This window comes from Strigops habroptila, chromosome 1 (genome assembly GCF_004027225.2).
Source record: "Strigops habroptila isolate Jane chromosome 1, bStrHab1.2.pri, whole genome shotgun sequence".
NCBI classification, from domain to species: domain Eukaryota; kingdom Metazoa; phylum Chordata; class Aves; order Psittaciformes; family Psittacidae; genus Strigops; species Strigops habroptila.
Window position 1 is genome coordinate 33,933,819 of NC_044277.2, and position 288,358 is coordinate 34,222,176.

The 288,358-nt window shown below is 40.3% G+C and overlaps 2 protein-coding genes and 1 long non-coding RNA gene across 7 annotated transcripts; 1 reads left to right on the forward strand and 2 right to left on the reverse strand.

Annotated features, from left to right (window-relative positions):
- The first annotated feature begins 12,774 nt into the window (after positions 1–12,774).
- On the forward strand, positions 12,775–91,406 carry SLCO5A1 (solute carrier organic anion transporter family member 5A1). 2 transcript variants are annotated; one of them, XM_030501283.1, is made up of 10 exons: positions 12,775–12,883; positions 13,663–14,964; positions 44,189–44,321; positions 50,211–50,437; positions 58,411–58,575; positions 63,377–63,575; positions 77,489–77,648; positions 81,296–81,537; positions 83,032–83,096; positions 84,308–91,406. In XM_030501283.1, the coding sequence occupies exons 2-10, from the start codon at positions 14,049–14,051 to the stop codon at positions 84,751–84,753; spliced, it is 2,553 nt and encodes an 850-aa protein (XP_030357143.1). In that variant the 5' UTR covers positions 12,775–12,883; positions 13,663–14,048; the 3' UTR covers positions 84,754–91,406. The 2 variants fall into 2 exon arrangements, with proteins under 2 accessions (XP_030357143.1, XP_030357151.1); XM_030501291.1 differs by lacking the exon at positions 58,411–58,575.
- Positions 91,407–97,234: 5,828 nt separating this feature from the next.
- On the reverse strand, positions 97,235–198,993 carry SULF1 (sulfatase 1). 4 transcript variants are annotated; one of them, XM_030505181.1, is made up of 22 exons: positions 198,953–198,993; positions 196,561–196,658; positions 161,990–162,049; positions 161,433–161,667; positions 155,676–155,915; positions 143,713–143,864; positions 141,499–141,668; positions 129,495–129,645; positions 128,314–128,489; positions 127,620–127,748; positions 127,296–127,352; positions 126,163–126,292; positions 112,604–112,820; positions 109,363–109,609; positions 107,514–107,610; positions 107,334–107,428; positions 106,868–106,933; positions 106,291–106,463; positions 106,028–106,170; positions 105,793–105,916; positions 104,856–104,889; positions 97,235–99,626 (listed from the first exon to the last, which is right to left on the reverse strand). In XM_030505181.1, the coding sequence occupies exons 4-22, from the start codon at positions 161,602–161,604 to the stop codon at positions 99,596–99,598; spliced, it is 2,604 nt and encodes an 867-aa protein (XP_030361041.1). In that variant the 5' UTR covers positions 161,605–161,667; positions 161,990–162,049; positions 196,561–196,658; positions 198,953–198,993; the 3' UTR covers positions 97,235–99,595. The 4 variants fall into 4 exon arrangements, with proteins under 4 accessions (XP_030361041.1, XP_030361022.1, XP_030361032.1 ...); XM_030505191.1 differs by lacking the exon at positions 97,235–99,626 and adding an exon at positions 100,147–101,454; XM_030505162.1 differs by lacking the exon at positions 104,856–104,889.
- Positions 198,994–220,297: 21,304 nt separating this feature from the next.
- Positions 220,298–221,837, reverse strand: LOC115616195. Its single transcript, XR_003994227.1, has 2 exons — positions 221,682–221,837; positions 220,298–220,390 (listed from the first exon to the last, which is right to left on the reverse strand). It is a non-coding gene; the product is annotated as an uncharacterized LOC115616195 (long non-coding RNA).
- Between the last annotated feature and the right edge of the window lie 66,521 nt (positions 221,838–288,358).

Sequence of the window (288,358 nt, forward strand, 5' to 3'; positions counted from 1 at the left end):
CCTTTGACAAAGGCCTGAGGGCCATTGTGTCCCATGTTTATGCTCCTCTATAAATTGTTTTCCCCACTGTAAATGTGAAATTACATAAACCTCTGCCAGTGATGACTGATTGCACCTACTTTGGGAATGCTTTTAAGGGTACATCCAGTTTTCCAAAGTTACCTATAATGAGTGATACTTGGAAAGGAAAAGAATAGTTTCTTACATCAGCTACTGCAAATGACTGCCCTGAGATGTTACCTCCTAATTCACTCTTCTCCTTCCCTCCCCAAAAGAGTCCCAAATCATTTAAACTGCTGTGCTGGTGACTGATCCATTTGGACTACTACTTCATCTGTTTCATTCTTCTGCCTTAGCAAGCAGTGTCAATATCTGGATTTAAGCCTATGTTCCTTAAATGGATGAAGCTCTGCACACTCAGCAACAGGCAAAAATGCATTTATAAATGGGTTAATCTCTTTGCCAGCTGAGTTTATTTTCAGGGAGTCTCAGCCCTTTCCCCTCTCTGGATTTCAAGATACACAAGCCCATGTAAAGCTAGTGATATAAATCAGGTCAGCTCTGAGATTAGAGGTGTGGGAACAAGGCAGAGAGAATATAATCAGTGCCTGCATGCTGCTATGGTGCTAATGACATGGTTACAAGGGGTGATTTTAATCCCAAATGCCTTATGTGTTCTGCAAAAACGTGTCAAGCCAACCTGCCAGGATTTAAAATAAATCCACTGAAATGAAGTGAACCATGGCCTTTGCCTTTTTTTCTTTTTTTTAAAATGGCAGATGTGAGTTTAAAAACCCAAGCAAACAAAAAACAAACACAAAACCCCCCAAATCAAAAACTTATTCAAATGCAGAGATTTAAAAATAGAAGCTAAACTACGTTTTGGCAAGGTGGCGGATAGTCTGGCTATAAAAAATAATAATTAAAAACCCCCCAACCTATGGCCAGAATATGTTTTAGGAAAAAAAAAAAGGTTTCATTTTATCAGTGAAGAAGGAAAGCTAGCGGAAACCCATCATATTTCTGCAGCATGATCAGCACCACACAGCTTCTGGCCTTAACTGCCTGCAACTACTTTAATTCAGCATATGCAAAGCTGTGAGCTGGCTAGTTGTGCAGTTCCATGCTGTAAATATTACCAGCATGAATAATTAATATTTGGGGAGAGTATTCTTGGTAAAAAGGCCTTTTTAAAATTCTTTCCCAAGGTGCTTTTTTAGGTAAGTGCATGAATCCCAGATTGGTACTTCTAATTAAATCAGAGTTTTCTTCCAAGTTGAGCACGTTGGATAACAGGGACAGAAAGCAGAGTGGCTAAGCACACGAATCTCTGAGCTTATTTTTAACTTCTTCATCATACTTGGTCCATCTTTCCTGAAATAGATCAGCTACTAATAGTAACAGTAAGATATTTTTGTGGGATCAGTTTGGATCAGACTGTCAGCCAGTTTATATGGGGAGGCCAAGTTTTTAACATTGATGGGGGATTTGGCTTGAAAATGACAGCCACAGCTACAGGACCAGGATTTAATCAAATACAGCCGACAACATAGCACAAGTAACAAGCTCCCACTAGGTATTTCAACCTTACTGGATAGTACCAATGTTTGGGTCCTGTTAGCTCCATCTTTCACCAGGTGCTTCTGTTCTTTTACACTTCAGTTGATATAGTGTATTTATGGGTTTTATTAACAGTGTTTTACTGATTTAAAATAGACATGTAGTGCAAAATTGTACTGATGGTTGTTCTCAAGCTTGGGGATTTCATGGCTTTGGATAATAAAATCTAAGAACCTGATACTTCCTTAAAACAGGTAAATTAAAAAGAAAATTATTTCTTAATGGGAGAAAAAAAACAGACAACCAGGATGCCTCTGGGAAGGAAGATTGCATGACAAGAAAACATTTAAAGAATTCATTCCTTTTATTTAGCAGCAGATTTTAGGACAAGATCCAGAGTGTACACAACTGCTTGGGTCCTGCCTGCCTCAGGCTATAGTGCTCTACCAAATGGGTACAAAACAGCTCAGGAGCACTGGAGGACTGCTCTGCTGCTGCAACGTGAGAGCTGTGCTTTTGGGTCAAGACCCTGTTGCCGTTGGGGCAGTGGTTGTGGTGGTCCTAGCTGGGAGGAAGGCAGTAGGGAGTGGGGCCAGGATGCACCTCTGGGGTGAGGAGGGATCACGACCTGTAGGGAGAAGGTGAGTTGTGTGTCAGACCCCAGAACCACAGTGGCTTCTTGCATAGCTGGCAGAGGAATGGGACAGAGCATTCTGGAAGGCTGGATAAAGCAGAGGATGGGAATGGATAGGAGGAATGGAGAATGTAAGCAAGCCTGACACTAATTTTCTTTAACATTTCTGACTAAATAAGAATAGGAAAATACATAGGTGTACAAATTTTGTGGGTTTTTTTACTATAATTATCAGAGATAAAATGGAAATTTTCCTCTATGTACTTACATTTTCTGTCTTCTACAGCTGCAAAAAGAGTAACTAGCAAATGAGAAAAATACCACAGGTTGATGTTACATGAAAGATCATAGCTTCAGCTGAAGACAGTCCACTGATAGATATGTTTCAGGAAAAAGAAGGAAAGGAATGGAAAGGAAAGGGAAGGAAAGGAAAGGAAAGGAAAGGAAAGGACAAATTTAAATAATGACTTTGCTCAACACTTGATTATATTTTATATTCTGCTTAAAATTCAGCTGTAAATGTGTCCATTTAATGATATAAATGGTCTTCTCGCTATTCAGTGGCTGCTCCAATTTCTCTAAATCAGTGGAGCTACATCTCTGTAATCTCATTTTGGTGACAAAACACGGTGTTTATGCCAGTACTGAAGGCCTTAATATGGAAATCTTCTGTCTTTCAGTATCCACAGTTTTAATTTTGCATTTTGAGGTTTTAAAATTCATTAAACTTTTCCTTGCCTTATTCATTTGAGTCATTCTTCAACCTCTTCCAGCATTCTGTTTCTGATTAATAGTTATTAAGTAGTAACAGCAATGATGGGAAAATGACTATTTTGTCCTAAAAAATTCAGCAGTTCTAATAACTGTTAGTATTTCCACAGTTGAATGGGAACATACAGAATACAATCTGAAGCAATGCTCACCTTTAAAAATCTCTCTCTAAAGAATATTGTGTTTCTTTTGTATTTTCATTATGGCTGTGAGCTACTATGTTTTCTCAATAGTTTATTTTAATAAAGCTGATATTTCTTTGTGTGTAGTAAACAATAAAGCTGATCTTTCTGCTGCAGAAGCAATCTATGCTGTAGAAATAATTAAAGCTATAATTGCACAATATGCCAAAAAGAAGGGTAAATTGGATAATCCAAACATCTGGTTTTGTTCACAAATGCAATGTAGAGATCCATAAACCCATTCAGGGCAAATACAGACTGCTTTGTATTTAAATTCAAATTTACAGAAGAGGATGGCTATTTTTTTGTTAGAATGGTTGGGTTTCAAGGTTCTTAACAATGAGGCTCAGTACATATTTCAGGTGAAACCATGGAAACAGCAGGAGCCATTTTACTCAAAATAGAAATACCACAAATGACCTTGACATTTACAAGCTGATGCTGCACATTGTCATTTAGACTGTGAACGATGGGCATATTATCATGTCCTCTTTTCCAGAAATGTCTTCCAGAGAGTATTTGAAAGCTGGGGACTTCTCTTATCCTCCCTTTTTATGAGTGCAATGTAGGAAAGTAGGGAATATGTAGGAAGACATGACAAATCGCAAATGATGGCAGTGGAGCTTGAGAGAGTGGCAGTTGGAGGAAATCATTTGCACCTGAAGATTGTCATTTGAATTCCGTCTGAAGACCCAAAACGCAAAACTTCTCCCCTCAGGTAGCTGCGTGTGAATGGCTTTTTGCTGTCTATGTGCACAGAGACAGAAATTTTCTACTTTACATATCTGAACAGTACTAAACATTCAAAAATACTGCTGAATTTAAGGAGAATTTAAGGAATACTGCTGTTCAAGGAGTACTGGACAATGTGATTTCTTAGTCCACAACCCCTGCACAAAACCCAAACTTCTACCATCTTTAAACAGTTGAAAACTGCAAAGGTATTTTGGCTTTTTGCTGTCATCCTTCTGGGAACCATATTTCTCTTCCTGTTTGAATTACATGCTTGTTGCTGAAACATAACTGCTGACCCAAGGCCAGCAGTGGGACAGGGGTGTCAAACTTCTCAGCACAGGGCCTCTCTTAACAGGGTCCTACTGGAAAACATATCTTCTAAGAGGGGCTGTCCACCCATACCACTTGTCCTTCTTGTAGGACCCGCTGCCAGGAATAGGCACCTCAAATGGTGGTCAGCACACATGCTCTGGCACCTGCATCCTGTGACCTGGCTCTTGCCAGTGGGGAAGAGTGAGGTAACACTGTGTTTGAGCAGGGTTGATGTTTTGAGACCACTGGCACTTTGAGTTCTTTGCTGGCACTAGCTTCTTCAGAGGCACTAGCTGGAGGTCATATTTGGGAAAAAGGGACTGGCCCTCCCAGTTCTCTAGCCTGCTCTCCTTTGAGAAGGCTGGACCATATATTTTTCCCCAGGTATTCAGGATCCCACAGATATAGAGTCAAAGACATTCCTAAAGAGGTTTCAGATGCATGTAGGTTTTTTGTTTCTCAGAAGACAGTAAGGGGCTTGAAGGAGGCAATAACCTGGAGAGTACTCTTTGGGTACTCTCTTGGACAGCATTTCATCTCTTGGGTGTAGCTAACACTTAAAAAAATCCCCTTATTGAATTCACCACTTCCCCCATCTGCTAATTCGCAGAACACAAACAAACACGTGTCAGTGGTAATTTCTGCTTACACAATGAGCAGTAAAGGAGCTAGCATTGGGGACCTTATAAGGAGAGAATTGAAATGTCTTCTGCAGCTTGGATTGCCTTCTCAAGTGGTTTTATATGGCTCCATTGAATTCACACCCTTTCTTTCAGTCTTCAGTTAAACTCTTTCCTTTTATTTATTACTAGTATGAGTGCAGTCTCCATGTCCATGTGCCTGTGTGCACACGTGTGCATATGTTTTTAATGTTCTTCTCTTTCACTTTGTTGAGCAATATTTCTACTTCTAAGTAAGAGTTTTAATACTTAAAGAAGCCTGCTAATACCGCCTTTGAAGCTTTACTTCATCTTGTCCTCATGCTGAGAACAACTCTTCCTTTAGATGACAGAAAGGAAGCCCATTTTCTGACATTTCAGACCCATCAATAATAGCTGCAGCCGCAACAATGTCAGACTAAAAACATCTGAGTGAAAATCTGCTTTATAAGCATCATTTTAAGCAGGATTTCCCTTTAAAACTATTTAGGATTAATTTTACATAGTCATTTTATATGTAAAATAATTTAATTCCATTCACCACAGGTAATGTCGCATATTGAAAGTGAACACACTGCAGCATTTCTTATATAAACACAAGCTCTGTCCTTGCAGACCAGAAAGGTTTCTGAGGAGCAGTAAATGCAATAAGAAACTCCATGTTTGCTCCTGCTGACATTGGGAGCCACAGTCCCGGCAATGTCCTAAATGAACTTCAAGCCCACCCTGGGAGCCTTGAGGTGACACTCTTCAGAGTGTCCTTGAGCACTGCACAACACCCAGGACTTCATGGTCCCTATAGACATTGTTGTCTGGGTGACAAGAGGGCCATAGTGTCTGGCTTTGGCTGGGTGGATTCATGCTCCAGAGCATACTTGGGTCAACGGCCTTCCCACACTGCTCTGCCCCTAACTTTTCTGCAAGTTGTATTATTGATCGCAGATACAACAGACAAAATAGCATGTACTTAGTATGCAGGCTATGACCATGTTGCCAACCAGGGTGAGCGGAGGAAGGGAGCAGATAGCTTCCTCTGTCCACAGCAGAGTGGAAACTGCATTTGCAGAAGAGGGAACTTCAGTCCCTCAGCCCCTCTCGCAATTTCACTTCTGGCAATGCCTAGCTCTATTCTAGCCAGTATTTCTAATGAAAATTTCCCATCTTCCTGCTATGATTTTACCTGTTAACTAAAGCTAAGATGACAACAGGCCTTCCTTAATATGTCATGACAATAAGTGTCTTACCAGTATCTGTGACCGTAAGCTGAAGAGCTGCACAGGGTGGTGACCTAGCTTAGGTGATAGAGAAAATTATAATTTAAAGAAGCACTGCAGCAGTCACCTTCCTCTTATTGACAGCAGCAAGGCAGCTGGCTCACATCTGAAGGCACCAGTAGAGCCTGCAGTAGGAGACTGAGGGAGAAAAAATGGTGCTAGCTTGCTTTTCCCCCTTTGAGAAGGTGTCTTCTCAGCCTGATGTACCTCCACCTGTCTCTGATGACACTTAGGAAACCCTAGAAACACCAATCCTGCTGTGTACAGAACCCACCAGGTCAATGGTCACCACATCTCCACTCTGCTGCCCCTGCCTTGATAATGGATACTGGATAAGAGTCAGTGTTCATCCTTGGTGGCAGATCAATTCTATGGGTAGAACAAACTCAACAGTGTTTTCCTAAACCCAGGTGTCCTATAACTTATGAGAATTTGGGCCATCGAGATTATTGCAAAGGGCAATAGTAGGGTGGTCTTAAACATGGAATGGGAGGCTGAAATTTATCAGTGGATTTTGTATATAAGCCTCTATGACTGCCATGCCTGAAAGCTTCCTTGGGTCAGCAGCTGCAGAGGCTACTGGTTGCTGAAATAAGCTTTCACAGTGCCCATATTAAAAACATGTTTTTAAGGATAAAAGGTGCATAATATTACAGCATATGGTTTCTCTTAGAGCATTTCCTTTGGTTCTTTTTTCATCCTTGTAAAAATAAATACATAACTTCAGGATAATTTTGCATGCATTCCTCTAAGACATCTGCTAGCTTTATTTCTATAGGGACCCTAAGGCTGTAAAATATGCCTTGATGGGCAAAATATTTATTCCTAAAAACCAACAAAACCCTGCCCTCATATCTGGTGTAAATCTGTTTTGAACATTGGTGCATATTTACCAGCTGCTTTCCTGGCTACTTTTTTGTATCTCTGCTTTTTACAGTGTATTGCTTCAGACCAGACAATTGTGAATAGCTCACTACATTCCTTTCTGGTTTTCATATTCTAGGTAAAGAATTTGGTTTAAGTGCTGGAGATGTACAGTAGCCCCAGGGCTTTGAAATGGCTTTACCACTCCAGATATGGGAGTAGGAGTCTTACGGATTTATCTCAGAGTATAGTTCTCCTCATCTCAGCAGTCTTCTCCTTTTTCAGGCCTACTGAAACAGAAGGAAGCTAGTCTCTGTACTCACAATTGAAGAATATTTTTAATATTCTCAGATTTACTGAATCAAATACATTAAGTCACATTTTAGATGGCAATGTGTTTCATGAGAGTCTATTCTCATCACTCCTTCTTGTGTTACTCTTATTTTGTGCTATCTTTCTCTATATTCATCAAGGTTCGATTACTTTATTGCCACTTACCAATTATCGGTTCTGAATTACATGCCCTTTTACTGGACAAATGCTCTTTCCTTTTCTGTGAAGGCACAAGCACTGATTGCAGGTGGCACATTGCTGAATCCCATCTGAGGTGACTGGCTGAGGTGACATCTTGGAGCACCAATTCAAAGACATTGGCACAGTCCAGAAAGGTATATTTTAATGTGTCTACTTCTGGACATACAGTGATTTACTCAGAAGCTTGCAATGAGATTGATTTTTTTCTTGTACTCTGTTTAATGGTGCATTATAGATTTTGTGGGGTTTTTTGTGGATTGTATTAAACCCCCTACATTTTGCAGTTAGTGCTTGTGGTCAGGGCACACTGCGGTATACAGTAGAGTAAAAGTCTATGGTGTCACAATAACTGGGAGAGGGGGATGATGACCCAGGAGTGCCCAGACATTTTTATGTTCCTGAGTACCGACTTTTGGAGAGGATATTTTCACTTGGTGGCATTTTTCCATGTTTCTTCTATTGTGGCACTGATATTTTGTGATTCTGCCAGTGTGTTTCCCCTGAGAGAAACTAATGATCAGGTGGGGGGAAAAGCAATGAGCAAATGTTCTATTTTAATTTGGAATTTTGAATTTGTATATGGGCAAGGAATTCAAACAGATTCAAACTGTTATTTCAAAGCATTTTGACTTTGTCACTTAACATTTAAAACTAGCACACTTAAAGGCATATAAGTGTAGAGAGGAGAATAATGTTTAAGGATGGTTAAGGTCATAATGCATATATCAACCAAATATAAATGCATTAGCTTATACATGAATACAGAATTCTTGCCAAAAGGCCACTGAAAGGTGACATTGAAATAAAGCAGCAGATGCTGAGAAATGAGATCTCTATGAAGGAAAGTGAGAGGGAAATCTGGTTTAGTCTTTATTCATGGCTTTGATCCTGGGTTCAAACATGCTTCCACAGTTTCAGATGAATGCTTCTATCGTTTTAAAAGTAGGGTGTGGTAGAGGAACTGGGACTTTTGAGGAAAAAATGTGAACATAAAGAATGAAATGGCATAGAAAGGCACAGTACAAGTCCCTTCCTCCTGTCCCACATACATCGTGTGAGTATCTCATGTCTCCTTAATGCCTGATACTGCTGTGGCAGTAGGGGAAAAAAAAAAAAAAAGACTTAAAACTAGAGGCATAGATCTTAGGAAACAATTATAGGCACTAAAAGTGCCTTTGCTTTCAAGGCATATACCATATCTCATCTTACTGCAGGGCTATGACAGCCCTGTATACATTCCTAACAAAATATCCTGGTGTTTAATAATCTGGTATATCTTCTTTGTAAATAACTTGGGAAAAAAAGATATCTTTGATGATTAGCTGGTGGATTATCTGCCTTTAGATATTCCTTGCTTGGGGCTAGAGGGTAGCACTTAGAGCACTGCGCTGCAGGATAAGCTGTGGCTAAAAGCTGCCCAGAGCCTCAGCACCCTGAGGCGCTTGACTGAGGGGCTCCAGCCCTGCTCCAGAGTGGACGAAAGGGCCTCCTCCTCTCCTCAGCACAGAGACAGAGAGAGCCCTTACGGCTCTCCTCGGACCTGAGAGACTGCCCATACAGAGGTCCTGTGCTGGCTCTGAAAGCTTCCTGCATCCTCCCCCTTCCCTCTACCCTACTAGACAAATTCCTAGCACAGTCTGACATGTTGCAGGAGAAGGAATTAGTTTGCCTCCTAGTTTGTCACTTAGCATTTATCAATATGATCTCCAGAGGTTAATGGCATGTAGCAAAAGAAAACATGCTTTAGTTTCTCCTTGTTTCTTCTATGCTCTCTCTTCTATTTTTTTCTTTTTAATTTTATTTTATTCTTTATACTCCTTATGTATATAAACAACTGAGACTTTTTACACTTAAATTTATTTTTCAAAATAAGAGTTTTTCTGTGTGTACTTGCATAGGAGATAGACATAAATAATCGCAAGTCAGACCCATTTTTAAGATGCTCAACTAGCTTTTTCCGACAAACACACTTAAACATTGGGCTTTTGCTTACACACTTGTTAAAAATATCTCAAGTAGATTCCCTGTAACTTACCTCTTGAGACTTGGCATCTTCTAAAAGAAAACAGTGAGCCTCTGAGAAACATCACTATAACTAATATAGCTGGCATGGCCTTTATCCTGCTACCCCTTGCTCCCACCACCCTGGCCCCACTGTAGATAATGAGGCTGCTCCCTGGATGGGAGGGCATGGCACAGGGCAGCCTATAATGTAGAATAATGACTTCAGTGAGAAAAGGTAGCCCTTTCTTCTCTGATATGTACAGTTTCAATGCTGACAGCTGTCACCCTTAAGTCTAACCATTACTTCTGAGATTATCTTTTTGTTTTCTTCCTTTCCCCTATTGCTTTGCACCTCCCTGACATTCATGGTTTCTTTATTTCATTCATGAAACTGTAGCTAGCTCTTCTCTGGAGACCAACAAACGTTAAGGTGAATTTATCTGAACAGATAACTGTGGTTAACCTCATTTCTTGTACCAAATGAGCTCTTTAGTTTAGAATCTGCTGTTATGAGTGCTCTCTCTGACATCCCAAATAAAAATAATGAGCTACTCTCTCCCAGCAGTGCCCTTGGGAGTTCATTAGGACGCTAGGTTGGTGAGGGTCCCTGAGGAGTGAAGTTACTTGTCCTTTCACTTCATGCTTCCCAATGCTCATGCTCCAGGAGGACATAAAGCCCATTAAACTGCTAATGCACACCCTGTTTTGCTTATTGCTTTATTAATATTGGGCTGGGAATGAAGAGCAGATGTTGCCCAAAAATGGCAGCAGTGTTAGGCAAAAGGGGAAAGAAGACAAGTGTGATTTATTGCATCTGTGGCATAGCATCGAGTGGAAAACCTGGCTGGAAATGCAAAATACTGAAGGAAAAACAGAGCCATCAACTCACACCACCCTTCAGCTGAGTTCTTCCCTCTCTTCATGGCCTGGAATAGACCAGGCTGAGACACCTTGTTGGGTGTCAACAGCTCCCTGGATTAGCAAGGACATTTAAAGCCCCAAATCCATCACAACTAAAGTGTGCCCTTAAAATATGGTGCCTTTGTAGTTGTTTCCTTCTCTTCTGAAACTGGCACAGCTCATGAGACCAAGACAGCCTGAATTAAAGAACTGCTCTTCCCCTCTGCTGATGGTTACCATCCCTCTGACGAGAGTTCATGTCCCTCAAAAACCAGCAGCTGAGAGTGCTGTACAAGTGCTCACCACTGCAGCAGGGGCAGCCCACATGGGTGGGAAGGAGGTTGTCAGCTGGGAACTTAGGAACTGTTAAGATGAAGGGCCTGTCTTCCACTAGTCCTGACTTAATAATGTCTTCCGCTAACATAGATAAACCAAAAGTAGGATGTCAGCCTTCATCTAGCAAAAAGGGAACTATGTTCTTTTGCAGTTGTAGCCATAAACAGACCATTCTGCAATACCAATTGATTACTTTGTACTTGAGTGATACCATATATTTTGAATTCACTATGATGAAACTTTAAAAGTAGAAAGTTTGCATAAGTCTTATACATTTGTATTTTATTGTGAACTTGGGTACCATAATTGCACCTTGTGTAACCAGCCTGTCAAGTGAAGAGAGTAATGATTCCCCATTCATCACTTTGCACTGGATGCTCATGCCCACTGCAGACTACAAATACTCTCTTTGTTGAGCTAACCTGTTGTTTAAGTATTCAGAGCCAAAAGTAAGCAGGGAAGCCAGGCATTTTGGCACCCGTAGTCAGATGGAGTAAATTCCTGAGACAAACAACTTCACCTAGTCTTAAGGACAATTTTATCTCTTGATAGGTTTGCCACTGTGGAAAGAATTGAAATTGTACCTGTTTGCAGGCTGTAGTGTTTGCAACTGTTATGTTATTGCATGATAAGATCTTCCCCGAGCCTCCTTTTCTGCAGGCTAAGCAATTCCAACTCCCTCAGCTGCTCCTCATAAGACTTGTTCTCTAGACCCTTCACCAGCTTCACTGCCCTGCTTTGGATGCACTCCAGCACCTTGATGTCTCTCTTGGAGTGCAGGGCCCAGAACTGAACACAGTATTCAAAGTGCAGCCTCACCAGGGCCAAGTACAGGGGGATGATCACTGCCCTGGCCCTGCTGGCTACACTATTTCTGATACAAGCCAGGATACTGTTGGCCGCCTTGGTTACCTGGGCATACTGACAGTTCATATTCAACCTAGGAAAAACAAGGTATTGTTTTGGCTGTGTTGAGTTCAGCTGTTTGAGTGCTGAGCAAGCACAAAGGGGTATCAAGCAGAAGCTTGATAAAAATTGAAAATAGTATCCTATGAAACTATCATCCATCAAGATTATAAATAAGTAAACAAATGTGGTGAGTCATTCATAAACACTTTTTTTTTTTTTTTTGTTAAAGGAGGGGAAACAAATCAAGAGTAAATCCTCAATCCTGCCAGAAAAGCATGAGCTATTCAGAAATGTGTAGGATATTATACTTCTTTGGTGTATTCCTTGGCACTATTTTATGGTAAAACTTAGAGCAAAAAGAGGAATACCTCATCAGCTCACCCTGTATCAAACCACAAAAAATATCATTTGCAGGAATATCTAGGCTTAGTACTAAATCTTTAAAAACAGAGTTGGGAGGAAAACAAATCAGTGCAATTTACAACACTACACAAACTGAGGAGTAGGAAGAAACTCTTTGAGGACTAAACACCAAATTTATCCTGCACAAGCACTTGCTTTTCCAAGGTTTGTGCATGTTTCCCACTTCTGGAGATAGTTTACGTTGGAGATAGGACCCTGGACAAAATGGATCATCAGGTGGCCTGGCTTTCTATTCTCCTGAATCATTAAATAAATAAAATGATCCCTGTGTCTTTTCTTCCCAATTTGCAGCAGACGCTGTAACTGAGGTCTCGTCTCCTGAACACTGCATGAACTTTTACACACGGTGGAGCACCCCGAATGCCGCCTGGGGCTGACCACCGTGCCTATATTTCTCGGGCCGCTCCGCTGACTTTCTCAGCCACGGTCGCGAAGCTGCGGCGCTCGCCAGCCCCGCCGCCGGGCTCACCCTCCCGCAGGAGTCTCCCGCAGGGGCTCCGCAGGCTCTTGCCGGGGGGTGTAATTCGGGCTGCGCTCTGCCCTGCCGGTGCAGGTCGCGGAGATCCCGGGGCCTCTTCCTTGTCGGCCGTGAGGGGAGATTGGAAGGGAGGCAACTGCCAGGCGGCATCGCCCAGCCTGGCCCGGCCCGGCGGCGGCCGCGGGCGCGCCTGCGCTCCACCGCACCGCCCGGGGAGGCGGAGGTGGCCGAGGGGGACCTGGCGTTGGGTGACGGGCGCGGGGCCCCGCTGATTGCCGGGCTCAGCCGCCCCCCGCGCTGCAGGCACGGTGAGTAGCCCCGTCTTTCTTCCCCGCCGCAGGCGGGAGGAGGGAGCCCGGTGCGCCCCGCCGGCTCCCTCCCCACCCCCAGCCCGCTGACGACCCCGGGGGTTGGGGGAGAGCAGCCGCTGGGGCCCGGTTGTCCGGTCTGCCGCTACCTCCTCCGCCCGCCCTTCCCCGCGGCCGCACCGAGGAGAAAGCGGCGGGGAGACAAAAGCGGACAAAGGAGGCAAAACGCGTGTTTCGCAGCCGGGGTAGGCAGGGCTGCGCATCACTGGTCGCTCGGCGGTCCCGCGTCTCCGCGGGCTCGGGGGGCACCCCGGGAAAGCTGGGGCGGCGAGGTCAGCCCCGGAGTGCCGGCTCCTGGGGTGCCCGCCTACAGTGGCCGGTATCGGCTTTGTTCCCCTCTCCTCCGCCCGCTGCCGCTCTCCGGGCCGCCGAGTTGTAGCGGAGTATTTATTTCAGCGTGTTTATTTTTAGGCTGGGAAATAAAAGGCTTGGCACGGCGACCTTTGGCTGTCGCATCCGGCGCCAAATAAAAGGGTCGCAGTCTGGTCGAGGCCCACGGACGTGTATGTCCACGCCTGTTCTTATGTAAATCCATGTGCTGAACCCAAAGACGCGGTCCCCGGGGCACTCCCGCGACCGTCCTCCCAGCGTGGGCAGTGGGCGCTCCCCGGATCTCAACGCAGACCCTGGGGTCCGGTCGGCAGAGACGGGGGCTGCGGTGGGGGGTAAGGGGCGGTGGGGCCGGCGCCGCTGACCCGTGCTTGCTCTCCGCTCCGCAGATCAGCAGCACTCTCCGCAGATCGGAACTCTGACACCGGTGTCGGCGGCGCGGAGAGAGGAGGATGCGGGCGGCAGAGCGGCAGCAGCAGCGGCGGGCGGCACTCCCCCGCGGCGGACGGGCTGCCCGCGGTGCCCCGGCGGGCGGCTGCTGAGCGCGGCGCCGCGGGCATGCTGCGGCGGGGAGCAGGAGCCGACGGCAGTGGAGCGAGAATGAAGGAGGATGGAGCCACAAAGGACTTTGGCTGACACGTGCGGCTAGGGCCACCCCTTCCCCTCCCTCCTCCCCTCCCCGCTATGCTGCGCTCCCGCCGGGCCCCTCAGCGCGCTCGACGCACGGCGGCGATGGAGCCGGCCGGGCTCCTCTGAGGCCGCGGCCGGACCCAGCATGGCCTCTGTGGGGACCCCGGCGCAGCGGCGCCCTGGGGCGGAGCGGCCGGCGGTGGCGGCGGGGGGCCGGGCGGAGGCGCCGCGGGGCCGCAGCCTGCCCGGGTCCGGCGGGGCGGCGGCGCTGGGCCGCGGGGCCGCGCTCGGCTACCCCCTGGCGGCCGGGGGGGGCGGCGGCGGGACCCAGCTGAACCCCGCCGCGGGACCGGCTCCCGAGGACGAACGGGGCGGGAGCGCCGGCGGGAGCTTCCCCTGGAGGACGGAGCGCGGCCGGCCGGCGGTGCCCGGGCGCAGGGTGTCCCCGAGGCCCCCGCTGCCGCCGCCACCGGTGCTGCTGGCGGGCCCTCCGGGCAGAGCGTGCCTGCGGGCTGTGCTAGCGGACTCACGCTTCTTCCTGGTGTGCATGTGCTTCCTGACCTTCATCCAGTCCCTCATGGTCTCCGGCTACCTGAGCAGTGTCATCACCACCATCGAGCGGAGATACAGCCTCAAGAGCTCGGAGTCGGGGCTGCTGGTCAGCTGCTTTGACATTGGGAGCCTGGTGGTGGTGGTCTTCATCAGCTACTTTGGGGGGCGCGGACGGAGGCCACTCTGGCTGGCTGTAGGGGGGTTTTTCATTGCCCTTGGGGCTGCACTCTTCTCCTTACCTCATTTCATCTCCCCGCCGTACCAGATCCAGGAATTGAACTCCTCTGTCAGTAACGAGGGCTTGTGTGTGACTGGCAATGGCACCGCCAAAGAGCAATGGGACTCGCCGGCCTGCGTCAAGGACTCCGGTGGAAACGACCACTCTCTCTATGTAGCTTTATTCATTTGTGCCCAAATCCTCATTGGCATGGGCTCCACACCCATCTATACCTTGGGACCAACCTACTTAGATGACAATGTCAAGAAAGAAAACGCCTCGCTTTACCTAGGTAAGACATCTAAGAACCAGGGTGCTTTGAAGGCTGAGCCCCCAATCTCTCTGAGGGGCCAGTTACAGGTACTGCTGCCCTGTGCCTTCTGAACAACATCCCTGCTAAGCGTCCTTTCCACAGTGAACTTCTGAAGTAAAATTGCCATGCTTTCCTGTTTTTAAAATGTTTTGTGGAGTGGTGAACCACAGTGACAGGTGGAGCTAACATGGTGGGTGTAGAGGCTGCTGCGCTCTCACCCTCCTGCACGGGGAACAGGACGCCAGAGAAGGTTGGCTTCCCTGACACTTTTCAGCACTTGGCATTAGCAGGTGACGTGTTCAGAAAGCAGTGTTAAAGTTTGCCATGCCCCTTCAGGTTTCTTTTTGCTAATACAGAAGTTATATATTCCTAAATTTTGGTCGGCATGCCTCTAGCCTGGAGTCTCTATGTATGATGTTAATGTTTTATAAGCACTTTGAGAGATTTTGGCATGCTTTGTTTTACTTTTCCAGTATTCGTTTAGCTAGCAGTGAATTTCGGCTGGCATTGATAAATCATCTGGCAACTCTGGAAGAATTAAAAAAACGTTGATAAAACAGCCAGTAAAACCTTTAGGGTTAAGAGCTCAGTTACGAGAGCTCAAGGGACACAACAAATTGAGAGTCTGACCTGGCACCTGGCTTTTGACAGGTACAGACAGGTCTCCCTGATAGTTGTGTTTTTACCACAGGAGAAGGGGGTTTCTCAGACAACTGGATACTAAACTTTTTTGGAGTTTCAACATGATAATGAATACTACATTTTTTATAGCTTGTGTAACATGTAAGAAGATTGGCTGTTCTCTGACTTTGCATTTGTATCTTGCAGGATTCTGTAAGAAATGAACCTCACATACTCCTTCAAATTCTTTTCAATTAAGGAGAGGCACTTAGGGGGCTGAGAGAGCTGCCAAGGGCTTTTGGATGCTCAGCATTACCGTCTCCAGTTCAGTTTACTTCAGCTTTATGATAAGCATGGAGATAATCATTCCATGTAAAATAGACATGCATGAAAGGAATACACTCAGGAGTGTGTGTGTAATTACTTTATTAAGCAAAAGTAGTGATCCAGATGAGTATTTTTATTCCTTTTGACCTGTTGTTCAGCATTTTGTCTGTTCCCTGAACCGTTTTAAAGCCATGCATGGTCTATGTGCGGTGTCTTGAGAGAGCCTGAGGCACTTTTGGTTTTCACAAGGAGAGAGAGGTATTAATCTGTGTTTTTTAACGCTGTTTTCACAGCATTTCTAATCTGCCCAGTGAAATACTTGACAAAGAGTTTTTCCTCTCTTCCCTCTCAGAAAGGTTAAGTGGTATGGAAATATAGATTAACCTAGAATGAACTTTATTAGCAGTATGAAAAAGCAAAGCATCTCATTGCTGAGGTTAGTAATTGTAGTTTAGAGCAGCAGAGAGGAGGCTGAAACTTTTGCAAACAGGTGATTTCATACCATCCTCAAACATATGGGGGAAAAGGAGATGGAATGCCGTAGGTGAGGAATGAAGGTTAAAAGTGATGAACGGTGGAGAGCAGGAGGAAGTCTTTACCAAAGGGGGCAGCAAGGTCAGTGGTCAGAAATCCTCACTGTGCAGAAGAAATGATACTGGCTGCTGAAGGGCTTCTAGCACAAGAAATCATAATAAAGTGACTCAGGTAACTTTTAATTGCAGCAAAGATCAGCCTTAAAGTTAACAAAGGTGAAAGACACCAGCAGCTGTTGGAAGACTATATGTGACCCTGTACCCGCCGGGCACTGAAGGCAGCTTTGATCTATACTGAGAGTCCCCTTGTGGAGTTGAAGTTTGTATGTCATGATTCAGAAAAGTAAAGATGGGGTACCCATCTACAGTATACATGAAAAATTGATGCTGGATTGTAACCACAGGGAGAATTAAAATAAACACAAGGCATGTTTAAACATTGAGTAAAATGTACCATCACATCCGTTCAGTCTTTAAGCTACTCAGGGCTAGAAGTGATGTTGCTTCCCATTGGAAATCTTTTTAAAATAGTGTGAAATTCTAAGTAAACTTATAACTTGTTCAGATTTGAATATTTGCTTTACTTTAGACTTAGGCCAATGGCTGAGGGGCAGGAGTAAAGTCTGAGTTCCATAGGAAAAAAAAAAAGAGCATTGTTTGGCATGTCGATGTGAGCAAACATGTTTTTTTGGAGCTTCTCAGTGGTTTGGAATGTTTCCTGTCCTCGAGGAGAGGGATTTGTGGGCGGCTGGCAGCCCAGCTGGGCACAGGGATAGGGTAGAGGTGGCTAGGGCATGGCTCTGCAGGCCAGCTACCATGGTATGATTTTATTACTGGGGCAAGCTATGCAAATGTTGTCAAAGTGTATGCATGTATGCATGCGTGTAGGTGTGAGCTAACAAGAAGTCTTGGAGTGGGCCATGGGAGCTGAAGTTTTGAAAACGGAAGAAACCCTGTTGGAACAGATCCCAGTCACACTGATACACGTGCCTGAGTGAGGACAGTTCGTTAAAAAAAAGTAACCTCTGATAGAAAGTGGAAGGTCACTAACGTTTGTTTGTGATCATGCTGGCATTGCATTCTATGACTTTCTTATTTCAAAGAAAAGTAGCATATATAAACATGTGTTCAGATGAGAAACATTTGTTTACAAGCATGCATATGATGAAAGTTCCACCGAGCTGCAGAACTGAAGAGCTCTTCAATCCCACAAGTGTGCCCACTGATAGTAGGTTGGTAAAGCCCCCCTGAGTATCACTAATCCTGGTTCTACAAAAACTCACCTTATGTGGCTGTGGAAGCTATCTTATTTATTTTCCAAGTTAATCCAGCTCAGGGCTTGAGTGGCAATAGCATATCCTCTTAAGTGTAGGCATGCAAGCTCCATGTGGACAGCTGTTTTAACATTCCTGGCTGGAAGTCCTGCTCTCAAAAAACATATTTGATGCTTATACATAGTCTCTTGGCTGCCTGCGCTTAAGTCCATCTGTCAGGGTGGCACAGGGCCAATTTACAAGGTGGTATGTCATTTTTAGTAGGACAAAGGTGCCAAGCAGGGATGTGTATTTGGGCTGCCTGCATAGCAATGTGCAAGCTCACTCTTCTGTGGGATGTTTCTTCCTTGTGAAGGCAGTGCCACCTCCAGGTCCTCCTGTCCCTTAAACCTGGCAGTACTTTGATGCTCCGATGCTAACTTTGAGAAAATATATGACATCAGGCTTGGAAACAAGTGGTGATTGTAACAGGTGGCTAGGAAATACAAGAGCCGGTTCCCTTAATCACAAATAATCCAAAATGGAAGTTACACACTTTCTCTAAAAATTGGGCAATCACCGAGTTGTCCTTGTCCTTTCGTAAGGTCTCTCCCTTCTGTGCTCAGCTGTACCATAGCATGTCTGTTGTCAGGTGCCTGATTTGTGCAAGTTCTCTTTTTAATTAATTAAATTAATTGCAATTTAATTTGGAGTTGAATTGGACTTCACAAGACCTGGTGTTTCTGCTACTTGTCAAATTCTAGCGCTTAAAACACAGCATGTTTTTCCTGAAAACTGGGTTTTTTTTGTTGGGAGCCAGTAGTTTGCCTTGAAGGTGAGTTTACCTTGTGATTGTATCATGAATTTTAAAAGCAGTTCCTTAAAATTAACTGTAGCACTTGGAAAGGGAAGTTTTATTAGTGGCGTTACAGTGCGAGCATAATTTTTAGGTATTTTGCTTCTTTTGCAAGTGGGTATTCTAAAAAAGGTATTTACTGTGAGAATTCATGCATAGAAAGGCAATATTAGGTTTTGCAGAAATATTTTAGCATTCAGGAGTGGCTTTCACCAGTACCCCCAAAAATTACTAGTGGATAAATTAGTCATTGTGCTAAGGATGTTTTATTTCAGTTTCCAGAAAATTGTAGGTTAGGATATGATACGAGAAAAGTGTCTAAGTCAGTTTAATTTCATGCAGACTCTCCATAGTTTTGGGAACAAACTGTAATTACAAAATGCAAAGATAAAGCTTTTATGGGATCAGAGCTGGAAAATTGCATAAACCTGTGTAAGTGGGCTTGCTACAGATAATGGCTTGAGAGCCAGGGAGGTAAAATCCTTTCCTAACCTGGAAAAAGAATAAATATTTAGACTAGCTCCAAAAATATTTTGGACTCTGACTTTGTTTTCATGAGGATCATTTGTGGGTTGCTGTTTATAGCATTAGGTAAACCATTTCACTGTGACTATATTCTGCTTGGAAATCATCTTCTTACCAGTGTTTTTCAGCCGGGTGCTCTGTGTACCCCTCACATCTTTTACAGACTTACACATAGCCTGTATATATGCGTATATGTATGTTGATTGTATTTATTGTATTTCTAGTTAAATCTACCCTTATATCCATGTCCCACCTAGAAGGAGAGGGCAGGAGGAGTAGCTTCACATACTCCATAAGAAACCCACGATCTCTGCCTGCTGGGTCCCAGAGCAGAGTCCAGCTGTTAAAGAGCTGGGCCATAACATGCCGTTGTCTGCATGTTGGCACAGGAAGCACTGGATATTTGTTTCACTTTGATTCGTTTTGGTCTGGCCACTTCTAGGGTTACGAATGCCACTGGAGGACAGGAGTTGGAACCTGCTGGGGGCATCAGGTCCTCTGTATGGATGCTGGAATATCACTGAGGATTTCCAAGGCAAGATCAACTTTCTGACTGAGCAGAAGGGACTGCCTGGAAGCAGTGAAATGGCTGACCAGCATTTCATTTTATTCTCACTATTCAGCCTATGACCACGTGTGGTTTACATTGCATATGCTTTCTGCTACCTGATACCCAAAAAGGCTAGTTTCCTACAGGGAATCAGCATTGATCTCTATAATTGGTAAACCATACAGACAGAGTACATTTATTTTTACAGCATGCCTGTGAGGAGGCAGGAATTTATGAATCAAAAATTGAAGCAAAAGGGCGTGTTATATTGTTTGCTGTGTTTCCCTTGTAAAAGAGCAGTGTGCTGAGCTTATTCCTCAAATACAGGATCTTAGTTTATTTGGGTGAAAGCCACACCTTGGTGTGTCTATAGGCTAACACTAAGACTTGGTCCATCAGCAGTCTTTTTTGTACAAACACATGCTTTCTTTGTTTGCCCATTCAGCTGGGCAGAGGTGGTTGCAGGCTGAGCGCACTGTGCTCTTGCCTGGGCATAGATTGCATCTTGACATGCAGGTGAAGTGACTGCAGGTCTGTTTGTGCATACAGGTTATACCGTTTTCCCACACAAGATGATTTAGCACTCAGAGGGTTCAGTATTGTGCTTCTCTGGCATTTCTGTAACATCTTTTTTGTTAAAATACTGGTCAGGCACCAGGCATGGTTCCTAATAATTATTTGAAGTAGCACTATGCAGTTTTGTTGCCCTTTCCTATAGCTGAGGAAATAGATAAATTTTACTTCTCCTCTTTAGTCTCCTCCTCCATAGGTGGACTCACACTTTTTTTTTTTTTCATAGTATAATCCTAGATAACATTTTCTTAAGCATTTAGAGAAGGTGGGGTTCTGTGTCTCTGTTAGCAGTGTGTGCATACAATGAATTCAGTGAAAGGTTGGGCCAGCCTTTCCTCTGGTTTTCTGCCTGCGGGATTTAGTGTCATGAGTGATACACCTTCACTTGCCCTGCCAGTGTCACGTCCCTTAGGGATGCTTTCTGCATCTCTTGCATTGTGACCTTACCAGGAGCTATGTCATTGTTCACAAGCAGCTGTATTGACAAAACATTGCTTGAAGCGACTAGCAAAATGTGCTTTGCCCTTCATAGGAGCAGGAAGAGACTTATGCACATTCTTCCCTGATAGTCCCTTTCCTTTTATGTTGAAGGACTAAAACTGAGTTGGATCCAGGGGTCTGAAACTCACTGAAGTCCCAGGCTCAGTTGTTTTCCTTGCTTAGTACTTGCCAAAATGCTTCACATTTTGTTTCTGAAGCCGACAATACCTTGAACTTGGGAATGGTGTTTTCTTGGAGAGCAGTTTATTTCTTCTTTGGTGTGCTCTGCAGTGGGGCTGGTTTGGGCAGACAAGCATCTGAACCTGCTGTGGTCCCCAGAGAAGCTTGGAAACTTAGATGTGAAAGTGGCCTTTAAGTAACAGCTTGTTTGTACCTTCTCCCAGGAACTGAAGGCTTGGGATCTAGTGTCTGATTACCCTAAGGCTGGAAACTCTAGCTGTCTGGTGGATACACTGACTATTTTGTAAAGGGTCACTGTAACTACTCCTGTTGCAAGTGGATTAGAGATGCTTTGTGTTTCATGTATTTTCCCTTAACTTTCATTCAGTGACTGCCTCACCTGGGAGGACTTAATTGCTGTGAAAGTGCTTATGCAGTCAAAAGAGAGGAGACTGGATTTCTCTCTATCTACCGTCATTCAAAGGTACGTAGGTTTCTATCGTGGCTGTGCAGGGAACACAGGCCATTATATAAATGAGGTTTGACCTGCTGTTTCATCCTGAAGGCCAGCAGCTAAAAATTCCAGTTTTAAAAATAGGTAAATGGATTTCATCCATGGATTTAGAAGAGAAGTAAACAACTATGTTAGACTCTTGAGTCTCACGCTGTCTTTTTAATCCTATTTTAAGTCTTTTTCACCCTGATAGCACTTTCAAAACCCCTTGTTACTTGGGAAGCATGAGCTCAGTTTTCATTTTTTATTGTTTTTACATGCCTTTCCTATTTCTTTTGAAAAGAGTTGAGAAGTTACCATGCAAAAATGGCACATACTTGTACTGCTCCCCTCTGGCAGTTATTACCTATGGTGACTGTAGGAGTCAAAGTAAGTGTTATCTCTGTCTGGCACTGCTGATGGATGTGGTGGTGCCAGATGGACTCTGAGGAAAGGGCAAACCATCGCCTGCCTTCCTGTGAATCCTTGCCAGAGCTGTCAATTTCATCTCCAAGTCCAAGGGTGCCTCTGCAACGCCCCATAGCAGCTACAGGGGATGCTGGGAGTCATTAGAGCTGTAATCTGAAGGTGCTGAAGCGGCACAGTCAGAAGAGGGAAATGTTTTCCCCAGGGAACCTCTAGGAGGGAGGGCTCCGCACATGGAGCAAACATCTGAGTCCTGGTGTCCGTGCTTTTAACACAGCTCACTTGGACTATCATGGATTGGAGCTAGCAAAATTATGGCAACAGACAACTCTGCAGTGTGCATGCAAGCTGATTTTACTTGAGTCAGCCAGATCCATACCCCAAGTCCTTCCAAGTGCCAAGAAAATAATGGGACATTTTCCATGATGGGAAAGAATATGTCAGCATCTGGCAGCATGGAGAAGTATGGGCTGTGTCCTGCTTTGCTGCTGAAGAGTTGGGAGTTTGGGCATCTGTTGTGCTGTCACAAGGCCAGAAATTCATTCACACTGCATGGCATTAACAGGAGAGCTAAAGAACGCATGTCTGTCCTCTTCCCTTCTCTTCTGCCACAGGCAGTTTGTTCTTACCTGAGGAATTGGGAAGTGTGAACACAGAAACTCGAGTGCTATTTTATGCTGCCATTACACCCAGCAGTCTAATCTGAAAGTACTAATTCTCATGTAGGTAAACAGCTTACTTGGCAGCAAACACAAATTACACCAGTAAAAACCATCATACTCTGGTATGAATTGCATTTTATGGTGAATTTGGAGGAGATGCAGTCAGAAACATGTTTATTTTTACTTCTGATTTGAACAAGTGGATATGAAAATTATTCAAAGAAAATAAACTAACTGTATCATGTGAAGTATTTGCAAAGCAGTACTGCATGTCTACTAATGATATACTCCTGGGCTGTTCCTGTTTGATTCTTTTCTCCATTTTCAACACAGGTTCGTTTTCAGCAGCTTGCTTTCTTTTTGTTAGCTTGCTGGGGTATTATTTGGGTGCTCCTGTTTTTTTCCTTGCATATATCGATGTTGAAACGTTCTTTGCATTGCGCCATGCACAATAGGACCTGAATCTGTTGGTTACCTGCTGTGCCTTTTATCATTGATGCTTACAGGATTAGAATGAAAGCCTCAAGAGTATGTCAGCATTGATTTTCTTAATATCAGTGCTCCACTGAAACCAGCTACCAGCTCTTCAGTTCTTTGAATTTAGTAAGCTTTTGGAAATTAGCAACTACTTGCTGTATTTATCAGTCTGTTTTGAATCAGCTTCTTCTAAGTAATAACAAGTAGATACTGGATAGATTCTCCTGTGATTGTATCCTTTCCTTCTGGATTAATTAACATATCCTCTAGAGTCAGAATATTTCAGATAATCCATATCTTAGGTGAGTGGATCTGCTGATACCTTCTGATCTGTTTGATACTCAAGTTGTAGTTTACACTGGTGTTTGTCACAGATTTGTTCGCAGCAGTTGACTTCAGGTGTCATGTAGGCACTCCTGAAGTCAAGTATTCTCAGTCACACCGTGGTTCCCACTTACCTTTTTTTTTCCATCCCTCATTAGATGAAAGTCTGAATACCTGACCTCTGCAGAAGTAATTTTAAGTAATGTGTTTTTGTAGACAAACCAAAGTAGACAGGGAAATAGTTGTGAGCACACTGTGGTGGCTGCTAACCTGTAATTACTCAATCAGAATGTGTCAAGCAAGTCTCATTTGTGTCTAAGAATATCTAAAGGAAATACTCTATAAGGTATTATCTGATGTTGCTATGTGTTAAGCTTTCCCTGTACTTAAAGAGATATTGCTGTATGCAGGTGAGCTGTTGGATCAGTAGATTTTGCTATGTGTAAGACAACTGAAAACACTACCTTTTCCATTAAACGTCCCCAAGAAATCAGCTCATAGGCTCAGAGGTCAAAACCACATGAAATTCATGAGCAGAATACTCTGAGGATGCTGGTTAGGTGGGATTTTTCAGCTGAGGAAAAACAAGGAAAGGTGAAGGGGAAGGGGAGGTTTAGTGCCTATGGTGTGGGACCAGCAGTGCCTCTGTGGTGTGGTCCAAGGTGGTGGGGGACAGAGCCAGAAGGGGCTCAGGGCCATGGACATCTGCTGGGGCCACTTCCAGTTGTAGTCCATGGGAAGGGCTGAAGATGCTGCTGTAGGTGTCTGTGAAGTCCAGGAAAGCCCCTGGCAAGGCTGGGAAGTTTTGGAGAGAACAGAGGAACTTTGCTTTTGCCTATGCTTTTTTCCTCCCCTGCCCAGCATTTCCTGCTATTGCCCAACATGCCTCTCCATGCTGTTCGTCAATCCCTGCCATTTCAGTAGCTGGAGTTTAAAAACAATAATAAAACAGTTTGCCACTTTGTGATTCTTTAATCTGAATTTACATTCCTGTTTGTAGCTTCATCCCAGTGAATGAAAAAGAGGTTTAATAGAGAGTGTAACCTTCTGGAGTGCAAATAGCTTCAATAATAACCCTTCCATTTAAATGAAATAAAAAATTTGCAGAAGACCAATACATAATATTAGAGTCTGTAATTTCTGTAAACAGGATGAGCAATTTATATCAACTTGATTTAATACAGCTGTCATGACAGAAAGAGAGGGTATCCCTAAGGAAATTTTATAGTCGTGGGGGAATTTAGATGACACATGAGCTTTTAAGTCTGCAGTATAGTAGTGCTGATGTGCACAAATTCAGGCATTTATTTGGTAAGTTATATAATTGGCCTGAAATAGGAATTTCAAAAAACAATGTTTCTTCTGCTAATAGCATGACTGAGGGAAGTTTTTGGGTTGTCTGAAAAAAGTAGGTGTTAGTTTGTTACTATACCTGCATTGTGGTGTTGGAGGAATATAAGTCCTGTTACACAAGGAGAGTAAAAAGGCCCAGAACTCAGCACTGCATCACTGTAATGTGATGCCATACTGTAAATAATTTTTCAAAAATATGGCTGAGGATTGAATTGATGATTGAAGAGCAGTACTTTAAGTTATAGTTCCTAAGTAGCAGTTACACTTTTTTGATACGTGGAAACTCTGTATATTGATTGACCTGAGTGACTTAAAATTTTAATGGCAAAGATATAGCTGGCTGGTGTGAATTCCTTTGGCTGCAGAAGCAAAGTAGGCAGTAGCATCTGTATATTTACTCCCATGGCTTCTCCAGATGCTCTGGGAGAAGGAACATGAGCACTTCTAAAAGAGTACCTTCTGCATTTAGGACTATCTCTGCAACTGAGCCTATGAAGAAGTGTAAAAAAAGACATTTCCTCATTAGCTTTTGCTCCTTGCCTTACGTGATATTTGTTAGCAATTGATTTTTGCTTAGATGTGGACATTTATTATGCTTACTGAGTTTATGGATAATTGCACTGGCTTTGGGCACTCAGAAGTAAGCAGGACACAGACAGCAAGTAGGGAGGCATTTTACCTTGAAAGGCAAAATAAAACAAGTGGGTAAGGCTACCACATCCATGCATTTGTGATAATTAAAAGAATATCAGCCTGTTATAAGAAATGAGGTTAAACTGATTGACTAGTGTTTGCCAAGTCAGCTAATGGGAAAGGAGGTGAAAAAAAGCTTTTAAACCTGGAAAGTCAGAAGCCTTGGGTGCATATGTGCCTTCTCAGCCTACAATAAGGATAAGAGGTTCAATTTACCAGAGAAAAATAGAGGAATGTATGAACTAATGTAATTTTGAGAGTTCCTACACTGTTGTCATTAAGGCAGCCATTACTCCTTTGGGTAAGTAGTCACATTTTAAGTATTTGGAAAAGTAAAAGCAAGCTGTTTACAATCAGAAAGATCTGTTAACTTTCCTTCAACCTTATTCCCCTCTTCATTCTCCCCTGCATCCCCACACTCCAAATTTAAATCCTACAAAAAGAAGAGCTTACCATGGGTCTGATGCAGTGCAGTGCTTTCAAGAAAACTCCATGTTTTAATTCTCAGACTTGTACTGTGTATTTATACCTATTCTGAGTCTTATAAACACTGAAGAAGGGATTTATCATATGTCACAGTTTCAGGGTGTGTGAGAAATGATATCTCATTGTTCACCCAAGTTGGCATACTGAAATCTTGTACTAACTATTGGGTCAAGATTGACCACTTTCCTGTAGGAGGAGAAGATGTTACTGGTCCAGACGGTGAGAGGACTGCTGAATGGTCATGGTAGAAGAGTTTGATAGCCATGAGGTTTGTATTAGCAGATAGGCATCCTACACTATGAGCCAGCTGCTTTTTGTTTGAATTGTGCCTGACAGGAAAAAAATGGTGCAGTGTGTAAGGAATGTAGTGATTTTCCTTTGTCTAGTTTAATAAGATGCTCAGAACAGTTATTTTGTGGTCTGAGCATTAGGATTTCTCCAAAGTATAACTGCTGGGCTAAGGAACTCTTCTAGTTTAGTGCTGAGTTAATCCCAGTTTGCATGGCCTGTACAGAGATATTAGAAGAATTAGTTGCATAGCATTAGAGTAGATTGTAGTGTAACTAACCCTTGTGTCAGAGAGGAGTCCCTGCATGCACTTAGGGCTGTTGCCTGCTGCTTCTCTACTGAATCGGGATGTGGAGTGTGTGGAGCAGCATGGTGCTTATTTTTGTATAGAGTACTGCCCTTAATTTAGGCTGTGTTGCACTCCTGTTATATTAAAAGCAAAAGACTTCTTGACTTTGTTTGCTTCCCCTTCCCCCCATTTTCTTGAGTTACAAAAGGGCATGGAGCTCAGGGAACTGGCAGCTGGTGCTTTTCTGATGTGGGAGATTTGAGTTGAATATGTGTGGGTGTGATGATACGAGGCAGCCTCCTGGTACAACCCCTTGGTGATGTGCTGTATAGTCTTGTTATACATAGTGCCAAAATAGACAGTAATCCTCTTACGTGGGATTGTGAAGCGAGTAATAATAGAGCACCAGTCAGTGCCATCAGTTCAGAGCTGCTTTTTTGGTAAACGTTATCTGTCACTTGTATCTCCTTGATTCTTTAGTACTTCTTAAACTTTACATTAAGTAAGTAAGTCCTTCTCTCCAGCTGCATATGTTAATGCTTCACAATAGTAATGTCAGCTGCAATTGAGATCTTTCTATTCATCTTTCTAATTGACGCACTTGCGTAAAAAGGGCCACAGAGATTTTGAGTTTTATAATTCAAGTCATTTCCTCATATAAAAAATTCAGATGAGGAAATATTGTGAGATTAGTCTGCATAAAACGTGTCAATTGTCTTATGAGGCACCCTGAAAGCAATCAGAGTTACTATCTGCAGGCGGTTCATCCCATTTAGAGAACATGAAGTTGGCTGCTGTGAAGCAGGGCAGACACGACAAGCGTGTGCCAGAGGAGAGAAGCAATTAGCTCTGCAGCAAGCACAGTTAGAGCAGAAAGGAAGGTCTGGAGGCGTTTAATTAATACTAATGCTTTTGTGCTGATGAGGGCCAGAGTCATGGTAGGTTACTGCTGCCTTGGTTCTTATGGTTCTCAGGTCTGGCTTCTAACGAACATTAGATTTAGAAAAGCTTTCCAGAAAAGTTAAAAAGTCACACTAACTATGGCACATTCCCAGGCTCCCTGAAGGTAAGGAGGTGCACCTAGTATGGGATGGGAGCGGGACCCTATCTGTAAAGCTTTTTCACTTTTAAACAGATAATAAGTCCTCTTGGGATTTTTGTACCAAATTTATTTAAGTAACCTGAAAGAATGAAAATGCATGTTGTTTATTAAACATTTCTCAAGTCACCAATCCAATTAGGGAAAAATAAAACAGGGTTTCTTTGCAGTTCTGAGAACAGTTTGGGAACAGGTATCATTTTCATTGATCTGAGTTTGATGGCAAAAGTACTTCCAGTGGAAAAATGTTTAGCCATCAGTGTATACTTATTTGCATAATTTGACATTTTGAGATGCATTTTTTCTCTTTAATTCTAATTTTTTACTATTTATTTCAACTTTCATTCATTCTTGAGTGGAAAGTACTAGTAATGTCCCATTTGGTTTGAAGACTGCTCCCTGTGCAACTCCTCTTTCATCTAGTACATCATTCGAGACATATTTAGACTCCAGTAGGCTGGAGAGGATGAATTTTTCCATTTGGTTTCACTGAGAATACCAGCTCTGTGGCTTCAGGCTTACCCTATTTGACATTTTGTAAATGTTTTCCTGATGAGTTTCAGTAATGTGTGTTAATAAAAGGATGATCTCTGTGGTGATTTCCTCTTTGTGCAGGGGCACTAATATAATCCAGTTTCAGTTGTAATCACAGACAATTTGGATGACTCCAAGGGGCCATCCACAAACTTTTCAGTTTTGTTTAGAGATTGCCTGTGTTTAGGTAACCCCATGTCACCTCTTCTACCAATGGTTATCTGTACAAACAGCTTTATTGTTCCAGTTTGGGAGCAAACTTCCATATCACATTGATGCTAATATATTGTTGTATTGTGCTGATCACCTGTTACTACATATGTTTGTATTTTGTGGGCATTGTGTGATTAAAGTATTCTTACCATCATTACTGTATGGTCCAAGAGTTACATATCAAGGTATTTAGTCTATACTTTCTACAAGGAATAAATCAAAAGTACTGGATTGGAAGTCACAAGAAAAAAGCTGAACATAAACATTTTGATTTTCCTGTTTTGATGGATTTTTAAATGTATAGCACTTAATTTCCTTAGTCATCTGGGATTCCCCAGCCGAATGTTGTTAGTACAGTGGTAATAGCTTACAGGCCTGGTAAATGAACATAACAAGTTGAATTCTGAATTACAGGTGTCTGAATCCCCTTAATAGCATCGATATGCTGTTAATATAAAGCAAAAAAAGGAGCTGGTGTTAACTTGAATCTGGAAGCCGTTTTCTTTGAAGGCTGTCCTTTAGTTTCTGTCTGTCAGTAGGTGTGCTTGTGCCTCAGCGTGGCTCAGAAGGTCTTCTACTGCACCGCTCTTTTCCTTCTGCTGTGGGTGTATAATGCTGCTGCTGCTCTGGTGCTGGGTTCAAGGATTCTGTCACTACAGTGTGGATCAGACCTCCTGCTGCTCTGACATAGAACTCCCTCACCACCACAGGCAGGGCCAGGTTCACTCTGGATCTGCTCTCTCAGCTTGCAGGCCTTTGTGGGAAGGAGTGGGACAGCTGGGGCAGCCAGAGAGCAGCGCATATAGCTCATGTATTTTTCGTGTTTTGAAAGAGAGGATTTTTCTTTAATATCATATTTGGAATGATGACTTCCTCAGTGGACATCTGTCAGTGCAATATTTTCTCTGCACGTTTTTTCCCTTCTATTGTTGAATATGTTTGAAGCTCACACACTGTAGTTAACAGTACGTTAGCCATGGATACTCTTCTTACACACTTGTAAATACAAATTTTCAGGGTAATATTGTCATTAATAGTAATACATTATTCATTAATGTACTTATTTAGAATAGCAGCCAAATATAAAACCTAGTTGGTTTTGTGCAATACTGGATAGTGAAAAATGTTAAATAAAAGAAAAATGATAGGAATTGATCATTCCTGTAAGAGACATGCTTCATTTCTTTCCCCTCTAGTAGGATTTTTTCTCCCAGCATCTTGCACAGGCAAGCATATATCTCCCAAGGATGCTGCCAGACTCACCTTGTGCTCCCTACCTGAAACATTTCATTTTCATTTCTGAAAACCAGGAGAAATTAAACTCATGCTGACGTCTACATATTGTAATCTGCTTTCAGATGCTGTGATGATGAATCTGATCTAAAAAAAAAAAAATAGTGTAGAGTAACCTTTGGGATTAAAGTGCTGCCCTTTCACTGAGTAGCACATAGGGAGATGGATGTTACAGCCAAATAAGGTGCTTGATTCAGAATATATTATTCTTACAATGAAAGGTCAAAGATTTTTAATTTAAAATTAATAAAAGAGGAAGATAAAGGAAATGCAGTAACATTTTTTTGTTGTTTTAAAAATGGCAGTAAATGGAAGCAGGTGGTTTTGCAGAAGTGTTAGCTGGTAAAGTTGTGCGAAGTCACAAGGCAGGACACCACCACACACAGGTGCCAAAGGGAACCTCCATTGAACTCCACCAGTGGGGAAGGGCTTATTTTCAAGCCTGACTTCTTGTTCCCCAAATCAGTGTTCCCGTTTTCCACCCAAAGGTCTTCAGGATGTTCCTGAAACTGGGCAATAAGGGGAAAAAAAATGTTTCATGATTTTGTTTCTTCCTGCAACAACCTGCAGATATTTCATTGACTTCTGTGGACTTTTTTCCCGTGTATCCCATCAACGTAAAGGAGAACGTAGTGTGATCTAAGCTTTTTACTTTTTTGGTTTCCTTTTTAGTCCTATGCAGATAGTTTATTTTTTACTTTATCTCCTGAGCCAGTTCTGCTATGATAGAAACATTATATATTTTCTGTGATTATATAAAAACTAAAAAATAATAAAATACTCTGTTAAATAAAAGATTTTCTTTCTGGACACTTGTAAAGGTACAGCTGAAATGAAGGGATAGATTCATAAAAATGGCTATGGAAGGCAGTGTCCATCAGTCATGTGCTGAGTATCCCAAAGATAAAAATCTGGGGAGGTAACTCTGAATTATTCCTTCTCCGGAAAAGGAGTTGTGTGCTGTTAATAGTTTTCTACACATTGTTTCACATGTGTGAAACCAAGAAGTAACATTTTAGTTTGGTTACTCCATTATATTTGCTAAGAACAAGTGTCGGGTTCTGCTGCTGTATCTCTGCTGGTTTGTCACTGCAGTGTTTTGATCTTTTAGTTGCTAGTTTATTCCCAACATTTTTAGTACTTGAAAAGCATAATACTGTGTTATTGTCATTTGTCTGTTTTGAAAGAAACATTTGCCTGCGTGTTTTATTATATGAGTTAGCAGATGGTGATTTAACTGCACTTAATCCAGCAAGAATCCTGGTTCTGTAAGTGTGTTTCCGGCTCAGAAAATCTCTGCAAAGCACTTAGAAAGCAGTGAGCAAAGTTTGGGAGTACAAATGGAACAGCCGTGATGTGTTTGACAAGGGTTTGCACAGTTTTGTGGGTTATAATCAGCCTCTAGACAAGGATGTGTCACTCCAGTATAACATTTGGTGACTTCAGTGGTTCAATGGGTGAGCTGCTTGATTTAGGAGAGGAGGAAATTATGGCAAGAGGTATCTCAAACTGAATCTACTGTGCAGTGTTTGATTCCTGTATTCTGTATATGAGTGTTACCATGACACATGTTACAAAACAGCTGAAGAACTTCATCTATATAGAAGGTTACAGTAGATGAAGATCTGTATTTCTCAGAAGGTCTGTATTTCTTTCTCCAAAGACCCTTTTTTAACCTGTTCTGTTTTGTCTGAGCTGCTTGTGGTCTGAGTGTAGTGTCAGCACTGACTGCAGAAGTAGACTTTATGAGTATGACCCTGAAAATGTAATTAAGGGTCCAGCAGTGTGTGAAGACATCTCTCTTCTACCACTCCCTTACAGTGGAAAGATGCCAGATTGATTTTCATTAGACCTGAACAGCTCTGACAACAGCAGAGACCACTGGTAACGCTTGCAATCACAATTATTCCAGGTAACTCTAGTATTATTCTGACAGGACCTCCCTGTCAATCTCTTTCTCTGTGAAAAGAACTTAATAACTGAGATTAAGATTTCCCAAGGAGCCTAAGGAAGTCAGGGAGTCTGACTTTCAATGAATTTCAGTGGGATTTAAGGCTCAAATTTAATTTTCTTTGCAAACATAAGCTTAAAGTTTCAACAGATAACTTGCTTGTGGTAAACTGGTTGAAAGCTGTGATAGTTTGCAGATTATATACGTAAGTGTAATCTTCCAACTGAATTTTCCTAATGTAAGTAACAAAACCCATGTTTCCTATGAGAAGGGATGCAAATGGACGAAGACACTAGAAAAAAAAGTCACTGAATTGCTTGAGAAAACAATATCTATTATGAAATATATTTTATTTTCGTAGGTACTTAATACTTTTTCCTAACCCTGGCTGAGCAGTTTCTGTGTGTTCAGGCATCAGTACCAGCTCCTGTTTTTCTGGGGTGTTCTTGCTCCTTGGTCAGCCTAGCAGAGATGCCTCATGGTGGCTCAGAACAGCCTGGAGGTCCCCCACCTGCCACAGTCTGTATCAAGGCCACCTGTTCTGGGTCTCTCTCTCTCTGCTAAATGCTCAACTGATACACCAGTGAAATATGAAAAGGGCATGGGGCCAGCTCTGGTCCTTCTCTTATCTGGGTAAAGACTTTGGAGATGTCTCGAGGCAGCATGGACAAGAAAGAAAGGTGAAGAGGTTTCTTGTCTCTTGGCATCCTTCTTTGCAAAGGATGATGACTTTTTGCAAGATCTACCATGTTAGAGATGAAAAGAGAATTTATGGGATAATTTCATGCTTTATTGGGCCAGAAAGGACTGTTATGTTCATTTACTCTGACATCTCTGTTGAATCAGATTTCATGAGAGCGTTGTCCCTATGCAAAGCTCTATTTATATAAAACCGTTTAGCTTAAAATGAACCACTTACAATTAACAGAAAGTCTGCCACATTCATAGGAATATAATATAGTTAATTATCCTGTAAAAAATTACTGCTATGAAGGTGTGCCTAAAGTTGGCGAAAAGTCATTTGCATGTAGCCTCTAGACACCATGTCTGTCTGCTAAATGCGAAAGCATCTTTTTGGATCTTATTGGAGAATAACAGTATGCTTAATAATCTGCTAAACTAAGTAGTTGAGAGACAAAGCTGTCATGTCTAATTCTACTCATGGAAGACAGAAAGAAACAGGAATAAACACTTATTATTTAAAAAAATCGCAGACTAAATAAAAGAATATTGGCCAATTTTCTGCAAAACATGTCAGCTGAGTAATTAAGTTACCTAATTAGTGTAAGTAACTATATCTGATTTTGAATTTTTCAGGTTTTGTAAATCAACCATGCATGGTGTTTGGAAATGTCTTTTTGAACATCAGGAAGAATCCCTGTAGTATAAATACTTTTCTCTTGGAAATGCTAACACTGCAAGTTAGTAATACTTACATATTTTATTAACATATTAACATAACTTACTGTGACTAGGAATAAGCTGCAAATGGAGCCCTAAATCACAGTGACAATTTATATCTTAAAAAAGAAGACAAATGTAATTATGATATTACCATTAACGAGAACCTTTTATAAGAGTAATTAATTTTTCAATGCTACACTTGGTGTTTAAACTGTGCCATTTACTAGCACTGATAAAGATGTTCTGATGGTTTTGCTCTGGCAAATTATGATTCAGTTAAATATTGATTTTGGGAATATATTGATTTAGTATTTTTACTTGTGTAGATTTATTTTTTATATTTGTATTTAACTTACATTGCATTATTTTGACCTTAATGTAGGAATACAGGTTAGTATTTAGAAAAAATCAAGTTATTTTTACTTGACATAGGCAAAACCAAACCAAATGAAACTAAACAAAACTTCACATCCCTTGATCTGTGGGGTTTAGCAGGGCCTTTTCAGGGATCAACAGCAGCAGCTCTGTGCTTCTGTATTCTATTTAATTGACTGTGTCTAGAGTGCCAGGGTCATTTGTGAACTATTTTTTTCTTCATGGGGCATCCATTAGCTCCTTAACTATGGGGAAGGAGGTGCTGGCGCATTTCTTGCTGTCATTTCTCCACTGTCTGGGATAGCTACACAAAAGTGAAGATAACCCTTTCCCTAATTCAGGGTTATTTCTTCTTTAATTCAAGGTATTAAATCCCAGGAGTCTTTTAGTTCAGTGAATCCAAGACAGGGCCTAGAAGCTCACAGTGGTCCTGGTATGTGGTGTTGCCACAGGGATATACAGAACTTTCTTTTGCTTTGCTGATGCTAAGGCCATGTGGTCTGTGGTTAGACTCGTCATGGCCTGGGTTCCCTGCAAAACCCGCTTTTTAGATAGTACCAATCTAAGATCCAGATATTTAAACTTGACTATTGAAGATCTGGCTAAGCACTGTTTCCTTCTAGGTGGTTTTAGTTGTTCTGCCCTAATTCTATTAGAAGTTGTGATTAGAGTCGTTAAGGACATTTTGCTGTTGCATCAAAACCAAAAGCTTTTTTGTAGTGGGCAGTGATGGAGAAGAAAGGGGAAGCCTTTTATTTCCATCATCCATCTGTGGTTGATAAGGAGACTGTGCTTGAATTGTGAAGAAATTAATGTTGGTGCTGCAGAAAAATCTTTGCTGTCTCCAAGCAGAACATGAAGTTGGACGATCTCTCATGTCTGTCTTATGATCCCTCTACAGAGACACAGAGAAGGAGAGACCCCTTACCCAGTACGCAAAGCTCAAGTTTTTTCCTAGGAAAAACCCACCATTTCAGCCTAATTCCAATATTGTGAAAATGCCCAAATGATGTTTGTTCCTCTGAGAGTAAAGAGCAAATTTTGAAACTTTGGAGGTTTTCATAAAATGGTGATGTTGTCCTATAGCCAAAATAAATAGCCTCTGCTATTTATAACTGTTACACGTAAATGGAAATGTTTGTCAGACTCTTTGACCTGTAATAATATTTTCAATATGGTTTCAAATATGGCTATATGGCTCTTCATTTCACTTCGCCAATTTTTATTTGATTTTTTTTAATTGAGTCTGTTGCAGCGTTCAGCCTTTTTGAATGTAGAAGAATAACTTCTTAAGCAACACAATAAATGTTAATAAAATTAACAAGGTTATCTGCAAATTACTGGAATAATGTGCTTTTGCTTACAGGCAGATTCTCAGTCAGATACGAGTAATGAACTGTAATTCCTGTTGTTTCAGTTGAAAGATGAAAATGTAAGTGCAATTTGCAAAAAAAAACAAGAAGAAATGCTATTTGGCTTGCTCTTCTTTGCAATCTATTAGCAAGAGGTAGTCAAGGGAAAAACGACCACCAACATTTTCAATAATTAATCTGTGCCTCCTAGGCAGAAACCAATTTTTGAAAGGAAATTAATTCTGAGAACATGATTGAAGTAATTTCCCCCTTTACTTCTTTCTTCCGTTGTCTTGCTGGTGGGACAAAGGAAAAGTCAATATATATAGAAACTCTTCGACTATCGCACCTAACCTTCCCTTTCAGTAGATATTTGGTCTATCTCCATTTCTTCCTCACAGTTTCTTTCCTAGGCACAAAAAGTCTGGTTTTGGATAATGATGAAGTATGCAAAATGTGTATCAAACCTGCCTCTGAAAATCAGATATTTATCTGTGCCGTTATATGGTTTGTGGACAATAGCCAGTAAAGCCCAGATACATAGACATTAGGTATGTAATGTACATAGTTTTGCTAAGGAATTGGTACTTACTCCTGGTTCTTCCTGTGGGGCATGGTGGCATACTCTAACATCTGGTCCTGTGCGTGGTAAATCTCACCAGGCTCTTCCCTGCTTTTCCTCCAGGAGTGTGTGCGTTCTCCCAGCTCAAAGATATGAGAGGACATAAATTGTATATTCCTTTCTGCTTATGCTGTTAGACTGCCTGAATGTGATATAAACCTAGGACAGATGCAAATTTTCTGAAATACTCTTCCGAGTTAGATTCTGCTGGTCTTGTAGCTATGGACCTGGGCTTTCTCACTGCAATTTTAAATTCACAGGATTTAAGAAAACTTCAATATCTTTCTTTCATTTGCTTATTCATGATCTATGTGATCAGATCTTGATATATTTCAGTTATGACAACCTAAAGAAAAAGGGGTTAGATATAAATGAACAATCCAGCCTCACTCCAGTTTAATTAGAAGTAAAGAAATGAAAACTAGTTTTAAGAAGTTGAGATCAACAGATTCCATAAACACGTGCCTGAGGATAGTCCCTAATGAAAATTAAGTGTAAATGTGGTCTCAACTGCCAAATCATTAAAAAAAAAAAAGCCAAGCAATTAAAAGGCAGAAATTGAGATATTCCCATTTGACATGACTTAACGGAAAGAATGACTGTGAGTCAACGGGCTGCTTCGGTATCTCTTAAAGACAGCCAACAGCTTCATAGAATCATAGAATGGCTTGGGTTGGAAGGGACCTTAAAGACCATCCAGTTCCAACCACCCTGCCGTTGGCAGGGACACCTTCCACTAGACCAGGTTGCTCAAAGCCCTGTCCAACCTGGCCTTGAACACTGCCAGGGATGGGGCAGCCACAGCTTCTCGGGGGCCACCTGTTCCAGTGTCTCAACCACCCCCACAGTAAAGAACTTCTTCCTAATATCTGCTCTAAATCTAACCTCTTGTAGTTTAAAGCCCTTCCCCCTTTTCCTATACCTACATGCCCTTGTAAAAAGTCGCTCTCCAGATTTCTTGTCAGCACCCTTTAGGCACTGGAAGCTCTATAAGGTCTCTCCAGAGCCTTCTCCAGGATGAAAAACCCCAACTTTCTCAGCCTGTCTTCATAGGAGAGGTGCTCCAGCCCTCTGGTTATCTTCGTGGCCTCCTCTGGACTCGCTCCAACAGGTCCATGTCCTTCTTCTGTTGGGGACCCCAGAGCTGGATGCAGTACCACAGGTGGGGTCTCATGAGAGCAGAATAGAGGGGGAGAATCACCTCCCTCGACCTGCTGGTCATGCTCCTTTTGATGCAGCCCAGTATACGGTTGGCTTTCTGGGCTGCAGGCACACATTGCTGGGTCATGTTGAGCTTCTTGTCAACCAACACTCCACGTCTTTCTCCTCAGGACTGCTCTCAATCCATTCTCTGCCCAGCCTGTGTTTCTGCTTGGGATTGCCTAGACCTATTTGCAGGACATTGCACTTGACCTTGTTGAATTTAATGAGGTTTGCCTGGGCATAAAAAAGCTTTCTTCACCTGATCTCTGGCTGCTTGGGCAGTTTCTCCGTATTCCTCCCAGTCTACCCGTCCTTGCTTCCACCCTCTGTAAGCTTTCTTTTTGTGATGGAGTTTGTCCAGGAGCTCCTTGTTCATCCACACAGGCCTCCTGGCAATTTTGCACTGGAGTAGTTTTTCTTGGGGGCAATCTTTCCTTATTGCAAGTATCTCTAAGGCTGAAGTAACACGCTACAAGTACAAACCTTTCTTCTTTGTTATATTTAGTGTTTTCAGATTTTGGATTGGATGCACAGGCCTGTTGAGAGTGTAACTTAACGACAAGTGCTGACTCTGTGAAATTTTAATTGGAGATAAATTGCTGTATAGGCACTATGGCTCCACAGGATAGCAAGTGGCTTGGAGCAGCATTGCAGTGACAGTGGGTATGAGTGGTACACTTTGGGACAGGCAGCCTATTTTAGCTTGCTTGTTTGGGCTTATTTTCCTGTGTTTTTTTGTGATATTAGAATTGGATCCTGTGAAAATGATTGTAATGTTTTAGAATATGACCACAAATGGAGAATACAAAGCATAAAGCAGCTTAGCTGTTTAAGCCAGGGAGTGATCCAAATGATGCCTTCGTAATAAATCTGTAAGAGAAAAGTGAAAATGTAATGCTTTTCATCTGGCATTGGCAAGTCACTGGACATATTTGGATTTCAGCATTTTTTAATGGAGTGGTAATACAGATCATTCATTTTAGGTATTCATTCATGGTAGGTATGTAAAATTATGCTTTGGTTGTGCTCCTCTAATGTCTCCTAGATCTGTGGAATCTGCTTGTGAAAATAGTGAAAACTATATTCTATACAAAGATCAAGGGAGGCTACTGGGGTAGTTTTGTTGCTCTGTTTATTGTTTTGAGTGGAGTGCTGGATCTAAGAGACTTTTAAAGTCATGGTAACACTAATACATTTTGAAAGGAAGTGATTTAGAGATTTGAGCTGTACATTATTATCTGAACTACAATAATGCTCAAAGCATTGTTATTTCCTGAGCAAATAACCACATTAAAGAAGAAAATCCTGAAGCATGTATAGATAGGCTTGGTTGTGTGCTCTTGAAGAAAAGCAGGAAGTAAACTGATTTCCTGACTTAAAACCTTTTGAGGAGTCTGCCTGACTTCTGCTCGCAATTCCTCTCTGTTTTGTGTCCTCAGGCTCAAAAGAGTGGTTAAACCTTATGGTTTTTGAGTAGCTTCTGTTTGAGTGAATTTAGACACGATGAGGTAAATATGCTGTTATGAATGAGATCAGTGTTTCTTGGAAAGCTGCTTTATGCTTGTTCTTTGCTATCCCATCACGGTGCTGGGACATGAGAGGAACAGGGGAGAGCTGAGACGTTCCCCATTGAAACCTCTTCCTGTCATCTTTGTTCTGTGGGGAAATTAAAAACTGCTTTATACCCTAAAGAAAACATCCTGCTGCTTATTCTCCATTGACAGCATAGCTCGGCTTTCCAAGGAAATGTGCTGCTAGTAGGACTAGAGAATATGTTATGGTACCATAGCATGGTGATGTTTCTTTTGCTTGCAAAATCCTGCAGTAACCCCAGGTAGCTATAAACATGGGGCTTTTCATGTGAATTCATATGAATGTTTTCTTTTTTTGTTGTTTTTATTCTCCCTTGTGCTGTTTCTTTCAGGATGAGTGTAGGACACTGAGTTATGGCTTTGATGAAGTAAATTATTCTCCTGGACTTCCCGCTCTATGACTATGGGAGATTGATTTTATCTTTTGTATCTCTGTTTCCCAGTCAAGACCCTCATGCTAATGACAGTTAAGTTTTTGGAGGAAAAATTTTAAATCTGCAGATATAGAAGGATTATACTTCTATGTCACTGCAAAATCTACTAAAATTGCCATACTACTCTGACAGGAAAAAACATGCATATCTGTCTGTCTGTCTATCTCTCTCTATCTATCCATCTCTCCATCTATCTGTGTATATAGATATAAACTCCTTCAGAATGCACACTGTAGCTTTTGCAGGATTTTACAAATTCTGAACTTCCATTGAAAATAGAATAAAGGTCAAATTCTGCTTGCCTTACACATGTATGAAATGAGCAGTTGTACTGCAGTGGTGTGCTGCCAAGATTTGAACAATGAGATCTTTCAGAAATGTTCCTCCTCATCCAGTGATAAACTCCATGTGGTGACATGTATGTGCACACAGAGGAGATGAGAGGGGCCGAGCAATTAGTGTCTTTGTTTTTACTTTTTACACTAAAGCAGACTTTTTAGAACCCAGAAGCCAGACAGCCTGTTGTAGCGCACTAATGTTGTGTATGTTCTGTTCATCTAGGCACAATATGATGCTTGTGACTGTTTGGTTCTAGCTAATCTAGCTAATCTAAAAAGGCACAGTCAGAGGCTTAACATTGTATGCACTTGAGGATGCCATAGGGACATATGTTATATATTGCCATATGCAAAATATATTGCAGTTGTCATCTGGTGTGATTAGAGGAGGAAGAGGACATTCAAAGTATTTTTATGACCCCTGTCTCTGTATTTTTGTAGTGTGGGTAGATTAGATTAAAAAAAAAATAAAATCTTTGGCAACAAAGTTATTTCATGCATGTGATGTGAACTCAGGGATTTTCAGACTTGTAGAGTGTTTGGCCTGTCTTATTGTAGTTGTAGAGACCTTGCTGCAATAGCCTTCACATAAAGCTTTCATCTGTTGAAGAAGAATCTCCTATGAACAGAAGCAATTGACAATATTATAATTTTGTCAAATGTTGTCAGAATGACAGCATTCATTGCAACATGTCCCAGGATAAACTTTTCAGTGGAGAAGAATGACATTGCTTAATCTTATTTTGCTTTGGTAGGTAAATTCCATGTGTAATTTGATTACTGTTGCTTTGACTCCTTTTCTCTCTCTCATCCAACATGTTCACTGTGATGGATGTTTGTGGCTAAGCCTGGCTAGCCATAGCCAGCTGCAGTTTCGAAACTGAACAGCCTTGCTGGTATGGTGTTGTGCCTGATGTAGTATGTCATGCTGAGGGCACGCGTACTCAATGAGGCATAGAAGCTCCTCAGGAATTAAACTAACCAAACTTCAGAGGAATTAAAATAGCCATGGCTGGATATCATGGGGCAAATGGGCACTTAACTAACTGTATCTGAACTGGGATATTTTTACTTACCTACAGTCTGCGTCAGAGATAGAACTAGGGTCTGAAAGACCAGGTTTGGGAGGACTGGGAAAGACTATCCCTTGTCAGTGAAGAGAAGGTGCACCCAGAGGAAGCTTGCTAATGCAAACTCCTTCCCACAATGTTGAGTTCTTCAGAGAAAAGGGAAACTTTAAAGAATCTGCAAGGTCTTTGGTCTTTGAAATTGTCTTACTTAAATACCAGAAAAATTTTAGTAGACTAACCTGTGCTTTGGTTTGAAGACTTAAGATCCTACATCACAACAGCAGCACGCTATGACAGTCTTCTGGGGAAAAACTTCTGCAGGGTCCAGTCCGAGCTGGTTTTGTTGAATGTCATGAATAGTTCTCAGATGGCTCAGGTTCAGCTAGGAGTGGCTGACCTGTGGATATTCTTTCCTGGAGAAGTGTACTCAGTGACTTGCCAGCCTTAAAAATGCATGGCTAGTGCAGTAACTCTGAGGGGTACAATTTTTCATTTCAGTGAAGACTAATCAGAGGAGAATCAGGTGCATGTTGTAGCCCATATGTCTGTATTAACAATAGTTTCCTAATTTAATCTTTTGAAGATGACTTATTGTTTGGACTAGAGCTGTAATGTGTAGAGTGTACATAACTTCTATTTTATCATGGGAAAGGGGATATTACTACTATTTTATAGCATATTTTTTGATGACTTAAGAAATTTGAAGGCAACTTGAAATCTAAGCACCAGTCAAGGTTATGGCTAAGAGGTTAAAAGACAAATCCTGGGTTTCCTTAATTGCATTTTAAAAAATCATCTAGATACTGTGTGACCTGCCTCTGAATCACAGAACTCCAGCATGTCCCCTGGTAAAAATGTTTGTTACTTCTGTTGTTGAAACTTCTCAGCTGCTGAGTCAGTGCAACTGCCTAGATCAAGATTGCAGATCATGGCCCAGAGAGAGTGAACCAAAAAGAGCTAGCTGAAATGCCAGGCAGGGGGCTGAAGGGAAAGCGCTCCTACATCATCTACATGTTTCAGAACCTTTTTCATCCAGAAGCTGGAGACCTCCTAGTGACTGGAGTGGAAAAATTATGCAACAGTTCTCCATAGAATTTTTCATTTGTGAAGTGGGTTCAGTTTTGATGATGCCCTGATTGAACCTTTGCATATTGAACCTTTCTGTATCATCTAATAATCTTGGTGGCCTGTTTGGGAATCAGGAACCTCTTTATCCCTAGACATTGGGGTGCATAGCTGTGAGGGCTGTGACCAGAATTTCAAGGGTCCAGGAGCCTGGAGCAGCCTGCCAGGGTGACTCTTGTAGATGGTTCTCCCTTCATTTCTAGCAAGGTTTGGAGGTTTGGGGCAGATTTTTCAAGTACATAATTTTGAAATATTTATCTTTAGTTCTATTTAGAAGTCCAAATCAGTTTATTGCACTTGTCTGGGTTCTGATAGTGGCCAATCCTAGGTGCTGGGGAAGATGCTGTAAAGTGTCTTAAAATGCTAGCAGTGGAATTCATCTGCTCACAGGTTTCCTCCTGCCCTGGACCAGGCACATGGGGGCTATCAGTTTTCTGAAAGAACCAGAAAGTTACATGTTGTCTGTTAGTTTATTTAAAAAATTCCTGAAGCCTGAACAGCATGTATTTTAAAATGCTTTTGAAATTGTTGACAGCATTCCCTCATCTAATGGAGCACAGTGAACACTGTAATTTTTATATTTACTGTACAGTATTTCTGCTAACGAAGAAAACCCTCTGAAGTTACCAGGTGTACAAAATACACTGGGTAATGCTTCTAAACCTAAGCAGTTGCTGCATTTTGCCTGTTTCAGTGGTGGAACTGAAGCTGAATAAATGCAGCACAAGTATTTTTTCTGAATACTGAAATGAAGGGATTAGGTCACTCTTTTACTCTCTTTGTGTTTCGTCTGTAAACTTTGGAGATCTGAGTTTGCTGTAGTTGTTTGAATCAATTTTCCAAGCAAAATTTGTAGAACAAAATTTATTATAGTGGATAGAGGTTGTTTATTTTCTTTTTTTTTTTTTTCTTTTTGCCCTCCTTATGATGTGGATTTTGCAAATAAAGTTACTGTGGGGTTTATCTAACCACTTACTGCTAAGGAGCAGTGTTACAATGCCTGATGGAGCATTTTAGGCATACACAGAATTGTTTACAATCAATCCAGAAGGGAACATGGCTGGAATAAATTTAAATAGTGAACATGGTTCTGGAAACCGTTATGTAAAAAAGGACTTCAGCAAAATCTAATTATTTGAAATGGCAGTTTCATGAAAACTGAAAGTGTTCTTTATAAAGGACTAACTTAAAAGTTGTAAATATGTTTAATTGATTTGTAGTCTGGAAGCATTTTTTACTATAGGCAGTTTACTTTTTGTGGCAGCTTTTGTGATTTTTTTCCTTTGCAATACAGCTATCAGATAGCAGCCCCCTTTTTACTCATGGGAATATGCTTTTTCTCCTTTATCTTATTTCAAAGTGTAAGATGAAAATGTATTAGTTCTTTTGATTTAATCATACAAATTTAGTGAATTCTTTTTGCTTATTTTGTCTGTGAGATGTAATTTACTATAACTGGTAATGCAGAAACTCAAACTCTGACAAGTCAGTTGTGCTTTCTCAGGTGCTGCAATCCAGGATGCAGCATGTCTGATTGAGGATGGGACCAAAAAGGATGGAAGTTGCATACTACCATGGAGGATGACTGGTCCACAGAAACCATGTGGAGATAAAGAGATTTTGTGGTGACGACTTTCCCTTCATTGCCCTTTTTCGTAGATCGGAATAACATTGGTTAGCTTCCAGTCATCAGGGACCTCCTCAGACTCCCAAGACCTTCAGTAGATGATCAAGAGATGTCCTGCTATAACATCTGCTATCTTTTTTAGTACTCTGGGATGAATCCCATCAGGATTGTGAACTTGTGAACATTCAGCTGATACAGCTGATTCCTTACAATAGAACAATCTTTGCAAGATGACTGTGGTCATGATTTTGCGTTCAAGATCATATGGATCTTGTAAAAGGTGTCTGAATTTTAAGATTGTGATAACTGACCTTGGCTTAGTTAAAAAGTTGATTTGGGATTTGCAGATGTACAAGAGGAAAAGAGTAGAACTGGCAAGACTTAAGGGCATGGCTAATGGTGACAGCCTTTAAGTTTTCTGCCTTTCAAAACCTGGAAATTAGAGTGGGATTCCTATTTCTCAGCACTCAGTTCTTGTCAGTGAACAGACCAGATGTTTTTACCTGCTCCTGCTGGTGTCTTACAACTATGCCTCTACTGGGAGATGCAGAAAAGTTTCCTGTATCCCAGCTACAGTCTTGTCTTGGCCGCATTCTAAGATTCTTTCCCTGCCTTTGTCTCTCCCTTGCTCCTGCCGGCACTGGCATGCAAGCCAAAGGGGAGCTGCGATGTTTTCTCACACATGCCCTGGTGTGGATGGCTGAAGGACCAGGGCTGGCGACTGCACTCTGAAGGGTATCTTGTAGAAGACATAGCAGATAAGAGACTTCTATTTGTATCTCCTACTCTGTTATTCCAGGTTGTTATTCCAAGCTGCTATTCCAAGATTTTGCTGTTGTGCAATGTTCAGACCATGATGATGTTGTAAAATGTGTGTCTGTATGGTTGCACATGAGAAACTTATTTTCATTTTACTTGCTTTTAAAATTAGGACATCTCCTTTAAAGTAGCATCAAGATTTTAAATTCAAAAGATCGGATGTTCTAAATAAGGCAGGCATCTTGCAGGAAATATGGGATATATGGTCCTGTGGTATCAGTATGTGAAACAGTGGCAAGTCTGTGGCTGCACAGATAAAAACATAGTTCTGTCAATCTCCGAAATAGGAATATTTGATTTTGTAATTTGGATTGTTCTTTTAAACCCAATATTAGTCTGATGGTAACTAAGTTGGATTGTCTTACTTTGTTCTTTGGTGTCTTACACAATTTTTATCCTTTGCTTTTCTGTTTGCTTACCATTAATTACATTTTTTCTATTCATGTATTAAATTTTGTTTTGATTCAAAGGAAATGTTACCAAATATGAAAAATGTTAAGTCGAGTATGCTTTCCATCCAAAATGCCTAAGTAATGTATACTTCCATCCATAATATGACTGAAAATGCACATAAAAATTTCTGATCGATATGCTACTTACACAGAAGATGTTTACCTTGAAGGCTGCAAAAAAGGGCTCTGAAGATTTTAGGGTGCAAAACTTTCTGCTTGAAGAAGCATCTTTTATTTTTGGATTTTACATGTAAATTACTAATGAAACATTCATTTTACTGATGCATGACCATGACCTTTTATTTCCACAGCCATCATGTACGTAATGGGAGCACTTGGTCCTGCAGCTGGATACTTGCTAGGAGGACTTCTTATTGGTTTCTATGTTGATCCTAGGACAACTGTTTATATTGACCAGAATGATCCCCGATTCATTGGAAACTGGTAAGGATCAAACATTTTCCAAAACTAATCTCTAAACGGACAGTAGGGAATTGAGATAGGTTGGGAAATCATATCTCTTGAGGGCTTGTTTAAGGCTGTAGAAGGAGGCCAAGGAAGAGGAGGTTTCTGTTGGTTACTACACACTAGCCTCTGACGGAGAGGAAATGTTTGCCGCAGAAGGTCGTGGGCTCATTGCGTGGAAAACCTCCTACTTCTGGCTGCTTCAGGACTGTCTCTGACCACTGTGGGGGCTGACTGATGGCACTCAGCACAGGGATGGCAGGACAGGATATTGGTATTGTGGAATGCTATCAAGGATCACTGTTGACCAGGGCTGAGCCCTTCCTGCTGGAAGGTGGATTAATCCCGTATTTGATATTCCATAGCAGACAGCATGAAACACTGAGCTCTGCTGCCCAGATAAGAAACAGTAGACTTCATTTACCCTGCTCTAGAAGAAGGAGATAGGATGGCACCAGAGCATGGCCTTTCCAGTCTTGTTTCTCAAGGTGATGGCTTGTGTTTAGGCAGCAGATGATGTAAACCATCACATTATTTTCTAGTAAATAGTAGGCTTCCAACAGCACTGAGATGTAACAGATGTAATTGTTGGCTGATGTCTTTGGGCAGCTTTTGAGATGTGACCTCCTTTGAAATGTTTCTTTGAAGAAGCAGGTCTTAAGGAGGCTTTAACTGTCTTTTCTCAGATAATTCATAAATCTACCTTGAAGTTTTCATGCAAGCCCAGGAAAGATTTAAGTTCATTATCGCAGGGGGAGACCTCTGGTTTGTGGGTGTGGGGTGCAGTGTTCGTTCTCGTGCACTGGGTTAGTGTTTGTCACTGAGCCATTGCAGTCAGACCATATCCATTTCTATTTATCCTGCAGTGATCTCCTGACAGTTTGATGTGAAACATTCTCTCTTTGGAGTATTCTTAAAGATATTTGAAGATTTAGTCCTGCTTTATTTGTCTTACTTAGTCCAAGAGCATTGCTGCACAGGACTGCCTAGCCAAATTTTCAGGGAGAGAAAGGCAAACCTGATGCTCAGTTAACCTGTCACCTTGGGGTTAACAGCTCTATGCTCTCATGTATGTACTGACTTACCTCACAGAAAAGATTTGTCCCGTGAATGTTCCGTAGTGTCAAAAATGTTCTTTAACTGTTCTTGAATAAAAGATTTGAAATAAAAGCAAAATATGATACATTCTTTGTAAAACTCTAATGTTTCATATAAAACTCTGATGTTTCAAGTATTTTTAAGGACATGTCAGAACTGGTGATCAGCATCTGCTCTTTACTTTTCAACAGAAACTGTGAACAGGCCCATAAATGTATTTGTTAATTGAAATCACTGAGTCTGTACAAACATGGAGTAAGCTTTGACTTTATCTGTAATGCTGCCAGTGATGTAACTGCCTTATCATGTGGGCATACCTGTGCGAGTTTTAGCTTAAACAGCTCCAGTTAAGGTAAAATAACCAAAGCAGCATGGACACATCAGTTTGACACTTCTTGGGCCGTTTGCACCAGGCTCTGTGGGTGGCCAATGCTGGTTGTTTAAACCTAGCTTTGATATATATGCAATGTTGTCATAGCCAAATGTGTAGGAGAGATTGGTCAAAAAAATGCCTGTCCTTGCTCATGAATTACAAGTTTAACTACTCTCCCTCAAAAGGAGTGAGTGGCAGGGATGAATGCCCAGAGCCAGGGATGGATCCCCAGCATCCTATGGGAATACTGTAACTTCTGAGCTGCGTGTCAAAAGTGATGAGAAGTCACCTGTTATAACCATTTCTGTAGGAAGGCTTTAAGAACATCTACTGTACAAGGCCTTTGCAAGCAAAATAGGGAAAAGAGCCTAGTTTGCGCATTCAGACTTTATGCCAAATTGCTAAATAGATTTTATATATCTCCAAGGTTTAATGTCACCTGAATGAGTATGTTGCTGATTTCAACTTTGCTCAGGGTGCCAGCAGAAGTGATGCAAATATGATTGAAGCAAGGGCAGGAAATCAGCTGTCATAGGCTTTCAACAGGCAAATTGTATTCTAGCCAATATAGAAAAGTAAAAGTCATTCAAAGTTTCCTTTTTCCATCATGTTGGTTAAATCTATAGAGTCTGGCTTTCCCTGAAGGGTGTTTCAGGTGCTTGTATTACTCTCTCATTTTTCGCTATCTCAATTTTTCTTGTTAAATTTCTAAAGAGTATCCCCTGCTCAGATCTCTGGCAATTTGTTTCACAGTCTGTGGTGGCCTCTCATGAAAGTTTGGTGGTGTTCATACCATCTGCGCCTCATTCTCTTTTCTCTTTCTAAAGCTTTGTCTACCCATTGAAATGAAGACCGTCATGGTGTGAGGATTGATCCTTTGTCCCTTAACCACTCACTGCCCACTTGCAGAGAACTCTGGAAGTAGAGACTTACCTATTTTTCAGCAGTAAATAGATTTCCACTAAAATCTATTTTCAGGGACCATGACATTTTCTATTTTTATTTATGTAATCTAACAATTTGAAATATAAGAGTAGCCTAGCACTTACTTTAGATGACACACTTTTAAAAAGTAGAGTGCAATTGAGATAAGTTGATGGGCAGTCATATTTGAGATTTCTAATCCTTGTCTCCTATGAAGTGAATTAGTGTCTTTTGTTCCCATCTTTTCTGTATTACAGCTGTAAGATTTCTAATGTAACTTATTGCAGGGACGCCGTAAAAAAACCCCCCACATTATTAAAGGAGGTAATGATGACAGGCAAAATAGTGAGTACAGCAGCTATGATATATGGCACCAAAAATTGCAGTAAAGCCTATTTTTGACGTAAGTTGGTCCTTTCTAAGAGGTCTATTGCATATATGCAGGACAGGTAACTTGGTTCATCTCTTGTGAAACTTCATAAATAAAGTAAGTAGTTATTTCTCAGGGTTATTTCTGATCTGATTGTTCCTTGGTTTTCAGAGAACTTGGGCTTGTGCTCCTGGGTTTTACACACCTCGGCTTCCTGTAGGTGCTGTGGGCTTTTAAATTTCAGGCCAGCTGTCTATGCCAGCCCATCAAATGTTTAAAACTGCTTTTATTCAAATGTGGTGACTGTAGGGATATCTGTTAGAAATCATCCATCACAAGGCCAAGTGCAAGTTGTCTTTGAGAACTGTTAATATGTTATATAGGGATCTCATTAGTTGTGGAGTAGCCCTTGGCGGTCTGTCATGTGCTTTGAATCAAATTTTCTTTTGCTGACACTTGTCTGAGCATTTGTCTGATTCTGAATCTGTTTAATACTTGGATCTTCCCATATAGTCTTTCATCAGCATTCCACACAAGAAGTTTAAAGGAATTCCTCCAGCACTATCTAGTCCTTCCTTAGGTTTAATTGCTTTTATTTGAGGTCCTAGGGTTTGTGCATATTGAGGTATGTGCCTTTGAGGTATTCTGCATATTTTCTTTGACTTCAGAAGACAGAAAATCAAGGGCTTTTTAAATTAATACAGATCCTGTTCTGACCTCTCATTTCCCATTGTAGGTGTCCTTATTATAGAATCATAGAATAGTTTGGGTTGGAAGGGACCTTCAAAGGTCGTATTATTTTTGATATTGTCTTTTGTCTGTTTTCCAATTCTTTGATATTTCTCCAGGAAGATGTGAAGTGTAGACAGTGCAGGTAATTTCATCCAGTGCTGCATTTGTGACATCTCCAGCACTTGGTATGCTACCATAACAGTCCCTCTGAATTTAAATTTCATCTCGTGCTATATCAACCCTGTCTCCTTTGCTGTTTCTTCCTGAGTGGGTGGTTCCAGATTTCTGTGTGTTATTGCCACAGTTTGTTTCTTTGATCAGTGCCATTTCAGCTTCTGACTTCGAGTTCCTAAAAGGGATGTTAGTTCAGTTTTATACAGTCTAGTGATTTATTCCCTATCTGATAGTGCTGACTAATCCTCCTAAAAGTCTGCTTTCAAATCTATGTATGTTATCAGCTAAAATGAATGGAGGATTTTCTGTTTACATAATATCAAAACTACTAAAAACTTTCAGTCACTTAGATTTGCCTTGCAGAAGCTTCCCTTTCAATCTTTCTGACAAAAATGGCAATACACATGGCTGTTTGTTTGGTGTTTGTCTTTGCATTTTTTTTTGCTGTTTACCACACAAACCATTATACATGCATATGAATTTCATGGAGCAGATTCTCCTGGAAACCATGCTAGGGCACATGAAAAACAACAAGGTGGTTGGTGACAGCCAGCATGGCTTCACTAAGGGCAAATCATACCTCACCAATTTGGTGGCCTATCGTGGGCCTACAGAACTGATGGATAGGGGCAAAGCAGTTGACGTCATCTACCTGGCTTTGTGCAAAGTGTTTGACGCTGTCCCACATGACATCCTTGTCTCTAAACTGGAAAGACATCAATTTGATGGATGGACCACTTGGTGGGTAAAGAATTGGCTGGATGGCCACATGCAGAGAGTAGCAGTCAACAGCTCAGTGTCCGCTGGAGACTGGTAATGAGTGGTGTCCCCCAGGGGTCGGTGTTGGGACCTGGCTTGTTCAACACCTTTGTCGGTGACATGGACAGTGGGACTGAGGCACCCTCAGCAAGTTTGCCGATGACACTAAGCTGTGTGATTTGGTTGATATGCTGGAGGGAAGGGATGCCATCCAGAGAGACCTTGACACGCTTGTGAGGTGGCCAATGCCAACCTCATGAAGTTTAACCAAGCCAAGTGCAAGGTCCTACACCTGGATCGGGGCAATCCCAGGCACAGCTACAGGTTGGGCGGAGAAGTTATTAAGAAGAGCCCTGTGGAGAAGGACTTGGGGCTGTTGGTAGAAGAGAAACTGAACATGAGCCGGCAGTGTGTGCTTGCAGCCCAGAAAGCCAACCGTATCCTGGGCTGCATCAAAAGGAGCGTGACCAGCAGATCAAAGAGGGTGATCCTGCCCCTCTACTCTGCTCTCCTGAGACCTCACTTGGAGTACTGCATCCAGCTCTGGGGCCGCCAACAGAAGGAGAATGTCGACATGTTGGAGCGAGTCCAGAGGAGGGCCACGAAGATGATCTGAAGGCTGGAGCACCTCTGCTACGGAGACAAGCTGGCATAGTTGGGCTTGTTAAGCCTGGAGAAGAGAAGGCTCTGGAGAGACTTTATAGAAGCCTTCCAGTGCATAAAGAGGGCCAACAGGAAATCTGGAGAGGGACTTTTTACAAGGTCATGTAGTGATAGGACAAGGGAGAATGACTAAACTGACAGAGGGTAGATTTAGATTAGATATTAGGAAGAAGTTCTTTACTGTGAGGGTGGTGAGACACTGGAACAGGTAGCCCAGAGAAGCTGTGGCTGCCCCATCCCTCACAGTGTTCAAGGCCAGGTTGAATGGGGCATTGAGCAACCTGGTCTAATAGAAGGTGTCCCTGCCCATGGCAGGGGTGTTGGAACTAGATGATCTTTAAGGTCCCTTCCAACCCAAAGCATTCTATAATCTGTAACTCTAGAATTCTCCATTCTCTAGATAACACAGTATCACTTTACTGGAAATTACCCAAGAAAGGCAAAGTAAAAGTGAGTATCTACTTCTCAGCACTCGGTACTGTATAATTACCAAAAGTGAAAAATTACGGGAACTCAGAGCTGACACTGTTTCATAACATTTAGTGGGTTCTGGATTAATACCTTTATGAGTAGACAAGCCAACAGAAACATCTTCTAATTAAGGGTTTTAGTGCAGTGAAGGCTCTCACCCACTCCAATCCTTTACTCTTAATGTCAGTGTTCCGTATTTTGCAAATATGTCTTTCCAGCCAGTACAGCCTGTAAGAATCACTTTGTTTTTTTCATTTCTTGTAATGCATTAGCTTTCATTTCTGTTCCTGTCTCCTGGCATTAGGTGGAGTGGATTTCTCCTTTGTGCCATTGCAATGCTCCTTGTGATATTTCCCATGTTTACCTTTCCGAAAAAGCTCCCTCCTCGACATAAAAAGAGGAAAAAGAAAAAGAAGATGAACTCTGATGATGTTTCAAGTGATGATGAAGTGATGAAAGAGAAAACAAATAGCAAAATACAAGCAGACAGTGCAGTTCCTGCCTCTATGGGATTTGGAAAGAATGTTAAAGGTGAAGTTTGTTTTCAATTTTTAAATACTTTACATTTTGTATACAGGGTTATTTAGGATTGTATGAGTGATTGAAGGCAGAGTTTTGACATCCTGTATTTAATAGTATGTCTCGCTCTTGAGATTTTAATAGGTGGTCATCGTCTAAAGCTACAAATTGCAGTGATGAGTGTAAGACATCCATTTACTTAAAGTATTGAAGTGTTTAATGTGCACCTGTAACAAACAAGTAGCCTATTTCCTATAGTTATAGGACCTCTTTTACCAGACATATTATTGCACCTTACAGTTTATAACTGTCATACTTGCATTAAGTTGCCCTTCATAGAATAAAGTGAAACAAGTAAAAAGAACTCTAGTATGTGAGTTCAATTGCATTCACACATTTGGGTAAGCTAATTAAGAAAGATTATTTGTTTCATACACCTTTCCTGGCTATTTTGCACTGCAGATTATTTATTTGCAGAAGGTTAGGACAGATGAAACCTGTGTGAATTTTGGAACATGAACAGACCAAAAGATTGACAAGTAATAGATATTTTTATTTTACTCAAGAAGTAAACCGTTAATGTGAAATCTAAGAGGAAGTAGTAAAAATTGATAAAATGCTGCGGGAGGAAGGGCAGTGTTGTTAAAAATTAATTAGTGTGAAGCATATAGATTTGGAGTTGACAATATAGGCTTAACAGTGTCATAATATTGAATAGCATAGGACAAGAATGCATATGCCTGAATGCTGTTGTGTTGCCAATGCTGCTGTGTCCTCCTTGGGTTCCATGACGCAAATGCTGCTTGTGCCATTTTGTAGTAGCCTGATGAATGCAATGGGACTAAGAAAAAACATGAAATGTCATTTGTACCATTAGATGTAATTTGAACTCAAAACTTCTAAGTGTTTGTTTGTTGACACGAACGCTGGTGTAACTTTCTCGTTAGGTATCAGTCCAGGTTATAGTCGTTGGCAGATTTTTTAGTGATGCATTTATGATCACTCTTTATATCGAGTAGGCAAGGCTTAGCAAAACCAAAGACTAAGACTAATACTAAAACCAGTGTAATTCTGAGTAATGTTCACCCACATGCATATTGATTTGCTCTACATTGCATTTATATCTGTACTCTCAAGGTACCTAAAGTTAGTGTTAAAGTTAATTCATATTGAAGTAAATTAAAAACAAGAGACTAGAATTTTCTTATTTATTAGCTTATAGAACAGCGTCTTAATCAAGGCACAGAGCAAGCAAGGTAAACCTGCAATACTGGATCTTTCAGAACTGTGTTCTCCCTTTGTTTGCAAAGTAGCTAAAAAAGTGGTGGAGAAGGAAGACGAGCATTTTGTCAGCTTCCTTCTTTAAGGCTCTCTGTTCTCCATATTTTTGAGTCCCTGTACATGATGCTTTCTCCTAAATCCATAAACCTAGTTGTGGTTTGGTTTTTTTTTTTTGCCTTCAAACCTACTGGCCTCTGATTAGCAGAAGTAGTTCAGGGCTGCTCTGTCAAGGTTTTCTCGCTAACTTGGGGAAGTGGGGAGTTCAGTCTTTGCTGGGCTCCTTGCTAGTCGTTGCAGGCAAAGTCACAGCAGAGGGGCTGCTTCATCCTGTAGGTATGCCTGGAAAACATACAGGTATTCTGCATCTGAATGAGTTTACTGGTGCTGGTTCTCTGTTTCTGTACATAATTTCACGTTCCAGGTTGTGTTGTCAGTACAGGCACAGCAGATGATACACAGAAAACAAGTATTCTTTTAGGAGAATACTTTCCCAGTACTTTTTTTCACAGAAATCAAAACTTCTGTATATCTCATTTTAGAGGTTTCTTGGATAGATATCTGCCTAAATGTGTACCATACCTTCTACAAAATCCTATACTAATATATTAAAGGATCTACCAAATCAGAGCTTTTCATATACAAAACTTTTAATTTTCTCTAGCGGAGACACTTCAACAGTGAAGCAGCCTTGTAGTCCACATGTCAGAAAGATACTAAACCAGTCAAGATAATGCAGACAAAAGTATTTTGCTGTAAGCTGATAATAGCTTTCCCATTAGGTGTCATTTACCTTAGCAAAGGGGGCCTGCAGCAGGAATGCACTATCATTTAATTATTTTTCAAGTTTAAGTGGGCTTTATGGCATGAGATCATGCCTCAGGCTTCTCAGTTGAGGTAATTTCATTTATAATGGGAAGGAAAAAAGGATCGCATGTGTCTTAAATCATTTAGCATTGCTTATTCTGAGATGCAATGCACATTTTATACTTCCCATTGAATTTCAGGGCTTCATCTTTTTATAGCACGATGGGCAGAAACTTCACTTAGGCAGTAGCTGGGAGACTGATGATTTAGTAGGTCATGTCTTCTGTTCTGTATTAATAAGTATCAGTGATGTTGTGGTCTGCCATGACAGAGGTCAGTGCCATGACAGAGGTCACTGAAAATCCATGCAGCTTTGGTAAGGTAAGTCTCAGGGAAGAAACTGTTTTGATCTTCTGATATGATGTTGTCTTACCTGGGAAGCCTGGCAAAATGATTCGTGGCTTGCTGTAACTTGTGCTAATTTCACATGGGTTAGTTCTCTAGATGAATGAAAAGAAATCAAAAAAGCATGACAGGAGGGGGATGGGGTCTTCTTTCCTGCAATGGCTGCCAGTACAGGCTGAAGAAATAAACCAAAACTGGTTCCATCTGCAAGTAGCCTCCAACTTCAGCGACCTGAGCTTTATTTTGGCCCACAGTAGAGCTGGGATCAGATAAAAATACAGATACATCTTTGCTTTTTTTATATTTTGAGATGTAAGGGTTTGGAATCTAGTCTTTTCTTATCTATGTTGCAAGTAAAAAATGTGAGAAGGAGAATGCTTCTGAGACATGTATCAAATGTATTAAATAAAACATTAAATAGGTCACAGGAGGAAGAAAACTTGATGTAGTTTAGTGGGAGAAATAAAGGCAGCTTAGATAATACGCACTAGAGGAGATTTCTAATGAAGCCACGGTTCAATCCCATGCATGCAGATAAATCATGAACCTGATCAGACAAAACCACTGTTTTCATTTATTACATTGACCCCCTTAGGGTTTTGTACCATGGAAATTGTATCTGCAGTCCCTTTTACTTGCCACTGTAATGAAACTTACTCCACAATGAATAAAGGAGCAGTGTAAAGAAAGCACATGTATGTATTACCTAAAATGTACTCATCTAATCTGAAGGGTATTAATTAATTACATGTATTTTGTAGTCTGTGGGGTTTTTTGTTTTTTTTTTTTTTTAAGTATTTTGAGTTTTGTCCTTATGTACAGCCCTTACTTAAATGTGGAATATGGAATGTGCAATATGTCTGTCTTTTCATGTCTACCAGCTGTCACATGCCCTTCCCAGTCAGTCCCTGCCAGGGACAGAGACGGGTTAGTAACGCTTGTCAGGGCATCAGCAAAGGTAAAAGAAACTCCTGAAGGGCTGGTGGCTGTAGGATAAGCCCACTGCAATGCTTCCCCAAGGATCTGGATTGGAGTTTCTACAGTACCTGGACACTAGTTGGGTCAGAATAGGAGGAGGGGACAGTGGTCTGTGTGCGGGGTGCTTGGTGAACGCTGTAAATGTCAGGGAGTTCAGCAATCTGTGGGCTGGAGATCCTGCTGTGCCACTGACCTTGTGCAAGGCCCCCCTCACCCTTCCTTAGGCCATCTTGAAGAGCTCAAAATAGAAAAGGCTGGCATGACTCCCTGCAGTGATGAGCAGTGTTAGCTGGAGCCTTGAGGAGCTGCTCTAAATCAAGTTAACAGAAGTAACAATCAGATCAAACTTGCTCTGAAACTCCCTACTCTTGATGGGATATTAGAGGCTGTTCAGCGATCTGGCCACCACCCAGGTACCTAAGGCATGTCCTGAAAATGCTTGAGGAATCGAGTTGAATGATGTTGTTTAAATGGTATGTCTGTAGATAATGAAATTAAATACACAGGAAAATATGATTCTAGATTTCAGTGATTAGCTCCATGCAGGATCTGTTTGAAGTAGCTGTGTGTGACTAAAAAATGCTCATTTCCATTCTGATAAACAAACCAGAAATTGTGTCTCACATCTTGGCTCTGCTTTGTACTGCAAGAGAGTAGAAGCTGGCCCTGAGACCTTGGTGCAGGGGCAGCCTCCTTCAAAGGCTGCGGACATGAATAGTATTGTCCAGGCTTGGGTCACCAGCAGAAGGGAGGTCCTTTAGCTAATATCTGTGTCACCCTTACAAGGGCCTTCATTGATGGACAACAAGAGGACAGTGCTATAGACTGGGATGGTTTATTCCTCTGGTTGTATTCATTGCATCACCTTGGGCTAGATGCACAAGAACAGGGATAAAAGAAAACATATTAAATGATGAAAAAGGAGGTGAAGTCAGAATTACTTCAGCTTTTATTGAAATTCTGTTTATAGTGCTTTAAAAGTTTTGTTTAGAGCAGTATTTATGAATATTTGTATTGCTTACAGATTTTTCTTATGCTTTTCCCTTAATCAAGCAGTGGTCCAGCACATAAGTGAAAGAAAATGAATACTGACTAGAGAAAAAATGTTGTCAAAGACCATGAAAGGAAGAAAATTGCCAGCGGACTGGCAAACCAGGCCATCAAGGCAGGTTTTAATTTACTCTTAGTTACGTATTTGGTTAAAAAAGAAAAAGAAAGAAGATGAGGATGTTTTAAGATTGGAATTGCTACACAGAAGTGTAGAGATGTTTGCAGCCTTACTAAATGATAATTTCAGTTTTAGGAATGTAGTCAGTAGAGATTTGTTTGTTCAAATGACAAAATGAGGGAAACTGCAAGTTCTCATAGGTTTGTTTCTGATGCACGCTTGCAAAAAAGAGATTTTTTTTTAAGACCTAAAAACCAGAACCTGATAGGTTTAATAATGGCCTTGAAATAAAAACCTAGGCCTATGTCTAGTCACACAAAGATAATATGACATTGAAATGTTTTAAGTCCATGATTATGTACAGATCCTGAGTTTTTAGTATTCTTGGGTTTTACTAGAAGTAGTGTGGTTGGAAGATATGAGATACTTATAGCACCTTTTCCTTACAGGTTTTTGAATTCAGAAGTGTAATACAGATTCTGTCACACAGGATTTGACTGTAATCATAGGAGGAAAGCAAGGAAAACCTAATTCTGAGTAATTGTTTTTTATTTGAGAATTTCTTACTATATAGGATCTTTTCCATGTGTGCCAGACAGTTGCTGTTGATAAATCACAAAGAGCTTCAAGTCTCAACTGTTTCAGGTGGTGTCTATTAGTGCAGCATGCACGAATAATCTGTGTTTCATTTCATGCCAAAAATGACAGTAATCAGCAGAGCTGTTCCCTGAAGAATCCTTCACACAGGTGTAAGAGAACTTGTGCTTATTCTAAGACACTAAGTTTTATCCATTTATCAGTAGAAATCCAATTTCAAAATACTAATTAGTTTTGAAATGAATAATGATCTTTAGACTGTGTGCTCAGATAAGATACAAGTAGGAGTCAACAGAAAGTACAGCTCTACATCCAATCACCAGAGCAAAATGTTTGTTAGCTTTGCAGTTCATAACCTTATTAGTTCTTCGGTATCTTTATATCAAAAATACTAAACCAGACATTTTCCTGAAGCTCACTTTTACCAGGTAGAGCCAAACTTTACCAGGTATTATGATATTTGGACCATGCCCTTTAAATGCATTGATTTAGCAAAGATCTTGAATTCACCCCTTGGCCAAGAACTTCCAGTTCATTTCTACAAAGAGCACTTAATTCATCATCCTAGTAAAATGATAGTTCTCTTTCCAGTCTTCTGAAAGTTACTATCTTACTAATTTTCTTCCACATGTTTTCAGCACAGGTAAGCAGCAGCCACCAAATAGCTCAGTTTCAGTCCTAGCATCCCCTCTTTGTGCTTCCTGACTCCTTTCTTGCAGCAGCAGCAGCAGCAGTAGCAGTATGGTCATAAGCGCTTGCTTCTGCTACAGGGGGAGAAGCACTCAATCCTGCACCTTGTCCCTGGGGAAATCCTGCTACAGCTGTCCTGCCGCAGCCCTGTGGCAGCTGTTCTCTTAAACTGCATCATGTAGCCCCATTAGAGGCTTTGCAAAAGCTGGGTTAGAGCATCTTGGCTGTTACCCTTTGGTTTCTTCTTCCATCTAAGTCCCCATTAGCTAACCTAACCCAAACCAACCCCAAAATAGTCACAAAGCTGAAGCTGATGAGATTTGAGGGCTGACATCTGATGGTATTTTAGATCTTTCTTTTTTTTCTCTCTCTTTCATTTGCTTTTGAACAATGAGAAATTTTGAGCAGCTATATTTTAAACATGCATCATATTTGCCAATAATTACTGACACTATTTTATCCGTGTACTTGCTACTCTAATGTAGTTTCTGAAGGTGTACAGTTGCATTACAGTTTCCATATATTCATGTTGACTATATTGTCTCATTCTCCTGTTATCTTGTTTCTTTCTGTTTTTCTACTGCAAGCAGACACATTTTTTTGTAAAAAAAGCTGTAGGTGGTAAAATCCATTAATATTCAAATATATGAATGCTTCTTAATGATTTATTCATTACTTATTTCCAGCAAATTTTGTATTTAACATTTAATACATTTCTTCATAGAGGCAGCAAGGGAGCATTTACATTAAAATTATAAACCCTGTACTCATAATGAACTCAGCATAAATCTGACAACTAGCATAAGCTAAGACTGAATGCAGTAAGACAACTTAGGCGCTAGTTTGCAGCCTGACAAGTTTTGGCATGACAAGAGTCTAAATTCTGTTTGCTTTAATACAGATAACCTACTGGAGTCAATGTAGAAAGTAAGACAGATTTTTGACTTGACAACTTTTAACATCAATGAAATTCTCACTCAGGAGCTGTTACTCAATGTGTTATATTTCTAATGGGTGCTCCTGTCATTGAATTCAATGGGCGTTGATTCAAGCAGTGTTCAGTTTTTGTACAAAGTGAAAAGCAAATAAAAAACCACAAACCATAGTAGGTTACATATAATACTTGAAAAGAAGATCTAATCTTGGTAGAAGCTCAAGGAAAAAAAGTTTAAAATCACACTGTCTAATCTGAAAAAAGTAAGTCTTGAACAGAGATATCATCTTGTGATGATAATTTGACATCACTGTAAGACTAACTTAGAATTATTTAAGTGTTTCTTTTAACTACAGTGCTGAATTTCATGGGGTTTTGATATTTGATTTGAGAATAATTGCAACATCTGTGAATACTTCTTCAATTTAAGTTAATGATATATTCTCATTTTTAATTGTTTTATCCCTTCTGAGAATATTAAATGAGTTGTCTGTAAGGTATGTTGAGATTCGTTGTTATCACTGACATAATTTTTTCAGTATGCTTTGTCTGCATCTACTGTAGATACTTTTAAATCATATAGGAAAATGTTTTATTAAAAATCTTTTTGTTTGCTTTTAAAATTCTGGTTTTATTATCTCAGCTTTCCAAGCATGGTCTTTGAAGCAGAGTTACAGGGGGGGAGTATGTGATCTGTTTTCCTCCTGTGGAGTGCAAAACTCAGTGCTGTTGGTTTACGAGTGTGACATGTTATCGCATAGAAAATTTCAAACTGAGACATCAGAATAACTCCAAAATTGCTAAATTTTATTGCTGTTTTTCTTTCCTTTAGAGTGTTACTATGTAGACCCTGTTTCTTCAGATGGTTTTGTTAAAACAGACCTCAGTTATGTTTGTGAAAAGTAGGACTGCAGCCCTGGGGCGATGCAGTGAGAAAGGGTAAGAGCAGACAGCGAAGACTGCAATCCCAAATATGCAGTCTCCCTTCCGTTTAGCAAATGTAGCCAGATGCTAGCAAGCCATTATTGCCAGTCCATCTCAGAGAAAATGAAGCTGGTTTGTTTCAGTTTGCTTTTGTTTCTCACTCATTGTTTATAACATTTGTTTGTAATTTTTGTCATTTTATAGAACTTCCAAGAGCAGCTATCAGGATCTTAAGCAACATGACATTCCTTTTTGTGAGTTTGTCATACACAGCTGAGAGTGCCATTGTCACAGCTTTTATTACCTTCATTCCCAAGTTCATCGAGTCACAGTTTGGCATCCCAGCTTCCAATGCCAGCATCTACACTGGTAAGGCATTGCCACATAGTATAACCTTGCAAGGGTTGGTTTTCTTCGACTAATGAAATGAATAAATGTAGGAATGAACCAAAAATGTGCTTGTTGGAACAGGTGATTGGATACAGCTTTGTGTATTTGGTTAGATATTCAGGCCATTTTTTGATGTTTGTTATATGTGTTTAGTAAAACGTGAACCCATTTGTACTGTTAAAGGGCTAGGGGTTTTTACATAAGCCTAGACAGACATTTTCTAATATATTAATGATCTTCAAGGTGGGGGGAAAGCAACAAACAAAAGTTAGAAACCCCACAGGCGTTACTGCAATTTGTGTGCCTTCAAGATTTTTTAAGGCTGTTCTTATTTTCTGTGAATTTTACTTCCTCTTTGATCTTTAAAATATCCTAATCTTTCTTTTTTCCCCAGTGATGAGTTAAAATTTATCTGTCCCACCCTTCAGTTATCTCTTCCCCTCCAGGCTGGTGGTTTTCTCCTTATTTACTTTTTCACAGAGCGCCTAACAATCCAGTCTAGCCCAGAGAGCTCCCCAAATCCTTTCCCACCTGTCTTTCCAGGTCTTTTGCAGGTGTAGCTCTTTCCCTGCTGCTGCAGCAATGTACAGCCAAGCCCAACTTCAAACAGAGCTACGAACTACTAAATTTTAAGCTTCGTATTGCTCTGGAGGAGGGCAAGATGCGAACTTCCCTAGGGAAAGGGGCCAAAATGTTGTGCAGAACTGGGGCCTGTGTCATGCAGGTCATGTCCCTTCTCTTCTAGCTGCATCAGACACTTATCTTTATAAGCATCTTTCTGACTTCTCCATAGTACTTCCGATATAGATATAGAATAGCTGCTAATGCAAAGCATGTTAGTTCTTTGCTTCACCATGCTTCCAGATACCGGGAGTGAGAAGGAGTGATGGAGTGGAGAGTGAGTTGTGGGAACAGGGGTGAAGTATGGGGTGAAGCTGCCCAGGGGCATCAGTCAAGGAAAAGACAAAAAGTAGCAGAAGAAAGAGAGAGGACACACCGACCTCGTGTGGGAATCGTGTCATCTGCAGTGGCTGGAAGAAATGTGAACCTTTCTAGACTGCAGAGGGTAAACATCGGAAAAGCACCATGTAGTGACTTCTGTTTGAGAGCTTGCTGAGATGAGATTTTCTTCAGGGCATGAAATCCCTGTGTTCTGCCTACGGGGAGGAAACATTGATTGATGGGACCCTGATTCTATCAGAAGTTTAGGGTAGCTACACACGCAAAGGGGTTTTACTGTAATGAGTCTTGATGGGCTTGCTCCGTAAGTTGCTTCGTTTTCAGGATAAACCAAAAACATTGTTGCTAGACAGAATGTTCAACAGCCAGTACATTAAAAGAGAAAAAAGTGATGTGACCCTGTTCAGAGTGTGAATCTCTGTTGTTTTCCCTGTTATAAATTACTTGATAAAGACTATTATAATGAACCAGAAGAAGATGAAATAGTTTAGGCTGGATGTGCAACGCAGAAAAGTGAGCACTGCTTCCACAGCCCTAACTCCTAAACTTAGCATTGAAGTCAACAGTTGTTATTAGTTTTATAAATTCTCTTTTAGCTACTGGCTAATCAGTTAAAGACATGTCCAGTTTACAAACTTCTGGTTAATAAAAGGAGGACTTAACATGTTGTTTGCATTACTACATCTGTACTTGCATGTATACTGCCAGCTGAGTAAAGTGTGTTTGCTGAATGTCTTCATGTGACTGATGTGAAGTTTTTATTGGTCATTTTCTGTCTCAGTTCATGAGCAGCAGTTCTTTCATTGTCTCAATTTCTTTCTGTTTTTTAAACAAACCTGGCATTAGTCATCAGCAAAAATGCCATGTGCCAAACTTTATGTCTTGAACTTGTGCAGCTTGTGCTCCAGTCTTGTCTTGCTTGGAGTTTTGTTTATTGTGTGTAGAGAAGGTGGCATTTAGCCTTCAGGCTTTCTTAAGTCCAAAAAAAAAACCAACTTTGACTTTAGAGTACAGGTAGATCTTAGACAAATCCAGGTTAAAATTTCAGGTGCTTTGTTAATAGATTTACATGTGAAAAAGAGAGTTACAATTCAAATAATTTGTAATTGGAAGAGCTGCACACTGAATGTCATAAAGCACTGTTCTGGTAACATCTGCTAAAATGGTTACAAATGCATTGGATCTACCTTTAGCTTTAGAAAAAGTATAATATGTACCCCAGACAGAATTAGTTTGAAAATGTCTACGGTATTCCCTTTGGAAGTGTAGCCTGCTTAACAGATATTGCCGTTTTCTGTTGCCAGACTATTAGTAGCTGTTAAGATCATCTCTTGCTGCTGTGGCAAGCCTCAAGTGCTGCAGTATCCTGACAACAGCAAAAAGGACAAAGCTTGAAAATTGCTGACTGAAAGCCGATATTGCCTTGGAGCTCTGTATCCAGGAGTGTATTTAGCACACGCACGATTCCTGTAAGCCAAGCTGTCATTATAAAATGAAGGAGAGTGCAGTGCAACAGCTTAGTATTGGATCTTAAGCTTTATTCCTCTAAATGCCTTTGAAAAAGAAGAATGCGTGTCCTGATTAGATGTACATGCTTTGCTTTGCCCTGGAAATTCGCCTGGAAATGCACTTTGACAGTACATCACTTCTGATTTCACATTCTCTGTGGAAAGAGAGGGGCATAAGGATGAAGAGTTTGTACTTGGGGCAAAAGAACCTGTCAGGCTTCCTGACAGGAAGGGAATGAGTGCTTCTCTCTACTGCCTTCACCACAAATAGCAAAATCTGCTCTTGCCCTTCTACTTTCTCCCAGAGAGAGAGCTCCATCACCAGCTCCACTTTGCATGGAGGATTGGTCTTTATGCATCTTGTGTGTAGGCTTTCATCCTACCTTTCCATCCTCCTGAATGAGAGTGAGCCTTGGCAGGCAATTTGCTCATGTTCTTCTCATTTTTAGTGTTCTGATCTTCATGGTGTGGTAGAAGATGGATGAAAACAGCAGTGCAGGGTAACTCACTAATGGAAGAACCACTAACCTAATGCCTAGCAAAGTATTTACATGCTCAGTTTTTACAAGATACTAGACACAGACACACAGAGTCTCAGTTCTAGTGAAAGGCTTTTCCATGCCTTCGAGAAAATAAGAAAGAAGAGTAAATTCAGGTCCAAAAGAGGTTAATCACTCAAACCTAAGCTACAAGGTGGAAGGAAGAAGAATAAAATACTGAGGTTAATTTGTTGTCAATAAGCTCTTACTTTGGGCTAGATCGTAAGTTCATATAACTGCTATAGCCGTGAATTTGGTCCACGGAATTTGGTTCACCTAACAGAGGTGTTTTAGAAGGCATTGCAAGTGATCCTGGTCTGCGTTTGGTATGAATGTCAGCTTCTCTGACATCAGAGAAGCTGCTCTCTTTCACAGAGCAGGGCATGCCTGCTAGGCTCAGATGGCTGAGTTGAAATTTTTGCTCAGAGAGAACATTCTCAGTGCAAGTGAAAGGATTTGCATTATTTCTTTTCCTTGTTCATATTCAGTCATTGAAAGTGAGAGATACAACAGCTCAAGAGAGATAACAGCTTTGAACTTTGTAAAAATCATTTAATTCTCCTAGGAGGTCTTGAACATTTAATTTCTGCTGTTATGAGAAAGACTGGTTTTGATTCTGTGGAGGGTTATTATTAAGAATCTTCGTCATGAAATGACATTTTATTTTATAATGCCGTTGGTGATGGCAGTATAATTAAAGCAGCAACTATTTTTACCTCTTATTTTTATTTTCACGATCTCAACATTTTGATAAATATTATGTCCCCCTCAACTTTAGACAAATTGTCAGAGAATGAGCATACTTTGCAATAATATTAAGGATATTTGCAAGTGATAGTCCTGCTGGCTTCTTTAAAAAGATCAACATCTTTGGGAATTTGGATTATAAAGTTTAGCTCCTTCCCAGTAGATGAAGCTGCCAAAAGTTGTTCAAATTCCATATTTATGGGGAATGCATCTTTATTAGCAAAGACCTAATTTAAAGACCTTCTCACATGTCAGTGAGAAGCAAAAGCCAAGAGATGTGAAGATGTGCAAGACATTTGCTGATTTAATGCCTCCTTAGGCCCTGACAAATGAGGACAGCCTGGTGATGTGTTGCTGAACTGCTAACTTATAACTACAGCAGCAGAGCAACAGAAATTTCATAGGCACATCTTTTGTGTCTTAAACTTACCCAAATACTAATTCTGGTATCTTAATTTCTCTAATTGTGTTTGATCAGTTTATACTCCATGTGGCTGTGCCAAGATGAATGAGGGTGCTGATGTATGAAAGTGCTGTTCAGCTTAAGTAAAGTATTTAGAAGGCAGAATTAGCAGCCTGGCTCACGTGCGCACTCCCAGGTGGGCGGACTTCTGGGGTCTGGCCTGAGGTTGGCACTTGTGTTTCACTGACATTAATCATAAGAGTAGGGAGAAGAAGATTCGTGTCCAAATCTGGATTTCTTCAAGTTTTCAGTACTTAAACTGGAGCAATATGTAGCCCTTCTCCCCATTCTAAAATAAATACAAAGCAATGTTTCTGCTTCTCAGTACAATAGTTCTCTTATAGTGCTTTGCCTGCTGGTAATATCATAAGGAGGCTTTTATTAATTCTTTGACAACACTCCAGAGGTTTGAAAATCTGACTCAGTTTGCTAACAGAGATTTAGACAATGGAGATCTTAGTGCAGCATTTGCAGTCATCTAATTAGGGAATGAAACCAATATTTATGTTTTATACCATTTCTATAGGTTGTGTTTTAATGTCACTCGAATTTCTTCCTGGCAGGTGTGATTATTGTCCCGAGTGCTGGTGTTGGTATTGTCCTTGGTGGCTACATTATAAAAAAACTGAAACTTGGTGCGAGAGAGTCTGCGAAGTTGGCTATGATCTGCAGTGGTGTATCTCTGCTGTGCTTTTCAACTCTCTTCATTGTTGGATGTGAAAGCATTAATCTAGGGGGAATAAATATACCTTACACTACTGGGTAAGTATCTTGGAATCATCTGTGGCAAACCCAGCATTTTTCAATAAAGAAAATGGTAAAGAAATATAAAAAATGCTGATGGCTGGTGTACTGAAGAAGCCACATGTTCAAATGAGAATTTGGTGAGTATCGTGGTATAAACACACACTGTTACTGTGTGGTCCTTTTTTTTGTTACATCTGGTTTATAATGAAGGTTATGTAATGACTCACCTTTTTGAGGCATGGGAAAATGCATCGGAATGGGCTTCAGTGATTTTTACAGGAAAGTAGGAATAGTGTCCTCTGTAGAGTGCTCAGGCTTTAGCTGGTGTTTCAGAATGTTTTCTGCCCATGCAAGTTGTGAAAATACTGAAGGGATTATAAAGATTATTTCTGAATAGGTTTGTTTATTATCACCATAATAGTGTCTTAGGTCTACAGTCCCTGTTTGAGAGGAAACACTTGGGCATGTGCTGTCAGTGGTGTGAGCTGCTTCTGAACCACTTACTAGTTGTATGAATGCCCTCCAGCACTTGCTGGGTCATCATCAAGACAGCCACTAGATCAGAACCCTTAAAGATATATTGAGAAGGAAGAAGGCTATAATGCAAAAGAAGGCGTGAAGGGAGGAAGGTGTTTGGTGTGAGGGATTTAAGCTGAGACATTAAGAAATGCGTGGAAGGGCATTTAAAAAAAATGAGGGATTTTTGGAAGGAAGACAGTGTGATAGAAGTTGTAAGAGGGTGTTTTGCTGGAAGGTAATTCCTCAGCAGCCTGATCATGATCTTTTATTTTCTTGCTTATTTTGTTCATTACCTTTTCCCCAAAACTGCTGCCTTCATGCAGCTTAAACACTAGAACAGAGTAAGCATTTGAAGAGCACGAACTTACATGAAGCAATCTATCCGTTTGCTTTTAGATCTGGGACAACATCTGCCTTTTATTTATGGCTAGGTGCCAGGTATCAGATCCATCTGAATATCTTGCTTTTAAGGGCCAGCCCTGGATTCCTAACATTTTGAGGTTTGGAGGAGAGTGTAGAAGTGCGAAGCAGGAAAAGATATGATCAAATGGGGAAAAAAAGAACTACAGTGGGGCACTGAGCAACCCAAGTGAAAAACAGAGACAAAATGGGAAGCAAGAGCGGAAGAAATAGGCAGTGTTTACACAGAGAATATTTCGCATTGCATGTTGCTGGATGTTACTACATTGCTGTCAAACCTTAATCCTAGGGCAAGGAAAAACAGCAACTGAAAGTCATGAGCTGATGGAAAGCTGATTTATTCATTTGTGTTCTTAATAACCTAGAGTTAAAGCTTGGTGCTGAGAGGCTGACTGTAGAGGGGAGTAGCATAGTGATATATTCTTGCCTGAGCATAGTGGGCTTAAGAGGGAGAGAACAAAGATGGGAAGGGGGTGGAATGCCTTGATTGTCCACCTGCTATTGATGTTGGTGACAGCCTGTGGGTATAGATGTAGAAATGAAAATTATTAGGAATTAAAACATAATTTCAGATAGCAGTTAACTGAACCGTGTGGTAAGTCAGAATGTCCCTGCCTGGCTAATGAGAAGGCTGTAGTCTTCTGTTTGTGAAAAAGTGCTATGTAATTTAAATCTATTTCTAAATTGAAGACAATGCAAACTATTGCTATGTAACACATACCCTTCATACTGGAATTGTAAGAGTACCTATTTTTTTTTTTTCCAGTAAGTAATAACATTTACAGTAAATACATAGTATGAATTGAATTTAGCACTTAATTCACAGCTGTTCTGAAATTCCGCAGTAGCATTACTTCTTTACCACCTTCATCTAATTGTTCTTAGTGAGAAAAGAGGTGAGACATGATAATGGCAAAATTCTCAAAGGTGTTGAGGTATATCAATTCTTTCAAATCAGTATAAAAATCAGTATGCAGAGTGTAATGCCATCAGAAACTGAGAAATACCAGGATGTTATATAGCATGGTTCAGGAGTTTGCAGCCCCAGCCCTGTATGATTTTTTTAATGCAGGATCAAATCCAAATTTATTATCAAAATGATAATAAAGAAGTAGCACTACACATAAATTCAGCCTGAATATCTGACATGATAAACATTCTCTAAATCCTCATGGTCAATCATTTGATAGCTTCAAATCATTTACTTGGTAGGCAACTCTTTAACTCAGACATCAAAGAATGGTATTGTTCACGTAACAAAAAAGCATGCTTTCATTTTGAGGTTTAATAAAACACATGCTTCATTCTCTAGTTCCAGTGCAGTGCAGTGTATGCACATCAGAGCCGGTTCAACAGGCTAGATTGGATAGGAGAAGCAGTACAGCTCTTTGTTCAGAGCAAATGCCTTGCATAATGCTCTACCTTAACATGGCTATGCCAGTCTGATCTGAACTACCTGTGCAGACAGCAGCCCAGAGATGTCAGCTGTATTGGGCAGTGTAGACATAGCCTGCAGGAGAATCTTCTCTGGACAAACACGTTCACTTCTACTGTTCTTTTCTTTTACATTCAGAAAGTAGGGTTTGTTTTTTTCCTTAGGTGAACTGAGCCATAAACCAGTACAGAGGAGAAGGATAAGCTGGGGTTTGGTTAACATAAAAGTATGTACATACTGGTACTCAGCAAAGTAGGCAATGATATTTCATAATTCAGTATGTTTCATAACTCAGTATTTTTCTAACTGGGCTGAAGTGGATGGGACCTGGAGGCATGCACATATTAGAATATATTTGCAAGGATTTTCTGCTGGTATATATTAGACACAAGCAGTTTTGCTGTTGTTGGTGTGTCATCAGCAGTTCTGTTATCAGGAAGGTCAAGGGCATCTCTGTATTATACATCTCAACACTTTAGAACCTGTTTAGAGGATTGTCTCTGAAGGTGTGTTTGGTATTTGAACACAGTGTGAGGAGCCTTACAAACCACAATACAGCATCCCTTCTCTTGTACCATAATCATCTGAATGGGAATTCCTGAATCAGTGAATTGTCTTCTTGTCTTTTGAGTATCTCTGAAGAGGGTAGCTCCACAGCCTCTCTGGACAACCTGTGCTGCTCACGTCTCAGTCACCTTCACAGTGAAAAAGTGTTTCCTATTCAGAGGGAACCTCCTGTGTTGCAGATTGTGCCCATTGCCTCTGGTCCTGTCACTGGCCACCACTGGAAAGAGCCCAACTCTGTCCTCTTTGCACCCTCCCTTCAGGTATTTAAATACATTGATGAGATCCCCGAACCTTCTCTTCTTCAGGCCAGATAGTCCCAGCTCTCCCTGCTTTTCCTGAGAGGGTGGATGCTCCAGTTCCTTCAGCACCTTAGTGGCCCTTTGCTGTATTCTCTCCAGTACATCCATGTTTCTCTTTTATTGGGGAGCCCAGAACTGGACCCTGCACTGCAGGTGTGGCCTCACCAGTGCTGGATAAAGAGGAAATAGCAGAGATCAGCTGCTTTGGTTGTTTATAGATCAAAGAATGCTTTGGGTGGGAAGGGACCTTAAAGATCCTCTAGTTCCAACACCCCTTCCATGGGTAGGGACACCTTCCACTAGACCAGGTTGCTGAATGCCCCGTTCAACCTGGCCATGAACACTGCTAGGGATGGGACATCCACAACTTCTCTGGGCAACCTGTTCCAGTGTCTCACCACCCTCGCAGTAAAGACCTGCCTCTTCTATGTTTTGTGATATAAGGCAACTAAAACAGGCTTTGTTGGGAGCTCACTCATAGTGACAGATTACTGGATTCAATAATCTGAAACAGTTTCATTTCTCATGTTTCTGGTATGTGACAAATCAAATCAGACCCTTTTTGATTGCTTTCTGTTGTTTTGGTGCAATTAAGGTTTAATTAAAGCATACAATTGACTTACTGAGGTACTTCACATAAAAAAAAGTAATTCCGTTCTTCCTCTTGTACCACCCGTCTGGGTTTCTGTTATTCTTGTATCTCTTTCAGTTCAATCAGACAGTTGGATCCCCTAACTGGAAAGCAGTGACTAATTAGATCAGAACAATAACAACAAAGGAGTCCAACTAGCACAGTGAGAGGGTCCCTTGTTTGACAGCTACACAAAAATTGCATCATTGCTGCAATTCCAGCTGCTTGCCAAGAAGCAGACTGCAAATCTCTGTCATCAGAATGTCCTTCAATATCAATCCAAAAATATTGCTATCAAATTAAGATAATACTGTTCATCATATAGCCCAATATTGTTACAGAAATTCTGTGGTGAGGGCTTGTCTCCTTTCTTTTTTATTTCCTTGGTCCTGTAGGTTATTACAGTGATCTAAATAAATATGAATAAAACCAATTTATGTGTGCAAACCAATTCTTTGTTTAGCTGTTACGAAAATATAGTCAGTCACTATTGGTTTTTGGTTTTTTCCTAAACTCCGTTTCATTTAGATTGTAGCCTAATGGGAAGAGAGTCTACTTTTTTGTTTCCCAATATGTGTACATTGACTGCCAGCACAATGAGGTTTCAGTCCAAGCCTGGGTATCTGAAGTAACGGGTCACAGATCTAAAAACTCCAGGCAATAAATCGTACCCGATACTTTTCCTTTTCTTGTTTTACTCCTATACCACAAGCCTTCCACAGAGTAACAGTTGAAGAGGAAAACAGGATTTAGAAAACAAAATGTTAGGAACTAGAGGCACTTTTATTGTTAGTCACATCTAATAAAGATCTCCTCTTTATTAGCTTTACTGGCATCATGTCGTGGAGACAAAGAACAGTCTCCCTGAGAAGTGAACAAATGCAATTTGTCAGATGGGATTCTGTGTTTTGTCCCAGCACACGTTTAGCAAACTTTGAGTTGAACCTTGTTAATGAAAGGAGCTGTGTCATTGTAATTGAAAGAATAGTTCAGGAAATGCTGTTGTTTGGGCCTGGTTTCTGTTAGTGTGCTCATGCATGACGGATGTCCTTGGCAGTTCAGGTGCAGCAGCACTGCAAGTTGGCAAGTTGGCTGTACCCTCTGAAACAAGCGGGGCAGCTGTTTCTCAGACATTCTGTGTGTCTAGAGCAGCACATGCATTGAAACTGAGCTGGTTTTCCTACAGGCTGCAGCTCGCAAGCAGGACTTACTAGCTTGGGGGCAATTTCTGTAAGATCCTGCTCTTTCTGACCAATATGGGTAAATCTGAGATGTGCTGTGAAGTAATTCAGGTGTCAAAGCTCTGGTTTTCTTTGTGGAGAGTAGGCAGCCTCCCAGTGTCAGAAGGCAGGATTAGTAGAGTACTCTGGTTCAGTTTACTGCTGGAAAAATACATACCTTCCAGAAAAAATGATGCCCTCCTGGGAGAAGCGTTCATAGAAATCTGTTATAATAAGTGCTAAATGTTAGATCACATGTGATGAAAATGGGGTTTCACGGATATGTGTAAGTAAAGATTTCATGTTCCCAGCATCTGAATTCCTTCATTAGTTTCCCATCATTGACAAAGGAGCGAACAAGGAGTGAACAGTGAAGGTAATAAAGATAAAAGCATGAACTTTTACAACTGTCTGATAACGAGCTTTTGGAAACAGAGTTAATAGGTGATTTTTTGTACCATGTGTTCTTGAAAGGATGACAAAAGTATCTCTTTGCATGCAAGGCATTTGCTGTAAACAACAAAAAAATCCCACCAATAAACCTTACAGTGATGTGCAGAGGTACAAAAAGTGATGAAAGCTGGAGAGACACAGCTTGCAGTAGCTTGTTAGTAATTTGAGCATATTTGCTTTGCGTATCGTAAACGTAAGGCTTCTTCTGGGACAAACAAAAAAATGCCCCAGAGATTAAGTTATCACAGTGGCCTCATTTCAGTTTCCAGTTTCAGGCTGCTCATTTCTTGCATGCCTGATTTCATTCACCTTTATTTAAGCTGATTTACTAAGCTCTGTGTCATGGTAATGTTCAGCAATGCAGCTGAAGCGAGTTAGCTACATAAGTGGAGTGAGCCGGGGAGTTCTCTTTCCTGCCTGTGGAACAGCACAACCCATCTGTGTCTGAGAAGGGTTTTGGGTAGTGGTGAAATAAGAGGTCAGAAGAATGTGTTTCACAGGTGTCGTGGTTTGAGCCCAGCCGATAACTCGGAACCACGCAGCTGCTCGCTCACTCACCCCACTTCTTCCTCCCCCGCTCCCAGAGGGATGGGGAGGAGAATCGGAAGAATGTAACTCCCATGGGTTGAGATAAGAGCAGTCCCGTAACTGAGGTATAATACAAAACCACTACTGCTACCACCAATGGTAATAATAATAAGGGAAATAACAAGGGGAGAGGATACAATTGCTCACCACCCACCAATCGATATCCAGCCCGACCCGAGCAGCAATCTGCCCCTTCTGGGTAACTCCCCCCAGTTTATATACTGGGCATGATGTGCCATGGTATGGAATACCCCTTTGGCCAGTTTGGGTCAGGTGTCCTGTCTCTCCTTCCTCCCGCCTTCCCCTCCTCCCTGGCAAAGCATGAGACTGAGAAAATCCTTGGTCAGAGTAAACATTACTTAGCAACAACTAAAAACATCGGTGTTACCAGCGTTATTCCCAGGCTGAAAGTTAAAAAACACAGCACTGCGCCAGCTACTAAGGAAGAGAAAAATGATTGCTAAAGCTGAACCCAGGGCAACAGGTGGGAGACGCTGGGGAGGGGAACGCAAGCTGTGCCTTTCCTGACAGCCTGGGTTGTCCCTGGACTTGTCTACGTACAGGGTGGCAGAGCTCTGCTGGCAGCCAGGATGTGGGCATGAGGGTCTCTCAGCCAGGCTGGGGAGTCCCTGCTTACCCCAAGTATCCAGGCATCTGGGACATCCAGCTCAGCAGGCTGCTGAGAAGCGTCTGAAACTCCAAAAATGCTGCCTCTCCTGTTGGCATGAAAAACTTCTGTCACTGTGCTGCTGAAATCAGTATGTTCCCGAGGAATGTTTTGATGATGTGATGTTTTCCGTTGGAGAAAAGGTTCTGTTGAGAGATTGCTGCAAGAGTCTGCCTGTTGCTATATGACGTGTGCTGCTTATTGCTTTCTGGAATCCAGTGTGATATAATAAGACAAGTTTCAGCTGATAGCTGAGAAGGCAACAGAACCAATATCAATCCTGGATATTTAATTTCCTGCTCAAGCTGCAACTTGTTTCTAAAACTGTGCCTTGTTTATTTATGGCACAAGAAAGAAAACACTCAGAAAGGCTTTGGTTAACATCCAACTAGATCATAAAGTGTAAAGTAGATCCAAGAGCTAAATCTGTGAACCTGATTTGTGTGATCAGTAGACGGTCAATCAATATTTAAGAGCTACTTAGTAATACTTGATCGACTGCAGAAGTGCCCAACTGGAAAGACAAGCATATTCAGCAAAAGCAAATAGTGATGTATAAATACTTTAAAAACGAGTCAAGCGGAAGCCGCTAAGCAGCGGTTGTACTTCTTAGTGTCACTAATGACAGGAGGTGATGTGACGGACGACGGGGGTGACAGTCGTGTGTAGAGTGGCTCCCAAGCCAAGTATCTGGTCTACTAGGGTGTAAAAGAATATCCCTTGTGGTCCATGGGATAGTTGGGGTGCAGCACGTCTGATGCTAGCTGTTTATCCTTACAGTGGTCCTGCTCACACATTACAGATGTGAAGGCAAGCAAATGGCAACCCTCGTGGGGCTCCCCAGCCATGACAGTCTGAGCATATGTACAGGATTTTGAGGATGCAGCCACCAACCCAATCCAGATTCCAGTTCAGCTCCTGCATGGCTGAGAAGGTGCTAAAATTCTCTGAATCTCTACTGATGTGCTTAGAGCAGAGATACTTGATGTAGTTTTAAACAGCAGTGGTCATTGAGCAACACTGAGAGCAGGACAAACAAGCCAGCACAGTTAGTTCAGTATTACATGGAGAGGTTGTGCATACCAACATAATTCCCAAGGCAAGATTTTTGCTTATGATGCATGTGCAAATGCTCATGCCCCAGCAGAGTGCAGTACGTAGCTCTGTCTGATTTTGCAGATTCTGCAGGGGTCATATGGCATTTGTTCTCAGAAATTCAGGTCTTCTGGACTGGACTGCGCATGAACCACAGGCAGGAATAGGGTGGAGCTTGCAGCTTGGCTTACCGCTCTGGTGTGAGAAGACAAAGGTCAGTCTTTTGGAGTTGGAGATTTTTCTGGTCTCTGGAAAAGGCCTTTAAATTTTGCTCCTGCAACCTCTTCTCTATCACATTCAATCTTGAATGGATTGTTTCAATATTTTTTGGAACTGGATTTTCATACCTAGTCAGTGGACTACTGGATAAACTGGATTCAATGAAAGATACTTTTTGCTTCCATTTGTGAAAAAACAAGAAGAGGAAGGAGGGACAGCCTTGTGTGGACCTATGTAAATCCAACCTTGTGGGAGAGGATCCAGAAGCTGTGCCCCTCTGTGGATTGAGGCCAGAGTGACTGTAGCCATAAGCTGCAGCATCTTGGAATCTGTGAAACACTGGTGAAAGATGGCATATGCAGTATGCAAAGTAATCTTTCAAGCTAAGCTAATGACGCACCAATGAGTTCTAGTATCACTATAATAAAACCTTCAAGAAAAAAAATGTACCCAAAACTGCATTCTCAAAGCACCACCTTTCTTTGTGGTTCAGCTAGCACCTGATCAGGACCTGGATCCTCAGTGCTCCCACCTCAGGGAACTGCAGAGCAGATCAAAAAGAGGAAGCTTCCTCCTCCACTTCAGAAGAGATCTGTTATAAATCCATGAAGGACTTAGAGAGGTCTCTGGAGAAGGCTATCAGCACAAAGGGACGGCTTTTCGCTCCGTGTGTAGGAACTCACTGAGCTGTCTGTGGCAGGTACTGGTATTCCTGTATAGTGTCAGGGTGCAGAGTGTGTCTCGCCCGCTTCTAGCAGCTTCGTCAGTTGAGTTAAGGAGTTCAGTTGGCTGAGTCCAGAGTCAGCTCCATCACTGCTAAAGGCTGTAATGAAAAAAGCTGGAGGTGAGGGCCTACCTCTCCTTTCTCTTGGACTTGCTGCACAATCACTGGACTGACCCTGGCTGTGATCATAGAATGGTTTGGGTTGGAAGAGACCTTAGAGATCACCTAGTTCCAACCCCCTGCCATGGGCAGGGACACCTTCCACTAGACCAGGTTGCTCAAAGCCCCATCCAACCTGGCCTTGAACACTGCCAGGGATCGGGCAGCCACAGCTTCTCTGGGCACCCTGTGCCAGTGCCTCACCACCCTCACAGTGAAGAATTTCTTCCTAATATCTAATCTAAGTCTACCTTCTGTCAGCTTGAAGCCATTCCCCCTTGTGGGTGGGTGCCTTATGTCAACAGTTGTCATGCAGAGTTGCAAGCATAGCATAACCTATCCATTTCTATTCTATTCTATTCTATTCTATTCTATTCTATTCTATTCTACTCTACTCTACTCTACTCTACTCTACTCTACTCTACTCTAGTGTAGTCCTTTTCCTTTCCTTTCCTTTCCTTTCCTTTCCTTTCCTTTCCTTTCCTTTCCTTTCCTTTCCTTTCCTTTCCTTTCCTTTCCTTTCCTTTCCTTTCCTTTCCTTTCCTTTCCTTTCCTTTCCTTTCCTCTCCTCTCCTCTTTCCTTTCCTTTCCTTTCCTTTCCTTTCCTTTCCTTTCCTTTCCTTTCCTTTCCTTTCCTTTCCTTTCCTTTCCTTTCCTTTCCTTTCCTTTCCTTTCCTTTCCTTTCCTTTCCTTTCCTTTATTTTCCTTTCCTTTCCTTCTTTCCTTACCTTTCCCCATTCCATTCCTTTCCCATCCTTTCCGTTTCTTTTCATTCCCTTTCATTCCCTATGCTCACCCTGAGCTGAATAACAATGAGACTTATTTCCCTGCAATGCCAGGGGTTTTCAGCTCCAAAAACACTTTCAAGGACACAAATCACAAAGCTTACAAGTGGAAATAGGATTTTATTTTATTATCCCATTTGATTTTGGTTTTCTTATTTTTAATTTTATGTTATTTTGTGTTAATTTTTGGGGGGGGGGGGGGGTGGTTGCTTTCTAAACTCTGTTTCAGAGCTGATGCTCACAAGCATCAACACAATACACATGTGTAGCCAGGAGCAGGCTGGTGCATTCTTCAGCTTAGCTTGAAAAAACATCCTTTGCAGTCTGGGAAAGCAAAGCCACAGAGCCACGGAAAGCAGCAACAGGAAGACAGGCCAAGCAGCCCCTGTCTCCTGAAGAGTGAGAACGTGAAGAATGAGCATCGGGATCGACCACACACAAATGTGGAAGAAGGAGAAGGTGTGTGGTACCATGGGGTATTTCCCAAAGCATGACACCTACCAATGACAAGCACACTATTGACTTCCAACACTTGCTCAGCTGCTGCACTTCCTGGTCAGGAATAAATGAAAAGTGCTCTTGTGCCTGCTCGGCACTGGTGTTCCATGCAGGGAGAGCTGGAAAGTGGCAGCCACTGGTGGGGCAGCAGGGATGAAGCCCTTCCAGGCTGCTGTGCACAAGCAAGAACCCCCGGGGAAATGGAGCCAAGGGAAGAGCAGAGCTTGCTCCCACTCCGAGCTTGCGCTGGGCAACGAAGCCAGAGAGAGCCAGAGCACGAGTGGTGCCTTGGAGGTGCGAGAGCAGCGGACAAGAACAGAGCCCAAAGGGGAGCCCTGACAAGGGGATGTGCTCAATGTGACAGAGGATAAGCAGCAAGTCCTGAGGCCATGCTGGGGCCACCCTGGGAGTCCAGAAGGCTTCCTCCCCCTGGATGCGGGGCATGAGGGCCACCTGCATGGAGCAGGAGCAGCAGCCTTTGAGCCACAGTAGCCCAAAGGAGCCCAGTCAAGGGCCTGTGCTCGGCTGCAGAGGGAGGCAAAAAACCCCGAGGACACCCACAGGCCCTCATGGGGGAAAAAAAGCCTTCCCCCCCCAGCTGCAGGACACGAGGGGCCACCTTTGTGGTGCATGAGCAGCAGGCAGTAACGCAGCCAGGGTGGAGCAGAGGAGCCCTGACAAGTGGTCATGCCCGATGCTCAGAGGAAGACAAAAAACCCCCAGGACCAGTGCCAATCTGCCTGGGAGAAAATTCCTTCCTGACCCCAGTGCTGGCGACCGCCTATCCCTGAGCATGTGAGCAAGACCTGCTCCTCATCCACAGGCTGGTTACGCCTTCCAAGAGATGCCCAAGCCCTATTCTTCCTTAACTTGGAGCCACCTCAGGGGCTTCCGAGGGTGGCCAAAGGCCCTCAGCCTGATTGACCCTGGAGGCAATAATCCTTCCTATGCCTAGCAGGGTACCAGTGGCTGTTCCAAAGCACCTGGAAAAATCTCTGCATCCCATTGCTTATGAATGCTGTCCCTGGCTCCATGGGGCATGAGGACGGTGAGCTCTGCAGTGCTCCTCAAGAAGGCATTCCTATGGTCTGGCCACGGCTATCCACCTGAAAAGGTTTGCTATCCCCCCGATGAGCTAAGAAACAGGTCCCTCCAGGAGCTGGCCTTGCAATGGAGAACCTCCAGCAGCCTCAACCAGGCACTGGTGGTCTTCCCTCAGCCTCTGTAAGTAACTCCAGCAGCTCCTCAAGGACTTCCTCTCAGATGTCCTTGGCTGCCCCGGGCCACCTCTGCCGGGAACACAGGAGACTGCTCCCTTTTATCCTGTCCTGGGGCATTGTGGCAGTTGCAGTGGTGGTGTGAAATGGAGAGGCATAGAATGGAATGGAATAGAATAGAAATGGAATGGAACGGAATGCAATGCAATGCAATGGAATGCAATGCAATGCAACGGAATAAATGGAATGAAATATGAATCACTGGGAATGATGGGCTCTTACTGAACAGGATGTTTAAACAAAGAGTGAGCATGTCTAGAATGTGAAAGCAATATAGACTGGAGACTCAGAAAGAATGATAGGTCTGTGGAAGAGTGAGTGAAAAGTCTGTCTGGAGTGATGACTATTTTCCAGCATATACGTACAAGCTTTCAATAAATGTCCTCTAAAGTGATACAGAAAGTGCAGAGATAATACTTTTACTTATCACTGTGAGAATGTTTGCCAACGTCTGTCAAGCATTTTGAACAAGGGCATATTCATATGCAGTAATAATTTTACATTTAGCTGCTAGGCAACTATGAAAGAATGTAAGGTTCTTCCTCCAGACTACCACCACAACTTCAGTTCTTCTTGACACCCCATATTTCTTCCTATGTACTTGGGAATTATGGACACCTATGTTTTGGTTCCACATTTTTTAATTTCTGTACTAGAACTAGTTCTTTGTCAGAAAAATATGATATGGTCATCATCTACTCCCTCATTAATGAGGACCTTCTAGATAATAGAGATTGACACCTTACATCCTCTTATATTAGCTCTCTCTATATAATGTATATATACTCCTAACTGGGTCCAGTTATGCCAGTCTGTTTTTAATTTGAGAACAAACTAGTATCCATTTTCTCTTTAACTCTGTTTCTCTGTAACCAAAATTTGCGTCTACTGTTACGTAGGGTTTTTTAACTAGTCTTTTCTTTCAGTGAGGTTGTGTTTGTGCCTGCTAATGCTTTTCCTCCTTTGGTACTCAAGCCCTTACCCAACCTAGGAATGTTAAAAGCCCAGCATCACCATCCGCTTTCCTTCAGCACAGGGAGTAGCTGGGTGTCTCCTCCATGATTTGTGCCTGAGAGTGTTTTGGGCAGGTCTGAAGTGGTATTGTATGTAAGACAGGAGTTGGTTAATTTGGTGACTGTGTGACTTAGCCAACCTGAATCAAAACCTATGATTGTGACAGCCAGCGATCAGTTGTAACCAGAGTTGATTTCTTCTTACTGGTAGCAAAAAGCACCATTTTGTGGGGGGAGCAAAACTGCTTCCAAATGACCTGCTCTCTGTAGAGACGGCCAAGATGTGCCGGCCATGCAGAGGTCTTAGCTGGAGGAGACGGTGAGTCAGAAGGGATTTGTAGCTGTCCCAGTGCAGTGCTTCATTTGGGCCTTGTTGCATGATCCACTGAGCTCAGATGAGTGCCATGAACTGCTTCCTTGGTGGCATCCCTTTGCACCTTAATCCTGTGGTGAGGACATTCCCAGGCTGGCATGGCATTTGCCAGTGAAGAGTTGGTACAGTTCTCTGCTGTGGCAGGTGAGATCTGTCCAACTACCTGTTTGGAGCAAGTGATAGATAGTCAAGGCCAGGTTGGATGGGGCTTTGAGCAATCTGGACTAGTGGAAGGTGTCCCTGCCCATGGCAGGGAGGTTGAAACTAGATGGTCTTTAAGATCTCTTCCAACCCAAACCATTCTGTGATTTTGTGATAGTGAAGAGCCTGCTTTTTGGCATGTATGTGTCCTTCAGCTTTGAAATTCCCTTTAGTTTCTTCTGAGAATACTGCCAAACCCTTCTGGGGAGGACAAAGAAAGTTGGGCTTTGCAAGATATTTGGGAATTGTCTAGGAAAGTGGAGTAGTGGTTCTCTTACAGACATTCAGTAAAAGCACAGCATTCCTCCAGATCTAGAGAGCTTCCCATAGGTTTTGTATGAGTAATACAAGCATTAAGTTTTCTGAGCAGTTGTTGGTATGTGGGCAGAGATGCCTATTAGTTCACATAATGCTTACATCTTGTCAGTGAGCCTTTCACTAGTAATCAACAACAAATTTCTGCAGCTCAGGATAGATATATAAAATAACTCCTAAAGGGGAAAAACAAAAAAGGAAAAATTCAACTATCAGCTAGGCAAATAAGGTACAAGTTTTAAACTTTGGTATTATTTTTTGTATTATGTTTTTAGTTGATGGCAAGAATGCCTTGGTGGTTCTTCTGTATAGTTTAAATCATGTATACAACCTAGAGTTAATGCAATCTTTCTGTGATAATAACTTCTCAGTTCCAGAGTTAATGAGTAGGATGTTTTCTGCCTCTGAACAGGAGGCTTTCTGTGAAATCTGTGCTTTCTCTACTAGCATGTTCTTTTTCCTTTCTTCAGCCCCACTCTTGCCATGGCCCACAGGAATCTGACTGGGAGCTGTAATGTTAACTGTGGATGTAAGATTCATGAGTACGAGCCTGTCTGTGGATCAGATGGAATAACATATTTTAATCCTTGCCTAGCTGGCTGCATCAGTGGTGGAAACCATAGCACAGGGGTAAGTGCTTCACCCACCCAGACACCCACAACCTGCAAGTAGTCCCTTGGGACTGATGCAGATCAAAGACTGCTCTGTTTCTGGCTCAAACATCCCCCTTCTAAGCTTCAGAGAAGTTGCTCTACAACTGACTCGTCCATGAGTATTTCCATGTTCTGAAAGGCTGGTAATGCTACTGTTGCATGCTCTTCCCCGTCTTCTTTTTAGTTATGTACAAATTTGAGGCACAAGTTCATTTGTACCAAGTAAATCCTCCAGCCAAGTGAGTGTGAAGTGCCACAGTGTAGGGAAGGTTGGTGTTTCTAGTATAGACTCAGAAGTCCGTGATGGCAGTGGCCTGCGTGTCTGCTGTTCCTGCAGAAACAGGACTTGGAGAGGCTTGTTCCTGCAGGGCTGGGAGCAGGGGCCTTGAGTCAATGTCATCTAATTCAGCTTTCTGCTAGGTAAAGGCAGCCATGACACACTACCTTTCTGCAAGCTCATCAGTGTTACTCTTAAGAGCTGTTTTGGGTGTTTTTGGCTCCCTCTCTGAATGGAAGGAAGAATTTAACGCTTCACGTAGTTAGAAGTGTTTAAAACTCCCATTTAAATTGAGTTATGGGCTGTAAAGTCATTGGTGTTCATGATAGCCTTGTCATTTTGCATGCGTAGCTGTTGCACCTTCAACAGTGTATTGATAGGTCTTTTGTTTGCATGACCAGGTAAAGACTGCCTGTGTATTCTGCTCTGTTGAAATAGTTTGGCCATTCTCATAACCTTTCCTTAAACCTCTTCCAGGCTAAATGAAGTGATTGTCATTGAACTCAAGTAACCAGAACATAAAGGATTTTAATAATCCACTTTCTTTCTTGGAAATACATTGCCTGTTACAGCCCAGTCTTCCAGTTATGCTGGACTGGAGAAGGACATCCTGCTGGTAAAATCACACCATGGAAATTCAGCAGTTTCCAGGACTGGGCACAAGAAAACAGCTGAAATGTAGAATCTGACCTAAATATCAACAGGGCATTTTATTTGTACGAACCCCAAACTTTTAAATTCTGTTACAGAACCATCCTTTAAAAAAGAATAATTAAGACAGGAAGTAACGTAAATACTGGTTTTCTCAGGACTTGATCGTGCTTTCCAGAAAGCTTATTTATAACGTATCAGTACGCTGATTTGCAGTCTTGAGCCAGCCTGTGAAGCAGAAGGATGTTAGGTCCAGTGCTCTGCTTTCTCAAGTTGACTAAATAATGGTCTGAAATTGCAGGTTCATACATAGATGCCACAGAACAGATTATTTTCCTTTTTATTTTTGTTTGTTAAAAGTATCTTGCTGGTTTTTAGCAATTTAGAAAATTGCTTTGGCCCAATTGGGAAAGCCTGTGATATGAGCCTGTGGTTAACTTTCAGTGTCTATATAAATCTTATTTGTACTTTACTGGATTGAGACATAGGTTTAATCTTTGCTACATTTCACCTGATATGAAACTGGCACTATTAATACATTTACTAGGGAGGTACTTTGGGAGTGCTTTTCACTACAGATTTTGAAACATACTATCTCCCCTTACAACTTAAGAAAAAATGCTTCATGGCCTGAAGTTTTAACTTGGTAGTTAACGATGAATAAAATAGGGCTGACACTGGTAGGAAAATACATATCTTCATTAAATAATGATTTATGTATGTAGAGTATTTTTAAAAACAACAAATTTAAACTTGTGCCACTGTATAACACACAAAATGTTGCTAACCTGTAACATGTGGATTTAAATTTATAACGTACAGTGTTTTCAGAATTAACCATTTAAAAATTAGAAATGGGAGAAAAAGATGCCAGTGTACAGTTCTTACCTGGGTTTTATATATATTCCTCTACTGTATTGTTTCTGTTGTGCCATGTCTTTTTCATTTAGTACACGGACTTGGTTTCTCTGGCGATAAACCCAGATTGTGTAGTAAAGATGACTATTTTCTGTATGATGCCTATTTGGCATTTGCATTTGGAAGCAATAAGATTAGAGTGAGGGACTGTAGGGAGGAAGCAGGTACTCACTTGGTATTAGAGAGTGCTGCCTTTGGAAACTGGGTTCTGTCATTGCCTTCGTTGCTAAGCCATGCTGGGCAAGTCACTTAAACGAAACATTTCCCAGTTGGTCATTAATCTTGTATTTTTCATATTCCAGAATGAGGGACATGAGCAATAACCAGAAGTGCCATTTGTAGAAGCACTGGCTGCCTAAATTGTATGTGAAGATATGAAAAGTTATGTTTAGAATATAGTAAGTTGTATATAATGGAAAATGTTCTGCAAAAAAATGATCCCAATTGTCTCAAATTAGTCACCCACATTTATGAAACTTTTGATCTGTTTCAGTTACTTAGCTACAAAATAGAGATAACAACATCAGTGCCTCATCTCATAACTGTTTTGAAGATAAGTTACTCCTTTTTGAAAAAGTTAAGCTATAATGGTGAGTGTGGTAGAAAAATACATATGAAAAATGAGTCATTCTGTCTTTATAGAGGAATATGTTTAGTGTGAGGAGAAAAATACCTGGAGCCACAGTTTGAAAGTGGGAGGTAAAATTGATAAATTGTTATGCTAAATCCCATGGGAAAAAAATGTGAGGCTATGTCAGAGCATGAACAAATACAAAGGTATACATTAAAGTTGACAAGCAACCATAATTTGGGTATTTCCTCATGTCCAAGTGCTTAAATTTGCAACCTTAAGATGGTATCATAATGCAGCTTCTGTGCACGTGTGGTCTTAGGTTTTATGGTTGAAAACATTGAAAGGAAAATCTCCTTCCTGTAGCATCACATGACCTGTTTCTTCTCTAGTGCTAGAGTATTCTGATCTGCTTCACACCCCTTTGCCATTAGATTTGTTGGAAACAGTAGTAAAATAAGTGTGACAGGAGGCTATCACTGATCTAGCTCTTCGTCGTGGTTTAATCCCACTCTTTCTCACCTTGCTTAAATCACGATCCCCTTTGCCTGTGAAATGCCACTTCTTTATTCAGTCTCTTTATCTTAATTTCAGCCTCTCTGTTCATTCGGGAATGCTTCCTGTCCTCCTGTCTCACTGTTGAAGTCTCTGCTTTCCCCTTATTCTCTGGTTTTGTTCCTGTGCACATCCCGTCCGCATCCACACCCACATCCAGCTGAAAGGTCCTGAGCTCCAAGTGTGAAGTGGAGCTTGTTGCTCTTTAGCTGAATCTGGGTGGACTTCCACTGAGATGGCAGAAGACACTTCCTGAATATGAAAGTCAACAGCCTGCCAAGTTCCAGAAAATGGCATTGTTAGTGCTGCTTAAAGAGTGTTTCCTCACAGTTTTTGTAATACAGTGGAAACACTCGTTTCCTCCAGCCTCCCCGTCAGAAGTGATTGAATTGTTTTGGCAGAATTTTCCAAAACTATTCCAGATTTATTTTTTTTAAACTCTGCCTAAATGAAGTAATGGAAATGCACTCTCATTATGGAGAATCCTGTCTAGCTTTAAAAGTTCTTGGAATGGTATATTCGCCTGTACTTGGAGTAATGATGCTAGAAACTGAAGATTGAGATGTACCATGGGACTGTCATATCATGTCTCTGCGCAGTGTCTTTCTTGCATGGGTTTTTCACGTGGAGATGTTCTTTTTGCTCTCCCCAGGTAAGAAATTACACAGAATGTGCCTGTGTCCAGAGTCGCCAGGTGATCACTCCACCGACGGTGGGCCAGCGCAGTCAGCTCCGGCTGGTTATTGTCAAAACCTACCTGAATGAGAACGGCTATGCTGTTTCTGGGAAGTGTGATCGAACCTGCAACACGCTTATCCCATTCCTGATATTTCTCTTCATTGTTACCCTCATAACAGCATGTGCCCAGCCATCAGCAATCATAGTGACACTCAGGTGAGAACTCAGTTATGGGTTTTAAAGTGTTTTTGCTGTGCCTGCTATTGCCAGTGTCTGTGTCAGAATAGGCTGGAGCAATGCAGCCAAACTCTTCAAGCTTATGTATCCTTAAAAAGAGAATAGAATAGGGCTGACAAGCATAGGGTGGAACTTGATTGTATTTAGAATATATAACATGATAATCCACTTTAGAAAACATGCAGTGCCCAGCAAATTCCAGGCACTATAAAGAGACAACAAGTAAAAACATCATGTAAGAAAAGGATTACTCCTGAAGAAATTTTCAACCTTCTTAAAGCAATGTTTTGTATTCTCAAATGCAAATGAAAAAAGTTTTTAAAATTATCGGGAGTGGGCACATCAGACTTCCAGTTGCTCATGCAGCCTTAGCTCCATTACTGTGTGCACAGCACTGTCATAATTCAGAGACTTCTGACGTTATTCCTTCTGTGTCTGGGTTTTCCACCTTTACAATAACAATTAAAAAGCCATTGTTATTGCATTGTGAATACGCAAAAGTAAACTACAGTCAGTGAACATTAATATTGCATTGAGTCTCACAATAGTGAGGTGCATAAGGGACATATCCAGTAGGATTTTGTAATGTTCAGAGAAAAAAAGGGTGCCCCACACACATGAACAGTGACACCCACTGTCTCAAACCACATATTGTACACAGTGTATCCGTCCAAGATCTGCGGCACAAGTTGGTTCTTCAATTTCTCAATTTCCGAGTGAGTGCTTGACTTCAAAACCCTGATTTTACAGCTGCACCTCCTTGTGTGTTTTTCTCTTACATTTCAATGTAATTAGAAGCTGTCTAACTTGATTTCAGACCTTTAGGTTAAGATTTAGAAGTATTTTTTAATCAAGAAAATTTGTGATTTACTCAAGTTGTAATTGCATTGTGCAATATCATTACTTTGTATCTGGGCTTTTGAAAGGTTGACATTTTCCCTTGGAAACCAATGGAAGAAAACTTATATTACTTACATTGAAAAGGAACAGTGTTCAAAGAGTCTGTTTGGATGTTTCTACCAATATTTTTCCCAAAGTAGCTCTGAAGTACTTAATGCTGCACAGAGATCTGTTACATTCAGAAGCTGAGTCCAGCTTTTAGCAACTTAATTCTCCATTAAATCTAATTTATCTAAAAAAGATTAAGGAAGTAAAGCAAGGCATTGTATGAAATAATAGGAAATTATAATGAGAAGCCATAAATATTTTGGATAGATTCTCTAAATTTCCTTAATGGGTTTGAATCAAATTCTTCAGGCCTCACACAAATAAAGAAAGGTTAAAAAATGTGTTTGAGATTTTGATTAAACAGGGACAGGAGCAGTTGGCAACAATTTTTCCTAGCAATAAGAGTTAACAATATTAAAAGCTAAATGGAAGAAATTTAAACAAAGATCTTTTTATAGCTCAGAAAAAACACAGGACATCCCACAATGATTATCTGCTATGACTGTTTCTTCTTTTGCCTGCTAGGTCTGTAGAAGATGGGGAGCGGCCCTTTGCACTAGGAATGCAGTTTGTTTTATTACGAACTCTTGGTAAGTTTTACAGTTACTCAGCATTTCAATAAAGGCTCCCCATATTCAGCTTAAATGTACCAGAAAAATACTAAAATTCCATAAATCTGCAATTGTCTGACTAACTGTATTAGGAACTTAAAATTACTAGCTTCTGAAAATGTTGTAACTGATAATGTATTTAATTTTCTTTTTTAATCCATTACTGACTTTCTAGAACAACATTTTTGTCCCAGAAAGAGATGTTTTTACAGTTTCAAATTTTATTTAAAAATTAAAAGAGTTACTAAATTTTATAAGGATTTTTTTAGAAACTGATTTTTATTGCTTTTAGCAAGAACAATAGCTTTTTGCATTTTTGAAATAAGCATCAATTATTACTTAATGTCTAATTTCAAATGTTTCAAAGCAAAAAGGGCACATGTTAAAAGTCTTTATTCCACTTGAGTAGTTTCTTTCAAGCTCTTGAACTTCTAAATTCCTGCCTGTAAAGAGCACTCCAGGTTCATCTACTACAAAGCATACAACTAGAGCAAGCAAGGACTATTCTAAGAGAACAAGAGGAGAAGCCTGTATAACTGCATCTGGAAATTTCCTTTGGGGAAGGATGTTTTGGGCTTGTCTTAAAGGTGGTGTTTTTCTGGAGAAGGCAGGAGCCTTCAGTGAGCTGGCTGCATTTTTAACGGTCTTAGAAAAGTCTGTTTCTGCAGAAGATTGATTTGAAAAAAAATTTATAATTTTAGTGGTCTTACCGCTGCCATCCTTCTTCAGTAAGACCAACATTTTGTGGTCTTTGGGGCTTTTTCCCCTAACCTAAAGCGGCAACCCCCACCCTTTCGTAGCTCGTGGTGAATGGATGTTCAGCAAGGAATGCTCTGAAGACAATGTTGTATTTTGTTCCTCTCCTGTATTTTATTTCCTGAGAGCAACATTGGATTTTCTCTGGGGGACATGTAGCTCAAGAAGAGATTTATGTGGACAGCAGATTGGCTGTAAGGTGCTGCTGAATTGCTTGAATTCTTTCCCATTTGTGGTACATTTCATGTGTGGGATATGTATTGTCGGTGGGAAGATTGGCTGACCAGTTTTCCATGTCCTACACTTCATGTGAGAACAGTGGTATAGAAATCTCAAAAATTATTAACCTACACTGTTCGGCTAAGGCAAATAGTTTCTTTAGAAGTCCTCCACTGTATGTTAACACATTATTTCTGTTGCTATTTTTTTTTCAGCTTACATTCCCACTCCAATTTATTTTGGGGCTGTTATTGACACCACGTGCATGCTTTGGCAACAGGATTGCGGCGTACAAGGATCTTGTTGGGAATACGATGTCACCTCATTTCGTTTTGTCTACTTTGGGTTGGCAGCTGCTCTCAAGTTCGTGGGATTCTTTTTTATTTTCCTGGCCTGGTATTCCATTAAGTGTAAAGAAGAGCAACTGCAGAGACAGAGATGGAGGGCTTCGCCGGTGAACACTGTGAGTGAGATGGTTGGCCAAGCTGGACCCCAGCAAAACTATGCACGGACTAGATCCTGCCCTACCTTCAGCTCCCGCAGGGACATCAGTGTGGCACAAGGAATGAACTGCGTAGCACAGACATACCCCGGCGCTTTTTCAGAAGCAATAAATTCCTCATATGAAAATGCATTGGAGGAAGTCACTGCTGAGATATAGACCCCTGGCTTGGTAATGTAGTATTTAGTTTTGTTGGTTGACTTAATTATGGCGCCTTGTAAAACACCTGTGCCTTCTATTTTTAATCTAGATGTAACATGATAAAACCAACAAAGCTTAATGCAAACAACCATATTATATTCCTGAGGGCTGGATACCTCATACCAACCCAAGCTCTTATTTCTCCCCTCCCAACAATGGAGTTTTAAAAATTGTGTTTGTAATTATTTCAGATGTGTCCATTAAATGTCCATGCTCTGATCTAATATCAATGTAAGGGTGAGGTACTATGGACAGCAGAAGTCAGTGGAAGAGTGACAAAAACTCATATCATTGATGTCTAGACGTCACAAGAATGCTTAAATGTATCGTCAACTTCATATCCACAAATTGTATTTTTAAGAGATGAGTAATTACTGTGAGTTCTGCTACAAAGCACAACTGAACTTGTTTAAACTATGCAACTTATTTGGATAATTGTATGTGCAGCAAATTAAGTTTAAAGTTTGCTTTTAAAGACATTACTGCAACTGAACTTAAAAGGGGCTACTTTCAGACATAAGCATTAAATTTTAAAAGAACATAAGGTTTAAAGTACTGTTACTAACATGTTAAGCCATACAGAGGTTATGCATCAGGTAATGTTTGCAAAAGTTGAGTCATAATATTTTTATCCTGTCAAAATGTGCATTAATTTTCATTTGATGGGATGTAGTCATTCTTCACAAAGTACACAGGCTAGGAAAGTATAATGCTTGGAGTAAAAAACTTCAGTATTACTTTAAAATAACATTATGATTTGGGAATCACACACGCATACCAGAGTGGATATGTGCATATTTCTGTCATGTTACTTGGGTAGCTGTTAATAGCACCAGATCCATACTTTTCCTGAAGAAGAAAATAGCCAGTTATAGCTTGATAGGAAGAACTTGGCTGTCCTTCAGAAACACGTGCCAGTCTACTCCAGCTTCAGTGAACAAATCTTGAGGAGAGCTAAGGGCCTCATTTCATGTTTGAGTGGCCACCTGGGACCCAGCGGGCCCCTTGCAGCCAGCGACGGCATGGGTTTCGGGCTGGCACCGCTTGCTGCCTGCTGTGGGAGTGAGCAGAGACCCTTCAAGTGGGCTTCGAGCAGCCTGCCCACCTCCGTGCCTGGTATGAGCTTTCCCCTCCACTCCTGGTGGGACAGGCCTGGAGGTCCTAGTTGAATGGTTTGTCCAACGAGTGGCCACCTTTCCTTTTCCCAGCTTCATTGAAAGCTTCTGTGAAGGCAAGGGTGAGTCATCTCTCCTTTGGCCTTTCAGGGGAAGAGCTAACAATAGAAATTGTCTGCCAGCAGGGACCCACCGAATGTGGTGTGGCCTTTGCATATTCAAAATTACCGTAGTGTGTTTTCTCCTCAGGAGGTGCTGAGACTTTCGAATCAAATGTACTTGGCATTTCATTTCTTGCCCTGGAGGCTTTGTAGTGCCATGCACATGATGTACTGATGATGTCTCAAAGGGCAGAGAATGATTTCAGGTGGACGGTAGGAAGTCAAAGTTGTAATTTGCCCTGCAGGGAAAGTCTTAGAAGTTCAGGAAGTTAAAAGCGCTCTTTCAAGAAGACTCATTGATAGTCAGGTTTGGATTTTGCCATGTAGAGAGCTTGCATGAAAATAAATAGGAAAGAGCAGAACTTCTACATATTTTTAAACAGAGTTATTCCTGGTTTAATTTTTAATTGTAAGTCTATCAAATGTTACATGGAACCAAGTCTTTGAAATTAAAGGCAGTACTCTCCTTGGCATCCATTGGGTTGTCCTGGGAAGAGCAGATTTCCCTCTCCTCCTTTGCTGGCTGCCTTTCCTTGTCTGCTGGCTCTTTTTGACTGACACATGGGACTACCTATGGGGCTGTTTTCCCTGCTTGAAATGGTCACTGCTTATTTCACTGAGAGTATCTCAGTCCATTTATGTGGCTTGCAATGATTTCCACTCTGTCTGTCTGCAAACTCAGGTGCTTCTACCCCAAACTACAACATAGAGGAATATCATTTTAATCACGTCCTCCTATTAAGTACATATTAGTAGCTTTCTGGGATCAAGCCTGAGGTTTTTTTTCTCTTGTGCAGCCACTAGATGCAATATGTCCTCAGTCAGCATGTGCCACCTGAAATGTTAGCTTCTACACTTCTCATCCTGAGAAATAAATTTTCTTAGCTCAAAGGTATTTAGTATATTTCTTTTTGCCATAGGAAGTCAGAAGAGATGATAAAAATGTTCCCTTTTGCTCTGGTCTCAAATGCTTCTTGCACCAGGAATTTCTTGTCACTGCAAAAATTGAGACAAAGTAGTAGGACAAAATGTAATTGCAGCCCATCACCTATCCATTTTAATCACTTGCCCATTTTAATCATCATGGGGTGAGGTGAAGAATGACAATCTATCTTCTCGAATACCTCAGAAACAGCATTTAGGGAATTGTAAAAGGCTGGAGATGAATCATCTATCCTGATCTATTCTATTTCATGTGCTTCTCTTCCATGTGAATAACAAAGGAGAGAAGATTAGGCTTGTAGGATTGTCAGGATGTCAGGAGCTGACACTGATGGCAAAGAATGAGAGCGATAGAAGTGACACATCTGCAACTGCTGCTGCTTCTGAGCTGACTTCAGGAGAATTCAGAGCTTGTTGGAATGGTGGCCACCTGTTTTTTAGGAAATCCTGACATTTCAGCTTCTAAAAACATTAATTTTTTTGAAATGTTTGAGAAACTGAAATGTAGAAGGAAAGATGTTCGATTTGGAAATACCAGAAAAGCCTTGTTTACATACATTCAATAGCCTTCTAATTCTCCTTTCAAAATCATATGCAAAACAAAAAGTAATTTGTTACTTTTCAAACAATTTTGTTAGTATTTTTGGAGATGATAGATGGTTTTGACCATATGAATATATTTCTATGAAATCACTTAATTAAATCAGTATCCTCTGAAAGAAAGAAAACCCAAACTCTGGCCAGTTTTTGATTGATTCCTGAAAGAGGTTTTATTGTGACTAAGTTGTAACAGTCTAAAGTAAGCCAATAAAGGAACACAGGGGAAACACATTAACTTCTTAGAGAACTCAATTCCAACATTTTCAGCATTGACCAAAATGTGGGCTGTGACCTGCTGAACAAAGACTATTTTCTGAGATTGTCATTGCTGAAGGAAGCAGAGTTGCTAGAGAAATTGTGTGCATCCCTAGCAGTAGTCTTGATCTATGTGTGGTAATAAACCGACTCACAAGAAGAAAGGAACTTTATTTGTCACCTAGTGAAAGTGGCCATGCTGTCTTCCTGCTGGGAAATCCTGACCACAGAATATAAAATTCTATTAACTTGTAATTTCTGCCACCTTCCCTCTCTACCCCCAAACACTAAAGGCTGCATAGTAGCGAGTACAAGAAAAGGTAGTACAGGTGTCCTGAACACTCACAGGCTGCTATTGGTAGCAAACCCAAGTCATCTACCTGTAGTTAACCAGCCAGGGATAGTATGGAGCAATTATATTGTCGTCATTAACTGCAAGTCCACAAAGTGCTGTCATGCCAAGGACATGGCGCAAGGACAGACTAATTTCCTTTTACACCACTTATTCCTGATCTAGGATGAGGGACATGAGAGGAGAAGAGCGCCTTGGACTACTTCTAGGGGGAGGTACTTAGAGGAACGTAGCCCCCTATGGGCTTGACTGAACAGGTCCCTGCTTGGCTTCCCATTCATCTTTGTTTCCTCAAAAAGAGGAAAATGTTCAGAAGGGACATAGCCATTGCCTGGGGTGCTTATGAGTGCAGCACCCTCAGGAGATGGTTCACAGATCTTTTGGAGGTTGGAGTACCTGGAGAGTGGGACTCTTTGTATTTGCAGATCTAGGCAAAAGCCCTGTGGTTTTGTTCTCTGTTCTTCCACATAAGCATACTGGATATAATATGGTATAATTTGTAACTGGTGGCATTTTATATCCTTTCAGTACAGCGTGAGCAGCTGCAAGAAACACATTGAATATTATGGTGCAATTTATATTTAATTGGAAACATTTAGTTCTTTAACCAGTCATAATATCTTTAAAAGTGCATGTAGTAACATGAAGTTCTTCAGAACTTGCTGTTCTGTAAGTGAAGCAGGGGTACAAATCTCCTCCTAGGTATTAGAATTATAAGTTTGAAAGGCCCTGGCTTAGTTACAAACACCTGAGTGTAGTGTTTTCAAAAATATGTTTTCTTCTTTTTGAAAAAAATATAGCTTGTTAATTCTTAGCAGTAACTATCCATGCATTATGGCTCTGATCCAGCAGAACACTCAAATATGTGTGTAAGTTTATATACTTATTAAGTAATGCACTTACTTAAAAATAATGCATGTACATAAGTATTGGACTGAATCCCATTTTCATTCAAAAAGGAGTTTCTGTACCCAAAGAGTAATTTCCATGCTGAGCTTTTTTCACCGCGGATTCAGTGATCATTGTAACCAGAACAGCACAAAGTAGCACTCGAGTACTCCCCTGGGGCATTCACATGTGGATACTTTTCTATCTGGCAATGGAGAAAAGTCTTCATTTTCAAATAGAATTCAAATTTAAAATATTTCGTGGACATGCTCAAAGATACATTCTAGCTTTTCCTGCCATTCACTTATTTTCTCAATTTCTTGCTGAAAATGTGTGTTATGTGAGGAGATAGATTAAATAAGGGCATCTTTCTGACCTTAAAGCCAATGAAATTGCTTCAAGTAATGCTTTAGATTGTGCCCTTTCACAGAATTTGGACCTAAAGGTTCAGATGACAAATTTTCAGTAACCCGCACAAACACAGCGGAGCACTACCTGCTCTGTGTAACTGAGACAGAATGGCTGGGAGAGGGTTCAGCAGCTCCTGTACTGTTCTTGCGGGTTTTCCCCCCAAATGCCTGAATTATTGCTGCCTTACTACACTTCCTGTGTGTAATACCACAACTCTTCATGGTGTTATATTGACCTAAAACTGATGATAAATAGTCCAAAGTGTCTTACTTCTATTTTGGAGCCAGATTCTCAGCCCCATCAGTGCGACAATGAGGCTGAAGAATTGGGCCAGTACCTTGGGTTGGGCATTACCAAGCTGGTGCTTTAGCAAGTGTGTGTGGAGCTAAGACATATCAAGTGCTTGTTTAGCATTTATACTCTGTTCACTGGTGGTTACTACTCTGTTATTAGTTGTTAGATCAAAGACTAAATATTTCCTAAATAAGTTTATCTTTTTCTGCTTTCTCAATAATACATATTTTATAGCAGCATAAGAGATGTTATTCTGCATGCTGCAGTATCTGGCTTCTCTTAGCTGAAGCCATCAGCTGAAGCTGTGGTTTCCTTCCAGGGGCTTAAAACACCTGGTAACAGATTTACCTGGACTGCAATCTGAATCAGCATTGCTTTGGGCAGAGTGTTTGCCCCGTGTAGATTAAACCTGTATCAAAACATTTCAGGTTCTTCACATATCGGACTTGATTTTACAGACATTTTTATCCCTCAGAGTGCTTAGAAGATGGACAGTCAACATGACATCATGGTAGTAGATTCTTTGGTATAGAATTATGGCTTTTTTTCTTAGAACATTTTGGTTTATGAATAACAATTCAAAAAGTTTACATATAAACATTGTCACAGAGTAGAGATGTGTAGCCTTCAGTGTGGGCACTAGGTATGGCCAGGGTTCACATGATTTGTCTTCTTTACAATGAATATCACAAATACATGTTGTTATGTGGCCAAAAGTTTGAAAGCCTACCTGATCATCAGGAAGGAAATTTTTCTTACCCTTTCCACAGAATATATTACATAAATTAAGGAGGACAGCTAACACTATCTATAGCTATATCCATTACGTTAACTACGGTAGATAATTGTACTTTTTAACAATCCCCCTTTCCAGTCCTTCAGATAAGTTCTTTCATTTGACTTTTAATTTGTCTTCATTTGACAGATAGCTCTGCAAATTCAAAGCAGCTACAAACATTTCTTGGTTTCAAGTGTTATGAAACAGATGGTTATTTATTCAGGTTCCATTCTACTCTTCTGACATTATCTTCTGCATATTGTTCTATTTACATTATCTGTTGTGTGTACTGTATTGTCTTAACAAACCAGTTGTCACAATGTTATCCCGTAACAACATTTTGTTCATGGTATAGAAGAAGTGAAAAGCTGTGGAATTCATGAAGGGCTACGAAAAGCATCCAAAACATTGTTCACCTCAAGGAAGGGTGAGACAGCTTGATAATCTTTGGACAAATGACTAAACAACGCTGTGGTGCTAATAAGTATACTGAAGTATTTTACGATGTATTCACTATGACTTAAATGACATATTCAAGGCATGTCAATGATGCAACTGCATGTGTTTTTGTTCTTAAAGTCTGTACTGCTCCAGCAAAGACAGTGTTTGTAATTCCTGGTGGGCCAATTCCTGCCTAGCTCTTCTGTGGGAAAGTCATTTCAGGAGGCTGTGTAGGATTTGGCCCAGCGCTAACAGCTAAGGTAAAAGCTGACCACAGAAATCTCATGTAGGATGTATTCATGCTGCTGTAGCATGTTACTTCATGTAGTGGCTTTGCTTAAGCAAATGCTGAAAATAAATTCTATAGTAATGACAAGAAACATCAGGCTAAATTCTGGGACCCATTAACCAAGCGACGTTAGTAAGCAATTCTTTTTTGTTAGTAAGCATTGAACTGAGGATTCAGATCTGAAATATTAATATTCTTCCATGGAATACCAGAAAGAGAGGGGTAGAATAAGAGCAAATTCTACCTCTAGCAACTGAAAAAGGTCAAATCTGGTCAACTTTGAAGTGAGCTATGATTTAAAAAAAGTTTCTTTCCCATTTTGAATTCTAAAAGGTAATTATTTTGTGTTACAGTGCCTGGACTGCTCATGCAGAGGAGGCATCTCTATCCTAAATAGCACTAAGAGGTACACCTCTAACTGACAGGTCAGAAATTTTACCTTTGTAGCAAACTCCGTATTTGAAAACATGGAGGGTAATTTCAAAACAAAACTAAAAAAGTTTACAAAATCATCTGAAACTGAGTTTCAGTATAAAAAAAAAAGAGTTAATTTGGAGTCAGTGAAATCCATGGTTGAGTGAAGGGTTTTCTTAAAGAAGAAACCGCTCTTTTTCCCAGTTGAGCAAACAGGAGTTTTGCCCTTGACTGCAGTGCGTACTTCTACCAAATGATTTAAGCAGAACAGCAACGGTCTGAGTAGTATGTTAGGAGCATGGAGTGGGCACACTGCCTGTAACTGTTTAGTTTTTAAAAAACTCATTATTAAGCAAATGTGTAGAGTATTAAGGAAATTTGTAGAGTATGTCTGACCGTATGAGTGTGTGGGTGCTGTGCTGTGGTAAAAAGAGACTAATTGGTTTATGCGGTTTGTTTTGCATACTTTAGGCTCCTGTATGGGATTTTTTAATTGGTATTTATTTCTCGGCAGAGCTTAGAATAATTTTAAAGCTGTGTAACACATCATTTAATGAAATCTGTTGTCAGCAGCTGTTGTAAACGTGTTTACAAAACAAACTCTTGAATACTTGATATTTGGAAATAAAAAATAGCATATAATGTGTGTTTTATTTCTGGCAAAAGAAAAAGAAAGCAGCAAAAAAGGTACATTGGTAGCAGTGCAGTCATTCTAGATCAGGTGAGGAAGTATTTGGTCTTTTAGTGCATAGTCAGACAGAAACAAATCTTTCCACTGAATTCAGTGACCATTGAATCCCAACTAAGAACTGGTCGTGCAGAAATAAACTGTAAAATTCCACCATTTCCTCTTTCCTGTAGCACTAAATTTGATTGATACTAGTTATATGCTAAAAAGTACAAATTTGTTTGAAATAAATATTGACAGTTGGAAAAAATACATAGGGTACAAGTCCATGTGCATCTATGCTGCTCAATAAAAGAAGGCCAGGGCATGATCCCAAGGACTGAACTCTGGGTGTCCACACTGCTAAGTGTTTAGTTCACTCCTTGGCTCTGATTTGGACCACACCAACAAACTACCTCCATGTGGTTTGTGGGGAAGTGTTATACCTAGGTTTCCTGCTCTCTGGACTCACTTTAATTTGAAAGTATAGCTGTACCCATGGATGGAAATTCTGTCCCAAGGCAGCCTTGTCTTTCATGATCAAAAGAACAGCAGGTTGAATTTGAAAGTGTTTTTCTAGACATGTTTCATTATTGAGCCTTTATACTCAAAGTGTTTTGACCTGTTATGCATGTTTCATGACTGGATGAGCTGTGGCTTGTTTCTATGAAACTTTCTCATTTCTTGGTGTACTGCGAATATTATGAGCCCCCACACTCCATAAATGACCAAACAAAACTTTGCTGCCACAGGGCTGCTGAATCTGCATTGATTCAGGACATGGCTTGCCTTTTGGAGGTATCTAAGTGCATTTGGTTTTAGAATATAGGCAAAAACTGTGGTGGTGTGCACAGCACCTACGAGAATCAAGCCCTGAGCCAGCAGCACAGCTTCAACTGGTGTATCTGATGAGGGAGGAGCTAGTGTTTTCATGGATGAGAGAGAAATCTATGGGATCCTTTCCGACTTCTAAGTTCAAAGTAAGTCTTAACAGTTTTAATTTCCAATACATGCAAGCACGCAAAAAAGCATCTTGCACATCCCCCTGAGTGTCACTAGTGTCCAAGACTAGAACTGTTAAACCAAGGAATGTGCTGTAGATGAAATTATCATCAGTATATTTCTAGCACATCAAGGCTATCCTTGTTAGTTGAAAACTGAATAAATGAGCTACCTTGGCAGGGGTTGGAAGCACAGCAGGGTGGTGCAAGGGTCAAGGAGAGGCACTGTTGTGTGGCTGTGCACTGACATCTACTGCCTGAGCAGGAGTAAAATTACTCCCGGCAGCTCCGAGGGGGGTCAGGCTGTGATTGTGTCCCTTCAGTCAGGACATTAGGTTTTTGAAATGACTCTCTATCTTGTACCCCACTTAGTGCACTGAAAAGTCATGTCAAAGCACACAAACTGTATTGGTTTTTGCTGAAAACAAAAAGGAACATTATGTTTTTGAAATGACTCTCTGTCTTGTACCCCACTTAGGGCACTGAAAAGTCATGTCAAAGCACACAAACTGTATTGGTTTTTGCTGAAACCAAAAAGGGACATTTTATTACAGCATCACACCTATTGGGCACCAGCCACCCATGGGTGCTCAGGCCTGAAGACTATTCCTGAGCAGATCCTCCCTGAACAGAGTTGCTGCAGCTCTTGCCTTCTCAGCCCTGATCCTCTCCCACTGTGCTTGCAAGACTTCCAATGTAGACAGCTGCAGGAATCTAAAGGAATTTTGGGGGGGACAGTGGAGGTGGTCTATGCTCAGACCTGCACTCTGAAAAAACCTTCACTTGACTGTCACATAAACCTAGAGGTGGCTGAACTCAGAATGATGCTTTCTGTTTGTGTGCATTAACACCTCAGGAACAACAAGACTTACCTACCCATAAGACCACTAAGTCGTGTTTGAAGTTCTGGAAAGGAAACATTGCCCATCTTTGAGGGTTTTTCTTGAGGGCTTTCAGTTGGTTGTGAGACAGAAAGTGTCACACCGTACACAGTACACGGTATACGGTACACAGAAGGTGTAAAGACAATACTTGCTGCCTTCTTTTAAATCCTAAAAGAAACACCACTCAAAGATGTGCAAGCCTTAAAGTTACTCCATTCCAGCTCCAGGCCCTCTTTAGAGAGTAACTTGATAAATGAGAGTAATTTGATAGATGGACCACTCAGTGGATAAAGAACTGGCTGGATGGCCACACACAAAGAGTTGTGGTAAACGGGTCGATGTCCAGTTGGAAAACTGTAATGAGTGGTGTCCCTCAGGGATCGGTGTTGGGACCGGTCCTGTTCAACATCTTTGTTGGCAACATGGACAGTGGGATGGAGTGCGCCCTCAGCAAGTTTGCCGACGACACCAAGCTGTGTGGTTCGGTTGATACGTGGAGGGAAGGGATGCCATCCAGAGGGACCTTGACACGCTTGTGAGGTGGGTCAATGCCAACCTTATGAAGTTTAACCAAGCCAAGTGTAAGGTCCTACACCTGGGTCGGGGCAACCCCAGGCACAGCTACAGGTTGGGCAGAGAAGAGATTCAGAGCAGCCCTGCAGAGAAGGACTTGGAGGTGTTGGTTGATGAGAAGCTTAACATGAGCCGGCAGTGTGCGCTTGCAGCCCAGAAAGCCAACCGTATCCTGGGCTGCATCAGAAGAAGCGTGACCAGCAGGTCAAAAGAGGTGATCCTGCCCCTCTACTCTGCTCTCTGAGACCTCACTTGGAGTACTGCATACAGTTCTGGTGTCCTCAACATAAAAAGGACATGGAGCTGTTGGAGCAAGTCCAGAGGAAGGCCATGAGGATGATAAGAGGGCTGGAGCACCTCCCATATGAAGACAGGCTGAGAAAGTTGGGGCTGTTCAGCCTGGAGAAGAGAAGGCTGCGTGGAGACCTCAGAGCAGCCTTCCAGTATCTGAAGGGGGCCTACAAGGATGCTGGGGAGGGACTCTTCCTTAGGGACTGTAGTGGTAGGACAAGGGGTAATGGCTTCAAACTTAAACAGTGGAAGTTTAGATTAGATATAAGGAAGAAGTTCTTTACAGTGAGGGTGGTGAGTCACTGGAATGGGTTGCCCGGGGAGGTTGTGGATGCTCCACCCCTGGCGGTGTTCAAGGCCAGGTTGGACAGAGCCTTGGACCACATGGTTTAGGGCAAGGTGTCCCTGCCCATGGCAGGGGGGTTGGAACTAGATGATCGTAAGGTCCTTTCCAACCCTTACTATTCTATGATTCTATGATTCTAAATAACTATGTACTGCTTTGCAAAATAGACACACCTGCCACTATTCTGCAGATCAGAAGAAGCCAGGAAGATTCTGCTCCCCACTCTCCACTTGCTTCCTGTGACGAGCATTTGCCTATAAAGTCAGATTTAGGCATTTGTTTTCTTCCTGAGCCTGCAGCTGCCTAATGCCTGGAAGAGCCTGATAGTCACAGCATATGCTGCACATAGACTCAAATGCCTTAGCTATAGGACAAGAAGTCCTGTACAGAAAAAAATGCAAAATGTATTGGGATAGCAACTCACTGCTTAGGACACACAAGGATATGACAGCTTTTGGCTTCTTTCATTTGGTTGGGTTTTATATGTGGTGGATGTTTCCAGAGAACAAGGATCAGAGCTCACTGCTCCCTGTACCTTTTAGCTGCAGAATGAGTCTCTTTTATGTTTTTCCCCCTCCACGTTCCTGTAAGAGAGCTGTAAAAAAGGCTCCCACCTAGTTTAGAAGATAGGATACTAAGCTTCTGATCATCTAGAAGACTGGGCACTGTCCTGGAAGAAAGAAGGTTGACCATTTTCAAGGTGAATGATGAAGATGTGATCTCCCATTTCCTGAGCTAGTACTTTAAGCTCTCATGTAAGGAGGAAGGGCAAGTAAGATGAATGGGTGGGCCACACTATTGCACAGTTCCCTTCTCTATATCTACCCAAGTATTAAGAGAGAAGAAAACATCTTGCTTTCAAAGTGTACTTTCAAAGAATGGAGGGCACATGGCTGGTGCTGGATAATTCCCTGCACAAAGATATGAGAGGGACCTTGCTTCAACTTGCCTTTGTCGCTAAAGTCCTCCCAAACTTGCTGGCTCAGCCTGCTCTGCATACTGTTTTGAAATGCATCCTGCGTTTGCCAGTGTGCTTTCCAGGGGTAGGCATCTCTCAGGGGTCTATCTGACATTGCAACAAGTGCTTTTGAACACTTAGGTTGATCCCCTTTCCTGATTCCCACAAACATCACCTGTAAACTCATGCCTGCAGGAGCATCAGTGTCCACTGTGACTGTGTAGAAGAAAGAAGAGTTCAAGAAGCATAGCTTCAGAGGCTGATTTTAGCTATTAAGCTAATCTTACTCATAAGCCACTGAGCAAATAGTGCAAGTAAGAGACAGTTTACCTTGAAACCTAAATTCCCTTTTGTTATGACTCTTGTACAAGGAGACACTCTTCCTTATTAGAGATCTGTGATCCGCTCTTGTTAAACCCTGCAAGTCTGGTCTGCTGTGCTTTGCTGTCACAGGAGAGCACTGTAGGGAGGACAGAAAGGTGGCACTGTGTAACTTTTCTTCTGGGAACTGCTGTTTGTGCAGCTCGGTGCATTGACTTCAAGGAAGAAAGGACTGGGTGAACTGGGGATTAAAAAAAAATCACAGCATGTCTTACACAAAAAGTATGTATTATTCACATCCTCAGGAATAATTTATAACTAATAGAATATAGCGTGTTATTTCGTTACCTGTTGATTTAAATGTGGATGGATTCTTAAAACTGAAACTGAACATATTTTAAAAATAAATCTCAAGTAGGAGGAAAACTGGATCACCTGGACTGCTCTGAAGCAGTTAGAGTAAAACACTTTTTATTTCAAGAAATATTGCTTCTAGACTTTCCTGAAGCCAGAATTGTACTATAAAAGTATCACAGAAATATTATACAAGATTTAAAAACACAGTCTGTATCCTAGTAACTTAAAACCTATGTACAAATAGCATCATTCATGACCATAAATACGTTTTTCTATCAATCAGCCCGTGACACATACATCAGACAAAGAGCTAGTAATTTTAACATATTTACAGAGTCCATCAAAAAGACTGCTTCTTAAAATTATTAAAATCCTACTAAAAGAATCTCCTTTGTAAAAAGTTTCAACTTAAAATACAATGCAATGAATGTAAATTTAATCTGCAGTGCTTGCAATAGCCAAAAAATACTCACTACACTAAATAACATGTAACAGATAGGAAACACACCCGTGAATCTGACACTATGGAATTACATCTGTTTGAGGTAATTCTCTTTTGTTGTTGTGCTAATTATTTAGAAATTCATAAGAAGCAAGGGAAGATACTAAGTTTTGAGTAATACAGATTTTCAGTCATTTTTGTATCATACTTTATAAAATTTAATGTTTGGTAAAGTTCAAGAAAAAATTTAGAATACAACAACAAAAATTACCTAAACTACTATTTTCTCATGTGCTTTTTGTATCTAAAATAATGTAAATCTAATATGATTTTATCATTCCCTTTAATGCCTGTTGAAAACAAAAAGAATTTAAGCCTCAAAATGATAATAATGCTTTCAAGATATTGTTCAGGATAATAAAAATCAAATGTGGTGACAAAAGCATATATGTATTGATGTAAATCTTTTTACCAGTATCAGAAAAAAAAAAAGTCAACAAAACCTCGTGGATTTTTAATACTGACAATATCAACATATAGGGAAACAATCCAATTTAAACAAATCCTTCTACAGTTAACAATCATTAGCCATACCTTTCTGAGAGTAAATTTAATTAAAGTAACAAAAACATGCAATATTTTTGCTAAAGTAATATTCAAAGCATCTGTTTCCTCAATCCATGCTGTTTACCTCCTTCCTGTCAATCTGTTTATTGGTTTCACAATTACATGAGACAATGAGCAAACTAACAACATGTAAGGTATTAGATTCATAAATGGTATGGCATACACATTTTAAAAGTGCATTTTACTTAAAAGCATGACATTAGAAATTTCCAGTGGTTAAAATAATTTATGAAAAAGAGATTGTGCAGAGAGATTGGGTGGACTGAAACACTCATTTCTGGTAGGATCATTTGGAAATAAAGTAGCTTGAACATCCTCTTCAAAGAAATAACTTTTAGCTTTTGGAGAATGCTACTGCCTTTGAAAGTTAATACTGTTTCTTTTAATAAAAACTGGAAATCTTGCTTCCCAGTGGGGAGAATTACTGTGAAAGTATGTGTGTGTTGAATAAAAATAAATGCACACAGACAAATACTGAACTGGGCTCAATTTAGCTGCAAAACGTATCTACAATAAACTTGGAATGTCAGTTGTCATGATTACCTTTATTAGTTTGCTAATAAGAAAAAGGAGAACTTATTTAATGGTTTACAACTTGATCTAATCCAAGGAGAGTGGAGCTGAGGCACTGCCTTCTACATTTAGGATTTGTGAAGTTTCCCCTGCAAGACTCTGTTCTGGTTTTTTTAAGGAAGTTCCTGTTTTCTGGGTACCGACAGATGAATCCCTAACGGATACATTTACAGCCTGATGAACAAGGGGTTCATCTGACCTTATGGGGAGATATATTTGATCTTCAAATATATCTTCCACAGCGTCACTGTCCTGATGAGTGTCTTTTTGAGGAATGCTGATGGGTTGTAGCATGAAGCTATGCCGGGACTCCAACTCTATCAAACCATTTCCACTGAAGTCCATATCAAAATGGTCTGATTCTTTATCCTCCATCCATTTTTCAGCTTGATGATTATTTCTCCAGTGTGCGTCATTCAAACGACTTTTCTCAGGAATATCATTGTTTAATTCAAGTTTCCTCTCCTGACTTAAATCCACCGTGCTCAAAGTGAGGGCTGCAAAGTCTGTTGGCGCAATAAGCTGCAACTCTTCTGCAGGCAGGCCGCTTGATTCTTCAGCATAAGTCATTTCCACTGAGGTAAATGGAGTGGATGATTCATCGCCGTCCCCATCGGTTCGAGCGGTCTTAGCCTTGTCTGTTTTATTTTGCTGGTAGTAACTGTTCAGCAGTGCAAACATTCTATCTACATCCTTCAAGTAATTAGTCCAGTCAGCCAGACTAAGTCTATAGTTGTATCTGTATTCATATACACTTTCATTCACACTGTACAAGTCTTCCAGTCCTTGCCAGTCGATGTCGCCAGTGAAACTGGGCAGGTTAGCCTTCCCATCCATCCCATAACTGTCCTCTGTTGAAAGAAAGAATAAAGCCTAATGGTGAACACCAGCTTAAAAGTACAAGCAAAACTTCCACATGTTTCAACTCCAATTTGCTTGAAAGTGCCACAATTCATAACGTAAGTAGCTCAAAATGTAAGATGCTCCATGTCTTCTGCCATCAGATTAACGGTTCTGGCCTCAGGTGTGTTCGTAGCTCCTGCTAAGCACACAGCAAGAAACTCCCTGTCTTCTGCTGCATCTTTGGACTGAGTAACAAAGAACAAAACGTGGTCTAATGGGGCTGCGTGATGACATTCAGAGACAAGTACTCTGATATTTCAAGGCAGGAAAGTTTCTTCAATACAGGAATAATCCATTCGCCTTTCCTGAACACTCCAACAAAATGTGCAATAACTGAACAATGGTTAAGTATGAAAGGCGGGACTAACTCTGAAAGCCATTAGTAACCTGAACTTCAACAATGTCCACAGGAATCTGGTTTCTGGGTAGCTTGAAACATATGTCTACAAACCAACCAGCCACATTTTATTTAATAAATGATAGCCAAAGGTAGGCTTTTATTTACTTTGTAAACATTAATTTTAATTTACATCAAGCAATTAGGAGAAATAAAAGCTGTAAGAACTTGGTGTGAATTAATTTTTAGCACTGCATCACTCTGTAAAATAGTGTTAAAATATACACAGATATAGAATCTTCTAAAGGTTTTGCTTGTTTGTTTGTTTGTTTTAAAAAAAGCTTTCGAAGAAAATATCTAACAGCTTTATCAAATAATAAGTCTGAATAAAGGGCACAGATATGAGCCTCTAAGTATCAATGAAGCTGCATTTTATAGTGATCACAGCCAGAAAAAGCAAAGACATGAAGGAAATCCATTTCCAAAAGATTTTTAAAGTCACTACAGTGACTACAGTGACTCCAGTGACTCAGCTTATCAGCTGTAGCGTGAAGCCCATTTTATCTTGACAAGTAACACTGAACACCACTACTTCATTTAAATCACTGCGCAGACTGTGTGCAGTCCAAAGATTTTATCAACAAAGTGGACTACAAGGAAAAAGTAATCAGGTAATGCAAAAGCCTGTCAGGGGAAGCGGCCAACTTGTCCTTACAAAAGATGCTGCAGGCCATATTTACTAATTAGTCCACTGAGATGAGTTACTCTCTTTCTGGAAATTGTACAAACAGGTAGGCTGGTAGCAATTACCTTGGAAGTTGACGTTCCTGTATTCCAACAGCCTGAACTGAGCACAAATATTTATCTATATTGAGTCCTCCATCCTTACAGTGGCATCTCTATTAATTTGTTTATATTTTAACTTGCCCTTTCTCATTATTCAAGTAAAATACATAGCTTATATTCTTTGCTTCTTTACTAGCTTGGGATTTCACAGTGGAAAGAATTTCTCCACTATTAGTCCATCATATGGGAAGTCAGAAAAATACCATTATGGTCATAAAAAACTTGAGATTTTCTTATGTTAAGGGGCCTTATTCTGCTCCCACCAAAGGGAGACCACTGTTCTTACTTGGAAACACCTGAATCTTTGGTCTTAATTGATATTTTTTCACTTAATACAACAGCTGTAAATACTTTACAACATAAAATTTAAATATCTTATTTTTTTAAAGCAAGTTCTAGAAATATTTTTTTTTTTTTTCAAACACTTGGCAACCTTCCTGTTACAGGAAGCAATGCAAGCTTTTTGGATTCGGTAGGACAGCTATGACAGAGCATCTTCTTTCTTTCTTTTCCTGAAGTAGACAAGAGAAATGAGATCATGACGTGGTCACATGAGAGCCATCTTTTAAGTTGAATTATAGATAATTTCTTTCCTGAAATAAAAAAGAAGTAAATAGTGCAGAGGTTTCAAGAAAGAAGTCTCAATATTCCAGTGCTTAGAGGCATAAAGGGAAGGGATGCATTTTTGAGAAACTGAGCCACCAAACCCTGCAAGAGATTAACCACACCACAAATGTCACAATGTTTAAATTTTGCACAGTTACTATTGGTACTGGTGGTTTCATTTTTTTTTTTTTTTTCCAAAATCAGAGCCTGCATAGGCTCTGCTGTAGGAACAGTCGGTGGCCAAAGTGGTTTAGCATGTGATGGCAGAAACTGCAAGAGGAGTGCTGCCATTTGACCAGTTATATGTTTGGGGATGGACCAAGGCAGTGGGGGGCAAAGCAGGAGCTAGAAAGGTGCCTTTGGGCCCAGAGGAACCTCTGCTGCCTGCCCAGGCAATGGCACAGAGGATTGAGTGAGCAAGCCCGGGTGGCAGGGTGGGCAGCAGGGAAGTCTGGGGAGCAGCAAAGAAGAGCAGGGTTTCTCAGCAGCCTCAGCAGATGGGCAATGGGGCTGTGCTACAGAGAAATAAGATCAGCAAGGAGTTTGTTGAATTCCTACAAAATAGCTCAAAGACTCAGTCAGAGCTACATGGTCGTTCATGCTGGATCTATTTTTTACTCTCTAATTCTGGCACTGTTTCTGCACTCTTAAGGGACTTCACAGCTGGGGAAGCACTGGGAATTATTTCCGTGATCTTCATGTCAAGAAGAAGAAAATAACTTTTTAAACACATGGGACAGAAGTAACTTGTATTCATACATGTTAAAAAAATAGGAAAACAAAATCTTAAGGTTCTAGTCCTGATTGTAAATTGGTTGGGTCAGCAAGTCACCTCACAGCTTAATTCCACAATTTAGCAGTAAGCATGAAAAGATTCCCACTGAAATTGAAGTATACTGGGGGAAGGAGAGAGGAAAGAAAAGGTTTTCCCCTGTAAGAAATCTCATTACAAATAGGTGTGAAACAGGAAAGTGCAGATGAGTGCATGTGAGTAACAGCATGGCAATTGCTTCCTTGATCAGTATTTTGGAATTCCTTAGTTAGACCCAAAAGAGAAAAATTGTTGCTATCTGTTCACAGCAAAACTTAAAATCAAGCAGTACCTAAGCTTCACTCTCCAGTTATCATACTCCGGAGTCCCATGATGCCATACGTGACTGTGTTGTCTCAAAACTAGTAAGAGATTTGGATATATCTCCACTGAGACTAAAGACAAGTAGACACAATTATCTCCTCGGTAGTTTTGAAAAACCTCAGACTAGCAGGAAAGGAGGGAGGAGCGTGCAATTCCCACATCCTGTTACCAGCCATCTCTGGAGAGACATCTTCTGTCCCTCAAAGGGCACAGGTGACACCAGTTCTTCCCTGCTGAAGCCTTCTCCCTATGTGTTAAGCCAAAAGCACTATACTGGGTGTTTCCATACGGGCCTGTTGTCCCAATATTGTACTTGCAACACAGTTTGTGCTGTACTAATGCAGGGCATTCTGAATGGAAACAGGTCTGAATGGAGAAACCACATGATCTGAAGGAAGCCTAAGGGTAGTACAGATGACTTAGCAGCATAGGGCTTTTTCTTTCTTATTCCACTGGTTTCTCTGCAGGAATCAAGAAAAGGATCCTCTAAGAGATCGTTTTAATGATTGCTCATAAATCGTTTCTGTTCATTTAATTTTCTGTTTCTTTTAGAAAAGAAAACCAATTTCCACAAAGATGGGGCTTGAACCAAAATGTTGAACCCAGGCATCCGTGTACATTGAGAAACTGGGTGTATATTGCAATAGCACAGAGCAATATCACTTGTGTTATACTATGCCTGCTAATTATCCCAGTAGCGCAATATTTATTGACTTGGTATCAGAAGTTGAAATGTTTTCATTGCTAAACATTGTAGCAAGATACAATTTAAAGATTAATCGTAGGTGCTCTACTATTTCATGCAATCCTACAATTCAAAAACGCCATTTCTATTAGATCCATAGTTAAAATGAGGAATACTTACAAGGACATCTTCTAATGAAAGACTTAAAAGCATAATTACAGGGATTACTTTCTATCATTGTAGTAACCAGTCCCCATCAGGCTGCAACGACCAATGCAAACAACTGGGATATATCCAAACAAAAACTCATCATTTTCCTAGATCCTAAAACTACTAAAGTGAGAAAATACAAAATTGGCTGCAAGGAAAAATTAGCTGTTTAAATTAGAGATCTATAAAACTTTGAAATACATTATCTTAATCGTCCACTGGCTGCTGAGAGTTAATGACAAGGTTCTATTCAGAAGACCCTGTGAAAAAAAGGTTTATGCAGACTTGTATACTCCCTGGAGCCAGTTTACTTCTCAGGTAAACAGTGTATATCAGGAGCTACTCCACCAAAGTGAATAGAAATGAAAATGTATAAACCTGATATACTGCGAAAAGGTATCAAGTCTAAATATGACACGACAAACTTTAATCTGTTTTTCACCCTGAGCACAGGTGTTGCTCAATGAACAGCAAGTGCAATCCTGTTAAAACCTAAGGTTTTTCAGTCTCTTCAGGCTTTTGCTTTATGATTGACTGGTTCCTCCACCAGGAGAAACTGGGCTCTGCATGATAAACATGTAGGTACGATTTAGCCGCAAATAGATAAATATACTTGCAAACAGCATTCTTTCATGTATTCCTCAGGTTCAAGCACTAGGTATAAAAATACCTCACCTGGTGCCCTTCCTCAGTTCAAATATTACAACCTTTAAACAAAATTTTGTTTCATGTTTGTGTGATCTGGTCTGAAAGTAACACCCCCGGCCCAAAGGAACCTCTTCTTTCTGCTGCACTTATATTGGATGGTCTCCTGCTGGTTTCTAAGCACATGCTGCTCATATTGAGCATTGCTTTTGCTTAAAAGAGCATCTGCATACATTTCCTAAAGCCAGTGGGAAGATTTTACTTTACTTCCATAGGTCTCACTAGGCTGTTTGGATACATATACCTCAGAAAGCTTTTTAAGCACATTTGGTTTATGTTCAAAAAACAGCTGTACAGACGTCCTAAATAAAACCAGAAAAAAACCCCAACCCATCCAAAATCAACCCAATAACAGGAAAACAACCCAAAAGAGGTGATACTTTTCGTGTCATTTTCCCCAGGTAAACATCTAAGGAATACAGGCATGAAGTATGAGCTGTATGAAGTCTTGCTATGACAATGAGCTACGTTAAATGCAGAATGGTAGAGCTAAAAAATAAATGGCCAGGTTCGGTGTAAAGTAGTTAGAAAATGCATGCATCAAAAGCTATGCTGTGTGCAACATGGCAGGGTATAGACATTAGTTGAAATGAACTGGATTCATGCAATTATTTGGAAAGAAGCTGCTGAGGAGAATAAAAAAGTGTGGATACCTGTGTGGATCATAGCTTCCTCCATCTTTATTTCCTGATATAGGAAAATACAAGAGTAACTTTTGTTAGTGTTTAGAACTTGTAAAACCATTCACAATGTAGTTTTCCATGCACAGCATCTAATTCCTAAAAAGAAATGTACTGTGTTAAATAAAGACAGAGCTGTAGTCCAACAAAGATTTCCTGGAAGTTTGTATAAAAGAACTGAAAACACACACTTTTTCAAAAATAATAAAACCCCCAAACAATTAGATATTGTAAAAAAGAGAAACATTTGTAGCTGAAGAAAGAGATACAAAGGTGTAACACCATAAATGATGTAGAAGGGAATATTCCTGTAGAAAAAAAACTACAATAGTCAATTAACCAAACTTAAGTGCAATGAATTTCAGAGTTATGAAGTATAATACCAGCTATTTTTGTATTCAGAGTCTGTTGTAAAGAAATATTGCTTTCCTTGAAAATGGAGCAGACTACTGCTGTTGAGAAGTTTGCAATGTTAAATCTCAGTTGTGGTGTAGAGCCTCCTGAAGTTGTTCATATAGGCAGACAGCAATTGGAATAAACACAGGATTTAGTACCTCACCTGCTACGGGGATGCAAAACCTAACCAAATAAACCTTGCAACAGAGAAAAATTATGATTGTGAAGACCTGCATATGCTTATTAACAATTAGCTCAAATAACATGATCACCCTTCTGCAGCATTTCTGTCAAATTTTGTTTGCCATCAATACCTGTCTAGAATAACCTGTGCCAACTTGCAAAGGAGCTTCCTGGTCATGCAGTTGTGCAGGATGTTGTATGTGGATCATCCCAAACTATTCAGAGTAACACTTAGGAGAGTGACACTTCATGGATTTAATTAGTATTTAAGCAGATACCTCCCCCTCCCCCCCGAATAAAATTGAAATAAACACTTCTATTCTTCTTGTACCTGTTTCAAGTCCCTTTGGCCTTGGATTGCACTGCTTATAACCTTGACAACTTCGCAGTTCCATTAGCTGTATGTGTAACTGATTCAAAATGCCTCTTTCCACTGTGTGTACTGTATTCGTCAGCTGAGAAGAAGAGAAATGGAAAGAAAAAAATACTTGTTAACAGAAACAAAAAAACCCAACCCATAGAGGAGTCTGGTGAAGCAACATTTTGTAACAGGGAAAGGGGTTTACCTGATACGGATCAGTGTTCATATCAAAATACTCCAAGAAGCCAGTCGCAAACTCACAAAATAGAAAGTTGTGGGTGTCATTAACTGTTCGCAGACACCAATAAGTGTTGTTGTTTGAGCTTGTGCAAGCACAGAAAGAGCCCACTGTAATTAAAGAAACAAGTTATTAATTTTCAGTGAAAAATGCTCTGATACATGAAGCGGAAACACATTACATAGCAGAGGATAACCTAGATCACGTCTGCATACGGACATCAGACTTACAGTTCCAGAATGGTGCTGTTTGCCAGTGGTTGTTGTCGTGGGTAAAACACGTCAGTCCAGGAAGGCTACACTCATCTCCTTTCTTCTGGCGCCTTTTCCCCTTCCTTTCTTTCTTCCTTCTTCGGTTCTCTTTGAACAGCTGCAGTTTGCCATCCACTTCCTGCGCTGCTTCTCTGTTTAGAGAGAAAGTTGGGCATGGCTGACAGAGAACAGTCTCTGTTTAGCTAACAACAACACCAGCAGTTTTTACATCTTTCTGGCTTTTTTAAAGGTGAGATGATGAGAATACACTCCCCTTCTAGCTCAGCTTCCACCCCAACTGTTATGACAAGGCATTCTCTTCAGTAAGCATGAGAAATGATGCATAAATACTATTCATAAACTTTCATAACTCTGTCCAAAACAGATGAGGGTTTCTTGTGAGTCCTTACTATATGTAACCTTTTCTTTCCCTCCCCTCCTCTCTTCTCTTCCCCTACCCACAAAAAAAAAAACAAACCACCCCTCCCCCCCCAAATATACTTCTTCAGTCACCAAAAGGCCAGACGAGAGAGTGAGAGGTTAATAACAAGCTTACTTGAAGGGATGAAGATGGCTCTTGAGTTTCTCTTGGGCCTTTACTCCTTTCTCTTTGTTGTAATAACTACATGGAAAATTATTAGGAATTATCAAGTCATGAAACTATTTTCAACATAAAAACAAACCAGAAACATTCCATCTATAACATTGTCTTAAGGAAATACACAGAATGATTTTCACTTCATTTAAAGAACATGTGAGTGATTGTATGGTAGATTATAGCAAAACTACAGCTGGATTCAAATACGTTAATAGAAGACAAACATATTTAATCTGAAACATTTGTTTTCTTTTAATTCACAGCAACTTCTACTCTTAAAAGAGATCTAACTAAAATAAGTACCTATAGTGGTTATAAATATTGATAAAGCTTATGTTCTTTCTTTTTCATCTCAAAAAACTTGGAAAATGTGTAAGCCTTACCAATCAGTGTAGCTTTCAGTGTTGAAAGCCATCTCTCTTACCTCTGTTTACTACAATCACATTCATCTGGTTTTCTTCTCTTTAAGTGTCCTCTAACTTCCCTCAAATTCTTAATTTTGTCTTGGAGAGCTTCAATCTGAAGAGAATATTTCTGAGTCAGAATTATTCTTTGGAAAGGTAACAGTGCAAAGACTTCACTCAAATTTTAAAATACCTCTTACCTCCTTATCGATGTAAGCCTTGTGGTCTTTCCAGGCTCTGGCGGATTGGTACAGCTCCCTCTCACAGTGAATAGTGTCATTTGGAAGAATAAAACATCTGTAGCCATGAGTTTAACAAATAGGAAAAAGAAGGTCAGTGCTTTTCCAGTTGCCTACCCATTTCTTTTTTCTGCCAACATTCCTAACCAATTCCTTGTTATATTCTGTTAAGAAATACATAAACTCCACAAGGTCTTCTCCTGTTGACTTAATAATATTAATAATTGCTTCAATCTGTTTTCTCTGCAAATTAAGAATTAAAAAAAAAAAATCCTCAACCATGACAGATACTCTGTGTCTGCTAAGCAAAAATGCAACGGCAATGCCATCTTGGAGATTCTTAATCCAATCAGAAATTAAATTGAAACTGACATAAAACCTGTCCAGAAGTTAAAGCCTCTTATTAACCAAATGTGTCATTGCTTATTTAATCACCAGCTTCTGAGAAATATACTTCTCTTGCCACATGAATGTGACCCATCCTCCAAATATGCAAAATAGTCAAGAAAAGAACATACAGTCAAGGGGCTGGAGATCAATATAATCAATAAAGATTAATAAAAATCAAAGTTAGTGCAAAGAGTTCAAACAAATGGTTAAAAAAACCCAACAGAACACTCAAGTTAAAAAGTGTTCAGAAACATTCATATGTGTGTTTGAAAACAACAGCTCTACCAAGAGGAAAACATACACATGGAACACCAAGGAGATGGACTGAGATGGCAAATCCAACAGACTGCAGGCTGAGGTTCCAAACTTATGCTGACAAACAGAAATTCCTTCACTATGGAAATATTCCAATTTTATAGACACAGGTCTTTCTCAGGTCTTGCTTCATCAGAACCCTTCTTTTAATTTTTGAGAAGAATAGCAGAAAGGAAGATGCAGATGCTTATCTCTTTGCATGTTATCCCATTATGGTTTTTTCTTCACTCAAAGAATTCTGAAAGCAATACTATATTCAGTAAAAGTCAAAACACTTTATGGGGAAATAATAAATAGAAAACTATTTATTAATGCCATGGTTGGAAATTATCAATGTAAAAAAGAGTATTTTTTATTTATTCAAAACTAACTTTCATATTTTCATTTATGTTAAAAATAAGGAGAAATGCTATTTCTATTTAAAACACAATAAAAAGGGTAAAAGAGAAGATTTTTGCTGCCTACATCTGCCTGACTTTTCAGATCAATCGTATTGGCTTTTTTAAACTAAAACATATTTTGAGATTTTTGTCTACTCATTCAGATTTACTGTAGGTCTAAAAATTGAAATCTAAGCGTCTTCCAGGGTGGAAAAATCATTGTGTGTCTCTTCAGCGATAAATAGGTCTAATGTACCTTAGCTAGTGTTAATGGCTGCAAACAACTAAGCATCAACAAATTTGATATAACTGATCTAATCTTTCCTCGTGTACAGTGGGATTTCAGTCATCTCAAATTTAGGCCTCTCTGCTAAGCTGGTAGCCTAGACTTTATAAAGAACAGCAGGAGTGTCAGCTTCACAGAGTGATTAATCCATCATAAGATGCATATTTCGATATGGAGGATGAATCCCCTTCTGCAGATGCCTACTCCTCTTCAGAAATAAAACCCAAATTAGATGCTTCCCTTTAAAATACACATGCTGAAGTTAAACAATTCCACCTACTAACAAATACAACCCAGGTTTATCTAAAATCTACAATGATGGTTTTAAGTTCTTAAATATAGTAACTATAAAATCATTAAAAATGGAGAGAAAACAAATAGAAAATTACAATTATTTCATTTTAAAAAAAGTGAAAACAACACAGAAAAGCAATCGTACTTGTGCGTCACTCTGACAGAGTTGGGTTGACCTATAGCATCAGCACCATCAGCGATCATTGTGTCACCAGCAGCATCATCAGTTTCCTCTGCTCCTCCCTCATTTTCAGCATTGTGACGCTTGCTGATACTTTTGGTCTTTAACACCTGCAGTTCTTCCTCTTCCAGATTTATGTCATAGATTTCACCTTCAAATTCCACCGACAAGGACCGGGTTTGGCGAGTGTGAACAAATCGGGGTTTGTATTCTGAAGCAGAAGAAAGAAACATTCCCATATGTTGCATATACATATCTACATGACCCATGCCATGAACACAAAACATATTCCAAAGAGCAAGAATGCTGCACAGTAAAAACAGTGGCGGGGGGTGCATTTGTGTTTTTACAGAAACTTATTTAATGATTTTTCTATACACCAGAGTCCACGCTTTCATGAGTAGCATGAAATTTTGATTCCTTCAAGGTTTGCATTTCATGCTAGTTTGACCTTATGCCACTGTTAGCATCTATATCTCCAAATGCAATCAGTATCTCCGAAATCAGATGTCTAGAAAGAAACTCAGAAAATCAGAGACCACAGGATTAGAAACCACTTTAGCAAATGAAACTATTCAGTACTGTGAAACAAGGTCACCATCTGTAAATTGGCATGTGACATGTTTGACATGCTTTAGAATAAAAATGAGTTTTTAAAAGGATAACATTTTTTCTTTTTAAAGATAGGCATTAAAAGGGCAAGAACCCATCATATGTCAGTGTGTATATATACATGTACATATACTTTGACACACACATCGTCCATATTTATGTGCACAAGTCACAGACCACCACAAACTTGCTGCACTGTAGAGCTACAATGAGATTTATTGTGTCATTTTTACCCATTGAAAGGTCTGAGCTTAGCAGGGTTAGTTACTCTAACCGTACTCTTTAGTAGCTCTTTTAGTTACTATGCATGTGAGTCAGATTAACTAAGACAATTAACTCTGAGGGGTTTTTAATGTTGTATACAAGAATACCTGTGTCTGGGCTCAGCCTGGAAGACCTTACACTTTTTACTTCTTTTGCTAAATGTACTTGTTGCAAATCACTCTGATAAACTTCACAGTCAATACCACACCAAATCATGCTCTGTCTAGCGAAAACACACACACAGACCCCTAGAAATACATCTCAGCTTGTAAAAATCAGTTGTAGGGCATTTGCATTGTTACGTCTATGCTGAGTACACCTTTGTCACCTAACAGTAATAATTCATGCAGCAGAATAAAATGGAAACTGTAAGAAAGTACTGCCTTTGGCCAGTAGTGCCAGTTCTTCTTTAGTTTTTATGTTAGTGCCTTTGAGAGGTTCACACAGAGCCTTTCCTGCAAGAATCTTTCAGAAGTGCAAATAGTGATCCTCATCCAATTCTTCATTCAAACCACCCTGCCCTAAACTATTTCAGTGGTTGCCTGCTGTCAGGTGAGAAAAAGGTTTCCCAGTCAGGACATTCATCTTCCTAAAGAGAAACCCCCTCATTTCAAAGCATCTTTCTCATCCAACCTCTTTAATAAAATAATGTAGAAAGATTCATAGGATCAGATGGGACAATTTCTGGCATTTTAACAGCCTCTGATGATAGTACTTATTAATCAATAGAAAGAGTGGAAAATATAAGCAACTTATATAAGTATAATCTAAAAACTGAGGCCTGAACTCATCATTCCCTTAACAATGTCTCATCGTCATGAGTCTTTCCCTGCTCTACTAAGAGAAGTGCTAAGGTGGATTTGGAGGAGGAGACGGGAAGAGGTGTAAGAATGCTGTAAAGGAGAGAAGTATGACAATTGGACTTTTTCTGGTGCATCCTTCAGATATTTGCTATCCTTTGCCTACCTTCTCTCCCTAAGTCACTTTTCCCAGTTGCAATCCTCATTCAGCCCTTGCTGGTGCCCTGGCAACACCTCTTTCCAAGATGTCTTTCCAAGGTACACGCCAAGTACTTTGAAAATGTCACTTAGGGGAACATTCCCCTAAGCAGCCTGTGACATGCAGACTTTTCAGCAGAGGTCTGCCTGCACATGCTGTGAGGTTCCTTAGATCATACTAAACAAATGGAAAAAATTATAGCAAGGCAGCATTTAGTCTGAACAATGAGACAACTCAAGACAGACAATATTGTGGTTGAACATACAAAGAATACCAGGAATTCTTGTTCACATCCAGAGTGGGGGAGGCTTTAAATCAGGAAATATTTGGAATTATACTGGCATTATTTTCTTATTTCACAGACATCTGTGCAGCATCTTTTAAATTTTGCATTTCTCATACGACTTCACTATCTTCCTGATTTAAAGACCTGTCTTTATTTCGTTCCCCATCTAGTATTCTATATAGAGAGCAGGAGAATACAGGCTGCTCTTGAACAATAAGTCTGAAATCCGGCTCTGCTTGTATTGCTGTAGCTGCAGAACTTCATCACTGGGCAGAGAGAAGAAAATACTTGTTCCATTTAAAATAACGGCTTTTTAAAATAGGCTTCTTTTGTAGAAATCGTTAGAAATAAATCCTGTCCTAAAAGCTGCTTGTACATTCCGTTCAGCTCACGCTCCACTAGAGGACACTGCTACCTCACTCGTGTCCCCGCCGGATTGTTGCAGCTGAGCAGTATTTCAGTGAGAGGGCAGCCGCAGCACTGCAGTGCTTCATGTAAAAGATGTCTCTGGGGTATCACCAAGCAGAGTGTGAATTCAGTGTTAACGATGCAAAAAACCCTTGCACTGGCCATCTTGACGTGTAACGGTACCGATTCACCCGCAGGTGCCACCGGGTTGTCATGCCCGAGCAGCGCGATAGGTGGCACCAGAGCAACATCATCATCATCATCATCACCATCATCGCTGCCACCACCACTGCCATCACTGCCACTACCGCCACCACTACTGGCATCATTACCACCATCACTGCCACCACCATCACTACCGCCACCACCACCATTGTTGCCATCACCACCTCCATCATCACCACTACTTCCACCACCACAACCACCACCACCAGCCTAAACACTATTCACTGTGATCCAAAGAACAAATATTATTATTACTACTATTATTATTGTTATTACCGAGGCAATTATGTAGAACCTGACAGCCAACTACAGATGTATTCATTAGACACAGAGGTGAAAGCAAGGGTATACCGACAAGCCACCTCCCCCTGCTCTTTGCCTCACAGTCCAAGAGAGCAGATTAACACTTACTTTGCGCATTAGGATTTCTCAAGAACTGTCTCTGATTTTTTCTTTGGGTCCTGCTGTTCCGGTAATCAGTGTCTCCACAGTTGCAGTCTTTGTCTTTACTGCTGTATCCCCGGGACTGTATGCTGCGGGTCCTTTTTCTGATGGCAAGCATGTCGCTAGATACCTTACACTTGTGAATTCGAAGTTTGCCAGAAGCATCCTCTGTGCACTGCCACTTCTGTGAGAGAGAGAAACAAAGATGATTTCCCAGCAGCCTTCCAAACCCCTGCTACTTTCAGGTGGATTATAAAACAAGACTGGCAAATTTCTTTAAAAATTAAGCAGTCCCTTAAATAACAAGCTGAGAAGAGAAGCATTTTAAGGACTAAATTCACTCACACTCTTCTCAACATCTCTCTCATGCTAGGCAAACATAAGCTTGAATGAAATCACTGCAAATCTGCATAAGAAAATACAACCGAGCCAAAAAAGATATATAAATCAAGAGTATCTAGACTAAACACATCCCTGAAAGGAGCAAGTAAAAAGTCTTAATTTACTGAGCCAGGGAGTACAGCTGTCAGGGCTGTTTTCACCAACTCTTTTATTTCTTTGAAAAAACAAACTTTTTCTCTTTGTTCTGTGAGTTGGAATTTCTAACATGGTTCAGGGGAAAATTAAAAACCCCCACAGATGAAGAAGAACTGGTTTAATTGTAGAGTTCCTTGGAAAGCGAAGAACAAATTGTGGGTGTGATTTGTAGAAAAATACATAAACCACTAGCAACACGTAATTTATTACCTTTCCAGTGGCCAGAATTAGGACTTGCACCCTAAGACATGCCCCTGCAAACCATGCCACTCAGACTTGCAAACATTGCTGGCTCTTTATATTTTACATGAGAAGGGAAAAGCCTGAGAGCACGATACCCCTAGCCAGCCTCCCTATGCCCAGCAGGCACAAGCAAGGGGAAGAACCTTAGGGACAGCAAACAAATAAATTAGCTTGAATAAACTCCTTTGGATACCAAAGTCTTGAGATTTGTTTCAGACTTGGGAGGGAAAGGTGCAGTCTGGAAGGAGTACCTGCAAAAGGCATTGGACAGATGCTGAATATCAGAGCAACTGTGGAAGAATGAGATGAAACAGAGCTTTTTTCAGCTTGTCTGCACAGTATCTGTCTGACTTGATTATCAATACCACTGAACCAGATGGAAGATTCCAGGTGGATTTTTCCAGTGGATCCCACTGTCTTCACATTTCAAATTAAAAAGCAACTGGGACTTTCATTTCCTTCCCATACTGAACTGCCTTAAAAAAGCCGAATATAATTTTTTTTTAAACATGGCTAGGTGCTGCCAGACCAGAGCTCCTTTGCCTGTGCCCAGAGCTTGCCATATACAGCACTCATAACACCCTACACAAGCTAAGAAGCCTGTGAAGTTTTTAAGTCAGTTGTAGCCTGAATAATGAAACAGAGAACTAGAAATAGCTATGCTTACTTATAATTTTAATACAACTGTAGACGACTATTACCCAGTGAGTTTTGTTCACTTTTGTTCACATCTTTAGCCCAAATGACCAGAGTCTGTATACAAAGCACTTAAATTTGGCTGGATAGTGTAGAGAACAAAACTTGTTAATGTTACTGATAACTGGAAACTTCTAGTTGCAGTTTCAGCTCTTTCCCTATAATGTGTCATTTTTTGGTTCCCATGACTGAATATCGTAGCTTTCTCATGCCTCATTAATAATAGCAAGACAGCTAGATGCTGGCCCTAATGGAGTCCCCAACTTAATTTTTGAAATTGATGCTAATATCGGAGCATACTAAGGGCTGCTCTGGACTGTTTTCAGGGTGCTGTCAAGCTGCCTGAAAAAGGAAGAAAGAAAACTAAGCCGCAGGTATATTTGCTGACCTGATAACCCAAGGAGTGAGCTGATGTGGCTCTGAACTGCAGCACTGTGAGAGCACTCTCTGTCCTAACATGTGGGCTGAGTTAAAAGACGGATCAAGTGCTGCCCGTGGATTGGCATGATTGATCCCAGAACAGTAAACCATGTGTAAAAGGCCATAGACTTGCACAAGTCTGATGGCTGCCTGGGAAATCACATTCATGCCTGGACTTCCAGTGTAAACATACACCTACAAGTGACAGGGTGACTTTCTACAAGTAAGGGTGCCTGAGAGCTATAACACTTTGCAGGATTTCATTCTGCAACAGCATGTGCACTCTTCCTACCACAGCAAGAGAAGATTGTTACAGGATAAGAACTGACTGCACCACTATATTTCCTGTGCTTATTAGGTACATGTTACATTTATAAACATATGCCACTAGTTTTTAATGAGGCTCAAAAGCACCATTTTAAAGTAAAATAAGTATTGTCTTTGTCTAACACTAATTATAGCAAGTGGTTCCAGGAGTGGCTTCAGTAGCCATTTAGATCATTTTCAACAGTATAATGACTAACACTGAAACAAGACTCTGTGTGTCTAGTACAAGCCAATAATAGTTCTCTATTTAAAACAGGGATTAAATGTGATTCAGTGATTTAGTTACTTTTTCTTTTTTTTTTTTTTTTTAATTTTACTTTAAAAGATGTCATTATAAAGGTGCTTCAGAGTTCTAAGATGGAATTTTTAGACTAACTTTCCTGAATCTTTGCCCATGTCAGTGTAATCGGGCACTGAGCATGCATTATGCAGTAAGTCATAATGGTGCTTCTGCACATCTTTAGACCTATAAAATGCATTAATGCACATAAAAGAAGGTTCTGGCTGATGCACTGCCCCTTCCTCTTCTCTGTTTTCTACCTTCTCTCCAGCTATGAATACCAAAATATTGTTTAAAGTCCAGGACTCAAATAAAAATTTAGGTTTGATTATTGGGTCCCCATTTCTCCATCAATTAAAAAAAACATTGGCACATACACAAATTGAATATGTCTTCATTAAATTTTAATTTGTATATGTTTTCTTATTTTCCCCATGTTTATCTTCCTTCTTCACAAGATACCTAAGCCCATCTAACAATTCACTGTTGCCATAGGAATATGGGATAGTTCTTGCTTCTGGCTGCATGTTGACTGCACTGATTTAGTCTCTCCTCAGTAAGAGAAAAGGGGACTAACTCAGAAATAAAAAAACCCCAAAATGAACAGTAGAGAAAAAGCAGGACCCTGCCATTTGGCTGCAAAAAGCTGTTATATCATTTCAGTCATGTTGTGAAACTTAACCTGTGTCTGCCTTTTTCCTGTCATTGACTCATCATCTCCTTCTTTCGCCTCATTTCATCACCTACCCTCCAGCAACTATTTCCCTCTCACCTCAGTTCCTCACCTTCATTTTTCCTTCTGCCTCAATTTAACTTCATAGGGCAAGCAAAATGTGGAAGAGGATACCCCTCTTCCTCCTTGCCCCAGCAGCAAACTGCAGAGGCAGCTCAGGAGATGTTAATGTGTAAAAGGACTAAGCATCTGCGAGGAGTGGCCGAAGACTTTGGGTTTGTCTAGTTTGAGAAAAAGAGGCTAAGCGGCAACCTCATTGCTCTCTACAGCTTCCTGAGGAGAGGAAGTGGAGAGGGAGGTGCAGATCTCTTCTCCCTGGAATCCAGTGATAGGACATGGGAATGGTTAAAAGCTGCACTAAGGGAAGTTTAGACTGGACATTAGGAAGCATTCTTTATTAAGAGAGTGGTCAAACACTGGAACAGGCTTCCCAGAGAGGTGATCAATGCCGCATGCCCCAAGCCTGCCAGTGTTTAAGAGGCATTTGGACAGTGCCCTTAATAACAGACTTTAACTTCTGGTCAGCCCTGAAGCGGTCAGGCAGTTGGACTAGATGACTGTTGTATGTCCCTTCCAACTGAACTTTCTGCTCTACTCTGCTCTGCTCCTATCCTATCCTGTCCTGTCCTGTCCTGTCCTATCCTGTCCTATTCTGTCATTCAGAAGCTTGGGACGCTTTAATCTCTGTCAAGCCTGAAGCTCAAACATGTAAGTACATGTGCCTACCCCTCGCTGGGGAGGCAAGCACCAGACTGCAGCAGGACTGCAGCAGGAGCTTTTCCTTGGACAATGTCATCTGCATGACGCATTTTCTTCTGTGGTTTGCCCTTATAAAGTCATTTCAAAGGCAAAGAGGAACAAATGGGCTCGTTAAAATGGTATTGTTTGTACTTGGTTGCTTTGCATTGCTATTGGCATGCTTCCAGTTGCGACTTACTGCTACATGAGCAAGACAACAGCAAATGACTTCATAACTACCTTGGGTCTTGATTTCCTGGTATTAATCAGTTTGTGTCACAGCCTTAAAATTTAGTAAGTCTATTTCATTACTGAATATAATTAAGACATAAAATATACATTTGGCATGGATCATTGTGATGTGCTACTTAAGCAGGATTTCAAATCAACTTTGTTTAGTTAATAGGTTGTGACAGCTTTGAGAGAGTTGCTGCCCCCTTATATACAGCGAAGTTAATTAGACAGTTCATGAAAGGTGTCTTAACAGTAGGCAAGCTAAGGGTTTCTATGAAATGCAATTACTGGGTATTTGCAGTAGACACTTCAGTGTTAAACATCTTGTCAGATTTTATCACAAAGCTATGAAACCCTGAAAAACATGCAACCGGAAATATAACACAGCCACAATATTTTTACAGGTGCTTTTTCATTTTGGTAATGTATGACTGACTTTGAGTATTATTGCTCAGCCTAGCGACTGTTAAGATAAGGCATGAAAAGGAAGACTTCATGAATTTAAACATGTCCTCAATATCTCATTTCCCTTTTTTCCTGTTTTGAAAGGTATGATCTAAATTGTAAAACAGTTTAGATGAAAATACCATTGTGGGTTGTGTATGTTTGTATCATTTTCCTCTATTAGCAGTAACCAGATCTGGGTGAATGTCAGGGGACCTGATGAGATAATACTGGTAAGGGAGTCTGGTTTAGGGCTGTGCTACTGCAATAAGAACCAAATCCTGGTTTTGCTTTCTCTGTGCCATTCAAAGAGGCCATGTCACACAGCACATTGAAAAGTGCCCTATAATTATTTGGCTATGGTAAATAGTTCAGAGTAGCAGCAGTTTATTTCTGCTGACCTGAATACTGAGAAATGTTTACGGGCTAAGGCCATGTCCTCTACACATTCCCGCAGAGCAGTCATGAATCCTGATCCTCACTGAGGCTCCTAAATGCTTCTGCAAATATTAATTTGTGTTGTTACATCTCAGCAGCATTTGAACATTGCACGAGAGTGCAGCTGTTTAACACGGATGGTGTGCCAGGTTTGCTCAGCGAATCTGGAATTGCTGCATTTTTGTGGAACAAAAATCTCCTTCTTCATTTTAGAACTGGGTTGACACTGCCCATAAGGGCAGATCCCAATTTTTGCACCACTCCCTCATGACTGCACCAGCGTCTACTGAATTGTGCACAGTTCTAGAGTCTACTGACATGAATATATTCAAAGATGGCTATTTATATACAGCCTTACTTCTTGAGAAAGTGTTTCTGAAAAGTGCAATGGTCGAAGGTTCAACAGATAAGAAAGCAATTTGTCCTGTAAGAACTGATGTAATATAAGGGGAAAAGTATGACAGTCATTAGAAATACATTCAGTTAAATCCACAGTTACATGACGGAACTGGAGGAAAAAAAGAATGAAGAAAATAATCACTGTATAACAGAAATAACTATGAAAATTGCCAATTTTGAGCTACAATGTTTAAGAAATAGAAGAAAGAGAAAATAGCCTAGGAAGTTTATAGACTACACAATTTTGCATTCTTGATTCATAGACAAGATTTATTTTAAGTGTCACAGTTATAGCAGTTCTATAGCTATAAAAAATGCACAGGCTGCATTGTCAGCTCTAAAAGTGTAGGCACTTAAGCCAAGGCATCAAATATTTCACCTCCGTAGCATTCTCTACCAAATCTGTCAGCTTGTCTGAAGTTACAACTCAACATCAACAGACTTCAATTATCATCCAATAAATGTCCATTCTCAGGTGCAAACAAATAGGAGCCAATGCAAAGGATAAATTTAGCCTTTCAGTTATAAATAGCAATACCAATAATAATCCATTACTATTTGGTTATATATATTTAATTTACAGAGGACTTAGTTTATATTATATTTCACTGGATACTTTAAAACAGAAAACATGTAAGAAAAGAAACTCAAATGAGTACTACAGAAGTGCTTAAAATGATTCTTGTGTAACCTATGTTTTCTGTCTAAACATTTCTGGTACATAAAATTGCTTTTAAAAGTGCCATTCTACCATTTCTGTTAAAGAACGTTGATAAGATAGTGGTAAAAATGTGAACACAGTTGCGCATCCAATGAAACTAGTGATCTTCCTAGACTGTAATACTTCTGGATTTTATCCAGAATGGAGCTGGTATTTCAGATTAAGAATTGCTTAAATATGAAGAATTGTCAAATCCGGAAAGAGCTGCCTTCTGTTTAATAGGAAATTTAAATATTTAGGCTGAAATGTGAAATATTTAGGCTGAAATATGAAATGCCATGCTTTGAAGGATTATTTTTAGAGATAAAGGACCTTATCTTCGTATTTGGTTTTAAGTCATAAACAGAGTGGTATTTTAAAAAGGGATATCATAATTCTGGCAATTCCTATGAATTCTTGAGCAACTAAGTTGCAGGCATGTTTCTGTCAACTATGAGGGATGACTCTGCAGCGCCTCAAGTGAGCAATAGCTGCAAGAGCTGTTCATGAAAGCACTGAAGTATGTACTTAGTTTTAAGCATGACTGGTCCCAAACACATACGCTTCCAGTTAAGCCTCTGTGTAGATGGTCTGCTAAATTATGACTAAGAAAACGTGGTATCAATGAGCAGACGGCAAAGAAGAGCCAGCTTTGAATCGATGTTCTGGTAAAACAGGTTGGCCACCAGTGCCTTTTGACTCCTGCAAGCATCAGGAGGTTGTTCTGAAACTGGGAGGATCTATGAGTGATGTTTATAAGCTATATCACAACTTTAGCTGGGTTTTAGTGGGTGCTTGGGGTCTGGCTGTCAGTGGCTGGCCTGCCATCTGACACTTCTGGCCAGCTATTACCGGCTTATGTGTTTTTATTCATACTCCACAGCTGGTCATAAAGCTGACCTTTACAAATGTATGGTCTGGGATATTTATTTTATGAAAACATAGATACTTGAGCCAAACCAGACTACACCTAATAAGCCTCATTCTAATTTCCTTTACAATATTATCTGTAAGCTGATTGATGGCAAGTGTTCTTTTAACATTACAAATAGACATGCTTTCAACTGAATGCTGATATGATAATGTGATAAATATGAATATGAACAATAAAATTAAATCCTTATGCTAGATTTTTAAATGGCGAAGGATATGTGAGAAAAAAGAGGTATGTACAGATGACATAACATGCTCTTTGGATCAGAGCCAGAAGAACCTTGCACATTTGCCACAGAGCTGATGCTTGGATTCAGCAACATGTCTCCAGTGACTACCTGTAAAGCCTTAAATCACTGTAAAATACATTGAGACTTAATTCACTAAAATCCCACTGTGCTGTTTTCAGGCATATTCTCCAAACGGAACATTATTTCTTTAGGGAGTTTTGGGGATACACTTCCACAGGAGGAAACACAATATTCTGCATTTCTAAAGCTGAAGTGTGTGAAAAAAGAGCATGAGGAAGGTTAGCAGCTACAGCATTATACCTGTCTAGTTCAGTTTGAGTTCATGGGTATGCATGTCATACAAACACAGGCAGCATGACACATTTTTCCATTCTGCCCACTGTCAGTGCACGTTGGAGCTGGCAGCAGACCACAGATCTTTACAAGTTTCAGACCTTTGCTGTTCAGAAACTGGCAGGTAGTGCTCAGCAGATGGTAGGAGATGTATGCCCATAAAATAAATAGACCTGCGTCTGGGTTTGGTTTCTGAGTCATCCAACCTAAGAGCTGAAATGTTAAACACAAAGCTTCACAGTCCTCATTTTGGGCGGGTTGCTTTTTTTCCCCCTATTGGGAAAATTTTAAAATAAAGTTGTAGGTTGTGTAGTTTTTGCAAGAGGATAAAAATGCATGTTTGGCTACGGATTTGAAACTGATTATAAATAATGGATAGAACAGTACACTGGAGGCACCCGGCCTATCGGTCACAAGACTGTGAAAGGTAACTGCTATCTGGGAAACAGCGTTAAGTCCCAGAAGTAAAAATTATGCCTCAGGAAAATTTTTTATGACTCAGACTGGTGGAGAGAAGGAGAATAGATACTTAGGAATCAACTGATTAATTACATGTTTAGGTAAGAGAAGGAGAAATAGAAAGTATAAATGAAAACACAGTTAACATGCTTTTGTTTGATATTTGCTAATTATCCAGGAGAATTTCATGGGTGAGAAGATGGAGTGAGTTCAACAAAAATAACTGCCAGAAGATTTAAGAGCAGCTTCCCTCTAAACCTCCTGAACTAACATATATTCTCATCTCAGGTTATTTCAGTGGGAATCTAAGAGGAGATTTGTGTTACGATAAGGTTGCATTAATCCAGAGAAACATTTGTTCACATGCTATTATTTCTGCTGTATCGGAAAATTAAAGAAGTTTTAGTTAAAACAGCATCAATTGTTTCCCATTTTAAAACAACAGCGAGGGAAGCAATGTTACAGATGAGTAGATACTTCTGTACTGTGTAGCTTATTACAGTAAAGCTTAGAGGGGAAAAATGTACCACTGAAACATAAAAAAAACTCCTGCAAACAATTTAATGTTAAACCCCATCAACAGTCACTACTAAACCAACAGGGTTCAATCAGGTGACCTCAGTAAGTTACACCACATAAACCGGTGACAAATTTGGCATATAAACTATGAAGGAAAACTCCCGTTCCCATCATAATTTCTAGAGCACTCTGCAATGTGAAGGAGGGACCGCAAAGGAAACTTCTACCCTGCCCCATGCCCCAAAGCTGAGCAGAGAGCCCACCCTGCTGCTGTTCCCTTCGCAGGGGGAGTGAACCTGGACTGGGTGGGATGGGACTGGCTGTACTGTGGGTGAGTGCAGGTCAACAGCTGGGTCAGGGCGGGAGCTGAAGTCTAGTCTGTAAGCAAATACAGCATGGGCAGGTGACCCATAACTCACAAGATGGACAAGACTAATAGCACTTCCCAAGTTATGAAGCAGAGGAGGAAGGAAAAACTGTGAAATCCTCAAGCCCAGGTATTAAGCAAGCAAAAATTAAGAGCATGTGCAATTGCTCGAAGGAACATCTGGAGGTCATTTAGACCAACTCCTCCTCAAAGAAGGAACAACATTATTAGGTTTGAAAATATCCCTGGATGGACATTCCACAGCCTCTTTGGGCTCCAGTGCCTAATCACTCTTACAGTAACATTTTTTTTCCACACACCTAGTCAGACTTTCCCTTGCTGCTACTTGTCTGTTGCTGATACACGTTTTGCTGAGCACCTTCCAGAAGTGCTTGGCTCTGTCTTCTCTCTAATTAGCCATTAGTTGAAGAAAGCAACTAGATTCCCCTTTTGCCTTCCGTTCTGCTGGCTAAACAAAGCTCTGCCTCTCCTCAGTACTTCCTCACCACCTCTGAGGTCCTCCACTGGACTTGCTCCAGCTTACCAAAGTCCCTCTGCTAACAGAGGTCCCAGCCTGAATGCAGCACTCCAGCTGCAGCCCACAAGGACCAAGGAGAGGCAAGTGCTCACTTCCCATGACCTGTTAGCTGTTGTCTTGCTAATGCAGTTCAGCAGGCACAGTCCTCACCTCCACGAGGGCTCACTTCTGACCCAAGTTAATGACTGCTTAAACATAACTCAAAAGTGAACATATCCATGCAGTTGTACCCATCTCATTTCTGATATGTTCTCATGGAGGGGAGTGAACTTTGGGAAACTGTCCTCCTGTAAAGGGGATGATGAAAAAATAGCTAGCGGAGAGTGCTCTGCAATGGAAGTGATGCAATCTGTCAACAGTGCTAAAAAAAGTACATAAAAAAAAAATCACAGTGAAAATAGTTTAACTCAGTTTTGCATATGCATTTTATACCTATTTTTTCTTAATGAAACAAAATTTTATTTATTTAGTTATTCTGGTCACTCCAAAGCCTGGCTGATTTGCAGCTAAATGTAATCCGTAATCTAAATTTCCTGTATCTTTTTGGCAAACAGTCATTTAGAACTTGGAATAATGATAGCAATTATACAGAGGTTTAATATTTCCTTTTTTTCCACTTTTTATGTTTACCTACTTTCAGATAGACACTGAACATAGAAAAAAATTAAATTTCAAAACCTTTAATTTAAAAATGTCTTTACTACGCTAGCGGGGTTTTTTTCTTCCTTTTTTTTTTTTTATTTATTTAGAAGTTACTTATTAAATAGAAAATAAGCTGAAGCAATTATGAGTACCACATCCCTGGAGATTTTAAAACTAGTAGGTCTCAGGATCACATCTCATTTTAATACAGGAAAAACAAATTTTCTTGTTTTTCAACTTCCACTTGTGTTCTCCATTTCAAATGTACTCGACATTGACTAAAGTAAATTAAATTGCAGATCAAGCTCTAAATGTACTAGACAGTACGTTGGTGTATTAATTCCCCAAATGCTTAATTTAGTTCCATACCTTTAGCAGCTACTTCCCACAGACCAGTAATTTCACTATTTAAAAATCTGTCAGCAATCACTCATTCTGTGAAGGTAATTTTAATTTAAGTGATGTTAACTGCAACTGGTTAGAGTAAATGTAGGCAGTATTATAAACCACCATAATTAAAATGAAGATTTTTTTATATATATTTTCACCTATGTAATTGAAATTAAAGAAACTAATCTCATAAGACAAAATGAAGTTAAAAGACCCACCTAACGATATTTCCTCTTTCTCTTTTCCAAGAAGTGCAAAATGACTAAGGGAAATGTGCTGGAGGAACATCATAGTAAACTATGATGCCTCATACTACACACTGGAAATCATCTGGGCTAAAGTAAAATTATTTGGCTTATTAACTTCTAATTTTCTTTAAGAACTTTTTTACATGGAAAAAATCCTGTGGACACTTCTTTCACACTGCAGTGCCTCACTGAAGTTCATGTTATTCCAATGTTGCTTTTTAAATTCACACCCTTCCTATTCATAGAATCACAGAATCATAGTATGGTTTGGGTTGGAAGGGACCTTAAAGCTCATCTAGTTCCAATCCCCCTGCCATGGGCGGGGACACCTTCCACTAGGCCAGGTTGCTCAAAGTCCCATCCAACCTGACCTATTCTACTTTGACTTCCCTGTGAGCACCTCATGTAGTCCATCCTTGACAAAGAAACTACCCTTGCTTCTCAAGGCTGCTGCAGGAGCAAACAGGGCAGGAGAAGTGGCTCCATTCATCATGGGTTGAACAAATCCAGAGGATGCTTTATCACCCCTCATGATGCTCTGTCTCTGATGGGACATTCCTGTAGACATGTTTAACTTCAGCGTCCCCACAGGAATCCTTCAGGATATTAGAAGTATCGGGGCAACTTTGATCTCTTTGCTTAAGAAAATAATTTGTGTACACCAATGGCTGGGTCTGAAAATTGGTCTTAAAGAGATCAGTTCAGCCCTGTCCTTCATTCAACTGTGAGGAACAGCTGCTGGGATCTACGCAGCCAATACATCTTCTGCACTTAAAGGACCTCAATGAGAGTTTGTAGGTGCATGAGCCACTACCAAACTCCATGGCTCTCATACGCTCCTTGCTGGCTCAAGGCCTTCTCCTTCCTTTGATCAAACAGGATTCACCAATACGGGATGGAAAGACAAGTCTACCACAGTGGGCTGGGAACAGGGCTGTGAGCAGTGTTTCCTACTGCTTCAGGTGTGATATCTGGTCAGGACACTTAACTTCTTCTATTCACATGTGGAAAAATAAAGTCATTCAAAACCTGGGTTTTGGCATAAGAGGTAATAAATATAAGAAATAATTGCAAAGAAAATATTTTGGTATTTTAAAACTAAACATTTTAGCATCTAACAGTCTAAATGGACTCCATTGATCTCCTTTAGTTTTATAAAATATGCAGTTTTTCAAATTTAATCTCTGTTTACAATGGCAGTGTTTAAACTCCTGAAAACTTTGCCCTTGGGTGAGACTGTGATATTGTGTATACCCCTCCAAAAGTGGCCGCGTTTAAGGAGCATGTGTGAGCTGAGAGCCGTGGCAGAGGACCTGACTGAGGATATGCCAGCCAAAACATATTCCAGTCCAATCTGGGATTAACTGAGATTCACTGTAACACTACACTCCAACGAACAAGAAGGGGAAAGGTAGGGACAGAGTATTTCTCTAAGTGAGCGAGCTATCCCCAGCACCATCAGGTTTGCTGTGAAGAGATCTACCTGCTCTGGGCGAAGCACTATGGGTGGCTGCAGATGGAAGTGGAGCACAGTAAATGCTTTATGCCCCCGTTCAAAACAGTTTACCAATATTTCAGTGCCAGGCTTACAGCTGGCTGCAGTGATCTGAGCAAACATCTGAGGGAAAGGCACAAGCGCCTGCCTGGGAGAAATCAGCTCACACTCCAGTGGGGAGGTGTGCGGGGATGGGGACGGAGGGGGAGGATGGCAGGGCAGGCACGAGCCGCTGCCTGGGGCCCCCAGCATGTGCTTGGTTGTAGGTAGTGTCAGTGGGAAGGCATACACAGCTCCATTACACATCCCCCCAGTAAATTCATCTTCATATGTTAACATAGATATAGCATTAATTCAGAACGGATTGAAGAGAATTGGAGACCGACTCACTTTTTCTTAATCTAGCTCCCTCCCTGTATATGCATTACAGAGCTGCAGGTGTAAGCATAGCAGTCAGGGGTGCAGTAACTTCTGGTTTTATGAGCAGGCAACTAGACTTCTGCATCAGAGTCAGGCGTTATACTGAAATCGTTAAGGCTACAAGAAGAAAAAGTGAGGCTTCGGTATGGATATCACTGTAATATCACAGTATATCCTTACTGTGATATTACAGGATATCACAGTAATCCTTACTGTGACCTTATACTGCAAGTGTATCTGAGCAAGGGGGCCTTCTATTAAAGGTGTTTCAATAAGTAATAAGGTATGATGATTACCAAGTGAGTTGTCCACTCTACCCAGCAAATGAAATCATGTGTAACCATAGAACTAACCAGTTTGCTTCAGCAATTCTGAATTAGCTCAATGAGTACAAGCTTTCACTACTCAAAAATTATATTATTTATAATTATCACTGAATTATCTTGCATATTGAGTTATACACTGAATGAAATTAAAATCAGTCATCTCATGTTATATTTGAGCATGGGAATTTTACCATAAGCCCTGTACTGAGACAGCAAACTATGGACCAGCCCTCCAACACCTCAAATTGGACCACTGTTAGAACAATTTGTATCTGGTTTTCTTTGCTCTGACGGTATTGAGAAGAAGAGTCTTTTAGCTACCCTCCAAATGCATATTCTTTGAATTCTTTTGACAAATAGTGAAAAATATGTATTTCTCTGTGGCACCAAGAAGACTGCAGTTGCTTGTGGCTTACCTGTCCTGGTTGTTCACAGGCTGTCTGGTATCTTGCTTGTTGGCATAATTCTTTTACTCTCTCATATTTTGGCAGCTGATTAGACTGCTGTGTGTTTTTGTTGGATTCTTCCTTTTTGCGTAGAAATTTGCTTTAAAAAAAATGAAGTTGAATATTTTAGATACATTCTTCTAAACTCTGGAGATAATGAATTTAACTGGAAAAGCAAAGCCACTTGAAGATTTTATGTCTTCTCAGGTTAAAAACCCAACACATTTCTGTTACTGACCTTCAAGGCAGATCATGTAGTGAAAAAAAAGGCTCAGGTGATTTTCTGGAAATTACCCAAAGAGAAATATGAGCTGCTGAAATATGTCTAAAAGTGATACAGTTCAGCACCATTCATACATAAATGGATGTTCTTTCACAAAACAAAACATATTGAATCAGTACTCGCCTGGCTGAAAAGCCAGCTGAAGACACTACAGGGCTCCCATACTCATTCAGCTTTAGCTTGGCTATATCTTATACATTACAATGTGTCTTATATACACCATTTTGTATTACATCAGCCAAAGTTTCCATAGTCTGTAAAGCCATAAATTGCCAGGAGGAAATTGCTGTAAAATTTTTACCCAGAGAAAATTTTCACAGCAGTAATTGGCAAGGTGAGAATAAAGAGTGTAAAGAGGTATCAGTGAAACAAGGAGCAGTTATAGATCTCATTTACACATAAGTCTTTTCTTAGCTAGAACAAAAACGAAGAATGCTTTGGATATGTGTTAGAAAATACAAAACTACTTGATAAAAGGATTCTGCTGCATTTGAAACAGAGATTTTGTAAGAAAATGAGTCAGCTAACGAGACATAAATGGGCATAAGTACAATGTTAGAGAAAGAAGAGGTACAAGCTAAGAAAGTCACCAGAAAAGCATGCTTTCAAATTTCTTCAGAGGTAGAGATTTGGGAGCACAGCAACTTTCAAAGCCAGTGATGGGAAACTAGGAAACAAGTCAGGCCTGTAAGTTTGCTTGCAAAATTTACTACTTTGCTGACCATAAAAAGGAAGAGGAGGGAGCAGAAAGGAAAGCATGTACAGGAGAATGTTCCCAGCAGGCAGGCTGTCCCAAAACTCTCTCACCCCTAATAATTACCCTCTTTCCACCAGAAACGTGTCACGCCAAATTTTGGTTTTCTTGTTTGTTCGAAACCTGAAAGCAAAATAATAATATTTACTGCTGACACCTATGTTTAGCACTGCCAATGTTAACAATTTATTTTTGAAAAAAACACCTCTCCACTTATATATACACCAACAATTTTATAGATGTGCTATTTAAGAGACTCTTCCAATGCAAAAGCTGTGGTCATTACCATGACACAGCTCATTTTTCACAGAATCTCTTTTTCCACAGTTGTTGATTTACTTAGGTGTTTGCTTCCAAAGTGGCTAAAAAAAATATAACACTGGTACTCACCTGTTTCCTGGTCTCTCCAAGTCCAGAAGCTTTAGGACAGATTTGCCATCCATATCTGGAGGCGTGTCAAGTCCTGCTATATCCAGAATTGTTGGAGCAAGATCAATATTCAGAACTATCTGAGGCACTCTGCAAATCAACAGAAAAGGACATAGTTGTTATATGTTCAATATGCAACTCTTCACATTCTCTTGGAAATAGAATGGTAATTAATGTTTATCAGGGCTTTGAAGATGTAAAGCTCTACAGAAGTGCTAAGTTTAAAAAATCCCCTTTGAAGTGTACAACTCAGAATGACAGGCCAGTACTGCAGACTGTCATCACAAAGAAAAAGCTAAGCCCAATAAAACATAGAGGAGCAGTAGCCACGCTACTCTTATCTCACTGACAACGAGGGCATGAAGCTATCCATTCTGCTAAACCAGAAGGTGCGCAATAAAGATGAGCACCTACTTTTTAAAAGCAAAACCCAAAGCCTAATCCTATAGGAGCACACATCATTTATACAATTTTCTCTTCTGCATTGTAACTTAATAATATGCAAAATGAAAGGCATACATCTTTATAAGACTCATTGTTCTGCAAAAATATGTCATCCTTTATGAAATGAAACTACACAAAGCAATAATTACGTGCTCTTAAAAACATTTTACATTAGATTCAACAGCTGTGCTAGAGAAATAAGAGAACGTACACTGATCCTGGCTCTACACTTGGACCACGAATAAAGAAAGGAACTCGAATATCAAAGTCATACGGCATTGACTTCCCCTTGACCAGTCCGAACTGCCCGATATGGTAACCATGGTCAGCAGTGTAAATAATGTAGGTATTCTCCAGTTCTCCCATCTCTGCAAGCATTTGATATAACTGCAACACAGCACAGGAAAAATTCTGAATTTAATGTAGCAAAACAAGTTTTGCGCATAATCACGTATAGCCATCATTTTACTCCCTTAAATTTACAGAACCAAATACGGCCTCGATGAAGTTGTTGAAATGGTCATTCTTGGGATGCACACTTTTATGCCTCGTCTTTACTGTGCTGCCAAAAATATCAACTTACATGTTTAATTTCACATTTGTCAGATGGGAAAATTAAACAGGTCTGGAAAATTAGAGTAGCAAAATATGGTAATACTGGTGAAGTTGCATTATTATGTCTAAAAGTCATTGTGTACTCAAACACAGCTTGGGAAAAAAGACTGCTACAGCTTTAGGGCAAATGGTACTTAGATTTGATTTACTGTGTTAGTCTACAACTTTCTCATTCCTTACAGTTGCGGGCTTGGGAAAAGGCTGTAAATTTTTATTAAAGTTTAAAGAAATCTCTCTGGGGGAAGATCTTTGGTCATGGTGCTTGATTTTGGAACAAAAAGTCATGCAAAGTACACCTAATAGTTTGTGTATCATGTTACCTATAATTAGCTGTACGCTGCATTGCCTAACTTCTGCAAACACTAGCAGACTGACACCTGAGTTGCTGTGATTTGCCAGTTCCCAGATTTCAGATGAAGGACGAACTGTGAAGGGAGTGTATGAAATGAATAGAAGTTGTCATATGCGCACCTGTGTCTATCCACATGTACATGCAGATAATGCATCTTCTGTTAATACCAGGCTTTATATTAGGCCCAGTGACTTTTCCCTTTAAAAAAATCATCAGTTTATCCACTCAGCAATTAAAAGAAACAAGCAAGGAGCTTGGCACTATGTTGCAGAGAACCAGAATTCATTTCTACTAGGGATATGTGGAGTAATTCTTTGTAGCCCAAAGTCTTTTCCCAGGCTGTGGTTGGTGAAGGTAAAGAAAGAATTAGTTTAATTTTGTTACCAACTAGTAAGTTTGCATTCACAGCAGTTTCTTGAACTCACTCTTTCCATAGAATCGTCAACAGACATCAGGGTCTGAAGCCTTTTGCGTTGCAAGACGTTTGTAAACTCCATGTGGATAGGCAGCATGGGCCCTGTGTACTGCATGATCCAGTGCTTATCCATATTTGGTGCATAGTTATAGCTGGGAGTGCTGGGAGGAAAAGAAAGGATCACAGGCATCAGGGGAAGGTGGAACTTCTCTAACACAGGAATAGCCAACAAACAGTTAAACCACAGACTCCATGTTGTATCTGGTATTTCCAATGTCAAATATCACCAAACATCACTTCAGTGGTTTCCAAGCTTCATTGATTCATACATCACTTCCTCAAAATTTTTAACCACTTGCTTTCTGAGCCTTCTTTCAGGCTCAAAGACCACTACCACATCCATGTTAATATCTGGGATATGCCCAAATGTATTTCTCAAAGGAATGTGTAATCATTAAAAATGCTTATCTGAATAGTGCATCTCATGATGACAAGCAGAAAAATGAAGGAAAGTCAGAGATCAAAGATGACTACTTCCCCTTTGTACTAAGGTAAACTGTCCTGATCTTCCAGCGGGGAAATCACCTTTATATTAGCACAAGTTAGACAAAAGTCACAAGGTAGATATTTTCCTGACAGATAAAGAAATTTAGTAGTCAGTTCTAAAGAACAGCAACACTGGTCTTATCGGGGAGCTGAGAAAGTGCTGCAGCCAGTGATGTTGGCCCCAGACCCACGTTCAGTCTCCAAGACTTTCCCTTGGCCCTCACCTGAGCTATGTCTCAGCAAAGCCCAAAGATGTGCAAATTCCATTCATACCAAAATAACATTTATTTATACACTGAATACTGTTGAAGTGTTATTTTTTCAATGTGAGCGCAAACCACAGTGCATTACCAGCATAACATGAACTATGATAACAAGATTGAACTAATACCACTAATGATACTATAGTACTAAGAAGTATGATGCAGAGTCCTACTGAAGCGAAGAATAATGCTTTAGGAGTTTGCGCAAACATCAAAGGAAGATTTAAGAGAGGTGTTCTATCCACAGCCAGTGAATTTTTGAAGGATATCAGATAAGAAACAAGAATCCATTTGCAGATATATCATCTCTGAAGAAAAGGTACTGCAAAAAATATGCCAAGTAATTTTGCTGTATAGATATGCACGGTACAAAAGCTCTCCATCAATCTTGTTTTTATATCTAGCATACACGACAACTTAAAGGTGAAAAGAAATCAAACAAAAACATGTCCTGTAACAGTTTCATCTATGTATGAGCATTTTCCTTCTCTAAAAGTTGCAGAATCTAGGCTTTGCCATTTTGATGTTCTCTGGGTTTCATTTTTTCCCCATTTCTAATATACTGCAGTACATGATAGAGGTATTGCAGAATTACCTTTGAAAAATAAACATAAATAGAAAATGAAAAAATGCTGTTGTGTGAATTAATTTGATTTCTACAATTCTCTCAATTTATAACAAAAATTCAATTCAATATTGATTTACTGTTTAGATACTGATAATTCTAACACGTGCACTACCCAAAGGTACATTTTCCCCACATAAATGTTTATGTGTAGTTGTCTTTTCATAAGAGGTAGCATGGAGCACTGTCAGAACATTGTATATTGATAACTCAAAGTCACACCTTTGACCAGTCCTTCATTTAGCTTTCATTTTTCTTGTCATGGTTGTATATGACCACAGTATGGTGGAAGCAGTTCATTTCAGTGAAGCAGCTGATTTTACTTTATCAGCTATCGCATGCATAACTTATAACTATATAAGGATAAAAGTCAGCTGAATGGCCAAAATAATAGACTGATAGTCAACTGTAATAATTTAATGGAGTCCACATTTTAATTGGAGATAATTTTTGAAAATTTAGGTAGAATTTGAGAAATATGTGTCTCTAGTACATACAGCTAGTTTTGACTAACCTATTTAACCATTAGCCTCAGGGTAAAACAAAAGTGAGGCAGTAGTACCACAGGATTTGTGAACTTTTGCTTCATGTTCAAGGCCAGGTTGGACGGAGCCTTGGGCGACATGGTCTAGTGTGAGGCGTCCCTGCCCATGGCAGGGGGGTTGGAAAAATATGATCTTAAGGTCCTTTCCAACCCTAACTATTGTATGATTTTATGATTCTATATTAAGAAGTATGGAAAAGTTAGATCCCTACATAGCAAAGACAAACATAAACTACTACTGCTTTTCTGCTGGGAAGTCTTTTATTTCAGGTTGAAAAGTAAAAATTTTTGACATTTCCCATGGTTAAAATCTAATTTTTAAAAGGGATGTTTCTACTACCACAAAATTAATGAAATTGAGCCCAGGAGCACAGCCCTCTAGGTTGCTGGCTAGCCAGCAGCCCTAGCAGATGGACCAATGGAGCCCTAGACCTTGAAGCAGGAAGTCTTCAGAGTTTTGATCACCTATCCGGTATTAAACACATTGACAGTGCAAACTATCCTGTTTCTTTGGAATTTTGTCATACAAGATGTTTTCCCATGAAAACATCTTTGATTAATCAGCATTTTCCAGCAAAAGCCTAGGGTATTTTCAGTGGCCTCCCGAGTGTGCCTGCCACAGAGGGATGAGGTGGCTGTGAGCTGTGCTCAGCCGGCAGCGCCGTGGCAGCCTGCCACTGTGCCAGGAAGGAGAGCCAGCTGTTGAAGCAATCTCAGGTCTCACGTTCCCAGGCCATTGTGAGAAGCCTCCTCCACATAATGGATAGTCTCTAAAAGCAGCACTGAAGGGTTTAGCAGGGCAGTTAAAACCTTTCACAGGCACTTTCCAAATGCATTTTGAATTTTCTTGGTGAGAAATGCAGTAGGCAGAGAGTGAGCAGAATTTTCCTCCAAGACACTTCAAGGAACAGGACCTTCTGAGAAATATCAGTGCCAGTGGCTGATGGAGAAATGTGAAACAGGGGTCCAAAGTAGAGAAGAAAGAGTACTAAGGAAGAGACAGAAAGGAATCCAGATCATCCAGATCATCCAGTTCCCTCCATACCCCTGTTTGTTGTGCCTTGCAAAAATCCAGCAGAACAGCACTACTTGCCAGGCACAAGTTCTGACATTGCCTTCAGATCTGTCTGCCTTTTTGTGTGTAAAAGAAACAAACAAGCCCAACAGAAGTGAATTCTGGGGAGAATATTCCTGATTTCTGAAAACCTTTCCAAGGAAACAGACATATTCCCCGTCAGTGATAACTGTTTATCACAACATTTTTTTCTTGAAGCAGTTGGAGATATCAACTAAATGTTCAACTGTTAGAAGCCCTTGAAAGTCATCACGGCACAGTCTGTCACTGTTTCTATTCTTCCATTTTTGGGAACGGCTTTACTCTGTACTGACAAGTAACACGGACAGCTACATTTCCTTGATTCCTCTTTGCACTGGGAATATGAGATTGAAAATATCAATCATCTACCTGGACTTGTGCAAAGCATTTGACACTGTCCCGCATGACATCCTTGTCTCTAAATTGGAGAGATATCAATTTGATAGATGGACCACTCAGTGGATAAAGAACTGGCTGGATGGCCGCACACAAAGAGTTGTGGTAAACGGGTCGATGTCCAGTTGGAAAACAGTAATGAGTGGTGTCCCTCAGGGGTTGGTGTTGGGACCTGTCTTGTTCAACATCTTTGTTGGTGCCACGGACAGTGGGATTGAGTGCGCCCTCAGCAAGTTTGCTGATGACACCAAGCTGTGTGGTTCAGTTGATACGTGGAGGGAAGGGATGCCATCCAGAGGGACCTTGACATGCTTGTGAGGTGGGCTGATGCCAACCTTATGAAGTTTAACCAAGCCAAGTGCAAAGTCCTACACCTGGGTCGGGGCAATCCCAGGCACTGCTACAGGTTGGGCAGAGAAGAGATTCAGAGCAGCCCTGCAGAGAAGGACTTGGGGGTGTTGGTTGACGAGAAGCTTAACATGAGCCGGCAGTGTGCACTTGCAGCCCAGAAAGCCAACCGTATCCTGGGCTGCATCAAAAGAAACATGACCAGCAGGTCGAAGGAGGTGATCCTGCCCCTCTACTCTGCTCTCTGAGACCCCACTTGGAGTATTGTGTACAGTTCTGGTGTCCTCAACATAAAAAGGACATGGAGCTGTTGAAGCAAGTCCAGAGGAAGGCCACGAGGATGATAAGGAGGCAGCAGCACCTCCCGTATGAAGACAGGCTGAGAAAGTTGGGGCTGTTCAGCCTGGAGAAGAGAAGGCTGCGTGGAGACCTCAGAGCAGCCATCCAGTATCTGAAGGGGGCCTACAAGGATGCTGGGGAGGGACTCTTCCTTAGGGACTGTAGTGGTAGGACAAGGGGTAATGGCTTCAAACTTAAACAGGGGAAGTTTAGATTAGATATAAGGAAGAAGTTCTTTACAGTGAGGGTGGTGAGGCAGGGAGGTTGTGAATGCCCAGGGAGGTTGTGAATGCTCCATCCCTGGCGGTATTCAAGGCCAGGTTGGACAGAGCCTTGGGTGACATGGTTTAGTGCAAGGTGTCCCTGCCCATGGCAGGGAGTTGGAACTAGATGATCTTGAAGTCCTTTCCAACCCTAACGATTCTATGATTCTATGATTCTATATGTTCTGTGTCTTCTATTGTCTCTTCTTAGTCATGAAGGTTATCTTGTCTAGAGCACATTTTGCTGATCCACGATTAGCAGACAATGCCGGGTACCCCATTATTTTCAGGTTGTCCATGGCCTCTAAGTCTGGCAAGGAGCTACTGCTCACCTGCCTTTTGGTCTTTGCTGGCTGCCCTGAATAGCTCTCAGATGCTGCCCCAGAGTGCAGTTTCTGATTTCAAGGTCATTCTTGCCAGTTAATCAGAAAATAGTAAAGCACTTATAATTCTGACTGCGTGCCCGGAGACTTACTGAGAGTTCATTTTACATGTTACAAAAATAGACACATGAAAAAGTGCTCCACTTCATGTAAATCTGTCCTAAAAACATACTACACGAATATTAAATCCGTAGAGAGGGTAAGGACTGAGAGAGCAAATGATTAATTTACCAAGAAGGTATAGTATTTATCATGCATGCAGGCTATACTAGCTTGGACAAATCTAGATCGCTCAGTTGCTCACTTACATTTGTCCAACACATACGGTGCGGAACTTACTACACAGAGACTTCATGAAACTCCATGACTGGGCAGGATGCTGGAACGTGTCAGGTTCATAAAATTTCAAATTGATGCCCTTAGTTTAACTAACAAAAAAAAAATCCAAATACTTAACCATAACAAATGCTGAACCCAATCAGGCACTTTCCCATAAACACGTGCTCAGTATGATAACAATAAGTAAACCCTGAGATTTCATAATCATTCACCTATGTGAATAAATTTACAGAGAAATCATCCCATTTTATGTGTACATTTGCAAAAACCAAAAAAGCAAATTAGTATTAGCCTTCTCTAGGCCTTAGATTACAGTCTCCTCAGGAAAGTGATAACTTGTGGTTTGGGTTCTGTTAGCACTTAATGTCTCTGCATCGATGTGCATTTTTTTGTTCATGCTACATCATGGAAATTGCACTCCCTGTCTATTGACCACCTGTTAAACTTCAACAGGAAAGCCCACAGTGGTGATATTAGGTGTTCTGTAGGTATATGGAAGGAGTAAATATCTGTGAGCGCTAGCGCACTTTTGTATTTAAAAAAAGATTCACCATGAGATCTATCATTTGTTTACCTGTAAGCAGCTATTCAGATAGATAATTAAAGTTATAATGAGAGGAAAGCAATTATATTAGCATTCAGCTTTGTGGCCTGAATCCAAAAGGCCTCAATACCCTTTAGTTACATGAACAATCAGCATTTCATATCACACATTTTAATTACTCTTACTGACAACATATTTGTTTTTAAATTTTAACTTCAAAATAGACAATGCATCTTTTTTAGCTTCTAAGGTATCACAGTAACTTTGAGTTAGACAAGAAACAAAAAAACCTCAACAACACAAAAGAATGGCTGTTTGTACTGGAGGACCTATTGAAATGGGGTCCTCAAATAGCAAACCATTCAGAAAGGACTTACACTATCTTCTACTAGTAACTAAACTGCTTTTTGCGTGATATTCTATGAATCAAATGGAATACAGTCCTTCTGCAAACCATCATTACAAAAAGATATTTTACAAGTTCAGCAAAGAATGTGAGATTCGGCTTGGCTAATTCTGTTTACACAGTTGTGGTATCTGTGTGGAAAAGAAATAAAGAAAAGTACAGCATGTTTTAAAAGCTCCCAGAATTCAGTGTAACTTTCAATTAACATTTGTTTTCTAAAAATTTGATCTAAATATACACATATCCCTTACAGATGGGTTAATGTGGAAAGAAACAGGGATGTGTACAAACATTTGTTCAATTGTTCACACTAAAAATCTGTGTTTGCCTCTATTTACAATCTCCTAATTCCCTCCTGTTTCTATTCAACAAAGAAAATTCTGCTAACAAAAATACTGCCTAAAAATGTTGGTTTTGAATAATTCCATAGAGCTCTTGGGGGTTTTTATCTCAAAAGTGCTTGGCTAATCTTCTGTTTGGATTGGGAGTCCTCCAGTTAGTGAAAATAATACAGTACTTATACACACCAGGAACATTTTCATTTCATAAAAATAAAAGTCAACAAAACTTTAAAATAACAGCCATGGTAAAACTCACTGTGAAAATTAATTGTTTTTATACAAAATTAACATCTATATCAGTCTTTGAAATATGATTAGCAAACATTGCATTAGTGATCATGTTTCTTCAGAAAAAGTGTAAAGAACAAAGGAAGCAAATCCTTTGTTTCCAAGAAAAGTAGACTTCCAGGCTTAGACAATGTTCTTGGAAAGCAGGAAGCCTTGGTTCTAGGCAGAATTAAAAGTCAAAAAGACATGACCAGTGGCATGGTCAGTATTAATGTGAAATTGAATTTCATCATTCTTGGTCTATTTTGCTGCCTTTTAGAAGGCGAATCTTTCAAATCCAGGGATATTTATATATCTGGGGATGTGAGGTATGAAAGTTTCACTCCTGAAGTGTAAACAACTGCTATATTTCACAATAAAGAAGAAAAAAAAGTTGTTACCTGTTAAATATAACACCTTTTTATTTTAGGAAAAAATATCTGTTGCTGCTGCAGAAGTTAATTGTGTAACTAGAACCTTACTGTATTTCTGTATCACACTATTTCTTCTAGTCCTGTACAGCCACACCAGCAATGATGTGTGTGATTATTTTGATCATTAATCTCCAAGTTGGGAGTCCAAGTAGGCCTCAGGCCAGCAGTGACAAGACACACTGACATGTCAAGATTTATTACTGATTCAAATGTATGATCCCACTCTAATGGGTAAGTGTCCACATTACAAGAAATACTATCATGACTGGCAGATGTGAGACTCAGACCCAGTGATTAGAAGACACCCTGAATGCAGCCATCTCACAGCCCAAATTCACAGTTAAGACTCTGAATGGGGATGCAGAGGTGTAACAGCATTGCTCTGCATGCTTCACTGCTGCACAGTGCTACTGCCAGACCTGGTCAACCAGCACCCTTTATAGTATCTTTAACTGGAAATACAAAGCTCTGCCTCTCGTATTATCTACCTTTTCTCACATTAGCTTGGGAAGCTTTCCAGTCTCTTCCAATATACCATTTCTAGCTGCTCCTCCTTAGATTTTCAGCTTGGCAATAGTATAGCTTCCAGGTAGTCATAAAGTCTGGCTGCCAGTCCCCCTGCCAGCCCAAGGATCTTTAACTCAGCACAGCCATCAGTGTTTCAGATTTCCATTTTTTACATTCTTCAGTAACCCTGCCTCCCGCAGATTTTTGCTTCTAATGTTTGTTTACTTCACAGCTTATAAACAGCGTAGGTCTGATTCACAGTTCCCCCAAGACTGGTTCACACTGGAAGGTAAAGGGAAGTGAAAGTGCCAGAGGCCCTGAACATAACTGAGAATTCAGGCTTTCATTAGACCTTCCTTTTGGGTCAGAGCTTTCCTGGTCAGCTGTCTGATAGAACAAGATTGCCCTGTAACAGCTGCCAGGGACACCTAGAGAGCCATCTCTTGTGTCATAACTTCATATTTAGCAATATTTCTAAAGGTCTACCAACCCCACTCCCCCACAGATGATGTTCATTACCACGGCAAAAATCTATGTATTGCTTTCATCTGGTACATCTTCTCAAGTCCCATTTTCTTACACAGAAATGACTTCTAGAGCCACGGCTAGAGTACATACATTAGTATGATTTCTTTTCAGAAAATATATCACTCATTATGGTGATAGTAGGCAGGACAGATTTTCAGAAATATTTTTAGGTGTTACAAATAGGACATATTTAAGGTGGGAGAGTGAGAGGGACAACAGATGCTTAAAAACAGTAGAGTGTCTGCTGCTTCCAGGATGATATAGTCTGTGTTTCATGTTAAACTGGAGCTAATGAGAATTAACAGGAATCACTTAAAATTAATGATTAAGCAGTGTATACATCATTACCTTTCTTGTCCTTGCAAGACTCTTCATGCCACTTAAGCAGGGTGTTTTTGCTGAGGAGGACAGGACTGTAAGGTAACAATGGTTTGTAATTCTTCCTTTTCTTTTTGTCTTTGATGATTTTCCATAAATCTTATGGACTTTGTGCTGCTTTCATTTGATTTTCTTCTTTCCAGATTAAGTGGGGAAATGAGATCAACAGACACCCACATTTGAGGGCAGAACTCTCGCTGAACTGGAGTATTTCCTGCTGTGGCTGCTCCTCTTTTCATATGGGCAAGTGGAAAACTTCTTCTAAACAAATTTTTTGGTTTGTGTTTTGGTTTTGGTTTGGTTTGGTTTGGTTTTTTTTTTTTAATTTATAAAAGCAATATTTCAATCAAATGACAGGTACTTTACCAGCAAAGAAACATCACGTAATTCAAGGGTCTGCATCAGCTACTGTCCTTTTAAGCAAAACTTCCCCTCACATGTGGTTGACAGGCTATCTTAATCCTTGGTTTGTAGGTATAACCTTCCATCTCAGTTTGTAAAGCCAGCAAGCAGCTTTTGACCTGGTTTCCCTTCTTTGTTGGAGGTAGGCGTTACAGTAACATGATATAGCAACTACATTTTTAAAAACAAAATCCAAGGTCAGATGGCTGCCACCCAAGGTCAGAAAGACAGAGATTCAAATGTTGCTTGACCACCAAGGAAGAAAACCTAAGGGTTAAATGTTCAAATTACGCAAACCTTGGCAGGATGGATTTTATTGTTCTCGTGCTGTTTTCACACAGAACACTGAATATTTCCATGAGAACTAAACTTCTTATACCTTTTTAGAGCATGTTGCTAATATTTTTTGCTAGAGAAATCAGTTATTTGGAGGCCTCAGCCACCCAGATTGGCAGTTTATCTTCAATTTGTCTCATTTCTTAGTCTGCAGACTGAACTCTAACACATGCAGTCAGTCAATGAAATAAGAAACACAAAACAACCCAGCAAGGATCTCTTAAGGTCACTAGAGAAAAAAAACCTCTTTGCAAGAAGATTGCCAAAAACTCAGCAACACCAGAAGACAAGCAGCAGCACAGCTGAGTCTCATATTCTGGGCTATCTCACAAGCAGCCTAGCAGAGCAAGGTATTTAGACCCCCGTAGTCCACGCAAACAAAAATTAATTTAGATAAGTACTGATGTGAAACTAAGCCTGCAAGCAGATAACCAGGGTCTTTGCTTGATATTTGCAGATAGCATCCAACCTGTAAGGTGGAGAGGCCATTAAAATTTTGGACACTAGCTAAATCCATTGGTTCTAGCAGCACAAGCTAGAAAACAAGTAGGCTGAAAACACCAAGCAGTAGAAAGTGCCACGAGCATGATAAACCAATGCAAGTTCCTACAAGCACTCTTTTATCAGAGGACACTGAGCATGGAGCCTAAACTGAGTTGCTTTGGCCTGGGGAGAGGTAGGGTGAGACACAGTGATTCAGTGCTTTTCTTCCAGACACAGTCCCCACAGCTGAGCGGAAACAGTTTGAATCCTACCCTCCTGAATGATGGATAGTCCCCCAGCAGACAGGATGGCTTGCCTGAGGCTGGGCAATCTGTGCCACTAAATGGGAAGCAATCTGTTGAACAGAGCGAGAACAAATAGATATAACTCTCTTCCTGTGAAAAGGGGTGACTTAAAGAAGACATGGGGGAAGTCCATTAAATTTGATGCAGTGACTATTCATTATTCTTCACAAGATGGGAAGCAGGGGACACTCTGCATGGGCAAGCTCCAGGTTAGAAGGAAAGAAAAGGCGGTCCTTTGTCCCCGATGAATGGGGTGACACTGTGGAACTTGTCGTCACAAAATGTGGGGCTACCACAACATTTCAAATAGAGAACTGCATCAGCCTGATGCAGAGAGAATGGGGCACAGCGGCCTGGATGTTTCACCTGAACTGGTAATTTTCAGAAGCTGGAAAAACAGGGAAAAGAAATCTCTCTCAGTTTTTTGGTGGGGTTTTGTCTATCCTAGTGTTGTCCCCCTGCTCCTCAAACACTCCCTGTTGCTTTCTGCTGGATCACATAAGTCAGGATACTGAGTTAGAAAGTTCTTTCATACAACCCAATATGACGGGTTTTATGTATTCATGCCTATCTAATTTTACCTTTTGGACATAAAAAAGTGATAATAATTCTTCAGCATGAGAATGCTTGAGAACTCAAGAACCAATTTAAAGTGAATATGTACAAACTAAAATCTGAATCTCATCACTTCTGCACACAGGCAGAGATTACCCTGAACATCTAAATAGCTATGAAACATTGCTGGCTGGTTTGCTTTACTTGCAAAGTCTAGACTCAGGAATGTGGGATCATTGAGAATATAGGATAAGAAAAATATAGTTAAGAATGTGAGGTCAGGGAAAGTGGCCTATCTAGAAAGTAGCAGCCAATAAGAGAATAAAAAAGTACAAGCTAACAAATATTTAACCATGTGCCATGAACAACAAATGTCTTTCAGGCTGTAACTACTGATCAGTTTAGGCATGCAGTTTATGCAGTGACTATTACTCCTTGCAATTTTAAAGTAGTTAATGTAACTACGAAAAACATCCCCGAGTGTGAGCTAGAATGTCCAAAATGCAATTTGTAGACCTAAGAGCTTTTTCACTGAGTGATGAAGCAGATTCCTCCTCATTCTCAGAGGTCAAATCAATGTACAGTCCAGGTAAAGTATTTTATTAGGCTTTTGTGGGTTTTTTTTCTGTGTGGAAAGAGGTGCAAAGACATCATTTAAGCACAAATGGAAAGAGTGGTCTACATGCCCATGGTAGACAGAAAGGCAATGGAAAGCTTCCACAACACCTCTCTTTGAGGAAAAGGGCCCAGAATATGCTTAAGAAGGTATTAAGCAAGATGTGGAATCCAGGACTATCCACAGATTTTTACCTGGAGTTGGTTTCAGTTCTAGAAACAAAATGAATAATTCTTTTTAAATTATTATTATAGTTCAGTGACCAGGAAAGATTAAGAATTTAATTTAAAAATGCAGTCTTAAAAAAGCTATTTTGGGAATCTGCTGGCATCTAGTCTATAAACAAACCTGCTGCACTCAAAAGCTACAAAAGGGTGCTTTTACTCTCAGTGTATTCACTCAGTTAGAGCCCAGGAAGCACATATCTTAGAGGAAGATGAAGGAAGTAATATCTTTCCAACAGATCCTGACCTGTGTCTACATATTTTCAGGGTATTGTAAGAAGCTGCCCTTACAAAGCCAAATACTGACCTTTTAATCTCCCACAACTTCCCAGGAGGAAAAGAGCTTCTCTCTGCCTTAATAATGGTCAGAGCTGTCACTCTTTTCCCCAAAAGGAGCAAGCACGGCAAAAGAAACAAGCAAACATTCACCGCTTACTATGAGTTTCTTATATTTGAATTCTCTGTTCCTGCAACATCTCCATAAACAAGTATCTCACAATAAGCAGCTACAAGGAGTGGGTCTGGCAGCATGTGAGTTTGACTTACATATGCTGTGAAGCATTGGGGTAGAGCTCTGAGAACTGTGGTGCCGAATCCTCAGGGCCATGGGGCGCAGCGTGGCTGATGACCATCATTATGGGCCTGTGGGGATATATCCTCTTAGACATTCTGAAGTAATTAATGCTCTCATTAGTGATTAGGTCTGTGAAGTAGTCCTGGAACATACGATTAACACAAAGCAAAAGTTACAAAGTGCAAGATTAATTAGATCACATACTATCATGTTATTATGCTATTTTCAAGTCCTCATTAAAGCTCAGACCAGGAAGTAAAAACATACCATCAAAGAGATGTATGATTCAAGGGAGCATAGGGGAGACTGAGCAGTAATTACTTTCTTAAGCAGGTGATGCCACATAAAATGAGACAGTATTTTGCAAATCAGATACAATAGAAGGCATTAAGTAAATATGATTACCAGATTTTGTAATATAATGCTAAGTAACATTTAAAACTAACAGACTATACTGACAAAGATATGTTTCTTGAATTTCACTGACAAAACACTTTCACAAGATAATGGCTCCTAACTGCAAGAAATCATTGACTCTTGCATTGGTTTTCTGTTTACATAAACATTTCTTGCCCACTCTTTGTTCAGAGTATACTTTTACATGTGTACAAAGTGTAAGAAAGCTATAACGGGCAGCAGATTGCAAAAATCTTTACCAAAGAAATTGCAGATGCGAATGCAGGGAGCAGTTGAATTCCTGCAGGCTCTGTTCATTTAATTGTGCAACTTTAAGAAGTGCAGCTGCTGAGATTAAGGTTGTGACTCGCTAATAAACTGGTTTAACCCACAGCCAAGGTGGCAAATGGAAGCCTACGAGGGGAAGGGAGGAAATGGAACTAAGAAAAAAAGATGAAAACTTAAATTAAACCACCTGCCACCTTGGAGTATTCACTGTTGGCCTGGAGGTCTAGCGCGAGCTTCATTGAGAAAGTGCTGAGACAATGTTTGTAATTTCAAGCACTTCCAGGCATGACTAATCTTATGTTGTGGATTCGAGGCCCCGAACAGCTGCAAAAGCAGAGCCTGAGGGACAATGTCTGTGTCGTATGTCAGTGCTAGGACAAGGCAACCAGCTGTGATCTCCATGCTTGCCCGTTCCCTGTCCCCCCTGTCCCTTCTCCTCTCCTGTAGCATGCTCGGAGCACACACGGCAGCCCTGGCTGCTACGATCTCTGCGAGGACATGGAAGAGACAGCGAGTCAGCTTTTGGGTTCCAAAAAGGGTAATGGGCACGAGGCACCAGGGTTGTGGTAATTTCTGGGTTTCTGGCCAGTTCAAGTGAAATGCCTGTATGACTGTTCTCCAAAAGCATCTACTCCCCTCCTATTTCCCTATTTATTCTAGCTACATACACAGGGCGTGTAAGGAATGTATAACTAACCAATATTCTTTATTTTTTTTACTCTATATAAATATATAATCATGTAATTTCTACGGGTGGGGAAATCAGAAACAGGCATTGCAAGCTTCCAATAAAATCTCATTACATGGGTCAGAAACCACAGCTGCAACATCTGTATCATCTTCCGTGAGCTACAGTCTGAGGAAATTCCAGATTGCTTTCTGCAGGCTGGAAAGTCTGCAATCTGCACTCTTAAGCCTTTCTGAGAAACTTCACAGCAGTGGTCAGGTCACCTTGGCATACTTTCCAAACTTTGTCAAGAGCATAAACAAGCTCTGAAGTTTTCCAATGGCCATGTTCTCATGCTTATCTGTTCTCATAGTCATACCCAGAGTCTGACACCATAGGCTCACAGCCTTTTTTTGGTGTCCACCGTATAATGGAAAACAACACTAACTAAGGTCTCTTCTGTGGGTAGTAACTGACAACACCCAGATCCGTCCAAATTTCAGTAGCGCAAGGGGCACAATTATTTTGGGGAAAGGTCTTTATTTACTATTTGCTTCTGCCGCTGAACCATCACTTTCTAGCAGAGGGAGGGAGAGAGGAAAGAAGGAAGGGAGAGAGGGAGGAATCACCAGGCTCTATTGAAGAGCCCTTAACTTTTTTCCATTGTGTGATTAATATTCTCATGTGGAAATTGATCTGTGGTGCCCTGGAGAGAAAATGACATCTCAATTCCATGGTTGTAATTGGTTAATTAATTAATTATCTGGTTAATAAATTATCTGAAAGTTATCTTTATATGGATTAATGACGTGGCATTTATGTGTCTGGAAAATACCTTTGCATAATCAAATCCATGCTTCTCTTTGTTACCATTGCGAGAAATGGTGTAATTATAGAAGCGAGAGTTCTTCACCAATCCAACCCACTCTCTCCACCCAGGAGGGATGTAGCTGCCATTGTATTCATTGAGGTATTTCCCAAAAAAAGCTGTGAAGGTAAAAAAAGAAAGAACACACACACACACATGATGGCTTTGCAATCCAAGACTTTTAGTCTGCGTCAAAAGCATTCATGAATGAAGATAAAATGTGTTAGAATGAGTCAGAGTTGCTTTATCAAAAATGTTCCTTTTATACCTCAGAGGGTTTTGAAATTAAAATGAAGTTATTTCCAGAGCTTTTATGAGAGTTGAAAGCCTTCGTGACTTTAGGTTTTCTTCTTAATCTTTTGGAATCTAGTGCTCACATGAAATATTTTCAGGGTTTTTTTTTGTTTCTCTTGGTTTCCACTTGAAAATTGAATTAAAAACACAGTGCCCAGAGGAAACATCTGAGAAACACCTTGTGGTTTTAAGCAAGTTCTCTGATGTTTTGGAGCTGTTTCTGACTTTTTAAAGTTTGGGCTTGGCAACCTGGCTGCGTTTGCTGGTTTGATAAAAGGTCTGGGAACTCCAGATCTGCATCACACTGGGCCATGTTTGGGTAGAGCAAGAGGGAATGCCCACCCTACTTTGGTGCCACAGCTTCTCTAAGGAAAAACTAACAAAGAGATGAAGACTTGGAGGTCAAGCACCTCCACCTGGCCTGCCAAACTAAGTGTATTTTTTTCCACTAGCTCCAGGTGACAAGTCAGAACCCACTCAGACCAAACCTTTCAGGTTTTGCTGTTGGGCCCAGGAGGGTTAGCAGGTGATCCTGCCAATTTCTCTAGAAGAAAGTAAAAAGAAAAACAATCTCACAGTGCAGTGGGCTCCCAGCTATCTGGGAGTTGTGAATTGCTTATGCCAAAGATACAAAGACACCAAAAGCCAGCCAACTGGCTTTGGGAGGGAGGATTAATGTTGGCATGGCACCCTGGCGAATGCAGCCGCATTGCTTCTAGGGACAGATGGGTATGAAAGCTCTTTAGCTGTTTGTTTATAGTCCTTGGCCTGGATAAAATAGTCAGTTTGGATGGTTCTGCCCTGGTTTTCCACTGCCTGGGAAGTGCAGTGACAAAACACCTGACCGGGCCTTCAAGTTGGGTTTTTAGGGATTTATTAGCTCCAGCTCAGTCCCAGCAAGTTACTGGGGTGTCCGAGTAACTCCACTGTTTGCATTCTTCATTTTCTTGTGGTTTACAAGAACCTGGAAGGTCACCTGTGCCAGTAGTTCTGCTGCCTGTGCCCAAGCAGTAGCACAAAGGTATTCCTGGTGCTCTCAAAATGAGACACCGCCAGATAGAAGGGAATGACAGAGACCTCTCCCTTTCCAGGGACAGAGCTCCTCTGTGATAGCTGCCTACCTCACTGCACCCCTCATGGTGCATAGTCCCTGCCCTCACTGCCAGCCCCAGCTCAGCCAGCCAGGCCTGACTGCAGACAGCTGCTATTGGATGGGCATCGGGACACACATCAAGCCCCTGTACTTCTTTTGTACTAGGAAATGAAGTCACTTTGGAAAACCTCGCATTCAACCTAGACACGTTCAATCTAACCAAAAAAGCACATTTTTGGAAGGGCTTAAATAATGCAGATCTGATTGACATGGGCATGGTGAACTTCCTGGGAAAACTGGTGGAAAAATCAGAATGTTAATAATTAAGACTTGCCTGAGGCAACATAATATGGTGCAATCAAACCATATAACTGCCAAATGTCACTAACCAGAGGCTACAGTTATATATAATGTCACTTTCCTATACCACGTGAATGTGACATACAAACAAGTCCTACAGACACTGGACCAAGCTTCCAGCTCTTCCTCCCAGAGCCACCAAGAAAGCAAGCCAGCCCCCCTTGTTTTTTCTCTGGAGGCCAACCAGAAGTCAAGAAGCTTGAGGTGAAGACGGTGAGTGTGGGGAGAGAATATGTTTCCAGCTCTGTTGCCTGCTGGAATTGAAACCATACCTCTGCTCGAAGGCAGCCAAACTGGGTTAAACTCTCAGGGAGTCAGATGTCCAGGGAAAGTGTAAGGGTAAATGCTGAAACCCTGTGAGATGGGAAGCCAAGGAAATTGTAGAAAGGGAAGACAGAGAGAGGCAACAGTGAAGAAAAGTGTGGGAAAGTGATGTGACCAAGAGAGAGGAAGCATTACCAAGCCAAGCAAAATCAAGGACAGCCTGTGGTTATAGCAGAGATCTGAGGTCAGTCCTCCTGAATGCCATCCCAGATCCACCAGCAGGTACTACGTGACCTTGGGGAACCTCCGCATGCTGTACTCCTCTGTAAAGGACTCTACTGCCAACCAACCTACCACAAAGATCAGAGGTTTTCAGGCTGTGAAATGGAAGTTATGGCAATTTATCATGTAGAACGGTTTGATCGCCCCACCTATAATTAACATTGACTAATCCAGAGACCTGAACTCTCCTATTTACAGTCTTGCCAAACTTCAATCATTAATGATAGTTTCCATGCTATCTGACTCAGGCTACGTTCTGCTCTGTGGAATGTTTTAGCTGAACAGTTCAGCAATTTCCAAGAAAAAGGCTAGGGAAAAATAAATGGATTTGCCCATTTAAAAATCATTGGCAAGCTTTTCTTTAAGCAATGCTAGTGTCTGTAGGTTTTGATGTAGTGCCTTTGTAAATAACAGGACTGGCTATGAACAGCTGTCTCAAAATGGCCAAGGTCTGAAAAACCGTAGCACATGGATGATCAGGAAAGACTTACTACGGCTTCTCAGTTTAATGTCACTATAGGTTGTTCCTTTATGGACCTGAGAAAGTCCCCACACTTTCAGTATTGGCACTAAACCAAAGAACAGTCAGCTTCTTTCGGTCCTTCTTTTCTCTCTCTTTTTGATATTCAGGCATTACCTGAGAGAAAGCCACCAGCATAAAATGCAGAGATGAAATGACCTGGGGCATAAGGACGAGAAAAGATAAACTGAATTTAGAAAAGGAAAGGGAGGCTTGGAGCTGGTGAGGGTCAATTCATCTTGGAATTTCCTTGCTTTAGATTACTTAATTTTCTAACTTTAATAATGTTTTGTTAGCTCCCCTGTGGCCCTCTGAACTCCAGATTTTGGTCCATGTTATGAGACTTTGGATTGACAGCCTGAACAATTCACCTTTGTGTTGGCAACAATTTAGTATTTTATCATAAAAGTAATCTCAGAGCTGTCAAGTTTTAAGCAGCCTCTGGAGTGACGGTTTGCAGATTTGGATGTTTCCCCCTATTGCAGAATAAAGCAGTTCCCAAGTCAAATGTATACCAAAGCCCTGAATAGTAGTAGAAGCAGTGGTAATCATGATAATGGATCATCACATTTGCCACATTGCTTTAACCAAGAGTAGTTTGTTGGTCAAAAGCTCAGGAAGATATGAGCTTTTGACAGATGAAGGGAAAAACCAGGCTTTTCCTGAAACACAAGAGTTGAGTCCCTTCACTGTGGGGTTTTCTGAGTACCACTGAGTATAGGATAGGGCAAATGAGTCAGAGGTGGAGCCCTGTGCCAGCAGTTAGTGTCTGGCTCTTCATGCTCTGAATGAAGACAAGCGCCACAGTAAAAGTAAAGCACAATAGTGTCCATGCGGACAAATAATAAATAACAGCATGTAATCATGGTGGGTGTCCTAGTTGTTTTTTGCTAATCAGAGGATTGTAAACAATTAAAGAGCTATGGAATATGTTGCAAAACTGCGTAGAAGCTGACACCATGATGTGTAAATGTCCTTGCCGGATCTTCACATGCTTGGCTTGTAGAGTCAACCCACATGCTTAACTTAGCTGTAGCCCAACACTTGCTGAATGGTCCAAGTCTGACTGGGAATGCTCAGCTTTAGAAGCCACTTGAACTCAGCAGTTACAGGGTTTAGGAAACCATTTCTGCTTGTAATTAATAAAATGGAGATTATGGCTCAATGAGTAAAATCCTCGTTAAAAAGTAATGCCATTTCAAGGGACATCTTTTCATTATTGCATTTAATGGCCCCCACAGGGATAACAAGAAAGATAAATACCGATTTTTGCATTTTAATAAGGTAGTTTTTATCTGCATTCTGGCAGTTTTGCTAACTGTTCCCAGGACACATTGTTAGTTTTTAATCACATGTAGAGTAGCTTAGTATATCAGAATAATTGTATTCTGCATGAGTACGTTCAATTAACTTTATGCAAACAACATGGCGAACAGTTATACAGACATCGATGTGCCTCAGGAGTGGTTGCAGAATATACGTGTTTGGTACCTAACATTGAATAGACACCTTAATACAGGTTTTGTTTTCTCTTTAGCCATCAGCTAATGATTCCTGAACTGGTCTCAGAGATACAGGGTTTCCAATGGATGGAAGAAAAGGAGAATTTGACCCAGAGGATCTCTGGAGTTTGAATTCTGGGTATTTATAGCTGAATGTTATTCAAATTCTCATCATTTCCAGATTCCCAATACTTTTTTCGCCAGTATCTTCCACAAACATTTATGACTAATATTTACAGCATTACATGATAGAATTAGTCCCGTAACTCCTGCCGGCATTAGTGGATTAGCGTACAAGTGAACTGGGCTACATCTACTGGTGAGACACCTCTGCACTCTCATGGATCAAAGGACATATATTATGTTCTACACCCTTGTTATTTGTTGAGGCTTACGGGAATGTTTCCAATATAAAACAAACCCAAGCCTTTAAAAAGGCATGCTACAGTAAGGTTTAGTCACCGTGACCCAGACAAGAGCTTTAAGTAGACAGCCCACTTCCTTTAACAAAGTCAGGAAACCATTTGCAGGACTTGCGAAGCACTGTTTATATGACATTTCAGGGCTGACACACAGTGATTCTGTGCTTCTGGGGACAGAGCCCAGCAAAACTGCAACTTCCGGATTATTCCAGTAAATTCCTCCTTGCTTTCTTCCCATTATGCAAGTGATAGATTCAAAGCCGAGAAGTTTGATTTTTCCCTTCTGTGAGAAATTACAGAGGATTAGTGTATCACGTCATTCAAGTACAGAAAGCCAGTTCAGGATGCCAGGACTGCGTAGGAAATGGAATAAGCACTGTCCCAAAAATGTGGTGAGGAAACTGAGGCACCAAGAGGTTAACCTTTAGCTAGACCTAAGTCATGCAGGAAGCTTGTGGCATTGCCAAGAATATTATTCAGATTTCGCAGTTCCCAGTCTTGTAACTTAACCGCAGCAGAAAACCTCAGGTTTTCTACTTCTCTAGCTTTGTAAGTCTTTCCCAGTTGCTGCCAGGTTTACCATTATAACCAAAAGGAGCATTAAAGATTTTATAACTCAGCAGTTGCAAAAGGCATTAGCCTATAACTTGATATAGCACTCGTTAGACTGGGCAATGTCTTTAACAAAGCCTGTATTATGGGCCAAGCTGGTAGCACTTTCCAGCATTGATGTTGTCTGACACTTCTCATTATAAGACCCTGTTTTCAGTTGCTTCTAACTTTCTTATACTTGGACTGAAATTTTCCACACTGGATGTCTGCCTCAGGCTGATTTTTTTTGAAACTTCTTAGCCCAAACAGTAGCCATCTTTGAGAACCGCAGTAATGGAAAATGAATTACATTTAACATCTGAAAAATATTAAGTGTGCTTTCATTTGATAGCACTTCCATGCTCTGCACTGAGAGCATGAACCCTGTCAAAGACATGATAGAGTCTCTGTCAAGGAGGTATCTTTTATCATCCTGGTGAGAACCTGTCCAAAGTCTGATCAGTTTTCAAAAAGCCCTGCAGTTTGCATGTGCTGGAGATCTGGGCACCTCAGGGCTTTATTTCTTGTCCACCTGAGCAGTGTCAGCAGCGGAGAGAAAGTTGACTGAAATGCAGAGGGCAGGAGGTGACCAGATAAGGATAAGCAGTTTGGGGAACAGCAGGAGACCCAGCAAAGGAGTTGGGTAGGGCAAGGAGAGGGGGCAGCGAAGGCTTGAGGGCCCAGGACTGGCAATGTCAACCACCAAGAAACCGGACAGTGAGTGCAAAAAGGAGAAAGATGCTGACTGACAAGGCAAGGGGCCTGGGAGAGGAAGATTTGCTAATCAGGCCAGGAAAGGAGATTGCTAGTGGTAAGCAGTGGGAACAGGACATGTCTGTCAAAGACTGACTGGACCCAGGAGGGGATGGTGGGTAGGGACGACTTGAGGACAGAAAAGCAGGGGGACAAGGATCAGAGCAGAGGCTGAGGTGAAGTCCTGCAGGGCCAGAAAACTGGGGTGAGAGAACCAAGGAGTAGAGACTGCAACACCTAACACTGTAGGATGGGAGGAGCCAGAATTGCTTTTGGACTGTGGAGAGGCCACAGCAACTCCTGAAAGGACTCCTGAGTCTCACTGGTACCTTCCTTTCAGCATACTTCTGCAAACATATAGCTGCCTCCCCCCACGCCCATATATGTGATAAAAACCCACCCTGCTTAGTTATTTGGTAAGAAAGCAGTAGAGATTTGCAGAGGGGATCTGAGACCTACATCCTTGCTGATGCAGATACTGGCATCATGCCTCTTGATAAAGCTAGTCTACCTTTCTAAACTAAGGAACTTTTACCCTCCCAAAAGTGGTATGTTATTATGTAGTTAAAGACTATAATTCAGCCACGTGAACAAGAGATGCAATTGTTGCACAATGTTCTACCCAGATTTTCCTAAATGAGGCACTTGAATGCATAAACTTGCTAAAAATCTCTTAGTGTACAGTTTTCTGTACAATATTTAATAGCACAGAATTCTGTTTTAAGCATAAGTAGCCAGAAGTGATGTGGGTTTTGATGAGGTCCTGGACAGAAACCAAAGTAAGTTTCACTTCACATGATACTATAGAACTAGAAAATCTTGCATCTTATCCTTTTTGGCCTTTTCTTTCTTCTATATTTCACTTTTTGTGGACTATCTGAATATGTTCAGTGTATTTCACTTTTATTGATGCATTTTTTTAGTTTGAAAGTGCAATTTTATTCTGTAAAGTGAGGCCTATTTTTAATAATTTAAAATATTTATAAGTTAAATTATATTTGATGCTTCCCAGCCTCTTTTATACCAATTAAGAAAGAAGCTGAAAGCTTAGAGTTCTCTCTCTCTTCCTTTATTTTCACTTTAGGAATATTCTGAAACCAGGACTCATTCCCTGCTCATTCATCCCCACTCCTGTATCATATTCTGCCACTCTGTTTTGAAAGGGTGCATGAGGCAGGATACAAATTAGGTCACTGAAACGATGCAGATTAAAAATAGCGTGTGCTGGCACTGAATTGTACTGTAAGGCTGCGAACAGGAAACACACTGGCTTTGCCTCCAGAGGAAACATATTGTCTGCCCACACCTTCAGCAGGCATAGTTTTTGCTCCCTCTGTGAAAGATTAACTTTCCCCTGTGTGTCAGAAGGGAATGGTGCACAGTTTAAATAGTCCTTAGCATTCAGTTTCCTGTCATCATGGCATTTTGTTAGTTCTTTGGTCTCTGCAGTAAGAAATGTACCCATAAGTGACAGATGTCAATTGACACGCATCAGAAGCTGACACGTACTGTTGAACATATTAACTAGATGTCAACCAAGTGACCCTTTCTGTTCATCACTACACAGAAGTCTGTGAACAATGTCCAAACGTGCCAGGCAGCGACATCCTGCTGTCCAGTCACTTCTTGAGTTTTGAGTTTTACAAATGTAAGTATTTAGAAATTTTTGAGTTGCTAAATTTTTGTCCCACAGAAGGCTGAGAATACCATCAGGACACTTTCATGCATGAATCCTGAATGTTGCTCTGCTTGGTTGGTTTTTCTGAGCAAGAAATAAAATATTGGGAAATAAATCTTCCCAAAGTCAATTCTAAAAAAATGGTAAGCAAATAATTGCCTACTTTGGTGATCTCAGTCCTTTCAAGTGGGATTCCATAAGGGGAGGGCCTGGTCTTGAGTTTGGCATGTTGCTGTGAGGCTGTCAGCGGTTGCTGAGCCTGGGCAGATTCCTGTTCTCTCCTGCGCAGTTACGCTCACTGTGAAGGGCTAAGAGGAGTGAGGATTAGAAGGTAGTAATTCTACAAAGTAACACTAAGCAGGGCTCTGAATGCATGCACATGTTAAGTCACGGTGAGATTTTTAAACTTATATTTCTCTTCATATTTGCAGAGCGGTGAAACTTCAGCAGGTAAAAATGTAAAATCCTGCAGTATACAGAGTGTGACACACTGTTTAACAATAAAATGATTGTCATATTTATGTCTCCTGCATATTGGCTGTGTTGCTGACATGTCTTCATCTTCTAAAATACTAAGATAATGCTTGGCTACTGCTTAGTTATTAAGATGGAAGAAGCCAAGGTTGAGGTAGTGCACTCCTGGAGCTTTCCTTTGTGTTTGTGTAGGTGAATGGCAGTGTGAACTGGCAGCACTAAAGGGCACATCTGAGAGGCAAAGCTATGTGCTGTAGGGCTGGCACAGAATAGTAGAAGGTAAAGAAAGGAAGGGACTTCAACAGAACTGCAGGGAGGACTGGAAGAACAGCAAATAACCAGCCAAGACTTTGAAAAGTGCAAAGCCAACTCTCTAAATCCTGCCTCTAATAATCTTATGAATAAAATTTCTGAATCTAAACAGCTGAAGGGATGTCTACTGACGTTAACAACTACAAGGTGAAAGAAAACTTCCCAAGCTTTTCTCACAGTTTCCAGAAAATTTGAAAGTGATTACAGAGTGACTCTTTTTCCTCCCCAGTATGAGCAGCTAGAGCCTGTGTAATTGAAACAAATGTCTCCTCTCTCTGAAGCTCTCCAGAATTGCGCTGTTTTCTCTTTCTACTTATTTACTGTGTCTTTCCTTCTATTTCCTACAAATTCTAGTTTAATATTACCAATTTTGTGGACTTCCAACAACCAGGAAGCTGTGCAGTTGACTCATTGCTGCACTTTAGCATACAACTTGTGAGTAAAGTGAAACCATAAACATTGAAACATCCTTAATTGTTGATTTTTTTTAATGATCATTAGAAGCAAAAGTGATTTTGGTTTGGCAGTGTTGTTTCTGAATATTGTCTGCCCTGATAGTACCCAACACAGTCCCTGTTTATGATTTAGCACTGACGTATCATCTTCAAAATGGAGTATTTTCCATGAAACGCAACATCTCCATTAGGTCACATCAGAGTAGAACTGGAGTAGAAGAGTAAAACAGAAATAGGGAAGAAAAACCCCTTCTGTTCTTTGGCAGGTTTTCCCAGTGGGCTGTAATTACGACTGCAATTTATTAGAGCACATTTCAGACCTCTCTTTAAACGGCCTGCTGTGCTTGTGTGGAGTCCTCGTGGCTTCAGCAGGACTCCCCCCACAAGCAGTCTGCCCACATGTGATCAATTGCAATATAGAGGGTTTAGTTAAGGCTGTGGCAGGTTTAAACAGCAGATGCTTTATAGATGTTGGAAACTATTTGGAGTGAACAGAAGTAAGGATATTATATAAACACTCTCCCACTCCTTTACTCCCATCAACTTATACAATAATTTCATCCTATGTAAAAAGTGAGAGCTAAATCCTCAGCATTTCAGACAGAGAACCAGCATTTCAGACAGACATTGTCTCTTCTGGACTGGAGCTCTCTGGACCCGTGCCTTATCAGGGCTGCCACCAAACTGAGCGGCCTTGGGTCACCCACTTCTTTTTCTCCTCCTCAGTTTCCAATTGAGAAGCATGATGGTTTACTCTTAAAACACACAGAAATGCACAGGATAAGTACCCATAACGTCTGGAATATCATCACAGAGTCACCAGTAGCCTATGTGGCACGTAGCTACTCTCTCCCCAGTTCCCTCTTTTTCATTCCCAATTATTCTTCACTCCCAGGTATTTTTGAGTCATTTCAATTTTACTAAACTTTATAGCTGTGAAGTGTGGATTATTAGTTGGTTGGTGAACTTTTGATGACTTCTTAATGAGGCAACACTCTCCTTGAAAAATGTATTATACGATCTGCTGTTAATTAAGCCGCCACTTCAAAAAATAATTGTCAGGTAATTAGCAGGTAGGCTTATCTTGCAAGGAGTAAATGGTTAAATTCTTTGAGGCCAGGGTTGAGCAATGTACCTTGGTCAGAATTGGAGTTTCACACAAGTATTTTCATTGGTTTCCATTTCCTTTTTCTCCTTCCTGTCCCTTGTTAAAACTCACCTACCCTGACAGTTTTAGGACTGATGTTCTCTCTGCCTACTTTTGGACAGGGATTTTTTTCCCTTTTCCTTTTCTTTTGACCCTTTTTTCTTTTCCATTTAATAGGGTCAAGTCTGCATTTAGCAGACATCTACACATGGCTTCATAATACAAGGCAGTACAGAAGATATGCCCAAAGCAGTGTTTCCCCCCAGAAGTGCAGAGGGCTAGTGACAGACCTATCTAGTTAATGCATGAAGCATTTAGTTGTGCAAGTATTAGATTACAAATCAATACGATAATAACTTTTTAAAGCAAGAAACCCACATGAAGCAGCCATAGATCAAGAAGAAAGGATTTCTGAGACAAAAGCCATGAGACAGTGCTTATATTTTAGGTGCTGAATTCAGCACCTTTTTTAGCAGTGATTGCCAATTCTCTCTCACTCTTCTTCTCCAAAGCCTTGATGCTGACCCTTACTCAGGTTTAGCAGTGCTGTACTCAGATGGAAGCTTCACTAAAACCATCTTAATAGAGACTGAAATACTATTCAGCACATGTCCAGCACAGGTTCAAAGGCGTTAAATATTTGTCTGTTTTTGCTTTTTACACAGAGCAGAAGCTTTCCGGAACTACAGATGCAGAAAGACAGAATTAAAAAGAGTGAACTGTCTGTGTAGTAAAGGTGGCAAACAGGCAGATAAATTTGAGGCTTTGGATATAGCAGCATTAAGAGAATGAGGACAAGCAGACAGCACGGAGATATTTGCCTGCTCTGTGTTTTGAAAGGGATCCATTCTTGTGCCTAAGTCGCTGATACAGACAAATTTCTTTGCTGCCAATTACATTGTAAGGAACACAGTTGGCACCAAGATCTGTGCCTCGTTGGTCCTGTAAAGGGGAGTCTTTGTAACTGAACAGCGCTTCTGAACAAATTGCACTCTGATGACCTCGCACAACTCCTGTACCTTGTGAAGGGGAAGTCAGGCTGGAGCCTAACGTGTCTACAGATTGAATCTTAGGGGATAGGTGATGCAGAAATGAATCAGGTTTTACATCAAGCTGAAGCACAGATGAGAGGAATAAGAGGAGTTCTTTGTAGGCAGGAAAGGGATCTCCTGACTACGGAAAACCACCAGGAATTTACAAGGAAACTGTCAAATCTTATTGGTGCACAGTAGAACAATCCTTTTAAAAGACATGTTTCTATTCCTTTGCAGAAAATGCAAATGAAATATCGCCCCATGGAAAAATTTAAATTATACCATTCACCTTGTTTCACTCCCATGACAGGCACTTCGCTCCTGTGAGGTCTTTGGCACCAGTCTCCAGCCTGGCCCTGACATCTTCTTCCATAACAGTTAGCAGCTGTCCACAAGCAGGCCATAATACTGACCATAATCATGGCTGGAACTGCCAGTTCAGACCCACAATGCCACTAAAAAGCACCTCTTTCACACTAGGTTTAACTGCCAAACAGCTAATTTCCCACCTGGGACATCCAAATGTGAAAATATGCTGCTTGTTACAAGTGAGTTTCTTTACATGGCTGTTAGTTGCAAATCTGGACCAGCAGGCAGCACTACCTTCCTTCTCCATAACACTAAGTCTCTACTCTGTAAACCCAGTTTGGGACAATAGTCACTTCATTTTAGGCAGTGATTTGAGACCCATTGCTGAATATCTGTCCTCTTCACTTTAAACAAAGAATTACTGTTGATTCGTTTCTTACCTGTTCTATACCCAGTGTTATTGAGATACACAGCGAAGGTACGTGGCTCATGAGTAGCTTGCCATGAGGGAGAAGAGCAGTTTTCATTGTTGGTGTATATGTTGTGGTTGTGCACATACTTCCCAGTCAGCATGGAAGAACGTGATGGGCAGCACATTGGGGTGGTTACAAATGCATTGATAAAAGTGGCCCCTCCATTCTCCATAATCCTTCTGGTTTTATTCATCACTTGCAAAGACCCTGCAATAAGAGGTACTGATCATCACTGTGCTGCAAATAAAAATAGTTAGAATATATTGGCTGCTATTATGCTATTAAAAGTAAAGATTCAGGGATTAGCTTGCTTTTGGACATCAGTCTGTTCTTCTCTGTAGCTTAGGTAATTTTAGAAGATAAGGTTTTTATTATAACATCAAAAATATTCTTCAGGATTTCAGAAATACAGAGTTTTTATCTCAGGCTTCAAAACAAAGTTAAAATACAGACTAATCTAGAAATAGAATGTCAAAGCTTTAAAGCTGTATCAGATTTATAGGTCCACAGTTCTTCAAACATGGCTGTAGAAACAGTGTGTTACACAGACTGTGTCATTAGTCAATGCACCAGTAAAATATGTAAAATGCTGTGATTACCAATGAATCTGCTACAATTCTTTCCATTTTATTGGATAATACGAGAGAGAGAGAGAGAGGAAGGAGGTAAAAGGAGTGAGAGATGGGGGGAGGAGAGAGACAGAATTCAGTAGTAATTTTTCTAGAGGAAAGTTTACGTGGACACAAGATGAGCATGTCTGGCTCCAATGCTAAGGCACTGTGCTCAAAATCAGCTTCTGGGGATAAACGTGTACAAAAATATTGGTAAAATTCATCACCTTTCTCAAGAATTTGCATTGATCCAGTTTAAAGAACAAAGACATGTTTTGCACCCTTCAAAACATTTTAATGAACATCAAGGTGAGACAGGCAGGGCATGAAGCCTTCTGATTGCAGAAAGACTGAGCAGCTCCTGGTAGGGCCTGTCAGTATTTGATGACAGCTGTCAAACTTTGCTTTCTGTTATCCAACAGACCAGAGATTGAAGGGTGCGGGTGAACCATGGATATGCCAGTATGTGCCCAGGAAACATACTGACATTGTGAATTGTAATACTTGCAAAAATTTGGTGGTAAAAAGAGGTTTCTGGAATTTTACTTTTTTTTTTCTTTTGGTTTTACAATGAATTTTGCACAGTTAACAGTTGCAGGTTTAAGTCCATTGATTCCACTGATAAAATGAGAGTTTTTCTTGATGGTTTTGTTTGGGTAACTTTAAAATCAAATAAAAAAAAAAAGTTAGAAATTATCTTACATTGTTAAAGTTAAGCATGCTTTGTTTTGCCTTTGGACTAAGGAGTCAGTGCTGAATATAAAAGCTTTTGCATCAAAATTATTTGGTTAAAAAAAGGAAGAGACAGCTCTTTGGCATTTCCTTGTGCAGTGCCAATGTCCATGTCTTTAAGGATACGTTTAATACCCTGCATATAAGTCACCATCTTTTTGGAATCTTCCTCTTTCACAGCCCTTCTTTCCTAAATGCAGAGCATCTGCATTCATGCTTTCCTGAACTTAATACATACAAAAGCCATGTGTTTAAAAATATTGAGAAGTAGGAGAGTAACTGAGAGGTCCCTGAACAGGAAACTCCATTTGTATGAGTGGGAGCATTTCAATGAGTTGCTGAATAAAAGTCAAATGAGAGATTGTCCTCGTTCTACATGTCTTTATCTTGGACCACAGCTGGCTTTTTCTTTTTAGTTTCTGTTTTGTTTTGTCTTGTTCTGGTTTTGCCATAGCTCTCCTCTTTTTGAAATGTCACAGTTTATTACCGAGAGCTTAGCTGTAAAGCGCTTTGAGGTCCTCAGATGGAAAGTTCAGGTACACTATTGCACAGTAACAGCAGCAGAGCTGATGTGCACTTTCATGCCTCTATGCATTATAAATGACTAGCTGTTAGAGCGCTTCCTCATTCCTCTGCTTGGTCAGCCCTCTGTTCTTGCAAACTTGCTGTTTATGAGTAAGTTTTTCCTCCAGGTATGCACTTACTGACACTGAGAATAGATTTAGCCCCTCTGGAAATTCTAGAACAGGCACTTCAAAGCAGGTGAGACTTCCTCATTTGGAAAATAAAACACAAGTAGGAGATAAAACTTGCTGATGTAAGTTATAATCCTTTGCTGTCTTTAGCTCTCGTCACAGCTTGTGCTTTTACCATCTGGTCCACAGTCTTCGGGGCACATGTACCCAGGCGCTGTCTGACAGCAGGGCACTCGCACTCTACATGACCAATTGGGGAGCACCTGAGGGGAACCAAGTAATTGGAATGGCCACTTTGGACACAGAAGTTAGCAAATTTTGTCAAGCAAGAAATTCAGTGTCACTTCTCAGCCGATTCTCATATATCAAGAAATATGTTTAGTAACCAAGGATTCATAGCAAGTCTTAAAGTAGCTATGGATGTTTATCTAGGTGTATCACAGGTGGGCATCTCTACAAAGGGATAGTTAGAGCCACCTTGTCTTTACATGGGTTGTACACAAGGCCCCAGGAAGGTGATGGACTTTCCCATGTCACAGCACATATCCCCATTTTTTCATTTTATGTATTTTAGTGATTTAGTTCTAGTGAAGATGGAAAGCAAACCAGGCAAATTATGCCTCATGTGATGTATCCAGATGATGCTGTGATCTCTTCAGCCAGTGCTGTACTCAGTGGATGGTTTATGTGGATTTCACTGGGTGGTGCATTGGGCTGTGAACAAGGGTACAGAAAAAAGTAGTTGTCTCAAATGGACTTCTCCCTCTTTTTTTTTTTTTTTTCTAATCTTTTCCCACTTCCCTGTCATCGCAAAGGCCTCTAGGTTGGAAACACTGAAACTACCAATGTATTCATTAATTTTGGCTCCTTTCTGACAAGATGTTATTTACACTGAGGATTATAAGAGTGATTTGGGGGTCATGGTTTGAGGTACCAATATGTGCAAGTGATAGAGAACCTGGAGAACAGGGGAAGACACTAAAGAGTGAGCAAAAGATTGGAAATACCTGTACTCAGTGGGAGCTGGGACCACTGCCTTGAAGAGCAGCAGTATGTTTTCTCCAGGGGGGCAGTAGTTCTGGGCAGATCTGATTTCTGGGAGCTGGTGCTTTGCCTTGAGCAAGATGCCCATCTGCCTCAGTGCTGGGCAGTTATTTCTCTACCCTCAGGATCTTGGCGGGGGAGAGAAAGTGCACAGAGGCACAATTTAACTAGTCATTTCCCAGCTTCTGGGCCCAAGCATTTGCTGAGTTCCTCCAAGACCTGTGGGCCGGACTGCTTCAGACCACTTAAATTACCATCCACCAGCTGATCTGTAATATCCTCTGTGACATATTCCTCCCAGCATAAATAGGAACCAACTGGAGTTGTGGAGCAATTTGTGGGTTTTATCTGATAAGCTGAATGCGACAGTAGCTCTGCTAAACTTCTTTGTATTCAGAATGCAAAACTTAGGGGGATGGTGCAGATCAATAGAAAGATGTGCATACTCCTATGCTTTGAGCGCTAACTAAATGTAAGCTCTCTGCCTCTTGCAGATTTTACTTTGGATAACTCCTGTGTATATCATCTGCACTCAGGCATATTTTGGTTCAATGCTTATACATGCTCCGGAGACAAATTCTTCCTGATTGAAGTCTATAACATACTTTTATGCTTTTATGTTAAAGCATTCATTTAGAACAGCTTTTAGAAATGTTCGTGCAGGGAATACAATAGCAAAGAATCCATATCAAAAGACTTTCAGTCTTATCATTTTTGGATACCAATGCCTAAGTTTTATTCTGTTTGTGGCAGAAAGTGTTACTTTGCACTGACCTTTGGGAAACTAAAGTTTTTTCTCAGGAATCACTGACGGGTGAGGGGATAATTCACACATGGAAAACAGTATGGCTTTACTTTTCAAATAAACAGAATGATTTATTAGCAGAAGTGCAAATACAGTAAGACTTGGGGCTGAATCCTGTTTCCTGTGAAATGATCTATGAAAAGGGGAAACCTGTGTCTTCATTCAGTGTGGTGGGAATGCATACACATCCAGGCTATTGCTCAGCTGCCTGCTAATAGGAGCCAGAGTGCCCTGCGAACATCCACAGCAGCTTTCAAAGAGAGGAGCTCCACAATATGAACAAAGTGGCTTGCCACATCCTTCCTCGTCTTTCATCACTTGCAAACCCTCTCACAAGACTGAAGACAGCAAGTCAGTAGCATTGCTCAGAGACATGTGTCTGCTGACCTACCTTCAGCAGTGTCTTGGAGAAAGTAAGCTTTTTCAGACCACAAAAAGGAAGACATGACTTGACCCTTTTAACGAAGATTTCAGAACAACTCTATCAAGAAGAAATGCATTCCTATTGTAATAGCTGTAATTTTGACCAAAAATAGAGCTGGGAACAGCCATTCATTATGAAGCATGGCTAAACAGAGCAGACGTTTGAAAGAGTGAGAAATAAAAAAGATAAGATGTGCTCAGATCTAAAGGCCTGGTCTTGGAGCCCTGCTACATACAAGCACTAACTCTCAGTCATGAAATATAATTCATTAATTTTGTTCTCACAACCCTGAAGGACTGTGTAAATTATTATTGCATCATGACAATAAAAGCATGCTAGCAACTAAAGAATTGCTTTTAGATCTACACCACTTTTTGTCTACAACTTTCTGGCTAAAAGTATGTGATTTTAGGAAAAAAATGAACTATTTTGTTATAAGTTTTCTGGAATGAAGTGTTTTGATTTCTCAATTTCATATGGCATTTTGTTTAGAAATTCACTATAGTTTTATTACAAACATGTCTGACATTAAAAAACACTAAGAATGTAAGATTTCATTTCCAATCAATTTGCCAATTTTTCACCTTTTTGATCTTACCTTCCATCCCCAGAACTAAAATATTTGCTTGGGGGTAACCCAAAATGATCCTCTTTCTGTCCTTGATTTTTCACTCTGGGCAGTGAATCAAAAAATCAGTCATATGCATAACTACCATTAATATCTTTCTAACTTACTAAATGGAAAACATTCAAAGGCCTCCTGGAACATCATGCAAGGGTTTTAACTTTTTCCACCCTAAGAAAAATACATAAAAATCACTTCTGGCTGGTATGTCCAGGTTGCGCTTAGATATTTAGTATACTGGTGAAAGCAAAACTATCCTATTTGTATACATATAGTATAGTTTAAAAGCAGATGGATTTTAAATAGTTTAATAATTTATGGAAAAGATAAGCATATGCCCGGAAACAAGACCAGTTTGTCTGTGTGCATAAACATGTCAGAAGACATACATGCGACAGATACGTAGAGAATACAAATACTCACCTATACAGCTCTGAGGGAAGGGTTAACCTTGTAAAGCTCAAATTTTGAAATGCTATAGAAAGCCACAAAGTGAAAAAGAGTTTTTGATGCAAGTTTTTTACCTGTATATCCTTGCATGTATTATTAAATCCTTTTACGGTGGTGATTAAAGCCTTCCTTGGTGGATTTTGATAAGCATACATTTCCTAAAGTCTTTAATTAAATGTGATGAATGTTACTAAATTAGTTAACTCATTTTCCAAACTTGTCCCACATTCTGATATCGTTCCAGGACCAGTACCTTCTCTGAATTTAAAGTACTTTCTGCTTGGCAGAAATTTCTGAAAGACACATGATGAATGAAGGAGCAAATAATTATTTCTCACCTAGCTCCACATCTTGATCATCTGTGAGTACAAGGATGATATTTGGTCTGATATTTTTTCTCTCCTGCAGCACACGTCCTCTGAACCTCGGGGACTTGACAGTGGAACAGTCACTTCTTAGCAGTTCAGTACTGAGCACTGCCAAGATGAGTGCAAACCAAGAAGACTTCATAGTAGTTCCAGTATTTCAATGAAAAGACTGATCCAGAAGTGCCTGAGCTCTAGTTTTCAAGACCTGCAGGGAGGAAAAGAGATTCTGTTCAAGCAATAAACAAACTTTCAGTCACACAGTGAAAGGATGACACTTAGGGAAGCCAAGCCTGAAACATACCATTTAACAAGATTATAAGCCATATTGTTGAATAAGAGCTCTATTCTGTCATTCTCTAAGAATAAATTCGGTCATTCTGCAACTATGCTTTCTCAAATAATTTTTGCTTGAAGTCATGCGACTGCCTGCATTTTGTATAGGCATGACTTCTAGTATACTCCTCACAGTGCTTCTTCTCCTACACCCCACGCTTCTTTTTATGCAGCTTGTTCCTTATATTCAGTACCTGGGTGCAGTAAAAAATTGCCGGGATGCAGACGTGTTCAGAACATCTGTAGGAGGAGCCCTGTAAGAAGGAGAAAGCAGAAGGCTTGTCAGTCAAAGACCTCAGTACTGTGGCTGTGCTTCAAAGTCTCCAGAACTGTTCACTACAGCTTCTTTCTCTGCCCTGAAAGGAAAGAGTAGAGAAAATTTACATTCCCCCCAGCTTCCCTACTTAATTCAATACCATACCTACGTAGTCATTAGATGGCACCTTAGCTGCTAGAGATGAAGGACATGTACCTCACGTCATCAAACACAGGTACTTTTCCAATATTTATAGTCAGCCTGAGATTCCGAGAATAAGAGTTAATTCCATCATATGGCACGTGGTAGAGCGGTAAACCTATTTTAGGTTAAATCACCTGCATGAGCAATTAAACCCTTACAAAGCAGAGGGGAGAGCATGGCTGTCTTTTGCAATCTGCATTCGATCACTACGTGAAAAGAGGCATCTTCTCACTGACAAGAAAGCTCATATTAAGTGACAGTCCAGCTGATCTTACCCAGCATTGCGAAAGAGCATAACTGTCCCTCAATCAATCAACAACAGACCTGAGTGCTTCATGCATAATGCACAGTACCTCTGGCACAGCCTCATCCTCGATACTGCACTTCCAGACTCGGCTTAGTACATTATCAGAACCCCCTCTCTGTACCTGTCAGTCAAACAGCCTTGCTTTTGTAAGACCTGATGCAAGCACAGAGGCTTGTCTTTGCTGCAGCAGATTTAAACCTGTGACTGAAAATGACTGATTTGTGTGGAGAGGAGTAGGTAGCCACTTATGCTTAAACACTTTTGACATTACTGAATGAAGCTTTGCAAAATCGTCCTGTTATACAAGGGAAGGAAGGGAATATCTGGAGAAGGAAGGGGGTGGGAAAGAAACCTCAGAGTCATGCCTACTCCCTCGAGGGTATTGACCTGCCACACACTTCCTTCTGGTTTTATTCTGGAGCTATGGATAAAGTACAGCGACATCTGTCAATAAAAAAAACCCAAACCACAAACCCACCCAAACCCAAGAACATTCAAGAGGTCTGCCCAAAGGGAAGGCTGCATGGGAACTGGGGTGCACAGTATATAATTAGACTGGAGCATAATTCACCAGGAGATCTGCGTGCACCCACACCTGAGACCTCACATTCAGACATGCAACATGAGCTACAAACAGATTAATAAGTAGAAATAACTTAATGAGAGCAACAGAGAAGACAAAAAAGGCCTCATCACTCACCTAAAAATGTGTTAATAGGTAGGTGTTCTAAATTTCAGGGGAAGAAGCCAGAGGAGAGGTAGGGGATTGGACTTGGTGTTGGACTGCTAGAAAAAGGATCGTGTTCTTGTTTTCACATACACCTTTTATTTTAAGCTTCACAAGCTAAACAGTTTCATGCTCCTCACTCTGGCAGGCTGTAATTACACCAGAAGAGTGTGAACATCTTTAAAATGAATATCCAAGTGTCTGTGGCAAAGAAATCTTGTCTTTCATTGTCTCTGCACCAACAGTCCAGCCTCTCACTTAACATTAGAGCACTGCAAAGCCATTGGCATTTAATATTAAATACCATTTCAGTGATTGGCATTTAATATTAAATACCATTTCAGTGATTACACACCATTCAGGTAAGTACACTGGAAGTCTGTAATTAGTCTGGACTGACTTTTAAAAATAGTTCAATTTCCATGTATTTGTTCTAAGTCACATAAAAGCTGACAAAAGCCCCCAAGACCATGGTTACCAGAGAAGTCAGCCTTCTTCTGACAGACACCAGACACCACACGCTCTTGGTGCAACAGCAGAAATACAATTTCTCTAAATGTCTGATCTTTAAATAGCAAACCTTTGACTCACCTCACAAAGCACAAAAGGCTGTGTGAAGTGAGACTCAGTGTTTAGTTTCTTACCTCAGTTGTACCATACAGCAAACTTTTTCTGACAATGTTGACCTAGAAAGCGCAGTCATCCTGACTGCGCTGAGCAAACATTGGCACCAAAGTGTTTGAATAATCCCCCAAGGACGAAACAGCAAGCTCCTGACAATTACACCTCAGTGCTAATAAAATTTACACTAACCCAAATGAACATTAACAAGTATTCTTCATTTCATCCTCTTCGGGGTGTATTAGTTAGTTTTAAACCTTCCTTTTGCTTTAGCAAGTTAGGGCCACCTTAAACAAGTCTTTTCTAGGAAAAAGTGTGAAGAGTTTCTTTTTTAACTCTTATTTTTTTTCCCCTTGCTGGACAAAGGGAAATATCAGGGCTGATCTACACATATAAAATTAAATATCCAAGATTCATTGAATGGTTCTTGCACAAAAGCACACTAATGCCACCCTTTTTTGCTCATAACTATTTCAGTTTTGCATATGACAAATCTTTATTAAAAGGTGATCTTTGATAACTTGCCCTTTTATAGTCTGTTTCCCAGTCCTAGAAGGAAATGAAGTAAAGAAAACTGTCAAAATACAGGCTTGATAGGGAAGACAAGGCTGCAATGTTTGTGTGGGATACTGGCTGGTAATCTGTAAGTGCCCCTGCAGACACTGCAATTGTCTCAAGAAATAGATGAAAATAGGAGAAATTCTAAAAGGAAGCTTTTCAAATCCACATGGAGAAATAAACTTAAAATTTTTGTGCAGTGTTCAGAAATCGAGGCAGTAAAAATCTATAAAATGCTTTTCAAGTGATGACCATAACTTCTATATATGCTATTTGGAAAATTTAAGTGATATTTTTCCTATAGAACATACATATGACAACTGAAATGTAATCAGTAAATAAATGAAACCAGAGAAATCCAAAGAAACTCTTTTTCCTCATCTGGATGTAATTTTTCATTCAGTCATTTTTTTTTTTTTTTTTTTCTCCCCAGGAGCACTAATTCAAAGTTTGTACTCACCTTTCATGGGATAAAATCTGAAAACTTGGATCTTTGGTTGGTTCTATGCTGCTAGTATTATAAAAGGCAGTTCAACGACTCGTTGGCATGGAGAATTAATTACCCGTGAAACTTGAATTACATTGGCAGGGCACTGCAAAGAAGGGCTACAGTGCCACTTCATGTGATGTGGCATAAAAACTAGGAGGACTTTATTTCTAGGTCTCTTAAGGGAATATCTTTCAGTGACCAGCAAGAAAAACAAAAGGCAGAATAGCATTTTTTGAAACTTAATAGATTTTATATCCGTTTTGGCCAAGAAGAGTTTAAGATTTTTCAGTGCATTGGCTGAATGTGTTTAATTTGGATCACAACAAAAGACAGATAGTTTACAAAAAAGAGAATTTTCCCTTTGAAAATCCATTTTGTTTTCATGTCCACATTTTCTACTATGTTCACTTAAAGTGCCGTTTTGTGTTAGGCCAATAAGAATCTGTCCAGAATCATACACTTTGTTTACGAAACAGGGCACTGAGTATCAACAAGTATATTCTATTATGAGCTTTAAAGGTGTATGAACTTCTTAATATTTAATATTCTACAAATGTGGCTTCCACATACCCTTACACAGGGAATCTGGCTTACATGAACAGATTTCTTTTTTGTTTGTAAATCTGAAATCAAAAGAGGGGATAATGAATGGCTGGCTATGCAATGCCCCGCATTCATGGCCAAGTGGTAACAAAGGGCAGACAACCTTGTCTTCTCTGCACTACAGCGTTGGTGTTTTCTTTTGAGCATGATATTGAGGACATCACATTATCCAAAGTCATAGGTTAAGGCCCACTGTTCTTCTGGTGGCCTTTCCTTAGAAACAAATACGGATCAACCATGGGCAATAAAGGAAACAGCAGTAATAATAAATAATAATAGTACTAGTAATAATATGGACTGTGATTGTGAAGCTTAAGCACCAGAAGTCTGGTTTCTGTTCTGCTGATATTAGCAATACATGTGCCCAGTGAATTGAGAATGTAAGGTACCACAGGGATCCTAAACCAAGAAACTCCTAATGCAGTAGCAAGTTTGTGGTTAAGTGTTTTGTTTCTCATTACTATCCAGTATCCTACCAATTATTTCCCTGTACTTAGATTTCCCTGCCTCCAAAAATTGACAGAGCTGTATATTATTAAGATATAGTCCACAAATGAATGTTTTGCTACTTAGGATATTTTTAAGATTTGCTGACAAGTGCTAGGAACTTGCATAAAAATATATCAAAAGCACAGAAAAGAAGTAGAAGGCCTTGTCATTGCAAGTGGTAAGTTGCCTTAATGCAAAAATCATCTTGGATAATTTCTTCTTACAGGTTTCTCTGATAAATAAACGGATAAAACCTCTCAAACAAACAAAACCTCAGATATCAATCACCACAAGAAAATGAGCTTTCCTTCCTCACCCCAAGCAGAAGAGCATTATCTTCCTATTCGTTTTGCCTATGACCTGCTGGCAGTTTTAGCATTAATGAATATTTTTTACAGAAATATGACCCCAGTCGTCTCCGTTTCCTTAAAATCAGACTCTCCATAAGAAAAGTAGAAAGGCAAAGGACAACAACAATAATTCTTATCATTCATAAACAGCAGAGATTCTGCTGTTGACAAGGTTTTGTAATTTCCAGCATGATCTTGGGGGTTGGTCACATCGGTGAGCACCTTGTCAGCATCATTTCAAACATAACCAGTCTGCCTGTAGTGCCAAAAAATCACTGTCACTGTCATCAAGTTAACTGGAGGTGGTTTCACACATCCGTGCCCCTACAAAGGTCAGATTCTGTGGTTTATGCCTACCATTTTCAGTTCCTTGCTTTAAAGTGAACTGTGTCCACCTAGCAATGCTCTGTACTCCAGAACATTTTGCATATGTGGAAACTCCAAAGTGAAAGGGAGTGAAAGATGTTTTCTCAGCCACACACATATGGCTTCTGTGAACTTCTGATGTTTATGTCAAAGGGCAGATGGAGCTCTTAAAGTCTCACATAGTCTATGCTAAATGAATCATAACAGCTATGTGGTTAGAGACCCAATAAAATTAGTAACTTCATGAGATTAGTAATTCCATGAAGATTGTGCAGATAGATTGAAATTACATACTAAAAGGTCAGGGAGGTGAGATGTTCATCTGCCCAAAGCAACCTAGTGGTTCAGAAGTCTTAAATCTTTCCTTAAATCATATTGCCTTGACAACTAGAGTGTTGTAACACCCTACAACAACAATAACAACTCTCAATTTCTCTAATACAGTGAAGCACTTAAGTGGAAAAAGCTGTTGAGAGATGACTGTTTAAAGTTCAGTAATGTTAATGCTCTTCTCACATCTTACACTTCTATCACGTATTTAAAAGGCAAACACTGCAATCTCAGACTACCAGGCATGACCGCGTAAATCTGCAGGTCAGTTTCCTGTGGGAATATCAAGCCTGCAGCCATGGGAAACACATTTACAGTACAGTAGAAGTCAGGAAAAAGGTAAGACCTACCATCTCTTCTTAAAGGTTAATCCCCTAATCTTAGTTGTAAAGTATAGGATTTACAGCGAACACAAAGAATGTAGCTCCTATCAGGGTCTAATCTAATAATTATCTATTGGCACACTTTACTAATCAATCAGTTATCTGCTCTCCTTCCAAACATAATATGTGTATTATAATGATGTATCATCAATGCCACAGGCTAGATTAATTTAAAGTAACTATAATTTAAAGTAATTGAAGGCAGAGAGAATCGTAACCTTATATTGTGTTTTTACATTGCAATTTCACAGTTACAGACAGGAAAGGAAAAAGCCTGCAGTGACTCGAAAGTATAATGCATACTTGCTAACCCACTTCTATAGCTTTGTACAGGTTAAGGAATACTCTTAGTAAGTAAAAGTTTCCAACACTTCATATGTCAGAGTAAAACAACAAACTCCAATAACATTTTAAAAAGACATAACTGCAGAAGAAATTATCTGTATTTGAGAAAAGAAAAATGTGTCTTTGATTTTAATGCTGTTATTTTAGTTGAATAAAACATTAGAGAAAAATAAAAATAATGGTTTTTATATTAACTTCAAATCTGTGAAAGTTTTAAAAGAAAATTTTTGCATATTTTTCAGCATGCTGATAAGTTACAAACTGCTAATAATATACAGTTACTTCAATTTATTTCTCACCATCTGATTTACTTTGTTTTAGAATTTCATATTTCAACACAGCCAAGAAGAGCACTTGTCATACAAAAGAGCCTGGTATAATTGAGCCAGATGATGTGCCCCACAAGTAAAATCAGCCATTCATGAAAGCTGGTCACCAGAGGCCATTTCAAACAATGCACATTTCAAAGTAATCTAAAGTAATCCCTTTTCTCTACTGATTTGGTTTCCAGGCAGTCTTAAGCACATGTGTGCAGCAAACAGGAGCCTTATTAAAACCTGATGTTATATTGGAAGTTATAATGCCATTGCCTTGTGATTGAATTCCATGTCTGTTAGTCTTCAAAGAGAGGAAAAAAAATCAATTAAATTTATATGCTTATTAAACATGAGTGTCATGATACGTGCACTTTATTAGCACTTGCTAAATAATTAAGACTGGGAAAGATAATTAGATGTGCACTAGGGTACAAACAGGCTTCTGATATCAGATTTTTTTTTTATCTTTAAAGAAAGTGGCTTTCCAGCTACCAGGTAATATTATTGCTAAGAGACTCCAACTATTTTTCAAATATACAGAATAAATTCTGTGTACAAAAGAATTGCAGGTAATTTTAAAATTCCATTTTAAAACCACATATCTTTGCTATATCCCTGCTCACTTCAGCATTATGGGGCATTATGAAAACATACCTTACAATAACACAGTGCTGATTCAGTAATCTAGTAAGTAGTCTTGCTTGGGAGATCATATCGCAGAGGTGAACAACAGCGACACAGTTTGCACTCTCTTTAAGTTTCTATTTAAGCCCACCAGTTTTAGAAATGGTGCAAGAGCATAGATTTTCACATCTCCTTTAGATAAAGAACTCATTCAATTTAAAAAGCTTCTTTCCTAGATAGGTTTACTTCTCCTCAAAGTTCTGCAACTCTCTTTGAAAGAGGAATTTTTGATTTTTCATATTTTTTTCCAAATAAATGGACACAATCGATTTGAATATGAATACAACATCTTTAGCACAGAATATCTACAGATCTATGTATATAGGAAAAGGCAGAGAACATGTCCATTTCCTCATGGTAATGTACACATCTCCATTATCACAGGGAGAGGTTAAGGTAGGTTGTGCCATCATATGGGTGGGTGGTCTTTTGGTGGAAGCAGAACCTAATGCATGGCTGCTCTGGCCACTCTCCTTGCTGGCAGCACAGGGGAAGCATCAGGAGCTCATGAGGACGGAGTAGTCTATGTAAGGCCTGAAGCATGAGGAACTGGCACTATGAACCTATAGAAGTGTCTGTACATAAACAGATAGCAGCACCTGCACTCCTAGGAGAAAATCTCAGATGTATTTTAAGCTGTAGCGCAGTGTATTCAAATGAGTTTTACTCCCAGTAAGTTCAAACTGACTTTAGTAGGAATTCTAAGATAGACCCAATAGATCAGGTCCTGAGTACTGCTTTTAAAGCAAGATCTTCCTTACTAGATTACTTCTTTTTGTCAAGCAGCTTTTCCAGTCCTGGCACAGTATGAATTTTACCTTCACTGATATATATGTAAAAGTTCCTTGACAGATCAAGAAATGTGTTTTCAAATAAGTTGCTCCCTGACAAACCTGTACTATAGAGAAACCAGCTTACTAATAATAGTAAACAGACAGTCAGACCAAACAAAACAATCTGTTACAAAAAGCAGATGCTTCATATCCTTTTCCATAAAGACTAGTCAGCACTGACTTGAGGCACTACCAAGAAGCACATCACTCTTGCTGTCAATCTTACTTTTAAGCGCCTTTGTAGCCAGGAGGCCCAGTGTTCCCCAAACTGTTTTACCTGGGGGCGGGGGCACAAGGTACAGCCCCATAAACACAGGGGACTTGTGTCTATCACAGCAACCCTTCCAGTCCTCTCGCCTCCTGTCACCTTGCTGTCCCACAGTCACCACTCAAGCACACACCTGAGTATGCTTGGGGGGGTCAGTTGCAGGTCCCAGTGACCTGCGACTGACCCACCATGGGAAAACTCAGAAAGTCACTTCCATATGGCCATGCCCTACCAGGTGAAAAAGGATTTGCACAGGAATGGCAGCAAATATGAGCAAGGAACACAAGTGATGGATTTACTGCCAAATCAGGTGTCCCAAGTCCTTACTTAGACCCTGATACGTATGTTCTGCTGTGCAAAATAAATACACCTGCTGGATTCAACAGGACTGCTCAGCTGCTTAAAACAACTTCCTGCAGGCTCTTTGATACATCCCTTGTGCAAGGATGCTTTAAGATTTTTGCTGAATATTTCAAGAAAAGCTAACCACATCAGGAAAGGCCAAAATATAAGAATCATCTGGATACTGTATTTCATCTGAAAATTAGTATTCCTATCAAAAAAGCCCCAAATCAGAGTCACCCTTGCCTGTTCAAGGACAGAATACACCATATACAGCTTATCTGTCTGAGGAATACCAATTCTCTCAGCCTGAATTCTGGTAATCTGCTCTCAAAGAGCTGTTTGAAAATAATCTTTAGCCTGAGATCTAAGAGACTCAAGAAGGATTTGTTGAAATTATTCTGTGAATAATTTTATCTCAGAAAATATTTTGAAAGGGTAGCACATATAAATGCGCCTTCATTTTCCAAGAGAAAATGCCACCGGAAAGGCTTTCTTCATCTTTCAAGTGCACATACAGGTACTTCCAATTTTACCGTCCTAGCTTCTGTAGATGAGAGAGCAGTTTTAAAGCATGCAAGACAAAGCTGAATATATTCAAGCACAGGTAATTTTATTTACACTGCATTTCTTACTAAGCAAAGTTCCTATTTAGCAATGAAGAGACATGATTTTATATCATATTTATAAATTATATATATAACATATCTTTATAGATAATTAATTGTAAGCCTGCTCATGAGCCTAGCTTTTACTAAGATGCCTGACACAACACATATTGAAATATTTTCTCTATCAGTGATGTAGCAGGCAGTCCACCTTATGTCCCAGTGCCTGACTGTGCATTATGCACAGAAAGGGAAGACAGGAATGGAAACTGGTAATCAATAGGTAGAAGCATCTGAATAATACAGCATGTATCAGGAATGGGAAGGAGCAAGATGTATCTGAAATCACTCCCACATAATGAAGAGGAGATACAAAGGCAAAGGACAGAACTGTAGTGCTTTTCTTCATTTTGTGTAGGAAGGAATTTGGGAAGCATCCCAGTTTACAGTGATTATTGTGGGGAAACCATCAATGCTTGCTTTACTGGGTGGGTTTGGTTTTTTTTCCCCCTAAATGCAGATGAGATGTTCTTCTGTGAAAGGTGTCTCATGAACTGCATCAATGACCCAATTCAGGAGTGCTTAGACCAACATATAGAGAATCCACTTCTTTGTCCTTACCAGGCTCAGCTGTGAGGTCAGACCAGGCTGCTCAGGACTTTACCAAGGTTTGAAAACTCCCAAGGATGGATACTGTCCAGATGCACTGGGGGCCTGTTCTGCTGCTTGACTGAGTTGAGGGTGAAATTTCCTTACATCCAGTCTGAACCTTTTTTGTCCACATTTATGTCCATTGCCTCTTGTCCTTCTGCCATGCATGACTGTCAAGAATGAGGCCCCATCTTCTCAATGACCTCCCTGTAGGCACTGAGGGACTGCTGTAAGACCTCCCAAAGCTGTCTCTGCTCCAGGCTGAACAACCCTGCTGCCTAGACTCTTCACCCAAGACAAGGGCTCCAACCCCTAACCACCTTGATGGCCATCTGTTTATGTCTTTCCCATATCGGGGACCTTGAACTCGACATAGTATTTTAGATGCTGTTTAGCAAGTGTTGAGTCAAATACATTTTAATATTTGTTTAAAGTGGTATTACTATTAGGGAAAAGTGAGATGAACTAAGTGAAACAAAACTTTCACAGAGCCTTTCCTTGCAAAGTGAATGAATCAATGAAGATTTCCAAATAGTTGGATTGACTGAAAACATGATTTTTCTATTTCTGGTTATTTCTGAGCATTCTGTGCTATTCTCAGGACCAGAAATGAATAGTGCCAAAAAAAACCCCACAAGTTTTGTTACAGTTACAGGCTGACCAAAATCCAGAAGGTAGCAATAGACTAGTAGACTATTTTCTTATGGACACTGGCACCAAAGCAAGTTCTGGAACTCAGCGTATAGTAGTATCACAGAGTAACATCCATGTCTCTCATTGCCCACAAGTCTAAGACTCTTCCTACTGACTTCTTGTTCCACTTATTACATCACTACACACAGTTTATAAGAGATGTCTGACATTTGTGTTTCCCATTTGAAAGTCTTAAATGTTAAAGGCCAAATTCTGCTCCCCAGTCACAGGAATTAGACAAAATTTCAGGCCTTATCCAAAGTCCTTTGAACTGGGCAGAAGTCTTCCAATTATTTCAGTGGTCATTGCTTCAACAGAAATGAGAGCTTATTTAAACATCCTTTTTTTGTATGTGTGTTTTGTTTTGTTAATAAAGCAGAGTGATTAAAGCAGTCAGGATTTGGAAAAGAAATGCAACTTTATATATGAGGGAAGAGAGATTTGAAATCCCATCTGTCCCAGGACCCATGTAAATGTAAAGAGCACAGCTGGAATGAAACAAATGATCTGACTGGTTTCTGATGAGCTGGGTGGTGTAAATTTTTCACACTAACCACACTGCTCACTCATAATATAGGAGCTAATTCATCTGCCATGAATACATTCCTGTGTATGTTGTCCTTTAAAATAAACAAGCAAAAATGAGTAATTTATCAATAGTTAAATGAATGCTTTTCCAGAGGGACCCTTTCTGTCCCATATGGCTGATTTCAAAGTCTAAATGCAGGCAGCTTTTAAGCTACAGCCTCTGTCTCACTATGTGAAACAGTTATTGCTTTAAAATACGGAATTTCAACTTTTTAGTGCTGTCAACAAGTTCCAATTGTTCCTAAAAGTATCATTCAGGCTGCTTATTAGTTTCTTAGAAGACTGAAAAACTCTAAACACAGGCTGCAGACAGTGAATAATGATAATTTTCCAAAGCTTCTATTTACAATGGCACTGCATTTACAAAATGTTTTTATTTCTAGATTTAATTTAAGAAATTTTGATGGAAGGTTTATAACCACAATAAAGCAGTTTTATAGGAAAAGTCTACTGGAAAAAAAAAGCAAATCATAACCAGTCCTTCATTAAATTTTACAAATCCTTTTTCTTTCTTAATATCTTAAAATCTATCAAAACCCCATATTATTCTTGAAGATATTATTATGATCTATTAATGTATTTCCCAGAGTTTTTTTACACTGGGAATGATGTTATTAACATGCATTTGTTCCCGCAGAAAGGCAGCTCTGATCATAACCTCTTATTAATAGAGACTGAGGGTCACAGGTTTCTTAGACTAAGACAGCTTCCAGATAACTTTCCCCCAAAATTAGAGGTGCTTTCCATGGCTTACAGTGAAGAGCAAATAGTGCCTCTTGGACAGCAGATGCAGAAATTCCTAGCTCTCCTTAGCATGTCCTTTAAAAGCAAAGTGGTTTCAAGCAGACGATGTACCCTAAATTCCCTCCCCTGGGCTGTGGGATGCAGCACGACAGCACCCAAATAGCACATAGCATAACCCACTGCTTGGTCACCTGCTTGGGTTACCCTGCCTTCTTGTTTTTTCCATTTTACTAGAAGCTCCTAGAAACTTACTTTTTCCTTAGCTGGTGAAATATGTTTAGATTATAGATATGTTAAAACTCAGGCAAAAATATACCGAACATTTCAGGGTATAGAGAGAAAGGATCTGAAATGAAAAATGCATTGTGCTAAACTATCATATGGCACTGGATTATGTTTCCATTATCTCCTGCATTTAAAACTCTGTTGACCCTTGGTCACAAGCATTTATCTTAACATTGCAACTATTTGTAAAACTCCTGCGTGATTTTCTCTCTCCAAACTAGGCCCTTATTACAATATTGAGTTACATATTCAGCTTTTCATGGAATAGAAATGCAAAGAGATACAGCGAAATGGCATGTGTTTCCTATGTCCACTAATGTAATTTTTATGTATCTGCAAATTAAATCCTCCTGTATTTCAAGTAACACCTATAACCACATTTTCAGGGCACAGCATGGGCCCTGTGGTCGTGGACGGGAGCAGCCGGGCAGGGATATGGGCCCATGGATGATGGCCTGGCAGGGCTAGGGGGATTTCAGGGAGAAGAAATGGGGCTCCTCCATCACTGTGTTGTGGGTAGGTGATGGAGGAGCCCCAGGGGGCTGGAATGGGGTCCTAAGCCATAAGCCCCAGGGGGTGGGCAGAAGCAGGCAGGGCCAGCAGTACCTCATGGTCATGACATGCACAGGCAACAACAGAATCAGTTGTAAATGACTGAAAAAGTATCTATGCAGCTGAATGAGAATCAAAATCCATTATCTATTACTGCAGAAAGGCTGCCCTCAAAGCTGCAATGGACAAGCACCTTTCACAAGGCAAGCATTGAGGATAAATCCACAGTTCTGTGGGGAAGGTTGTAAACAACAAACAAAAATTGTGATACAGTAGAATGGAGCATGTCACAAATCATCACCTTTATCAGTATGATAAAAAGGGATCTATTTATTATAAATTGTCCTATCTTCTATGGTTTAACATTGAGTTCAGCAGTCTATACAAAATATAAATAAACTGTTAACAGTCAAATGATACTGATTTTAGCTTACAAGTGAGGACACAGTGGGAAGGCAATTTTAGGAAGCAAATAACCGTAACCAAATAGCAAAGAGCTTTTGCTAATACATTTTCTTTTTAGCGCGAAATTGCTTAAAACCAAGGCGGCTGATTGACTAGTGTGAATCACATGCATCTCCTAGACAGTGCAATGAATGTCACAACTTAGCATCTAATACCTGCCTAAGGCTTATGGCTGAAAAACTACGCCTTCTGCCATATGTTATGGAAATATCCTGTTGAATAGGACTTTAGAACAAATTTCTGATATGTCATTCTCTGTTTGTAAACTTTATGTTGGATATAAAACTTTCAGTATTTTTTCCTGCTTTCTTATACAATGTCTTTATGTAAGTTTCTTGATCCACTGTGCAAAGAATTAGCTAACTGACTATCACTGGTATCAACAAAATAACATTGAAACTAAAACATAGAAGGATCAGCTCAATTACTCTGAGTCCAGGCTAAGCTTTCTTCTTACTCCAAGACTTGAGGCTCAGATGAAAATCCTTAACTGTTCAACCTGAAAATAAATTTCAACAGAATTTCATGTTGCGGAAAGAAAAACAAACAAACAAACAAACAAACAAACAAAAAACCCACTGGAAGGCTTTTGTTTTCATTGCAGTGTGAAATTAAAAAATCTGAATCCTTGAAAGCTTAACTGTCATCCTCTGTCCAGCTCTACCTTTAATGAAAGACATACTTCAGGTCATACATCCCTATGATATTAAATGACAACAGGAAGAAGTACAAGACCTCCCTTAAAAACCAGTAATATTATTAAGGATGTTATACCATAAGGGCTTTCCAAATCCAACACCATTCTGTAATTTATTATGGATGATGACTTGTCAAGCTAGACTGGACCAAGAGCTTTGATCCTTAATCACGCAGGTAAGCCTCCTTGAAGATGTACTCCTGACTTGTTTCCATTCATCAATATCTTACATGTGAGCTAAGACTGTCTTACACTTAGTTCACCTCTTTACTTGTAAACTTCTCACACACTATTCAGAAATTATTTAAAAAATGATAAGCTGAGAATGTTGTATTTGAGTCAATGTTCAAGTTCACTTACTGGTCTACATTGTAGGAATATCAGACAGACTGTATATCCTGGTTTCGGCTGGGATGGAGTTAATTTTCTTCCTGGCAGCTGCTGCAGTGCTGTGTTTTGGATTTAGTATGAGAATAACGTTGATAACACACTGATGTTTTTAGTTGTTGCTAACTAGTGTTTATGCTAAGTAGTGTTTATACTGATTTTCAGCTTCTCATGCCCTGACAGTGAGAAAGCTGGAGGGGCACGAGTTGGGAGGGGACACAGCCAGGACAGCTGACCCCAACTGACCACAGGGGTATTCCATAACATATGATGTCATAGTCAGTATATAAAAGAGGGGGGAAAGGTGACCAGAGACCACTGCTCAGGAACTGGTTAGTCATCTGTCAGTGAGTGGTGAGCAACCTCATTGTACATCACCTGTTTTGTATATTCTAATTATTTTATTATTATTGTTATTATTTTTCCTCTTTTTTTCCTTCCTTTCTTTTCTGTCCCATTACATCATCTTTATCTCAGCCCATGAGTTTTCTCACTTTTACGCTTCTGATTCTTGATTCTTGATTATGCTTCCGGGGGGCGGGGGGAATGAGCAAGCAGCTGGGTGGTGCTTAGTTGTTGGCTGGAGTTTAACCACAACACTGTATTTCTTCAGAAATGTATAGTGCTTGTTACACTAAGAGCTAAATTAGGGAACTGGAAAAGGTTTACTGATGTTTAGCTATTTACCTAATAAAAAATTTTCAGACTGGTTCATGTTACAGTCTTCATCTGTGTTATGATTCTCTGCCATATATAAATATGGAACATTCTATATTTAAATGCTCCTCAACACCATTGCCTTTTCTCTCTTTGAAGACAGTGGGCATTTAAATTGCATAATCTACAGGGCATTCAAACTTCAGAAATGACAATACCAGTGGGGACTAAAATATGACGTATCGCTTGCTGCTGTTGTGGACTATCATGGCAGATGCATCATCTGTTAACTAGGCATGTCATCCATTGCAGCAAGTGGAGAACATCTTGAATAACTGTAAGTTAGCACAGTTGTGCCAGTGGATGAACTTGCTGATCCCATGGTCAGGCTATTATTATTAACCTGATACTTTGTTCACAGATACCTAGATCACATGCTCCCGCAGAAACAAAAAGTCTTCACAACATGCTTGTGCCTCAAGGAACACCACTTGCTGGCGTTCAAGTAGTAGTCACCATCTGTTGTTGATGTTTTGGTTCATTACTGGCATAGACACAGGTAAGATGTTCTTTTCTATCCATCATTACCAGAATTGTTTTTGAATGTATCTAACAATATCAACTAACATCTGAACCTAATTTTTGCTCAAGCACCTTTCCTCTGCCCTAGAAGCAGGACAGGAGCTTAAAATAACTGACAGCATAGAGGCAAGCTTCCTTACCAGAAAGGAAGCCATATTGCAGATGGGAGGAACCAGAAATTATTAGTCTAATGAAAATATTTTCCCAAGTCTTTTCAGTGTAAAATGCTGGAACTTCAGTAAAAGGAAACTTTTACGGTCTTGAAATCAAAGTTTTCTCTAGTTCCACACCTAACTATTACTGCTGCTGTCACCTGTGCATTGAAGTATCTCCCTCCCATTTTGGAAATTATTCTGTATCTTTCAATAGGCAGTGGTTATGGTTAATGTATTATTCTTATTAACTGGCCTTCTAGAAAAAGATATTGACAGTTGAAAATAGGATACAGCCATTAATAAGGCATGCAGCCATCTTTATTTACAAATCTTTTCTGAACTCCACAATTTTTCTCTGATGCTCAGTGGTTATGCATTCGGTGAATATTTCCTGCCTTTTCCCTTCCTCCAAGAAAATCACATAGTGTAAGCACATCAAAGCTGTTGACTATAAGGAATTAGCAAGTAATCACCCTGTGGAGGGTCTCTCAGTCTATGAATACTACTAATAAGGCAATAAGTATGAGAGTTTCCTCAATGTGTAATTGCTTACTCTTCATCTCAGCAGGTTTTTCTTTACTTAATCATCAGCAAAATAACCCATGTAAATCACAAAATAGTCTAGTTGTTTGATCATTCCCTTTCTTTGTGTTAGCCCTTTGATATTTAACCTCCCATTTTAGTCAGCTTTACAAGGATGTTTTCCAGAGAAACAGTATGTCTCATTTGATGCTAAATTAATCATTTGAAGAGAACATGTATGTTGCTAGGCTGACAGTAAGTGTCTGCATATGAAAGCAGGCCCAGCTGTAGGCCACAATGAGTTCCTTCTGCAACAGACCAAGAGCTCTTCATCTTTATTGACCTAGGGAGCAGGTCAGATATGATGGCTGCTATAACAAAGACATTTCTTGAATACAAAAATGCCTTTGCAGCCATGCCAGCTAATCAGTCTGAAAATCTCCATTTTATTTGGCTTTAAAATACTTCAAGATAACAGCACAATACAGCTGACATGCTAGAAGAAAGGCTAATACTTAATCTTTTCCAAGCCATGACAGACATGCAAATTAACATCTGACTGGAGATGGTAAGCCTTTTGGCAAACTCTAAATATCTTTGCACCTACTAACTATGATTATGATAACCATTCTATGACTCTATGAACTAAAGCAATAACTAACTCCAGAAGAAAGTAACTTCACCAGGTAGATAAAACACTTGCATCTTTATTATTACAAAAATAAAGTCTTTGCCATAAGCAATGAGATACGTTGTCCCTGCTTTGCTCTGCAAATATTATTCTTTTCTCCTAGCTTATGAGAGAGTAAGTAAACTGTATGCTAACTATAGCACATTTAGCTGTTATTTTCTAAGATCAAGCAGATGGTAGTGAACTGTGTGCAAGAGGATGCTGAAAAGTAGTAACTTAGGATCCACCTGGATTCAGTTCTAAGGCCACCATGATGGAAAATTAATACTCTTACACAAACGTGTATGTGTTACATAAGAGGTAAAAACTTAATACTTAAAATAACATTTAAAATTAAATTTTAAATGACAATTTCAAAAGAAAGAAAACCTAACAGAATTAATATTCTTCTCAATAACAGGATAAGCTCTTACCCACAGAGGTAGACAACACTTTGTAAAACTGCTCCGAGATTAAGGTATGTAAGTTATGTGGCAAATATTATAGGGATCTTAGTTACTATCCTGCCTCATGGGATGAAAAGGAGCATTTAACCGCTGGGCTCCTGCTGGTTTTGAATGAGTATCCAATGCTTCATTAATATTTATCCCTTTTTCTTCTAACCATACTATACATGCTTTCTTTCGGAGTTTCAGGAAAACCAGCAATTATCACATCAAAGGTCATCAGTCCACCAGGGAAACTTCAACCCTTAACTGGTGGAGAATTGCTTTAGCTTTTGCAAACATCTCAGATCAGGCGAGCAAGTGTTTTCCCTCCTCCCTTCCCTCCTGTGACTCTTGTTGGTTTTATTTAATCAGCTTAGAAGACCTCCTTAGTTTTCCTGTGTTGCCATACGCTATCCTAGACATCAAAAAGATTTTTATACTGCTGTTATATTTATACAGAGGGAATAAAAGAATAACAATGATTTAACCATGCTGCACAATAGGTCCAGTATGAAACAATCTGCAGGGCTCTGCTTAAATTTCCCAAAAGATATTTTTGTTCAGCTCCATTCCAAAGTTATTGGGAACACTCTCACTTACGTCAACAGTAGTGGTAGCATTAAAGAAAGTGATCCATGCAGATGAAAATGGCAAACAGAATTGTTCAAGTTACTGAACAGCGGAAATCAGGAGAACAACTGAAAAATTAAGAGACTCTACTCCTGCCAACAGCAAACATTAAATAAAAAGATATGAGTCAAACCCCAAGACAAATCAAGAAACTGTTTTCAAAATAACGATAATTTAAAAAATAATAAATGCTGCATTCATGTTACTTATCTTTTGGCTTTATTGCCCCTACGGTTGTGCATTTTGAAAGTTTTTTTGGCAATCCTAAGTCCTAAAGAACATTCATTTTGTCTTTCAAATGAGAGATAATTTTTCCTAGGATCATACCATGCCAAAACTGAGGTGTGTGATAAAGCAGAGAGAGTTGGCAAGGCTAAAAAGGTGTTTTCTTCAGGGCTGAGGAAGGGAGAGTTCTGATGACACACAATGGGAAGGGCACCACACTCATCTGTGTTTCCAGCCTCACTGGAGAATGGATGATCAAACATCATTAATTCTGAGTACTTTTTTTTTTTTTGGTTCTTGTACCTTTGCATAATAAATTGATTTAGGTGTGTAGGAATCTTGATGCTAATCAAAACATGACTTCAGTGTCATGTAGCCTGCTAGCTTGGGCAGGTTACCTCCACTAAAACAAAGTATCATTCAGTGCTTGAAAAAAAATCATTAAAATAAATCAACAAATTTGGCAGAACTGTCAGGGAATACTGCTCCACTTTGTCTGAAGTATCATTTCTTTCTGACTGCTATTTCTGGCTCTGATCCTTTATGCAACTCCTGTGGCCAAATCCCATTAAAGGAGAGTCTTTCCTACTTTATGTGTGAAGCTGTGCAGGGAATTAGCCTTCATAATATCGTAAAGCAAAACTGAGTAATTTTATCCAATTTACTGCTTTAATGTAATTAGTTAATTGATTTGATTTAATAATTTAATTCATGTTCCCCAGTGCCTCCTTTAAAAATAGAGAGTAGGAGGGAACACTCTTATGTACTGAGCCAAGGAAGCTATATGTTTCTGAAGCATGTTTTGCATCTTGATAGAATTACAAGTTTGTAATTCCCTGTTTCTCTTCTTTACAATAAACTAATCTCATGTCTGTAAGGGTGGGGACCCATCTAAGAAGCCACAGAATCATATGAAGCTGAAATTTCAGCCTTTCCCAGCTCTGCAGGCCTCCTTACCAAGACATGAGTTGGTATGTCCCTCCCGCATGAAAGACTTCCCTCACCATGCACTATATCATGCAGTGTATTTGGTGAGGGTACTGTTCTTGTACTCATCCTCATAGGGCAGAAGGGGAGAAGAGAGCGACAGGCAGAAGAGCTGTTTCTTCTCCCAGACCACAGAAAAACCTGCTGTCTTCTTCTTGGATGCTGGCAAGGTTGGGAACATTGGTATTACTACTATGCTCTGCATCACATAATTGCCTTAAGCTCCTTGGACACCCTGCTAATGCAGGGCCTCCTATACAGTTAATTTACTTAAGGTAAATATAATAATTTGATTTTACTGTACTTTCATATTACTGCACCTACTCCTTGGGTGTTCAAGAGTTCAGTGTTGTTGGCCAAGCAAAGTAAACTCAACAATTAACTGGGAGCATTTTTGTATAGAAATGGACTTTTTGTTAAAAAGTGACATGAAATGTTAAACAATTGGTTTGTTCAAATAGCTAAAGTGACTGAACATTTGAGCTTGACTTGAGAACATGAATATTCTCACAGCAAAACACAGTGCACTGAGGAATTTTGCCTATGGCTATGGTATGAATGAACTGAATCATCCCCTGAAAAAGAGACATTTCTTCGATCTTCAACTGAGCATGTAAAACATAGAAACCAGTATAGCATAGCAAACAAGCTGCCATTTGAGCAGTGAAATTTTACTTTTTTGTTTTATGATTAGTACATTTGGTGACACTGATATAGTCTTCATAATTTCTAGTTACTGCTCTGTTTTTAGCCCTGTTAACTTTGGTACAATTCAGATAGATAGTGGAGAAGCACAGTAGAAAGCAGCCACAGAATCAGCTGAAAGAGTTTCACTTGGGTGCACTGAAAGTCCATTCACATGGGCTGAAAGGAGCTCCCCAGGTAGGGAAGCATTGGCAGCAGACAAGGGACACATCACAGGTCTGCTAATGTGAAAGCCAAGTATGCTGAGCTGCCCTTGAGTTAGATCCTTAAAGATGAAAATAACAGCGGAAACCACCAAGGCTTTTCTTAAGCTTTCTGTTACAAAAATGGAGACACTATTCCTCTTGGTTAAAAACCCACTATTGCTATCAAAATCTTTGTCCCAACAACACTCAGCTACAGTACTACATCGTGAGTGTCTATGAGTTGTTAGAAACACACTAAGGCTCTTAAGCTGCTACAGAACATTTGACTTGGGGAGTTAAAGGACAGAAATGATGTGCTAACAAGACCTGCTCTGGTTGTTTCTGCATGGTGTGATAAGCTGATTTTTCACCATGGACCTGAGCATATTACCCAACAGATCACCTCTTTTCTTGAATTACAGTTCTGCAACACGGGCACCTTGAAGAAGGATCAGTTTACCTGTTGGATACACTTAAAGTTTCTAAAGCTTTAGGGCAAGACACAAGTTTATGGCACAGGGGCTTTTGCAGTCTGTGCTTTCTTTTTCCAACAGGTTGAGGAAATTCAGTTGAAGAATACAGTACCTGGATTACACCACTGGAAGGGCAGAGGTTGCACAAGGTTTGCATTTTAATGAATTTATAGTATGTCTATAGGCTAGCACAATCACAATGAAATAAAAAAAGAAATGTTCCCAAAGCTTTATGTGAGTTATGGGTTTCTTATTGCCCTCAGGCACTGCATATTGCAAGACAGTTGCTTGTCTAAATATAAGGCTGTGACTAACTGATGATTAATTAGCTTAACTTACTGCTCTCATCAGATTCACTACTTTCACAAGTAATTTCTTACATGACTTAGCTCATGTAGGCAAACTTAGGCAATTATTGACATAGTTCAAATAATTAAACACTCCTAGCAGAAAGGCTCAAGGAAATACAAGCAAACTGAAGTTTTACCAAATGTCCTTAATGAAGTTTTCTCTGGGGTTACAGGCAACAGATTTTTCTGGTTCCACAGAGCTTTCAGAATCTGTTCCACATGGCATGTCTTTGGTCCTTGTTTTGTTAAGAAAAGATTAAAGGACTTGCCCAGGCAAATAGCAAGACATGGTTGGAACTACCTGTATTTGTGGGAGTTCCCAATGTATTTAACAGACAATACCGACGGTAGTTTCCTTCTCAGTTTCAGCAGTGTCTTAATTTTGCCACTGTTTACATTAAATGTCTATGAAGTTTGCGTCAGAATCTTGTTTACAGTCACAATTTAGAAATACTTGCTGTATGTGATTGTTACCATATGGGTCAACAGGGCTATATGCTGTCAAATATCAACCACAAATGCATCAGACTATGCTCCACTAATAAACAGGACTATCCAAATAAAACTGTTAATCACCTTTCAAATTGTGAAGCTCAATTGATTCATATTTTAGAAAATTCTTGATGATAAGTTGCTGTACAAATTAAAAATATTTGCAGTCCATAGAATCCTTCGCTTCAGCACATCGGAAGTGTTTTTCTTGTTACATTTTCTCTAGTTATGTTTCATCTTGTCCATGGATCTTAGTTTTCCATTGTCTAACAGGATGTTTGAAGTTTCTGGATTTCATTTCTACACAAGCTAATATGATAGTTTCAGAACCTCCACTACTTGAAATAGGACTTTTGAAAAGAAAAGTAAAAGTAAAGAAATTAACATACAATCATAAAAAAGCTGGGGGAATATCCCAAAAGTTTATTGTCCAGATTTCTCTACAAGGGCAGCTAAGAACAGCTTCATTTGGAAGTGCCTCTGTGAGGTATAGAAACAGTGTGCTTCACCTGCAGCAACTTTCACAGCCATGATAAACCACAAAGATTTTAATAAATCTGAGGTTAGGCTTTCAAGATTACTCTAGAACATAGATCTCTCACTGTCATATGAAGAAAGTACATGTGTATGAATGTTAAAAGTCTGGACTAACTGAAATAATCAGTGCTAAAGCACTGTTTCTTGACACAGGCTTTCAAGAGCTGCCCAGGTCATGGTGCCAGTGTCAGTCTCGAATTGATGCATTAGAAAATCCTGATGTGAAGTACAGTTTAGACATGAATACACATCCTTACAATCAATTTCTTATTGACAACTTAAAAACACCCAAACTACTAAACGTAAGTAAGCACTAAACTCCCCATAATCTACAGATAGCTGGAGTGGATTTTGGAACACATGGACCACTCTGACTGAACACAGGTCCATGCAATTCTTCCTGGCACTTCAGACAAATGTTAGTTAAAATAAAAACAAAACCAAAACCAAAACAAGTAACAAACTGAAAAAACTTGTGACATTGTGCCTCTACTAATAAACAGCAAACTCTTCCTCTAGATAAATGGACCATGGTATAGAAGCAATTGCTTCACTCCCCCCAGCCTTTGTCACCTGCCAGCCCCAGGGTTGCCACCCATGCCAGCTCCGTTATAGGTCTGGCAGAGCAGCACTGAGCCCAAATTAATAAAGCCCAGCTGGATACAGGTTGACACCACCAAAAGCCTCTGTGTTTCCCAGGGAACTGGCTTAACATGGAGCCAGATAAGATTCATATGGGTTTATTAACTCCAGCTCTGTATAATGAGAAAGCAGTTGTACTGATTGTGGAGTTGAGATGCTCCTGGAAGCAGTGTAACCACATTCATGTGGCTCTGAGCTTCAGCTAATATCTGTGGCACGAATGATCTGCAACACATGGATAATCAAGCACTGACTGTACCCTGCTTCTGAAGGGGTGCACAGCCAGCATACCTAGTGAGGCAGTACTGAGACAGAAGAACTTAAGAGCTTTGAGCCTAAAAGAAGTTCAAACCCTTCTTTATTTTGAGGCTGTCAACAACTTGTTTTGCACAGAAAACCAAGACTGAATATTATTATTTAAAGGAAAGAATTTTATTACTTATAGTCAGAATCACCCAAGCACAAAAATCTGTGAATCACTTCAGGTCTGTTGTGACCAGTTGTCAGTGCTGAGCCTCTCTTGAGGTATGAACGTGACCCTGAGGACTCCATCCTGCTTAGCATTAAACAACTTCTGAAGGTGGCGACTGCTCATACTTTGTGGTACTAATCATTATTTGGAATTGTTCAGACTCTACAGGACTAGCTTTCTAACTTCTGGTTTTAATATTTTCGTTGGAAATGCGTAAGCATAATAGACTTATGTAATGCTTAATGGGAGTTAGCATTACTAAATGCTTGCTGAGCACCCTGAATATCTGAAACATGAGAAGGATACTCTAGAGTTACTTGCCTTATGAATACAGGTATACATATCCCTCTCATGATAGGTAAATGCATATAAAAGTAAGTTAGCCATACACTGGATTTTAATTACCCCTGAGGGACACATAACAGGTTGAACAGGTTGAATCACAGCAACAAATCTAATCCAATCACCATCTTTACCTCACACATACATCTGTATCTACTTAAATAATGACATTAGGTGAGATTCACCTCCACATTGTAGACACCTAGATTTAATTCTCAAAATGTCAGTGTCACTACATGCAGTAAGTGTCTAAGCTCCCACAACAGGCAGAAGGGAATCTAGTCTGTACAGTTAGGGGAACCTGGAAACTATTTGGCTGTCCAGGTGCAGCTCTCCAAGCCACACTGGCTATGTCAACCCAAATGCTATTTCCTGTAATGGGAGACCAGATCTTCACACACTTACACCTACATCTAGGTCTCTGAATCTCACACAGTAGATGAGGTAATTGGTGTCATTTCTTAGTTATTGCCTACTCCCTTTTACTGAAAATATATGAAAACCCCACAAACTTGAAAGAGTTTTAGGATATAATCAACCTACTGTACATACATGGACTAAAATCTCCCTGGAGATGCTCCTTCAAGTTGTGCTTAAAGGTACAACTATTGTACAACTACAAAAGGTACAGAGAAAGAGGAAGAGAATGAAAGCGTCACCCTGGGGAGAGTTTCTTAAATTTTTATGATTTCTTAGCTTGTGTCTCAGGGGTCAATGACCACCACAACAAAACAAACCTAGAGATTATATCTTATGTTTTTACCTATATCTACCTAGAGGCCCACACAAACGTTTATGTATGCATTATTTTCCTTTCTTATACATGCATTTAAAACTCAGTACACTTATTTCCTCATAAGGGTAGAGAAAACATATTAATGTCCTATAATCTGCATCTGGGAGGGAAAACATAGGCTTGTGTTCAGAAGCATCAACTGTAATCCTGAATTTTAACAATATAAGGCAATATAATACCATTGCTTTTGGAAGAGTGACACTGATGTAAGACTTCACTTGCAACACTAAAAATCACTTACTGTGTTTCCTTATGCTATAAGGAAGCTGTGTCTGAGTACCCAGTGCTACTGTGAGGAAAAGCTTAGCACAATTTTGCCCTCTAAAGTTTTTATTTAGTTACTCCAAAGCCTATTATGCCATCATACTGGACAATGCCCTGTTCCCCTTCCTCTGCTCAGCTGTGCTAAGCAAGATCAGGAAGCTGTCAATATCCCAAATTTTGCTGTGAAGTGCTTGGGGGAAAACTATACTGCATTTTCAGATCATATTTAGTCTTGTCTTCCATCTACCATTTTTACATCTTCCACAGCTTTCTACAAAGATAAAAAGGCAACTGGGAAGACAATAAAAAGGAAAAGATTCAGGGATGTGTTCAAAGTTATGGAAACTTTGATAAGGAAAAATTTGACAACAGGAAAGAGAGAAAGGAGGCAGATGTGAGAAAGGCATGTCTATGCAGAAATCTGTGCTGATTAAGCTAATCAGGTTCAGTTAAACCTCTGCATGGACAGTTCTGGGAACTGTGACACATATGTGAACAAATGAAAAATCTCTAGCAGTACTTGGATCACTACAGCGTGAACCAGTGTACTCTTCAGCAAGCATGCAACAAATCATATCAGTGCCATTTCAGAGAAACTTAGGAGCTTAACTTCAGAAGAGCAATTAAATTAATCCATACCTATTGTGCTGCACGGCTTAAGATACCTAAAGTTCCTTGGAGACCTAATGCTAGGCTTCTGGGTCTGCTCAGTTGTCACCTTGTCTTTGTTGCACTAATTGCCTAAGATCCTGCCTTTTAGCTGTTTGGGAGATGCAAAGCAGGCATAAGTCTCCAAAGGAGACCAATTTGTGAGGCACACATTGACCATAGAAAATTCATGGGATATTGGGGATCCACCAGAAAACTGGAAGTCTGAGATTCAAGGCCTCCTGTTTGTGATGATGCCTGCAGCTCTAGCTCCAGTCCCAGGAGAGTTCCTCAGTCACCAGGCAATGGAGGGAAAAGGTTCAGTCTACCTCTCCTGGGAAAGCTGCTCCAGGCAAGATTCATATGCTGGGGAGAAGGAAGAGGGGGGGCTTGGTTCTGCAGGTTAGGTCACTTGATGTGGGGACAGAGCGCTGGCATTCTTGAGACCTTTCTGCTCTTTATCAAATGACAATTTGGGGATAATGTATAAACAGTCTAGGAGCAAGCACTGACACCGAGGACATGACTTCAGGCTCCAAGTATCTGCCTCCCAGAGAAGCCTGACTGTAGCCCTGACCCAGGTTTCTGCTTTTTCGCGAGACAAATAGGTATCTAGGGCATCTGTCCCTTTGCCATCCCCTATAACCCGTTTCCATTTCCCCTTGCTCAGATCCCAATCTGGGAGAAAAAAATCTACCAGACAGATTGTAGATGTTTGAAAATACTTAGCAAATTATATTCCCAGAGCGTCATGACCTTAACTCCCTTTGTTGGCTTTTGCCTTAGAGAACAAAACATTTCTTCAAGCATTCTTCACCACTAAAATGTAGAGGAGCAGCCATGTGTAGTCTGTGACTGTTTGGGAAATGTCAGGCTCCCATCTGAGTGGCTTAATGAATTTTCTGATTACCTGTTAAAGATGACTCACAACACTGTGTAAATCTTGGTATTGTTACATGACTTGCTTCGTCACTCAGCAACCCAGGAAGGAGCCAGGAAAGCAGCACTTCGGCTCTGCTGCTGAGTTTCAGCTGTCTGATCAGGCTTCCTTGCTTAAGACCAATGCTTACAAAATTTCATAGAAGGTGGGGTTTTTTTATAACTGCAGTTGTAAGGCTAGTTTGACCTACCATACGTAAAATATATTTGATCCAAAAAATGCTTAGGAAACAGTAAATCTATAAATGATCCTTTCCATTTCTTTTTACGATCAAGAAGAAATTTTCTACCTAGGTAAAGCCAGCTTCAAAATTGTTTGTTATTTAGCTGAAGGCATAAAAATTCCTTAGGGAGGTCTGACTAAATGAAGCTATAGATTTCAGAGCTGGAGGTTTAATAATTTCCTCTGCTGTATGCTCAAAGGCACAGAGCTCTCTGTGCCTCTGGGCAGAGGCTATGGTTTCCCAAACTCATTGGATGAATGCTAAAAAGACCCTGATCCACTCAAACACAGAAACAACTTGTCATTACTTGCACTGTCAATACCTGAAAACATGTGACCTTTGCTGCTGGCAAAGTAACATCTTATAGCCCAGAGGTACATTAAATGAGCTTAACGTAGAATCAGTTTGACACTAACATTAATCTAGGGCATGTGGACTTAAGAGAATCACAAATCTTCTTTTATAGCTTGAAGCAGGTCAAACATCTCCCTTTATAGAAACAGCATTTGAATTCACAGAGCTAAAGAAAATACTCATTATTTAAAATAAACATCTCTAAGACATATACAAGATAGATATTTTAATTAAGTAGCTGCATTCTACCTGCTTACTTTTTCTCTGCAGTTTTAACAGCAAACATTATTCTACTCCTCACTAAACTCTTGTTTAGTTTGCTAGCATCAATAAAATTATACATTTCTGAACTGGCTGCATTTCAATTGCAGGTGTGAAAATCCCTCTTATTTTCTTCATATAGTGAAGTAACCAGTGCTACTTGAAAATCTATTTCTTTATACTTATAGAAAAGATGTAAGTCTGCAAAAAGAAAATTAAAAATGCCAGCGAAACATAAGAGCCAGGAATCTCTTCCTTTGTTACTTAGATAGAAGGCACACACATTTCAAGTTTGTACATGAAAGCTCTGATCTTTGGAAGTATTTTGTTGCTATTCAATGCACTGATCAAGAAGGCACATAAACTGTCGCCCTGCACTGAAAATTCAGCTTGCAAAGTGACTCCTTCTTATTTTGCAGCATTTGCTTAGTGAATAACAAACTTCATAACTAATCTAATGGCAAAAAAAGAAGAAAAGTTTAGTCTTTTTCTTTTTTCCCCATTATCTCTTTCTGGCCAATAATGTTAAAAAAGCAAATGGGCTTTTACGTCATCTTGTGTGTTAATAATTAATTGCATATATGTCAGATACAGTGGGGCAAGTGCCCCAGCAGTAAATGGCTTGTTCAGGTATTATAATGGTGATAATCTAACAATTAATTCTATATAGGGCATCTAAAGATTTTAGCCAGCAAATCTTTTTTAAAGGAATATGTCAATGTAGCCTATATACCTTTAGTACTAGTGATTTATAAGATAGAAGTTATGTTTGTAAAATAGCTTGCTAGACAGTGGAAGCTGTATAACTTTTAATACATTCATTGTAACCATTATGAATCACATGGGAACCTCATGATATTGGTCTTATGACAGAGTTGCACATTAATAAAAATCACCACAAATTTTTGGAAGTCTGAAAGCCTGAATAAACAACCCTACCTTTGAAATGTTCCTGGAATATGACAGATCCACTCAGCTCTCTCATCACACTGTTTTCAAGCAAACACCTATAACCATCCCTGTGCCACCTATTCCAGTTAATACCCTTTCAGTTCATAGTTAGATCTTTGCTGCTGTTTTATTTCAGCATCATGCTTCACCTTCACCTCTGTATCACCTCTCTTTATTTTTATCCCAGCCCATGCCATGTGTGTGATACAATATTCAGACTGGGAGAAAAGTCTCTCAGCAGAGACCCAGCAGATAATCTCAGCGCACCTGAGAATCAGACCATGCATTCAGAAGGTGGTACAATAGCACTTGGTAGTGACTAGAAGGGAAATCATGAGAAAAAGATAAAAATTACCAAAATAACCCCAAATATTCTCAAAATACTTATCTTCTTTCAGAAGGTTAAAAATTCATTATGACCCAGCTGAGTAACATGATGTGTAAAGGCCATTCGCTATGTTTGTTCTGAGCATCACAGAACATAATCCTTCTATAATATTTAGTGTAACCTAAGCATGAGACCCTGCAAACACCACTTCCATGGCATCATGGCCACTAGTTGGGATATTTACAAATTTATCTAAATCACAACCTAAATTCAAAGTCCAGGTTTCCATAGAAAAACTGTATTATTTTGTTGTTTCATGGTAATCTGAATGATTTCAGTATATATGCATAGTTTTAAATATTCAGGAACACACAATATACATGATGGTTTAATTTGGTACTATTTCAACTATAAAAAATTGTGGGGAAGGCCTCCTACTTAAAAGAAAAAGTTAAGAATAATCTAAAAATGCTGGTGAAGAATGTTTTAATTTCAATTACAATTACCATGTCATCATATCTTTATTTGTTTTCAATTAGTTGCATGGTTGAACATCGTCACTCAGTCATGTCTCCAGCTACTTATAAATATAGCATTAATGTCTATAAAGACCTGCTTTGTTAATCAGTGATTATATTTTATTGTCTTAGTCATCCTAATTTACATTTTACAGGATTTCAAAATCCCATAGAAGATCTGGACCTAAACAGCAAGGGGTCTGAGAACCCCGTCAGTTGGCACCTGCTTGGATACAGCCCTAGAGGTAAACCTTCCCACTGTGTGATACACAACTGTTAAGTCATGAAGCCTGGGATTTCTCTGTGGCATTTATGAGCATCCCATTACTGCATTATCCACGCACCCCGTAATCTGAAATGTATCTGTTTTTTGCAGGTTCCCTGGGAGATGGTGAAGCACTGTTTTCCCTGTGGCACTAACTGTAGTACTGTCATACAGGAAGTCTAGACTGGAGCAAGGAGGTGAGACTAAATCTGTCTAAATACCATGCTAATCAATTAACTAGTGCACCAGCTTTCTTACTGCAGTGTAACACCAAAGGAGCTGAGAAGAGGATGATGACTTCTTAGAGAATCTGTTGTGTACACCTCATCTCTTGTCTGTGCACACTCCTATATATTAGGAACTGCAAAACTGGCTGGAAACCCATGCACTTTTCTTCTACATGAGGAATAAAGTGCAAAACATGGTTGAATTCTTCCTCAGAAGTAAAATCCTCACACTCAACATTTCTTTAGGTGAGACCCTGTACTTCACTAATGTATAATTTGGTTGCTTGTAAAGAACAAAACCTACTAGGCCTTCATATGACACAGATAATAGGCCATTTTCTTCTTCCATCTGGGAACAGACCGAGAAGGCAGTAGGGAAAATGATTGCAACTGAGGCAACAATGAGCAAAGAAATGTTGTCTTAGATCTGCAAATCTGCAAGGCAACAACAAATGCTGGAAAGTTTTCCCATTAGGGTTTCTTGGCCCTGAGTCAGTAAGCTGCTTCATTGCTATGTCAATAGCACATATACATATATAAACACATGTCCAAGTGCTTTTCTCACTGCAAGTAGATTTAAGCAGTTGCAGATCTGTCATTTTTTTTTAGATGACCAAAAAAGTCCTCTGTGAAGAAATGTTAATCTTATCCATATACTTCACTCAAAAAGCATTTACAGTTTTAACGTTACTGTATCTCGCCACTGATGTCATGTTAGGCAGTTCTGCCTGTATGGTTTTACTCTAGCTGTTTTCTTTAGTCATTCTGGTTTTAAAACATAAAGTCATAAAAAAGTTCTCTTTCCAGTATTCTTTCTTTCTATTCCCTGACTATATAATGCAATATAGTTCCCGTGTGAACCTCATGAAGTTCAACAAGGTCAAGTGCAAGGTCCTGCATGTGGGTCCAGGCAATCCCAAGGAGAAATACAGGCTGCACAGAGAACGGATTGAGAGCAGCCCTGAGGACAAGGACTTGGGGATGTTGGTTGACAAGAAGCTCAACATGAGCCAGCAGTGTGCGCCCACAGCCCAGGAAGCCAGCTGTAAGCTGGGCTGCACCAAAAGAAGCATGGCCAACAGATCAAGGGAGGTGACTGTCCCCCTCTATTCTGCTCCTGTGAGACCCCACCTGCAGTACAGCATTCAGCTCTGGGACCCCCAGCACAAGAAGGACGTGGACCTGTTGCAGCAAGTCCAGAGGAGGGCCATGAAGGTGATGGGAGCGCTGGAAAAACTCTTCTATGGAGACAGGCTGAGAGAGCTGCGCTTGTTCAGCCTAGAGAAGAGAAGGCTCTGGGAGACCTTAGAGCAGCCTTCCAATGCCTAAAGAAGCCTACAAGAAATCTGGAGAGGGACTTTTCACAAGGGCATGTAGTGATAGGATAAGGGCGGAATGGCTTTAAAGTGAAAGCGGGTAGATTTCAGTTAGATATAAGGAAGGGTGAGGGTGGTGAGGCACTGGCATAAGTTGCCCAGAGAAGTTGTGGCTGCCCCATTCCTGGCACTGAACAAGTCCAAGCTGGATGGGGCTTTGGGCAACCTGGTCTTGTGGGAGATGTCCCTGCTGTACCCAGATGATCTTTTAGGTCCCCTCCAACCCAAACCATTCTGTGACTCTATGATTCTATGATCATTACAATCTTAATGATGTTATAAGCTAATTACTTCCTAATAAAGACATTTTGTATTTTTGAAAGAAAAACTGTGGGATTCCTTTGGATCAAGTTACTGGCAGTAGAAATGTGTGGCTGAAAAATTCTCCATTCTTCTTAAACATGCAGCTGAATGGAAATTTTTTGAAGCAGTAGAGGAAATACTGACACACAATTCTTCTACAAAATCCACTTTAAAAAATGCCTGCATGAAATATTAGAGATATTTTTATCAGACTATGTGTGTCTTATTTTGATGCTCTTCCATAGTACCAATTTTCCACTAAGGCATGTTAATGCAACTGATACTGGATAGGAAGGAAGTGACTTGGCCCTTACAGGAAAAAACCACCACCTAAATGTGGGAAAAGGTTCACAAATACTTCCAGAGACTGGCATTTAAAAAACTTTATCTTTAAATCTTAAGAGTACAGTTACACAAAAGTTTCTGCCTTCAGTTTGGTGCAAGCTAGGGAAGGAAGTTCATGGATCTATTTTTCTCTTGCCTGTCTCTTTTCCTGAACATACTCTCAGCATACTGCTCACCAAACTGCTGACTGCTATTTCCTTATTAAGGTATGCAGTGCGGACCAATTTGCTCCTAAGAAAGCCAATGAGGCAACCTAATCAGCAGCTGAGAACCCCTTCCACTAAGCAGCAGGAGGAAACGAAGGAGAAAAACCTCATACTTCCTCTTTGGAGTTCTACTTAGTGTGAACTAATTTAATAGGGATGAGCAGCCACAAAGGCAAATAAGTGCCTGTTGCTTTGGGTAAGTGACATGTGGTAGGTTATGGATATACTAAAAGTGAATCCCAGAATCTTCACTTTCACAGCTTCTAAAGTGAAAAATCCTAGATCACAGAGTTTCTCCTGTATTGACAGGCTGTAAAAAACTCCCTCTGGGTCTTAATCGATGGTGTATATAGAGAAACATAAAATGTCTATGTGTGAGAGGGTGATGGAAAAAGAAACCAAATGGAAAGAGCATGTGTTTACCGGGTCAGATCAGAAATGTGCTGTGGGCAAGAAAGTCACAAAATAAAGAGAAACTGAAGGGGCAAATTTGTGTCTCCTTGGAATATCTCATTAGCTATACCTATTATAGTTAAAAGCTATTTACCCTAATGCATTTAGGGGGAAACCCCCTTATCTTTCAGCTAATAATCTCCTCCTGCATAATCCTGTTTTCCAAACTGAGAAACTTGACAGCATGAGAGGAAAAAAAGAGTTGAGAATGAATCAGTTTTGTTTCCGAAAGTGGAATATACTAATGAGATAGAATTAAGGTCACTGATGACAGAGGTCACTTGGGAGGGATGCAGAAGCAAATAGTTTAATTCATGCTTTTTAGCAGATAATCTTTGTGTGGGTGCATGTCTCAACATGTATGTGCATGCAACACAGAGATGTACCTCGGTGTTAGAGGATTTTTCCCATGGGATTTCCCTGGTTTTGGTAAGTATTTCCTTGCGAACTTTTAGCAGAAGACAAAGAAAAAGCCTCTAGACAAGGAGATGAAGACGCTTCACAAGATCATGGCTAGAGAAAGGCTGCCTGATTACAGATTCAGCATGACCTGATGGCATAGACAACTAATGACAATGAAATATCACAGCACAGAAAGAGGAACTCTACAAAAAGATCATAGTTCTGTTGGGCACCTTCTAGCAGAACACTCAGCAATACCTTCTGCTGATAGACCAGTGGATGTTCCCTCAGTGTGCATAAAGGCTAATGTAGTGAACTGTAAAAAATGATACTTGCACTTGCTGCATGTCTCTGTTCCTCAGCTTCCCAGCCTCTCCTAATAGTCTACTGCCCATTGGGATTTTTCCAAGTTATTCTGTGAGACCCATCTGACCATCTATTCAGGTTTCTTGCTTGGAAATACCAATGGTCAGCCCAGTACTCCTGACCTATATATAGATCTCTCACACAGATTCACAGTCTTAAGCCCTGTAACCTGGACTGAAATACCATAATGCAAGACTCTCCAGTTCTTGTTTCAAGATACTGCTCATTTCAGATGAGGTGAAATAGATTTTTCAAGCTCTTATACTTCCCCAAAATAAACTGGGATCCAAAAGCCTGTTTGGAACTGGGACTAGGATATGTGTGTATGCAGTAATGAAACTACATTTCTAAAAAACCTGACCCCAAGGGTTAAGTTGCATTCAACGTAATTAACTGAAGTTGGCTTTTGGAATGTCAACGGATAATGTGCCAGGAAAGTCTTTGCACTGAGAGTGCCATTAATAGATTATATACATAAGAGACATGATTTTTAAGCTTCAGGTCAAAAAGCCACCTTTTCTTTTTTCTTGGAATTTTCCAACTATTTTATCCATGGTGCAAGCGATAACACTTTATTTCATAATAAATATTCTAAAGGCATTCCTAATACTGACAAATATGAACTACATTTATGTATACTTCACAGTTATAGTTTCATTATATGAGATACCATGACCTCAAATCTGTAGAGAAAAAGTAGGTTTATAAATTTTTCTTGTGAAATCTCTCTACAACAGCAGATGATGTACTCAATAAAAAGTGAACCTTTAAAGTTTCAGGTTAGATAAACAATGTCCAAGCTTTTTTTTTAAATTTTTTTTTATATTAACCTTTGTATTTGAAAAAATTGCACCAAAATCTTCCAATATAAAGTCGTTCATAAGATTATTTGTGCTTCCTGCCTTTCGTCATAATAATGATCCAATTCATCCTCTTCAACAAAAGCAAAATCACTCATGCAAATCATATTATTTCATAACTTCCACTTCTATGAAAATCTAAGGCCAAATTCTTGGCCTTACTCTAGTTGACCTCTTTCAAAGCAACCTAGGAAAAATATAGATAAACCTATAGATAAATCTAGTAAGAATTTAGATAAAGTTGGGAGAAAACAAAGATGGAACTGGAGATAATTATTAGATTGATGGCATAGGACAGCCGTGATATGCTCTATGCAAGCAAACAATATGTGCTTTATATGGGACCAATATACAGCCATACATCTGGAGGAAAAAGAAAGCAGATTGAATAATCTTATACTCATTCTAATTGTTATGAAACCTTATCTGGAGATCTGGCAATTTAAATATTCTGTAATTAAAATAAACTATGAGCTAACATGTCAAATAGTAACGGGTTCCAAACAAAATTCCATACAAAGACTCGCACGTGAAATAAACTTGATATATACCAGCTGTCTTGTATTGCTGGTAATGTCTGAATTTTAAATCCAAATTTACCTCTGCCACACATATACCTGGTATTAAATCACATGCATTTGCAAATTGTTTAACCAGATATACTTTATGTAAATGAGGTGACAGAAAATAATACAAATGAGATAAAAAATGAATCTCAGAGCATTTCAAGCTTCCTGCTCTGTGCTCTGTCTTGTGGGTTTATATTTTTATTTGTTAAGTTGAGACATATGATTTGATACACAGCCTAGTGCCATAATTCCCACATCACAAGGTCACCACACAACTTGCTGTGACCTCCTAATCCTACCTAAAAGTCAGCCAGGCCTTGAAAGCACGTAACTACTGCAGATCTTTTGGAATTGCTTTGGCAGAGTCACATAAGACAGCTTGTATAATGCTTTTCTTTACCATGACCAGCTGCATACAGTGAGATTAGCTTCAAGTTTTTATAATCGTCATGTTCACATAAACAAGGGAAAATTCCAAACCATTACTTTTTGCTTAATGTATATATTTCCCTGCAGGAAAAGTGCACTTTTATCTTGACATAACTCAAGCCCATAAAGTATTCTTTTTCATAAGCTCAAGAAAGGCATACATTTTGTTCACAGGATATTATTTAACAACCACAAAACATACAATTTCTGGATGCCTTAAAAAATAGAAAGTTAATAGTAGCAAACTTTAGATTGAAAAGCTATCTGTGTAATCATTTACTGGCTCACTATAATGTTAAGGGTCCTTGGGTTAGTCTTGAGCCTTTAAAGTTTGGCAGGATAGAACCTCCAGAAGATTTACTGCAGCTTAATTATTGACCTGACATAATACTCAGGCTATGTAGCACATGCTGATGGCTTGTTTGGTTTAATTAATTACTGAATAAGCATTTTATTTTTGTACCTTTGAAGATTTCCTGTAGTTAATGTGGCTCGGTTAATTTTCATAGCATTGGACAGAAGTCTGTATGTGTTGCTCAGAGAATGTATTATAGGCAAAACCTGCAAAAAGGTGAAAACACATTAATAGTAATAGCTGCTAGGAGTCACACGTTTTAGCTGTAACACAAGCTCTGTTCATACTAGATTTAAAATTTGTTTGCAAAACTAAACTTATTCATTACTATTTACTTTGCTGAATCACCCTGCAGAAACAAGTTTATCCATGTCTAATTACGTTGCTTAAAACTTAGTAAGATGCCATAGTTACAATAATTGAAACATTAGAGAGCATACGTTAATTTTTCAAGATCCAGACTTCCTTGTGTTTTGTTCATTATTAAAGTACCAAGTAATGTGTACCTGATTTTTCAGTGCCTTAATACACGAAAAACTTATGTTCTTATAAGCTGAAAAAACTTATGGCAGATGATCTTCTACATGAGAAAAAATTAAATTAATTGTATTGTAAAATAACTGTACAGAAATTATAAGCTATATTTTATTTAGCTGTCAAAATCAAATGGAAGTGCTTTCCTTTTGCATTCCTTGTGGGAAAGCTCTACCAAATATAACAGAAATGTGTATCTTCAAGTTAAGAGTTCTCTTACTGTTTGGCAAACAAAATTTTTGTATCTCCAGCCTCAGATTCTAATGGATGGTTCAAATAGCTACCAAATAGCTACATCACTAAATTCTGTCACTTTTCAGGATATTTTCTGAGACTATCTGTAATATTTTAATAGAATTTTCAGGTTTGGAGATCCTCATCTTGGTTTTCATAATTGTTCATAAATTTATTTGTTCTTTTCTAAAATGAAGTAATATTGAAATCATGCATAAATTAGCACAAATGAGTCCATTTTGTCTTTAAGTAACTGAAAGGTAACTACCAGTACTACTATATTACTCTAAATTCCTCACTTATCTTCCTTTGACAAGAACCAACTGATTCAGATCTACTTTCTCGTTTTCTGACCAGAGCTACTATTAAGATGCAAAATCTTATAGGTGACTCCGGTCAGAAGAAACTTCCACTGACATAAAAGAGCTCTGTTTCATGTATTTTCATGAACACAGGAAATATTCTGTTGACATGGGCTGTAGCTTCACATTTCCTTAGCCTCAACTAGTCACAAGCTTCTGACAGAGGAGATACCACTTTCCTTTCCCATCTGGCGGCGCATGTCTCCAATGTATGCCAGCACACATGCTCCTGGGGTTGAAGGGAACCAGGTGCAAGAACTAATATGACCAAGTATTAATCCTGCCAGCCACAAACATGCCAGCAAGCCAGCAAGCAGGTTAATTTTCTGATGTGTCAGCCCTGTCATCTGCCTCCCTGTCTTGTAACACCACTGCCAGTGCTGTCACAAGAAAGGAGCAGAAATTGGGGCCACCACCCCAGCAGTCAGCACACCTATCATGAAACCCTTGCCTTGGACATGGGGCACTAAAGCCACCAGACAGGGTTTTCCTTCCTAAACTAGCCTGTCAGTCAAAAAAGTTTCTCTCTGGGCTTTACTTTCCTCTGTTGTGAAGTCTCTCTGAGTCTTTCTGCTTCCCTTCCTCAGGATCAATCTCCATCTGGCGCACCACCCTTCTGGGAAGGGCCAGACAAAGCCCAGCTGCCTAATGCTTACGCACTCTTGAACAGCTCTGGGGCTTGACTCTGGTTTTGGAACAAGCATGCTTTACTGTTTCTTACAGCTGTTTTACAAGGGCAGTGGCAGGGAAGTCTATCTGTTTTGAGGATAATGAACACAGTTAGATTCTTCATTTGAGAACTCATGAAAGGTCAAACCCATCCTTATTAGGAAAGCTTTGGTGACTTGCATAGACAGCAGTAACGGGAATGATGAACACCTATGGAGAGCATTATTTCATGCACAGCTAGGTACCTGGGACGAAAAAAAAAAAAAAAAAAAAAAGAAGGAAAGAAAGAAACACCAGGAAAAACTGGGGCATTTATAGCTTCCAGGGAATGGAATGGCAGGGAAACAAAAGAACCCTCCCTTCCCCTTCAACAAACCCAAAATGGAGATAATATAAATCAGGAAACCTGAAACACATACACCCCTAATGCGCTGGTACAAAATGAAATGTAATCTTTGCTTATCCAGTGCAGAACAGGTCAATATAGTGGCATATACAGTACCTGGCAGTGTACTCATTGTGTCAGTTAATCAGAAAGAACTGTAAATTTTAAATCACCGTCTTTTAGGTAGGCAAGACTGTGAAGGTCTGAATAAGTTTAAACGAAAAGACGCCAGTATCTGTGAATTTAACCAATTACCTCACAGTTATTACTATGCTGTAAATAAGTACTTGCAATATTATGGTCTTCTGAATCTTACCTGTTTCTTACACAAGAAAGAAATACTGTCTTTATTTTTCCACTCTTCCTCAGTTCAGTCTTTGGTTTTTTTTTCTGTAATAATTGAACCAATAGAAAGTTACAACAATTTCTAAGCAATAAATTCAATAATATTTTAAAAGAAAAAAACCCCAACAAAACAACAAATCACTTCCATTCATCTATACATTATTTCTAGGAATATATTCCAGCACATTAAGAAAGACATTTCAGAGAATAATGTTTTTTTGAGTTGTCCCATCAGCCTCACTGGGACCATTGCCTCTAATTTCAGCATGGAAGGGTTACAGCAAAATACATTGCTACTGCAATTTTCTTCATTTATCAACAATTCTCTTTCTTCTTTTATTCTTTTATTGAGAAGGTTATATTGATAGTGCACAGTATCTACAGAGGGCAGTAGCTCTCTAAAGCTGCTTCTGCAGGTGCAAAGCAGAAATCCAGCAAGACTTATTTAGATTCTGGCCAGTAAATTCAGTTAAGCCTGCTTCCTAATAAATCAAAAAACCAAACCAACGTGCTGTTAGGTTTCCAAGCTGGTAGTGTCTGTAAAAACCAATAGGTCTTCTGGGACTTCCCCTTGAAAATTTAAGCCCAGAATCTAGATTGAACACTCTTAATGTACAAAAAAAAAAAAAAATATACACAGGCATGAAATAATTTGAGACATGAAAAATGTTACTATTGTATTAGCTAGTATGCAGATTTTGCTCTCCTTCTTTGAGAGATTATTCTCTCCAGCTTTTAATAATGTATTTTTTGTTGATTGGTTTCCAATTCTTTAGCAGTGCTGTAATAGCTAGGATAATCAGACTGAAGGGTTTCTTTGTCATTCTCACTAGCTACTGTTGAACCTTTTTGCTTATCATTAACGTCACATAAAGTTATGGGCAACTAATGAAGACTTGCCTTTCTCTCTGGATACCCTCAGCACTCTTGGGCATGTATATTGCTTGGGCCAAGAGGCTAGGAATTAAAAAAACCCACTCTTCTAGTCAATCACACTCAATGCAACTTCTCTGTTCCAAATGGCCACATAAGCCCTCCTTTGACCACATGATAGAAGCCAGCAATGCCCTGACGACCTTCTGAGTGCAACAACTCCTGGGTGAACAGTGCTAGGGACGGGTGAGTATACCAAGGCCGCTTCCCATGGGAGCTGGTTGAATGCACAGTAGTGTTACAGCAATTTCCCTCCCCCAGCAAAATCTGTGATAAAATTAAAGGCCAAGAAGCTACAACTGACATTTTTTCCACTTACTGTATTAGCTAGACCAAGGCTCAAGCACAGGATGCAATGAAAGATCAGCCATCAGCTACAGCACGAATGGATGTGAAGGAGGGATAGGTATGCAAACACTAGAAAATGATTAATCATGTTACTCCCTCCATTTTGAAACATAAATGAAGTCTTACTGGTTTATTATAGTTACTTGTTGTAGTTACATGGAACGGTGGGCTGTGATACACAGGCCAGATATTTAGCCTCAGTAACGAGTGCAAATCCTACTGAAAGGGTGACTGCATGTAAGTACCAAAGGATGAATTATGGCCCTTAAATGGCTATAAAAAGTAGTATTTTTTTCCTATTATTGTTGTTGTTATGGGAAACAAATTGGGCAAAGAGCTTTTGGAAGGAAAGTATTTTCTAATGGCCAAGAATGTAAGAGTGAAGAAAATAAAGGAAACAATTATTGAGATGAAAATAAGATAATGAAGAAAACAGTGGTTAGAACAGCAAATTAAATAGGGGGAAGATGCTTAAAAAACAATCCTCACATCATTCTTGTTCACAATCAACAAGCTGACTTCATGTGAGCAACAAAACCTCTTTCCCCCCATTTTTAGTATACCTCCTTTCATTATGAGAGATCCATGATTTTTTAAATCTCTTTTTTTCTTGCTCACCACTGCATTTAAGATGCTACTTTCAAGTACATGAGATAAGAGAAAATCATAAATAACCTAATAGCACCAACTTGAGTGAAACATTAGCTTTATAAGCCTCTATCTACACATATAAAAGAGTAAAAACATTGGATGATGAATCAGAGTGATGATGAAATAAGCCATTGGATGATATACAGAAGAATGAGTCCAAGGAATCTTTCCACTTACTTTACAGGGCATTGAACTAGTTCACACAGAGCAGAAAAGTACACACAAAGATGGCAGCTACCATTGCCAAAGTTTCCAGACCCCTGTTTTCCACATTCATGAGCATATGAAAATACAATACTTTCCAGTGGGGGCACAAATGAGTTCATTATGACTTTATATTTTTGGCTAGATGGCCGCACGCAGAGAATTGCGGTGAATGGCTCAATGTCCAAATGGAGATCAGTTAACCAGTCGTGTCCCTCAGGGGTTGGTGTTGGGATCGACCCTGTTAAACATCTTTGTCAGAGACATGAACAGTGGGATTGAGGCGCCCTCAGCAAGTTTGCCGACAACACCAAGCTGTGTGGTTCAGTTGATACGCTGGAGGGAAGGGATGCCATCCAGAGGGACTTTGGCACGCTTGTGAGGTGGCCAATGCCAACATCACAAAGTTCAACCAAGCCAAGTGCAAGGTCCTACACCTGGGTCGGGATAATCCCAGGCACTGCTACAGGTTGGGCGGAGAAGAGATTCAGAGCAGCCCCGCGGAGAAGGACTTGGGGACGTTGGTTGATGAGAAACTGAACATGAGCAGGCAGTGTGTGTTCGCAGCCCAGAAAGCCAACTGTATCCTGGGCTGCATCAAAAGAAGCATGACCAGTAGGTTAAAGGACCTCTACTCTGTTCTTGTGAGACCTTGCTTGGAGTACTGTGTGCAAGTCTGGTGTCCTCAACATAAGAAGGACATGGAGCTGTTGGAGAAAGCCCAGAGAAGGGCCACAAGGATGATAAGAGGGCTGGAGCACCTCCTGTATGAAGACAGGCTGAGAAAGTTGGGGCTGTTCAGCCTGGAGAAGAGAAGGCTGCGTGGAGACCTCAGAGCAGCCTTCCAGTATCTGAAGGGGGCTACAAGGATGCAGGAGAGGGACTCTTCATCAGAGACTGTAGTGATAGGACAAGGGGTATTGGGTTTCAACTTAAACAGGGGAAGTTCAGGTTGGACATAAGAAAGAAGTTCTTTACTGTGAGGGTGGTGAGGCACTGGAACAGGTCGCCCAAAGAAGTGGTAAATGCTCCATCCCTGGTGGTGTTCAAGGCCAGGCTGGACAGATCTTTGGGTGACATGGTCTGGGGTGAGGCATCCCTGCCCATGGCAGGGGGGTTGGAACTAGATGATCTTAACGTCCTTTCCAACCCAAAACATTCTATGATTCTATGATTCTATAACATTAGAGAGTATGTTATGCCATAAACTTACTCTATGGAAAAAGGACCCATTACTTCCTTTAAATGCTGCTGTGTTTAAAGAAATTGCAGGAGCATTTTCTTTCTTTTTTTCTTTATTTCTTTTTTCTTCTTCAGGTTTCTCTGCAACATTTACTACCTAAATTCTGAATACAGCCTTAGTCAAAAACCTTGCCACAACACATTTCCAACCTGTGGTGCAGATGGAGACTTAACAGCATCCCACAATGAGAAAGGCTTACAGTATGCTGTAATGTAAGATTAGTATTTACTGTTCTGCCTTCGAACAGCAGGTGTTTAGATGTTGCTGGATGGTGTATCATTTGGGAATTTTGGGTGAATGTAGGTGTATGTGTGACAGTGAGAGAAATCCTTCCTACATAACACAGATAACCAATAAAATATGAGGGTTTAGGATGTGCAGGGCTTTTTTCTATACCTGGGACATAGTAGTGATAAAAAGTTTTCCAAATCATTCCGGAAGAGGTAATATATGACTGTTACCATGTCCTGGGGCTGCAATTATCTGATTTAAGTTCACAAAAGAAGCCCAGTTACAAAGCCTCCAAGGAAGACCCGAGAGACTGTGGGGAGTGTTGCATGTGATTCACTCCATCTCTGAGTGAGTCCTGAATTTACATTCTCAGTTTCATGCCAGAAGGGAGTTCTTTCAGAAAACAGGAAAATAGCAGACCCACATCTTTCTACAGACTCAGCCAGAGACAAGTCCATTACTTCCTCAGACCAATGCTGTATAAAGAATGTCCTTATGCAGCAGCTTCCCATTTCAGTCAGAAACAACTTTATTCCAGCGGAGAACTCAGCAATTTCTGTGTGCATAAAGTGCTTTTGCATTTCCAGGGTTTAAATATAAACACAAGTTACAAGTGCAAGGTGATTACAGTTGTAAGTCACTGAGAACAGAATTACCTGGAAAACACTTTGGTAAATAACTTCACAAATGCCAGCAAATGGACAAGAGAATCCAGTTTCAGTTATCCAATACTTTTTTGCTGAACCATTTACTCAGAATGATTGCAGACTAGTCTGAGCAACCACAATTCATCTGTTCAATTCTCCTCTGGCGTTATATTTCTCACTGCCTTCAGTAGATACTGTAAAAAGTATTTCTGAATAAGGATATATCACAATATTTCTCAGAACTGAAGCTCCATTATTGACACATAAGGGAGCTCCAGCATACACAGAGCTCTCTTGCTGCCTGGCACTGTTATCATGCCGTCATCTAGCCTTGCTCATAGTAAATGCAGAAGTCAGAGCAGTAAAGGCACCAAATGCCAGCAACTTACAAACATTACTGACTTAACCACTCGTTCAGCACTACTGCCATAACAATGGAAACATCTATCGTTTAAAAAAACAATGGATGGGCCTATGCAGATCAATACAACCTCTATTTCTATTTGTGAAACAGTAATGTTTAAAAGATATCATATGCTTCTAGATATTCATAAGTCAGCAGGATTATCTCAGTAGACTAATTTCTAAAAGGCTTCTATTACTCACTGCTAAAGATTCCTTGCTAATAGAACTTCCATCATCAACATACAGGACATGCTAGGGGCAACTCTGAACCATTCACAAAATGACCCCTGCCACCCATTTCTGGGTGAAACAGTGAAGAAGAAAACTTCCTGGTGTCACCTTTTTGAAGTGTACAATATTGTTTTAACACTCATGAGCAAACCCCTTAAATTAAATAAAATTAAATTATATAAATATGTTTTTCCTGAGACAACAGATTCTGCTCATTTAATTTTTTGCCATGATTTTGGTGGATATGACTAAAAAATTAACACGGTATTTGATTCTCCATTTGGAAAAATGTGTTAGCCTGATGCAGGAGTCTATTTTGCTACATTGTAAAAATACATTTGCTATAGGATTTAGGTCTGCTTCCAAGTACTTAGCTATCTATCTATCTAGTGACAAAACTGAACACAACTCTTACACTTCAAAAGAACACAGGGAAAATTCTGCTTCTAATTTCTAACTTTACTTCTAATTTCTAACTTAGAAGTAAAAAGCCAAATTAAAAATTTGACCATTAAGTGAAGTAAAAAAACCATAAAGCCAAAGTAGCAGGCAATACAAATATAATAAATAATCTAAGTTAATAAAAAAGATTCAATTCAGCGCTGGCACAACAAGCCACTTTATATTTAACTTGCAATTTTTCCAACTTCCATTTAACCAAAAGGGTTACAGAGTTGGTGGATAAGGGAAAGGCAACTGATGTCATCTATCTGGATTTCTGCAAAGCATTTGACAATTCTTGTCTCTGAAATGGAAGATATCCTTGGGTATGAATCAGAGAGACATGGATTTGATGGATGGACCACTCAATGGATAAGGAATTGGCTAGATGGTTGCACTCAAAGAGTTGCAGTCAATGGTTAAATGTCCAAATGGAGACCAGTGACGAGTGGTGTTCCTCAGGGGACAGTGTTGGGACTGAAGCTGCTCAGCACCTTTATTGCCAACATGGACAGTGGGATTGAGTGCGCCCTCAGCAAGTTTGCCGATGACACCAAGGGATGCCATCCAGAGGGACCTTGATATGCTTGTGAGGTGGCCAGTGCCAACATCATGAAGTTCAACCAAGCCAAGTGCAAGGTCCTACACCTGGGTCGGGGCAATCCCAGGCACTGCTACAGGCTGGGTGGAGAAGAGATTCAGAGCAGCCCTGCGGAGAAGGACTTGGGGACGTTGGTTGATGAGAAACTGAACATGAGCCAGCAGTGTGCGCTTGCAGCCCAGAAAGCCAACCATGTGCTAGGCTGCATCAAAAGGAGCATGACCAGCAGGTCGAAGGAGGTGATCCTGCCCCTCTATTCTACCCTTGTGAGACCCCACCTGCAGTGCTGTGTTCAGCTCTGGGACTCCCAACATAAGAAGGTCATGGACCTGTTGCATTGAGTCCACAGAAAGGACACGAAGATGACCAGAGGACTGGAGCACCTCTCCTATGAAGACAGGCTGAGAGGGTTGGGCTTGTTCAGCCTGGAGAAGAGAAGACTTCAGGGAGACCTTAGAGCAGCTTCCAGTACCTAAAGGGGGGCCTACAAGAAATCTGGAGAGGGACTTTTTACAAGGGTAAAATCTATCCTAAAGAAGGATAGATTTCAGTTGGATATAAGGAAGTAATTACTTACTGTGAGGGTGGTGAGGCACTGGCACAAGTTGCCCAGAGAAGATGCGGCTGCCTCATCCCTGGAAGTGTGTAAGGCTAGGGTGGATGGGGTTTTGAGCAACCTGCTCTAGTAGAAGGCATTCCTGCCCATGGCAGGGGGGTTGGAACCAGATGATCCTTAATGTCGTTTTCAACACGAACCATTCTATGATTGGTTTGATTTGGTAACTATGCCAATATTGAATAGAAGTATAGAAGCATAGGATTCAGGGATATTCCCATTATCATTATTCCAGTGGAATTAATCACTGAGAAAAGTGGAAGCAAATATGACTGATCTTGGAAAGACCAAAAAGGTGGAAAAATCTTCTTGTAACAGACTGAACCTGAGAGGCATTTACTTCTCAAAACCGGCTTCTATACAAACTTTTATAATGTCTCAGGGTGTAAAGTATTCCTGTGTTTCTGCTATTAACTGTGGGAGAGTAAAACAAGTAATTTACATTTAAAAGGATATCTATCTCAGTTTAGGTATGTGGGAGACTTTGCCAGCCACAAAATACACTTAAAATGATAACTGATACTCAAAATACATGAAGGGGGAGGTGGAGCAAGAAAATTCTTAGATGTGACTTGACAAGGGTTAATAAGCCCCCAATTATGTGTGTGCTTTCTTAGTTGATAAAATACAGCATCTCCCTTTGCCTTACTGTTCTGGCAGACTTTTTTTTTCCTAGCAGCCAAATACAGCCTTTTTTTTTGGAAGAAACACAAACAACAGACAAGGTTGCTTCAGACAGAAAAATAACTTGGGTTTAGTAAAGCAGGTTTTTCCTATATTTCAGGACTTAAAATAACAAAGTCACCATGACTTGAAACCTGATTACTCCTTACCGCCTTCTGAACATAGAAAACAATGTCACTACAATCAACGAATCAAAAAGCAAGATGACCTTAATTTAAATATTTAAGGAACAATTTAGGAAAGTGAAAAATGTGAAGGCAAGGAAGGAGGGAAGGAAGACTACTTGCTGGAAACTTTGCCTCTCTGGTTTCGAGAACGCACAAGATACTGAAAAAGACAGGAAAAAAAAGAATTCTAAGCCATAAAACTTTTGTGTTATGTTGTTAATGTCATTACTTTTTAAATGTATTTTTGTTTGGTGGGTTTTTGGGTTGGGTTTTTTTCTTTGGTTGTTTTGTTTGGTTTGGTTTTTTTTAGCAATGTGGGACCATTCCACAGACACAACTGAGCTCTGCCTTCCGTTAAGGGTTGCAGCACCATCAAAGTTTGAACTCATTTAAGCAGTTCTGTTGTGCTTTCAATTCCCTCTACCTTCTCTTTTTTTTTTTTTCCCATGTGATCAAATAGCAGCATGACTGTGACTGGAAAAGATAATTCTCACACGACATGCTTCTCAGTGCTTTGGGGAAAACACAGTCACACAAACAGATTTGCTCATGTCTGATTCAAGATGTGAAAAAAAAAAAAAAGGGCAAATTTATGAGAATTTTTTTTTAAATTGGAAACATACTTAAAAACTCTCCTATGTATTTGTTTTGTTTAGACTAATTATGACTTCTGCTTTATGTTACCACAATAGACACTAAACATTTGCATTATATTTACTGAGGTTAAAGGAATTGTGGGATGAATTTGTATCTATTACACCATTACCCTTAAGCAACACGGCTTCAGTAACCAGTTGGAAGATATTTTTATCAGTCAAAAAGGTGACTTGTCAGTCTGCCTAGAGACATTTTGCATCCTCAGTACATTATATAATACAAAATGCTAGTAAATTTCGTTCCTCAGGGAAAAATCCTCTTTCATTGAAATTTTATCTTACCATACTGGCATAGCTGGATTAAAGACGGAGGCAAAAGAACTCATGGATCGGCTGGGAGCTATAGTTTGCACTGCTTCTACATGCTAATCAATATCCTTATCATGAACTGAAAAATGGGCAACTCCTGAAGTAAAATATGTCCAAAAGATTCAAAAATAAGTGAAATATTCTAACACTATGCATACAGGGATTTACTTCTGTTGTGGGCAGGCACAAACAGAGCAAACATTCACTTCCCTTATTAAAACATGATGGTGGAGCTAGTTCTTACTAAGACAATTTTTTTTCCATGTCCTACTCACAAAATCTAAATTAGATTAGAGTCAAGCTTCAGCTTCATTAAGTCTGCTTTTTCAAGGAGGTTTTTTTTAAGCATGTATCTTTTGAGTTTCTCCAGCAATATGAAGGACTGTGATATCTCTCAGCTATAAAAGCTATTTCCGATCTTAAAAATTTATGCCGACTTTCATTCATTCAGATTTTGTATTGTACATTGTTAACTTTTCCTGAAGTGTAAAAGCTGGGTAATTGATATCGGCAGTCTTCCCTTAATACCAGAGTATACAGGATAACACAGTATCAAAACACCAGTAAAACTCAAGATCCTCATGCACAATTCTGGAAATTCACACTCTGTTAAATTAAAAAGTTAGTTCTTCCAGCTGTCCCATTTTCTACACCCCCATCTCTGGGCAAGGTAATTGACCCTCTAACAGAGACAGCAGAATGGGAGATCTGTCTTGATGGGAGAGCTCCCCAGTACTTCTTGTTTATAGCCCACATATTAACTACCATTGAAAAATGGCTACTTCAATTTACATCAAGATGCAGAGTAGTTAAGGAGATGTTGTGGAGCACATTCAACTTTATTTGTAATCTCTAGGAGATTAACAGAGCAACAGCTGGGAGGAGTGATTCTGAAATGTCTCCAAGGCATCAGAGATCACGAATCAGTGCAGATTAAAGATCTATGTTGAGGCTCCAAGCTGCAAGTGAGGATTCCAAGACTACATCTCAGACCCATCACTCTGCTATGCAAAGATTAGACCTAAGTAGCTAGCAAGAAGGAAACCTCTGCCTTCTCAGGGTTTGGGTGTCTAGCTTTTTATGCTCAGGAACAGACAACTCATTTTCTTGAGGAGGTTCTAGGAGGTCCTCAACCATTACATGGTCAAAGCTCTTGTCCTCTTGAAAGAGGACTGCCAAAGAAATTAGAAACATTCTCCAGATGAGAGTGGTCACACATATCTGTTCTATGGGAGTTTATTTACCACACAGATGCAAGGCTGCTGTGGGTCCAATGTTCCATTTGTTTGAGGAATGATGACCAAGTTTCAATGAATTTATACAAGCAGGTTTGCACTGATTTAAAAAGTCAATAAATGCCATTGTAGGCAAGCCATTAGTTTCAGAGACATTTAAGTGTATACGTGTATGTGATGATGACTGCTATCACATATTGGTTACCTATGAGAAGCTACAAGATGATGGATAGGGAAGAAGCATGGGTAAAAACTGAATCAGGCCATGCTTGCCAGGACCTCAATTCAGTGAAAACGTCAAAAATAGCAGGATAGTAACCAGATTTTATGAAATAAATGTTACTGAAGTTTAGATTATTTTCAATGCTAAACCTTACAAACAAGTATCAGAAACAAGTTTTTCCCTTTACTGCAACCCTATAAAAATCCATGAAAGTTCCTTTCTCTGTATTTCCTCACACTGGAACTCTGACAAAGATAGATAGCTCAGATGTGAACTGAGCTTCAGGAAATATATAGTCCACTCTAAATACTCAAGAACTGGCTGAATGGTGCGGGTGGTCACATCACTTGGATAATGTATGAGTTGGAAGTTGATTTCTCTTACACGCTAAACAACATTCTCACTAAAAAAGTGATTTAGATACCTTTTTCCCAAAATTATGACAGGTGAAATTAAAATTTTATTTCCTAGAATACTACCAGAATTTGGTATAAGTGACGTACTCCAATTAAATGCTTGGCATTGAATGAATTGAATGTTCAGTGATAAGAGATGAAAAATTATAAAGGTTGTTTTCAAGGCTCCAGACTGTGGGCTGCAGTCTGAAATGGATTTATTTCAGGACTCACAAAGTTCCATTAAAGTCCTCTCAAACTTCTTATAAAAATCCATAACTGGCATAAAGTCTAAACTCAAAATAAAAATCTCACATGGTTTTAGGCTATATGTTTTAAGTAGTAGTTTTCAACACTCTGTTTAGTTGGGCTGCACAGAAACACATCATTGAATTTGAAAGAGATTCTTTGAAGGACATCTTTAAGATGTCTGTTGTGACAGACGTGGCCAAAACCAGGGAGAAGACTATCCCAAGTGAATATTTTTTTGAGTAATAGTTGTCCTACATCTCCCTGTGACGAAGTCAAATAGCAGAACACATTGCCCAAGACATTGCGCACTCTCCCTCTTCTTGGGTTTCCAAGATCCAACTGAGTAAAGCCCTGAGCAACTGGATCTTATCTCACAGTTGAGCCTAGTTTGAGTAGGACCTAGGGCCTCCCGAGTTCCCTTCACACATGAATTTTCCAGTGATCATTCTGTGAGTATATGAAATGTTTAATGTGCTTGTGAGAACCCTGGTTGAGAGCATCTTTTCTTTACAGGAAAGGGTGACTTTCCTTATTCTTGACAGAGGGATAAAAAATTTACTTGAATACAGATTATTTATGGAAGAACACAGTGCTAATCATACGATTGTGTTCTGTGGGAGCAAGAAGTGGCTCGATTAAATTGGGAACTAAACCAAAATTAAATTTGAGGTTAGAGAATGGCTGTTTTTTTCCCTGCACTACACAGTCAGCTCTCACACTATCTCTGCACATTGTGGTGTCCCTCATAACAAAGCTCCATGGAGCACAATTTGCTGCGGCATAACAAATAGACATCCCAAACTGCAAAATTCTGCAATAGTTATGATTGGGACTGACGACAAGAAAGGGATTCAGACCTACCTCTTCTCCTCTCAAGAGCATGGTAACTGAAGAACATGACAGCTTTTCCATTAAAAGCAGCAGTATCCTGAGGACATAGATCCTGCTGTCTCTGAAACTTTTACACGGAGACTGCCAAAATATTTTGGAGCGAGCACACCAAGAACCGAGAGCAGACCCCTCACTAGCCAAGAGCTAGTCTCACTATGTGTATGTTACAGAGACACAAAAGATGCCCAGATAGAGATGGAAAACATGGCAACATTTCTAGGTTTTTGCAGAAGCAATGCACTCAGTATTCATAAATTGCAGATGTAGCAATTCTTTACATTTGATCTTACTGCCAATAAAGAAGATGCTTGGGAGGGACCCATTATCCAAACAGATTTGCTCCTGAGATTTGTTAATCTTTAGCAAGAGGACTGGCAAAATCATTACTAGCAAAATAGAGCTGGAGACATGAGAGAGGACAGCTTTACACTTCATCATCATTGCCACAAGCTAGTAATTTCTCTCCGAAAACCCAGTTTAACAGTTTTGATTCAAGAAAAATGAATGCTCATAGCAGGGAAAGTAAAAATGAACCATGGAAAGTCTTTCTGGTTAAGCTGGAAAGGCTGCAGCTGAGATATTTCCCACTTAACCTTCATTTAGGAAAAGGTTAAAAAAGGCTAATGTGTTTAAGCAGGGCACAGGACAGAACAGAACAGAACTTCCTATGAAAAAGATTAAGTTCGCATTCTTTCGGCTTTCATTAAAACTATTCCACATCACTCCACACTTATTTAAAGCAGTTTCCTGACAGCATTGAACACAAGATCTTAAAGTAGGCAAATCAAAAGATAAAGGTGTAAATGGAAAACAGTTCGTGCACTGTATACAAAATGAGGAAAAACATGAAGGACGCATAAGAAACAGCAAAAGAGAAATAATACCTTTAGCCTTTGCAAATTATATAATACGTGGTACCTGAGGTAATCTCCTATCCCATGTACTTCCATGTACATGTACTTTAAGCTGAACAGTTCCCAGGGCATATATGGCTTTACCAAAGTAGATTTTCATTTTACATGAGGCTTCTAAGGAAGAAAAGAATTTAATCCAGAAAAGTAAGCTGAAAATTAAGGTCTCCTGGTATGTTATTTCCAAACTACTAAGGAAACATATTAGCTCCTCTTTGACATTATCACTTCCCCATGTCCATTACAGCAACTAGAGGTATCTGACAATAGAATATGGTACATGGTAAATATCTTAGAAATGTTTGATGGTGCAATATCGCTCTCAGAATTTCTCCTAGAAGGAAAGTATACATTTGAGCACACTAATATGTGGATGGATCGATACATATGTGTAAGAAGCACACTGAAATGCCACTGAGACTGTGAGAAAGTGCATTTTCTTTTCATCCTCCACTTGCCAAATCTGGTCTACGTTCCTTTGGGAGATATATCAGCTATGATTCAGACTCCTACTCTGTTTTAGAAGTTGTCTATTCACTTAGACTCATTTGCGATGCCTGTGTCTATAGTGTCAGCATGGCAGTTTATTGGCCACCTGAATTTTCATCTTCCATTGTTCAGTCACGTTGTTCCTATTAAGTGTGGATGTCAATGATTCATGATGAAGTGAGACAAAGAGCTTCTTCAAACAACGAGAGTGACCCCCACAGAACTTTGAAGACAAGGGCTGAGACATGGGCTCCTCATTTCATAGCAGATGTGACTCAACAAGGTGTCTGGAAGAGAAGGGTGAGGCATTCTGGGAGACCTGCTCTGCCCTGTGTTAGGGTCTCACCGAAACATTTTTTCTAGAGATGAGTTGTTTGGCAGTAAGGTATGGTTTAAAAAGCTCCAGACCCATAATTACATGCATAGTGAGATCAATCCCAAACTGAATCCAGCATATTCTTCAACTGAAAGCAGGGAAGAGTGGCAGTTCTGGCAACTATAGGTGGTTGGAGACTAAAAAAACAGTGAGTAGTTCAAATAACTACCAAATTCAACACACTGGCACTCCACTCTCTTTTCCACTGTTGTAGTAGCAGTAGTGTCACAGTTCAGGCTTCAGTATTGGTCTGTATTAATGCAGCAAATGTAGAATGGCTGAATTGCTGTTGCTCATTATCTGAACTGTCTCTGACTGAAGGGCAAATATTATTGTGGCAAATTAAAATTTGCTCTGCAGTGGACTTTGCACTGGAGCTCCTGCAGTGTGTGCATGCACTCCATTAGTAATCTCCAGCAGAGGAGTGAAGCAGACAGGTCAGAGCAGTAGCATCACTCATCCCAATTAGAGTTGCTGATGCTTGTTCCTCAGTAAACAGCCTATAGTATGTAGAAAACAGCTTTATTGAAAGCAACTCTGAACCAGCACCCAAAGGGAGAACCTACAGAATGTCAGCAGTGTGGTAGGTATACTCCTGAGTATGATTGCAGAACTCACTCAGCACAGGAATACATTCAAGCTTCTTGGCACATGATTCTCTGCAATAATCCTGTGTGTTTCTGACAACAACAAAGGATTCTTACATGGCACACAAAAGGAGGAACACACAAAATACACGATATTCCCACACTACCCATTCTGTACAGCTGCCGGGAAAAGCAGTGAATTTTCCAGGCTTAAATACAAGGCAGACAGGGTTCCTCAAAATGGACAATGTCAAGATATGGCTCACAATGTCACTGTCCAAGACAGCATGGACTTCAGTTCTGTCTATCCATGCCCTTCTTTTACCTGGCTTTTGCAGACCATGCTGGCAACTATTCTCCACTCTAAAGGATTCACAGGATTTGATAGAATTCTTTTTTATGTTAAAGCTAGCTATGGCACTTAAGACTAAAAACAAGTATCTGTAACACAGACCTATTTCTTGAGATATGGTTATACTGCATCTCAAACCCTTCACAAGTTGCTGAGGTGCAAAAAGGTGCATAATCTGTGAAGAGAAAGTTTTCAGAGCAATTTAGTGAAAGGGAAAATTGGATATTAGCTGCATAGGATGAAAAGCCCTAAAAAAGGGACAGACCTGTTTCAACGTCTTTTTGTGGCTGCACATCTTCCTATGTTGAGCTATCTATTACTTTCTTGAGGAGCCTGGTGATCCCTGACTGTGCATACCTCAAAGTCTCTTCATTTTACCCTTCTGCACATCAGAAAATCCAAGCTTTAGAGGAATTCTCCATACCCAGCATAAGGAAACAAAAAAACCTAACTCATTGACCTTTTGCACTTAGGAATTGAGTTGCAGAGCAGTAGAGCACAGGAAGCTTTCCTCTGTGAGCCTATATACCAGAAATGGACTGAAGTTTACAGTGAGATAAGAAATGCCAACCTTCTACTGATATAGAGATAAAAGAAACTATTGGAATGCGTGGCAGATAAACTTGTGTTATCTTCAGAATATTTTTATTGGTCTAACTACGGTAATGCTCCCTAAATCCTACACAATGTTGGCCACGCAGATAGTGTTACAGTCTCAGTCCATAAATTGGCTTTAGATGTAAAATAGATAACAACAAGGTAAATTCACATGTGCTTTACTAGAGATACATTCAGGAATTCAGGTATTACAGCTATTCTCCTCAATAAAATAGCAGGGAATGACACTAAGGGAAACTTTGCTAGAAGTTACTACAAAGGTTGGCTGAATGCATGCTTCTTTATTGAAGCTAAGCTACCAAAGCCCAAGTATTATTCTAAAACCTCCTATTGGCATTTTTTCAGTCCTTGGAAAAGGTGATAGCTAAAAGGTATCACTGTGCTGAGTATTTACAGCATATTCAGTTTACTGTTGCATTACCATTCTCTAATTTGTGACTGGCATGCCCTGAGGCAGTCAAGTCAATGGGAGATAATCCTTAAAAGATTTAGCATGGCTAAATCCAGTACTATGGCTACTGAATCTTTTACAATTCTGTCTTCCATTCTTTGTGCAATATCATACCCCTGTAAGGTCATCCATTATTCTGCACTACACCTTCAGTGCTTGCAGGTAGCAACAATGTCTCTGATCCTAAGTTTTATTTGACCCACAGGCCTTTGAGACATTCTTTCGAGAAACACAGTGGGTGATTTTAAAAACATTTTCCTGTAACTTAAATTATACAAGTTAAGAAAAGAAAATTATATAAGTTAATAAGAAAAGGCTATGCATTTTTCTGGTCAGCATAACCCAGCACTGTAACAGATGACACTTTGGAGTGCAGTGTTCCATTTCCACAGTCCATTTGTGTAATTGTACCACAATTACATTTAATCTAAAAGGAGCATCCTAGTCTATTCAAGTGAATTGCAGCTTCTGCTGCTCAAAGGAAAGACCTGCTTCATGCTTTCTCCTGTGGAAAGTATAGGAGACATGTTTAGGAGCAGTGTAGGAATTACATCCCAGCTGTTCAAATACAGACAGCGTTTATCCGTTGCACTGCTGATCTGTGGGCCAAGCAAGAAACTCAAGATGATATCAAGTCCCTCCATCTTAAGCTCCTTAGCAATCCTTGTAAAGCAAGTGGGTAAGCTCCATCCCTACATGTGCAACTGAAAGACGCAGATGTCTTTGAAGATTTCCTCTTGGAAATCCTGCCTCCATGACTGCAACACCTGAAGGTTTTCAGAGGGACTCCCTTCATCGATCAGAGAGAGAACATGCCTTTAGGAAGCTGCTCTATAAGTATTTAAGACCCAAGGACACCTCAAGTGCCTTGGCTCTGCAGACTGGATCCCATTCTCAGAATCTCATTCACCTTTAAGGCAGCAGCTCAGCGAGCACTTGTGTTTCTTCCTCTTTTCTCCCCGCACTTGTCTCCAAAGCCTATTTGTTGATTTAAAAAGTCAGAAACAGCAAGCAGCGCCCTTGCATATTCTGAATGACACTGTAGCAATCCTTTCCATTAGAAGCAGATAGGCTTTCATTGAAAGGGCACATCTGGCCTTCTGCTCATGGTGACACTGGCATGTTATCACGTTTGTTATCATGCCTCCTGTAGATGCACACAGTGCCCCGGTTCACAGGGTGAGGTGTCACCAGGTAGCTGAATGATCTTACAGCTCGCATTCCCCTAAAAGGGTTGCCACATTTCTCCCTCTCACCCCAAGCCACCAGCTCCAACTGCTTCCCTTGCACCATGTGGACCCTCTGTCCACTTGCTGAGCTGAACCACCTCACTCAGCAGACAGCCAATGCAGCCTCCCGCTGCTCTGGTGGGCTCATTCATCGTGTCAGGTCAGCCAAGAGCCAAACCTGGCATGGCGGAGGAGATGGGAACACACTGCTGGAGGCAGAGCGTGGGAGGATCAAGGATAGGCTTCTCCAGGACAGCAAGCCATTCCACTGGCTGAAAGGAGTCAAGGACCCTCACCCTCCGTTGCAATAAGACCTCTTTAACAAAATGGGAGTTATCAGAATTTTTGGGAGGAGCTTATTATGGTAAACCTTGTTTAGGAAAAAAGTGTCATTGGGGTTTTTTTTCAACTGCCAGGATGACATAGGTACACAAATCCACCTTATTCACAAAGTCTGCATGCATTTACATAGTGAGATTTGGGATTTCCGTTAGTTGCCTTCACATTTCTGGAGCTGTGTGAAGCTCCTCAGCTTCCTCAGCAACCAGAAGGATTAGATTTAAAAAAAACCAAAAACCACAGAAAGGAGAGATCTGAACTTCTCACGTTATATCTTGACTCTAACACTTGGAGCTTTACAAAGGAGGCTAGATATCATGAGACTACTGATAAAAGTCAGGAGAGTTGGCAGTTCTACAGACATTTATGGGCTTGGTAACGCATTTTTCTGTTTTTAAGTGAAAACAGACAAAACAGTGCACATGCTAGAATAATGAACATCTTGGCACATTGCAATTACAATACTGGAACAGACCACTGTTCTGTTTTTATGCATGCTTTTGAGAAAAACAATCTCTATGTTCAGCTCCCTGTTACATTTATTCTCCAGAACTCTAGTGCCAAAAGCTTCCCCATCTTCTCTGTGGGCTTTCCAAACAGCATTCACCTCCTGTGAAGCACCACAAAAATACAGCTGCTGTGGAGCAGCTCCTCTCCTTACCAAGATGGGTTAGAGTTACACCATTGAGAAATGGCAACATGCAGTGTCATAATTACACACAGACAGCATCAGGAGAGGTTTTTTTTTTTTTAATAAGATAAAATTATTGACTTTCAGTATTTTGCTTCCATTTAGAAACTCCGTGAAATATTCTGGAGATTATGTAGTACTGATCTACAAAACAGTCTAGATTTCCATAGCATGGACCACATATAGAAATCTTCCAGAACTTAATGGTGGTATCATCACACTAGTCTGTGGTAAAATTGGTGAATAGGAATATTTTTGTTTGGAGTTCCAGCAATATTACCAACTTTGCAGGGAGCTATAAAAATTACAGTGTAGAATTACAGTCAATTGTAAGTTAATTTTTGCTATAAAATATATTGAAACAAAATTTTAAGAAAGTCATGATAAAATCTTGGGTGAAAAGGTCAATTACTACAGAAATCCTTCTCTGTAACCAAATCGCCAGTGATGGTTAAGGCTGGGAAGGCTCAGAGCTCCAGGATTAATAGAGCACACACAGTAACAAAGGCTTACCAAACCTTTTAAGCAGGCTCTGCAAGTGGGAACTAAAGTTCTGGGAAATCACTGATAACAGATCTGCTGTGTGCAGTGCATAAACCAGAAGATGAAACAAGTATTAGTTTTCTCAGAAAATAAAAGCCTTAAGACTCCAAAAATTAAAATGGAATTACTCTTACCAGTTAAGAACTTTTGAGCATGAACAAGCAATACTAAAGCAAAGATCTTGCTGGGGCTCTCAAAAGGAGTCTGCTAGCATAACTGAGATATGCTAAGATAATTCAGCTAAAAAAGTGTCTGGCAACTCATATATTACTGTGTTGCATTTTGAGGTGACACCGCTGAAGGCTTTGAGTCTTTCTCTTTAGTGTCCTCTACAACCACACAGCAGTGTTGAACGTGCCCTGCTTGGTAAGAACAGTAGAGTTACTGTGCTCTGATCATATGGAAAAGGTGAATCAGTGTTGGAGCAAAAAAGTGGAAGACAAAAAAATAAAAGAGGGGGGTGGGGGGGAATATTATGTGCTGGTCCAGCTGGGAAGGCAGAGAGATGATTTAGGATTTGCTGCAGAGAAAAGCAGGCAGACTTGCTGCCACTACTAGGCACAGCAAAGGGGATCGTATCACCTCCCTGCTCCCTTCTCCTGCTGCTTTGCACACGTGTAGCTGCACAGGGACAAGGTCTACTGGTAACTGCAGTGCAGGGACAGCCACAACTCAATGGACTATTCACTATGTACATACAATCCCCTTTCTTCATCTGTAGCCCTCTTAGAGCAGCTCTACCTGTGATGAAGGTGTTAGGAAACTCTAGTATGAGAAAGACAACCACTGGGTAACACGTGTGTCACGTAGCTCTCTTGTGAGCTGTCCAATTCAGTGCCTTCTAATTTAATATCCTCAAAATCTCCGAAGACAGCAGTTAAAATTTAAACAGGCATTCTGAAAACACACTCTTGATCCCATTATCAGTGTCATGGATGGGATTACAATGAGGGTGGTAATGGTGGAAATGTTTTAGGAGAGATCTAGTATCAACAGCAGGAGTGGCCACTAATTGGATTCTTTCTGTGTCACTGCAGAGTTGTCACGGGACCCTCGTTCTCTGTTGAACACTGCAGCTCTTAAGGCACTCAGAAAGGAGCTTTCTCAATTGTTATCACATCGGTCTGCCTTCCCACTCAAGCACAAATCCCCCAAAGTGCTTTCTAAATCTAAGGGAATCATGGAACCCATGACTCCCATGACATCAGTGACAAGTGTCCAGACTCACCCAAGTCCTCTTGTTACACAAGGCTCAAACTCCTGATCCTGCATGAACAAACATATTAAATCAAGTGCAGTATGTAAGTTAAACAAAGCTAGATAATAAACTGCAAACTGTCAAAATAGTCTGCAATGAAGTGGTCTAGTCAGAACAGAATTTGCAGATCTTTCAAAATACTTTTTTCCATAGCTGCGTAACTTCCACTGAGTGTGGGTTTTATAATGGCTTACACATTTGGAAACACTGTCCCCAGCATCACAACATTTTTAATACTGTTTTTATCAGTTCCTGACTGGAATGAGAGCTGTTACAATAATTTTCACACTGATTCTTGCCATCTCTAGGATACTTCTGGATTCCTACATGCTTTTTTTTTTCCCTAATGACCTCTCATTTAGCCTACTTTTTGAAGATGTATTTACATGTCGTTTGGAAACTCACCAAGGAAGGTTTTTTCAAGGCAAAATTACACCAATCATAATTAATTTTTTTCCCCTCTGAAACAGAGACAAAAATCAATGAAAGGCCGAGGACACATGCCAAGCGGCAGAAATTGAAGTTGTATATTATGATGGAACAAGCTCACCCACCTCGATTATAAAGTGCTAAGAAGAGGAAGCCCCTGACAAGCAATAAACTGACACATAATTAAGTCAATTCAGGGCAGAACACATTCTGGCTGGAAAACATTGTCTTGGGCTCTACCTCACTGCTCAAAGCAGAAGGGAAAAAAAAAGGTGACACTTTGAAAACAACTCTGTGGAGACAACTAGTATCCCACCTAGTCTTCACTAGCTGGGGTAAAAAGAAACCCACCAGCTTTCGTGCAGTGCAGATTCCCTCACATCGCAAACACGTTGATAGTACAGACATGCCTGGTATGTTCAGCATTCCATATCAAGCAAAGATGAATTAGCCGCAACAAAAATGTGTTGCAGCTTTCATGCAGCAGTTTATGGATCTTTTTGTACCTCTGGAATTTTTTACCTTAAGCAGATCTACTGAGGTTGTACTGGTCTCAGATCTTTGTCTCAGATTATTTTTATCTCACTGTGAGGAACATCTTTGTGAGTTCTGAACACTTTTACAGCTGCTAGGATGCTAATGGGAACTTCATGTGTGTACCCAGTACAAGTGCTCTCAGGGAAAAAAAAAGCCAGTGTCAAAGGAAGGTATGTAGAAGTCACCATAAATATGTCTTTGAATGTTTACCATCTGGAACAGTAGATTACATTTTGACAAGAAGCTGGACTGCCCCTTGGGCATTGTCTTTTAAACAGCCCCATCATTATAAAGGAAGGAAAAACATGATTTGCTGTTCCTAGTTTCTCATCAAGATTTTCTGGCAGTGCTGGAGAAACTCGTTTTTTCCCTAGTAAAACAATAACAAGCTGAGCATGTGTAGTTAGCTATGCACTTTCTTGAAAAATACATTTTCTTATAGATCAGTTGATGTGTGATCTGATGATACCCACCAAGAGGGATGTGTCTCAGGCTGTCACAGCAGCAGGCTGTGCAGCTCACAGTGCTGCACCTTCACTTTGCTGGAAGACTAAACCCCTGTGCATGGAAACTGGTTGGGCTTCTCACAGGACACACTGGGAAGAGTGAAGAGGAGAAATCCAATATACAAGGCTTTAATGTAGAGTCATAATGAGGGTTTCCTTTGGTTTTGTTTTTCATTTCAAGCTTGTAAAACTTTCCATCACTTTTTACAATGAGAAAGAGTGGACTGAGAGAAAAATCAAAACAGTCAAATGTACTCACATACTTCTAGTCTGGTCATGCAGTTATAGTAGGGATTTAGCTATTTCTCTGTTTCCAATTGCTGTGGGTCCCTTCTGAGGACACATTCCTACTCAGCGGTGTGTTTGAAAATACAGGCTGAGAACAACCTGTAAAGGGGCCAAATAGCCTGCTAAAAAAAAAAAAAAAAAAAAACCCACCAAAAAAACCCCCCAAAAGTTAAAAAAGTTGGTTTGAGGCAAAAATATATGTGCAACCTGAAACATGAGTTTACGGGCATCATTACACAGTTGAATGCCAAAATAACAAAGCACCACCTATAAATCCCCTTGCTCAGCCTACTAAACAGATCTTATTTCAGAACACACTATAGACAGTATTATTTATAGAATATCTCACCTGTAAATGGTGAGGACAGTGTTAGATTTCTTTCACAAGTAGGAGGCCAATAATTCATAAACACCACAGGTATGTGAGAGTTAGTGTGAAGATCTGTTATAGTGCGAAAGAAACAAATCATTCTGTTACTCTGCACAGGAAGACAGTATATATATACACAATATATCTTCTATTAAAAAAAGGGGGGGGGGGAGAGAATAACCCGTCCTCTAGTTTCTCCATCTAGATCACTTAGAGTAAAACAATCAGAACATCTTAATTCTCTGATAAGCTAACATACTGTAATTACTGATAACATTTCTGACTTCATATAGTTAATTTGCTGGGCTTCCCACGGTCAATGAATCAGTTCCCATCAATGAACTGAATATCAGAATTAAATTAAAATGATAACAGAGTACTTCCATAACTAATTTCTAATTACATTTCTGCTCTTCTTCCTTTCTAAACATAAATTTTTGCTTACTTTAATTAACACTTTAGATCACTAGTTTAGCATCTACAAATATAGCGAGACTTTAATGATCCATTATAGTGATGCTACTTAGTTTTCAATGACTTGTAAAACTTTCACAAACAGATCTGCAAATGAATTACATCCATCTGCTCTGCTGCAGCTGCAAGAGCAGCACTACATTGTACCCTGCCTTTCCCTACTCTTCTGGTTTTCTCTTTAAGCCCATGTGTAAGCCAAACCATCTCGATACCGATCATCAGAAGCCCAGCCAGGTCTCTATAAAGGAGTCTTCAAACTTTACAGACATCTCAAACGCACTTTCAAAAACACTCCGGCTTGCCTCCCAGCTGAGCCCCAGACAGGCTGCACACTGCTCAAGCATCCTCTTCTAACCCTAGGAAATACTCCGCCGCGATCCCTTCCCGTGCCCGGCCACGCAGTTTCCACGGATTTACGGAAATACGGGGGGTATTTATATTATACCCGCTGAGACAGCGGACAGCAGCCTCCGGCTGCAGCCCCCCGGCCCGGCTCTCGGCGGTCCCGGCCCGGCCCGTGTGTGCGGGAAGCGGAGCAGCGCCGGCCGGGGAAGGGGAAAAGGAGGGAGGAGTAGAGCAGGCACCCGCAGCGCTGGGATACACCGCTCCAGAGGAGATTTTCCAATCTACACCTTCAAAAGCGTGACCTTAGACGCGTTAAGAGTGTTAGCCCTATGAAGACAGCCAAGCATCAGGCTGTGCTCGCTGTTATCTGTCAGCTGTACCATAGCAGCATTGATAAGGCAGCAGCAACTGGCTTTGAGAAGTGTGCTGTGCTAGGATTCCTCTGAAAATCGTGAAGGAAAAGCGGGGGGGGGGGGGGGGAGAGAAAGAAAAATGAAAGGGGGGGAAAAAAAAAAAAAGAGGCATGAGGTGCCTTTTACTTTACCTGAACAAAGTGTGGGGTTTTATTTTTCCCTCTGAGCTGCTGAAAATGATTGCTCCCTCTTCTCCCCCAAGCTAGGTAGTTCTTCTTTAGCTCGCAGCTCACACTTGGGGAAGACCACACAGCTCCAGCAAGGCTGCCTCTCTCCCCTAATCCCCACTCGAGTGTGATGACACACACTAACCCCAACCATCTGTTGAAACACGTCCTCAAGCACTCGGCACAGTGGTGTGTCAAGGCGGGCTGCCCAATCCAATCGCTGGGGCTGGGTGGCTCTTAAGGAGCTGGAGGCAGAGACAAGGGCAGAAACTATAGGGCTGAGAACTCTTTAGCAAAGTAACCTGAGATTTTGAGAAAGGGCTGCTATTGAAAAAAAGAGCAGAAGGGGGAGGTACTAGCGGGAAGGTAGAAGGAGTGGATTAGTCTGGTGGCCAGTTGTGTTACTTCTCACAACTCCTTGTATTCCCAAGGGACCACTGAGACCCCCTCACAGTGGGATGCACAGAAGCACAAGAGCAACACTAAAATCTCTTTTTTTATGGCGGGTCTATTGAGGGCAATCTCCTCTGAGAGACGCTTTCCTGAAAGAGATAAAAGATGCGGTTGGAAATCCTGATAAAGTGCTAATCTGGGAGTCGTTTGCACGGCAACGTGACATTTGCATCCCGAAATCCCAGCTCCTTTCCGTGCCGCGATTACCCCTTGGCCGCCTCCAGGCTTTCCAGGGGAACGGCGGAGGGAGCCTGAAGGAAAACTGGGGGATAGGGGCGAGGCGGAGAGAAGGCGGCAGATCCGAAGGGCAAATATTGCTACTTCTGCCCAGATACCTGCAAGTCCTCCCCACGAGCCCGCGGTTCCCCGCACCCGGTGTAAACGCCTGGGCTCTCCGGCGTGCATGCAGCACACTCGCAACCGCGCTGGGGCTGCTGCCGCCGCTCCGCCACTGCGGCGTGGCTGTCACAGCCCCGGCCCCTCGCCGGTCCCCCGGCGTCGGGCTCCCGGCACCGGCCTCCCCGCATCGGGCTCTGCACCGGGCTCCCCACACAGGGCTCCCCGCATCGGGCTCCCGGCACCGGGCTCCCCGCATCGGGCTCTGCACAGGGCTCCCCGCACCGGGCTCCCCGCTTCGGGCTCTGCATCGGGCTTTCCGCACCGGGCTCTCCGCACTGGGCTCTTCGCACGCGGCTCGGCATTGGGCTTCCCACACCGCCCTCCCCGCATCGGGCTCGGCGCCGGGTCCCCGGGTCCCCGCGCCCCCTTCACCCCGCCCCAGGAAACGGTGCCAGCAGCCTGTTGCTCCCCCCCCCACGCCCAACCGCTTCCGCCACCGCCGCGCCCCCTCGGACTTTCTCTTGCGGGATGCAGCCCGAGAGTTTAAGGCTCGCTGCCCTTCCCCTCGGGATCCGCCACCCACCCCTAGCCGGGGCTGGGAGCTCTGGGCAGTGCCTCGTCAGGTCTGGACTGTGTCTAGTCTGTACCTCAGTTTCCCTTGGCCACAAAGCCAGCATTATCACAGCTTCCTCCCTCCCAGAGACACTGCCAGGAAAAATACACTAATTTACAGAAGATGTCCGGGAAGGATAGATAAGGAACATAGAAAAGCTGCTAAGTGCCAAAGAAACAGTTCTTTCCTTTCCCCTCCCTGTAATACGATAGCATGGAAGAGAGACTTAAAATCTCAAGGGTTTTTACCTCATTACCAAGTGCCTGACTTGACACTTGCATTAAATCTACATTTCACATTAAGACAGATGTTGTGTTTTCTTTGAACTGAGAGGGAGGAACGTCGTTTTGGCATTAAAAGTTACTCCAAAAGTGTTAACATCCAACTTGAAGGTAGGTTTGCAATTGTGAAAAGACACACTACCCAGCTATATGAAAGCCATATGAGAGTCTTGAAATGTTGATTTGGCTTACTCATTCTCGAATACCTTATACAAGGCTATTTCTAAATTACTAGTGGCAAAGTGAATACTTAATAAAAAGTGGGATTAAAAAGCTGTGGTTTGTGCTTAGTTAGTTGTTATCAGAGCTGCCCTGGAGAAGAAAGGAAAAAGAAGAAACTGTAGTCACAATTGCATTTGCTCAGATTAATCCCCAAAGTGATGATACAGTGTCTGTTTCAGCCTGTTAAATTGAAACTGCTTTCACAGATGTTAGGCATTCACTAAAACGCTACTCCTTAATCTGCTACTTCCAGATAAATAAACAACTAAACAATATTTCTGACAATAATATGTGGTGAAGTAGGGATGCGACTACTGTCCCTGGGGTATCATAAGCTTCATAACGTTGCCAGTTATGTCTTCCAGGCAAGGGTTTGGTTTGATTTTGTTTTATTCTAGCAGAATGTGGTCTGTAAACAGGCTGGATAACCTTACGCACTCGGAAAACCCTGGAGACGTTATTAAACTCATTTGCATTTTCTTTAGCTATACTTCTTACCAGCGTTGTATTAATAACTCCACATTAAAAATGTACAGTGAGCAGAGATGCGGAGTATCAAAAAGCCCCCCAGATTGTGCTGCATCATCCTGTGTACTGACTCATTGTCTAAAATGCAGCTCTGCTCATGACTGATCTATTTGGTATTGGTCAGATGAGATGCAAACTCAAAAAGGTTCAACCTCTAGCTACTTCTAACCACCATGAACAACAGTTACATGCAGTACAATTATTTTACGTTGTGTTGCATGTGTGCTTACACAGTGTTGTGTATTATATCTGTGTATAAATATACATAAGATACTGAACATTCATATAATGTACTGGCCCAGTTCTGTTATTTTTTATGCCTGTGTAAGCCACAGATGCTTTTGCTGATGCCTGTCAAGTCACAATAGTGTAAAATTGACGTGGTTAAAAGGACCCCTAATTGTGTGTTTTGTACACAGAGACAGATGCATGCCCACATTTATCTTCAAGGACTCTTCAACGACTTGAAATATAAAATTTCATCTCCAAAACCAATGTTAGTAATAATCCTCAAACATTGTGCACGATCATGTTTTCACATAAAAGCTACTGCTGATGTTGTGGGATAATTTAACCGCTACACTTATGACTACAACCAGATTTAGTTTGCTGTGACAGTTTATAAAAGACTTTTCTGCTGCTTCTCCTCTACCCAGACTGCCATCTGCGAAGAGTTTAGGTTGTAAAGGCTGAAATGAAAGCTGCATTGGAAGAGCTGTACCTGAACACTGTAAAAATAATGCATCATAAAAAAGGTTCTCAAGTTGACTATCAAACCCATGAACTCCTGCTAAGGCCAGACTGACCTCACTCAGGTAAGACTTGTAACAAAGTGAATAATGCTTTACCCAAGTAACTCAAGTAAATCCTAATATGCAAGATTAATTGTAGGTAATTGTGATATCAAGAAATAGTCTTGGTTTGTTCCCACTATTACCATGTCCTTCACTTCTTATCTCAAATGAGTTTCCATGGTAGCCAGCAGCATCTTTAAGCCAGGGCTCTGAGCTCCACTCAGTGTTGCTTAGACTAAACTCACCACCTTCCCTCCAGCACAGATGGCCTTGGCAGTTTTGCGTGTCTGTGCAGACATATGTACACATCCACAAACGAGCATTACTGCTCAAGAACCTCATGTAATTCTCAGCTCCAGCATTTTCAGCTCTCAGAAGTAATTGAAAGGGATTTTTCATGGTTCCTGCAGCAACCTCAGTCTATCTCCACTGCCAATATGAAGAGAATTTGCTTTTTTATTTCCTTGAATTATTATAAATCTGCCCTGGATTTAATTAGTTTAGAAGAGTTTATATAGGAAAAGGAGAGATTCTAGAACAAAACAATAAATCCGCAGACAAGTCCATGGTCAAATTCTAGCCTAAAATGTATAGGCTTATGTTGAGCTTGGGGGTGAGGACAATATATCAGTATAATAAAAAGGCCTCTAAAATCCTGAGTAGGAAAATAAAAAGTTAAATAAGGAATTACCAACAAATGTTTCCCTTTAAAGATCCAAGCAAACAGCAGGTTCAAAGAAGCACAGAAAGATACACTTCTTCATATGTAGCACAGTGAAGACCTGGAACTCCTTGCTGCAGGATTCAGTAGGGAAAAAAACTACATGTATTCAAGTGTTTTGGCAAGTTAATGGGAAAAGAAAAATAGTCTACTTACAGCAGTTAAATACAAATACAGAACTTCTGGTCCAGGGAATCCCTGGAACTGCCTGGACAGCTATTACTCTGTGCTTCTCCTATTCTTATACTTTACCCCAAGCATCTACTATTTTCCTCTGGTGGAGGGTGCCAAGCCTAGTATACCCATGGTTTAGTGTGGTACCGCTGTTCTTTCTTAAAGAATTTAGCCATTGTTAGTTTTTGGGCCTCATCAGGAGAAGTATAAGAGAAATTGATTCCTTTTAGAACTTCAGCCAAGGTTTTTAAAGGTTGGCTCATAAATCCATGTGCAGCAACCTAAGTAAAAATGATCTGATCAAAAGTATTGAGTGCGCAGCAGCTGCTAGTGAAGCCTGCAGTTAATTTTATTTTTCTCCATATGTAGGCATTGCAAAGTCAGACATGGGCCCATGTAAAATTTGAGTGCTAAATCCCAAACTATATTCTGGGTCAAACTCTGCTCAGCTGTTTCCTAACCTGGAGTCACCTGAATTCCACAGACACATAGTCTTTTCCAAGCATTCCCTTTGCACCTCTGTGCATTCACCCATGCTGAAAGCTCTTGCTCAAGGCCAAGCAAGATTCAGGAGTCAGGCATTCCTTCACTTCGGTCTTCTGAATTGCTTCATTGGGCTCTCAGGGTGCACCTACCAAACTTGGAGAGCTTTGAGTAGCATAGTTAAAGATCAACACTTTCTTCTAAAATCTGGACAGAGGAAGAAGAAACAAAATATTTATAGGACATGCAACCAAATGGAGTAGGACATGCTACCACTGTGCTTGTTGAACCTATTCATTTGAACATAATATTCCAACAAGGATTATTCCGTATAAAAATACAAGGTTAATGTGCAAAAAATACTGCAAGATTTAGTGAGCTACATATAGTGCAAGTACCAGAAAATGCAGGATTCTGTATCCTAGAAGCATGGATGCTAGCTCAGGTGTCTCAGAGCAATTTCCATATTTTCTGGGGTAATGTATATGAGCATATAGACATACTCTGTCTGTATGAATCCATACATATGCTAGGTACAAAAGGACTGCTTTAAAAATGCATTAATGGTGCAGTTCCAGACTCACAATTACCTGCTTGTGCATAGCTGTTGTGGGATGGCAGAGTCTAGCCTCCTTCAGTTTTTAAAGGAAGCTCTCCTGCCCTCCTCCATCTTCCCATCAGTGGAATCGGACGGTATGGAAGTTATACCCAACTACAATTTAACTCATACCTGCAGTGCTAAAAATGGTTCCCCTGAGGGGTAACCAGAGCAGAGGATAGAGTGCAGGAGAGACAGACAAAAGTTCATAATTGACACAGTTCATCACAGGGCTTTATAATTTGTCAGATTGTTGTCATCTTCATCACTCGTCCCCAAAAGAAGATCAACAGTTGCAATGATAGTCAGTCCCAAATTTGTGTTGCTTCAGTTCCCTCCCTTCCCAAAATACAGATTCTCCTCAGTTACTGTTTCTTCTACCGTAGCTCCCTTATCAGTGGTTGCATAGTAATTCACTACCAAGCAAGGCCACTGCAATAATGAAAAAAAGACAAGTTTCTTACTTATCTTACAAGTTTCTTACTTACTTACTTCTTAATCACCAGGAGAGATGATTAGATTTGTCATTGCTAAACTCTTTTTTTAAGTATCCAAAAATAAAAAAGAAGAAGAAAAAAACCTCGACAAATGAAACCCCTGCATATCTGTCCTGTCATGCTTAGGGAAAAAGAAAACAAAGCCAGAAAAAGTTTTTCCAAGCTAGAGCCTACTATGACGATTTAACGCACTGAGAAGCTGTGGTTCTTCCCTTCTGAGCTGCCAGTTGGCCAGGAGTTCCAACTCCAGCACAGTAAACAAGTGATCAGTGAGTCTGGGAAGAGCTCAACAGGCCAGATAGTCAGAAAATAGGGGCAAATAAAGGCAGGAAAATCAACACACGTAACCAGTCAGCACAAGGTAGGTGATCCTGTGCTTAGCAGCATGGAAAGTGCTAAGGGGAGAGTATATATGGAGTCTGTAAGGCTTTAAAGTGTGAGAACTCAGTGAGCAATGTGCTCTCAGAACTTATGCTGACTTCACAATTTTGGACAGAGTTCAATTTCATTACTGAAAAAAATTGAGGTAAACCATCCAATAGTTTGCAAAAATTGAAAAAATGCCAACAATTTAGAAGCCAGAATGTCTCATAACTCAATGTTAATTATTACTGAACTGATGACCAATGGTCATCTTTAAGTCCCTCCCTTTTACATAATTCTCATCTTTGCCCTTACTCAAAACTTTCAGCCTGAAAAAACCTGCAATGACAAAGAACGGAGGACTTGAATTACTCCTAGGTTAAAACTCACCAAAATCAGTAAAACTGCCATTATAAAGGTTCAATCTTACATTTCCCCCCTTGAGTATGACTCCAACATTGCATATATTCAAGGTACCACTTGCCTAAAAAAACAACTATGTTCTTGGTGGTGTTCTGGGCAGAGCGTGGGAATACACATAGTATAACATAGATTCATTTTTTTCCTAGAGTCAAGGAAGCAACAGCCCCTGTAGCCCTTTTATTTTTATGACAAAAATGCATCAGCAAATCCCATAACACTTTAGGAAAATATTTCATTTAACCCCTTTGTAATCTCATCTCAGACATAATGATGAGAATATTTGGGAGCAGAAAGACCACATTGCAGCTATACCTCTATGTATACCATAATTTTTATATGGTAGCAAGGTCCTTTCAGTCTCACTTCTGTTTTGCCAATATGCTTAGGTTGCCTCTTATATATAATTAACTTCAGAGTTGCACCTGCTAAGACAATTAACCTCGAGGAAATTGGCACCTAACTCAAGCACCTACAAGTGAACAGGTAGGCAAATGCAGCTGTAATAGCTGGCAGACTCACTCAAGGCCCTTTGGACCATAAATCTTGACCTAGTCATAACACCTAAGGTAAGCACATACTAATGTCATATAACAGTCCCAAGTCACCAAAGAAATGATAAAGCAGTATTCATTGCATAGGACAATGCATTTACTGGAGCCAAGTCTTCCTAACGTTGTCTCGGGTACCACTAGAACCTTCTCCTACACATGGGAATGATTTAAATGCCAATACCTATCACTAAAAAAGTGTGTGTAGACATGTATAGATAATGTTTGTATGCAGAATTAAATATATATGCATGTAAATATATATGTAGGCATAGGATTATATGTATATAACTCTACATCTAAATTCTTGTTGCTGCGCCTAAATTAAGGATATCATAGGTTGCAAAACAGAACATTTATAAACATGACTTTTAGATAAAACAGTACGTTTATAAACATGACTTTTAGATAACAATTTGAATGTAGCCAGCTATGTCAAGAAAAAAAAAGAAAAAAAGAAAGTTAATATGCTTATCCCACTGACCCAAACCACTTGTCATTCCCCTTGTAGGTGCCAAAAGCCCAGAATGTCTTCATTCTACTGCTGAAACATCCAGTTCACCTCCTGAAAACATTTATGGCTCACATCTTGTGCCAGTAGAAAAAATTATCGCAGAGAAAACTCAAAATGTGAGGACGGAGTACAAACTGAAATATAATATTGAAAAAGGCCAAGATAGAACTGTTAACATGGGGTGGAGAGCTGCTGGAAGGTATCATGATTACTTTGCAGGTCAGAACAATCCCTCTGGATGTTCCCGAGAACGGGCACAGTATCCTGTATCAATGTTGGTGGGGGTCTTCAGTGGAAAAGGAAATAGAGATATTTCTTTCCAAGCAGAGCTAGTTCAAGCAGACGTAAGTGATGCCATCTGAGGGGCCTACTGAGCAGCAGATTGTTTGGCTGTATTGACTGGATGTAATTATGTAGTCCCAAGGATGAAGAAAGGACAGGTGAAATTCAGTGCTGTAGTAGTGGCAAAAAGATAGAAAGAGATAAAGGATAGAAAAAATCACAGTACTTTGGAGAACAAGAAGGTATTAGTAAAATTTCAGGAAAGCAAAAGAGGCTGAGGGCATTCAAGCCAGGCAGCAAGGGGCTGGAGGGTTTTCACAGAAAGGCAAAGCTTTTGCAGAGCTTAGGGAAAAGTTTTAGGGAATAGTTGCAGGAAAAGGGTGTTAACAGGGGTGTTTGAAGCATTTCAGGGAAGTTTTCACAAAAGACAGTCTGAAAAAACAGACACTGGGCTGCAGAGCCTGCTGTCTGTGGCATTTCTGAAAAGCTGTGGGTAAGAAAAGAGATTCCTGACCCTTCTGACAGTCTGCCCTTCTCTGTACTTTCTCTTCAACTCTGTGGCACAGGAGGATCTTGATCCTTACCCTCATGGCTTTCCCCTTTCTCTCTCAGTACCCACAGCTCTCCCCCACTGCCCTTTAACACAGCAGTCATGTTCCCTGTCTCTATTTAGGTAGTCCCTTGGCACTTCCCAGGCTGTGACCACTTTAAAGGGAACGGGACACAAGGGAAAGGAAAGGAGCAGGACTGAAAGGGGCAAAATGGAAGTCTGGCTGGAAAAGCATTTGCTGTTCCTGGTGCTACCGTGGGCCTGAGCAGCCCTTTAGCTCTCCCTCTTCTCTCCCTCTCCTCTCCATTCAAGCAAAATCTACTACAGCAGCAAAGGGAAAGTCCTAACACATAGTCCCATCTGCTGTCCTTAGGTTGACACTTACCCGAAACCTCCTCTCATGGCAAATATAATTACTATTTACTCTCATTGGTAATTTAGGGCACTGAATCTTTTCCAAGCTTGTGTCAGTGGAGTTAAAAAAATAAAAAAAAAAAAAGGCAGCAGGAAGTTGTAATATTTGCCTGCCTGGTTTATTTTGTTTTTATTTGAATTCCACATTTGGTCGAAGGGACGGAGAAATATTTTCCTCTTCCTTCGTTATGGTATCAATGAGTGGGAAGGTGGAACCTAGTTAGTTAGACTTGTATAGGAGGCAGAGCCATTTTTTACTTCTGTATGGTCCTAGGAAATTCTGAATATTTTTTATAGTTGGCTCATTCTCCTCCCAAGGCTGCACACACTGTTTTAAAAGGACAGAAATGCCATTTTGCAACTAGTTTTGAAATTTGTTTTCATTCCACACTTTAATAAACTCAAGGCCTTTCTAACACTTTCTTCAAACTGAATGCTCAGAGAGTCACTTTTACACTGAAAAATCAGAATTTGCAGAAGAATTGTAGTAAGGTCTGTGGTCTGATACACAGTCCAACACCCAGCTCCAGTGAGGCAGCTAGGAGCTGCTTTTCAGCTGCAGATGATGCAGCTTCAGAGGGCAGGGTCACATCCAGCAAAAACCACTGGAAGCAACAATCCATCTTTTCCCTTGCTCTGCTCCTCCCAGTTCTTGTTCCTGCTGACTCCTTTACATAAACATTAGCTGACCACTTTTTTTTTTTCTTAAATGCCTAAATTTCAGTCACATTGAATCAGACCATAAAGCTATAAAAATGCTAGTGCTGACACAAGAAAAGAAATGTACAGCCAAGGGAGAGATGGAAGAAAATACATTTCCTTTCAAAGACAGTCTCATCTTAAATGAGGTTAAGCTGATCTTAAAATCAACTTTTGGAACTCAAACTCCAAATAAGTCAGTCTGGAGAAGCTCTACAAGTGTCATTTGCTGAAGGATGCTGTGAGGGATAGAAAGTGCTCTAGTAACGGGCAATTGTCCCACTACAGGAGATGAGACCTGAGGCTGAAATGCTGAATTACCTCAAGAGGCAATCATCAGAAAACAAGCACTTTTTTTAGGCACTAGCCTAGGCACTATTTAAACCAGTCTTACCAACAATAAAGAAGTTTTCAGTGGAGCCACGTTTGATTTCCTCATATTGGTAGTCTTAGACTGAGGTTAGTGTCTCTGCCGTATTTGTTTGAGAGACATGAGGAGGCTGACCTTTCCTGTCAGGAAGATAGGCTGACATGGGAACTCCATAAATAGCCTTGGCTTGTGCTGGATATATATTCTGCCAAAGAGTGCCCTTCTGAAGTAATCTTCTTTGGGTCTCAAGAAGGCCTGGATGTATTTTCCAGATAAATGAATACAGTTTTTTAAACCTGCTGTAAGGGTTTTTAAACCTGACTACACTCATTATGTGCTGTCATGCTTTGCTTCATAGGCGGTCCACCTGAACTTTCTGAGAAGAAATTCTTTTTATATATATGTAAATATATATATACATACACACACCAAATTTTACTGCATTTAAGATTTTCCCTTTTAGTTGAGAGGCCCAGCAAAAGAAACAAGCTTTTGACCTGTAGTTTTTCCAGAAGCAGCGGACAGACTGAACCAAGCTTTGTGCTTTTACAGCCTGTGGGACCAAGCAGACTGATAATCTCACTGAAACGAATCCTATTTACCCTTCTACAAAATATCCTTTCATGCAAATGAATCCACAGCTGTTTTAAGACAGCAGTACCTGAGTCACACATAGTAATGTGATAGCTGATCAATAGCTGCGTCACAGCAGTAATAATAAAGACATTCTAACAAAATGTGCATTAGAGCTAATTGCAGATCTTGATCCCTGCCTGTCTCATGCGCTGATGTAAAAGCCCAACAAGTGAAAGTAGTGAAGTTTGTTGACTATTTTAGATGTAGTTTCAGCTAAAGATCTGATCTGCTCTCCTGTGATCTTTCTTTTACTTAAGAAAATCCACAGAGAGGTATTTGACCACTGAATGACAGTAATCATTGGCATATTTTGAACAATAAACCTTTCCACTTGCAATGAGTTACTTAATAAAATAAAAGTTAGTAATTTTTACTGGTACAGCATAGTTTCCTGTGGATTTTGTCTCATTCCTGTGTTATTCCTGAAATTAGCACAACCTAAGGCAGCTTGTGTTAACTCTTTCTTATGCTAAATAGCCCTTGTTAGTTTAACAGAACAAAAGCTCCGATTGTAAGTGCAAATATGTGTGAGAATCTAGAGTCAAAGCACATTGGTGGCTTTTTTTCTGAATGACTTGCTTTGGTGCAAGTTTCCAAATAAAGATTTAATTGCACCCACTTGCATCAATTACAATATCAAAGCACAGAAGTTATAAAAACAGAAGGTACATACACAATGGCTATTTCACAGTCTGTTTTGAAAACAGATTAAACACAGTTATAATGATCATTTCTTCAAAAGAATTTAGAGATTATCAGAAACTGAACAGACTGTGGATTTTAATTGAAAACTCAGTCCGAATTCATTGTATCCCTCCACCCCAGCCTGGTCTCCTTCACAGCATTCAACAGAATAGTTAATGAGTGGTTTTAACAAGGGGAGATTGGAAACCAGGAAATAAATACAGTTGCAGTATCCAGTTCTTAGTATTGTAGTGCCAGTGGTACCTTTGGGTGATCTCATTTCCTGCACTTATGCTTTGACGCAATAACACTTAGCTGCTGTACGTATAACTTAGCAATTCATTCTAACAATGTAGACACTCTTCACAGGCTCCCTGGATTTGAAAATAACTATCTGCACATTTCCAAGGAGAAATGTTTCCTATATACTTGAAAGCCCCTTGTAACTCTGAAATTTCAGTATCTTCCTCAAAAGAATAAAACAAATAATGCAAAAAGAATAGAGCATCTTTTTATATTTTGAATATTAATAATCACGAAGACATTTGTTTAAACCATAGAAATTCCCTGAAGGTGTTCTGATACAGACTGTACAGCACAGTATATATTAAAGGTAAACGATACCAGTAACACTTTTGAGAAACACAGGCCTAAATTTAAACCTGACCTAGGCAATTAATATAGCTCAATACTTATATCAAGATATGAACATATATAAGTTCCACTACATATTGATTGGAGAAAAGTCAGGAATATATTGAAAAATGTGGAGAAAATGGATATAATGGTTGACAGAAAGAATTCCTTTATGAACATACATATTGGTTAGGTCATTTCACCTTTTTTACACAAACATTGTATTTTCTGAGGTAGTTATTTCACAAGCAGAATGACATTACAGACCTCCCAGGCAAAGCCCTTCATGTAGCATGTTTCCTCAAGACTGTTTCATTGAAGTTTGAATCTAATCATTTTGCCAAAGCAGCAGTCACTGCTAAGAGTGCTTCCCATCCTGAATTAAACCTCAGGATGAGATCTGGATCATCTGGACTCTTCCTAAACACACCCATGTGGTCTCTCAATTGTCCCCAGTGCCAGGTCAGGGCTCACCACTGCTTTGCTGTCATAGTCCCTTCAGCTGCTCAGAGACTCTCTGCTGGTCTCGAACCCCACCCCTGGGCACCCCAGTTTTATGAATGCAGAAGACATTCCAGCATATCTGCATAGCACTTGCCTCTGCAAAAAAAATCCATCCCACTGTTTCAGGTGAGTGAAAAAACCTTTTGGAAAAATTGCTGCCTCTTGAATTTACTTGGCTTTTTACTCTCCTAATCCTTAAAGCTGAACTCTAACAGTGGTTTAAATCATTTAAATTTCTGTGAGGAGATGAGGCGTTTTAATCATACTGACATGAAAAATATCTGGTTATATACCCATTGCATAATTGAAAATAAAAATTAAAATATTCTAAAAACATTCCCTAATTTAGAGTATCAAGGACACCAGCTAAGGACATTGAAAGATTAGCAATCACAGCCAACGATAACCAGGTGGCCAATTCAAACACATTACAAAACCTTTCTGAAAAGTAGAAAACCGCTGTGGTTTTACATCAGATTGCATTTCCATGCAGTTCTGTCACTGTCTTTTTTCATATTGTGAGCAGTCTCAGAAACAAGTTTAGCAATCACCTACATCTCACACAAGTTCAAGTGCTGGCCTGACAGGAGCTGTGATGGACATCTTCTCCATGGTCCCTGCGGAGCCGCTTCTCATCCTCTGCCGGGAAGATCTGGTGGCTCTGGCACACGGCAGCAGCCTGCACACAGCCAGCATGGGCTGCCTCTCACAGCAAATGTTACTGCGAGAGAGAGAGGCACAAAAACCTCTCATGTGCATAGAGTTGGAACCACAACATATTTTGTTCATGAGAGACTTATCCCTGGTGACTGGCATAGAGTCTTGGGTTTTGGGCAAAAAAATGTATAATCCCGATTCATCTACTGTCACAGAGGGCAAGTGTGCAAGGTGCCCTAGATGACAAGGGCCACAGTGACACCTAGCACGCACCTCTGGTGCATGGCAGGGAAACTAAATAGGTCTCAGACACAGGGTGGTGTGAGGAACGGGGTGCCTGTCATGCTGGTGTCTCCTCTCAGCGTGGGATAGGCAAGTGCCTTATGGCCAGTGTTACCACTGAGATCACAACTTCTAATCATTTCACTTCACTTCCATACTTTCTCCAAAGCATCTTACTATTGTTTTCCTTGGTTTAGATGTATATGCTGTAGTCTTGAAATAATAAACAGACACTGGGAGAAGGATACACTGGTTTAGAGAGGAGATGATTGAGTAACTCAGAAAACCTTCTAACAAAAGAGCAGAAATTCCATGAAATTTATTTTAATTACCTGGTATTCTGGGGCCAAGATATTTTGAAATCAAATTACTATAATGAGCTTTTAAAATCTGTATTTAGATAGATAAACAAATAGTGCTGAGCACTGCTATTGCCTCCACCTTGTAAGGGATGAGCAAATGGTTTCCAGGAGATGTGCAGCTGCTCACTCAGCTGAGCAAGTCAGTGGCTCTAGTGAGCCACCAGTGTAAATGAAAAGCGGGGATGAGAACTAGCTCTGAGAAAGACCCTTTTTTGGCACAAAAGTAGAGGAGTTACACAGTTTATGTCTGCACGTTTCCAGAAAGAGCAGTGAAAACTGTGCCTCCCCCTCCTTCCCCACCCCAGTAATTCTGGATTTCTTCTTTAAAACACAGAACTAATGAAACTTAAAGGAAAAGTATATGAATTAATAAAGGCTATTAGCAGAAGAGGGAGAATGTTTTTGGGCTGCAGCAAAACAGAAATGAGCACAGAGACATTTTGCTAACCAAACAGTGTGGCTAACCTCAGGGGCAGAAGAGCGAGGTGCTACATTTAAAAAATGCATTGTAGAGGTTTTGTCATTTTACACATTTAAGGACAAGCCCAGCAAGACAACGCTGGTGTGCAGCCAGGAGATCTACTCTGAATTCACACCAGTGCCACACAGCAGAATTAGCATCGCAGTCTCTGGGGAACAGCTCCCTTTTGGTCAAAGTATTTTACAGATAAGTTGTCAGGAACTGAAACCCAGTGGAAACAGCAGTTCCCAAACCAGGACTCACCCTCTGGGAAAGAAGCAGGGGGTACCAGAGATACTGGCAGGGCCGAAAGCTGAGATGAGCAGCTGTAATCTTGACTGCTGGATGCTGGATGAGTTGGGGAGGGAAGGGGGGAGACACAAGGGTCACGAATAGTAGAGTTCACTTGGGAGAGGGGCACGGGAAAAACAGTTTGGGAAATGCTGCGGTGCTGCAGCAGAAGCCTTCCCCCCCCCACCCCAATCCCTTCTTTTCCATTGTTGTTTCCTTGAACAAAAGCAGCCCATGCAAAGACAAAGTCTTAAAACTAAAAGGCCTGACACATTTTTCCTCATTTCAGTATCAAATATCTCCTGTGATATTTGCAATTCTTATACCATAAATAGAAATGCTTGAACACAGAGCTCATTTCCTGGTTTCTCAGAAAATGACATCCTCTTCCTACTTGCCAATTTCCCACATCTCTCCATGCTTAGTGCTGGTGGCCTTTCCCCACCATTGTACTGGTTGTTCTCTTTTCCAGCAGCCACAGCCTCGCATTCAGTGACCTTTGCCCTTCCATTCGATCGGAGCCAAAATGCCACCTTTAGAAAACTAACGTACCAGAGAAAATGGAAATATGAAGCTGGGCAACCCAACATGCTGTTATCTTACCCTGTTTGTCACTGAGGTTTATTTTCTGGGCTTCACCTGTGGGTTTTAAATTCAGGAAAGATTTTCCAAAGGAACTGGGAGCATCTGAAGACTCGGGATCTCATTACGAGCACAGCCCCCTTTAAAACTGAACCTCTACCAATGTGGTAAATTTGAGGCAGAACAAATATTTACTGAAAAAGAATAATACTTTACCTGCAGGCTTCTTTGAAGTCTTCTTGTCATTACTAGAAATTTCATTGAATTATCTTGCCATTCCCCAAATCAGCTTTCTGCTGACACAAGAGAGCTTCACCTTCTTTTTGATCCTACAAGTGAAGCCATGTGGAAATGATTGAGTGACGTCACGAGTTCAGTATTATGATTTAAATTTGGGATCAAGCAGGAGGAGGGGAAAAAAATTACACGCATCCTTGATTACTGTGTTTGGGTCATTCACATGCAGGCTTAAAAAAATAAGGTCTTGTCTCAGTGAATATGAAAATTACCATGGGATCTTTTAATAGGAACTATTACTTACCCTCATATATATATCTCCAAAAATTTGGCTTCTTCCCCAGTCTTTCATTGTTTATGTGACTTTTTGATCACTGTTGTCAGTACTGGAAGTAACTGTTTTGGTGATGCTGTATGTAAATAAGTTTTAGACCTTTCAAAAGGAGAAACGTGTTTCCATAAGCTCCAGGCCCCTTCTAGCCTTTCAAGATGTGCACCCGGAGCAAGAAACACTCAAAACCACCAAGTTTAAAACACTCACCCACAATTATTACTAATTACAGTAAAAGTCAGGTAAGTGTCTGGGAGGTGACATTTGTAGAAAGGACATTTACATACAGAAAAAGTTGAACAAGTAGATCAGGGGTCAGAAAAAACTATATGCTTAGTTCATTACCACAGAAGACTAAGAAAGGAGTGGCCAGTTTTGCATCAGGAATCCACCAGGAAGAAAGCTCCTCAGTTCCCCAGCAGAAGTGGGAGCAGACCTGGAGATGAAATAGTAGTTTTCTCAGCTGAAGTGATGCTCCACTGAAACTCACTTTTAAGAAAATGCCATCTCCTTATGTCATGAAGAACACGAGTAGCCCCTTTTGGGAGGCTTGCTTTAGCCAGTCCTAGATTCTGCTTTATTCTTGTACTTTTTACTGCATTCAGATCAAAGGAAGCTGGGAAGAATGTTATATACAGGATTGTTAGTTCACTTTGGATTGTATAAATCCAGAAAGGTCTTGGGACTTTCTTTTTTTGAATTTTATTTCTTTTTTTATTTTAACCAGAGGTCATTGGAATGTGAAATAGAGTTTTCCTGTAACAGTTTTAAGGCAATGTGAGTAGTGAGGGTTGAGAACAGAATAGGGCCTGTGGCAGGGTATAGGAGGACATCCAGAAGCATTACGGCAGGCACAAAAATGACCAGGGATCTACTCAGAGAATTCAGGTCTTTGACCTATCAAGCAAGATAGTACATATCTATGTTTCCTTAAGTAGAGGTACGTATCTTTTGCTACCAATGAATAATGTTCATCTTTAACCTCTGATTCAACAGCAAGCTCATACTAAAAGTATATAAATATTTCTCTGTATGTGAATACTTAGATTCATATACGGTCTCTGACTTGCAGTATTCATTAAATTTCCCTTGTACCACACCACTAGCAAATAAATGAACAAGACAAGAACTTTCAGCCCCAAGCTTCATTTTGATAAGCTTTTCCTTGCTCCTCCAGGGATATTCATGTCAATATCTTAACAAGGGAAGGACAGCCATTTCCATGCCTGAAAAACTTATGCTCAAACTCAGGAAACCATTAATGAAGTGGGATAGGGGTCATATGTTTTCTGAAAGGGATAAAGTGGAGTAATTTTCTATTGTGCAGAACAAGCCTCAGACCACAGTTAACTTTAACAAAAGTATCATCATGATCAGTTCAAGCAAACAAACAACCCCCAAACAATAGCCAAAAAGACAAACATATCACAAAATAATTATATGACTTTGAAAGTACCTGTTGTACTAATTTACAGCTGATTCTGCTGCTACTGTGGAAAAGCTTCCTCACAGTTTTCTGCTGTTGAGCACAAAATGTTGCTAACTCCAAAGGTGATTTACAGTTAAGATCCTGGTTAATTTAGCTGACTGCAAGTGTTTACTGCCTTCCCCAAATCATCCTTTAATTTGAACATTAAAGAAGAACTTAAACTAGGATGAGTTCTTTACGAAAGCAGTACTTTCAAATGGAGTCATTTGGGAAAAGGTATACAATAAGCACAAGTTTTCAAAAATAAAGACATGTATTATATATGATATATGAAAAAGAATGTGGACATTTGCATTAGTGTCACATTCAAGTAAATACAAAATATTTATTTTCAGAAAAATGTCATAATTTACAGAAGGAAGATGAGGTTAATGAAGAAAGATTATAATGTTTAGATGATATTTAGATGATATCACCTGTTTTATTTCTCTGATAATTGAATTGATTCTCTTTATAAATTGCTTTCTGTGGTGTAAAATGGCAATTGCTTACCATGGAGGTGAATATCTGTACTCATATTGTAAGCTGAATGAAATGCACTTGAAATCCATAGTTACTGTCTAAGCAAAGACCTGCAAAAGAATCTGCCTAGGAGTTACAGCCCTGAAGGAGAGATGGAACTGCCTCCTCCATCCAGGAATTTTCAGGATGAAGGCAGAGAACTGGCAGCACAGACAGCTGCCTTGGGCAGCAGCCTGCAGGGAGAAACTGCAGTGGGTCCATGCTTCGTCTGCCCAGCTCACAGTCCCACGTATGAAGGAAAACTCAGTTTCATCGTGTTCTTGGGTTAATATGTTGAAACACTTTCACCATGTGCTTGGCATAGTATGTTGGATTAGGACTACTTCCCCATTCATTATTCTAACCTTACCTTCAAATAGCTAATGCGGGAAGAGGCTATTTCCAGCAGATGTGGAGAGTAGGTAGTTACAGGCAGTCATAGCATCTTAGCAGGCTGCAGCTAAATCCTCCCTGATAAAGGCATTACAAATTCTACCTATATCCAGCTTCTCTGCAAGACATTCATGACGGTGGAGCACAGTTGGGTAGAATATGATGCACATTTCCCTTTTCCAGGCACCTTTTTGTAACCCTCTAACTAGAGGCATGATAACCTGTCAGTCTTCAGGGCTAAAAGCTGGCTGCAGGATGCAGTCCCTTGCTATTGTTTGCTAAGCAAATGGAAACACTTGCCTTGCTGGAGTTGCAGTAATCTTTCAATGAGCATTTCAATATAGCTTCAGCCCAACACAGAATGTATACTACATGTAGTTGCTTGTGCACAACGTGAAGATCTCTGGAAATCTAAGTCCAGGGCCATGTTTGCATTGCCTCTGCTTCACTACAGTGGCACACAAGTTTCCTTCCTTGCCACCAGTTTTCTTCCACATCTACTCTGGCTTTCTTAAGCTTCACAGACCATACGGCTTTGATGGACCCACCCAGTTATAAACCCTACCAGTCGCCCAGGCCCCTGAACCTAACTGCTGTGGCAACTTAATTTAAGCCACATACTTTCTGGGACAGCAATTCCATACTTCTTTAAAGCAACCCAGTGAAAAGGAACTCACTGGACTTAAGACACTGACCTCAATGAGTATTTTGCCTGCGTGTGCACAGCAGAACTGAGCTATTAACTGCTGACGAAGGACTAGCTCTTTGAAATATGTTTTGTACTTTGATGTTTTTTTAAGAAGGAATTTAAAAGAAGTTAAAAGAACATTTAGATTAAATGATCAAGTATTCAAAGCACTCAGAAGTTCTCAAATTAAGGTGTCGCTTAGAAGGCACGAGTCACATACAATTTAAGATTATAATTGGGCATGTAAAAGAAAATCCTGAAGTTTCTCAGATTATCATAATTTTGGCTGAAGCCATTGTCCTGGAATTTTATGAGGTTTCAACTGTTCTGGTAACATCTACACGGGGGATGTAGATTTTGCCCACTTTTTTGAAAAAAAAAACGGGAAAATTGAAAAACTGATGCTACCTTAATGTTACCCAGCAGAAGTCTATAGCAGATTTGGGTTTCCAGGTTCTTGAAAAAAATAAAGTAGGATATCATGCCCTTTGTAGACCAGCTACTAAGGGACAGAGAAGAAAAATGGTTATTTCTGATGGTTATTTCCTAGTCAGGGGTGGAATGTTCACAGCTGTTCCATTTTTAAAATCACTCTTCTATTTCTAAGCTCACCCAGTGTTCTTTGACTCCCATTCATCTACATGCCTCTTTTGCATGTTTATTCCTGCCTCTTTCTAAACTGCAGCTTTCTGTATTAATTAGGTTCTTTCTTCCTCCTTCTCCTATTTTATGGCAAACAATACGTGAAATTCATACACAATCTTTTTTCCAGTCTAGTAAATATCAAGTAATGTCAGGGGAGACCTGCCCCTCTCTTGCAGCTCTGGGAAGGTACATGATCAACCCAGCTGACATGTCAGAGCTGTATGAGGATAGAAAATGTTTAGTGCACTGGAATTTTTTGCAACTCTGTAATTTTCACATATATATACTTCAGCCAGTTGTAGTTAGAGTTTCAAAAGGATGTCAAGAAATAATACATTTTTATTCTCTGTTGCCAAGTTTTTAGTCTCTTATTGGGAATATTCTATTTTGTATAAATAATTAAACATCCAAGCCAAAGCAAGACTGGTTTTATAGCCCCAATGGTTATTGCATTTCTCTGGTCTATTGTTCATATCCCTGCTTGAAATTGAACAGCATAGCAATTTTTAATCTGGTGTTCTAGATTTCAGGTAAATGATGTAACCAGCAGTTTTTTCTCACATTTCCATGAAAAAAATTCCAGGAGAGCCTTTGTTTGTTCTAATGGCAACCAAGTGAATTTTCATTTCTTGGCCACATGTAGCCTTGAAGAGTGTGCCTTCTATAAATACAACTGGTATAAACTAATATTAGTAGGAATAGTTTGAAATAATTTTTCTACTCTTTCTAGAAGAAATAGTCTTTACTTCTTAAATGTCTGAAGATCTGAATTAAAATCCTCGTTTCACAAACACTTGTATATCTGGGGGTTTAATCTGCTCCTGTTAAGCATTTATTTTTATTTTTTCCACTGCTGCACACATCAAGTTCATTATAGAAGACCAGTATGCTATATCATAAGCCAAGAAAACACTGTATTACAGCCACCTGTGTTTGTTCCATGATAAACAGGAGGAGGTTTTTAACCAAGACTTTTGTAATTTAAAGGCAATTCTCAGTTGAAATAATGATTAATCTCCAAATGTTCTGCTGATGACCAGCCTCTCTTCTCTTTTGGACACATACAGATGCCATCTCGAACACTTTGCTAGTCACCCCTCTGCATTTAGCCTCCTGTGTAAGAGGGAAATCAAGATCAATGATCACCTGAGAAATGACTGCACTATGTGTGGTGTCACCATCACCGTGCACTTTGGGGACAAAACAACTGAGGTCTTACAACGTCTGGGTTTGCAAGATGATGTCAAGCATGAAAAGAAATGAGCATTTGCAAGGGGAACCTCCTAGTCTCACTTAACTTGAAGTGAAAGTCTGTAAATGTTGTGGAAGGGAGGAAGAAGGTGAAGGGAGAGGGAGAAAATGAATGATATACCTCCCGTATCAGTTTTACCACTTGTTCTATAGAAAGATGTTAAAGCACAAATCATTTGATTTTACAATTTTTGTACCACACATTCTTTGGGGAAAACACTGTGAGACCTAGAAGCTTTTGGGAATAATACAGAGTAATCTGGAGAAAAGTTGGTATGTTTATGCTGTGTTTTGTAACTGACCACTAATTCCTTAAATTAGTTTATAGTTAACTCTCTCTTTGTGTAAGTGTGTAATGGGCTGCGGAGTCAAGTATTTTACCGACTTCAATTTGTGATAAGTATGCTAGTCAAATGCTGCGTCGATGTGCATTAAATGAGTTCCAAAGCAATGACTGAATTATGCTGTCTTCCCCATGGAGCACTAATAAAAAACTTTATACCTTACAAACCATCATAACTCTGTATATGCCACATGAAATAGGGCATTAAAATGTTTTAGAGTGCTTTAAAAATTTTATTGGTTCTTTTTTGGTATTGCTCCACCTATAAAGCTGGACTTTCTTAATTACTAAGGACATGGGTTAAGGGGGAAAAAAAAAAAAGTCTGGGAAATACTGAACCCTTTAAATTTTAAGTATGTACTCCACCTATAGTAGCTTTTGCTGTCATATAGTTAATGAAGTATGCTTAGGCCAACTGGTCATCCACCCTGGGCAGAACATTCATGCAGATTAGTCAGTACATTCATTTGTGGTTTCTGATTTAATTTCAGAGTGAAGTTCTTGGTTTGGAGGAATTATTTTACTCTTCCCAAGACCTTGCTGCTCAATAAAAGATCACTGCATGCAGAAGAGTCATTAGCTATTCTATACATCAGAGCAGTATCCAGTCAAAGCATTCGTAGATGTAGACGGATGGGCCAGCAACGCTCTTGTCAGAAAACATTTCTCATGAAAGGAAGCAGTTGGACATTCCAACTAATTTAAAACTCACAGAGGAGCATATGAATCCATATCCTATATGTTTCAGAAAAATCAGATAGTCATATTTTTTGCAAATGCCGTCTTTCCCTTCCTCTGGTAGTTTGTCTGATGGACATGTGCTTGAACAGAGCACTGGAGCCCATCACACTTCCAAATGAGGCCTGGAGCCATAGATGTCTGCGATTATGTGCAGTTTAACCCTTTCTTGCAGCTGAATTTTTCTGCCTTGGCGAGTACCTAACTTGTGATGTATACATTTCTAAAGTTGTAACAGGGACCTAGTTATGCCTACCCTATTGCACAAAATTTATGACCTTGGAGACCTCCATAAAACAGCTTCTGCTTTACAGGTCCATGTGTGGAGTGAGGAGAGGGCAAGTAGCTGTGCCAGTCCCTTCTGAGGGGCAGGGCAGATGACTGGGGTGAGGATGTTGAATAACAGCTAGGGCTACCTCCCACTGCTATACCTTAACACTGCTGGAGCACTGTTGTAGAAACTTCTTACGGCTCTGACTCCCACGGCTAACTCTGCACCTGCTCCTCACCCATTTTTAGTGCTGAGGGGTTACAGAGACTCTGAAGTGTCACACAGGTTTCCCAACACTGTGCCATCCAAGGCAAATCCAGACAAATGCGGAGAATGGTTTCTTGCTTAGGATACCACTGCAGTGCAAACTACCCTGAGGAAAAGCTACTAGGACAGTGGGAATAGGACTTTAAACATGCCCATCGGAGGCTACATCTGCACTACAGCTGGAGGTTCAGCTGCAGGGTAACAAATGAATTTAAAGTTGCTGGTGAGAGGGGGATGGTAGTGCAGCAATGAGACACCAGGACTTTGCCTACTTGGTTGCTGCCAGCAGTACTCCACTGTTATCAGGACCTGAGATCAACTGTAGCTTTAATATACGTATATACCTCTGATTGCAACATGTACAGGAAGTAAATGGTGAGACCTGAATACCTCTGTAGGAAAAGGGAACCAGCAAGTGTTCTGTGGTGAGATTATGGTGGAAGCTAGTCAGATTTTCCACCCACTAGATCTATGGAGAAGGATCTTTACCCTAATATAGCAGAAACTGTCAAATTTAACCCTTTCAATCCCACAATACCTCTACAATAAGTCTTCCTCGTAGCTAAAAATCAGGGCCTAGCAAGAACAACCACGGAATTACTTTGTGCATAAGAACATAAGCAAACCATTTTTAATAGCGACTGAAATACCAGTATGTATTTTTAAGATTTGGTGACTAGGCCATAAGGATGTCAGTATAATCCCTCTATCCAGGACTTTGCACTTCAGTTGCTGCTCATCCAATACACGTTTGTGGAACGTAAATATGATGTGAAACATCTGCATCACACTTGTGGAGTGTCAGCTGGACATTTATATTTTTCTATATGCAGTTCATAAGTTTTCCCCTGCAGCCTCTTCCAGGGACCACTTTAAGTCATTTAACTCTTCAAAAAGAGTTAGGAATTGTTGCATCAGTCCATAGCATAGCAAGAAGAAACATAACATACAATTCTTTAAAAACAGAAATATCCCTCACTCAAATAAACACCCACATCCTGTGTGCAAGACGAACCAAAATTTTCTTTTTCTTTGTCCCAGAACCAAATTACTCATTTTTTCTTTTAAAAAAAGAGATGTTATTATTAAAGTATAAGTGTTCCCAACACCGTGGCAGATTCTCTAAGAGCTCTTTTTTCTTAGGTCAACAAAGCTGGGCAGAGCACTGTGTGGTGGTATTTCTCTGCCTCCAGCCCATGCTCCCGCTGTGGTTTCATGCACTAAGCTGGCATCACCTTTTGCTTGCTGTCCTTCCACTGTCTGGCCCTCTTCCTCTTTCCTTCTTCATCTCATGCCTCCCTCCCACACTTGCCTTGTGGCAGAGTCCATTATCTGAGAGGTTTAACTCATTAAAACCAGAAAAGAATGCTTCTGCAGCCTTTCCCGTCAGCTTGGAGAGTTGAGCTGGCTCATGGAGGGTGGTGCCAAAATGAAGCAGTGGGAGAACATGGTGGAGAGTAGGGAAGGGGTAAGATTTGCAAACGGGGAGCAGGACCTTGGTGGTAGGGAGAAATTTTGACCTAACTCCGCGCCTTCAGGTCTATCTCCATCATGTGCAGCAACAACAGTGGAATGATGTCCCCACTGAACTTTACCAACCATATGCTCCAATTCATCAACCAAGACAAGATCTCAGTTTCAACAAGGATCTGAGTGCTCAGGAAGCAACAAAATTTCTTTTTTTTCTTTTTTCCTTCAGTGTTCTCTCTAGAGTTATTAGATATTTCACAGTGGCTCCATGGAGTAATAATAGTATTTAGAAAAAAGATCACAGATTTTTAAGTGCACACCTGAGAGCAATTATGTCAATCTTCCCTTCTAAGTTTCCTCAACATGCCAAGACTTTCTAGCTGCTTTTCTGTTAGTTGCCAGTATCACAGGCAGCTAAGAGATTCACAGGCATCACACGCCACCTGATGAACTTACCATTACCTCCATTTTTAACTCTGGAAATTCAAAATTACCCCCATCATAGAATCACAGAATGGTTTGGGTTGGAAGGCACCTTAAAGATCATCTAGTTCCAACCCCCCTGCCACGGGTAAAGACACATTCCACAAGGCCAGGTTGCTCAAAGCCCCGTTCAGCCTGGCCTTGAACACTGCCAGGGATGGGAGATCCACACTGTTGAACATCCATCATTGCTGAACATCATTTGGGAAGCCAGTGCACAGTTAACTTAAGTCATTAACCAAGTCTGTGGAAATCTAAGCTTGTGTCACCTAAAATCCTAATTATACATTTAACTGCACAAGTGCAGATGGCAAACGTATAGATATCAGATTACAAGGAATATATATTCATAAACTCCAAACGTAACCCTAAGCCATAGTTACCCCTGCTTTTTCAAAATACAAAACAAGAATAATTATCCTTTTTGCTATCTTCCTTGCAAGCTATGAGATACTTTGGGAAAGAAAGTAGTGAACTAAATGAAATAATCTTATTCCACTTAAAATGCACCATATAGTGCATTTTAGTGCATTTAGATAGTTACTAAGAGAAAATCAGAAATCGAGGAAAAATTATTTGAAATCTTTTCTAATGGGATTTGTTAGAAAAGTGTAAAAAGATTGGCACTTAACAACTCTCAGTTGTACAAATACAATGGGTTAAACATCTATAGCCAGCTGCAAAGTGACTTCAGTGCTTTTCGGGCAGCCTCGCAATCCATAAATAGGATGCATAAATGCTTAGGCACCCCAGTATCTCCAGGAATCCTCTGATTCTGCCTGAAGAATCAATTTCATGCAAGATTGCCTTTCCTATGTTAGACAAACTTACTGTCTTTCTGCAGCTCAGAGTTCTGGTTTTCAAGGCCACTGGATATTTGGAGATCCTGTTGACATCTTCGTCTCTTCAGCACTGCCTATCACCACATCTTGCTCCCATTGTGGAGCTGTCAGAATGGCTCTGAACCTCTGTCGAATTACACAGGGGAACCACAGACTAAGTGGGTAGCACTGACAGATATGCATTCATGTGGATCTCGCTGGCAAAGTTAAAAACTATTTTTGGCTTTTCATTTTTAATATCCACACATCAGCAAAAAATGAACTGGAAAGTGAATAAGACTCCCCCAGTAACATTAAGAGGTTATAGTCCTTAAAATGTTTTCTTTTTGGGAAATGTGAGTACATACAATTGGGTGACTTAGCTCATAATATCCCATATGTTAGCTCAAAGTCGAGAGCATCCGTAAAACCGTTGTCCATTAAAACTGCCTAAGTGCTTTCCTGCTTTCTTTTGGCATCTGCCCTACAATAAAATACCTTACCTCAAAATAATCTCCCTTTTACTCATGGGGACCACCACATTGGCTAGGAGGATGGAGTCACTCAGCAGGAGAGAAAGCAGTACCAAAGCCTATGCCCAGCTTAAGCATATTTGTATATTTGCATATTTAGACAGAGAAAGGAATGGAAAGCATTCCCCCGCCCCCTCCCTTTTCACTCGCTGTCATTTTGAGCATGGCTAGAGGTAGGATGAGGTTAAAAGTTCAGGAAAGACAGAGAACACAGAACAACATCCTATGCACTAGCTGTAACTGCGACAAGGGGCTTAAAACCCTTCCCACGTATTGCCATATACAGTACTCACCACAAGTAGTCTCCTATACTGTCTGGCTGTGATTACAGTTCATTTCTCAGCCAGGAAGGGGGTAGGACAGTGCTGAGCCCGGGCAGGCGACTGTGCTTTCAGCACGCTTTGCTGGATGGATGAGACCTGGCATTCCCAATTAGGGCACTCACACAATGCTGCAGCCAGGCCGTGCCATTGCCATGCAGCCCAGCTCCTCCGCACAGGCTCCCTCCTGCAGCCCCACTCTGCCGGCGCAGCAGCTCCAAGGTAAGGATTGTGCTCCCTGACCTATATTTGGGTGCAATAACCACAAGAAAAGTTATTCTTATCTTCTGTATGCACTCTCTCCCTCACAGGGAAGTGCAGATCAAGGTTTCTGTACAGCACCATATTGAAACGATGACGAAGGACTGCTGGTTTCTCCCAGGCTTGTGAGCTGCCATCAGAAAGCAGCACTACAAAATGGAAGGGGCAAGTAACACTCTCTCAGCCAACAGCAAGCAGATTGCCCTGGGGAGGCAGGGAGATGCCTGCCTGCAGAGCCAGCAGGTATTTGAGACTGCTTGTACTAGAAAACAGATCTGCTTTTACTTTGTTTGGGGTAGACTCATCCTTTTTTCTGATATGGCCAGAGTAGATTTGATAATGCTCATAAAAAATGCCAAGTGATTCACGCAGCAAATTTTGTTTGTGGCTGAATGACATTGAAACACAGGATTAAACAATTAGCTTGCCCAAGATCTGCTAGCCTTGAGTTTCTGACATTAGAAATAAAACAATTAGCATACATTGGCAGCGAGGGAGGCCAGACCATATACTCTGTGTATTCCTGAGCTTCAACATTCCCACTTCCAACAGCACAAAACAACCCTGCCTTTTTTCTGCTTAACCTGAATGGGAGGGAATAATTTTTGATTCCAGTTGCTGTTGGGGATTCGTATAGTATCTCAATTCACTGGCTGAATCTAATCCTTACCTCGAAACTTTACATGGTAGTATGTAGCTACTGACTCTCAAAGCCTACTTGCAGCCATCATGAAAACTGTTCTGGGCTCATGAATATCACCAGCTTTGCGGATAACTGTGAGGAGCCTGATATTCTAGAGAAAACTGTTAAAAATAATTTGATCACTTTCATCTCCAGCTCCCCACCTGCAACCTGCCACATTTTAGTTGCCACTTTATCTGTTACACTGTTCCCTGACTTCTTTACCACAGTAGGGAATCTGCCAGCATTTTTTTCTTTTTAGTCAATATTATTGAGGTTTTTTGTTCATTGATAAGAGGAGATTTTCTGTACTGAAATAACAACAGAAAGCTTCTAACAGGTGCTGTGATAATTGTTCCTTCTAGCAAAGATCTAATTCATATGATAATCTGTCATTGTCTGGCATTTTATCCTAACTGATTTTTAATGCTATATTGATCCCAGCTTCCATAATTGGTCTCTTCAAATAGTCCACTTTCTTCTTCTCAGAGAATGGGAAATTGCAGGTTTTGTTTCTTTTAGCCTCTTTTAGTAACTGGTATATACTGCCATGGAATTTAATTCTCTATAACTTTAAAAAAGAAAAAAGCCCCCTAAACCCCCCAAAATCAAAACAAAACCCCAAAGAATCTACATTTCTGGAGCTAAATAAATTATAGCCAACTTGAATGTGATCTTGAAATCCTTATGTAAGCCAAGATTTCTTACTTGAGAAAAGAAATGATAGCTAAAGAACTTGTGTGGAGGTAATTTGCCTATCTTTAAAAAGCAATGATTTGATAACGTGACACAAAGGGTGTTCTCAGCTGGAAAAAAAAAAAATTGTCAATAAAACCAAAACAAAACAGAAAAGAAAAAGAGAAAAAGAGATACTTGCAGGCTTTTGTGAATATCTTTCTGAACGGTTATATTCTAACCTATATAAAACAGCAGCCACAGATGCAGAAGCTAAGCTAACAAAGACGTATGGTGCTCTGTGACCCTCATCATCCCTGTGTGTCTGAAAACAGAACTCAAAACTATAAGGTTACTGCGAATGTGGAAAATGGCAGGCAGTCAGCTCTTTCACCAGACTTCGCAAAATCATAAGGATAAATGAAAAGAAAAACATGTAACTAGTTCTTTGCACAGGGATGGGGGGAGTGAGGAGAATTTTAGGTCATCTAACAGCTAATGTAAACTACAGGGTGGATTCCTTCCAGAGCTAAACTTGTGATTACATTAATCATACACACTAGAGCTAATGCTATACATTACACTTCCAGGATTTCAATAGTGGGTCAGGGCTATAAAGAAGGGAAACAGCCCCCAATATTGGGCACACCATTAATAGAAATAAAGAACAGGAAAATAATTGCTGAAACAGCTAGTCAGCTGAATACCAAGGAAATAGTGAGTGAGCAATTATCAGTTTGTAATCGATGTGACCATTACCCTTTTCTATAGTCTCTTTCTGAGCACATCTTTTGCACCTGGCACTTCAGCAAAACAGCAGCTGAAAGAGGACTCTGTAACATGTCCATAATAGACTGCTCCCCTGCCTTCAGGAGCAAGTGGCCATTCAATGGCTGCAGATGTTAATGTAAGAATGGACATTGCTAGGTACCATTCTCTAGTAATGCCGGAGTCCTTGTAGTCAACAGCTTGAGCTCTTTAATTCATGATGCAGTCTTTATGCTAAAAGGTCTCAAGGAAACACTGATAGCTTCTGCTTCAGATGTTCTCAGCAGACTGCATAAATGATGTGCTGGTTTAGAAGGTCGCCTAGTTGTCCTGTATTTACTTACAGTAAAGGCTTTCATTGTAGCTTTCTGATGCCGTCTGCCTAAATGGATATGCATGTCAGCTGTGTAGCTTGCTGAATTCTGAACACAGAAAAAACCCCCCAACTATATTATAACTGGTTCTCATTAAACTGCTAAATGGGATACTAAAAGGTAGCTTAAAATCAGGTGCGTTTAATAAAGCTATATTTGAATTGGCACACATACATGTCCCATGTGTTTTTCAGTTTGCTAGCATTGCAAGTTTATCATCTCTATTACCTATGCTTAAATGTTACTTCACTCCAATAAAACCAGGCATCATTTACAATTTTTATCAAACATTGCTAAGTAAGTCCCCAGTCAGATTTGTTAGCTAACTGTTTGAGGCAGTATAACACACCCATTGAATTTACTGTATCTTGGACAGTGATTTATATCTTTAGATTAAATATGGGTTTGGAGGATTAAAACAAAACAAAACAAAAAAACAACATGGGGCATGGAGAGGGGATTTTCTGTACAAGATACATTTTCAGTTTGAACAGAACTGTACAGAGCATTACTTCATCGCAGTTCACTTGCCTTGTTAAACCTGCAGAAGTCCTGGAAAATAAATCATGAGGAGGAGTTTCATCAGTGCAATTATACAAAAATTCCACACTGAAGAAAATTCCCCACACTGTGTGATGGGATCTGTTGTCAGAGTGTTTTCCTGTTTCTTCACCAAAATTTCTTTGGGGTAGGAGAGCATGGAGACCTCTGTGGCAAGCATCTCCTGGGGGTTCCCAGCTCAGTCCAGGATGGGGCTGACACCCTTCCAGGTCTGGCCGCTTCTGACTCTTCAGATCTGTTGCTATGACTCAGTCAAGGGCAAGTCCCGACTCCGACACAGATCCAAAACAGATTGGTATCCCAGCAAGACTGTGTAATACACATTCAGAGCCAGACTGCCGAAGCTAACCTTGGCCTTAGGAATCTGGTGTCTTTGCAACTCTGGAGACATTGAATTCCTCAGATATGACAGATTTGTTGAAATATGAATAGTAGTTTTACAGATTTGCCTCAAACCACCTTTCACATTCACAGTCATAGAAGCCACTCCTCTGATCTGGGACTCCACCATACCTTCACAGTACTTTGTTTGGTTGCCAACATGGAAACACAACAGTAGGAAACTACTTTATGTAATTTAACAGTGAGAAAGAGAGCAAAGGAGCCAGCTTTCTGGACCACCATCAGGTAGTGCCTAAAATAAAATTTGATCATTGGTGCTTTACAGTGGCACCAACGTGCAACAGGTTTCTACCTTTCCTTTTTCAGATTATGAAGCTGAAACAACTTATTAGAAACAAAAAGGATCTGAATTTTAATCAATAATCATGCCCATGGTACGATAAATTTATGCCTGCAAAGGCTTCGACAGATGTTTTTCATTGTAGTGGCTGGGATCCAGAATCTTTTTACATTCTTATTTTCTTTCCTCAAACTGAAATAAGACCAGAGGTCACTCCAAATTCTTTTTTGTATGTGTGTTTTTGTGTGTGAAGAAAGTGGACACATGTAGAAAAAAAATATCCCTCTAAATAGGAAAAATAAATCAGAAATACCACAAACTAGGGTAAACTCAGATTTTCTGAGTGATGCAGACATTTGGAAATTAAAGCCATCTGAAACATTAATTTAAAAAACATCCTAACTTCTTTTGAAGTGCGATTTCTCAAGGAGGAAAGCAACTTCTTTGGCTGAAGGAAGGTGCAGTGGCACTGCAAAGCTCATGCAACTTTCCCAAATACTTCAGAAACCCATATAAGCTCATCCAAACCAAAAAGGAAAACATAAACCAAGACATTTGACTCACAAACTAGCCACTAAAATGTCAACTGGTTACAGAATGCTCCACCTGCCAAGGCTGAAATCTAGGACAAAGATCCCAGAGGGGTCAAAATCCTGTAATCCTTACTCAGACCAAAGTACTATTAACTCTAAAACTACCCTTAAAAAAAGGAGAAAAGACCTATACTATGCAATGAGACTAGAGTTAAATGTTTTTTATGAAAACAACATGCTTGTGGAAGGTGCCAGGCTGCTAGTCCCAGAAATCAAAGGCAGATACAGCTGAGGCAGAAGTAGGACGTGCTTGTTCATCAACCTGCCATGACCTGAGGCCAGGACAAAGAGTTCAGTCTCCTTGCCTGCTTAAATCCTTGGCTCAGGAACTTTCGTAGCCAGCAAGGGTTCTAATCAGAGTCAACTGTGGTGTCGACACACGTGTATTGGGAACCGGTAGAAGACCAACCTTATTTTTACAACAGCATCACACAGAAAGAAGTTTTGGTTGGTCTGATTTAATGATTTGATTAGAATTTGAGCCGATAATTTACAAGGGATAGGTGTTGTATCCACTGCCAGTCCTCTAAACCAGCCAGCTTCATACAGGATCAAATTTATTTAACAGTCCAGACTCTGCGGTGACATAAATAAGGGTATAAATTTCATTCCAAGTGTAAATAGGTAATAAAGTAGTTAGAAAGTAGTATGCCTGTACACTGCTTGGCATTCCATGTGTGTGCAGAAGCAATCTGGTATGCTATGGGGACAAAATTCAGCCCTGGCATAAATCAATGGGACTTACATCTATTGAACACCAGAACTGAAATAGGATTCAAAAGCATTTTAGACAGTGTAGGAATTAGTGATGGGAAGGATATGTGAAGGGCGTATGGATGGGGAACAGCACAGAAGGGGAAAAGAGCAGGAAAGAAGCAAGGAAAGAGGAAGGCAGAAAGTGAACAGGACCTTCTCTGCTCTTTTTATTGTTCCTTTTCTTCAATCGGAACTTGATTTTTTTTCCTCCTGCATCCAAACTGTGCGATAAATTGGGGAACAGCTTGGAAACACTTAAAAGCCTTTTAATGATCAGTTACACCTGATGAGTAACAATCATTCAGGTCAGTTCTGAATGAGGTCCAGAGACCTCTGCGGAATTTCCATCTGCTCACCGCAAACAGCTGCAGGGGCATTTGGCCGCCAAATACTGTTGAATCCATAGAGTTATAGTCGAGGTGAACTGAGCCAGCGTTACAGTTTTCTAGACCAAGTTTCCCGCAGCAAACAGACCCCAAGTGATGAAACTACAGTAACATAAACACTCAGACACATGAAATGAAGGATACTGCAAATCTGTGTGAAAACCGAACTACTAAGATGTAAGAGTGGTAGCTGAAAGCAGGCATGTTTTTTACCAGGTGGCTAAGGAAGATCAATTGCAACTCATTTTATTGGGCACACTTGCATCGCAAAAGTTGAAGGAAAGCTGCATGTCTCTACTGCTCCCCTATGTAAACTGAAACATTCCTTGCACTGTTCGTTATTGTGCTCTGTAAGCCTGGAGGAGACCACCAAAAAAATGGTATATTCTATTGCATATGGTATATTGGATTATCCAAATAGTTTGTAAGTGGGCATGAGGGAGCAATGCAGAGGTTCTGCAAATTGTCACCATACATTTCAGACATTTATAAGCTCTCAGGTGTTGATCACAGTGGTTTATTTATATACTATGTGCACAGTGCTAAGATCCTCAGCACTAATAGGGAACAGAAAGCAGCTTTTTGTTACTGTTTTTGTTAGATTTTTTTTCAGACTGAGCACTTGCTACCAGCTTTAGGCAGCAGGTTTTGGTATTTTAGTAAAAACTTGCACTGATGCCACTTTTGAAGAAACTTCCACTATGCAAAACTCTACAGACATTATAGGCATGGGCATTTGTCTCATCATTATGTATAAATGCAGTTGGATTATAAAAATACTGTCTGATACATATTCTGAGGCTTCCCAGAGCAGGAAACAATAACATTTAGGATAAAGCATGAGAATGTGAGATCTCCACTGTCAGGAAGCTGTACAATTTCACTACATCTATTTTGTGCACATCACCTGCATCTTGTTACCAAACCCAGTAGAATCTATTTAACTGTATTCAAATCACATTTAAATTAAGCACCACAGTTTCTGAAAATGTTTTTTTGCACCATACTGAAAGGATGCTTATAGTTTATATTGGTAAGTGTAAATTTATTACAATTATTCACCTATTTGATCAACATCCACCCACATACTGCCACTCGTAGCTGGAAGTTTCATCCACATATACTTTGAGAAACACATTCAAAACCACAAAATGGTGTCATGTTTTCCCCAGTGCAAAAGCCGTTTTCTTCTGTACTACTGGAGCAAATTCTAGAATAAATAAAAATTGCTCTTGGGCTCTTAAAAATGCTCAGGCATAGGCTTCCAAAGGCTATCAGAAACATAAACACACATCACAGCACATCACCATCACCCACCAAAACATTGGTTGCTGACAATTACGAATGCCTCCATGGCAACGGGTAAAAATTAACAGTGAAATGATGATAAATACTTTCCAATTGGTATATAGACCTTTAAGAATTTTTTTCAGGTCCTTCCTTGAGAACAGAGAGAATGGGAACACCAGAGGAAGCTCGTCTCTCTTACCAGAATAAAGCTGATGAGGTAGCCTTTGATTAAACTCAGGACATTTCCAAGCCAGCTTCGACTAACATCCAGTATATCTAGCTCCTGGCTAGACTCCATCGAAGGGCAAAGGCTGGGTTAAATGGCAGGTTATCTAACCACCTGCTTGAATTAGACAGATCTAGGTTAAAACATGCACTACAGTAATCACCAGCTTTTAGTTCATTAGAGTCTAGGGCAAGGTTTATGCATGAGCACACAGCAAAGCACGTACATTGTCACAGCCAGTCTAGGAAATGTTGCAGGGCTGCTTTGACTCCCAGAAGGCTCCATACATTCTTGACCTTTCTGCCATCAAGCAATCTAAGCAGTCACGCTGATTTGCAGGGCCAGAAGTAATTGGGACAAGAGAAAGATCCCGCAGGATCCCTGGCCAGCTCAGTTCTGCACAGCACAAGTTCTGTGCTCTGTGCGAGAGCAGACACGACCCTCCTGCTAGTCTCTCAGGTGGTACTAAAGTTTAATCACAACGATAGAACAGGGGATAAGAAGAAACTGATTGGCATATAATTATGTTACTCATGGCACCCGTGCACTTCATTCAAGACTGAAGCTCAGCAGCTGTATAAATGAGGTGTTTGAAAAGAAAAGAATTTGGTGACTACCCTTGAATCTACCATCCTCAAGCAAATAGGGATTTACTTATCAGAGACATATTATCATTTGTTGGAGAATGTCATAAAAGGATGAGAATTCAATACTTTAAAGCCCATGTGCAGCATCTTAATAAAATATTCTGCCAGTAATGCAGCAAAGTTCAAGCATCCTCTTTAGATCAGACTGAATTTACCCAAGGTTAACGGTTTGTTTTCCTTCACCAAAGAAATTCACGCACTACAGCTGTCTGGAAGCAACTTCCTGGGCCATCAGCTCAGTCATCTGCTCCCAGATCATTAAATTCCTTCAAGTACACAATGTCCCTAAAATCAGATTTATTTTCCCCTCTGCCCCTCTCTCCCCATCTTGCTCTGACTGAAAGTTTGTTCCAGAAGCTGACTGCTCAGGTTTACACTGGACCTGTCCATACCTGGCAGAGAGCGGGGAAGGAGTGTAAGTAACAGAGTTAGTTTGGCTTCAGAGCACAAAAGGTTATGCCATTGGTGACTGGGACACACCAGATAAGACAGCCCAACTTATGCATGAAATAGCTGTGAAAATGGTGAAAATAGTGAAAATCCTTTTCTTGCTATCATCTCGCACAGTATCTTTGTGAAGATCACAGGACAGAGGAGATGCAGTATTCATTTTTACATTATTGCAGTGGAGCAGAGTTTGTCAAAGTCTCACAGGAATCTCTGTCTTAGTTTCCCAGGAGCAATCAGTAGCATGTTCCAGAGAAAATCTTATCTGCTCCTGGCTAGCTAGCATCAAGCTGAGGAACAGATGGTACGATCCTTTAGGAAAATGGAGATAGATGGGCTGAGGCAAATTAGACCATTCAAATCTATTTATCTGATGAGAAATAAAGCCCTGAGCTGGTACTGCATTTTCCTGAGGTGGCAGTGGCACCAGCAGGTGCGAAGATGAGTAGGTGAGATGAGATCAGAAGGCACTTGGTGCAGAGATGTACATCTCCTTTACAGCAAACTTGCATGATGCTGGCCAGCTGCCTAGCTGAAATTAGCACCTTCTCAAGGTTTACCTATCAAAACAGGAAGCTAGGTAAGACTGGGTGATGCTGACAGAAGAGGGAGAAGTCTTCTGTTAGAATACCTTTCTAGGGATTATCCACTCACAGGGTTTTGTTAATCCTTTTTGGATTCTTGCCTGTAGCCACAGCAACTAACAAATCACCGCTTTCTCCTGCGACCAAGCAAGATGCTGTTCACGCTTTGTTAATAGAGGTCTGGCAACAGCCTTTATGATTTGATTATTTCAGCTCCTACTGTTGAGCAATCCAGCCTCCCTGAAAAAGCTCCAGTGAATAAGGAAGTAACAGCCTAGTTGAGGTGTTCCCAAAATCATCTTCACCTTCTGAAGTATCTGGTTAAGAGGCCTTCAAAGACCTCTGCAGAACTGGTCTTTAGCACCCACCGTAGGTGTTTGTTATACAGAGAGCCTCCTCATGTGGTTCCTGTCTCTTCATCGTGGCGAGGCAGAGGGGTATGTGTGGGTACAGGATCAGACCTTGGAGGCTGCACGACAGCCATGCTCCTTCAGAGCTAAATAGCTGTGTTGAGCGTTGCACCAGCAAAGCTCCTTTCAGTCCATGAACCAACATTTGCATCTGGGCTTGGTACTGACTGCTGTTTTGTCAGAAGCACCTTGCTTTTGCATTCACAGGCATTTAGCTGTGCCCATAAGAAGGGTGGCTGGGGGGACACAATGGATCAGGCCCTGTCCCCTTTTCTCTAGGGACTTTTTTATTCTGCCTGACCAGCTGGGTAAATGGGAAAGGAAAATGGGCAGAGGCAGATTTCTCCCAAACAGTCTCAATCCTCTCCTCAATTCTGTGTAAAAACTAAAACAATTAAACAACTAAAAAAAAAAAAAAAAAAAAAAAGGAGAGAGAAGAAAAATGGGAAGGAGAAAAAAAGCAGTTGTCTTCTCCCCACAGCAGGAATCACAGTGTGAACAGCTACTGAGTGACAGAGTAAGAGTAGGAGGTTGGGCTTCACTGCCTTTATTCCTAGGTGCATGTGGCTCACAACAAAGGCCATATGCCCTGATCCTAGACATCTTTAGTCTTTTAAGCAGTCTTCAGCATGCAAGTAGCTCTATTAAGCAGCATTAATTATTACAGCATATGGCTGTAAAGATAAAAATGAGAACTATCTTGTAAGTCCTTTAATTAAAATAGCTATACAGCTAACATCCTAGACAATGTTTGTAGACAGGGAGAAAAGATAAATTAATAGTATTTTTTTGGTGGGTGAGTTATTTGCAAGGCACTCCTGATCTCTGCATAAGCGCTCATTCTTCATAGAGATTGAAAAAAACCCCAACTTTAGAATAATATCTGTCAAACTGTGAGGTTATCTGTGAATTGTTCACTTTGACCATTCACTATCAATGACATGCAATTTGTCCCACGAAATATTTTCTGCTATCTCAATGGGTGAGATATAGTTTTATACAAGAAAAATGGCTGAAGAAGGCCAGGATAGGTTTGTGAATGCCACCAAGCGAACTGCTATTCAACAAAGACATGAGGCAGATTCTGCTCCTATTACTCTTGTATTTCTAAGGGACTATTCAATGTAAGATTGATCAAGTTGTCAGTTACAAATGACATCAAACAAAAACTTGTGTGGCTTATTGATGAGTTTATTTTCAATGCCGCATTTTCTGTTCTTTGCTCTTGCTGAAAAACCAAAGCATATTGAATTTGCTTGACATAATGAAGCTGATTCTTTATCTGCCATATTCTGGCACTGAGCAATTTCATATACATTTACAAATAAAGCTCTAAGGTATAGTTAATTTATCATTTTTCCTCCTCAAAACCAGCAGAAGTCTGAATACTTAGAATTCAGTTAGAGCACTGAGAAACAGAAATGTCTGATGGGATCTTTTCCATTAAAAAAAATTGTTGCTCAAGAAACAAACCCTTGACATAGAAAAGTAATCCTATTCCCTATATACATTTTGACACAGGCAGTCCAGTCAATCGGCAAATCCAGTTGTTTAAAATATTGATCTTACTAGTAAAATTAAAGGAAACTATTACTTCTTATCCTTGCACTTTAAGAAAAATGCTCACTTTAACACAAGAAGACAGAGACTTGAGCATTTCAGTAGAAGCAAATGGCAAAAAAAGCAAGTCCTATTTTGAAATATCCCTCAAATTTTGGAAAGAAAATACAGCTGGGCCGTCTTCAGTCTAGTCTGTTAACTAACCTCATCAGGTTGAAATCCAGCCCTTTCCTATAAGCACTAGGCTTCTGTAGTGTTTTCTGACCCACAGTTAGCTGCCCAACTCACTAAGCGCTTGCATATGCATAAACAGAACAAGGCATCCTTCCCCTGTCTGCCCCCTGAAAGCCTCAATGCTGAAGTAAAGGAGAACCTTTTAAGCAGGGTTTTAATTAGCACCCATTGTTCCTTGGCTGGCAGGACAGGCAGAAAGGCCCAGTGGTTTGAAAACTGCCATCACAGTGGGAATCTAACTTTGCAATTGAATCAATCTGCAAACTCCACATGATTTGTACACTGAAAATAATAAAAAAATAAAAAATAAAAGAGGGAGTAGACCAGGGCACTGATTACATTCGTGTACTCATACTGCTGCATTTAAGTGGCTGTGAAAATTTATCTTGTATATTTTTAAGAGGAAAATAGAATCATATGAATTCATTATAGAAGCAGACCTGGTCATACAAGTCTAAACATAAAAGTGAAATTCAGCATTAAGTCTACCACTTGATCTTTAACTTGTAGCATCTGTACTACAGATGGTTATTTCTGAAGACGTCTGAAATGGCTAACTGGGAAAAAAGGATTTCAGGAGGAAGATATGCTTTAGCTTTAGTAGGCTTGGTATATAATAAGCAGAGATTTAGGTTTAACAGAAATTCCTTTGCCTTCAGTAGAGAGGTGCATGTGTGATGATGCATGACATGATGCAGCTGTTTCAAGAAAACCAGGCTGCAATCGTTGACTTGAATACCCCAGATAAGAACTTGTACTAGAGGCTATCTTTTCAAATTTGAACAGGTAAAACCTGACTGTTTTGTGGTTGTGCAGTAGCCCAGGCAGGGCTCACCCCCAGCCATTCTAGCTACCCTTGTTGCACGCGGGCAATTCACCTCATCATATCAGCTAGTTATTTCTGCAGTGGGTTTCTCCCTGCCTTTTCAGGGACCAAAGAGAAGTATATCTTTGACTCTTAGTTAAAAAAAAAAGGATGGAAAATAAGCAAGACCAGTGAAAGCAAACTGTACTCAAGCTCATTTATCAGTACCATCTATTTTATAGCTATACAGAGAATGAAAATATTTCTATCTAAATAGAATGTAGGAAAGAATGACATGAAATAACATCTCACCTTCTTATATTTATGTTTTGGAAGGATTTATTCTGGATATTTCTTTGCTATGTTTTAGGAACGACAGGTCCTCTGTTTTGTATGAGAGGATGCACCATTAACAGTACTGTTTTCAGGACAATGGTCACTATAACCTGCAGACAAGAGGATGCTCCAAGCAAAAACCTTTAAGTTAGACTTTGGAGTGAATAAGATAATGTTAAATACTAAAATAAGCAATGGTGGGGAATAAAAAAGTGTTCTTCAAAAATCTATCTTGTGTTAATTTAAGCAGTCAGTTCTACGAGGAATCGTATCTGCTTTCAGTGCCAAAAAATACGATAAGGCTTTCTTATCAGCACAGGTTTTCTTACTGACAGCAGCTGAGATTCCCTGACATCAAGACGGGGGAGCAGTGAAAAGGCCCGCTCTGAGGAACAGATATATTTATGGACCTTTTTCAGCTGCCTAGAATCTGATCTGAGTCAAAATATGGATGTAGCCAGGAGCAATTTGGGAGCTGCATGCAAAGCAAACCTCCTGCTGATTTGAAGAACGCTTTTTTAATTGCATGTTAAATATACCTTAAAAGTCCACAAGAGATGGCAAGGCAAGCTTTCAGAAGCTGAGAATAATCAAAAGCAAAATTGCCTAGGCAAAAGCAAGCATAAAAAGAAAAATCAGCTTTTTTTCTCCATTCCTCTCTTCTTGTTCAACACACAGGATGGGCAGAGTTCAAATAATGAGCAGCTATGCAATATTTGTGCCTGCAGGCCTTATTTACTATACACAATTCATATCCTGCTCTGAAGACAAAGTTATTAAATTCCCCATGAACTTTTTCAAGGCTCTACACACAGTATTGTGTCTAAGGGCTTTGTGAACAAAATGAATTTATTTTTAAAGCATGTTTCTGAGGACAGGGACACACTGCAAGAGGCAAGTGTTACCATTGTTTCATATAGGGGGAACTTAAGGTCAAAAGGCCAAAACTACTTGGGGCATGTAATTTAAAGCACCAGGACCTGATATTTTTGAGAGTACTTCACATTAAGAAGAGCTTCATCTATTCAAAGCACAAATAACTTTGTTTACTTCCTATCCAAGTGTATTTTTTTTTACTCTACAAATGTACCCACATCCATCCAGAAAAACACGCCAAATATAAGTGACCATTTGAAAAATTTTGGCTTCATTGAATGGCCACAAATCACAGAGCAGCCCAAAATTTAACGACAAGGTTCATTTTTCCCTTCTTGCCATTCTTACTCATTTTGCCCTTAGCAAACAGCAGAGTCCCACAAACCGCAGTGTCTTTGTTAAATGGCTTTGATTATTGCTCAGAAAAGGTCCAGCTTTTCTGCATAGTGAGGATGATGATGTCCTGCCTGATAAAAGCACAGTCAAGATCATCTGGATGCCTTTACACTTAAGCATCTACCTTATAGCTGGGAACCAAGCTCCTGTATAGTCAGAGAGGTAAGTGCCTCCAAAGAGCAATTCTGACCACCTCAGTGAGGTGGATGGCTACTGATATTCAGTGTGACTCCCCCTGGATGCCCCTATGAGCCCACTGAATTGGAGGATGGGCTTGTATAGGCAAGGTGCCAAGGTGTGGCGCATGAGAGAAAGATGTTTTACAGGCAAACTACCTTCTGGCATTTTTCATCTTTCTTTGCTTAGCTTTGCAACATTATATTCTTCCAAGCTGGTATTTAAAGAGGAAAATACCTTGGGAATTTACTCACAAAACTTTATGTTGAAACAGAAAGTTTCCCTTCTGTTCTCATAACAAAACCTGTAATGGACACCCTAGAGCTGGAAGGCTTAGTGCCATCACATTAACTTCTGATACTTGTGGGTATGGAAAAGTTCTTGCTGCTATGGGCTCTGCACAGGCTGGAGCATATCCAGCATGGGCAGCTGTGCTGTGAAGGTGTAAAAGCTGTGTCCTGCCTGCAGGCAAGTGAGACTCAGAAGCACTGTGATCTATTCTTATCCTCTAGAGAGAGGTGTGCTGGGGCACGCACAGACCTCCGTCTATGCCCCTCTGTCCTATCTACCCTGCACCCCAGTCAGGCCCAATTACCTTAGGTCCAAATCCCCTTTCCACCCCAGTTCTTCCTGCAGTATTATTTTCCAGCCAATCTCTTTCCCTCTTTAGTTCCTATTGCCATCTCTGTCTAGTTTTCCTGTTACTGCTCAGTTGTCCATGCCTTGTTTCCTCTTCATTCAAACATACCACCACTTTTTTCCATGTTGCCAGGACCGGGCAGGAAATCCTTAAGGACATGGTTAAATGGATTTGAAAGCCTGAACAGCCCAGTCGATTTCAATTACACACCCAACTCAAATGTAAAAATTTTCTTTGAAAAGAGAGTTGCCAAAACCTTATGGATTTTCAACTGAGAGTGTTCAACCTACAATTTAAAAAGGCTTAAAAATTTGCCAGATTTGGGTAACACAATAGCCGAGCCCTTTTCTGACACAAGCCTAGGCTGAGTCACTCCCATCACATGTCAGAAATGCATGTGCTTTTGTAATAGGATGGGATCACTTCATATGGACAGCTGAGGGGTGCTTGCCTCAGAATACTCTACATGAGAAGCATAATTCTTCTAGCAATGAAGAAAACTCTTAGCTGATGAAGATCCCATCTCTAATGTTTGATGGCTGGCTGGGGCACTGCTCTAGAAAATGGGACATATATGTCAAAATCAGGAGGATCAGAAAATTGATTGCTGCTTTCCAGTTCTGGAAGAAAGACCTAACTTGTAGGGTCTCTGATAAAAGATAGGAAGTTACCAACCTTTAACTTACTTAAAATTCCCTTTTGTTTGCTTTCATTTTCTTGAAAGCTATCCCCAATTAAATGTATATATATCTAAAATTTTTTTATATATATATAAAATTAAAAAAGGCATTTTGGGGTACCTTTCATCCAAACTCCAAACGTTTTTCCTTCCCTTTTTCCCTCTCTTTGCAGGCAATTTGAATCTTGGGGAATCTCTACAACTGCTGATAGGAGGTGACATCTGGCTGTAAACGTGGTTAATATGGGACACAAGAGACTTGAACAGCAGTTCCAGTGAACCCAATTTGGAAAATGGATTCTAACTCAATACTCGAGAACCTTAAAGAGGGATGGAGAGAATTTTATAAAAAGCAAATACTTCAGGCACTAAAAAAAAATTGTTAAGAAACCTATTTTTCTTAGAAAAACAGTATCAATTGAAAATGTTTGAACAATCCTAATACAACCCTAGTAAATTATGTCTTAATACTGACTTTGACATTTCATGCCCTACACACAACTGCATCTCTTTTGTTACTGTCTTATTTTTAATTAAGTAGACTTTTCCTACCACATTGTCCAAAGGTAGAGGAAATCACATAATACTCCTACCTTTCCTTTGGGAGAAAAAATGCTAAGGAGTTTTTCATCTTTACTACAGATGACAACACATGGTTTTACGAGTCAAGGTCACAGTTAACTAGTTGTCATGGTGAATGAAAACACATGGGAAATCGGGCATATAGCATTTAGTTCAGCTTTCTGGGAGAAGTAACATACCACAAAGCCTGTCATGAAGAGGCCGTGTTTAGCCAACCTCTGGTACCTTTAACAGTCATCTTTTTGGCACTTGTGTTTAAACAGAGTAATGAACCTTTTCCTCTCCACAGCTGTAAATCAATACCACCAATATGTTCCATAAGAAAATCATTAACAAATTGTATAAATGCCTGGCCAGTCAATGGAAGGATTTCCGTTTCAATTGTCCATGGAAAGAAAAGAAACTCTTTTTGTAACGTATTCAGAGTAAGTTCTGATTGTGCATTGCAACCATTTTCAAGATAAATATTTAAAAAGACATAACTGACTCAGTGCTAAATGTTTTCTCGGAAGAATAATAATCATATATGTATCTATGAGCTCTTAATGACTATTTTCTCTAAAGCAGGAATTGAAAGAAAAAGTTACAGAAAACGCAATTTCAAAACGAATCTTTCCTCTTTCTAAGTATCTTGAAGGGTACCTAAGAAAAGCCTACTTAGCAAAGTAGCTGAACTACTGTAGATAAGGTTCCCCTAGAGAAACTCTTCTAGTAACTGCCTGCTCTAGGTACAAATTAAAAAGCTGGCATGGAGAGCACAGGAGTAGCAGTATGGGGAAAGAGCAGTGATAGGCATCAGCTGAGGAAAGACCAATATATGGTTGCTGTTTGAGCTTTCTCTAGAGACTAAAAACCATTTGAAGACATCTTAAATGGGAAAGCAAGACAGTCTGAATTTTCACTATGAACGTGGAGAAAAAGAATAAGTTGCTGAAAAAAAGACAGAACAGTGCAACTGTTATAGAGCTGTGCTGCAGTTCACAATAAAATCCTTTAAAATCAGGATATTTTGGGTGAAAATGACGTAATCTATCAATTTTGATCACAATGGAAGATTCAAACACCTTCCCTAAATCTAGCTTGGAATCGTACCAGCTAGTCTTTCACCTGGATAAGTATATCAGCAGCTCTTTCCTCTGTTCTAGGCCATCCCTTAGCAAAGATTGGGTGTATTTATTGAAAAATTGAGCAGTGATGTCACCTCCGTGCCTTACCCTTTTTGTAAAGGGAAAGTGGTCCTAGGAAAGAAAGATTAGCATTTGTTTGCTGTTAGGTAATGGGAGAAAAATAGAACCAGAGAAAAAACCTAACTAATTGAAACTAACACTTGAATAGCTATTTCAGGTTACATGTCCATTTTGCCCAACCACTCTGAGCCAGAAGGGTTCCCCCTCACTCCCATACCCTCCTCCCACATCCTCCCGTTTTTCCCCCGCTTCCAGGAAGGAGTGCGTTCCAGCTCTGTGAGGAGGACGGCTCCTTCCAACTCCCTTTTGCACTTTGGTTTGTTCCCTGCTGTTTGAAAAACAGTGATTTAAGGGATAATCTGATGTGATACCAATGTAGGGGCATGGTAGGGTTAAAGGGACCATGATTACTTTGATTATTTCTTAAAAAAATAAAATTCAGTATTTCTTGATGGAGCAAAACAGGGAATAAAAAGTGGAATACAAAAGTAAGCACCAAGCTGCAGTTTATGATGAGACTGATTCAAAAAATACTGCTTTGTAATGTTGGCTCACAATTATGTATCTAGCTGAGTATTTTTATATAGAAGTGATGAATCTCATGTTTTTTCCTGGGTGAAGGGGTGCCATGGCTGTGCAAGAGAAATAACAAAACTGGTGTTCACATGAATTCCCTGAGAATGCAGAAGGACGGTGCAGAGAATGAGTGGATTTAAATGATAACATCTAGCGACCCCAGAGCTCCCAAAGCAGGAAAAAAAAAAAAAAAAAGAGAACAAGGATTTCTAACAGTAGTGGCAAATTCCTTATTAATGCATGCAGACAGCCTCACATGCAGTAGTGACTTTGGTGCACTGCTTTCTGATAGCTCATGTCAGAGCTATTTTGTGATGTTAAAAGGCTAAGTAGTCAAGAGGAGGGAGAAGGGAGCCAAGCAGACTGTTACAATAATTCATATTACGCTTGTAATACTTTTATCATGTGCTGTTCATAAATCACAAAGAAAGAAATTTTGTCACCTTGTCCCATCTCTCAGAGAGAAACTCTTCTCAGGTGTGTAAGCACAGAGGATAGCCCAATGCCTGCTGCTGGAAACAACTACATACGCCTCCTGGTTTATATAAAGAATACTCTGGACATATCAAAAGTCAGTGTCAGGACACTTCAGGAACCTTTGCTTTGTGCCTAATACATGTAGCATACCTGCATAGCTACCTAGTTATTTCAGTATTACAGGAACTGTAAGAAAAAATGCTGTATGCAAAGACAAAAAGAACAATTAATTTCTTCTAAACTGTAAAATTTCCATCTCTCTCCATATTTTTATTATACTGAAATAAACGACAGAGCAGGGACAGAGAAATCATTACAGCTCTGCCCACATGGTGTTCAAGAAAGGGCCCAGATTCTCCACGGACGACGTGCTTCAGGTGTTTAAATCTGACAAGAGGACACAGCCCTGATACTAATAGTACCTCGAAAATGACTACTTCTTCCAGCAGCTGTAAAAGGAGATATTCAAGCCTCATTAGCTAAATCCCAGCTCTTCTTTGGATGCTAATAAGGAATATGGTATAGATGTCAGGCACTAATTCTTCCTCTTTGGAATCAATATGACATAAATTGCCCAAGACTGGGGCTGCAGGCTGAAGGGAAAGTCTTTATAAGTGAAGCGTGAGATCAGTGCACAACTTCTCACACTTTATCCAAGCAATACTATTTCTATATTGTACTTTCAACTATAGGTCAGAGAGGGTATCTCAAAAGCCACCAAGAGAGAAAAGAGAATTTTTGTTAAAAATGGAGCTGAGATGAAGATTTTGTGGCGGAGACAAGAACCTGAGGATAATCATGAGCAGTGAATCAGAGAGCATGGGATAGCGAAAATGTCATGGAGGGACAAGGAGGACTGGGGAAAAGGATGCAGAAGCAGCAGCTGTTGTATTGGGATTAAATATACATGTGCAAAGAAATCAAAGTATATAACTTCCTTGTTCCTAAGGTGGAAATCTCAAATACTTACTGATAACAAGTCTTCACTGAAATGTCATGTTTCTGGTCACGTTAGCATGAAGCCTAAATCCAATTATTGTTTCAATTAATAATTTGCAGATACAAAGTATTGCAGATGAAATTTCCACAGAACACCAATGTTAGCATATATTAATGAAGACTGCAAAGTGATCTTTATAGCCAGGATAAATTCATTGGAAAGGTAGATATACTGGGAAAAAATGAGCTCTTAAAAGCAGAATAACACACTCGTTCAAGAGCCATAGAAAATACCCTACTAGGAGAGACTTAAATACTTCAACAGATTTAGTCCCATTAAAAAGAAAATTGAGTCACTTGACTACAGTGCATAAGCACATTTATGAGAAGAAAACAGAGGGCCCTTTAGAAGTCAAGAAAGTATGATAAAGGTTGAATGCTGAAGCTGGGCATATGTATGTAGAAATTAGGCACTTTTTGTTTTCATATAGAATAGGTGATCAACCCCTGAAACAACAGAAGTTTCAGAAACTCTTGTTGTTTGAAATCCTCATGTCGAAACTTTGTGTTTTTCTGAGGGGTATGATTTTGCCACATGTGTGTTATGAACTAAGTCTAGAACAAAGAAAACAGATATATCATTTTCACAGATAAACCCAAATACAGTACATTTAGCCAAAGCTGAAAAACTGGGGAGGCACTTCAATTTTAGTTGTTCTCGCTATTTTTGAATCTAAAGGAAGGTAGATTTGACCCAAAGTTATAAAGCTTCTGTCAAGCTGAACTGCATTTTTTGTTTCATGTATTGCTTTACCAACATGTTTTGTCTAGCTCTATTCAGCTCAGAGGTAATGCTGTGAGATTTAATGGCTTTGATTTACAGGTCTCATAAGACAATCAAATGATCTTACCAGAATTTAAAGTCTATAAATCTATTAATTTATTCTTATTAACAAAAGAACTTTACATGCTGATGTTTAGCTACTGCAGTTTAATAACTTCTTTTCCTAACAATAATCAATGAATCTTCTCTCACATATTTCACTTCCCTAAAAAAAATACTATCTTTACCTGCTTATCTGAACTGCTGAAAAAGCACATCCATTCATGCATAAACTATCCAATGAATTTGAAAATAAAGCTTTATGTTTAAAATAGCATCCCATAGTCTGCTCCTGATGATCCCGTCTTCCCCGTAAGTGACATGAATTGTGATACTGGGTAGCGTGCACTACTCTTTCAATGACACTGAATCCTTTGAAGCAAAAATAGTCAACAAAAGCATCATCAGGGTTGTGGGTACCCTCACAACAAATACTGATGATTCTCATGAGAAATTTTCTTAGGAACCTGAAAAGTAATAGGAAGAATTTGAAAGTTGGGGGAAGCAATGCTAAGCACTTGGCAAAGTTCTCTTTTTATACTTAAATTCTGCTCTTCAAGATACCCCTCTGCGAGACAATGCAGGCGTCAGACTTCACTGTCAGTTATTGGGAAACCGAGCTGCCTAATCTGTATAGGCAGAAGACAGAGCAGAGGCACGGAGTTTCTATGGAGATGGGAATTGGTGAGGAAGTGCATTTTCTTCCAATTCATCCAGTCTTCCTGATCTTATAAGGGGCCATTTATCTCTCTCTGAAGACATGGTGACATCTTTGGGAGCAGTTGCAAAAGCAAGGCTAAGGTTGGCCTCAAGTGAGGGTATCTGGTATATTTTCACTAGGTCCAACATTTCAAAGTATAATTCACAACAGTTTTTAGTTCTTAGACCTGACAGTATATGCCAAATACTGATAAGCTATTAGGCTGGTTTTGACAGTAAGAGGTAATAAAAAATAAGTATTTCTCAACTAACAGTAATGTCATTAACAGTAATGGTGCTATCAAACAATTGAACACTACTCAAACTCTCTGCAGACCAAGCCTGTCGAACACCACTGGATCTTTAACACACATGTGTATATGCCCTGACTAGGACATGCAAGAAGGCAAATCAGAGGCACTTCACATGATCATTTATACACCTGAGAGATGCTTAGAAGATCTGAGTTAGATTTCTCCACTTTCAGAATACATAGGGTTACTCAAGCTCTCTTTATCTCCCTGTCTCTTCTGCCTCTTTCAGAGTTGTTTTTTTTTTATTTAGGAGGTGAAATTTATAACTTGAAAAAGAAATTATTTGCAGGAAGAGGAAGCCACAAAGCTGGATTTTTCTTTTTAAAGCCACTTGTTGGACTGCTGTTGATTTACATGGGCTTGAGGCTGCTCCCTTATCTACGCATGTATCTTTTGAGAGACTAAAGGACTGGGGAGAAGAGTTAAAACATACCTTGATGGAGTCATCAAAGAGAAATATATGTCTGGCTTCAATTTAGCTCAGTGCAGGGACATAATGTATGTGCTGGGTGACACTCATTTCCAGGGCTTGTAAAGAAATATGTCCCAATTTGTATTCTTATGTAAAAGAAAACTTTTCCCTTTCAAATCTGTAAAGACCAGATGTTTTTACAGGCTTTGTATCACGAGCTGGAGAGGTTGAAAGGAGGCCTTTGCCTTCCTCCCCCTGTGCTCTCCATCAGCAGCGGCGGTGCAGCACAGCAGAACGTGAGGCTGATCAGTTACCTGTCCTGCCCCCTGGAGAGCACCATTGCTGCCTCGCACACCCGCAGGCTCCTTTATTAGCACTCCCAGCTTTGCGAGCACATTCTGATACACATTTGAATTTGAGCTTAATTTACTCAATAAAATAGACTTTCTGGAAGAAAACCTGAAAGTCCTGGGAGAAGGAGAGAGGTGAGGGTAGGAAGCCCACAGAATTGCAAGTTCTGGTCCCCCACTCTGAAAACTCTCACTGGAGCTCAGGGAAGGTAAAGGGCCATCACAAAAAACAAGTTCCTCAAAATCGAGAATATGTATGTGTGTGTATATATATATACACACACATACATATACATATCTCACAATGACTGATCACAGGGGTTTCTTCTGAGATTATTCTTAACTTGCTGATCTCCTTTGGTTTTAACCTTTTGCAGTTTGGTTTTATTTCTGATAGAAGCAGGGTTGTAAAATAAGTGATTAGGTAATGCAAAATAATCCATATTTATTTAAAGGAATATAATTTCATAATTTACTTCAGTGTACAAAAAAAAAAAAATTATGGAGCATTCAGCTCACACCAGTAGCAACTTCTACTTCGTTACTGTTTTCAGTAAAACAGATCCTTTTATTAATGTAGAGAAACATTTATGTACTGAAGCATTTTTAAAAGTAGAAAAGGAATAAAGAATTTAACTAGTGATCTTACTACTAGTTCACAGGTTCAGAAGGTATTATCTGCAGTGCAATATTCTACGTGTTTTGTAACATGCATAATAAATCACTCATTATTGACTTATTAAAAGATTTTTATTTTTTTATCTACTTCTCTCAGATTTTTAGAATTACTCAAAAAGATTTTGAAGCCTTTCTAAATTAGATTGTATCTTTCTCTTCTTTTTAGTAAATCAGAGATATTTCAACTGTGGTAGACATACAGCAATTTGTTTGCCACATCCATTGTGCCTTCCTTCCCCCTCCTCACAGCCCATTCCTCAGTTTGGTTGCCAGGACAATTCAGGAGCCACGACTCCGTTTTGCAATGTGCATCACCTCAGCATTTTGTGACAATACACATTTTACAAACTAAAGGACGCCAAATGAAAATACTGAGCCACCACTAGAATTTTTTTCTTCTGAAACAGGGATAGCAGGCCTAACTTATTAAAAGTTATACAAAAATGCAGGAAAATGTGGTCTCTAATAGATAGAGACTGTAGCATTTGAATCTTTTCCACCACAGATATTCATAGTAATACCACAACACCTTTGAGAACAGCACAAGGAGTTTCCTTTGAAGAATACAAGGTGTCACTGTGGTCTTCAGATGTTGCCTTTGCAACCCACATGCTTCACATTTACGGCAGCTCTAGTTTACTACAATGCAACCAGGAGAAGGCTGAGAGAACAGCATGGTCCATTTCCAGACCTGCTCTCCACTCTTTCTGGATTGCTGCAGTTGTGGGGCAGCACAACCTCCAGCTAGGGGCAGAAAGTGGTAGAAGAAGGTAAGGGAAGAGAAGCCCAAAACAGGGCAGAAGATGGGTAATGCAGATGTCAGAGGTATATGATGGTGCCTAGTAATCTTGATATCAGATGATACCATACCCACTTAGAATCACCTTACTCATGATAATCGGTTTCAGTATACAGATGCATATGCATGACTGCCTTCTAGTTTTCACATGAAACACTGGGAAAAAAAACCCAAAAACCTAATGTTGGATCTTGACACAGCAGCCAAAACACGTCACTAATCCAAACTTATGATCAGATTGAAGGAGCTGGAGGGCGTAATAATAATTATTACTGCCAATAATTTCTTCATGGTGTCACACTAGATAAGTCAAAGCAATAATAATTCTTCTAATCTACATGCAGGAACCATCAATGGAAAAAAATCCTAAACCAGTCCATACTCCAGTCTGATTAAAGCTGTATGACATGTGAAAACATACTGTAAATAAGCCAAACTCTGCTGTGCATGGCTGAGTGCAGTAAATCTAACACGTCTTTACTATACATGTAAATATTTGTAATGAAAACTAAATGTCATCAAGTTCTGCATTTCTACTAAGGTGTCGGTTTTAGAAGACAGAGTAGCTCAGCCCTTTGTGATGAGTGAACTCTTCAGGTAGCTGCTGTCCTTTACGCCTCCCTCATCTTCACCAGACTAGAGGAAAGTTTGTTAGAACCAGCAAAGACCAGCAAGGAGAATAGCTGAAAGGAAAGACTACAGCTCTGGATGTGGCAGAGGCCAGTTCCTGGGGCTCAGGAAGGTATTCCTGCTACCCCTGAGCAAGAAGAATACCTTCTGGGTCCTCTTCCAGGAACGTATCAGGGGAAACCCAGAGAGTAGAAGACAAAAAGCTGCAGCCAAACATGGAAAGGAGCAGAAGCAGCCCAAGCAAAGGGATATTCACAGTACAGCAGCAATTTTCCAGTTAAGCCCAGGCTTTCTATTTCCCTTCTGATTGTCTCTTTCTACTCTCTCTCCTTTCTCAGACAGTTCTTTTAACAGCTTTCCCATTCACCTCCCTTTTCTCATTTCTCCTTGTGTTTCTGTGCCCTCACCCTCACCCACCTTTCCGTGTGTGTGTGTTCTCCTTACAGTCTTTCACTCTTTCTTCACTGCCCCTCCAAAAATGACCAAAATGTTTTGCTGTATCTTTCTGTCCTCTTCACTTTGCTATCAAACCTCCTCTTTGACAGCTCTCTTGTCTGTGTAGCTAGTAAGCTCTCCAGGAGGAAACCACTGGATCTTCTGAAACCATGTTGCTGTAAAAACCAACACCAGATGTGTGAGCAGCAAAGGTCTGACCCAGGAGAGGGCACACAACTGCACTTCAGGAGCACCTGATCTGGGATTTATGCTGACTCTGCATCAGTGCTGAGAAAATAGGCTGCAGTTGGTTTGGTACAAGGTTGGATGGCTGAGGGAAGATGATACTGAAGCTGGCATAAAGCCAACCAATATACAGCTAAATTACCAACATTTAAATATACAGTTGAATTTGCAGAATTATTTCATATAGCGTCAGCATTTTGGCTCACATGGCTTTGGTGCTTTTGATCCAGCAGTGGGAGCCCTGAAGCAGGATTTACCGTCTTCTTGAATGACAGCCCAAAGTTGCAGAGCACCTAGCAAGATGAAGCTTACCTCAGCTTGCTCCTTAGGCACTTTTGGAAGAAGCAGTATTTTATTATTAATAGTAATAGTAGTAATAATACTAATAATTACTCCCTGTATTAAGCCAACAGCCATTCAGGTGGTGCCTAAGTTATTGAAAATCACCTGGAAACCTAATCAACTCAAACCGCTCGCTCTGCTTCCTGGAGGGGAAGGCTTCTACCTTCAGCATGGTTCTAGAGAAAGATAACTCTCTGTACTTGAGCTGCTACTGTTTACCAAGCACTCTTGAGGAGAGCAAGGCCACTCTCATGTGGATATCAGCCAGGCCACACACTTGTCCCAGCATGCCTGGAAATTGTAAGGAAAATGAAGTTAAAAAGATTCCTCCCTGTCTGGAGCAGACCCAGCAGTCTATTGATCAAAATTTCACCATCACTTCTCTGCAATAAATACTGAAAGCCTATAAAACGCCCAAACATTGTGTAACAGGAATAAACTTGAACTGAGAGCCCTGCACGGTTAGCTGGACCAACACTGTGCTTGGAAATCAAGCCCTGCAAGGTTAGCTGGACCAACACTGTGCTTGGAAATCAAGCTTTTAACTAGGTGACAAAGGATCCTGTGGTTTCAGCCTCTTGGGATTTGGTATTTGTTGTCTGAGCACGCAGTTGACCATGTAGCTTACTGCGTTCAGCACACGTCCTTTCGTCTAGACTCCTGTATTTCTGCCCAGGGCCACCCAACAGAGCTGTACCCACATGTGCCCTTGCAGGGTCTGCAATGTACCGGTGACATGCCAGGCATGTGGTCCTTGCAATCTCGTCTATGACAAGCAGTGGTGTTAGCTAAGGGACCTTGACAGGGGGCCAACATCTCCTTTTTCCATTCAGACAATATTTCTACACAGGGGAAAAAAAAAAGAAGATTGTACACAGGGTAGCCCTAATTCTACGAGTCTAATCTGCTGCTGTGTCAAAGGTATCACATATTGTTGAAGGCAAATGGACTTAACTGTGCTCAGCACATAAAAATCAGGCTTTTCCTATGACTCAGAAGTGAGTTGCTTAACCACAGACCCCAGAATCTGTGACGGTTCAACCACAGTCAGTTTTTATACGTCTGAGTTCTTAGACGACAGGGACTTGGCTGGGCTGCACTGTGGGTAAAATTAATTGTAGTCCCTCATCATCTTAACTTTGCTGAGGGATAACCTCCAACTTGGAGGGTGAAACAGATGACTTGAGAGAATGAACTGTGGCATAGCTCAGAGCCACAACAAATTCTTACTAACCATGGAGCTTTTTCTAGCAGATACCTGCATATGGACTGTGGTGTGGAGTACAATGGGATTTAATAAGTCCCATTAAAACTGGCAGACAGCCCTGCTCCTACAGAGGGGCCATATATTTAAGAACTATGCAAAATATTATGCAGTATGCATGTGACCAAATTCTTTGTAGAGGAAAATCCCTGGGACTGTGTTAAATTAAATAGGATTATGGCTTTCACTAATCTGTATCCAGTGTGACCATAAAAGGGTGTTAGTTTGATAATATTTAAGGACTTAGCTCTACGGCAGCAGCGATCAGCTGTCTAAGCTCAGCAACTGTGTTGTCAGTGAAAATGTTAACTATTAAAGAGACTGTTATTTACATTGCCCAAATTAAACATGTGACACTCACCAGCTGGCAAATTAAGCACAAGGAAGTTATGCATAGGTTAAGACATTTTTTCTTTTTGGAATACGTAGAAGGAGAGAATGGTGGGATGTGACTTCTGCGAGCAGCATTGCTGAGCCCTGCTCTACTGAAGCCAGGGGTAACACTTCCACCAGCTTCAATGAGAGTGGAGGCAAACCAGTGTGATGATAAAGAAGAACCTCATCCTTGTGCCTGAAGCCTTTTCCCCAAGTGGCACAAATGGATTGTTAGATAATTTAGCAATATAGCATCATACCTAAGCTGGGAGCATTCCTTGTCAAGCTGGCATTTGTTTAACAGGAGTTACACAGATAGTGGTATAACGACGCTACAGCTGTCTCCAGTTGCTGAAATCAGAGGTAACTCTGCGACATACACTGGCAAACACTGACATTTTAATGGCCCTCTCTGAAAAAGCAAACAGATAACTCTCTTAAAGCCTGTTTCTTGCCAGACACACACATGTGTATAAATATATATGCATATGCTCAACTGGAAAACATTAGGAGCCTTCTTAAATGTAAATCCTAGTAGTGCAATATGAAAAATACTCAAAGCAGAAAGAGGATCTAAGCCACAGCTCAGTTTAAGTGATAGAAATTTTCCTACCGATTTCAGTGAAATAAAGTTTTTCATTACCTGTACGGAAAGTAGTAGTATTTCAGTAAATGGATTACATAATCAGACTCTTTTTGTATTATTTTTTAACCACATTTTATTTTGTTAAAGCTATAAAAAGCCTACTATTACATCTTCAATTACCTTGTATGCACAGAATTCATTCTGTTCTTAAGGTATTCAAATTTGTATATTTTTAGTAGGAGGGAAAACCATTTTTAATCTTTCCATTACATGCTCTACAGTCAGCACAGCTAAAATAAAACAATAGGTTTATCACATTCGCACGTCTCTAACATTGGAAGAGGACTCTACCTGAAGGCCATATTTTTAAGATACTTCCATATAACTCCTATTGAGGAAAACCATGTTGTCCAAGTGTGGCAGAGCATAAAGACGTGAAAATAAAGTATGATTGTAGTGTGGGCTGCAGAATGATCACTTACAAGAATATGGAGCATGAGATGTAGTGGGCTGATTCTTAACACCCAGACAAGGCTTGCAGGGCTGCCAGGACAAAATATCCTTCGTGTTTAAGTGGAACAGTCATGTACCAGAGGTCAGTCAGGGACACAAGTGTAGGAGAAACCTAGTGCACCCTTCCAGACCCTCAGATTGGGTCTGTTCTTCGCGCACTCCCATCAAGGCAAACCTTATCTGTCCCATCATACTAAAATCCTCGTAAAGGAGCAGCTGGCTGCAATATTAACAGGAAAGACACGATGTCCGAAGCAGCCTTACTCATTTGGGCACCACAGGCAACTTCTTCAAGATGAAGATTCCCTGCAATAGAGGGTGATTTTTGATCACCTTGCTGTCATATCACCTCACTTCTAACTGCACATAGTTAGAAGTTCTTTCTAACAGTGATACAGTTAGAAGATCTTTCATGTGCAAATGTATCTATGATCCATCCAGTTACTCTCCACGTGCTTCGTAAGTTTAGAGTGAACTTCTTAAGATTAAAATCTGATTTCTTCATTTTATTCTTTATTATTCTCTTATTTCATTGGCTGAATTCATTGGTTTCCTATGTGATTGAGTGACCCCAATTAAATATCTAGGAAATTTGGTAGGATACCCCAGCTGATTTTGTTTTTTGCTTAGTCAACCAGCCAGCATTTTAAACAAAAGGAGTTAAAAAATACAAACGTGAGTTGGTGTATTACCAAGTTTCCTTAGACAGTTTCTCCCGGAATCATCAGGAACACTGTTTATGCTTCCTTAAGCTTTCAGTATGCTTTCCAGATGGATGTTTTGGGATCCCAGCTTTGTAAGCAAAACCATCCAACTGAAATAAATATGTGCCTGGACAGGTTCTTCATCATACCCTGGAGCCATCTGAAATTATGGCAATTCCCAAGGATTCATACAACTGTGCCAATGCTAGGGCTCTTCTCCAGAAGAAAGCTGTGTCTGCTCTTTTCTTTTTTTTAATTAAAACTCAGGGAAAATTCTAGCCTAGACAGCACTATTTTAAGCTAGAAATACTTTATTATCACATCTACAACAACAATATCAAACACTTACATGTTAACCAATATTTTATTTAAAATAAGTATCAACGAGCTACTTGGAGATGCATTAAAATTCACATCACTACTTCTTTTAAACATGAAGAGATGTTTTCTAAAGGCCTCGTCCTGACTTGCACCACAAAAGCATCTGTTTTCTAAAAGTAAATTACTACACCATTGCAATGGCATGACAGCAGTTATTAGTGAAGGCTGTTCCTAGAGCTGTGTGCTGTAGGTGGGAGAAAAGGCTATGGGCAGGAGTGTCTCTCCCAGTGAGGAGGGATTCTAGACACTGCAAAATCTTCATATAGTCCTTGACTCACTGCAATTGTACCAAGGGTGACAATGAGTTTTAGGGCAAGCAAATACCACTGAGACATTAAATATTTTCTCAAGTGTCAATATTTATTAAATTCACTGAATTCAGAGGAGAGAATTTGGGTAACTCCAATTGGTGTTGAGCATTGATGTGTATTCACTAGCAATTCCTTTATCTGGGTAAAGACAGCTTCCATTTTAGTACAACAAATAGAAAAGCCTCTGCCTCCATGCCTGAGAACCTAAACAGAACCAGAACAGCCTGTTTATGTAAAAAAAAAAAATTATCTATCAACTCATTTGCAGTGCCGTCACTTACCTGAACAAGAATAGGGCAGAGGTTGAGTTGTATGCCTCTTCGTAATTATTTTTACACATCGAGGGTGTTGCCAAGGAACACCTGTGTGTTTTGGCTTATTTTTTATCATTCGGAGGTTTTTTTAAATACCAAGAGAAAAAAAAAGAAGGGTGGGGGGGAGAGCTTTAAATGTATCTGTGATCCCCTTCCAATGTGTCAAAGTAAATCCTAAAGACGTGGTGGTAGCTCATAAATAATTTTGAACACGTCAAAAATTATTTACAGTGGTACACACAAATGTATACCGTTAAACTGTAAGAATAGACCCTGCAGTGCTTTCAGCCTGGGCCAGCTTGAATTCTCCCAGCAGTTATTGGGCAGAGTCTGGAAACTGGCACAGCGTGGAGACAGGCAGTGTGCAGGTGGTCACTGCTCAGAAAACAATGTAATCGGCTGGATGTGGGATGCTCCATGCCAGCCTCTCCAATGCCAGAGAGGAGTCACTGGCACTTTTAAATTTACTAGCGTAAGCCATGTGTTCTCTTTTCTCTTTGTCAAGAGAACAGGATGCAGAAAGTTAAAAACAACTATACTTGCCAATATGTCAACTTATACTGAGTTTTAAGGTGAAAGGGAAAAATAGGCTGGTGATCATATTGTTAGAGATGCAGTTTAAAGGCTAAATTCATCCTTTTCTAAATTCACTGATCTTTATTTGTATGTCAGATCAATAACAATAAAATATTGGCAAGTAGTATAAAACAAGTTTCTCACAACCTTTGAGAAATGCTTTGTCACCCAAAAAGTTAGGTTTAAAATTGAAAAGGTTTGAGAAGAATGAGTTTTCTTCAGATAGATACGTATGTCAGGATCCAGCTCCCACAGTATAATATAGTTGTTTACTTCATTTGTAAAAATGCTACCATAAACTTTCCTGGTGAAAATTAATTGTCAAGACATTAAAAAGATCAATTACCAAGCACAGAGCTTTCTTTCTAACAATGTTACATACTGAAAATTCAATCTGGATCATGGAATTATAGTGAGGGCTTCTTTAGATTTATGTGTGTACCTTTTCAAGGATTTGCAGGTAACCGTCAGCTCAGTCCCACTGAAAACAGTGCTACAGAATAGAATCTGTCTCTGTAAGCACAACTTGGTGTGAAAAAGAAAATGGAGCTTACTTCACTTTTCAGTCATTATATTCCTTTCCCACTGCCACATCTATCGTTCACGTTAACAGCTGTAACTCCCCAGAATGGTAAAAACCCCTCTGTTAGAAAGCCTTTTAGAAACCGTAATTTTTTTGGATAAGATTCTTCTAGCTATGAATTCCCAGCTATCTGAAGATAGTTTTACACCTAAGTTGAATGTCATGTGTTATTTAAAGAATTTTTTAAATATTCAAAAGAACAAAACTGACTAGTAATGATTTACAGACACAATATTTATCACACAAAATTACACAAAGAAACCACAGAACTAAACATGTAATTTAAACCTTATTCTTTTGCAATGTCACTTCAGCTTTTTGGAGGAGCACATAGAAAGCAATTCTTCATAGGAATTCCATCAAAGCATAAACTGAAAGGATTTCAAAGCTTGTGTCAATTGCAAGTCATTGTAAGTCATTTTTACTTACACCATGAAGCATGATTTCACTGAGCTATCTCCACTGGTAGCTCCTCTCTAAACCACAGTGTACTGGCTTTTCCCCATGAAATTAAACAAAGCACCCCCTGTTCCTTTGTGAGCACAATTCAAGCAGTCGTCTGGACCTAAAGACACACTATCAAATCAACACAGCAGGAAAATATGAAAAATTATCAGAGGTCACAAGAAGCAGCAGTATTTGTGAAACAATAAAGTCTTCTTAGACAATGTTTATAAACAATGCATTGTTGATCTGAATACTTTGGCAGTGACCTAACACTTACAGAACAGAGATACAAATACTAGCTCATGTCTGTGCCACAAAGGACATCTTTTACCTATTGATCCTACTAAGATGAACTCCTTGGCTCTTCTGTGCTCTCAAAAGACTACAGGATTTAGAAGGATGTGGGATAATAATGATAAGTAATTAAACAAAGAAGTTAGAGATGGAAGTTTTAGATAAACAATTTAGGAATTTTGAAATTGGGGGCGGGGAAAGACAGATTAAACTAAAAACAAAATCACTGCCTGAAAAATGTGGCAATTAGAAACACAAAGTTATCATACTAAGTCTCTGTGCCACAAGACTCTAATTGTTCTACTAAAACTCTACTTAAATCCACTGTAGAAGAGTCTTAGTTGAGACTAAAAGGAAGAATAATGTGCCACCATTACATTATCAAATTCTATTAGAATAGTTAATTGCCTGCATTTACAGTGATTTCATAATCTCCCATTATGGCAGCTGCAGGGAGGAGAGAGAGCAGGAGGACGTGAATTCTTGGCACTGAAATCACAGAATCTATGTTAAAGGCTTATTAAGACTATTTAATCCCTTTCCCTGCTGATTCTGGATTGTCCCCCATTGTACACTTCCTAGTGTTTTGTCTAACCTAGTTTCAAACATCCCAAGCGATGGGAATGTCTTCAGTTCCCTTCGGAGATTACTTCAAGGCTAATGGATTTCACTGGCAGAGATATTTTTTGATCTCCTGCCTACATTTGCCCTTACTTTATTCCTTTTGATTAAGCAGGTTTCTTGCCTTCTCTTTTTCATGAGAAAGATACGAGATACCCCATGAATATTAGAAATTCCACCTCCTGCCCTGTTGTTAGTTGTAGGTGGTTTCCAAGTGAGGGATCTAGAGGATTTCCATCCAGATAAAGCCCGTAGCAAGCTGCCAGCAGTATGAACCATCAGTATAGCCATACTTTCTTCTCTAGCTGCTGCTGTGCCACTAGAAGTGGTTTCCATATGCAGCCCTCAGCCAGCTACTTGTCACCACCCTCTTCCTAGAGGTTATGCACACCCTCCCACTCCTGATTTTCTGGCTGAGCTATTGCTAGAATTGCTGCTTAAAATGAGTCAGCTTAGTTAAAGTTTGTTTAAACAGTGAATTATTGCTTACCCATCTCTTTCTGGCTGACATAGGCTAGACAACCCTTCCAGCCACATCTCATCTAGCTGACAGGAGAAAGAGTATCCCCCAGCAAGTTGGTGGAGACCTTTGAGGAAGCAGAAGGGGAAATGCAAAAGATTCACACTTCCCTTCCTGCTCCTGATGTTCTGTGTAAACTGGGAACAGCTGGTGATAGGAGATACCTACAAACTGCAAAGAGACAGGCTAAACTTTTTCCAGACTGAAGGTGCCCAATTAAGCCAGGCCAACATTATGGTTTGTCACAAAAACAATTTGCTACTTTGCTTACTTGATAAGATTACTTACAGTACAAATACTTTATTTTTAAAAAAATCCAATTTTTGGTTCACTACAGGTGCTGACCGTAACTCTGAAAAGGAGGACTCACACAGTTAGGTTCTGTGGTTCCAGGAACCACAGTTTTATGTGCTGTCCTTCCAGCCTGAGGATCAAAGAAAGGGATTCCAGCCCAACAGAAGATGCAGTCAGTCACTTGAAGTGTTATGCTTCTGCAGAGCAGTCAAACTGTATTTCGTTATTTATATACTTTATAAATACTCTAGATGCTTTCAGCAAAGCTACTAGACACCTTAGTGATAGAAATAGCTAAGAATTAGGAAGCAGTGCATTTCTAACGAACGTAACACACTATCCTTCTCACTGCAATCAGAATTTCTGTCCACAAAGCATAACCGTTATCTGAAAGTTAAATCTTTAGGACTCTTTTAATGCTTTACAAACGGCTGAGGATGGGGTGATAAATGCCTTTTTTTCTAGGCCTGTTCTAAATTATAATGTTTTGCCAACATAGCTATGTCAGTTCCCGGTGTGAAAAATTCACGTCCCCAGCAGATATTGCTATGTTTGCAGAACTCCTGGTGTGGACGCAGCTTTGCCAGAAGGGGAGAGCTTATATTGGCTCAACTTACATCACTTAGGGAGGTGGTGTAGCTATGCCAGAAAAACTCCTTCTGTCAGTCTGAACAGAATGTACTGCGGGGTGCTCCGCCAGCTACAGTGATGGTGGAGCTGTGGGGTAGACAAGACCACGATCACTGTTGCTCCATACATTCACTTTTAATTAGCGTATTAATCAACATGCCACATTTGAGAAATGCATCTCATGAAAGACTGATGCATTTATTGACATCCTCAGTCTGCACTTCTGCTAATATATCAGAACTGCTACTTTGATGCCTGTCTTGAAATAACAAACCATGTGCTACTCAAATGTGTATTTTTGGAAACCAAACAGCTAAATTATGACCTCCCTAGGTGTGTTGGCACCTTTGCTGCAGTCATATAATTTTATGTTTTCTTGTTTCCCTGCTTGGCATCTGCTAGCCTCCAGGCCTGTATTTTGGAAGTATATAGCTCATCCAATCTCTTCGGACTCTGTCAAAGGTATTTTTGGATTTATTGTGATCTAAGTTTAACTGACAAGTATTTTATTAAAAAAAAGAAAAAAAGAAAGAAAACAGTTACAGTAAATTCTCTGAAGTATCTTTAATTTGTCCTTGATGCCCTTTTCTCCAAAATATCACATCAACTGCTTTCACATGACTCTGAATGCTACTCATGCCTGAAATGTATATAGATGGATACTGATTTCAGCAGTCGTTTTCAGTATCAGCTGGTTCCTTCCTCTGGCTGGAGTCGTGTCTGGCAGCTCTTTCCGGTGCTGTGTGACCTCTGTGTTTATGTCTGATACCCTGTCTCCATTTATGACAGACTGTAATATCATGTACTCTTGATAACATTTATGAAATCTATACGTTGTGCTCTAAAAGAAGAAAATCTAAGATAAAATATTCTTGCATGTGGTGTTTTGTTTTGTTTTTAAATGAATGGATACATACTTTATTTAACTTGTCCTAAAAACTGCAAACTAAAATTCAGTAAAGTCAGTGAGACATTTCCCATGCAAAACAAGCAGTAGAAGTACTGCTTAAGGAAGCAATAGAAAGGAGAATCTTCAAAGTAGTGCCATAAGAGTGTTCGCCTCAAGCTCATTTATACTAGCTGTATCTTCCATAATTATAATAATTGGTTTAGCTCTACCTTCCACAACTGTGACAGAATGAGCTGCAATAACTCAACTTGAAGAGAAATACATCTACGTCTAGAAAATGGCAGGGGTGCCTGGCCTTTGGGAGAACAGGACAGACATCTATCATTGTGTCTATTATTACTGAAAGTCCAACACAAATCTGGACATCACCTTAAAGAGCAGGAAAGCTGATACCTACAATAGGAGCTAGAACTGGCACCTGGCAAATTCCTTACAGTTCATTCCTCTTTAACTATCATACCAATAGTTTTAAGCCAGCAGATTTTCCATTCCCCCTGCTTATCTCTTTCTAACTGCAGTGTCATCTGTGTAACACCACCGGCTGTGTTTGTTGTAAAAAATATAAAGGAGGACATCACAATCCCAAAGCATCACTGAATCCCATGTGCCTCAGCAATGTGTGTACCAACAGCAATTAGAACAAGTGGAACAGAATTTAACTGCAGTAAATGTGAAGATAAATGGCCTTCACAGTTCTGACATGTCTGTCTGGCAAGCAAGCAAGCAAGAGCAATATTACATTAGATACACATGGTGTTAGCTCTAGCTATTAGCGTGTATAAAGATGTTCCACTCGCTGTGGATGCACTCAGAATGAATAGAAAATACTATGGTATTTGTGATCAGCTATCCAGAAAAGTTAGATAAGACTTTTTTCCAGTCTGTAACCACTCAGGGATCAACTGAACAGCACCCTTAACCCAGAATGTTTGCATACATTTAAGTAGTAGCTAATTTCAAAATAAATTATACAAATATTATGCTCAAATTAACGAAGAGAACTGTTCTTGGTTAGAATTAAAGCATGAAAAAAACCCACCCTGAAAACAAACTGGGAGGAAACTTCCAGTTCCACCGTGTGTGAACAGCAGTGAAAGGAGCCTGTAATTTCTTTGAATTGCAGAAAGGAACAAAATCACTTTCCCGCTATTCTTTTACAGCCATTTCATTTCCTGAGTGTACAGCTTTCTTTGAAAGTTTGCTAATAACTTAATTAATTAACAAGCTTAGACTCTGAGGCGCTTACTCCTGCCAGGCTCTGCTTTGCACAGATATAGCCGTATTAAATTGGCTTTGTTGCAGAACTGTTCCCTCTTCCCCCATCCCCTTGGTTTGACACAATCTTAGTTTACGGGCAAACTTGAAAAGGTCATTAAAAACTTGGTGATGAGATGCCCCTCTATGCCTTAATTATTATAGGCTAAAATGCAAGAGGATATGAAAGGAGTTTAAGGAAAAAGAAATCTTTTAACCTGAATAAAGGCTTCTAATAGAGAAAATGAAGGAAACAGCAAAACTCTCATACACAGAAGATGTGACCATGCAGGGAGGCCAGCATCTTACTGAGCTATTCCCACTGAGCAGGAGTGTGACATTTCAGAGTACGAAGATATTTGGAAAGAACAGCTGGGTTCAGCCAACTTGTTAACCTCTCTGCTAATACTGCCAGTTGTGGTGGTGTTTGCAATGTGGGCACCTGTTCAAAAAAGAGCAGAACAGAGACAACTCCCTTTACACAAACTTTTCCATTTTGTGAACCACATCTTAAAGGAGACCACATCCCTCCTGCACAGACTGTGGGCCACCTCCCATCCCACCAGTAACCAGATAATATTTCTGTAATAGCTACAGTAACTGAGTTTATGAACTCAGTTGAGAAGTAACAAAACAAACAAAAAACCCCAACATAAACAGAACAGAATGGGAATTTTTAACTTCTCTTAATTCTATTTACCATCTAGAAATTCAACAGCTACAGCTCTCTCTGGCTGACTGGTGTCCTCTGGCTGACAGCTGTCAGACCAGGAGGTACCCAGTGCACCAGCAATAACCACTGTTTGCAGAAGACAAAGACACTGCGTCATGAAAGTCAGGCTAGATGCCACCTGAGGGGGGAAATCAAACTGCAGAGCCTGCGTTAGGGTGCAGGTTCGCTGTCTAACCATCAGAGACAGTCAGCAACCTCCAGAACTAGATGTGAAGAGAAGGAGTCTCACTTGGATTTGTCTGATGTTTCCACTGAGGAACTGAGCCATGCACCTTACTTTTATCTACCCCTTGCATTTGGCACAAATCAGGTGCATAAAATCTGCCCAGCTTTACCTATCAGCCAGTACTGCAACCTACGTGTCCTAGGGAAAATACAGTGAACCATAACAGGCACTTTGCAAAAGCCAAAGATGCTCAGTGGAAGTGTCCCAAGCTGAACTTGCTGAGGGGATTGAACTTGCCGCAGCTCCAGGGATTCCTGCTCCAACACGCAAACAATGTGTGATTTATAGTATCTGTTGCAGTTCTAAGTTTAAAATGCTTACTGCACTTCTAATGTTTTATCCACTCCAAAACAAAAAAATATTTTCCAACAGGAGAGTGTTGAGCTGTGGGTAGCTTTATAAAGTATCTGTTGGTGACTTGCTGGGAAAAGAATAAACAAACAAAAAACCAAAAAAGCCAAAACCAACCCAGAAACATTTAATTTTCTCCACAATAAAGATGAATTCCTCCAATTCTTTAAAACTCTGCCAGTGCTCCTTCTCCTTCCCATCCCCTCTCTTGCCCTCACAATGTGTTATTTTGAGCTCATTTTCAGCTGGGCAATTAATAACGACAAGCTAGCACCATGGCTTTTTGTTGTTTGTGTGTTTTCCCTGAGAGATTCCTTAAGGAACATACAACTGCTAGCTGGAATAGGCACGGTTCGGTCTGCAAACACACGACGTCCCCAGGGCTGCTCCTGCGGCAGCGGTGGGACGCGCTCCGCAGGGAGGATGAGGAAGGAGCAGCGGACTCACCTCGGAGCCGGCGTGCGGAGCAAGGGGCAGGGAGCCGGGAGCCGGGAGCCGGGAGGAGAGCGGCGGGAGCCGAGCCGGGGAGGGAGGCGGGGAGCGGGGCACGGTCGCAGCGGGTACGGCGGCGGCGCAGAGGTGCAGTCCCGACAGCGAAGCTCGGAGCGGGCAAACTTCTGCTGGGGCGTCTCCCGCTCTCCACGGGACTTCTTGCCCCTCCGCCCGCGGCCCTCTCAGCGAGCCGTGCCCTCCGGGCTACCGCCGGCCCCGGCGGGAGGCAGAGCGGGGCTGCGGGAGGGGGCACCGCGGCACCCCCCCGAGCGGAGGCAGGGAGGGCAGGCGGGCGGGTGAGGAGGCGGCCGGGCCTGCCCGGGGAACACAGGGCAGGGAGATTCTTCTCCAAGAGAAGCAAACCCAGGCTGAAGAGGGCTCTGGGTAGCCCCGGCAGGTTGTGGAAAAGCTTCACGGGACCGTGCTCTCCCCTGAGAGTCTGCCCAAAGCAGCGTTCTGCATCCAAGTCCTGCCCGCCACCTGCGCACCTGCAGCATCGGGCAGTCCAGCTGTAATAGTCATAGAATCATAGTATGGTTTGGGTTGGAAGGGTCCTTAAAGATCATCTAGTTCCAATCCCCTGCCATGGGCAGGGACACCTTTGCCTAGACCACGTTGCTCTAAGCCGCATTCAACCTGGCCTTGAACACTGCCATGGATGGGGCAGCCACAACTTGTCAGGGCAACCTGTGCCAGTGCCTCACTACCCTCACAGTAAAGCATTTCTTCCTAATATCTAATCTGAATCGGCCCTCTGTCAGTTTAAAGCCATTCCCCCTTGTCCTATCACTACAAGCTATGTAAAAAGTCCCTCTCCAGATATCTTGAAGCCCATCTTTAAGTACTGGAAGGCTGCTAATATTGTTTGCTCTTTTATTTTGAAGGTGCCATGGTGGATCTTGCTGAAATTTTGCAGAAATATGATAGGTTGCCTAAAATCACATAATTTTTTACCAGCCCTCTTAAAAAACATGAGCATGGTTGATATTTTTGGGTTTATCTTTATGGAAAATTCTCCAGCTTCTGAAGAGAGAGCTGTAATCTTCACCAAGAAAACTGCATAGACATTACTTCTGGCAGGTTATACCAGTGATGAGGATAGATGTTTTACTAAGAAATTCAGTGTACAACTGTACAATTGAAGCCAGAAATGTTTAGCAAATATGTTTTTGCAGTTGATTTGCTTTTATAAATAGCTTATATAGCTTTTCCAATTGCAGATCTCTACCAGTGTGGACATTTTATTTCAGCCATTGGAAGACAATATTCATTAAAAGAACCACAGCTGCTCTACAGGCAGTCTCAGCTCATTGTTTATAATTAATATCCTTCTATATGCAGGCATATAAAAAAAATCTTCTCTCTTTGTCCTGATTTTTATGGCAGTGATGTGCCAGACTGCCAGTAAATCTGAAACCTGAGGAGTTTGTTTTTAGAGTCTCCAGTGGAGATCAAAGTTAGAATAGTCACTCTCTCACTGAAAACTTTTGCCTGTATCAGGCTTGCTGGTAGAGTTGTTACTATAAGTCCTGAGCAGTATCTTTTTCGTGAAGTTTGGACTTGTATAACAGCAAAATAAATTAGTGCTGTCCAAAAATAAGCCAGAACAATTTCCCCATTCTGGGCACCACTATACTTCAGCAAACACTGGCTGTAAAACAAAGAAATATTCTTTTTCCCCAGCTTCTACAGACATGGTTTTCCTCTGGTACCCTGGGAGGGAAGCTGAGCTACAGCTATTTCCTGACTTATAGGACTTTGGAGGGATCGTTGTCCCTCAGTAAGCTAAACCTTTCTGAAGAAGGTGTATTCACATATACAACTCATACATAGTCATTAGCACAGTATTTATGTGACATCGCATTGACTGCCAGTGTCACCCTGACACGGCTAGCAGCTTGATTTTCCACCTACCTCAGTCTGTCAGTCTAACGTTGCTGTTCTTCAGTGGACCCCTTAATTTTGGGGAGAGTGTACAGAAAAAGGCTAGAGATGTTTAGAATACATCCAGTATGAACCATCATCCCCATTGTGAATGTGTGATCATAGCAGTGCTTTGAAAAAAGTTCAGCATGGTTAGAAAGGGACCCATTTGAAAGGATCCAAGCCATCCTTTGACTTTCCAATCTTTCCTGCTTCATCAAAATAGTTCTAAACCTTCCTCATTTTATAAAGCAAACAGACAAATATCTTTTGAAAGCCTTTCAGACATATTTATATGATTTTTCTAAGAAACATAAGATAGTGCTGACTAAAGCATAATAAAGAATCATCCATATGTGCAAAGCATCTGCCCTTGGTCTGTGAAAGTCTTCCCTTCTGAAGACGTATATACTTTCATCTTTAATTTTTTATGTGGAACTTTTTGGCTAGAAGTTAATCAGATAATTGTGACAGCTTTATATGAATTCTGACCTGTTCCAAAAAACACTCCAGAGGACATCACACATTGTTGGGAGAAAATAGCTCATATGACTTTTTTCTTTTTCCACCTTAACATTGACAGGCTGCTGATGAAGAACAGTAAATCTCTAATTCCGATTTGGCTTACATGTGCAAAGCCTCTTGCCTGTCACGCCTGCCTCCCAACCACAGCACCTGCTGTAGTACACTCCTGTGAGCTTCACCAAATACTTCCCAGTATCACATCAGGTCGTCCCTGAAACACATCTCTGCCTTTGGCAGAAGGCCAGGTTGCTTTTATAACCCTCTCACTCCTCCCAACTCTGGAAAAAAAGTGCTTGAAAAAAATGTTAAGAGCTGCAGAGTTTTCCATTTTCATTTCAATCAACTCTAAGTCCATGCGCTCAATCTCTATTTAAGGGAGTGTAAAATACCCCCAAGTCAATGTCCCCAGCAGTTAACTCTTCTTGGATTTCAGTTATGCCGTTGGAGACTATAGGACTGGGTACAAGGAGGACCCGCCGGTCTTCTTCCAAGGCTGGTGGGAAAGACGTGAAAATCTTGACACACTTTGTCCTCTCCTGCTAGTCAAAGGACGCATAGAGTTCTGTGTCGGTGGCAGCCTTTGCATCCATAAATCTTACAAAGCCTTTCTTAAGACCTTATTTTTCAGTACCGGCCTGGCCATCTTCTCACACTCACATTGCCAAGTAATCCTATGCAATTGCAGGATTTATGTGGTGCTAAAAGAGCCTATAAGCAAGATTATCAAATAAAAAGCACTGCTTGGTTATTTTTCAGCATGCCTTTTTTCTTTTTTTTTTTTTTCCTAGAGAAGTTGTTAAAAAATTTATTACTAAATCTAAAGATTTTGCTTATATGCTGTGGGCATTCTGCTGAATATGACAGAGCACATTGTCTATGGACAAAAGTTTAAGAAGGCAGTTTACCATCTCTGCTTATTCGATTCCTAAGAGACATGGGAAATATATGAAAGCCTCCTCACCCTGCTGGTCGAGACGCTGCCCTTCAACTTGCTTTCCCTACCTACCTGCCATAAAATGGGTTCAGGGGATTAAAAAGAGTTTTAGTTAGTTCTAACTTTTACCTGTAATTATAGAGTATTTGACAGGGAAAAAGGCTGGTGGAAATGCTTAATCTGTTTTTTCCAAGTGCGTGTAGGGTATGCAGCTATAACATAACGACAGACAGAACTCTTGATAAGAATGAAACAAAGTTTGAAATATGTTTGGTGCTGGGTGAGTTTGCACTAACTTATGATGGGAAAATGATATGTTACTTCATTATAATGCTCTTCTGCTTAGATTTTGCAGATTACAGATATGACACGGCAGAATTTATAAATAAGATTAACTGATTTTATAGCTTCACCTTGTCATTCTTCCACAGAAATATAATCTAGTAGAAATCAACTACAGATGGCTGTGTTTCCAGACTTTTTAGCAGGAGGCTTTTCATTATTAGGCCTGCAACGTTATAGAAATGACCACAGGTGACAATAAG

Excerpts from the sequence above, each read along its gene's own strand:
- SLCO5A1 (XM_030501283.1), top strand. The coding sequence starts at position 14,049 with ATGGCCTCTGTGGGGACCCCGGCGCAGCGGCGCCCTGGGGCGGAGCGG. Across the intron at positions 44,322-50,210 it reads CCCCGATTCATTGGAAACTG|GTGGAGTGGATTTCTCCTTT; the intron begins GTAAGGATCAAA and ends TCCTGGCATTAG. Across the intron at positions 83,097-84,307 it reads TGTTTTATTACGAACTCTTG|CTTACATTCCCACTCCAATT; the intron begins GTAAGTTTTACA and ends TTTTTTTTTCAG.
- SULF1 (XM_030505162.1), bottom strand. The coding sequence starts at position 161,604 with ATGAAGTCTTCTTGGTTTGCACTCATCTTGGCAGTGCTCAGTACTGAA. Across the intron at positions 107,429-107,513 it reads AGGCTTACATCGATAAGGAG|ATTGAAGCTCTCCAAGACAA; the intron begins GTAAGAGGTATT and ends TATTCTCTTCAG. Across the intron at positions 99,627-105,792 it reads GCCAAAGGGACTTGAAACAG|AGGACAGTTATGGGATGGAT; the intron begins GTACAAGAAGAA and ends TTCTTTCAACAG.